Source organism: Zootoca vivipara, chromosome 1, assembly GCF_963506605.1.
Source record: "Zootoca vivipara chromosome 1, rZooViv1.1, whole genome shotgun sequence".
Lineage (NCBI taxonomy): Eukaryota > Metazoa > Chordata > Lepidosauria > Squamata > Lacertidae > Zootoca > Zootoca vivipara.
In genome coordinates, this window is record NC_083276.1 from 70,735,353 (window position 1) to 71,023,710 (window position 288,358).

The 288,358-nt window shown below is 40.9% G+C and overlaps 3 protein-coding genes across 19 annotated transcripts in view; 1 reads left to right on the forward strand and 2 right to left on the reverse strand.

Moving 5' to 3' along the window:
• SOX6 (SRY-box transcription factor 6) overlaps positions 1-46,527 on the reverse strand; it is a 420,354-nt gene extending 373,827 nt beyond the window's left edge. For 2 of the 10 annotated variants that reach the window (XM_060275951.1, XM_035120075.2), the window contains exon 1: positions 38,240-38,693. The gene's annotated coding sequence lies outside the window, so the exon portion shown is untranslated. The other 8 variants (XM_035120027.2, XM_035119966.2, XM_060275933.1 and 5 more) reach the window with 7 other exon arrangements.
• A 26,867-nt stretch (positions 46,528-73,394) lies between these two features.
• Positions 73,395-80,600, forward strand: C1H11orf58 (chromosome 1 C11orf58 homolog). 2 transcript variants are annotated; one of them, XM_035120118.2, is made up of 5 exons: positions 73,395-73,595; positions 75,828-75,930; positions 77,557-77,617; positions 78,566-78,675; positions 80,051-80,600. In XM_035120118.2, coding segments are annotated over exons 1-5 (492 nt in total). In that variant the 5' UTR covers positions 73,395-73,593; the 3' UTR covers positions 80,267-80,600. The 2 variants fall into 2 exon arrangements, with proteins under 2 accessions (XP_034976009.1, XP_034976000.1); XM_035120109.2 differs by having other exon boundaries at positions 75,847-75,930.
• Positions 80,601-83,547: 2,947 nt separating this feature from the next.
• On the reverse strand, positions 83,548-240,885 carry PLEKHA7 (pleckstrin homology domain containing A7). 7 transcript variants are annotated; one of them, XM_035120139.2, is made up of 28 exons: positions 240,741-240,885; positions 240,512-240,588; positions 240,101-240,158; positions 175,044-175,127; positions 160,781-160,892; positions 157,030-157,134; positions 155,218-155,290; positions 153,379-153,479; positions 139,712-139,890; positions 138,945-139,421; positions 134,435-134,957; positions 132,929-133,015; positions 131,225-131,278; positions 122,156-122,224; positions 121,966-122,046; positions 121,192-121,341; positions 120,246-120,347; positions 117,905-118,013; positions 116,495-116,733; positions 115,751-115,939; positions 115,448-115,565; positions 113,334-113,413; positions 112,483-112,683; positions 104,833-104,985; positions 101,819-101,946; positions 98,185-98,324; positions 95,320-95,422; positions 83,548-93,444 (listed from the first exon to the last, which is right to left on the reverse strand). In XM_035120139.2, exons 1-27 carry the CDS (start codon positions 240,833-240,835, stop codon positions 95,331-95,333), a joined length of 3,876 nt encoding a protein of 1,291 aa, XP_034976030.1. In that variant the 5' UTR covers positions 240,836-240,885; the 3' UTR covers positions 83,548-93,444; positions 95,320-95,330. The 7 variants fall into 7 exon arrangements, with proteins under 7 accessions (XP_034976030.1, XP_060131950.1, XP_034976039.1 ...); XM_035120130.2 differs by having other exon boundaries at positions 83,549-93,444; positions 101,813-101,946; XM_060275967.1 differs by lacking the exon at positions 175,044-175,127 and having other exon boundaries at positions 101,813-101,946.
• Between the last annotated feature and the right edge of the window lie 47,473 nt (positions 240,886-288,358).

The following is a 288,358-nucleotide window of genomic DNA, read 5'->3' on the forward strand; positions in this document are numbered from 1 at the left end:
TCAGACATGTGTCGTCCCCTTCTCCTTGTGCCCTCCATCTTTCCCAACATCAGGGTCTTTTCCAGGGAGTCTTCTCTTCTCATGAGGTGGCCAAAGTATTGGAGCCTCAGCTTCACGATCTGTCCTTCCAGTGAGCATGTTACTTACAAATGTTTAAAATAGTTGTTCCACAACAACCCATAGAGGCAGAAATGCTGAAGGTAGACTTTTACCCAGTCAGTGTTTTGAGTGAATTTATTATATGGTTTCAACACCAGCATAAGTAATTAAGCCACAGTGAACTAAAAAATGGGGGGTCCCCTTATGATTGAACGATGGGATCTCTAACTCAGCCAATATTACAAAATACAATTCACTAATAACTTGCACTACATTTGGGCAAATGTCTATTTTGGCACATGTTGATTCTGAAAACACACATTGTTTGACCAATGAGCCATAACTCCTCACTGAAAGGCATTGTAAAAAATCCCCCTTATTTCATGGATCATTGACCACTGTTTTCAAATCCTTCTTTTCTTGCAGGCCATAGCTCAGCTAATCATAAGGGTTCCAAATAGAAAGAAAATATTTATGGTCTGATGAGCAAATGAAGTAGCTTTCAATGCCCAACTCCCACAAACACTTATACATTTAAGTCCAACCTAATAAATAATGTGGCCCCAATCCAGCTAAGGTTTGGGAGGAAACCCTATTGAACTTACCTCCCGATTGGTGTACACTGATGTGAAAGGAAGATGACAAATAAAGGAGTGTCAGAAGTATTTTTAATACTGAATTCTAAATGGTTGTAACCCACCCTGGGACCTGCTGATGAAGGGGGGGGGGAATAAATATAATAATACTGTAGATTCCATCATCAACATCATCACCCATGTGGTCCTGAGGAGGAATCTAAAAGGGCACAGCAAGGTGGGGCTGCTGTCACAATCCCCAAAGAGCTCCTAATGAGCAGCTTGCTTCAATGAGGTCTAGAGGCAAACTGAGACCTTTTGCACCTTTGCCTCTAGTCCACGTCTCCTAAGCTCTGCTCCCTTTGTTGGAAAACTCTGCAGGCTCTTAAAGAGGCAGCCCTCTGGCCTCAAGATGGACTTCCCATCTTATGTACTGTTCTATTATGTGATCAGTTGCTGCAATTTACAGCTTGAAAACTAGTGTAAATTGATTTATTCCTAGACCTCTTTATTCCTTGGCTCAAGGATTAACAGAAGGCGGGGAGAGGGAATGGGGACTCTTGAAAATCATCTTAAAGCACCCTGGCCTCGATCCAGTTAAAGTCGGTCATTTCTAAATGCCATTAGGACCACCAGAACTGGAGTTAGATACAAAATATTTGTTCCATTGGGTCAACTAGTCTTTAATAATAACTAGCATATTTCCTTTAGGAACACTGACTCCAGAGATTAGCTTATCTTATTTCTATCCATATCAATGGGGTGGCAAAGACACACACCTAGAATAGGAGCAACCCCCTAAATTCAAAGATCTCTGTAGATCAAAGACACAAAATATTCTTTCATGGATAGTGGGTACACTTTATTAAAATGTGCATTTCTAGTCTACATCTATCACACCCATTTACAAGTACTTTCCATCTTTCTTAAGCAATTTCTGGCATTTATTGAAACTGTGAATTGGGCAGTTTAAAGTCTTTCAACAACAGTGAAGCTCTGTTAGTTCTAATACGAAAACAATGATGTGAGTGGTCACTGAATCTAAAGCTTTGGTAGTTGAAGTCAGCCACAATCCAAAAACCTAGCAATGAAAAACCGCACTGCTAGGGCTAACATTTGCTTTTGTTCACAATATTTTGTTAGATATGTTACTTTTCACCTTTCATTTCAAGTGGAAAGCAAAGCCAGTTCCAAGCTGCAGAAATGCAAATGTTATTTTCAACAGAGCTGGCTAACTGTTTCTCTCTAAGATCACCCTAACATGAGGTTACTATTATCAATTGTGAAAGCACAACAGGTGGGTCACGAGGAAGGTCACATTAGTTTTGTTCACAGGCCCAGACACAAGGTTTTCATTTTCCTTAATAAAAACAGAAGCAAGCAATAAAAATATATCACTGCAGGAACATATCTCTCCATTCATAGGCCATATATAACCTCAAACATTAGCTCCTAGTATTTCAAAATACTTCTGCTGGCTTCAGTATTATGATTATTTTTGCGGTTGCTACTTTAGAAAATAAATGTTATAAATCATGGCTCAACTTCTCAACAGTCCTTTTGAAGTGCATTTTAAAACGTTGGTCTAGACGGATCTAAAATATATTGGTCCACTTCAAAATTTTAAGCACTTTAGATGGTCAATAAGGTAAGAGAGCTATTTAGCAATTCCTGTCATTAGAGCAATATGAAATTATGATGACCTAGGAGCAATTAATGGCCATGTTCAAATCCCAATACTAAGCTAAAGTAGAAACATAATTCAGTAGTGGTGCAAAATAGCCCAGAAATTTAATCTCAGTATAAAGTTATGAGAAATCAGCTTATACACATTCTACTCAGCACATGCTATAAGGAGTCCCTTCACCTAAGGTAATACAACTCTATAGTTTTGATGTCATGTATTTGTGCACTATATATATATATATATATATATATATATATATATATATATATATATAAGCTTTTTACATGTATTATTGAGTGCTAACCCTATGCTGCCTCATTTAAATATATTATGTTAAGATTAATGTTAAGAAGCCCAAATTACAAACAGCACTAGCTTTCTTCATTCTACATTTTCCTTCCATGGCAAACATCTATAAGATTCAACAGAATTCACAATCTGATCAGGAACCAAGGCAGTTTGAAGCTCCAGTGTTTCCAGGATTCCCAAACCTGTAGTATGTCATGATATATCAGTACTGGTCCTACCATTAAACAGAGTGTGGCAGCTGCCCCAGGTGCCATATGCTGGGTGTAGGGAGCAGCAACAAGATAGTGGAGGGCACAGCTGTTTCTACCACATGACCTGGCTTTCGTCCCCTAAACCTGTCTGCTACTCTCAGGAAGACACTATCCCTTCACCAGTAAGGTTCAGTTGCCGGTCTTTTATACATAGATTGGGAGAGGGTGCCATTTTGACCTCTGCCTCAGGCAGCAAAATATTGTGGGCCAATCCTATACCATATGTCAACTTTTCTACCAGCTCTTTTCGAAAAGTTGAGGACCAGCCTGTCCCTTCCATCATCCATATATAGACTCCTCTGACAAAACAAAGTCCTCACATGAGATAGGGGATAGGGAATGAGTTGAGTCCCAAACCCAGAAAGCTGTAAACATGTCCTTAAGTCCAACTGAATAACTAATTTGTGTGTTGTTGTTTTAAAGATTGGGAGATAAGAGAATATACTGGTGTTCAATCAAACATAACATGCCTCTGTAGATTTGTTCCTTGTGGCAAGAAGCAAAAGACAGGGAGTGAGATGTCAGATAATTGAAGTCATGGACAATCCTATTTTGTTTCATCCAAAACTTATTCACACAGCAGGTGATGCACTCCTGTAAGCTCTCATGCTTACAAAGCATGCCAAAACCCTATCTACAAAGTGTTATACTAAAAGCAGTGACATGTAAATAATTTTGACATGATAAATCTCTCTTGAAGGCAGGTTCTGACCAAACAAACTGTATTTTATTCAATTATGTTTATACTAAAAATTCCAAAGACTCCTGCAGAATTAGTCAAAGCAGTTTAGTAGGCAAACTTGTGGTTAACATTTCAGCAAATTGGTTTTTTTCTTTCTCCATATCCTTACCTGTGTGTGCCACGCTGTGCACTGACATTAATTTCTGGAAAATCTACAGCAACACTTAGATTGTTTAGCATGCAGGGTACTTTAAAATAAAATTAGCACTTTTCAAGCAATTGCCAAGTGTACATAGTTTTTAAGCAGCTATGGGATTCTCCATTCCCATCCTGCCCAGTGGTCTCATATATAATAGACAACAGTAAGTTTGGATTTCTCCCCCCCCCAAAAAAAAGGTTTTATACTATAGAACGAAAGCAAATGCATTCAGGCAAACAGAGCACAAATACTGTATAAAGATAAAGGAAGCTTATAATTCCACTTCCTACATTTGTCCATTCCTCTCCTTGTTTGCCTGCAGGATGTGCAAGTTCCATTTCTTTCAGGGGTTTGCCTGCCACAGAAATCCAGTCCCTGTGTTAGGTTGTGCTTTCTTCTGCCTAATAAGAAATTAGTGTCATCAACTTATTTCACAGGGGCATGCATATGGCTGCTAATGATTTGGTTATAACAGCAGGAATTGAAATGGCATCTGGAATGTGGTATTTGTTGTCAAGGTTTTGGTTAAACAGAGGATGGTCTGTGGTTTTCTGTCATCATGCCCCTCAAGCATTATTAATTAATCTTCACAGCCAACCTGTGAAGTTGGTTAGGCGGAGAGACAGAGATTGTCCCAGTGAGCTTCATGACTTGAGTGGGGATTTAAACCTGGGTCTTCCAGCTTCTTTCCTGACACTCTATCCATTACATTACACTACACTGGCTCCTATATATTGACTGCTGTGATGGGTTTAAAACATGAAATTTCTCATTAAAATAAATATCCAAAAAAGTCACGCTTCCAAGTTACCGTATCTTAAAGGGGGTTGATACATACAGACCAAACTGAAGGTTCCAAGAGGAAATCTGAGGTGCAGGAAAAGAAAAAGGCTTTACTTGTTCTTTACACCAAAGATGATCAATATCTACTGGAGGCATCTAAAATGTCATGATGCAGATTGCACCTACGTACAAAGGCACACAAGACATAAAGGAAGGAGCTATCAGTGGCATAGATTATGCATCCCTCCTGCCTTCAAAAGTAGATCTCAGAGCTACTGAAATGTAGCATTTAGAAAAATAATGATTTGGCAGAGTCTCTACAACAAATCCTAGGTCTTAATTCTGTAAATTCAACCACGAATACTTTTAACTTTGGATGGATTATTCACATGCTTCGTTGTTAAGCATCCTGAGGGCTTTGATCCCAATTTGTAGGGTGAGAAGAGTGTAGTTTGAATGTTCATGTATCACATGAAATCCATTTCATAACACTACAGTGATTAAAGGATTACAATGTTTTCTTGTAACTGATATTTTGGATGTGGGATGTGTTGCCAAAACTTTTTTTACATATGCATCACTCTTCGTCCAACATGAAAACTACCTCTATACATACAACAGACTCTGTATATCCTGTTCTGCCACATACATGGCAGTTTCTCCAAGGAATGCTGGAATGTTAGACAAATACTTCATTTCAATCCCAAAGGCTCCTGGATTGTCCAAAGAACCATTTCTAAACCTCTCCTGTATTGCCTATCTTTCAGAAGTTCAAAAGCCACCAGCATATCACAACTGTAATATTACACGGTTCGTCAAAAATAGAACTGGGAGGCCTCAAGCCACTGATTTCCCAAAGACCTTTTATCACAAAGATATGCCTGCCTTCTTTGGATCCAGTAAATCAGAAGTTATTGAGCATGTGAAAACCGGAACAACAAAAATCTGACATCTTAAGTAATAAAAACCTTTACCATGGCATGATCTTTTGTGGGCAAGAGTTCTTGCTGCAATAAAGTTATTAGTCTTTAAGATTCAACAAAACTCTTTGCCACTTATTGATTACTAATGATTGTAAATAACAATTCCACAGGCAACCTAGTAGCAACAGGTGTGATGAGGAAGAGCTGCAAAGTCACTGACACAGACATCACTGCAGCTTACTTTAAGAGGGCTGATGTGGGGCAAGATAGTAGTGAGTTCATCAAGGCAGAGCAGAGACTTCAGCAGAGTGGCCCTACCGTTGCATCCATGTGGACCAGACCATGTCATTTCCCAGCCCTAACCCAGCCTCATTCAAGTGAAACTATTTCAATAAGGGAGAAGTCAGAAGGTCTTCCTGGAACGTTTAGATGAGAATGAGATGCATTGCTTTCAAAAGGGAGCTCCAGAACTTGGATGCAGCTGTTAAGAAGCTCTCTCCCTGTTCCCAACTAGGCATACTTCTAGGGACATAAGAACTCACAGAATTATCCAATGATACTTTTTGTAGCTGGTCAGGCTCTTTTGGGAGTGGGCAGCTCTTCAAACTGCTCCCAAATCACAAACAGCTTGAAAGGTCATCACCAGTGCTTTAAATTGGTTCTGGAAACAAATTAGAAGCCAGTGTAACCACTTCAATCAGGGGGTCACGTTATCCCTGGACCAGTCGTAATTTCCAAGAACTCATCAAAATACACCCCTACAAAAGAGCACATTGCAGCAATCCAGATGTGATGTAAGTAAGGCATGTGTTACCATTGCCAGGTCTGCTATCTCCAAGAGCTAAAGATATGCAAAGGGACTGCTGTCCATAGCTAGTATCTACCCATCCAAGGTCAAAGTTGGATCCAGAAGAACTACAAGCCTATATTTTCAAGGGAATGTAATCCCATACATTACTGTTTGAACCCCTATTTCTGGACCAGCTTTAATAACCAGGAACACCTCTCTATTCACTTTGTTTGCCCAAATCCAGGTCATTTCAACCTTGCAGCATTGGTTTAGGATCTCTACAGCTTCCCTTTAATGAGTTGGCAAGCAGAAATTGAACTAGGTGTCTTCCATATACTGATTATATTGAACTCCCAAATCCCTTGATGATTTCTCTCAAAAAACTCCAGTAAATAAACAACATAGGGAACAGACTGAACCCTCAGAACTCTCAGGCCAATGGCCAAAGCTTCAAAATAGAGTGCCTCTAGCTCCATCTTCTGGGACCATCCCAAGGAGGACTAGAGCAGGCATCCCCAAACTGTGGCCCTCCAGATGTTTTGGCCTACAACTCCCATGATCCCTAGCTAAGAGGACCAGTGGTCAGGGATGATGGGAATTGTAGTCCAAAACATCTGGAGGGCCGCAGGTTTGACATGCCTGTCCTAAGGCTTCATAAATTGGAACATATTCAACATGACTGGACAAAGATGCACCAAAAATATACCTGCTGATATATTGCTCTAGCTGCACCTAAGTCAGAACAGGTATGAGTGTTTATCTGCAAAACTGGTTACAGTGAGCTACCAAGCAATCCTCCTCCACATCTTGAGGGCCAAGATGTAAACAGGAGCCTCGGACTCTGAAGAAATGTAATGGTAACAAACACCCTAAATTGCCTGATGCTGTGCATATTTACTCAGCAGCACATTCAATCCACTTTTAGCTTCATTTCTTCCAGAAATATTTTATTCCCCCATTTCTATTTTTTCAACGCTTAATAGTTAAGCATTAAGAAGGATGGACGGAATGTAAATATAACCCGATATATGCATATTGTCATCTGATGGATTTCAATAAGCTGCATTGTTACACTGGCCATTTTTGTCTACTTTATGCATTCTTCTTTGCTCCAAACAACAAATCTTTTTTAAAAAAAAGAGAGAAAGGATAGACTAGGAATCAGGCCTTCAAGTGCAAATGCTTTGCACCACAGTTGGAAATTGATGCAATAAAACAACTTCACTCAACACAATTACTAGCTGGAATACAAAGAATCAATCAAAAAAATTAAATGTGCATAAGAGCTTGTGTAAACCCAACGGGGTGTCTCACTTTTTTCTGAGAGCATCACTTGTACTGTATTGGAGGATGCTTGTGATACAGCCCTGAATTTTAGCAAACTTATCAATCATCACAGGGAACACTGCTATTGGGAGGATAAATTCAGAAGCCAAGATAGATGCAATTTTGTGCACCTCTGGCAATAATACTTCTTAGTAGCAGAGCTTTTAAGGAAATCGCACCAATATGCAATGCATAATATGCATTCAGCTACAAACGGGCATATCTGTAGATGACTCTTGGTGGCAGATAAGAGAATTAGATACAAAATTAATTTATTATGTTTATATAATATTCTTCTCCCCAAAGAGTTGAGGCTGGCTTTGAACCAGGAACTCTGGAATACAATTTTGTACAAAACTTGTTGCATGGTTGTCTGGCAGGTTATATTACTTGGGATACTAAATACCAAGAGTTCAAAGTGAAGAATACAGTTTGGTATACAACCTAAAGGGCCTTTTAAATGATACCATTTAAAAACCTATGCAAAAGCATCCTCAACACAGCATACTAGGCCAGGCACCCCCAAACTTCGGCCCTCCAGATGTTTTGGACTACAATTCCCATCATCCCTGACCACTGGTCTTGTTAGCTAGGGATCATGGGAGTTGTAAGTCAAAACATCTGGAGGGTCGCAGTTTGGGGGTGCCTGTACTAGGCTTTACAAAACTTCCAGCTTATTCTCAGGAACTGGCATCGCCTTTGTTACTTCATCTGCGCATGAATAGTTTTTGTTTCCAGAGCAGGGGCTCAAAATCTTCACAGCAGACATATAACATTTAAAAAATCCAACATATGAAGATAATCCAATGGGCTTCTTAGCACTGAGCAGAACTTCCTGAAAATGTGTCAGCTGGTAACATTAATTCTGTTAATGAAGAAGGTGGTAGCAAGTCCATGTAAACCAGAGCAAGAAGCTCTGGAGAAAAAGATACTAACCCCCAGACACGGATTGATTCCCAAACATTCCATTGACTTGCCCAAAGTGGCTCCATATTGGTTGTAATTCTTGTACCTTTTCAACATATGGATTGCCTTGGTCACATAGACTCATTCTCTACACAAGCAACCATTATTTTGGAACATGGACCACATCCCTTGTGCTGAAGCTTCTCAGATCAAGTAGATCCACGTGCTCAGTGGGTTTTCAAATTTTCTGGCACCTTAATGGAGCAGCTTATACCCACACAGAGAGACTACTTTAAATGATTCTGTGCAATGGCTCAAGGCTCCAATTCCGATTCTCCAACCTATGCTATATCATGCTGTTTGTGTCACATTTTGGCCTCAAAGTAGGCAAGGAAGTATATTTGCTATTCAATAAACAAACCTTATTAATGATTATGATGATGATAGAATAATGTCTGGAACATTTTCTTCCCCAAGGGAATATGAGCTTCCCTTTCTGGTTTAACTTTACAAATGGCAGCTTTTCAAAGTAGAATGACTATGAACTACAAAGGCTCTTGTTACTCTGCCCTGGCAGTGGCTTACTTCATCCATTTACTTTCTTCTCTGGCCTTACATGATCTGCTAAAACAAAGGAAGGAAGGCGAGTGCTCCTTCCCTCCTGCATGGCTGGCCTTTCTCTTTGTCCAAGAGGAAAAGTGACAGACCTAACCTACTTTTACTCTACAGCTTTTCCACATGGGGCATCAATTATAATATAGAATCTGTCCATTAAAAACATCAGCCTCTCTCTTTCAAAGGGGAGGGGGAGATCCACTTTAGAAATGTGTAAATTTGCACTGTGCCCATTTATATATTTTTAAAAAATACTTCTCAGCATCAGAAAGCATGTTAATTGTAGTAAAATGAACAATACTGAAGTTGTTTGAAGACAGAATTAAATTTAATGAAATTCACAAACAACCCCTTTTAAGAAAGTAACAACATTTTTTGAACATTAAAGAGAAGCTCATTATATCAAGACAACTCCAATGTAAAAGGCAGCCCAACTTCAATCGCTGCATATCTGCATGTTAATGAACTTGCTGTGTGCAGCAGGGACTGAGCTGAGCGGGAATGGAGAAGACTGTCTTAAAGCACACAGTGCACTCTGGAAAGGGGGAAAAACACGCCACCTTTAATCAATAGAACACCTTTTCACTGGTACCTTAATAGCAACTGAAATGATTTCAAACGCAACACAAAAGGAAGATGATACTTAGTAAAGGTTTCTTTAAGACATAACATTTCTTGCACATTCCTTCAGCGTTCACATGCTGTCAGCATCACTGTGGCAAAGACTTTCAAGTTTCGGCAGACAGATACCGCCTAGTACAAAGTCTTTGTCATAATAATTTCATTGCAGTGCCCTGATCAAACATCTAGACAAATCTGAGACTGAAAAGTGAGAGCTAACCAGTGACCTTTGATTATAACCACCAGCACCAGTTTTAATAAAATGCCTCATTCATTGCTTTCTGCTGCCAACAAGGAAGGTGTGTTAGAGCCTCAGAAAAATGAAGTCAATATACCATTTACACCCATATAATGATTCCTATTATTCACAGCTGGACTTTGTGAATGTACCAAGTGAAACACAGAGATCTTAAAATAGCAAATAAAAAAACCATACAAACAGAATGTTCCACCTTGGAAATAAATACAGGTCTCAAATACAGTTGTCCTATTCTCTGGTTTGCCTGCTGCTGGCTTTCATGTCATGTAATAATCTTCCTTCCAAAACTTTACTTGCACACTGTTTGTATTTGTTACCACTTCTGCAGGTCTGCAGACAAGGGGGGGGGAGCTGAGTTTTCAGGGTCATGAGACTCCTTTGATTAATGAACAGTACACTATTCAAACATACCATCTACTCAAAAGTTAGAGAGCTGTTTTCAGCTGGACTTCCTAACATCGTCATCACTGTTTTATGCTTTATTCTAAAAAATAGAAATAATAAGACTTTTGGGCTTTGGAAGCAATTTCAGGATAGTTTTCTGCCTTCTACGTACAAACAGCTGTTGTCAAGCACAATGCTCCAAGGAGATACAATTAGAGCCAGTCTCACATATTTGTTGGTTAGCATATCAGGCAAAGGAAGAGGAAAGCCGGCCTTAGCACATTTATTTCCCACTTGAAAAGGAAAAAAGTATTACGCAGGGTAATAAATATTCAAATGACTTTGCACCATCGAGCGACCATATCGAGCTAATGATCTGTAGTCTGGAGCCCTGTATAAAATGAAGACGCCTTCTGTCACCTAGAGGTGTTGCTGTAAACACGGTGGGGGGAATCGAGTCCTCTCAGTATGTGTGCACACAACTCCACTTTATGTTGTTTTCAAGAAGGGATATATTGCTGAGTAGTACAGCCAAAAAAGTTCTTGCCTTGTTTTTGTTTTTATTTTTTTTATTTTTAAAAAAAGAAGATGAAAGAAATGGTGGAAAGACATTCAGAGGCAGGAATAAAAAGACACGTTTAAATTTTTTGTAGCATTTTTTATACTTAAAAAAAATCCAGCAGAAGTTAAGAGATTCAAGATCTCACTGACTGTTGAACTAATTGGAAGCAGGAAAGAGCTGCAGACATCCTTTTGATAGGAACTAGGCTGAGCTGGCTGAGCAGGAGTACCACTAGGAACTGGGCTACCAAAAGGCTACAGTTGATATCTGTGGGCTTTTCCACATAATCAGCGTTTGAATTTTAAAAAGCAAGCTAGCTATTCTTTTGTTGTAAGCAATCTGCATATCTTTCTTCAAAACTGAGCTACTTTTCTGAAAGGACTGCAACCTTACAGTATTTTGTAACTTTAGAAGACGTGTATAGGAGAAGCGCGGGGGGGGGGGGGGGAAGCACCTGCAGTTACCACTATAATCTTCCCTACACCCAAAGTTTCTGTGTCCCGCCAGCAATGTGTACATTGACACAGGGAATATGCAGCTGGTGACAAGACTCTTGGCACTACACACAAGTAGTGTATCTGTCGCTAGTGGAACTTAATGCACAAGAGTCATGCACCAGCTGGATATTCCCTGCAGGGCCAACTACAGTCATTTTAAAATGGGAAGCCCTAGACTGCTTCTGTCAAAAGCAGATATTGGGGAGCATGACCACGTTGGTTGCACTGGGTGCTGAGCCTCCAGGGTGCCATGATGGGTGTCAAAACCATGACATCCAATGGAATGTGAGAGGCAGGGAGGTGCCAGATTTTGGCATTGCATACAGCGCTGTTGAAATTTGAGGTGTCATGATTCACCACTGCTACTATCTTCCTTATCAGTAATGTCCCTGGGCCCTCAGTGGACTGTGTCCAAGTACTGAACTTGGAACTTTGTTCACATGGTGATTTTGCTTCATTCTGGGCTTCCAGGCTAAATTTCAAGACTAGATTTATGTCTTGGAAAAGTAGTGTGCTTCAATTATCATCCCCATCTGACAAAGAAGGAGGAGCACATTTATGGACCAATATCTGTTTGACCAGTACAGTGGTACCTCTGGATACGAGCAGGATCCGTTCCAGAGCCACATACACATCCAGAGCAGTACTTAACCTGAAGCACTGAATCTGCGCATGGTCCCCGCGCAATTCGGCACTTCTGCACATGCATGTGACATCATTCGGCGCATCTGCGCATGCGTGATTTGCCGAACCCTGAAGTAACTCGTTCCGTTACTTCCAGGTTCGGCACGTACGTAACCCATGTTGTACGCAAACCGCAGCATTCGTATCTAGAGGTATGACTGTATAACATTTAATTCCTTGCCCACATCTTGCAAATTGTCTCAAGGCCACTGTTTTCTGTATCAAGAACAAGGAGTTAGAAATCACAAGCAGTAATTTAAGAATAATTTTGGGTCATAAAGTCATCCAGTTTTTGTTCTTCCAGCCAAAATCCTGAAGGTACCACGAAGTATTTGGAATGAAAAATATAACCAAACTTAGAACTATTAGATATATTTGCCCCCCCCAAAGAATTATAAAGTAGAACAAGAAAGAATGTTCACAAGATGTCCCATCAGCCACAAAGGACTCATAATATTATAATATAATATAATATAATATAATATAATATAATATAATAACTGTCTCCTGTTAAAGATGTGCCAGTCCCCTTCACACACGCACAAACAAATCCCACTGCAGCTAACCAAAGATAATCAACCACACCCTAGGCCACCCCAACCTCTCTCACCACCAAGGGAACATAACAAGCAAACAGAAAGAGAACTTTCCCAAGTGATGCTGACATAAAAAAAACCCATGCATACACTAAGTAAAGAACATAAGCTTTACAACCCCAACCCCTCTTCTGCTGTCCCCCCTTTTATTCCCAACCCTATATTGGATATAACACCAATGTCTCACAACCAATGTAATTGATCTGTAGAAAACACAACCTGAAGAAAGAGACAATGCATGTGTTTTTGTAAACGAGGAAAATCTTTCATAAAAATTATATTTAAAAAAAAGATGTGCCAGCCAGTTACTCACCCTTCCAAAACAAGAGTCATAGCATCCATCCCACATGTGGTTTGGAAGATGCCACACACAGTGCATCTCAAATCCTCCTTGTTAATTTGGCATTTGCTGCTAAAAATTCTAAATGGACTTGGTCTACTAACTAAAACTATTACAAATTATCTAGTATTAGTGATATGGGATGGTGGTGCAAGGGCATCCCCTAAAGGTATTGAAAATTTCTGTGGTAATAAATAATCAGCAACTTTTGCAATGTTGTTTAGTTCAAGATGATTAGTGTGCAATTAGCACTCTCTTTTGCCCTTGCTTGATATCTGAATTCAATTCAGAAAATACATTTCTAACTACAGTACTACCAGACTGCCTGCCTAGATCACTGTAATATTGGCCTCCTTGACAAATCAAAACACTGCCTGGAGAGCTACCCAAGATTTACATTTCTACAGATTACACAGAAGCAAAGCTAAATCCCACAGGACGACTTAAAATCAAACTGTAGCAGCTTATTCTGATTGGACGAGTTCAGATGTTTCTGGAAGACACAACCTTTTCATTCTATTCCTTCTGCTCAGCTCTCTCAAACTTCTCTACAGTACTTGAAGGCTGTAGTGCAGTGTAACATTATGACAGCACCCGCAGCCACATCTCCAAAAGAGAAAAAAATGCAGGGAGTTGTGTTGACCCTAGATATAGACCACACACACACAGCTGCAGTACACATAATACCCGATTTATTGTTGTGAACCATACAGCCACAGCACACGCTGTAACTCTCCAAAGGTTTTACTTCACCCCTGAAGGCGCACTCTTCCATTGTCTCCCAAGACAATGTAAACAACAAGGATTTGAAACAGTATGCAGTTTCCTGGAATAAGTGTTACTATTTAATCTGGTACGTAGTATGAATAAACTCCATCAATGAAAAGTAAACTAGTATCTAGCATTTGCTCAATTTCCTCTCTTTCTCTCCCTCTTTGATTTCATTTGTGACAAACAAACCTGAAAGCTTCATTTACCAGAGCAAGAAGATCTGGTAACCTACAGATGAAGCCTGAAATAAACCGCTGGAGTTAGGCTCCCCAGCATTCCCCCTCCACTCTACACCACTGCTTGAATGCCTCTGAGGGCCCCTCTCTGTGCTCTCTCTTTTTGTCTCTTTCCCTTCAAGCCCATGGTGTGATTGGGAAAGGCTGAGAGAGTAGGGCATAATCAATCTGGTGGCCTCCAGATGTGTTGGACTACATCAGTCCCATCATGAATGATGAAATTTATAGTCAAAAACATCTGAAGGGCACCAGATTGGGTAAAGCTGCTTTACATTATGCTCCCAAACTTCACTTTTCTAATTTAAAAAGAAAATATTTTTATTGTTTTTTAAACAAATACGAATACAATAACTATCAAACACTTCTCCAGCATTCAACATTAATTGCCATCAGTCTTGTGATCTCTTTCAATTTGATTTCCAAGCACTCAGTTTGAGTCAAAACCCAATGTCATACGTGCCCTGCTATTTTCAGCATGCAACTTATTTTAACAACACATGTTAATAATTGAAATACATAACAGACCTTTAGGCCAGACTACATAAAACAGTGTATCTGTCATATAACAGTGAATGTTCTCTATTTTCAACTCCATTCACAATTTAATGAACTTAATGTATTTCTTTAGTTACGGTACTTTCATCACAACTGTAAAAGGTAGGACTCTATCCCAAAATAAACCCCTCATACATCAATATTGGAAAGGACATTTTTATTCAACCAAAGATGGTTTGACCTTTTCGTCTGAAGAAATATTTATGTCTTGATTCCAGCATGATACATGTCAATGCTGGTTTATTCTTCCAGTAAGCATCCTGATTTATAACATTTATTGCCACTCCTCAAAGCACACATTTATTAGCATTGCAAAGTTAACTTCTGTCTACTCCGAAGTAATTCCTATGGAATTCAGTGACACTTGTGAAGAAAGAAGGGGAAGGTTTTATGCCCATCCTTATAGCACTGCTTTGCAAAGTAGACCACCCTTTGTGCCTATAGCTCCCGGGGGGAGGGGGGGAATTCCAGGGCTCTTGGACCAACTCTTAAACATGGGCCCCATGACAGCATCTAGTTTTTTAAAATCATCCCTCTTGCTTTCCCCTGCCAAGATCCCTATCCGTTTTGAAGGGGAGAAGAGCCTGCACCCGATTCCCTGTCTCTCCCTGCTTACCTCTGTCAACCCTCATTCTATAGCTTTGTAGCATAAACCAAGGGTCTTAGGCTCATGGGAGGGTTTTCCTCAACCCTGTGAGTTGGCAGTAATGCCAATTTGTTAAATTTATAACATTTATTAGGGATGAAAAGTGCAAGGGAGAGAACAAAGGGACGAAACAGACTATTGAAACAAGAGTTTGAAAATAAAAGGAGCTCTTACATCTCAACACGGCCTTCAGATGGCTGGAGAGGGATGGAATGTGAAGGACCCTGGTGTGAGGGACTGCAAGACCACATCCCATCTTAAGGGCTTAAATGACAGCTGACATTTGTCCCGACAATCAGCTCATGCCTCTTTAATCAGAAAACCAATGTGGTCCTTTTGACACTGCACCTACTCCCAGGTAAGTGGGGTTAGGATTGCAGCCTAAATTCTGAATTAGTGATAATGGGCTCCTCAGTCCCTAGTGGCTTTTATTTCCCACAGCTCATAACAAAATTGGGTTCGGATTGAATAGTTTGCAGGGATCCCTGATCGAAATAAATGAAAGTAAGGAATTCCAATTCAAGCCAAAAGTAAAATCTTAGGGATGGAACAGCTATCAACAACGTGTTCCTTCCAGAGTACTGTGTAAAATTTGCCAACACAACTTATATTTCTGCATGGAATTCTTTGCTTTTGTCTTGTAACAGACTAATCAGATGGAGTGACACAAAGACAGCAATATTGTTGGCTTTTGTTTCATAACTAATTTGTGAACTGCCTTTTTTTTGGTGTACAAACCACATAGTTGAGCATTAGCCCCAAGTTAAGCGGTAATATGATCCATTTAGTGGCACACTTATCGAGTCAGTTCTGCTGCTGTTTATTTAAATGGAAACTGAAAGATTAGCTAGCCAGCAAACACCAGGAATTCCACACAGGAAATTGAAAGGACTCTAGGTCCGCTCTCTAATGAGAGAACTTTTGACAAGGTCTCCTAAACAGTTTCCTGTTCTGAGGAATAATCATCGTAAGCATCCAGAAGAAAGAGACACCCTACAAAATGTACACATATTAGAAAAGCCAAAATATATTTAAATGATTGGCACTCTGTTAATTCCCAAGTACTTCTACCGGTATTAATGTTACTGCCTCCAGGATGTACTTTTCCTGGTTATAGTCTTCATTAATAGTTGCCACTGCCCTTGTAAAAATATTAACTCCTTAAAACAAAAAGAGCTTTCAAGGTGGAGGGGGGACACAGTAGTAACTCTATCAACCGTCAACAGAAAATTACAACTATTAGTAGCCATTGAACTATCCCTTAAAAATCTCCCCCAAAATGACATTAAAGCAGCATGAGTTGCATTTCTTAAGCATTAGTGCACCAATGCCTCTTGGACCATTTCATACACCAAAGTGTATGGTACATGCTGGACTATTTATTAAGTTTGAAAATATTAACTAACAAACATTTACCACAGTCTCAGAGCTCTGTGTTCAATATTTCAAAGCAATATAACTTCCTATGGTAGGATCAGTGAAGTTGGTTGCCATTATATTAATGAACTAAATTTCACCAGCTGTAATATTCACATAAACTAACAATTCTGATAACCAAGTAGACTGTTCCTTTTTTTAAAAAAAAAGTTGACCATTCCTCTAACTAGTGTTTTATATGGATATAAGCAGTCACAGTAATTGGCAATCATTTTTGTAAAAGAAGAGATCAAAATAACTCTGAGACTGCATTCACAGGCTATATCTTTTAACTTCTACATCTCAATTTGGTTGTGTAAAAAAGAAACGTGATTTGAGGATGTAAAACTAAGTGGTTCAAGTTTTCTACTTTTGCCACCTGCCAGGGAACATCCCCAGGGAATGCTCACACAATCCCTCAGTCTTCACACCCTATTTTACATTTCTGTTCCATTCTGTTTAGCCAGACATGCTGACTTTGATTTGAGCTAGATGTGTTATGCATTGAGTGGTGGGGAAAATAAAGGCAGGCAGGCATATGGTGAAGCTTTCAGCATAGTGGCAGCTAAGCAATATTGCGCCACACGCTAGTCTTATTGCAATCAGGGGGCGGGGGGAGGGAGGAGTCAGGAATTATTTTCTTCTTTCAAGTCCAAACTATCTCTCTTTTTTTCTGTGCTCACACTTTCTGTACTATGCATCCTTAAAGTATTTAACAGTGGAACAGCATGTCAGAACCTGATGCTGAAAGTTCTTCTTGAAGTAGGTAGCCCAGAGCAGAAACAGATTTAGGCAACGATCTTAACCTGGCCTACCTTGAAGAAAGTTCCATTTAATTCAACAATACTTACTTATGAGTCAATATGGTTAGGGTTAAAGTCGTGTTACCTACCTAAAATACACTTATTCTTTTACATTAGTAAGCTGTACAAAACGAGTCATTCTATTTATACATGGAGAAGCTATCCAATATTTATGCTACTACCTCCTCTCATAGTTAATGGTTCTTGCTTCACACTTGATGCTATAACAATTATATCAATGCCTATCTAAAACTATTATTGCCTTTGATGTTTTCATTTTGACAAAATTTATATTCTACACAGCAATGGATAAACTTCTGTTTCATTGTTCATCCTATGTTTCTTGGTTATCTGAATCATGTTACCAGCTCGATCCTATGAAGGACATGTATTCAGTAGGGTTTCTTAGTAGCTGCATTTAGGAATCCAGCCTCAGAAGAATTCTTCTGATGGTGCCCTGCTTCTGATTAATCCTGAGTCCCTCATATTAGTTTCTCTGGGGGGGGGGACACATATTGTCTGCTGTACCTTTCATTTTAAAAATGATTCCCTCACTTGATACTACATGGAATGAATGCCTTGTAGCATAGTCTAAAGAGCCAAATGTAGTTTCTCAAATGAACGTTGATATTTCCAGCTGCAAAGCCCTACTTCCAACAGTACAATAGCAATTTTGTTGGTGCTGAAAGACTGATTTCATCATTTAAGAATCTAAGCTAACACTTACAGATGCTAGAGCTTGAGACTGATATTCTTTTTGTCCAAAAGAACTACATAACAATATCAGGAGTTCTTGTTGTCTTACATTTAGGGTAGCAAATAAGAATGTGATGTGACAATGGGCAAAACTGTTATATTTCACTGGACTCTGGTGATAAAAAATGGGCCCCAACTCTTTGCTCCATTAACAATCTCTTCCATGATTGTAACTCTCCTTTTGTAAATGGAAGTGCCTTCCCATTCACAGAATGACAAGTTAGGATCCAAGCTATAGATATGAATTTGCTTCCTTTCAACTTTAATAATTTATAATTTCCTCTGTTTAAGTGAGTTGGTTATTAGCAAAAGATTAAAATCCTGTCCCAAAACAATTTATATTATTGCTTATTCCAACTCTACAATTATGTGATTCTATGACTTAATTTACAGCCAATAACAAAGGCTAGAATTCCATGCGTACTTATGTAGGAATAAATCCCATTGATTCCCATTGATATAAATCCCATTGATTCCCATTGATATGCCAACATGTAGAGCACAGCAATGTTAGTAACTTAATTTGTTTAGACCATTGGTTGAAACAAACTTTGCAGACTTGTGCAAATTTACAGCATGGCCTATGGATAGGAATGGTGGGTGCTGGATCCCAGGAAGATCTGGAGGACCACAGGAAGCCACCCCAATTTACAGGTAACATTTTGTTCACCTTTAAAGCCAGTGTCACCCCTTATCCAGTCTATATGGTGCTTATTCTAATAAATGAATAGTCTAACGATCTGCATGAATTCATAACTAATGCTACCACAAGTATTGATCATGTCATAAAAGACCATTTCTATGAAGCAGCTTCTGTTACAATATCTTTCTAGGAATAGAGGACAGTTGTACACGGGTTTTGAAAAGCTAATGTATCCTAACAAATTACAACTATCCAGCACATTGACAAATAGGTGAGGGTCAAATTATCATTCTTCTCAACTTTTCTTAACCACCAGTTATATCTTATTTGTGGTTTCCCAGCTCATATTAAATCCAATCATATATATTTAATCCCATCCTTAAAAATTTCAGAAGACAGTTTGGGTGCTAACCCCGCAACTGGCCTGTCAGAAAATCTTTGATGCCACAGCATAATGCCTCCTGAAAGAACAGCAGTAATACTTAACGTAACATGAAACCAAGGCCCTGCAGTGGGCTTGTCTCCTGTCAGAAACAAACCGTTTCACTGTTGTGCCCCAGAAGTGACAAGGATTGAGACCTAGCAGGGCTCTATCTTTCTGACTTCTCCATGAGACCTGGCACTAGAGTCACTTGAGAGAAGATTCAATATTGTCACTGCAAATACACCAGCTGCAACTTTGGGGGGGGGAGAGGGGGGAGCCAGATTGAATCACTCCACATTACAAAGTCTGAGAATAATAAACAGATTTTCACACATTATTAATAATTTTAATAGCATACCTAACTCTAAGAGCAGTTCCCAAGAAGTCAGTCACATTTATTTAGAAAGTCTTTCTAAGAAAGGGCGTTTCAAACTGTGGCTTAACTTAAAGAAATTTCTTCAGTCTGATGCAAGCTATATAGAGATCTCAGAACAAAAGGAAATGATGCTTTTATTGATGTTACTCTTACCGATACTGATAATCATTTGGAACAGGGTTAGGTCACTGTGGGCCTCCAAATGTTGTTGGACTTCACCTCCTATCAGCCCCATTCCAGCAAGGCTGGCTCAGGTCAGAGATAATGCAAGTCTGGAGCCACAGCTTCCCTACCCCAATTTGGATTATAGCTGTGTTATGTACAATATACAACCTGCTTGTTTATAACCATCTCTCTCATTTGCCAAATACCAGAGTAATAAACCTAAACAAAAGAGAATGCAATATCGGAAACATTCATCAGGTGTGAACCACCCTGAGATGTATGGATGAAGGGCTATATCCATATTTAATAAATAATATAAAAATAAAAGGAGCACAGCTTTTTTGCATGGCTTTGACTCTGAACAGACTCTTGTAGCACACTTATTTCCAGAAAGAAATTTTTTATTTTTTAAATACATTTCCATGTCATTTTTCAAAAAGCAGGAACTCCCCAAAGTGTCTCTGTTATAAAACTATAAATAATCATTAAAACCACAATGAATTTAAAAGTTTCTAAAAGACAGAAACTAAAAAAGGAGCATCAAACATCAAGCCATCAATATCGCATCACAAAATGTCCATACACTAAAAGAATTTGAAACAAGAGCAAGACTAAATAAAGCACCCAACTTTCCTAGATGAAGGCAAATAAAAGATTTTGTTTTAGCACTCAAAAGTAAATAAAGTTTTATAGAAGGGGGTCATGATCAAAATGAGATGTGTATTATGTTTTCATTTGTATCTATTGCTGGGTCTGCAAGCAGGGCCCCCTTAGCCAATCTCAAGATCCAGAAGCTTGATCCACTATGTTGCAAGTGAGCCATAAAATAATTTGTCCCAAACAGTTTAGGGGTTTAAAGGTCAAAACCAGCACTTCAAATTGAGTTCAGAAGCAAATAGACTAGCAGTGCAGCCAATATTTATTATTGGAGTGATATGCTCCCACAAGCATTTGGGGAGCTGTATCCTGTACTAGCTGAAGCTTCCAAGCCTCCTTCAAAGACAGCCTCATGTAGAGCAATTTACAACCGTCAAGTCTGGATGTATCTTAACAGCATAAGTAACTGAGGCACGGATTGCAGCTGGCATAGAAGAGTTCATCTCTATTCAAAACATTTGAAGACTCACATGTAACTAGTTTGGGTCATGAAAATTTAGGTTGCTAAATTTATTTGCTTTCTTCAAAAGCCAGTATGTCATTCCAAATACAGCTTGAATTAAACCATGTTGATTTGGGGCAAAAAAAGAGTAGTTTTTAAAGTTTCCAAAATCTAGCCTCTGACCAATTTGCATTCATCAAGCATAGTGGGTGGTATCCAACACTGTCTGTCCATGGATAGAAGGAATCTGTCAACAAAACTGTGAGGGAAGGAATTTTTTCGTCATTTCTTCTCCACCATACAACCCCAGCTTCCCCTCCATCTGTTTCAGGGAGTCCCCTGGCTCTTCGGAACATCTTAGGGGCATAGCTGCCAAGTTATCCCTTTTTTTAAGGGAAATTCCCTTATGCTGAATAGGCTTCCTCGTGAGAAAAGGGGAAACTTGGCAGCTATGCTTAGGGGGTGCACTTAGCAAGGGGAATCACTTAAAACAGTGACACACACACACCAATCTGATGAAGGAATCCTTCTGTAGTGGATGGACACCGCTAGATAACCCAGTGTGTTTTGCATCTGATAAAAGTGGATTGTAGCACAAAAGCTTATGCTATAAATACATTCATTAGCCTTTAAGGTGCTACGATACTGCAACAGAGTAACACAGCTCATAGCTGTCTCTCTGCAAACTGTTAGTTTCATTTTTAATCTTTGGATATTAATGTGCAAGTTGTAGTAAACGTCCTAGCATACCTAAAATCTAAACTACTCACAATTGTGGCAAAAACAGTAAATTAAACCAAGGGTCAAGAGATAAGGATTTATGTATTGCCTAGTAAAACTTTCTTGATTCCAACAGCCACTTTCCTCACACAAAGAGGCATGAAGTTGAAATTACAATTAACCTAGGGAGGTGACTCCTCGCCCTCAGTCTGTAACACCAGGGGCTTAGGACAGACAACCTAACAAGAAAGTTATATGGAGGCAAGGAGGAGTGGAGCAGATAGTTCCCCTGTAAGGAAGGAGATTGGCGAGTAAAGAAAAGGTCTCCGTAAGATATATTATGGAGTAGGATATATATGAACAGAAGTCCAGAGAGGGGAGCAAATTTGATTCTGGAACGGTTGCAGGTACCAGACCTGCTGATACAAATCTCTCTGGAGAACTCCATAACCATATGAAGCATCCACCAAAGATCAAAAGACGGTTTTGTAATGTTTATTGAAGGAACAAATGTTTGCTCAGGTAGAATCTCAACAAATGTATTCCACAAGAGAACCTGCCCACAAGATGGCTAAAGGACCAGATCCAATGTTGTTATCAATGATATGTGTTCTATGGGGTGTTAATGTCCCCCCCCCTCTATTTTGTAACATATGTATGTATATGGTATTCAATGTAAGTTGCTTAGAAACCTGTTAGGAGACACCAAGTTGTATTAAATACATAACATTTCGCTACTGCCCACTAATGCTGCACTACAGAGCTGTCAGACTCTGCCTCTAGGCTTCCCATTCAAACACAATATTGTCCTTATTTTCATGTGTGGCAGGGATAGGAAACCTGCAGCCCACAGATGTTGTTAGACTCTACCTCCCACCAGTCATACTGTCTGGGGCTGATGGGAGTTGGGAGTCCACCATCACTTACAGGGCCACAGGTGTCCCATCCCTGATGTATGAAATGTTGTAATTGTAATATAAATAGCCTTAACCTGTGGTTTCCTCATTTAGTCCACAACTGATCATCTGGACCTTTGCAGAGTGGGACAGGAAGTGTGTGACTTTGCTTCTGCTTCTTGATCTCTCTTTGGCTTTTGATACCATTGACCATGATACCCTCCTGGACTGGCTCCAAGGAATGGGAACTGGGAGCACTGCATCACAGTGGCTGCAGTTCTACCTCTGAGACAGAATCCAGAGAAAAGCATTGGGAGAATGTTTTTCAGTGCCATGATGGTTCTGCCATCTTAGCTCAAATGCTATTTAATATCTGTATGAAGCCATGGGGCGTGATCATTAGGAGTCTTGGGTCAAGCTGCCATTGTATCCTGGTAACACTAGCAGCTCAACATCTGAACTGGCGGAGGCCACGGAGGCCCTGGACTGGTGCCTGGATGCAGTGGTGAGATGGATGAGGAAAAAACAAGCTGAGCTTCAACCCTGGCAAGGCAGAGGTAATGTGAGCGAGTGTTTCCTGTGTCATTGATCAATTGCCTACCCTGGATGAGGTTGCACTCCCCCTAAAGCAACTGATTGACAGTCTTGGTGTAACTCTGCATCCTGCTCAGCACTGGTTGACAGTTTCCTAGTATGCCAACTTCAAGGTGTTATAGAAAGCCTTTAACAGTTTGGGACCAGTTTACTTAGCCCAGGTATGCTCACTCGATCACTTCCATCTGCAGAACTGGCACTGTTACAGAGATGCATTCATACTGGAAATTTATCAACGAGCCTGTCTTTAGTGCAATAGGGTTGGCCAATGACCAGCAGCAGTCAGATGTTAGGAGATCCAGTAGAAATTTAATGGTGCTTCTGCTGGAAGGCTTGACAAAGACAGTGAATAAAGTGAATGAGGTCCAGTTATCGCTGGTATCTTAAGGCTGTGTGTGGACTGCAGCTCATGTGGCTGAATGTTCCACAATGTGTGCGTGCACGCACACGCACGCACACACACACATACACAACCTCCCTGCACATAGCAATCTAGCAGTAAAACAGCATAGTAAACTATTAAAACTTCTGCCTGACATGCCAGTTTTCTATGTGGACTTTCTTTCTTTCTTTCTTTCTTTCTTTCTTTCTTTCTTTCTTTCTTTCTTTCTTTCTTTCTTTCTTTCTTTCTCTCTCTCTCTCTCTCTCTCTCTCTCCTTCTTTTAAAATGTTATTATTTTTTGTATGGAAGTATATTCAGTCACAAATGATCTGAAGTGCTACAGCCTAGATATATACACGTGAACAACCTCAGTAAGGACTAGATCCACATCTGTCCACCTAGCAGCTGGGTAGTGTCATTTTCCAAAGCAGTAAGCTCTGTTTCCTTACTCAATACAAGTTAATAATTCTGTGTGTGTGTGGCAGAGGAAAGGGGAATGGCAGTGGTTTATTCTTCACTCAAGTGGCAAGGCAAATATTATAGAAGTAGCACTGGTGGTGATGAAGCAGGAACCAACTCTAGCATTTTGAAAAGGTCTCTGTACCTCAAATATTGAGTATTAATATAAAAACTTCAAGAGGTGGGAAGAAAGAAGCAGGTCCCAAAAACAAAGCAGTAGAATTATGGTTAAACCTTTATCTTCCTGTGTTTCTGGTCACTTGTCCATTCTCCTTCCTACTCAAACTAGTTATATCCAGCAATACCTGCATAGGCATACCTCATTTTCTATAAACAAAGGCACAATGAGCCACATTCCAAGCATATTTTAACAGCACACTTAAGCAATAACTATGCAACCAGAGACATATCTACTGCAGCATACCCCACCCGGCTCCAATCTACTGACGAATCAAGACCTGAAAGACTTATAGAACAATCCAGTACATGTTTACTTAGAAGTAAATTGCATTGTTTTTAGCATAACTTACTCCAAGGTAAAGTGTGCATCCTAAAATATCTAACAAGCCTGCCATTAAAACTGTAGGGGGGGGGGCAAGTAAAAGTAAAAAGTGAACTTTCCATCAATATACACTCAGACCTTTGCAGAACTTAGCAAAGGCTAGCAAGTGGATTAAATATGTGCTAAAAGCTTTATGGAACTGAGCAATGCAAACCACTCACACTCTTGCAGGCATCAGAGCAAAAGTGTGTTCAGAATCAAGCTCCAAATTTTACCAACCGTTTACTTGCTTAATTTAAATTTGCTACCCCTCCAATCAGTCTGAAGGGCCTTTAAAGTGGCTTGTTGTTGTTTAGTCGTTTAGTCGTGTCCGACTCTTCGTGACCCCATGGACCATAGCACGCCAGGCACTCCTGTCTTGCATTAAAGTGGCTTATGAAATAATATTGAGCACAATTTCTGTAAAACAATAAAATATAAAACAAGAACAAGAAAGACACAGAACAAGATAGATTAAAAACTGTTGTTCTGTATTGTTATTTCCCTGTTTTCAGCTGGTTTTCCCTACTTTTACTGTATGTGTATATCCTTTGCTAGCAAGATTTAACTTTTTGGTAAAGAGGGAAATAAATGATTTACATATATACATGGTAAATAAATTAAAATGCACTATAAGTCTACAAATAGCAGTGAAAATATCTGTCCAGTATAAAAACAGCTGCTAGCTTGACTATCCCAAAATGCTTGGTGGGAAATAAAGTTTTTCACCAATTTCATAAATACTGCAATAGACCACACTTGGCAACAATGTTTTGGGGTACGGGGACACATTTGGAAATCTAAGGAACAATCAGGGGCCAAGACACCTGTCAGGGGGCCTTCCTACAGGGAACCTCCCCCTCTCCTGTTCACCAGCACTTCGCTCAGTGAGAGCAGCAGCAGCAGCGGGTCAGGTGAGGGGATTCAGGAAGTCAGGACGGAGGTGTCAGGGCTCAGTGATGTTGGAGAGCCTTTGCAACGCCCTGACCAACAGGTGGAGGGGAACATGCAGCCCCTTCCGGCGCCCGAATTAAGGCGAAGACACCAAACGTAAGGTTAGGAGGAGGCGTTTCGGGGTGCCCAAGTTCTTATGCTGGTCACGCAGCCGGAAACGTCCACTCCCGGATTCTGCGAGTGACTGAGAGGTCATGTTTTCTGCTATCTCTGCACTGTACATACTATGCACAATAAAACTCTTAAAGACAGAGCGGACTTGGGCGTCTTTACTCAAGAGTAGCCGCAACAGCACCATTACAATACCCATTGCCACAGAAGAAAAACAGGTGATATTCAGAGGCTACCCACCCACAAACAAGCAAGCCACCTGCATGCTGCCCCAAAACAAATAAACAGCAACACCAAACCAGGCAACATCCATGCCAACATACAAAAAGAAGCATACAACACACCAAATAGAAAAGCAAGCAAAGGATTCACGCATAATACCCTCATTCTGGGGAAAGAGTAGGTTGTATGGATACCTGCAATTTCCTTTTTAGCCAGCTCCCTGTAACATTGCTTTTATAAGCCAGGATGGGCAAGGATCAAGGAGACAGGTGGTTGGTTTCACTCGTCCAAGCAGCCTGTCCACATCCTCAGAGGTAACAGATTGGAACTGATCCCATGCAACTTGACTAGATAGGACTCTAGCACTCTTCCGCCCCGGCCCTGCTCCCACGGTGGAGTCTACCTCTTCCCAAATCTGAGTGACTTTATCTGCAAAAAACTTTGCAAAATCATTGCAGGAGATCATGTGGCCCATACTGGGCCCCGATGGAGCAGGTGGTTCCGCTAAATTGCGCACCACCTGAAAGAGTCTCCTGTTGCTGTTTTCTGTAGATGCAATAGAGGCGGTGAAGAAAGTCTTCTTCGCCGTCGCTATCGCCACTTGGTAGGCTCAATCTTGGTAGGCTCAATAGTCCATCTAGCTCAGTACTGTCTGAACTGAAGGATTTTAAACTGGGAGTCTTTGCAGCACTACCTGGAAATGTCTGGGGTTGAACCTGGAACCTTCCTGCATACAAGGCAGATAATCTACCACTGAGCTATGGGCCCTTTCCTGCACTTTATTTTCTAATCAAGGAAGAACACTTAATCATCCAATCAGATCAGGAGCTAAGGCTGCAGGCAAGGTCTGGCAGCCTACATCCCATAGCATGGTGGGCTGGATGGGACTCACTGGCTGCAATTTAACAATCCTGAGCCAAAACAAATTGAGAAGATTAATATTTACTTCATCTTTTCAAAAACAACTCTTTTGACACATGTTTTCAATATAGGGACTGGATTGGATATATTGTTATAATTTTACTTACAGGAGAGGCACTAAACGTGTGCATCTCCTATTGCAGCTGTTTCTCTCATTGTTTGAGGGCAACAGAGTCATCCAGCCCCTTCATGGATCAATGCCTTGTCGTGGTGAAGGGGCTTGAATAACTCAGAGAAGCTACGAGCTATGCCAGTGATTGTGAACCTATGACACACGTGTCAGACGTGACACGCAGAGCCCTCACTGCTGGCACGCGCCCCATCGGCCCATTCGCGCTGCTGTTGTTGTCCCCCCCCCATTTGTTCTCCTGCTCCTCCTCACGCGACAGCTTGTCTCCGCTGTTAAAACCCATTGTCTCCGCTGTTAAAACCCGGATCCTTTTGATGTTGTTGTTGCTGCTGGTAGCCAGACAGGGCCGCTCTAGGTAGACCCCAGGTGGCCCGGTAGGCAGGGCGCCGCGTGGCGGGGACGCTGGAGCGATCTCCGCCCCTCAGCACCATGGCGCGCGACCTGCTCAAGACTGCCCTGTAGCCAAAGATTGGTTTTTCAACCCTTTATGTGCTGTTTTTTCTGGCACTTTGGCAGAGGATGATTGGGTGTAACAGCGTTCATTTTTAACCCGTTCTGTGCTGGTTTTATTTGGCCCTTTGGCAGACTATGTTGGTGCTGCGTGTTAGTTCCAGCGAAGGTATTATTCATCATTTATTTCTGTTCTCTTTCCCCCCCAAAAAAAGCACAGCAGCTTTGAGGCACACCCCCCCCAAAAGCAAAGCAACTTTTGCACCCCCCAAAAAAGCTCAACAACTCTGGGCACTTTGTGATAAATAAGGGGTTTTTTGTTTGGTTTGGTTAAATAATTAGTTTTTGGTTTATTAAATACAGATATATATTACAATTATACATTTTTGTTATTTAAACTATAAATATCGCAAAATTAATGTTTTTTCTCTCGAAGTGACACACCACCCAAGTTATGCTTGGTTTTTTGGCGAATTTTGACACACCAAGCTCAAAAGGTTGCCCATCACTGAGCTATGCTGTGCAGGGCCACCCAAGATGGACAGGTCATAGTGGAGAGTTTTGACTAAACGTGATCCACCTGGAGAAGGAACTGTTTTTGTTGGTTCATAAACTATTAACACCTTTTGCTTCAAATACATAACTTCCCTAACGTTCTCCATCTAACCCCCTTGCTATATTCCTACCTCTCTCTCTCTCTCAAAAAAAAAGACAAGTAGGGAAGGAAAAGGCAAATCATAGTCAACCCAAATTTATACCAGTCATTTGGAATAGGCATATTACACTGAGCAGAAATTGTGTAGCTCCATATAAAATGACTGATCCAATCCACAGAGCCCAATTCTACACAAGCGCCGCAGGTTTGTACCATAATTAAGAAGTACACTAGTGACTTCATGCTTACGGCTGCAACTATGGCAACTTTTCTCTTTGATGTTAAAAATGTGCAGGATAGTCCCTCCGCACCTTCTTCTTCCTAATTCTTTTACAAAGAGAGAAGGAAGAGAAGCATTTGTTTCTCTCCCTTCATTCTTTTTCTCATTGTCTTCCATACAATAATATTAAAACAGCTTGCTCTTTGTCATGTACTGCAAAATGTACAAAATCATTCTGGTTCATTCTGAAACTAGAACTAGAGAAAAGAAGGGAAAAACACTCAGTAGCTCAATGCAGCTATCAAAATTATAGATTTGAGTGGGATGAAAGTTTTGCCAATGTCTGAATACTGAAAAAAACTTAGTAAGAGAATTTAAACTATTTAACAACCTACATTTTAAAGTAGCAAGCCTAAGTTTAAAATCGAAATATTTATCCTTAGTACTACACACTAATGCAAATAAGAAGGAAAAAATGTATCCATGTAAATTAGTTTATTTGCATGCGTGAATACTTTTTTCGACTACAAGCTGTTGCAGCGTGTGGCCTGTTGTAAGAATCACTTTTATCATTGGCAATAAACACTGTATGCACTTTTGGCACAAAAGCAAATGACAAAAGGAAAACCCTATACCTCCGCCCAATTTCCTGGATCTGTTCATACAACTCTTTCCACAGAGCAGAGCACAAAAAGACACATCTCTGGAAACAAACAAACAGATCAGTTCATTTATTCTACGGCCCATTTGGTTTTTTTGGTTTTTTTTGTAGGATAGAACTTTATGGACTCAGTGTTATCCCAAATGCATGCATGAAATCTGAGTTGCTGTCTCACAACTATACTGAATAATAAAGCAAGAATCCAAAGAGGTCCTTAGCTGCATGCAAGTGGTGGTCAAGTAATTCCTGTTTTCAGCTGCTAACCTGCCACTTCTTGCACTGCTTTGAAGACTTCTCCAAAAGTCCCGTGAGTAGCTTTCAGTGCAATAGGCTGTGCTGCCTTTAGAAGGGGGGAGGGGGGACATCAGAAGTCCAAATGCAGCCTATTGAATCCCGACAGACCTCAAGAAGGTGGAAGGAAAATTAGAAGCCTTATGGTTCCAACAATTTCAGTGTTCCAAAGGGATAAAAAATACCCCCAAACTTTAATGTGAAGAATTAAGACTAAATACAAGTCTCAACTGAATTGTAATAGAATAATAGAATCACAACTGAATTGTAACAGAATAATAGCTCTCTTAAGAAAGCTAAGTAACAAAGAACTGTGATAAACAGAGACCGTTTATTTATTGTCTGATGCAGCATAAGTTTTCACAGAAAAAAACCTTAAGGAATATCTAAGTCAATCTGCATTTTAATAGCATCCAACATTCCAGAAATAAGCACCCAACATTCCAGGAATAAGTTTAAAGCTTCAAATATGGTTTATCTACTGTACCCCATAAGACCAGTCTTGCTTTCTGAAATAGCTCATAAAATGAGACTGAATCTATGTAACCTTTTACAACTATTTGGTACTATAAAAACAAAATCCCCTATGTACATTAACACCTTCCATTCAGAAGGCCCCCAGAGTATTTTGTGTACCACATAGCCTGAGGCATCACACTAACTGAGGCTAAAGGTGGATTCAAATGACTTTAACTATTTTACTCTCATCACAAGTTCATTTTTACAATCACCCTCCATGTGCTTCATGGTGAAAGGGGTCACATGAAAGATCTGACACACATCAAGATCAACTCAAGCTCAGCATGCCTCAAAAAGGCCACTTGTCAAATGTGTGTTATTTTGCAACATGAACATATAGTTCTGATCCTTTGCATGACCTAGTTCCAAACAGCTCTGCATAAGAAGTCACTGGGAAAACACTTCGGGGGAGGGGGGGTTGTGTGAACCCAACTTTGCCTTATTGGTAACACAGAATATAGTATAAGCTGGCAACAATGCTCTGTGCAAGACATTTGAATCATGAAAAGAGCAGAAAAATACCCTGCTGCACTTCAAGAGTGTTTTCATTTCTATTGTATTTCTTACACACATCTGACGAAGTGTGCATGCACACGAAAGCTCATACCTATGACAAACTTAGTTGGTCTCTAAGGCGCTACTGGAAGGATTTTTTTAAATTTTTGTTTACACACGGCAGTAGAATTTAAAAAGGGGGATGACAAGGTCCATCACATAATCCACTGATGCGCCACTAAAATATATTTAGGAGAGGAAATTAGGATTATGTGAGCCAGCTGAAACTGCCAGGGAATGTGGATGAGTAGATACACGCTACCCTGCCTATGCTAAGATTTGGCCATGACTCTAAAGCTAAAAACACCAACTCCTGCAAATAAGAATTATTATTATATTGTATTATACTATATTATATCATATTATTATAAATTTCTTAGATTGCTTACTTTTAACAGTTCACCCCAAATGCTGTTTTCTATTCAAGCACAAATTTCTTAATTCAATTATAATCCTAAAGTTTTAAAAACAATCTCTAAGACCAGGCATGGTAATAATAATAATAAATTCCAAAAGAAACAAGAATAATACTCAATATACTGTTTTTTCACTTTTGAAATCATTTCAGTATTAGCATAAGAAACCAAAATGATTTAACTCCCCCTACAAATATAACCCGAGGAAAGCAGTTGTGAAAAGGTGTGCCTAGAGCACAGTGCATTCTTCTGAGGAATTAGTTCATCTTTACATTGTGCAAGGATGAGTCATAACTAGGAAATGTGCATTGTATATTTAAAAGAAAAACTCTCCTTATCATACAGTTGATTTACCCTAAAATGCAACATGTAACCTTTTGTGCTCTCTTCAATTAGGCTATGAAAGGATCCCATTCTGACCTTAAAATTAAGATTTTTTTTTTCCAATCACAAAATACAAATGTGAGACAGGGTTGGGAGGGGGAAGTCTTAGAAAATATAAAGCGAATGTGAATATAAACAAGCCATCATTCTGGTAAGAGAAAATACAAACAACCGGAATAAAAATAGTTGATGCACAAAAGCCATAATGAGGGGGTTGCTTAAAAAAAAAAAAGCTTTGGCTTTGAATGGCTTGGATGAAATACAAATTATCCACAGAAAAGTGTGGACTGGCATAAATGTTTGTGCAAAATTGCAAGTGTATTTCTAGAAGTATGCAAGAGGCAACCGGCTGCATTCTGTACAAGATCCCAACAATGCTCTGCTTAAGTGATAGCGCAGAGTCCAAACCACTGCATTTTAATTACTATGCAGCCTCAGATATATTGCCTTTGATATGGAAATGTTCTTGTTCTCTCATCTTCACATACGGTCTCATGCACAGAAATCTTTATCTGATTCATAAAAAATAAACTAGAATCCAATCTCAACACCTGACCTCAGTGCTTAGAAGTTTTTTTACTAAGCATAGTGTCACTATAAAAAGAATGGCTAATATTGGTGTAAAGTTAGATATTTTGAGCAATGATATGAAGGCCCTGCAGTTAAGAATCAAATCAATACTGTATTTCAGAGATGTACAGGTTTGGGCAAGGTCTTCTTTCGGTGTACTGGAGAAGCAATGGGTTAGATACATCCGTTCTGCAGAAGTAGCAGGCATTCCAATATTATCCCATCTTCCAAAGTATGAAAAAATGCCTTAGTTGGAACAACCTACACTCACACTATATAAACAGTTCCGTATTTTTTCCAGGTAGCTTTGCTTGCAAATTATCTGTGTATTATTTTAAACCGGCGGGATTTTGAAAAGTAAATTACCAAAAATCAATCACCAAAGCTCTTATACTATTTCCTCATGGCACACACACGGTAGATGAAATTCTTGTGGCACAATCAAAATACAGCTGCATTTAATTTTATTTTGTTAAGGGGTATTCACATGGGGGTGGGGGGGGGAGCTGCATGTCAACAGGTACAATGTGTATACAACAGAAGAAAACTATTAGTTATTATGATTGTTAGAATGCCATACAGTAAAAAACTGTCATACAAACAAGGCAGTTTTGGGGGAAAAATATAAACACAGCATACAAAGACAATAATTCCGGTATTGCTGCTTGTTAATGCCTTTAACAAATTATACCAAATATTAATAATAAAAATATGCAAGTATGTCTACTCCTGTTTCTAACATTCTTTTCACATTGAACAATGATACAGGTTTACATCACTGTGGTAGATCTGACATACCTGTAAATCAACTGGTTGTAGGTAATCTGTGCTTTGCCTGATACTCCTAACCACAGGTAACCTGATAGCGTGTTTCACTTGTATTCAGAAACATAAAAGCATTCATTTATATTACAAATAACCAAACAACCACATTTTCTAATTGACTTTTTTCTTATTAAATAAGTACCTCTAAACAGAGGTTTAAACTGTGAAGAGGTTATTCTTTATTTAAAAATGCATGCATGACTAAAACTGATAGAAGAATTGTCAAGTATGCAAGGGGGAGGGAAGAAATCACTATGTACCGATTCTTGTTTCTTTAACAGAAATCCATTTTTCAAGTTCCTGTTATACTAATTGAAAGAGAATTATTTAAAACTTCACTGAATACTTGAATATCTGATGGGTATGTGTAGCAGTTTCATCAATGTCAAATAACTCATGACTTTCTAAGATAGCTACAAACCAGAAATTGGCACGACTATCTATTATGGCAATGTCCAAAACCTATTCTAGACCAAACAAAATTATAATGAAAGGGATAATTTATCATAATTGCAATATCATCACTGTTTTAAAATTAGTGGATTTCTGGTCTGGTAAATATTCATAATGAACTCACCTCCTCTATATAACTTGGCACCTCAGTCCTAAGTATGCATACGCATTCAAGTCCCATTGAATTCAGTTTATTTCCGAACAACACTCCAATTTAAGTGGCGCTTACTTCTTAGTAAGCATGCATAGGAGTGAACTGCACAGGTGCTGGAAATAACACCCCAATTATTAATGTAGTACTGATGGATACCACATAACTTCTACATGTTTTCAGAACAGGGCATGCTAAATACTAGACAAACTGTAACATCACCTAACAGATGTGTCCAAAAGCAGGCACAGGAAATTAGGGGCGGGGATTAATTATTCATTTGCCTCAGTTTATAGAGGTATAGAGAATATTTCTATATAAGAACAACAACATCATTTAAATACCCATTTAGGAGCTGGACAAGAGCTTCATACTTATTATACAGTTGCAACCTATTATAGCTGGGGGAAAGGCGAGAAAAAGAAAAATAGACGATATGTTGAAGAGGTTTGTTTCTGGGCATTCCACTCTTGGAATAAACTACAGTTGAATTAGTACTGTAATTCACATCTCATCAATCCAATGCTACTCTAAAAACACAGTCTCTGTTTTCATGGTAGGAAGCACTACTAATTGGAATCTACCTTACAATGACAATCTAATATTGTTATTAGCTAGCATTAAAACCAGCTCTGTACAGAATTGACTGTGAATTGGCTTATATACATACATGCATGCATGCATGCATGCATACATACATAAATTGAATTTTCTATCTGCCAAGAGCAGTACACACATGGGGACGGGATTAACATTCGAATTATTTTTTCAGATATTTCACATAAAAAGCTAGCTACCTTGATATGCTTTATAAAGAGGTATTTCCTAGGGTGATTAAAGTGTTTGCCAAATATAATAAGGTTTTCACAGAAGAAACTTTTTTATGTCCACCAGAAGCAAAACAGTTACTTCTACTCATGTACGAAGGCCTGATCTTCATCCCTTTTCCAGCTTTTCCTACACATTCATTTTTTTCTCCAACCCCCACAGAAAGAGGTTACCCTGAACTTAACACCATTCTTTTCCTCTTTAAAACATATTTTGTAAAAATGTCAGAAAGGACTAACTATAGGAGATAGACATGCCTAAGCCACAAAAACTGACCTTTGTTTTGGGTTAATACCTCAGTATGAAACACTGCAATATATTCACATCATACGATAATTGCAGATAATTTAATTGCAGATTTTTTAAAGCTTCCCCTTATTTGAAGACTATATAGTTTTGAACATTGGATTGTGTACATATGTATGCAACGCCCACAAACACTGAACTGATATAGATTGAAACATATACATACACTATTAAGACAAATCTTAACCTACTTGGTAATAAAAATGAATTCAGTATGGTATGCTTCTGATAAACATAGCTGTAGCAGAATCCTCATTCTTATTCCCTGAACCTAGTCAATCAAACTTCATAGCTGGCCACATGACACCCTATGGAAATATTCATTCCATTCACCTAAACTGTTACACTCTTATGTGACCAAAATATACACCCACATAATATTATCACATAACATTATATCAAATGTCCAACCTCCAGTATGTGCTTAGGAAAGAGGAGAATCTTAAGGCATTTCCACACTGCTCTTTTCAGAAAAGTGTGCAAACGTAAATAATTAAAATCGCAATTAATTATAGTACTACACAAAGACACAATATACTCCTGGGATATACTGCCTACTGCATAGCTAACACATTCCTGAGGGGTGCGTGTGTATGTGGAGTTTGGAGTGGAGGTGTGTGTGAGATAGAGAGATGGATAAGCACACATACAAGCATATTTGCGGTGCAATAATGCCAACGTCTGCACATGCCCCTGCACTGTTCAGCGCGGGGGGAAATGTTTACATGGGACACCAGTGGCGGGAGGCAGAAGTCACACAACTCATTTGTCCCAGAGCAGTCGTATTAAGATCAGTGGGGCTAATCCAGTGTAAACCGAGTTGCGGCACAAGCCAAGAGGGAAGGAGCGAGGCCCAGACAAACTCTGCAGCCAAGCCTGCCTGGAGAAGCGAGAATGAACACTGAAAGAAAGATAAAGCGTGGCCAGCGGCGGCGGCAGCGGCTCCCCCGCCCCCCAGCCCAGTCCCGCCGCTGCGGCGAGGGGTGTTGCAAGGCAGAGGCGCTGCGGCGCGTGTTCTTCGATGCTGGCCCGCGGCTGCCACTCGCCCCCACCGAGCCAGAGCCGCCGCTGCCGCGCCATCTGTGGGAAAACTTTGGAGACAAACCACCAAACCCCCTGCGGACGCCTCACCTCCCACTTTCCCTGCGGACCCTGCCGCCGACGGCGCACTTGGCCGCCTCTGTATCCCTCCTCAGCGGTCGCTTCCAACAGAGCAGAGCGGGGGGGGGGGGAGGTTAAGTTTGAAGAAGTTCGGCCGGCAAAGCACCCCTTCACCCCCCCCTCCCGCGGCCCCTGCCGCGTGCGCGAGAATCGCCAGCTAACCCTAAAGCAGCCAGCGCCTTCCTTCCCCAGGAATTAGAAGGTCGATGATTGAGAGGAAGGGCCTGAGAATGCAAATGACCTTCTTCCTTCTCCCTCCCCGACAGCCTATTCCCTCCGCTCTCCGCCGAAGAGCGTTAAACTGCCCCTCTGTCGAGCAGGAGGAGGAGGAGGCGGCTGCAGGAGCAGCAACCACGGCTTGCCTGAAGCTCTGCTCCTTGTGACTGACTGCACAGGGGGCGGGAGAGGAGCTGCTGCTGCTGCCTGCAAGCAGAGTTTATTCTTATAGACCTCAGGAGGGGCTAAAGACTTTTCCTGCCAGTTTTCCCAGGGACCTGTGTTCAGTTGCAAGCACAGGTGTAATTGTCCTATATCCTTTGGCCATTTTTTTAAAAGGAAAGAAATATATGCCAGGAACATTTCCCCCCCCCGATTTTAATTCCCTCCCCCAAATAACTTTTTTCTTTAAAAAGGGGGGGGGACTCGCCAAACTTGTTGTCTTTGATGTATGGATTCCCCAATACAATTGTTATGAATTGCTCTCCTTATATTCTTTGGCCTTTCATGGCCAGCTGAGGGGAGAGATTGCAGAGTTATTGTTTGCTTTCTCTCTCAGCCCCCCTCCCGTTCTCTCATTGCCTATTCTAAATTTGATGCCGAAGTTGAAGTAGTTGAATTGGCTAATTCTGAATACAGGCTATTGAGAGGGGCCAGACACAGCAAGTATCTCCCTGTATAGCAATGGATACAATGTGCTGAATTGGCAGTCTAATTATAAATGTGGCATTTGGACCTCCTTTCAGAGAGCCAGTGCCACCTTACCTTATGAGGGAACTTCAACTACAGCAACTGTTCAAAACAAAATGCCATTACAGGATCAGCTTCACCCAACACTGGGACTAGCCAGGGGATTGTTTTACAAACAGCCTTTCTCACTTAACACAAGAATGTATTATAAGAAACGCAGTTATGGAGAAGGAGGCAGAGTTTAAAGAAAACGCTTAAGCAGTTCTCTGCCAGGTGTCAAGCTACTTCAAGCTGCAAACGTAATCCAAGTAACCTAATTATTTTCATTCAAATATGTACCTCCCTAAAAATACTTTGGAGGAGAGGATCAGATTTATTTTTAATTTTTTAAAAAAGATTAACTTCGAGATACGGTTACTAATTATAAAGGGAGATATCATACATACAGAAATCGGATGCCAATATGCGAGGGAGAAGAGTCTTAAGATACTGGTACATCGTTTTGTACAGGGCTTCGAAACGTTTTAGGCAAGAGGTTCACGTTGAAGGACAAGTTTTGTGTCCATCTTAAAAACGATTTGCGGTTTGATGCAATGAGCCCACACAAGGGAGTCAGTATAACATGTGCAATCTAGTTGCAATCTCAAAGCAGTTTCTACAACACTACCACCTGCCCACCCAACCACAGTCAAACCCACCCAGCTACAGGGTTTTTCAAAAAGTTAAAAAGTCACTTTATACCGAGATGCCCATCAGTTTCAATCACACCGTCATTTTAAAAATGAAAATATGTTTTTAATGTACGTTCCCCTCCCCCGTTCAAATTAAAATTACTGTAGGTTCAAAGCTGCTCAGCCTACTACGATGGGCTATTTTAAAAAAAGAAACCCACATGCAACATGTCTCCTTTATCTGCATAACAACAGGCGCAGATACGCTTGTTTATCTCGGAAAGTTTCCCTGTCTGTGTTTTTGGGGAAACACCCAGGAGGACGTAGCTAATCTCCTGACCGCAGGCTCCCAAGCCCCGGCAAGATTGCACTGACACACAGACACAACAACGCTCAATTGCCTTTTCACATTTGCCACTTCTTCCCTTCTCGCCGTCCTTAAAAAAAAAACACACCCGGGAAACGAGTCCTCCGCAAAGCAGAGGTGGTGGCAATCAAATCAATATGATCTGCGCCTCTGATTGACCCCAAGGCCCTGCTCTGCTCCTCAGACGCGCGCGCACACAAGGAACCCCGGCTGCAAAGCGGCTCCAAGGCGCTCCAAAAGGTGGCGGGGGTGGCGGGGGAGAGCTGGAAGACTTCAGCTCTCGCAGCAACAAAAAGCCCGTTATATACACCCGTGCAAGTTGTATGCGTGTGTGGTACAGTGGCATGTTGTATACATTCATACACACACACCTTCGTGTACTCTGTCCCAGACATACGACATACACCCCTGATTTACCACTGGATCGAACAGAGAGAGAACTACCCGGTATTAGCTCCTGCCAAACGCCCTCTCTCATATATAACTTTAAGAAGTATTTGTAAGGCGACATTTCAACAATACAACGTAAAGCAAAATAAAAGCACCAGGTGATCTCTCTCTCTCTCTCTCTCTCTCTCTCTCTCTCTCTCTCTCACACACACACACACACACACACAATGCCTGGCTAAGTGGCATGCAGTTTTTCAGAGACAAACCAGATTTACAACAGAAGATAGAAAGATCTTCAAAATAAATTACATCAAACCCATCTTATTTTTTTTTTAAATAAGATCCTTCTTCAAAAATGACAAACAAGAAGCACCACTTATGAAAGGGGGGGGGGGACTAGCGCTCCCACCAAACCACCTTGCTGCCTCTCTACCATCTCTGCAAAGTACGCTTAAAACTGCGGTTGAAGGCAGTTTCCCTGAGATTAAAGTTGCGCGAAATAACAGAAAACAACGACATTAATGCAAAAGAAAATACGTTCTGGGAACTTACTTTGCGTTTACTTTAGGCACTATTCTTTTCTTCCAGCTCGCAAAGGAAGCCGTTTTGTCCAGGTTAGGTATTGTCTACTTATGAATCAGCCCGTGGCTACGGGGTTTATTTTAATTTATGGCTTATGCATTCCTTTAAGGTCGATTTGCATGACCTCCGGCGAGAGCTAAGACACAGCAAGAAATCCCCAGCTGAATGTTGGGCGAGCCCACAATGCAGCCAAGAGCTCCCCTTCTCATGGTGTAAGCGGAGCCCTGTGTGTTGTTGGGCTCTCACTCTCTTTTTTTCTCTCCCCCTCCCTGTGGAACACAAATTAGGGTGTGATATCAATTTTAAAGTTTTCAGTATAACTTTATCCCAGCCTCTGCCTGCAGAGAGATAAGGCGCCACAGGAACAGCAAGTCCTCGATACACTGCCCCTCTGTGGTCAAATCCAGCATTACCACCTAGCGGTATAATACTCCCCCGCCCCCCCCCCGCCCCGTCTCTCTCTTAAGGATCTGTTCTACAGATATATAAGCATACTAGCAGCGAACTTCTCGGCAAGTTTAACCACCACAAAGTTAACAGAGAAATAAGAGGCACCAAACAAAGCTCCCTTGTTCCTTCATCCTTACTATCTCCAAGGGTGAGGACTTCGGAGGAATGGCAGAAGCTTTACGCTCCCGAAGATTGATTTAAGGGCTTTATAATTTTTCTCGCTCGCCTGCCTCTGTTGGTATCACTCTTACGCGCAGTATCTCTAGAGCGCCATGTGTTCGCAGGCAGCGGGTGATCTTAAAATACAGCGCTGATCTGTCACTACGTTTTAAAATAGACACACCACTTGGAGGGCGGAAAGGAAAGGGGGTGGGAAGCAGCAGCAGCCGTGTTGTGATTTCAGAGAGAAGCGGGATCTTTTTTATGCAGCCTCAGGATCCTCCCCAGAGCAACTCACCCCAGGTCAGAAGCGTGAGGACTTTCTCCACCAGTTCGCCTCTTCCCATCCCATCCCAGTCGGCGCCGCCGCCACCAACACCGCCCTCCCCAAAAAGTCCAGCACTAAGCAGCCGCGCCGGGGATTCATTCAGAAATCTCCCGAACTTCACAATCTACCTCCGGACGCCGCTATTGCGGCTGCTGCTACTGCTGCTTTGGTCAATTACAACCAGCAAGCCCTTAAAAGACAGCGGGGAGAGAGGGAGAGGGGGGGGAAGAGAGAGAAACAATACCGTATTCTCTGGTATAAAGCGACACATACAAAACGTGGAAGCCCCTTTTCAAAACACGACTAAGGAACGCGTCCGCCGCCTCCCCCGCCCGCCCAACCAGGCTGCGCACCACACACGACCGCAAGTCCACAACAGGTATCAGCAACACAACGAGCGCTGCGCCGGTTTGCTTTTCCTAGTTACCTCCTTCGAGATCCAGTGTGGCGTTTTTTGTTTGTAAGAAATAAGCCTTGGGGGTCCTTCCTTTAAAAACAATAACAACAATAAACAAACTGCCTTAGCCGGACGGAAGGAAGGAAAGGTGAATGGGTGTCTGTAGGGCTGGGTAAACAAGCTGCAGAAATACTAACGAAAGGAATAAATTCACTGAGCTACTGGCTGGCTGCGTTTCTTCGGGCCACGGATGCGCAGGATCCAGATCGTCAGGATAAGTTTGCTGACGGGTTGCCTGGAGATTTAGTTACAATCGGGTTCATTATTGTTTGTTGTTGGGCTTGGCTTCCCCCTCCCTGCTCCCCCCGCCTCTCTCTTTCTCCCCTCCTGATACAAGCGAAGGCGCTGGTTTACTGCTGTCAATCTTGGCAATCAACGTGAGCGGCCATGTCGTAAGTATTCAAAGCATTTCCCGTCGTGCAACATCAGAAAGTGAGTGGCCAGGGGCATTGATCGGAGGAAGGCGAAAGGAGGCAGGGCTGCTATATCGCCGCCGCTGCTTCTCTCTTCTTACCCCCACCCCCTCCCACCCCCGACGGCAAGGCAAGACGAGGCAACAACACACACCAACAAGCACACAGCCGGGAGGCAGGGAGGGAGCGGTAAAGTGGGGGGGGGAGCGTGGAACCGAACGACCCAAGAGAAAGTGAGCACAAAAGAGAAAGTGAAATATCATTTTCTCTCCCTCCCTCTCCCCTCTCCACCCCACAACAGGCGGGCGCGCGCACTCCTAGCCACAATCCCCCCCCCGCTTCCCCCTTTCTTCGCAGTCGCCACTCATCAGAGAATGATTGGCAGACGGCTGCAGTCCTACGCGCTCTTTCCTGGGAGTAAACACTGTGGGGCACAGCGGGACTTCGGTGCAATCCGCAGCCTTCGGGCTGCGAGATTCTTAAGCGCGCATCTCTGAACATAGTTCGCGCTGAAGTTAATCAGATTTGCTTCCAAGTAAACGTGTTCAGCCTTTAGTGACGCTTCACATCCCTCTCTCCAGCCAAAAAAAAGAGCGTGTATAGGACTGTAGCCACCCTTCTGGGGGCTTTGGTTTTAAGGGAACTTAAGACTCCCGTGGTAAATGTGTCAGTCGGACTGTCAGCCGCGCAACAGCATTCTGCGCGTGTTTACTTCGAAGTAAGCCCCCCCCCCCGCCGCCGCCGCTATGACGCCCACCGCCAAACGCATGTGTGAAGAATTGAAGTTACAGTATACCCATTCATTTCAATAGAACTTCCTGTCAAGGAAGCAAGTGGGGGAATCCTGCCAAAAGTAAGGACATTTATTTAAATGAGAGCTTTAAGCAAGTGCTTAATTTTGGCTGCATCGTGCCCTACTGGTTGCATCCGTTGAATTCCACTGATTTATCTGAATCTTATGTGCAGATGGGTTAATTAAACCTCCATCCTAAGAATATTTATGCAGACGTAAATCCCACTATATAGGATTACAGCCGCGCTGCCAGATCCTATGCTTATTTACTCAGACGCTTCCGACTGATTTCAGTGGAATTTACTTAGGTCACGCTGCGCGCACTTTTAACCTTCGGTGCTATTTTAACCACGCTCACTTGAAAGTAAGTCCCGTTGAAATCAATAGGAATTACTTTCAAGGCAACTGATGTTTAGCCTTCAATCCTATGCCCACCTACTTACTTGAAGCAAATGAGTCTTTCTTCTGAGTAGACGTATACAGGAGGGCGCTATTAGGTTGGGATACGAAGGAACCCACATTGACTTTAAACACAACTGCACCCCGATCCTCCTACACACACTTATCTGGATGTTCCACTGAGTTCATTCGGACATTCAGTAAATGTGTTTAAGAGTTGCTGCGTTGTTCCCCTGACTGAAATCAATGGGGCTTACTCGCAGGGAGGTGCCTAAAGGATATGGTACGGCATGAATTTTTGAATCTATCGAGCCATGGTGCTTAAGAATGGGATCCTGTAGTAGACTGACTTACTTGGTTTGCACGACTAACACTGACCGGTAAAACAAGGCTTAATGGAGAACTGAAGAGGGGGAGGGGAGGGGGGTTAAAAGGGGAAGGGGGCGAGGAGGACCCTTCCTTCCAAGAGAAATGACTGTAGGGTTATTCCTCCCCGCGCATTATGTACTGGAACTTTTAGGGGAAGACAAGGGTAGAGGGTGCGAGAACAGAAGAAAGGGGGAGAGGAGCCGGGAATAAGAGGGAGGTCAGCAGAGAAATTAGGAGGAGGGAAGATACAAAGGCTCATATAGGAAATGCGGCCTGCAATCCTAAACCCCGTTGGGGAGCGCTCGCCCGCAGGCTTACAAAGAAATAAGTCTCGCCAAGCTCGGTGAGTCTCACACCTTAGTAACTCTGCACAGAATCGCAGAGTGAGCTTAACGGACTGACTTCCTGGGAATGCTGGTCAGGATGCTCAGGTGGCGGAGAGAGTTGTAAAAGACGACTTAGGCTGGCTGCAAAGTTTTTATCTCGCATTACTTTGGAAGAAGTTCCGCTGACAACAGTGGGGCTTACTCCTGAGTAAGTACGTACAGCAGCAGGCTGCTAGAAGTCGCTCGAAACTCGAGGAGGCAAGGTCAGGTGGCAGGCTGCGGTCTCCGGCACTCGCACTTGGTCACAGAAATCCAGAGTTTACTCGAACTAACCCTAAACTACGGTAACTTACCCGGGACTTGCTTCTGAGTAGACACAGTTAGCTAGGATTGCGGCATTACTTCCTATTCCCTTACTTAACATCAACCACGGGTAGGTTCGGGGTGCGCTACAGATGCAAGGCGGCAGTTCACTAGGAGGACGAAGAGGGGCTGTTGTTTTGTTTTAGAGTTTTGGGTCCAGCTGAAGAACTCCGCTGAATTCATCTCTCTCAAAGTGGCCCCTTCGACTTTCGCTGGGCGGAATCGCGACTTGCGATGTGTTCCGAAGGCACGTGAGGCCCCCACTGGTCTGAATCTAAGCAGGGCCGAGAAAGGGCGAACGTCTGGATGGGAGACCGCGGGGGAAGCAAGTGTACGCCGCCCTGGGTTCCGCGATGAAGAAAAGGGGGGATATTAAAACAGAGTAATAAACATGAATTGATATGCGGGTGCTGGGCGGTCGCAAAGGAACACTGGCGCATAGCTCGAAGCGGGCCAAAAGAACAGGACCCCAAGTTATGGGTTCAAGCTGAACTGCTGGTTTGCTGTTCCTGTGGGTGCCTCACCCGAAAACCAACCGGTGGGGGGCATTTGAGGAACTTTCACTTCCTTAGAAGTGTTAATTAGAAGCCGAGGCTGGGGAAGAGAAGTAGAACCGTGAAGAGATGGAGAGAATAAATCCAGAAGAGGGAGGGGTGTGGGTGTTTAATGTTGCATGAAAGAGAAAAGTCTCTCAATCATTTTCTTTTTAGGAATTTAAAAAAAAAAGGTGTGTGGGGCAGTCAAACCTTGAAAGAGGCTTTTCAAAGTGCCAGGAGGCGCCGGGATCATGTGAGCAACCACCAGTGGAAAAACTTAGCGCGCCTCTCTCGCCCTTTTGATATTCTTCGCACCTCGACTCAAGGGGATGCGAGGCGGGGGGCAGCCGCCTCCCCCCCCAGGCCTCCCCAAACAGAAGAGGCGCTTTGTGGGTTCGGCTTTGTGCTTGGGGGCCAGGCCGGTCCCGTCACCACCTCCCGCTTCGCAGATCAAGACGGGGGGACTTTTCTGTTTTCAAAATAGCTGCACGCGTTTCCAAAAGGCCAAGAAGGGAGCATCACTGCTGTGTCTGAAGGCCCCCAATGGGCGGGTTTGGTTGGGATCCCAGCACCTACCTGGGCAGAGCGCTAGGCGCAATACCGGTATAGGCAGCCACCCAAATCCTAGGGATGAACAGCGAACTTGCCCTAATCTGGTTTCATTTCAATTCACGTGGGGAGATTGATCCTTCAAAACTTCATGAAAGCGTTTCTTCTTTTCTCATCCGCTAACAAGACCACGTAAGATATTCTGACCCATTTAAATCCCCGATTCGGAGGAGTTTTAAGGGTGCAATCCTATGTACACTTACCTTAGAGTAAGCCCACTTACATTCAGTTGAACTAGCTTCTGGGTAGACATATAAAGGGTTGCTCTGAAAAAGTCGGGATCGGATCGCTATAAATTTTCTAGTTCTTGTTTACATTTTAATTCTGATATTCCTCCCCATTTAAAAAGGCAGACCTTTGCTAACCTGCATTCCTGTTTCTTTTCCCCCGTTTTAATTTATCCGTTTCTGCTGGGCAGCTTTTTTCCCTCAAAATTTCCTAAACTTCACATCTACAACACATCCTAATTTTGACTGTTCCTTTCCTTTCATTCAAATTGTTTTCTTACCAACAAAGTTTGCGCCTAGTGCCCTTCACGATTTTCACTAAACTTATTTTTCCTAGTTTAGTTTATACATTATCACGGATAATATAGATTATGCTTCAGGAAACCTCGGTGCATTTTTTAAAACCCACATTTTAGTTGCCATAAAGTCTGAGGTTCTTTTTCCAATCTTGTTTTTATAAATCGACATACAAATTATTAAGATGTATATGGAGCAACATTTCTTCCCCCATCGAGTGATAAGATCTAAAACAAATCCCTAGCTGTTGAAGAGACTTGTGTGATTCATAAACTTGCCTACTCCTGCACCAAGAAGACGCAAAGTCTAAGAAGAGACTTAACTTTACCTGTTTTGCAACTCTAACTATGGAATACGGTCCGTCCCCGTCCCCCCTCTGATTCCAACCCGGCTAGCCTTGCCTTGCAGCGAGAGCTATAAGAGAACGGGCCCGGCCCCAATGCGCACTTTGCATGCGTGCGAGGGAACGCCGGCTGCTCCCTGACGCTCTGCCCTCGGGTGCCTGCATTATTGAGCTCTGTCGGGCGTGTTGTGTCAATCGATGCACAGAAGAAGCATCAGGTGGGAGATGCACCAGGAACCAAACTCATGTCCATGCAGGCGACTGGGGAGCATCTTTTCCAGAGCCGGAGGAGAGCGCACGACAAATATTTCCAAACTTAGGGAGAACAAAACTCGCCCGCGGGAGACATTTGGAATTTTTGCAACCCCAGGGTGATGATTCTTTTAGTTATATCAAAGTGCGGAAATCAGGATTAAATAGATCAAGAGGTACACAGACGTACTCGGCAGTGCGCTGCCCTCAGGGTAGAATTCAACACGCCGGTCTGGCTGAGCCCGACTCTAAACACCGCGCAATGGGAATAATTGCCGGCATATTGCCGTTATTCGGCCTCATCTTGTGTCAGACTTAAGGAGGGGGGGGGGGAGTCATCCCAGCGAAACGACTGCGAGCTGCTAAGGAATCGGATGCCGGTCTCCGAAGAAGGCTTTTTGATTTGAACGGGACTTTCCCCTACTGGAAGCTGAAGGAATCCCGGCAGGGCTTTGTGGAATAAAAAATGAAAACCCCAGTCCTCTACCAGGCGATTTCGTGCAGATCATCCAGCCACGGTCTTAGTGCTGGTCTGCTGAATCGGATGAAGAGGAGACGAGCAAGATTCGGACTTGCTACCACGTGCGTCCAAATCCTATGCACACAGGCGCGCCTATGCCCCTTGAAACTTGTGCAGGACCCTCAACTTTTCTGAGATCAAAGTTAGGAAGGGAGAGATGCTCTGATCTCGCAAGGCTTTCTACAAATGGTGCAGAATCTCTCTCTTCCCCGACACTGCTGACTCACACAGGAGAACGGAGGAAGGCACACTTACCACCCTCAACACGCTGCCTCGCAGTCTCCCCGAAACCGAAGGCCTCCCAAGTCCAGGTGTGTGACATCTCCGGTGCCCCGTCAAGAAGCACATGGCTGATCTAAAACCACGTTCATTCTATGGAAGCACAACAAGGCGTGAGGCCACGATCCTAACCGCTCCCTCGTTACTTGAGAGTAAATCCCGCTGAAGCTGGCAGGTCTAACTGGGCAAGGATGCTTTGCTTGGAAGAAAGGTTGCAGTCCTAAACAGTTTTATTAGGGGGAGCAAGTTTCCACTGAGCTCAGGTTAACATGTCGGAGTAAACTTAAGTAGGTCCGGGCGCAACTCAACGGGCTTCAGCTGCCAGTAAAGTGTTGTGGAAAACTTACCCCACTAGTAAAGTCTACTCTCTTTTTTATTTCTCTTTTTTACAGTCTGAGGAAAATAACTCGAGGAAGGAGGAGTAATAAGAAAAGCAACTTTTTAATTAATTAAAAGAGAATGATTTTCAGTGGACAAACTTGGGAATAAAACTCGCACGGTTGGCAAAAAAGTAAAAAAAAAGTTATGTCAGGCAAAAAGCGAGTACATGGTTCTGTTACAGGCAGTTGTTCTGAATTCCCAAACAGTGCAAAACTCCCTCCCCGAGGCGATTTGCATCTGTGGGAGCAGAAGGACCCCAACCCCATATAACTCACCGGACACGCATCCCCTCTGCATCCACACAGCCTAAAGACAACAAAATCTAATCATCCCTCCAGTCGGCTATTGACAGGATGCGAGGTATTGTCCCTTGAGCGGAAGTGGCACTTTTGAGTTAATCTACAACGCTTGAGAGGGATCGACCACAACAAAAGCCTGAAACTTCACCAGCCAATAACACCCCGCTACACTTCCTCCCCCAGGGAAAACAAAACAAAACAGAAACCTGGCAAGCCAGCTGGAGTCCTCCCCCACCCCCCACCCCAACGCCCAAATACAGCTCGAAAGAAAAGTTGCACGTGGAATCTTTACTTCTTCTTCCCTTGCCTGGGACAGTTGGTTGGGAAGACCCCTCTCGCGCTCCACGTGCAGCGCAAAGTCAAAGCGGAGGGAGATGGAGAGAGGCTGGGATTTGCATGCTGCCGGTGCTGCCGCTACAGAGAGCAGGCTGGAGGTACTTACAGTGCGAGAGGGCAGGCTGCCTGAGGAAGGCTGTGATTCACCGAGGCTGCAGAGAGAGAGAGAGAGAGAGAGAGAGAGAGAGAGAAGGAAGGAAGGGGGAGTGCCAAACTGGATACACCTTCGCCGCAGCTCATCACATCTGCCAGTCTCTCTCCCCTCTCTCTTTCATTTCCACATTCCCTTTGTTCCTGGAGGGGGGGGAAGGGAAAAATATACACGTCACATCAGAGTCCCCAGATGCAGTCTTCTGCACCAAAAAAGAGGGGGGATATGAATAATTCAATCAAACAGTAGATGGTCTCTGAGGCAATAAAATGTATTGCACTTAAAGCAACCGAGAATAATTATTACCGCGAAGGTGTTCGAAGAAGGTAACTGATGATGGTGATTGTGATCATGGTGGGCTGCTCCCGGGCTCTGCAAACTTCCAGGGGTCAAGACAACACCACTCGCAATTAGTGTGTGTGTGTGTGTGTGTTTTAATCATAGGGTAACTCTCCCCCTCCCATCACCTCTCCAAAAGAGGGAGGATCAAAAGCTGGGAAAGGGCCACCAAAAGTGCAGGAAGTGTGCGTGGGACCTCACGAGCTCTTCCAAAACGCGAAGAAGAAGAAGAAGAAGAAGAAGAAGAAGAAGAAGAAGAAGAAGAAGAAGAAGAAGAAGAAGAAGAAGAAGAAGAAGAAGAAGAAGAAGAAGAAGAAGAAGAAGAAGAAGAAGAAGAAGAAGAAGAAGAAGAAGAAGAAGAAGAAGAAGAAGAAGAAGAAGAAGAAGAAGAAGAAGAAGAAGAAGAAGAAGAAGAAGAAAGAAGGAGCCCGCGGAGATTTTTGTGTTTAAGACGTGTTTTCTGCAGCTCTCCTCCGGGGCGCCCTGTCCCACCCACCTCCTTCCCGCCTGCTCGCCTGCCTCCCTCCGCCTCGCTCTCGCTCCGCTCTCGCGCCTTCTGCTCCAAGCCCTGCGCAGCCAGGATCGTCCTTGGCATCCTTACCTGCTTCCTGGGTCTCAAAAAGAGAGCCTTACAGGGGAAATGTCATCCTGGCAACCGGCTGTTTGCTCCGCGCTCTATGGGAGGACGTTGACTGGGGGGGGGCGGAGAGGGGGGCGGCGAGAAGGAAACGCGAGGGACTGCTGGTCCACAAGCCTCCAGTGAAAGGTGTGTGGGATGAGGAGGAAGGGTGGGAAGAGTCGTCGGTTGACTTCTGGGTGGGTTAAGGCTGACTTGGGGAAAGCAGGGCAGATGAAGAGAGAGAGGGTGGAGAGGGGAGGGAGGCGATCGAGGCGTCCTGCAAGTTTGTCACCGCCAGGCAGAGACGGGGAGGTCTGATCGAGTGACAGATGCAGCCGACCTCGGATGGCTCCCAGTCCCTCTTCCTCCTACTCCGCCCCTGAGGTTGCCCTTCGCTCTTGGGAGGTAAGCTGGGCTGTGTGTGGGGCTCCCTCTTTATTTACGGTCGCGCCTTCAGACATCGGGTGGGCAGTCCGCTCTGCCACGGAGCGCCTGATGGAGCTGAGCTGGGAGTCGTAACACGCTCCTTCTGCGGTGTCAATTCCCGCTCCTACAAACTGACACACAATAAATAATAAGCCTAGTTTTTTAAAAAAGAAAGTGGGCAGGGGCTGGTGGGTTTTACTGAGCACCCGGTCTTTGGTGAAATCGTGCTGCTCTTTGGCGTGCAAGGAGAGTCAGGAGCTTCTCTGGAGCCGCGCGCTTCCCCGTCTCCCCACTAACAAGGCAGACGTGACGGATCACAAAACCAAAACATTAGCGGCACCGTTAGCCTAATAAGAGGTAAACTGCAGAAAAGACGCGCGCTCCGCCGCCGCTTTGGAGAAGCCTTTGTTTATGTGCCTAAAACGCCACCTCGAGGCCATTCCGCGAATAGCAGCCGCAGCATGTAAGGAAAATCTAGAGGGCGGATTGGGGGGGACGGGGGACGGACAGATCCAAAGCCTGCCAATGGAGCGTTAAGGATTACTGCTTTGCAAAGCCAGTATATATTTTTTTAAAAGTCCTGGGAAGTCCTTTCTAATGAGAACGGCAGTAGGCAGTTAAGAACAGAAGGGCATCAGATCAGATCACCCAGGAGAATGAGCATCGTGAGGGCGCGGAAGCGGCCAATGGGATTCCCTTCTGTGGTGGGATCTCTCGGACTCCGAGGGGAGCTGTTTTTTTCCTTTCGGGGCTGTACGTGCCTGAAGAGCTACACAACGAGGCTTCTCCCAAGCCTTCCCAAATCAAGTCTTCTTTTATTTCTGCAGCTTTTTAATTCCTGACGGGTTTTTTTTTAAAAAAAAGTTCTAAACGCTGCTTTAGGGTCTGGTATTATTTCCCAACATTTAGTTTCTGTACGCTTTATCAACCCTGAAATAAATTAAACAAAAGGAAATTCTTCTGATAATCCTCTTCTCTCCCTGCCACCCCATCTCCACCCATTTAAATCCTGATGCTTCAGGCTTCTCCCGGATAATATCAATTAGCCTTGCCCAGCCATGTGATCCGGGAGACCAGAACTGATATTGACTGGATTTGAACGAGCCCGGGTGGGCGGGGAGAGATTTCTCTTTCGCCCCTTTGCAAAGGAAGCTGAAAGCTACAACTCATTCAAGATCCCAGTGCAAACAAGGAAGACGCGCTCAGATCACACAGCTGAGGAATCGGGGCTCTTTCCTTCGCGCAAAGTTCCTTTTGTTGAGGAGTGAACTTGCTCTTAGGCACATTTCAGCAAAATGTGGAACCGAGAAGGGAAAAGAAAAAAATAGTCTCGGGAAAGTAAAATGCTTAAAGGGTGTCGACGCTTTTTGCAGCCCGATCCTGTGAATGTTTATCCTGAAGTAAGACCCCCTATGTGGTTCAACAGTACTTTACCCCAAAGAAAACAAACATGGCCTCGGAACCGTTCATACCGCGGTATTATGTATGTTTTTACTCGGAAGTAAGTACCAAGGAGTTCAATGGGACTTACTCCTTGGAAACCATGCAAAGAATAGAAGCCTTACTCTCAGAACCCTTAACTTACCGGTAGAAAGTCTATGGGTGCTGTAGCAGGTTGGCACTGTGGCCTGACAGATTCATCATATAATGCTATCACGTAAGATCTGTTAGTATGGGAGGCAAATTTTAGCGTCAAATACCAGGGGGAGTTTATGTTGAGCAGAAATACTTAGAGAGGAATGCCCAGGGGTTGTGTCTGCAGTACTGGAGGTAGTTTGTGGATAAGTTGACCCCCCCTCCACCACCACCTGTAGACAAAGCCTCTTATCACCTGCCTGGCAGAACATTCTCATTTGGAGACAATTCACTTTTCTTCTGCAGGTTGCACTCAACAGACAACCTGTTTACTTGGATATTAGTCAAGTTATCTTCTTTTTAAAATAGTTGTTCCCATTTCTCTGCTATCTGAGCAACAAGTGGTACATCAGGTTGCTGGGTACCTCGATGCCAAGGAAACTAAGAATAGCTAACAGAAAAGTGAGAGTTGGGATACGGTAGCTAACAAAACAAAATTTGTGCTCTTTTATCCAGCCACCACTAGCTAAATCTTTCTGGATATGACTCTGGAAGAAAAACTGACCTCACTATTTTGAAAACTTTCTTTTGGACATTACTTTTTAAAAAATAAAATAGTAGTACAAGTCCTTGACAGCTCTCAAATATGAAACTTGAGAACTCCTATCTATTGCCTACTCAGAAGTTCAGCTGAGTTCCAGGGGGCTTACAGGTATGTTGCCTCAGATTGTCATACTCTCTAATCATCTCGTTGTGCAGCCACCAGTGCATGTACCCAGAGCTTCTAAAGAAGTTTTGTGTCTCTCTGCCAAAATAGGATAATGTTGTACCTGCAAAGAAAGTCCTTCTGAGTACACAAGCATAGGATTGGGCTGCAAAGTAGAAGTTAAGGAAGCTCTGCAGTAGGGCAGCAAAAGCCCTGAGCAACCATAATTTCTTACTGCAGCCAAGCCAGCTACGATAATTGATGAAGACTCTAGTGTACATAGTAATGTCCCTGATTTCTGAGTCTTTCCTTATATTAAAAAAGTGCCTGTGCAGAGGGGAAAAAAACATTTCTCCCAAAGCAGATATGAAAATCTTAAGTGCTTATTGCCTCCAGGAATACTGAATCACAAGCTGCTGTCTGCAATCGCCTGAGAAATCAATGACACAATTTCCATTGATTGGTGTAGATCTGGACTGCTGGCAAAGGGCATTCCTTATTTGTTTATGGGGTCAGCCAAGTTTAGCTTGTTGTGGCCTGTGGTCACACAAATAAAATTATTACTTTGCCCCAGTTCAGTATAGTCAAATTGTGAAGTCTCTAAGACTCCTAAATCAATTGATACTGTACCTGTGTAGAGACGGTGTTTGTTTCTTTCCTAAAGCTATAGCTGCATCTACATATAGATGACATATAGATGATTCATAGAAAGCACTAATGATGTCAAGAGCAGGATAAAGCTAACTGCCTTTCATTCCACACACATCTATGGGGCAAATCAGTGTGCGAGGGCTTAAAACACAACCTGCTGGAAAGTTTGTCTGCTCAAGCCCCATTTAAACAAATAAAAGGAGCACAAGAACATCTGTGCTCTAGCCAAATTCCCATGGTTTCAAGAGTAGTCTCAGTCACTTGCGTGTGGATGCCTGAATGGGAAAACATTATCAGAAGTGATTGATTTATATAAACTTTCTATATGCTGGTTATATGCGCGTATATTATACTTGCATATTAAGCCCACATTCAATAATTATAATTATACATTTATTTATTAATATTCATATTATTACCTTAAAAGAAAAATGTACTATATAACATCGTACTTAATAGCTAGCAGTTATATTCTTAGAACCAATGTTTTCCCCATTACAAGCCAGTAAATGCTGCAGAGGATGAAGCTTCCAAGTAGATGTCTCTAGAAGCAAGATATCAAATCAATAAGATTGTTTGAAAGCGGCATAGAAAAGGAAAAAAGGCAAGTAAGAGGGTTTATAGAGTCAGAATATAATAGTAACAGTGGCATGCTTTAGTGTAAAGGATTAAACATTGTAATTAGGAATATCAACCAGTCATGGTAGCAGCTAAAATTAGTAAAATGCTTAGCTAACATCTGTTCTAAAATGTAAATTAAGTAGATTTTGGTCAAAAGAAGGGCTCTCATTCTCCTCTCTATTTAATAATGCTTTATTGTATTAGAGGGGGTGTTAAATGAATTCGGTTTTCAGCTTAAATGTGATAATTCTTCTAACTTTTACTTAAGCTTAACTTTTTGAAAGTTGGGGAAGTACAACAGCAATTGGACTTGGTGTGAGAAAGGTTTGAAGGAATTGGCCAACAGTGTTGGTTTCTTTATCTGAATAATTAGCAAATGAACCTAAGAATTATCCATTAACATTTAAAAGTGCTCATTAGCACATTACAAATGAAGAATATATTTTATTGCAATAGCAAAACATTCTTAAATAGAATCTTCAAATGTTATCAGGGTTTAATTACAGATTAACTTGAAGAAGTCATTATTACAGGTAGCGTCTTCCAGTGTTTCTATCAACAGCTCTTGAAAGACCGGGGCATTTTTATTTGCACAGTAAACACATAGCCTTTACAACAAGGGACTTTACATTCTAATGCTATATGAAATGCTAAGGCTTCTTAGATTTATGATACCATGGAAATTAATACACAAATGCATTAAGCAGCATTATGTAATTTTACCCTATGGACTACATTGACAATAATCAGTCCCCTTGAAAGCATTACATCTAGCTCCAGTATTACAGCCTTTGCCAACCTGGTGCCCTCCAGATGTTTTAGACTACAACTCTTGAGCCTCAGGCAGCCCTGGCACAGAGTTGCGTCCAAAATCCCTGGAGGGCACCAGATTGGCAATGACTGCTGTAAGCAAATCATAGTAATACTGTATTATGTTTTACAATACTGTTGTTTGTGTACTTTCTTTCCTTCTCCATTAAAGTATTTTTTGTAATAAAAAGTCAACGTTTACATAAAAGCAATAATTCCAAGGCAGAGAAAAAACGAACAAAAATATAATCTGCCTGTTGTCATTGCCTTTTAAAGTTCTAATTCTGAGGCACCTCTTTCTGTTGAGATGCAGCTGGGTGGATTTATATTTTAAAGAGTCTGAAATTAAAATAAATACACAGAGTAAATGTTTAATTGACTGACTGCAAGTGAAGAAAATGATTTAAAGCTGAGCAAACCATATATTTGTTAAACTGTGAGATATTCCCCCCCCCATATGAGTAGAGGAGCAAAAGGATAAGATTTAAATGTGGCAAATCTAGAGTAAGTGTAATAGTTTTTTTACAGGTAGAACATATTTTGTGAACAGATTGCCTTTCCACCCACTTCTATACAGTAATGCAGCTACTGTGCTTGTGAACAGTACCTGAAGCAAATCTTTGCCAGGCAGACTGCACCAGCATTGATTATGAGGATAGGGTTGAAGGGGGAAAGCAAATGGGATTTAAAAAAAATTAAGTGGGAAAAAATATTTAAAAATCAAACACTATGATGCTGTAAGAAGATTGTTTTTATTGTGCTTCTTGCCAGATAAATAACTAAAGAAGCATTGTTGCAATTTTTAATCCCCACTTTTTCGTAAAATGTCTGTTTCATTTATGAGCTTCCTACAGCTAGCTATCATTCACCAGCTCCTGGGAAGAGTCATTTATAGAGAATTTTGAAAGTCTTCATATTTTTATTAGCACTTCATTGAAGTTTTTCTCAAAAAGATAGAAGCAACCCTCAAAAGCATTTGGGGGGGCCAAGCATCAAAATAAAAAAGAAACTGCATTTTATAGCTCCCAGGAAATATGTAAAATTCTGCATTCATTGTGTGACTCATTCATAGCACTGCAAAATGGGTTGTTATGTTTAGAAATCTAAAACGTTAAATTGTCCATTAATAAATGTGAGCCAACATTTATTTATTTTACAAGGGGGGGGGGGACAGTCTGAAGGACCTGCTCTAGAAAAGGGAGAGTGGTGAGAATCTAGTGCTTTTCTTACAGGATTAAGAAGCGGTGCAAAAGAAGCATTTAAGCCTCTAATTTTTCCTGACAATTAACAATGAAAAGCAGATGTTTACAAAGCTGTTTTATATGCTGGTTTATAAGATGCTAAAAGATGGTTTGTGGATGTTGAAAAGGAAGAGCCGGATAACTGCTTGTCTGGTGTATTTTTAAAAGCATTTTCATTGGCTCAGTTATTGTTAATAATGAAAGAAACACTTTGTGCTACATGGCTGAGACTAAACTGCCATCATAAAGTCCTCAAACACACACACACACACACACACAACCAAGCAACTCTTAAGATGTAATTTACAAAGATAATAATAACACAGAATGATTTCACTTCTCTGAATGCTCCACATTTGCATACCAGGATTGTGTACAATGCACTCATAAATGCACATTCATAATGACAAGGACTTCTTAGCGAGGCAAACTGTGGGCTGAGCTCTGCACGTTAAAAACAATATGAGAGTGTCATGTTTCTCTTTCTGACATGGACAGGGGGAGCGTTGAGGGGTCGGAACAGCTTGTGCCTGGATCCCAGGTGCTGGCTGCTTACACAAATGAAGCTCACATTCAAATGCACACCTTTGCTGTGCACGATCATCTAAAAGATAATATTGCCTTATAGAGGGCAGAGCAAAGCAATTATGCTGGCAGTTATTTTACTCAGTGTCATTTGCAGAGAGTGCGGGTGGAGGCAGGATGGAAAATCAATGTTCACCTTAATTGTTGTTTTCAAATAATAATTGTTGTCGGATCTGTAGTACTTTTCACAGTAAGAAGTGCCTTCAAATTTACTGAGCCTCAGTGTGGCCACTTGAAGCAATCAGATTCCTATATATGTGGGAATCGACACAAAAGGTACACACAGACCATGAGGTGGGTTTATAACCCTGAGTACAACATAGGGCAAATACCCATTATGATCTAAAATACTCCACATGAATTTCCACATGTTAAGAAGCAATTTCTCAATGTGCACAGGAGATTTGAAGCTCGTGACTGATCAGAGATTTTGAGCTGGGTCTCCTGTCTATCAGCCCATTAGTCTGCACTTCATCCTTTTTCAACAGGTCTTACCTAGGAAGCTGCCCTATACTGCTACAGATCACTGAACTACCTAGTTCAGTACTGTCTACACTGGCTTGCAGCAGCTCTCTGGAATTTCAATCAGGAGTCCTATCTAGACATGCCAAGGACTGAACCTGGGACTTTCAGTATACAAAGCATGTCCTTTACCACTGAGCTACGGTCCTGACCCTAAAGTGGCATGACTGGGTTTCAAGAAGTATGAAATGGTCTCTGTCGGGAGGTTGCGGACTCTTCTCCCTTGGAGGTTTTTAAGCAGAGGTCGAATAGCCATCTGTCATGGATGTTTTAGCTGAGATTCCTGCATTGCAGCAGGTTGGACTACATGACCCTTGGGATCCCTTCCAACTGTACCATTCTATGATTCTATGATTCTATAAGTATGATTTCTACTTTCTCAACCCCCACCCCACCCACATGCATTCTGCCATGTGAGCAGACGCAACCCACATCTGAATACATTTATGACAAACATATACGTGTGAATTTGGAATTGCTCAAAGAAGTGAAGGTCCAAAGGGGTAGAAATATTTTTTGAGGCTGGATGTTTCATATTATTAGCTCAATGCAGATATACCTTATTAATACACAGCACTATATACTGTTCATACACTATTTGTATATTGGATAAACATGTGAACCAGCCTCATATTATTTCCACACACAAAAGCTGAGGATGGAGAGAAAGAGCCTTCCTCCCTGGCTCCCCAGTGCCCATTACCTGGCCCTGGCCCTGCTTCTACTTCACCCACAGAGAGAAAGAGAGAATAAATTTGCCTTCAAAAGAAGGAGATGCTCCTTTCAGTCACTATCAGAACCACCCCAAATATGTAGGTCGCTATTCCCATATACAGATGAAGAAGGATAGCGGAGACAATGACTGGAACTACAGCCCACAATGAAACCACAACAGAGCTAGAGCTGGGGCCAGGGCAAGCACAAAGGAGTCTGTGGCAGAAAAATCCCTAAACACACAGGGACACAGGAGCTTGGGCAAAACAATCTCAGCCCCAGGAAGCCCGGGTGGAGGTACTTGCAGGGACTGGGTGGAAACAACTTTCCTTGATTTCTACCTCCCACTTCAATAATACAGCACCTAGAAATATACTTGTAGAGAACCACAGCACAGCTGGGTATACACATTTCTCTCAACCATATTTTGGGAACAGCAGAAAAAAATTAACCTTGCAATCTGAATGGATATTGCCCTTTGCAATCTCATTGTTCCTGTACACAATAAAATATGGGTAGCCCAGTAGTGTAAGGAGTAATTTTGGCTCCTTTGAAGTCTATGAATGAGCAATGGAGACAGAAGCAGAGTCAGGAAACATACATAGATGCTTTTGGGCAGCTGCAGAGGGGGCTGAAGCTGCTAGTTGGGAAAGACAAAAATGTAGGGAAATGGCAGCCTTTCTGGAATCATCCAGTAGTTGAATGGATTTAACTTTGGGGTTAAATCCTAAAAAAGGTAAACAATTTTGGTCAGCCCTCACGCATGTTCACTTCATCAGATCTGGCCATCGTTGGTCAGCACCCCTGCTCTACAACATGAACGGGGGAAATCCCATTTTATATTCACAACAAACTTACGAGGTAAGCAGGGCTGAGTTAGTGACTTGCTAAGGACTACTCACTGTGCAAAAGTTTTAACTCACTCTGAATCTTTAGCTACAATATCACAACTGATTCTCATTCAGTCTGATAAACTACACCGAATGCCTGGTTTTTGAAGTTGTGGAAGTAGCAATTTCATTGATAGGTCTGTGTACATCCACTGAATGGGTAAAGTTACTGGGCCTAAACTAAGAAGCAAAAGTGCAACAAGGTAATTGTATACCTGGAACTTAATAGTCTTATGGGCTCACCCATTTAGACAGCCATGTTTATTACTTCACTATCACACAACTAATATTTCTCTTCTCCCCCACCCTTCCATGCGTTATTAATAATAAAAAAGCCACATACTGCTTATATATTCATGTTATGTGAGTCAAAAACCAAACAAAAACATTACGACAACCCTGATTTTTTAAAAATCAACACCAAAACCAAAACCATGAAGGTGCCTGCTTAACATGATTGACAGGTATCTCGGCAACCAAGTTGATGAGAAGTTATGACAAACAAGGTCCAAATAAAATACAGTACATCCTTGGAAAGCAGTGGTTCCACCAAACATTGAATCAACTGTTTTCCATGGAATAATGTTTTCCCTTGCCCCAGTGCAGGGACCTCAGTCCAGCACAGCTGCAATAGCAGGACTACCCTCTATAGCTGTGCATAGCAGAATTTGCCAAACAAGAAGTACCAGAGAACCCCACCCCACCCCCGCTTCCCTGCAAGGCATCCTATTGCTTTTTTGATGTGTGAATATTAGAACCTTGTATGTTAGCCATAGAGTCAGAAGAAGTTCCTTGACTTCATTGCAGGTAAAACCTATCTACAGGATTATGGATTGTAAGATTAAAAATAAAGCCTACCAGATATAAACAGAAGCTTTCATGTTATGGATTATTTAATTTATACAATTATGGGCCTGTTCAGCATTCTTCAGTGAGAGAATGCAGGATCACTTTTCTGAAAAAAAATGTCTATACCAGGGTGTCAATATTATTAATATTACCGGTATATGACTTGAGCAGAGGTATTCAATATAGTTAGATGTGGCCACATGAGGTCCGTTAAAAAGAAAACAAGAAAACAGATGATTAAATGTACTAAATACCACATTTTTATGTGAGAAACTACATCACTGCTTAAAATCCACTGACTTGTAGTGCAACTTCATCAAAGTCTTCGACCCGAGTCTACATAACATGAAGAATCAAAATCAAGGTATTAGTTTGATATAAATAGAAGCAAACCTGCCATCTGCCTAAGAAAGACAACACAGGAGGAGCCAGTCTCATGTCCTTAGGGAGGGGTTTCCACAATCAGGACACTGTCACCGAAAAGGCCCTGTCCTAAATCCCCTCTAACTGCATCTGGCATGGTGGGCAGGGCCTCAGAAGATGATTGCAATCGATAGGTGGCTCCTCAAATACCAGGGTCCCAAACCAGAACAATTTTATCTGTGAGGTGGGCTAGTCTGGGATATAGAGAGTGGACCACCCAGTGAAATTCATGGCCGGACAGAGGTTTGAAGCTGCATCATCCCAATCTAAGTCTCCATTCAATCCACTACACCACAATGACTTAGTTAACACAGTATACTTCTTTAAATCTTGCTGGGAATTTATGAGGTGAATCGTTAAAAAAAGAAAGAAAGTAGCAATGCTATTTATTTCAAGATCTGTCCAGTTTATGGGCTGATCCTCTTGCATTGTAGTGCATGAGGGAAAGGAGCAGGCAGAGTCAGAAGAGGAATCCATGCCACCCCAAAGGCAAGGGAGGTTGTTTCTCTCTGGCAACAGGGTCCAGTTGGGCACACTTCCCATTGCTGTTGCTGCAGCATAAAAAAAAAACCCAGGCAGGCAGAGATTCTGTGGAATGTGCCTTGGAATATAAAGAAGTTTCAGATAATTAAGATGCAAATAATTGTTTTTCTACATTACTCAATTTAATGACTTGGGCATAGCAAGCAAAACAGATCCAGCCTTGCCAATTTTCACTTTATAGCCTCATCCTTAAAGAGGCTTTTCTGGTCTAGCCTTGAGGCTGTTTATTTGTTTCTTTCTTAGAAATATATCCCATCTATAGCCCACTTACACTTTTTTTTCCCAAGGAGAGGATCTAACACTTTTCAAAAGCCTTTTCATGGAGATTTTGACTTTTTCTTCTTTCCTTGGTCAAAATTAATAGATGTGCATCATTTTGATTTGAAGAGAGGTTTGATTTTTGCAAACACTATTTAAGAGATTCTGCTGTTGATATTTTCACATTAATATACATTATGTATCTCTGCAGGGTGGTGAAAATGAGGGCGTTGCATGGGCTTAGGTGGCAGGAAGTGGGATTCTCTGTAATCATCAGCAGCAGGGGACTCCTTTGAGGCTGCATTGTGAGTTTCAGTTAAGATTCCAGCAAAAACAAAATAATTGTGTGTTGAGTAGTGTGCGGCTGGGAACTAATACATGAGTAATCTCATTCAGTTTTTAATTTCCAGTTCAAAATGTTGCAAGAGCTCCGTAGGGGTAGGGATCGGTTTCTGCTGTGGCTCTGAGGCCTGAGCCCCTACAGGTGTTTTCAATGCTAGGATTTAACTCTGGAACACCTAATATAGGAAAGTTTTAAGAATTCCCCGAGCAGGAGCAGAGTGCGTTTTCAAGCAGCCACTTCTTACACTTCAGGGATTAGGGAGAAGGGCTTCCACATCCGAGGGTGTGTTTCCAAGCAGATGTGCACCCCAGTGGTATCTCTTCTTCTTGAAACAAGTATTGAGTGTAGAGCTTCTCTGTTATTCACATTTCACTTCATTTAAGCCTAGGTCACCTATTCTTAGCAAAGCAATATATGGCCCTGTTTGCTAAAATTCATTTTGAGGAATTAACTAGATTTTCTAGCACCAGTGCTAGACAAAGTAAACAGTTCTATATGTAGTCACTGGAATATTACCAAACTGCAGTTAAATATCTGGCACCATTTCATTTTAGGTTTTATATGGAAACCTCAAAAATAATGTTTTTTTCTGATGTTTTCATTGCTGCGTGAAAGTTCTTTTTGGGGGAGCCAGACTCTGCAAGCCTTAAATTCCCTATTAAAGTACTAGAAGAAAGAAAAATGTGTGATGGAGTAAAATGCAGTGAACAGGCAGGGGTACCATTTCAGATTTCAATGAGAGGAAGCAAGATCCAGCAAATTCAAAAACCTATTGATTCACTGAAGGTGAAACTATAGGAGGAAACTAATGTTTTATAAACTTATTTTGTTTGTTTGTTTGTTTGTTTGTTTGTTTGTTTGTTCTACTTATATCCCACCCTTCCATCCAAGGTTCCCAGGGCAGCAAAAAAAATATTTAAAAAAATCAATTAAAATGCAACACACATTCAAAATCATAAAATCATGATAACCAAATCAACCTTATTCACATAGGGCAAATAGTCAATCTTTTCCCCCTCAAAAGGACATTTCATTTATAACCAGGGCCCTTCTGTGTGGAAAGCTGCAATTTAGCAAGAGATATATGAGGTTCAGAGCAATAATCCTATGTGGTCTGAAACATGGAGTGGGAGTTCCACCTATGTGGTGCACTTGGGTTCAGGAACCATAACATGAACATCAATTTACAGGTTATAAACCTGTCCTCAGAAATGTAGCATAGTGACTAAGGCTGCAATCCTGTGAGGACCTATCTGGGAGGAAATCTCAGTGAAGAAATTAGGAGTTACTTCAGATAAAAGGTGCAAGAAACTGAGATACAAATCAAGATATGCCAATTTTTTTATCTTACCTTGTCACAGGGAAGGCATTCCCTCTTAGTCTCAGAGTCAATCTGTTCATCTATAATATGGGACTAATAATACCTTAAGGTAGATGTAAGGATGAGCAGGAGATCCTCAAAATTCAATGGGCCTAAAGCACGGGTGTCAAACACAAGGCCCGGGGGGCTAATCCGGCCCTCCAGACCTCGTCATGTGGCCCGCATAGCCGCCGCCGACACTAACCGCTGACAGTAGTTCTGGAGCCTGCGATTGGCCGAGGGTCAAAACCGGGGGCGGGGCCGCAGGCGGAGGCCGAGGCACTGGAGCCGCGCTGACGGCCTTGGCCAGGGAATTTCAATTTCGAATGAGGCTGAGGGAGGCGGTGGCACAGCGCCCAGACGGGGAAGTGAGATGCAGGAGGAGGAGAAGGAAGCCCGCCGAGGAGGTAGGAAAGCCCTACAGGCGCCGCCGGCAAAGTTGGTGCCGGGACGGAGCAGCGCTGGATTTTTTTTAGCGGGCTTTGCTGTTGTCTCCGAGAGCGAGTGAGGCGGCACTGGGGAGCCGCCACCCGCCGCTTCCCTTCCTCTCCTTGGCTGCATCCGGGAGGTGGGGCGAGCGAGCGGGCGAAAGGGACGCGGAGTGAGCCTGAGGGGGAAGTAGGCGAAGCGCAACAGCCGCTCTCTTGATTCCCTCTTCCCCTGTTTTCTCCTCATAGACACTCGGGAGGGTGCCTGGCTTTTGCTCTGCCCCCCACCCCCAAGCCGCCCTTTGGCTTCTCAGTTCCGGCGGAGCTGCTCCCCGGGGGGCGGCCGGGAGGGAGGCGACGACGATGGCACGGGTTCCTGCTCTTCCCGCTCTGCCGCCGCCTCCTCTCAGCCCCTTGTGATGTAGGGCTCCAGATGGAGTCGCCTCGCGGTTTGAGTAGGTGCGAGGGGAATTTTTTTGGGGGGGGAGGTTTTCAAGCCTTCTTTGCCTGCAGTCCCGGTAGGGAGAGGCGGCGGCGAAGACAACAACAGCGCGGGTGGGGGGAAGAGCAGCTCTGAGGCGAAGATGCACGTCCGCTGGGGCTGCCGCCGCCTTCCTCCTCAGGAAATCCGCTGCCCTCCCTCAGCGCGAGGGGAAGGGACTCTGGCGCTGAGGAGGGAGGATGCAAAAGCAAAGCAGGGAGTTGGCGCTGCACCACATGTTCCTGCCCCTCTCCAAAGCATGGGGTGGGTTGCAGCGTGTGGCATCCTGCCTAGCGGGGTTTGGGTGTGCGCAGGGCGGGAGAGGGAAGCCCTCTTTCCATCTGCAGGTTTTTAATCCCAGCAGTGGCTTTCTCCTTCCTGCCGAAGGTTTAGTTGAGCCCCCCCCCCCCGGAAGCCGTCGATCCCCACCTTTTGTTCAAATTTCCCTCGTTTACATCCCCTCCCACACACGCGCCACGACGCAGGAATGTGATCCGTGTGGGAGCGGGAATGAGCTTACGTTATTACAAAAAACAGTAATAATTGAATGCAGTGACAATAATTTATGATAATAAAGAGTGGACACATAGTCCTACAGACACAACCGGCCCTTTGAGGGTGACCAAACTGCTGATGCGGCCCCCGATGAATTTGAGTTTGACACCCCTGGCCTAAAGGGACCAGAGGATTGTGCCATTAAAAAAGGAAGTAACATTACAATGAAGCAATCTAAACAAAGAATAAGAATCTAAAACAATTTTAAAGATTTGAAAATACCTGGTGTAAAACTTTTAAAAATAGAAGATTAAAAATTATTTAATAAAAGTCTGTTAAAACAGAAAGGTTTTTTAAACATTCCTCAAATCAACAACAAAGGATCCTAGCGGACTGAAAAGGCCATGTATTTGCACATACAGTACTAATATGCTGGATCACTTCATGGTGAAGGTGACGCTCATTGGTGATCTTAATTTATCACCAGGCTGTATTTTATACTAACTGCAGTTTTCAAACTATTGTTCAAAGGCAACTCATTGAAGTTGACTACCCTGGAAGTAACCCTAGGAGATTCCAGGCTGGCTATTTATGGAACACTCATGCTGATCTTTGCACAAAACTTGCACAGAAGTTATACAACATCTCCTATTTATTGAACATTCATTCAGATATGTTCATGCAGAGGTTATATGACATTGCCAGCTAGTGGTTGCTATCCCACACTGCTATCCAGTGGAATTTTGTATCACTTTTCTCATCAGCCTTTTTGTGGTTAGAAAAGTGACAGAAGTGTGGGGAAACAACCTAATTTTGTATGAACAATGAGGCAGTCTGGAAGTGTCCTTAGGCGTGAACAGCTACTATATTACAGATTTGTTTTCTCTAAAAAAAATAGAACACTGCAAGGGAGAATTCAAGGGAAGAAAGAAAACTTATTAAGACTGAAAGCTCATCTTTTTCATGCTCCCTCCCCCCCCCCGTGATCTTGCTATTTGTCCCCCAGTGTCTATGTCCATTTTCTGTATCTTCTTCTTTATCTGAGATTTCCAGTTTAGAAACAGGAATCTTACTAACCTGTTCTCTAAACAGAGAAGCAGAATGAACAATTGTCCTTCTTTAACTACTGAGAATCGGAAAAAGAAGCAATGCCATTTTAGGTACTGTATTGGGATATTGTATGTTTTAAACACAAATGGAACACGTTTTATGAATTATTAAAAGATAGTATGAGCATTTTGAATTCAGCTTGGAAGTGGACAGAGAATTAATGGAGTTGTTTTTTTAAAAAAATGTCTGCTGTGATCCTGCCTCCTGGTCTCTGTTAACTGTCTTGCAGTTAACTATAGCTTCTGGACTGTCCATTGAACAAAACATTATCTGTTGCAGCATGTATTATATACAAACTGTAGTAGTAATAATTCATAAACTTGACGTCTACTTAAAACACATCTTGTTTTTCCTTAGCTAATTACATAGTAAGGGAAACATTCTTTCTGTGAAAGCGGCACCTAGGAAGGGGAAGTTTGTTTCTTCACTCTCCCACTTAGTTTGGAATGGAGGTTGCCCCTTGCCATGGCTAGGAACCTTAGTAGAAAAGGTCCCCCACTGGCACCAGTGGAGTCTCCCTCCGTGCCCTCAAGGTTCAAAGCCCCACAGGCAATCTCCAATCTGATCTTAGTGGAGAACTAAAGAGCTAATCCTCTCCATCACTATGTGCTGCTTTCCCAGTGAGAACTGGGCTCTCGCACTATTGGTGTATTTAGAAAAGCAAGATATGTAGCTGCCTGCTACCTGTTAAGTGCTCACCTAGTTTGGCCTTCTTTTCCAGATATCCCTTACATCAGAAGTAAGGCAAGTGGCCTCCAGGAAGAGAGTGGCAACGGTGCTTCCACCTGGCTGGGAGTCTTCTTTGGCACCCACTTAGTATGAGGTGCTAAGTGAAGACCTTCCAGTTTTCCCAAGCTATTATACCTTTTCACTTGCAAATCTGCTGAATCTTTCAAAATATTTTAAACTGTTGTTAGTTTATTGGATTAGAAATTGTTTTATGTTGTGCTGTAGTTTTATGTTGTGCTGCAGTCTGTTTTATGGAATTGTTTTATGTTGTGCTGTGGTCTGCTGTTTTAGATGTTTTGTATGTATAACATTTTTTATCTTTATGTTAGCTGCTCTAGGTATACTGGTTGGCATTGAAGGGTGGGGTAAAAATATTGTGAATTAATTAATAAGAATGTTGGACTGCCTCATTTTCCAAAATAACATCAAAGCAGCATGTAATTACAATGTAGTTTCTTTGATTAAAAACTGCCATGATTTGGAAACTTCAGAGTTTCCCCAACAAAGTCCTCAACAAAGATGGCATTTCAGCTGAAATTAAGTTGAGCAGCACCACATTTAACTTGAAATAAATTAAGCTCATTTTCTCCCATTTTTTCCCATTTAGTTTTTGGGTCTATACATTAAGGTACAGTTAATTTTAGATGCACAACTTTGTACGCTGTGCAAATCATGCCTAGATGTCAAAGTAAAGTAACAACCCTAATGAGCAACGTTAAAAAAAAAAACAAGGCAGGACCCATTAGTTAAAAGACACATGGAAACAGCCCAAGATGACAAACATGCATAAAATTCAAAACATGATGGAAAAGAGAACAGGCAACTGAACCACATAAATCAGTGTTTTGAATTTTATTTCTCTGTGGGTATAATTGTATCTTAGTTTCTTATAATGATTTATTGAGGTAAATATTCTGTATGGTTTAACAGCTACAGCTTCAAAGTGTCAGCCACACAGTCTCCCTTATTCATGAGGCAGCTGAGGACTGAGGTTGTGAATTAGCTTCTGTATTCTGGGACTTGGCAAAGTTTGTTTTTTAAGGTTCTTATAAAGGATTCATATTGATGCAGCTATTCAAATGTTAAAAACACTGTGCTGTAATGGATGAAATAGAAAACCTTTACTGTAATTCCTGAGGAAAAAAAGTAAATAAATGGAAATAAACCATGCAGAATTGCCTTCAGCAAAAATAGAGCAGTGCCCTGAAGTTGTTTTTGTATCGTTTGTGTGTGTGTGTGTGTGTGTGTGTGTGCGCGCGCGCACGCACACGCACACCCACACTCATATGGGAAGACAAAAAAAAGCACACTATCATTTCTTGAAGAGAAGAATAAAATAAAATAAAATAAAATCAGGAGAAAAAACTAGAACAAATATTTTAAACTGTGACATTTGCTGCTGCTGGATACCAAGCCACACTTTCTAGTGCTCTCTGATCAGAATAAACCAGCCATTAACTAAAAAAAGTCACAGTCCATGAAAGTTGTGATGGCATTTTAACAGCTCTTCATCTATTATTTAAGAAAGTCTAATTTGCAAAATACAGTTCCTTTTCTGTTTATCGTCTTAGGGCAATGATGGCAGAAATTATATGTGTTCCCATGGTGTGGAAAGCCACCTTGTGGTCCATGCCAAGATATTCAGCAGGAAACCTTATTATTGCCAAGAAACACGTGTGCCTCGGATACCAAAGATCGACATGTGCTGATGTTTCAACATTCCTGGAGAGAAATCCGACCCCCTCAGTGCCTATAGTAGGCTCCCTGGCATGCCAGCACCTCACCCCATCTGTCCAGAGTGGCATTGTGCCTTCTCATGTGGCACTACACCAGTTACAGAGCACAGGTGCCAAATATATGCTTAACTCAAAACCCTGAGAAAATGCAGCAAACGACTTCCTTGCAAGAAAAATGGCATCTCTTGCCAAACTGGATTCATGCTTCATTAGAAAAGGGTGGCAAGGACTTGCCATTGAAAACTTCACTGAGAAATGACCACTCTTAACATTGTCGTTTAGCTTGAGGCCCTTCTGCTTTTGGAGTGTAAATATCACATTGTGAGGTTCACAAGGAGTTCCGCTAGTTGTACTGGATTTTAGAACAGTTACAGCTGAGGGCACCAACACAATGCCTGTAAATACAGTGCTACTCTTGAGGAATTATCCTGGTGCCCAAAAAGCACCCAATCCCTCCCTCCAGCTCACTGTCCTCTTGGTCATGAGATGGTAAGCATGGTAATTCCACCCCACCATCTGCCACAAAGCACTTAAAGGTGAAAGAGGCAGTGGGTGGAGTGTTTCCAAGGGTCAAATGAACACCCGAGTAGATGAACAGAAAGTGGAGTGAATGAAGAGGGCAGGAGCAACAAGACTAAGAACTTATTGCGGAGCAGGGGATTCCCTTTAAGGGGAGCTTTTACTCTACATGAAATAAGGCAAAATCTGGTCCTAGAGAAATTAGAATGATGGTTCTTGGCTGAGTGTCAGGAATTTGTCTGAAGAGAGGCTCAACGCTTCATCATTTATTGTGATATATAGAGATGACCAGAAAATAAATCTTAAATTATTGTACTATTACTAAATCAGTGAACTGTTATTATTTTATTTAATATTTTAATTGTTTAATCATGAATGGTAGCATTATGGATATGATTTTTTATATTATGCAAAGAGTTTGAGCCCTTTTAAAGAAAGGTATGTAATTAGCATATTAAGAGCTCACAAGGCTACATGAGCACAGTATTTCTCTGCTAGGTAAGTAAGATCTAATAAAGGTGCCCTTTATATCCACATTTGTTTAATTTATATCTAGAACTGTTTCTTACCAAGGTATGGGACAATCCAAGCTGATGCTCTAAGTACGGAACCAGAAAGAGCCTTAACCAATTTTTAAAATTTGATTAAAAGATGTAGTGAAAATGTAGGGTGTAGATAGGATTAATTATCTCTCAGAATAACAACTTGTGAGCTAGAAGATAAGATTTCACATTAATTTTAAAAATCAGAAAAATACTTGGGGATTTTAAAATATAAAGCAAATGGTCAACTTCAGCTTTTAAGATCAAAAGTAAAGCTAGAAAATTAGTAAAATGAATCAATAATATTATTCTGTACTAGCTTAATGGAAATCTTGGGACAAATTTAGAATCCATTTGTGCACCCTAAATTTGACAGTTTCAGTTTGGCTTCAGTTTTAGTTGATATACAACTCAGGCTGCTATTGAGTACTTGGTTAAACCAGTTTCAATTTAACTGGGAAGAGCTCTGAGACGGACAATGTAAGTAGATCATTGCAACCTGAGAATTATCTGAGATTTTTTTACTGGGAATCCAAATCCACTTCTGATCTGCAATATTAACAATGGGCTACATTGCAGGGCTGCTGCAATAAAGGTGTAACCATGAGTTGCCCAGCTCATGTCATCAGCTCACCCTGCAATGTAGGGATAAAATAATGGATAACATGTCATGTACTCTTTCAACTTCAGCCCAACCTGCAATAGGGTTCTAATACTCCTGGAATGAACAGCTATGGGACAGCTGCATGTCCCTGCATTGCAGTGGGTTGGACTAGATGACCCCCAGTGTCCCTTCCAACTCTACAATTCTATGATTTTATGAATTGATTGTAATCTCCAGTTCTGCAGTGCTTTTAAAGACATTGTTTCACACTAAATAAGAAAGAGCACGAACTCTTCACTTTGCTGCTACCTATTAGGCTATTTTGGGCGTTGAGTAGGGTAGAGATACTGGTATTTAATCCAAGGCTGGCTCTACACACAGGGGGGAAATGCTATAAATAAGTCATAAATTAAATTGTTATAACAAAAAGGGGAAAAACTATGTAAAATAGCATAGACAAAATTTTATGCTCTACATCGCCATCTGGTGTCACGTGTTTATCATGCAGTCATAGCATTGTAACATGGCTAATACAGTGGTACCTCCAGTTACAAACGGGATCCATTCCGGAGGCCCAGCCATATCCCGAAGATTTTGTAACCGGAGGCGCCTGCTCTGCGCATGCATGTGCTGCTGTAGAGGGCTTCTGCGCATGCATGAGGTGTGCAGAGTGCAAACACACTTCTGAGTTTGCCGCATTCGCAACCCAAAGTTTACGTTAACGTAACCTGAAGGTCCAGTGTATAGCCAAGTCCTACGATTCATAAAAATACTGAATTTCTCCATTGATTTCTGTAGGCAGCAGTTACTTCTCTTTTTGAGGGCACTTAAAAAAAAAACCTCTTGGTGTGAACCAGGATTTGACCTATACAGGCAATGAGATGGTTCCATCACTGAATCCTGTAGTCATCAACTGTTGAATGTGCACCTGTAAACCAGGCCTTAATGACCAGCGGTTGGATTCTTGAAGTGATTCCTTTGAAAAGCATTGTAATACCAAATCATATGGAAGCTATCTCTGTGATATTTGATCTACAGTGGTACCTCGGTTTAAGAACAGCCCTGTTTATGAACTATTCAGTTTACAAACTCCGCAAAACTGGAAGTAGTGCCCAGTTTGCAAACTTTACCTCGATCTAAGAACAGAAGCCAAATGGTGGAAGGGCACCGGCAGCAGGAGGCCTCATTAGGGAAAGCATGCCTCGGTTTAAGAATGGTTTCGGTTTAAGAACGGACTTCCAGAATGGATTAAGTTCGTAAACCGAGGTACCACTGTATGTTTGTTTGCTCACATGTCATGTGCAAGTGATTGCTTGATGCTGTAGCCATCAAGTGTTGAACATGCATGTGTGAACCAGCCCAGTGTGGGCATGTAAAGGAAGAAGAAGCAGAAAAAGAAGCATGAGATGTTCAACCATTTTCATAAGGGCTGTAAACTCCACTTTGCAAAGATAAACTTTTCCTAACTTTTTTATTGCTGCCATTCCCCAGTACAGTATAAACTAAAGCAAAATAGCAATCCTTTCTTATTTCCTCTGTTATTAAAAAGTAGTTTGGCTAGCACAGAAATCAGGATTTGTGAAAGCAGCAGTCTTCACATGATGTGTTCAAAACTGTTTTGTAAAAATGGGGGAGCATTTTAAAGAAAGGTTTTTATAATGGTTTCAAAAGTATGAAAGCCATTTCAGAATGAGAATATGTCTATTCTTTATGTTCTTGAGCCTTAAAAGGACCTTTAAATGTTAACAGCCATGACAGTTTTATTCAGACTGGTGCTCTTTATGGTATACACTCTTTTTGTTACATCTAATAAAACAAAAGTAAGAACAGGTGGGAACTTTCACATGGTCAGTCTCACTGACTATTACGAGTGATAACAGCAATAACAATATTTTTTTTCTATTGTGCTCTTCCATTGATACATTCAGTGACTTACAGCAAATAAACAATAATTACAGCACTAAATAATATAAAACAGACAATACATCAACATAATAAAATCAGATTAACATCAGACAGGAAAAAAAGCCCACTAAAACAAAAGGCTTCTGTTTATGGATTAAAGTGCTCAAAGAGGGGTCCTCACAGACCTCAACCAAGAGAGTATTCCAAGGCTACAGCATTAGCACAGAAAAACCATTTTTGTTCATCCCAAGACTATTGTGCGATGGCACTTGGAACAGGGACCCCAAAGCTGATTTTAATGCCAAGGCAGGTATAAAAGGAAGTAGGCAATAGTCCTTAAAGTCCAATCTAGGATATTTAAATTAGGCTGAAACCAGAACTAGTGTTATCACCTCACGGTGGATGTTCAGCTAAGTTCCTATTTGCATCCTCCTCGTTTCAGTGGTATTTGCGGTGAAGTGAATCTTTCTTCATTACTGCCATGTCACTAATATGTGTAGCATGACCCAATTAAAAAAGTATAATGTATTATTTCAAGCCAGTTTTATTTATTTCAGATATTCAAATACCACTCAGTATTCAGAAAATCTAAGCATGTGCATTTTTTTAACAAAAATATGCAGAGAATTAGAACAATTAAAATCCATCCTAAAAGCATAAAACTATCTTAATATGCCTGCTGAAATAAGGTGGTCCTTGTTATATAATATCCATATATCACTTATATGATTAAACAGAGAGCGGTAGTCTCCAAATTTCACTGCTCATGGCTATTCTTCCCATGAAGCAACATAATCTCCAACAACCAGCAGTTGATAAAGGGGTGGGACTGAGGCACCATTTTCCTGCCTTCAATTTCTAACTGAAGGTACCTTCTGTTTTAATTGTTACATGCCTTCTGCATTTTTTTTAATGCTGGCAAACGTACACAGGCAATTAATAAAATATCAGTCTGCAGCACTGGTTTAAAATTATCTGTATGGTTTTTATTATATATGTAATATGTTTGTTGTAAACTTCTTTGATTTTTTTGTGAATAGCAGTATACAGAAAGTGTAATAAATAAATAAAAGCTTCTGTTTAAAACCATATGGGAAATACCATCCTCTTATAAATCTATTACTATTACTGTTAATTGCTTTGAGAACTGCTATGTTTGAAAAGGAGTACACAAATACCGGTACTGCAAAATATGCATGCACACGAAAGCTCATATCAATGACAAACTTGGTCTCTAAGGTGCTACTGGAAGGAATTTTTTGTTTGTTTGTTTGTTTGTTTGTTTGTACGACTATGCCAGACCAACACGGCTACCTACCTGTAACAAATACTGCAGTCAGTCAGTCAGTCAATCAATCAGTCAGTCAATGAACTCTAGACCAAGGCAAGAAGCCACCATTTTGATTTTTCTTTCAGTACAGTAGTGAAAATGTAGGGGCCCATCACTATTTTTATTTAAAATATCATAGGAGAAAATTTTGAAATGGCTTCCAATCTTTCATGTACTCTAGCCAAGGGATATGAGCCAGAGCTTATCAGGGCTCAGCCAACATCTGGAGCACTGAAGTAATAATCACGAGTGTGTTTGAGCATATGCATAGGCTCCTTTCCCTCAGCTCCAAATCCCAAGAACAAAAGCTTCTAATAAAATAAATTGCAGAAAATTCTCAAGTTTTTAACATTATTAGATACAGGAAAACTGAAGCAGGCTCTGCTTCAAGGCAGCTTACCTAGATTGAAGGGTGAGCTCTCTCCAGCCTGGATGCAAAAAGGACTTACCTCAGCTGCAATGTTGGTTACACACAGGGAAGGTTTGTTTATGACAAATGACAGGGGAGTAACTGTGCTGCATGTTGGCTCTCTCTGGAGGGGCTGTGCTGAACCCCTGGTATTGGCAATCTTCTAGGGAGAGCATAGGAGCACACCTGTAAACAAGGGAATGAAGGGAAGGGTTAACTCCTTTCTCCAGTCCTGATCTGAATCACTCTTTTCACAGATGTCATTAGTATTATATTATATTAGTAATATATTATATATTTAACCAGGTGGCGCTGTGGGTTAAACCACAGAGTCTAGGGCTTGCTGATCAGAAGGTCGGCGGTTCGAATCCCTGCAACAGGGTGAGCTCCCATTGCTCGGTCTCAGCTCCTGCCCACCTAGCAGTTCGAAAGCACATCAAAGTGCAAGTAGATAAATAGGGACTGCTACAGCGAGAAGGTAAACAGCGTTTCCGTGTGCTGCTCTGGTTCACCAGAAGCAGCTTTGTCATGCTGGCCACATGACCTGGAAGCTGTCTGCGGACAAACGCTGGCTCCCTCGGCATATAGAGCGAGATGAGCGCCACAACCCCAGTCTGACACGACTGGACCAGATGGTCAGTGGCCCCTTTATATATTTAACAGGATCCCACAGAAGATCTTGTTCAGGAATCTCCCACATCATGTCTAGTCTTGTCCTTAGGCAAGGCCAATTCACACTTTACACCAGCATTTACACACTAGTGTTCTTTCCTGCATGAATTGGCATCTTTGGCATCACCATTGAGAGTGATAGGAAGATGCAAAGCACAGTTGACAAAGAGTAAGGAACTGAGACCAATCACAGCTCCTTGGTGCAGGCCTACTGCATGGTCCCCAAGACATTTTGTTGCCTGAGGTGTAGGACAAGATGTGACCACTCCCTAATTCCAAGTACTCTATGGAAAGTAACCATACTGGCAGCTGAATTTTAAACGGTGGCAATGGAATGTTCTACCACACCTGAATTCCCACAAACGTCTATTCTCTTTTTGCTGCTTCCCATGGTCAGCACCTGTCACCTGAGGCAGCGGCCACACTTTCATGGTAGGGCAGGCCATGTACATACTGGTATTTTTAGAGAACACATGTCTCTTCCAAAATTTACATATTCATCACACATGCGCAGGAATGGACACTCAGGTATTATTTTATTCATCAGGTATGGGACAAGTGTTGTGGCACAAAGTTGTGGCACAAAAAAATTAATAAAATAATCTGCCCCACAATGGACTTGCAGAGCAACTCCATTTCCCCCAACTTATTATGGATTTGGACCCCAGTTTTGCTGTGAGGTCAACTCATATATGGGCAGAGTCTGACATACACAAACAAATGCTCAGAAATTATAAGCCAGAACCAAGTGTCACAGCATATGCACAATATTTGTTTAAGCTCAAGGCTATAGAGTGCCATCACTCTAGAGGTACTCAGGCTTGAAAATAAATCTAAAATGTAACAATCCACATTCTGTTACATTTTGAGTTAAAATGCTTTCCTACTGCGATTTACAGAATTGACATGATTGCTTGGTAATAACTACAATTCCGTAAGCTACGCTGATGGTATGCCATTACTGACTGAGCTACAGCGGGAAAAATGGAGACTTTTTATCTGCTCCAACAATGTATATGAACTTTCTTCTTCCTTCAGTGTTCACTAAGATGGGACAGTGTGATAAACCTGTGGCCCTCCATGTTGCTGGACTACACCTCCCATCATCTCTGACCTTTGGGCATGTTGGCTGGGGCTGATGGGAGTTGGGAGTTCAACCACATCTGGAGGGCTACGGGTTCCATACCAATCATAACTAAAAGTTATATTCATAGAATCATAGAGTTGGAAGAGACCACAAGGGCCATCCAGTCCAACCCCCTGCCAAGCAGGAAAATATTAAGTCTGACTACTTGATTTCTTTTTCAAAGACAGCTCTGAGAAAGATAAGAGTTTACAAAGTAAATTTCTGCCTCTTTTTAGTGGCTTAATTGTAGCCTGTTTGATTTTACTTGCTGCTTTTGTTTTATCCGCTAGTTCTTTTCCTTTTTTTAGAATGTTACTATATTTGTAATTTTTCTTGTTATTTTCACTGTATTTGTACCCTCCCCTAATTTTATTAGTCACCTTAAACTTGTTGGAAAAGGTGGAATACTGTACAGTATTAAAACTTTAAATAAGAAGCAAGTCCTTCCCACGTCCCAGGCCGCACCTCCTGGAAGATGCTGAATTCTGGTCCTGGGCTCACCCCAGAACCTTTTAAAACTATTATTTCAGCAACAGGCAGTCCTTATTACTTTTGCACAAAACTGGTAAGGCTGGGCCACACAAAAATCAAGCCGATAGCCAAGCCGTTTCAAAATATGCCACGGAAATTAACGGGATTTACTGCCACATCAAGGACTGATTTTGAGATAATGTTCCGTGGAAGCCTCTGCATGTTTACTCAAAAGTAACCCCCACTGTGTTCAATGGCGCTTACTAACAAAGGTAATGTGCACAGGATTGCAGCCTTACATTTTCTCAGCAGGGAATCATAGCCTAACCCATAAAATTTGTGCCAGCGGAGAATGTTATCTATTGAATCTGTGCTCAGTAAACTACCCTCTTTTTGGTGGGGAGGGGAGGGAGAGAGAAAGAGAGCAAAATGCAGAAGGAAACATCCTCAGCACCGGAGAAAGCGTGAAGGAGAGGGGAAACACAGAATCTACAGACGCGACCAACCACCGATCAAATTGTTTCCTTTCCCCGCCCATCTCGCCGACAGCCAATCACCAGCGAGGGGAGGAGCGAGCGAGAGACGGGGAAAGCGCGCAGCTATGTCGCAGAGGCTTGTGGGATTTGGAGTTCCCCGCTTACCGAGAGTTCCCATAGCATAGCAGCAAGTGGTTAGCAGGATAAAAACTACAACTCCCAAGAAGGGAAACGTTGAGAGGGAAGGGGGGGGGAGAGAGAGGGGGGGAGGGAAAGAAAGATCCGGCGCCTGACCTAAGCGGGAATTCTTTCTCTTTCTCGCGCGCTTGCGCCGTGGGAAGCCCCCCCGAGGAGGCGGAGGCGAGGAATAGGAAGCAGCGAACGGGACCGCCCAAGCTCAGGCTGCGAGCGAGCAGGGCCGGGAAGTGGCCCTCGGGGCGGGCTGCTGATCCGGGCGGCTGCAAGATGAGCGCCGCCAGGGAGTCCCAGCCTGAGCGCGGCCACGGAGTGAAGCGAGCGGCCTCCCCCGATGTGAATAAGGGCGGCTGGGGGAGGGAGCGGGGTTGGGAAGCGGGGGGGAGGGGAGGAGCCGGGGGGGAGGGGAAAGGGGCTCCTTCCTGTCCTGCCGCTCATCTGCGGGGCCCTTGCTCTTGAACTCCCCGCTCTCTTCTTACCCCGAGGAGAGTTGCAAAGTGGGCCGGGGAGGGAGGACAGGAGGTCAGGATCATTTCGTCCAGGTGTGGCCCCTTTCGCCGCGCATTTTGCCACGCGGCGACGTCTCCTGTGCCCCAAGTGCGGGGAAGTTCTCCTCGCGGCTTGGCAGGCTGGGAAAGAAGGGACATTGTGACTGACCTGCTCCGTGGCCCTTGTTCCCGCAAGCCCCGTCCCCCCTTTCTCCATGTTGGGCTTGTGCATATTGTGGTCCCCCGCCTTAGTTTTTTGGGAAAAGGCATGTCCTAAGCAACCCCTAGGAAAAAGACGCTTTCATAGACGTTTAGGCCCTGGTTTGGCATGCAGAAAAGCTGTAACACGTGTGGCAGCCTCGTCTGGAGGAGGTGGGGGGGAATGAGGCGTGTATTGGGCCTGTGTGTGTGTGTTATTCACGTGCGAATATTTAACTAGATATTTAATGTCAAGTGTTCTAGGGGAAACAGCTGGATAACTTTATAGCACACACAGGTGTGCCAACAGTACTTTTTAAAGGGCACCTGTAAAATCAAAGTGACCCTAAGGGCCCTTGGTTTATTCTCTGTGTGTACATCAGTTGTGGATCCTGTTCCAGCTACTGCTCAGAAGTGGGTAGAGCAACCAAAATAAAGTAAAATGTGTACCCGAGCACTAAGAGTGATGTTAGGTAGGAAATGTAGGAATGATTGGAATGCTAACCTTCCACCCACATAAGCATGGCCGAGGTGTGGTGGTGAAATGAAACCCAACTAAATCATCTGTGAAACAAATTTGAATGTCCCTGATTGAGTTAGCAAGGTTCTATGGGGAGAACAAAATACAACATTGTATGCTCACATATGCTATATAACATTACCTATATAACATAAACCTGTGTAAACGGAAAGTTCCCCTGTCTATGGTCGACATACTTCAAAATAATAATAATAATGCAGCAGCACTTGTACATTGTGGGCAACTTTTGATAAATTCTATGATGTCTGAAGCAGCTATTAATCCTATGGTTCACTTTTCTCAAAAGAGAATTTTGGTAGAGAGGGTGATGGCTTGCTTCCATTTGCTAGTGTGTTTGACTGTGCTATAAGTGCTGCAGCCTCATATGGTAGGTTTTGAAGGAGCTGATCACATCCATACAGTGACAAGGTGGGGAATAGGCATATTCTTTCAGTTAATTGAAATTGTGTTATTGATCCCTGATAATCCCAGTAACCAGTAAACTGCAATGATTAATTCACCCGACTTTTCAGATTGTCAACATGTATTTTCATATGGTGCCAGCTACTACTTAACTGGGCTTTCCCAGAAATCATGCTTACTTTACAGGTGGTTAAATAAGCTTTGCATTTTTAGCCTCCTCCTTTTTAAAGAAGTCTTCCTGATCTTGTTTAAACGCAGCTATAAATTTTCCACTTCCCTTGAAAGGAGCTGGCCATTTCCACAGCCTCCACAACCTGCTTCTAGGGCAGGGGTCCCCAGACTTACCGGGCTTTGGGCCGGTTCCCACCACGCCGATCGCGCGGAGGGCGGGGGAGTGGCACGGCGGCGCGCTTCCAGGTCGGCGCGCTTCCAGGTCGGAAAAAGCGCCGGAAATCATTTGTGCGCATGCGTATGGGCCTCCCCCGACCCGGAAGTGCACCAGAAATGACCTCTTTTGGGTCGGGAGAGGCCCATACGCATGCGCACAAAGGATTTTTGGCGCTTTTTTCGACCTGGAAGAGCGCCGCCGCGCTGCGCGCCGTAAGAGCGGGCGGCGACGAGCGGCGGGGGTCGTCGCGGGCCGGATTGGGAGGCCAATTGGGCCGCATCCGGCCCCCGGGCCGTAGTTTGGGGACCCCTGTTCTAGGGCTATAGTTTGCTACTAGCCATTAATAGGTGCCTTCAAGAAGCTGTTGCCGTGTGGGTAGTAGCTTTGCTGATTGGGGTTTAACGATCCCGATTAACAGTGTGACTCTGAATTTGAATGATCATGGCTGTACCCTTAAAACAAAAGCTGTACATTATGTTCAGAATATATGATAAAGTAATTGAAAATGTATGCATGCAATCGACTTATCTTTCTTTTTAACGTGACCACAGGCCACCTTCTGTCTTGCAGCTTGGATCTAGCAGCTGGGAGGCAGCAGACCTGGGTAATGAAGAAAGAAAGCAAAAGTTCTTGAGACTTATGGGTGCTGCAAAGGTGAGGCTTTTTCTTCCATCTAAACAGTTCATTGAACCACAGAGGAAACTTGTATAGAAGAACCTTCTAAACTTATTCTTTCACTGATCATGCTTGGTTTACTTCACTAATTTTGATAAGCATGCACGGGGTGGCAATCCATTCATCTTGATGTTATTGTAAGGCAGGGTACCCAAACTAAGGCCCAGGGGTCGGATGCGGCCCAATTGCCTTCTCAATGCGGCCCCCGGTCGGTCTGGGAATCAGCATGTTTTTACATGAGTAGAATGTGTCCTTTTATTTAAAATGCATCTCTGGGTTATTTGTGGGGCATAGGAATTTGTTCATTTTCCCCCCAAAATATAGTCCGGCCCCCCACAAGGTCTGAGGGACAGTGGACCGGCCCCCTGCTGAAAAAAAATTGCTGACCCCTGCTGTAAGGCATGCCTTATCTATGGCTGCTCTCTAAAAGGAAAAAAATAGTTGAGCTGTGGCACTCTCATGTATTGGGAATAATGCTGTTGCATTTTATTACTGTTTAAACAAGCAAGTTACTATGTTTCAGTGAACATAGGGGAACAAATATTTTGCTAGTATGATTGTTAACTGATACTCTGAAGGATGAACAGAATAAATCTTAATGCAGCAGCCAGTCAAGGTTACAGCTTAATAGTTTTTCAAGTAAGATGCTTGAGACAATATGGGGAGAGTGCTGTTTCACTCTGGTCCTGCTTGTGGTCCTGCTAGATGGGTCTAGTCTCATCCAGCAGAGCTCATTATGTTATTAGGTAAATGGGCTTTGTAGACGTATGCTGATGCAGCAGTTTCACAGCAAACGTCCAAGTGCTTCATAGAAGACAGAATGGAAGCTAGTGTCATCAAGAAGAAAAATGTGTCTTATGATACTTGTACTTCTTATATACTATGAAATTGGTTCTTTGTTGGAGTTCCATACAGTCAAACCTCGGTTTAAGTACACCTTGGTTTGAGTACTTTCAGTTTAAGTACTCCGCGGACCTGTCTGGAATGGATTAATCCACTTTCCATTACTTTCAATGGGAAAGTTTGCTTCAGGTTAAGTATGCTTCAGGTTAAGTACGGACTTCCGGAATCAATTACACTCATACCTCGGGTTAAGTATGCTTCAGGTTGAGTACTCCGCGGACCCGTCTGGAACAGATTAATCCACTTTCCATTACTTTCAATGGGAAAGTTCGCTTCGGGTTAAGTACGCTTCAGGTTAAGTACAGACTTCCAGAACCAATTGTTTTTGTAAACTGAGGTACCACTGTATTTGAATCTGTGATTATTTTTATTTTTGCTTTTATTCTTGATTTTCCCCATAATTACTTACAGCATCTGGTTGTTTCATTTTATTGGTTCGGACATATGAAATATGCATGCTAGAACACTGATATTAAACAAACAAAAAGCTGATTTTTAAAATATGACAAAGTTAATGCTGGGCATTAACAGAATGTAACTCTCTGAAAGCTGGCACAATATTTTTATGATACTTACAAATAATGTCTATGGCAACGTGACCCATTGAGCACGAAAACTTACAAAGTGCTTCAGAACTCATTGTTGTGATTTGCTTCAAGAGAGAGCAACTGTTCTCAAATAATAGCTTTTATTTTCTTTTAGAAAGAGCATACTGGCCGCCTTGTTATTGGAGACCACAGATCAACTTCTCATTTTAGAACAGGTCAGTCTAACTTAAGTGGAAGTAAGTTTATGTATCTTTTAATGAAGTGTGACTGTTTTTCAGGAGGTCCCTTTTTTGGCTGAATAGCAGCTTTCTCAAGGCTACCCAGTTACAGGTAGGTAGCCGTGTTGGTCTGAGTCGAAGCAAAATAAAAAAATTCCTTCAGTAGCACCTTAAAGACCAACTAAGTTTATATTTTGGTATGAGCTTTTGTGTGCATGCACACTTCTTCAGATACACTCTTCAGATAGACACTTCTTCAGATACACTTCTTCAGATAGACACTTCTGTTTCTAGTGTATCTGAAGTGTGCATGCACACGAAAGCTCATACCAAAATATAAACTTAGTTGGTCTTTAAGGTGCTACTGAAGGAATTTTTTTATCAAGGCTACCCAGTAAGCTTCATAAAGCAAGGATTTGAACTCAAAACCATCTCTCGGGCCACTAAAACAACACTGGCTCAGTGGCAAGCTGAATGAGAGCAGGAGCACCCCACAATGTGTAACCCATTGACCTAAGGCATACATTGTCTCTTACTTACTGGACACAGGCATGCCATGGACAAATCATGCTTTACCAACAGATGTCTGAAGCTTCTGCTTCTGGATAATGTTTTTGTCTTGCCATCAAATAAGCTTCATGGATTAAATTAATTAGCTGTGCTGTTTTGGCTCACTTGAGATTTCATTAGTAATTTTCAATCTGGATTATGCATCTTCTGCCATTGGTGGGAGCAAAGTTTTCCCTGGGACAATTGCTTTCAAGGCTTTTGAAGCTGTTCTGTCCCTTTGTTTTAGCACATGTCTATAATGAGGCGCTAGCAAGGCATGGTGATTGACACGAAGTATTCTGAGTCTAAAAGGCCTTATGCTCCTGCTTTTGTATTGTAATTAGATGTTTGTTTGTTAGTTTGACTGGATGGTAACCAACGTGTATGAACATATAGGGGAAGAAGACAAGAAAATGAATGATGAGCTAGAAACTCAGTTCCAGCAAAGCATGGATAGCACCATGTCAGGAAGGAACCGGCGGCATTGTGGACTCGGCTTCAGTGAGGTAATCATGTTTAACTTGAAATAGTAACTCAAGAAGTTGTGTTTCTCTAGAAGCCAAACAGTTCCTACAGACGACACAACAGAAGCACAATTTTGTACAGTGGATGCTGCTTAAGTATGCCAAACTGCTGCATGGCACATACACAAGCCTATCAATTCCTTAGACCACTGTCTGCTGAACTCAGGCCACACTTTACAACTGCTGTATTTTTGCCAATGGACCAGTGTAGTCAGCTGCTGCAGTCTGTAAACTTTGCCAACTGGAATTTTAGGAGCTCCTGGAGGTCCAGAGGGCTGGAGGTTTTCCCACATTTACCACAAGGCATTATAATTTAGCATCACCACAGCATTCCCTTGCTTCTGCCTTGAATTCATAAGAAGATACAGCTTAGAGCAGGGATGGCTAACTCAAATCAAGCCCACAAAAGTATGTTATTTGACTTTTGGAGCTGTGCCAAATTCTTACCTTCCTGTGGTAAAAGGTTTTGCCCAAAGTTTTACTCGCGAGACTGGAGGGAAATGGTTTTCAACATTTTGCCACACTTCCTTTGGGTTTTGTTTGTAATGCCTTTGCCATGCCGAAATGCATATTTTCCCATTTGCTCTGGCGCTCTTGCCTATTCCATAACTTTATCGTGAAGCTTGATTGATCACTATTTAGTTAGGTTGTGGAGCAAAACATTCTGTGTTAAGTCTGATGGCTTCCAAAATGCAGAAGTTGGCCATCCCTAGCTTAGAGCAAATGCCTGCTGATTTTGCATGGCTAGGGGCTTATCTCTGGTGAAATGAGGCTGTAACTCTGTACCTGCTTACATGGAATTCTGAGTGCGTGTATACTGCTCTGTAGCATACTTCAAATTTTTGCTATATGAAGGGGCCTCAACATGGCTGCTTTGTTTCTTTAATGATAGATTCATCATTTTATTTGTATGCTGCCTTTCCATAGTTTGAACCCTGCTCAAGGTGGCTTACAATATGAAAAGAAATGCTGTTCAGCAGCTTCAGCTTCTGTAGCTGGAGTCAAATTGGGGCCCGCACCTCCCAAGCCAGGTGGGAAAGGCCTGTAAGGTCTTCCAGGACTCAACCAAGATGCAAAACTCATTAACATCCATCCCCAAACTGGGGCCCTCCAGATGTTTTGGCCTACAACTCCCATGATCCCTAGCTAACAGGACCAGTGGTCAGGGAAGATGGGAAATGTAGTCCAAAACATTTGGAGGGCCAAAGTTTGGGGTTGCCTGCTCATTAAGATGATTTTACATGGGTTTTGTACGTGGGCTTTGTTCGTTATGTTGAAACATCCATTTTTCAGTATGACTTTTTTTTAAAGGGACGGGAAGTTTTTGCATTTTCTGTAATCTGAATTTTTCTTTTAGTTTGAAGAAGACAAGGGAGATCCAGAGGATACAAGAGACTCTCTGGAGCCAGAAAGCTCAGAGGACTCAGAAAGTGATTCTGAGTCTGAGCAAGAAGAGGCTGCAGAAGAGGCTGCAGAATCTACTGAAAAGCACAGCGATGCTGAAGATCCTCAAGCTAAGAAAAATTCAAAAAGCAACTATAAAATGATGTTTGTTAAATCCAGTGGTACATAACTACAGATCAAATCAGCCTTTAAGCAAAGTAAGCCTTATGGTTACAGTGCAAAAGTATTGGACTGCTTACAGCACAGACCTTTCTATTATGGTTTGAATAAGGCCCTTTTAAAGAGAGAATAGTGTTTGCTTTTCCATCGCCATGAAACTATTTTTATCAGCATGACTGTATCCATTTTGTTTTGTAAAGTATGAAAATAAAATTGGGCTGGTTGGGGGGAAGGTGCAAGTTAGTTCTCGATCCCCTTTTACATCATTATTCTGTCCCCCTTCCTATTCCATGATGGCTATCAAACCTTTCTTAAGCTTGTTAAAATGATTTATCGAAATGATACTTCATGTCTTTAAGTGTGGTTTATTTTTTAAAGCAGCACACTGGGTTTTGAATGGTGTACTGTAATTATTAAAAAGTGAGAATTGGAGCTCCTTTGTCTTGCTGGTATCCCAAAAGGGAACAGCATTTTAGGATGTGCCCAGCCCTGGCTTTTACTGTGGTGGACTTCTAATATCAGAGCTGTGCATGCATGTGAAAGAGAGAGAAAGAGATGCATGTATGAGAGAGAAACTGATGAGCCAAAGGAGGTTTGGATAAGGAATTATTAACAGACAAAATATTCAGTGAGGGGAGTAACCTTAACATACACATAACTGTGTAGTATCTTTAAAGCTTCACTGGCAGAAACCTTGAAAAGGTTAAGGAGACTTTAACAGAGTGGGTTAAAAGGAGAGTAGGTACCTGAATATGAAAAGTTTCAGTACTGTATTCCAGTACAAACAACCTTTCTCAGTTTTCTCTTAAGTACATTAACAACTATGTTTATCTAAATTATGGTATGCATTTTAATTGGTAGTACATTGGAACCATTTTTGCTTGGTTTCAGTGTGAAACCATTTTTCCTCAGAACTTGATACTGTTTTGGTCTTTTACCTTCATTATATTGATTTTGCATAACCATTCCAGCTAGAGCCTGCAAAGAGAGTTTGATGCTCTTGCTGGGGTTCTTCCAAATGAGTGAGTTATACCCATCCAGTGTTTTACAGAAAGTACTGTGGGTAAAGTGATAGAACTAAAAGGGCTCTTTGTTGAAGGAGCTGGTCACATCAAGGATTAAAGTGGCTGTAGTCTGAAAAACTACAGTTGAAGCACGTATATATATATATATGTGGCATAAAATGAGAACTGACTTATTTACCTTTAGATTAGTGCTGCTTATCTAATTCACCCTCTGTTCTGGATGTCTTTCTCCATTTTCAAGATGAATAAAGAATGGCTTTCAAGCCTTCAAACCACAATAGTAGGGAAAGAAATGTCTCTCCCTGCCCCTCAACAATCAGAAAAAATGAACTATCCCTAACTTCAAATAGCACTAATGATGCTGTTTTAGTGTTTTTTACTCCTTATCACTCTCTGAATTTTATTCATATTTAAATAGTAAGAAAACAGAAATAAATCAAGCAACCAAAGATGACAAATTATGATTGAGAGTTCTCATTTTATGAATGAGAAGTTGTTTAAAAATTTAAAGTTGCTCTTGAAGATATTGTCTACAAGCAGCATTGTAAGTCCTGAATTTTTACTGGCTGAATAATTTTTATCTCTTTCATTCCAAAACATTTTAGTTTTTAATTTAATTGACCTTTCATAGCTTTTCTTTTTTGCTTTGCCTGTCCCCATGCTGGAAATTACTGACAACTCATTTTCAAACTTCCTGCTTATTTTTCTTGGTCGATTCAAGCCAGGCGTCTAGCTAGTCTCAAGATGGGAGTGATTGAGTCCTGTTTAGGGTAGACTGTGGTCAGGGCTAGCCTGAGACAATTTGTTGCCTTGGGCAGTGCAGCAAATGCCTTTCCCCTGCCATAGTACATAGTAATCAAGACAGATCAAGTTAATTTGGTACAGAGGCTGAGAATCCTACAAGGACCTCTTCCTCCTCCTGGCAGTAAAAATATAACAATTATATTTGGCTGCTTTTTCACAACACTCCACTCTGTCATTTTAGTGAGCCTAGTATGGAGGACTACAGTCCAGATACAGATTTACCTAATTTTCTCAGCATTCTTACTCCCAAGAGAAGTATCTCAGTTAAAAGGAAGGAAGGAAGAAAGGCTTCCAATTGCCAAGGGAAAACATGTTCTCACTGTGAGGGAGACCCTGTGGTCAAAAAGGAAGCTTTTAGAAGGTGCTCTGACTTCATACAACATTTCTAGAATTTTCTATCTACTGTTCCTAAGGATTCTCAAAAAAGTTTTATTTCAGAAAGCACAATTTTAGGGCAGCATCAAAGCCACAGGTCGTTCTAAGGCTAGGGTTGGGGAATTCACATCAAAAGATTGTATGCACACTTTAGTTCTCATGGCAGGAGGACTGCTCCATGGAAATCTCCTGTGGATATGCTACAGTCCCCAGAAGAGATTAAATTATGCACTGAAGCTGCCTCTATAAAATGTAGCAGACAAAGAGACTCGGCACCACTGGTAGGCTTCATAATCAAAGCTTCACATCATGGTTTGCTTTGAGTCCTTATGAACTGTCAGGAGAAACTTGAAGTAGGAACCAAGTGTTCAGGAAACATGGAAAGGCCAGGTGGTATATTTGATACGAAAAAGCAATATACTTTCCCCTGAATCTTAAAAGTCCTTTGCATATGGCATCTGATAAATATGTGGCCCACTTTATACAGTTATTGACCCACCTTGATAGTCATGTTGAAGATATACTTGAGGTCAGAAGGATGGCATAGAGTTGAAAAAAAAGGTTTATTTATAGCTAAGGCCACAGGGAAGAGTGTTAGGAATAATATGTAATCTGTGGTCTTAAGAATCTTCCCCGTCCATTATTTCACTGTACATTCTATGAAAATATACTATATATTAGATAAATAGATAATATAGTAATTTAGTCTGGTTTTTATATTTTATATTTTTTTAAAAAAATAATTACTGAAACTAGTTGCAAAGTAATGATGATTGTGTCACTCATTTTTTTTCAAACAGTTTAGGCTGTTTGAAAGTTTAGCTCTTATAATTATTTACATTCTGCACTTTGGAATACAAATTCTTTCCAGGGCTACTTCCAAGTAAAATAAAAATATCAGTAATAACATCGCAATAGAACAATGCAAGTAGGCCTGTACAAAATGGTGCAGCAGAGTGTGTTATGAAGGGTTCCAGTCAACCAGCAGGTTCCAGTTTACTTCATTCAGTTCCCTCCCCTCCCCTAACTGGATTTCAACCCACCCCCACCCCCCAACAGACAGTATTCCATGCCAGTGAGCATACTGGGTACTTAAGGGGCTATTTCAGAGTGTGTGTGTTTTTGTTTTCAATCTGTTTTCCCTCCCCCTTAAAGCATTGATCCCTTGGGTTGTCTCTTGGTTTTTTTTGCATTACTGCATTCTTTGGGGTCTGAGGTTGTTGACACCACCTTGTTTGTAGGGGTTGTGGTGGTGTTTTGGCTACATAAGGCTAAGCCCTTGGGAAATGAATTTGCTTTCAGCCTGTTCCAAGTGAGACCTGAAACATCTTCCATTCAGGATTCCATTCAGTGTATGCTATTCCCCCACCCCAACAATCTGTCACCATCCCATCACCACTCAGAATGCAGCCCTCCTTGACTTGCTTTTGTGGGTTCTTTAGGACCTACCTCTCAGCGTGCACACAATACTTTTTTAGGGTACTTCCTGCACCACAGCTGGCTCTGTGGAACAGTCCCGTTGACACACAAGTTTTATTTATATTCTTGCCTTTTCATCCTATTATTTTGCAGTTGATGGAAGATAGCTCTGTTGGGGAAGTGGACAGTCCATCTTAATCAGGCTATGGCATCTTTGCCTGCCGCCTTGGCTCTTCTCTGTTCCTGGCCATAGGGGCCGGATGGGCGGAGCAATCTCTGAGCTATTATTGCTGTACCTCCCTTGCTCTGCTGTTCATATTAAATATGTTCATCTGCTTTGTTATAAAACCAAAGGAAGACAAAATGAATTTCCTCTAACTCCAATCAGTCCCAAACAACATGGCTCATAGTCAGGAACTTGTACTGTACATAATATCTGGAGGACATGACAGTGGCTTCCCTGCTCCAAATCCTACCTTCACACAAACGGGCATCCTACTTACATTAGCTAAGGATCACCAACTTCACTGATTGATATCTTTGACTATATGGATGAAAGTAACATCATCATCATTACCATCATCACCACTAGTACTACTACTATTTCCATTTGTGTGCTTTCCCCCTTAAATATGACCAAAGCAACCATAAGATTTCCCCAGAACAAAACAACACAAACCTCAGGGACAAACACAGTTCATTGTTAAGTTTGCCCTTTTACCTGATTTATGTTACCCATGAACTATGGCTGTACCGCAGAGCCACTGCCCCATGTAGTTTGCCATATCAAAAACGGATATTTTTATTACAGGTATTTACCATGCTAGCAAGAATCACCTGACATACTGAATATCTTTGTTACCAGCAACCTAAGAAACACACTTTGCAAAGACTCCACATTTCCCCTCCATATCTCCATTCTTACTCTTTTTGTCTCAGGTACACTGAAAAATGGGGGTCCTATTAATTCACATTCCAATTTTAACATATTTAGTGTTTCATTTTTTCCCCTGCTTTATATTTAAATAAATCAGACACCTTAATACTTTTCTCCTTTGTCCTGTGCCTTAATGCCTTTATGAGACTCAGTGTAGCCCACAGGCTAACTAAATGGGCCTTGAAGAACATTTATTCCAACTGTTGTGAAATCTGTTGTTATTTGAGGAAAGTTCAGTACAAGCATGTCATGAATTGTTAGCTGTCAAAATAGTCAATTGGAGTGGCTGATATCTTTCAGATACCTTTCTGTGATTCCAAAGCAGCATGCTAATGTGACACGCAGGAGTATAAAGTTCTCTCTCAAAGCATCATTTGACATTTTTATTTATTCCACAGGTCAAAAGGTTTCTATTTCTCCATACCATGATACTCCTGCAACACCTCCGTTTTCTTCCTTCCTCTCAGACTTACCTGTAGTTTAAAACATTCAAACTGTGGCTGCAGCACAGAACACCTCTACAGACTGTATTAAAAATGCCCTTTAAAAATCCTAAAGCTTTGAACTAAAAGAAATATCTCAAGAAGTTTTCATGGAAAGTTCATCTCAGTTGGTTCAATTCAGCTACACTTAGATGCACCTTTTCAAATAATAGAAAAAAGTGTAAAGAGGTCAGACCCAATCAATACACTTGTTCAAACAGAATTCCAGGCACTGTGATGTATGTACATTTTGTGCTCTTCCTTTGTACTGTTCCACTATGAAGAAAGGTTGCTTTCACTAGTAGGCAATAAAAGTCTTAGCCTTTTGAATGCAGCTAACCAACCAATAGCAATGCATAATGGGCAAAAACATACAGCAATTTTTCCATGCCTCCTCTGTACTTCTTATAACTATGTAATTCAGACACAAACTGCATTAGCAAATGTTTTAAAATACAGAAAGACAAACAGAAATCAGAGGACTGGAGCCTCAAAAGCATGCCTTTCCAACATCTGAAGTTTGTGTCTTAGTACTGATACTATCTCTCAAGTGTACAAAATAAATTGCTATGAAAGTCACACACACATTTTTTGAGAAAGCCATTCAAGTGGGGAAAAAATCCTGGGTGAAGCTAACCCATTAGCTGTCAATACATTTGCTGTTTATTTTGGAACCCGTAATATTAATATTAATATTGTTTTCCTGGGATTGGCACGCATGCTAGAGAGAACCGGGAACTCATTTACCATAGTTAACTATGATCAAAGCCACAAGTGTTACTGTCCATAGTTCCAGTAGCGTATTGTTTGCTAATAGGTGGAAACAAGAACCATTAAGTAACAGTACACATTAGTATGAGCCTGGTCTACGTGTAAATACAAGACACTAATGGTAGTAATTGGCGGTCCCATAACTCCCAAACTATATTTAAGAAAAGCAACGGCAGATAGAAAATTCTGTGGGGAGTGAGCAAGTGCCAGAAAGTTTATGCAAACTCTAAACAACTTTTCTCCAGTCTCGCAAGCGGGTGAAATTGTGAGTGGAAGGGAAACAGGAAAATACTTCCAGAATTTGTTGTGTGCTTCTGAACTCTGTAGGTCCTTTGAGTTGGCCTTGGGCCAAATCAAGCTTTTCCTAACAGTAAAAGATGGCCACTGGAAGAGGGGACAGGTAGCTATGACTCGATTGATGGAGGATTTCAGTCGGCTCTTGAAAAGAATATTTGGGCCCCAAGTACTGTAATAACCACAGAATCTTTTGGGTAAGGCACTAAATAATATATTGGATGAAACTGACCACCTGGATGACCATTGTACTTGGTTTCAATGCAGAAACTGCCTGGGCCATGACCTATGCCAGGTGAAAGACAAGAGAGTAGGGCCAATCGGAGTCTGCACCATCCTAGGAGGCAGAATAGCAAAGAGGCACTTTTTCATACCCTGGCTACTGCGAGTGGTTGGGCTGTGGATGAAGTGATCATTACACTGCTACATTAAGCCCTAGTCCAGCTGGGCAGGTCTTTGGATTGCTGCCTAACATTCAATGAAAGCAATGGGGCTTAAAAAATAAAACTATTACCAGGTATTCAACAAAACTTCCTCTTACAAACACCCTAAATTTGTTCTGTGTTTCCCCCCAACCCTCAACAGCAGATCTGGAGTGGCATCGTTAGAATAGTAGAGGGTAAGGAAGTTCCACTGAAGTAATACCCATCGCTAACTTAGACCACAAACCTTTGAGTTTTGGGGAAGCATTATGATATAATCAGCTCATTAGCCCAGGCCCCAGGGAATGTATCTTGCTGTTGCCCTTTGGGTTGTGAGGTGGCTACAATAGCTTGCAGTGTCATGGCACGGTATTCCCACGGCTGGATTGTCCAGTTTAAGTTTCACCTGATGGCACTATAAAAGAGTATTTTCTAAGAAGCTTAACTTTGAGCTTCCCTTCACCACCTCTGGATATTTCATTTACACAACATTTACACACATACCTAGTTCTCAAATAAAGCGGTCTTCTCATTCATATTGTGCCATTCAACAGTTCTGAGTTTGATCAAACTCAGAATTATCCACAGTGTGAAGCAAGACATTGTGCAAATTGGCTGTGGGTCCCTTGCTACTGACATATTTAAAATTCCAACCGGTTGCCTTGCCAGACATTTCTTTGGTTAATGCCTTATGCCTATTACAGGACCAGGGTGTTTGTGTAACACATTGCCACAATTACAAATGAAGACTGACAAGTTTCTGTATACACAATATGCATGTTATTCTAACTATTTAAAATTCACATTAAATCAAGTGTCAAAAAGATGGTTACTCACAGTAACTTAGAAAAGAAGCAATGTTTAGGCTGAAGTAAGGCTATTTAAAGCAAATTTGATGAGTTTTAGACACAACAAAGTACTTTCCTGTGATGCAGTCTTGGACTGCAACCTTATTCACATGGGAACAAGGCCCACTGAGTACATCTGAGTATAAGATTACTCTGTTAAGCATCAGATAACACATTTGCAGATTTGTATTCTAAAACTATGCCTGGTATGACTCTAGCAATTATTCACATGCACAAGTGTGTGTTACTGATAAGTACAGTGGAACCTCGGTTTATGAACACCTCGGTTTACAAATTTTCGGTTTACGAACGCTGCGGGCCCATCTGGAATGGATTCATTCACTTTCCATTACTTTCAATGGAAAAGTTAGCTTCAGTTTATGAACGTTTCAGTTTATGAACAGACTTCCGGAACCAATTACACCCATGCTTCGGGTTAAGTACGCTTCAGGTTGAGTACTCCGCGGACCCGTCTGGAACAGATTAATCCACTTTCCATTACTTTCAATGGGAAAGTTTGCTTCAGTTTATGAATGCTTCAGTTTAAGTACTCCACGGACCATCTGGAACAGATTAATCCACTTTCCATTACTTTCAATGGGAAAGTTCACTTCAGTTTATGAACGCTTCGGTTTATGAACAGACTTCCGGAACCAATAGTGTTCATAAACCGAGGTACCACTGTACAAGAAAAGTGGGGGAAGACTGATATGCACCCTGGAACAGAATGCCGCAGTGCAAAGTTTCACATCTTCCAGAAACTTAACACAATAATTCAAAAACAATAATTGTGGCTGCATACTAAGTATTTATGCCACAAACTGGCAGGACACTGAGGAAGGGGAGGAGGATACTGATGAAGCGTGTAGCCACAATTGGCACAAACTGGGACAAGCTGAAGATAGGGAAGGAGAGGTTGGGGACTTTGGAGGTACTCACAGGACATTGGAGGACATCGAAGGTGCAGCTGACAGTTCATGGGAGCCAGAGGAAGGTGCCCTCTAGGATACTGAGGCAGGCAAGGGAACACAGCCCAGCACACTAGTGGACCAGGTGAGGACCATGAGGTTCGTTAGGTCTGGGAGGAGGTTTGTGGTCCCTCAGCTACATTAGGCTCAGCACAGGTGAGGATCACATGCCTCGTCAAGTGGAGAGGCCTAGCTGCTCAGCTGGAGCAAACTCGGGCAGCAATCAAGACTGAGAAGGAGAAAGGGGAAGCAAGGCAAAAGCCTCTGTCTGCTCAGCTCTCTCTGCTGAAGGGCCACAGCTTGGCAGCGTTGGGAATGCCACTGGACTGTGATTTTGGGACTGACCCCCAGGTGTTCCAACCCTGGATCTTCTGCAAAGGCGGGAACCTGGCCTGATGGTTTGACTTTGGAACTTGCTCTTTGCATTGGACTTGGACCTGTATTTGACCATTTGGACTGTCTGCCTATCTAGCGTTGCCCTTGCGACTGTGTGCACTATCAGGACTTACCTCGGGGTATGCCAGGGTTCAGGGCAATTTATTTAGCACCACAGTGACCAAGAACAGAGAAACAAGAGCTTGACAGTATAGGATAATACTTGAACAAATATAATCAGTGATACATTCAGTTGTATCTGCAACCAACCCAAAAGCCACTCTGGAACTCATGAAAGCTCTGTGTAAATTATACCATATCCTATTGAATGCACTTAGCCATCCTGTGAGTTGCCCAAGACCACCCAGCAAGGCTCTAACTGGGGCTCCTACATCCAAATCCAATTTACTGCTCCCAAATGCTATTTTGCATTATGGAATCACCTCTTCCAGCAGTGCAATCTCTATGATGTGGTGATAAAGAATGAGCCAGGAGTTGGAAACACTCACCAAGCACTACAGCGTTTATATGAACAATGAACATATTAGGGATGGATTCAAATCCTGCTGTTCAGGAAAACCTCTCACTGAGTTTATTGTGGACTTGAATCAGTGCTAGTAACACCAGTAACTAAAAGTCAAGCCAAACCGAGCTCAAATTAGATGAACCATATCTGAACATCCAAAGGCAGTTCCAATGTTATGTTAATAGTTTAATATGTACACTTACATTTTACCCAAACTGTTACATTTTATTTAAATTAATGTTTTCTGGCAAAATATTTATTTCTACATTTTAATAAAGGCAAAAATAAAATAATTTCATTTTGGCAAAATGTTACAGACTTGACATAGGCAGTATACAGTTAGTAAAAAATAGACTGCATTTTCTAAATACATTTCTCAACAATAGCTTCCAAGCATAGTCAAAATAGAATAAGATTTTTTTATTTGATAATTTTAAACACCATCACAGTTACTTTTTTGATAAGAGCAATAAGTTAGGTGGAGACTGAGGATTGAATCTAGACTTTTACCTTCCACAGATGGAAAGGCTGCTTCTGTTTATGGAAGGCTTTGATCCATCCGATGGATCCCAGTAGCAGAAAGAGGCAGGTGACGTTTTCCAATTTTTCCTACCTCCTGCAGGTCTCCCAGCCCTCCAGAACAGTGTGGGAGGTGGCACTGGGGGCCACAGAGGGAATTGCCAAAATTTGTCCCCAGCATCTCTGTCTTCAACAGGAGAAGCAAAGTCTGGATCAAACACTTTAAAATAACTTACCAATATCTTACTAAGGGGGGGGTTCTTTTTGTGAAACTTTTCTTCAAGCTAAATGGCAACTGCCCTTAACAAAAGGAAGTGGAAAACTGTAATTGTATTAGAATGGATTTGTTACCACTTCAAGAGATACAGATAACAAGAATGAGTTTGAGAAAAAAGGTTAAAGCCACTACACACATGGGTTTGTCTTACAGAGAGAGAATTTATGAGTAGGAAAAATTATCTACCCTGTCACTTGTGAAATGTACATTTTCCCACAAGTATACAGGTCACAGGTCGAAAAACACAAAGTTGCAAAAGAAAGTTGTTCTTTAACACAGACATGCTTTTAGCGTAATCATATCTAACTTCTTCCTCAGACTAGCTTCTGCATCTCTTTCTCTCAAAGTATTAACAAATTAAACCAGCCTAACCCTACCCACCACTTCCTGGACACTTGAATTTGTCACATTTATTTTGACCATTCCATTCCAATAAAATGTGTGGGAATCCAGAGAGCTTATCTGACCACACCAAAAGACCTGCGTGCTCCCCAGGAGGACTTCACTGAATGGCAGCATCACCTCATTAGTTTGCCATGCAATGCAGGGAACTGCTGTACAAAAGCAAAAACAAAGCAAGTCCTGTTCGCACAATGTCTTCTGCTAGTGCAACAAAACTTCCCCTCTGTTTCCTTCTGCATGTCTCCCCATCTGTTCTGGACAACTCCCCCCCCTCTGAAACCAGTGGAGGTCCTTCCACAAACAAAGACAACTTCACTGGCTACAACCTGTTTATCTCCAGTTAGTCTACATCTCTTATCTGGGAGGCTAACAGGGCAGTGACATCCTAAACACATTTTTGCACACATTTAATGCCTATAGCGCACCCCAAATATACTGTAAAACTCATTAATAATTGCTAATGCTAACAAAGCCTGTAACTGACTATGGAACCTCATGTTTTCCCCCTTTTTCATCTACGAGAAGGCCATGTTCTCCATTGTTCACATAGAATTTTCTCAGAAAAGAGACTGGAAAGATTTTGCAGTTGCAGACTTCTGCATCATGGCAAAGTACTGCAACAACTAGCTACCAATATATATACTGCACTCCCCACAGTATGGCCACTCAGACAGCCTCTACACTGCAAGTGTTCTACACCAGTAGATCTGGAACAGCTTACAATGTGCCTATCTAACACTGCTTAGAGATCTTCATGAGTCTTCATTGCCGCTGGATATTCCTAGTGGCAGCTGGGGGGTGGGGGGTGGAATGCAGGCTGTCCTCAAAATGAATAGGTTGTTTGCAGCAAAGTCCATGAAGCAAGTGTAATATGTAGACCAGCAGTAAGGCATGTCTGCTCATCCTTTGGGTGTGGCGGTGTTGTGGCTGGGTCCTGATGCGCCACGCCACACTCTGGAGGAAGCCCTGTTTGTTGGGGGCTTCCCAGCCGGCAAGGCAGCCAGGCCTCATCTCACTGGCTGGACCTTGGTTTCAGGCCTGCCCAAATTCAGCCAATCAATGGCAGGCCTGTGAGGTGGACACCTCCCTGTGGGTGGGCTTGTGGAAACTTCGGATTCCCCCAGGTCCGCTCCTGGGAAATAAAAGGCAGCCTGTCTCGGCCTTCTACTTGCAGTTCTAATGGCTTAAACCATCATTACAAAATACTTCAAATGAGTTGATATCATTCTTGCATATCTTCTGTATAAAAGGAGTGCACTATAGCAGAATGCCGCAGTAAATATGACAATGCACTGAATTATGTGCGAATTCATTTTGAACTCACTCAGTATGAACAGCGCATTGGCTGTTGCAAAGCACACACTATTGAGTACACACACACACATTTTCAAGTAAAAAACCACCAGCATCTCATGAATTCTTTCTCCAGTTGTGCCAGCCTTTTGTCCAAGACTCAAGAAAATATACTTGAAAGTTTTAGCAAAACTGAGGGCACCACGTGAATTACTATACAAAGCTAAAAACAACTGATAGCAAGTCAGTTTTTTTGCTTTTTTGTTGTTGAAAATGTTAATTAAAAAGAATATAGATGTAAAATTATATATTCTATTAATATTTGCATTGTTCACTTTACATATTTCAGTTTCCATGAATGATTCAGTCCCACCTCAGGTGCAGCACCCATGTGCAGAATAGGGCTCAAAAGACCAGTTTCTCTTCACTCCCTCTTCTTGTCTTTGCACAAGCTATTACTTATAGGGAATTGGAGGTCTCCCTCTCTGCATGACACAAGTTATTCAAGCTCAGAGCATGAGTAACTCATGTTTAGGCAAAAAGAGTGAAAGGTGCTCCAGATCTCACATTCCACTTAATGGCCAGTCATGCTTTTGCTCTTAAGGAGGGAAGTAGGGAGAAGGAATAGAGGTTCTATTGACCTATATGACAATCCTCTGTAGTTCACAAGTGCTTCATCTGCAGTGGGATAGAAACCAGATCACATTCATAATATTTCAGTGCCCACACCCTAAGTTAAAGAGAAAAATATACATTTGAAATAGTAACTGGATAATGTTCGCTTGGACTAAGCTACGTAATAAAAGGACAGTGACATACAATTATTAGCAATGTTTTGTACCTGCCTTTTGCTGTTTGCATGGGATTCCAGAACCATTGAAATTTTGAATATTTTAGTAAAAGTTTATCTGACTGATAATCAGTAGTAACAAATGTATTATAAACCCTGAAAAAATAGGAAAAGATTTCATTATTCCTACCTAAATGTTATGTGCTTCCAAAAATCTTTTTCAAAAAAAGAAGCTAAAAACATCCACCTGCCTTTATTGCATGCATCCAAACTTTTAAATGAATGCAGCCCTTTAAAAAACTCAACCAACCACAAGTCATATATAGTTTCTAAAAATACACTGGCTCACAATCCGGCACTTTAAAGCATTAGGACCTATTAACATCAACAGGAATTGAATGCAGTTGATTGTGCAGGGTTGTAACCAATGCCAATATACAATGTCAATATATAATATAGTATATTAAAAGTGCTGTTTATATAAACAATTGTTCTTTTTTTGTACAAAACTCTTCTGTGCAGTTATTATTTGTAATGTGTGTTCAAATAAAAAACAAACAGGAGAGAAAGCTAATGTAGGGAAGTCTTCCTCCTCGCTGCTCTCTTCTTCAGGTTGTTGTTACGGTTTATATCAGGGATCAGCGTTCATTTACTGCTTTGGCTAGTTTGAAGAGAAACAATGAAGTTAGATATTATTCTAACAGGTTTAGCACACACATCCACAAAAGGATGAATTCATCAATATCCTTTAACAGCATGCTAATGGATGTTTCATGAACACTAGATGCTTCAGAAAGTTTGTAAATGTAAATGTTTGTAAATGTAGCCCAATAAGCATACTGCTTACAATATACCTTGATACTATTTAACCAATACAATCAATACATCAATACTTTTCCTGTTCAAACTAATTGTTTTGCTTCACCTCTAAACTGAAGTTTCTTAGTCTTTGAAGAAGGAAAGAGGATATTATCAGTGAAGCTGAAGGCTTGTTTTGGTTACTTTCACTTATTGAGATATGCCTATATGTGAAGAACACTGCCCATAAAACCTTTAAAACCATTTTGATTAAATATGGTGGTTTTGGTGGATTAAGAGTATGCTAAAGTGGGGGGCGGGGGGGGGGCAGGGAATGTCCATCTCATTCCCATGGCAGCTTCAGGAATTCCTGAATAATGTCACAGTGATTTATTTGTTCTTTTTAATATCCCCCCTCCCTCCCAAATAGGAGCACAGAGCAACCAATGTCATAAAACAATATACAGTATAAATCACAAAAACATTTAAACATCTTCAACAATGAAAAATACCTTCCTCAGGCCTGGACAAATATGTGAGTTATGATTGCCCTCCTAAAGTAAGGTCTATCTCATTTTGACAAACCATTTTAAAAGAAGAAATTGAAAAGTTTAAGTCTGGGACAGTGTAAACAGTGGCTTCTGGGCCCTTGTCAATATTTTCTTCAGGTGATTTCCTAAGATTTAACAGTTAAGGTAAAGGGTGTTGCGACGCTCATCTCGCTCTATAGGCCGAGGGAGCCAGCATTTGTCCGCAGACAGCTTCCGGGTCATGTGGCCAGCTTGACAAAGCTGCTTCTGGCGAACCAGAGCAGTGCACGGAAACGCCGTTTACCTTCCCTTCCCGTCGGAGCGGTCCCTATTTATCTACTTGCACTTTGATGTGCTTTTGAACTGCAGGTGGGCAGGAGCTGGGACCGAGCAACGGGAGCTCGCCCCATTGCAGGGATTCGAACCGCCAACCTTCTGATCAGCAAGCCCTAGAATCTGTGGTTTAACCCACAGCGCCACCTGAAGATTTAACAGTAAAGCGCTCCAAAATTATAAATACGGTAGTGCTCATAACACAAAGTTCTTTTGAAATCTTACACTTTTTGTACTGATACTTATCAGTCTGCAGAGTGAGATATTCACAGTTAGATCCTGCCAATGAAGGAACCCTTAAAATTATAAATTGTGATCCCTCAATTCATGGCAAAGATTTCTCATATGGAAAATTATGGTATGAAATCAATGGGTTAGGAAAATGACAGAAAGCATTTAACACACAACCATCCCCCCCCCAGCTATTCTCAGTTAGTTTGTAATTTGCTGAAGGCTTTTTCCTAGACCCAACCCACCAGTAGTATGTTTCATACAGTTCTAATTTTCCCATTTAACACAGGAAGGGATTATTTGTGCCATTTAGCACATGTGCTGCATTAGATACCTTTTTAAAGGTGTAATCTTTAGTAGGTTGCTGATGAAATGCCACATCTAAACATTTCTCTTTAAATTTTACATCATGGTGATGGGGCAATCAAAACCCCAAACTCACAGCAATTACTGAACATTTCCATGAGCTCATCTATATTTCATAAGGGAATTTTTAATAGCAGGAGGCAGGATTCTTTTAGATCACTAAAGTCTGCATGCATTAATTGGGATTACGTTTACACTTAAAGATCAAGTTAGCTACCAACAATGTTAAAACATACAATTAATGACAAAATAAGCAGCCAAGAGCAGTTAGTTCTTACTTTCAAGATGCTTAGACAAATGTGTAGTGAAATCCATTGCTTAAGGGGGGTGGCTGAGGTACAGAAGGTGAGGGTGCTTTAGATGGATAGGTCAATTGCGGAGCTAGAAGGGATCATACAAAGGAATTAGGCACCGTGATTTTACACTCACACACAGCAGACACGTGGGCTAGAATACAAGAAAGCAGGGTCAGCAGCCAGTGCAGCTAGGTCTTTTTAGTACTGTACATTTATAATAATAATAATAATAATAATAATAATAATAATAATAATAATAATAATAATTTTATTGTTTATACACTGCCCATTTGGCTGGGTTTCCCCGCCACTCTGGATGACTTTCAGCATATATAAAAACATAAAACATCAAGCGTAAAAAACTTCCCGATACAGGACTGCCTTCAGATGTCTTCTAAAAGTTGTGTAATTCTTTATCTCTTTGACATCTGAAGGGAGGGAATTCCACAGGGAAGGCGCCACTACCGAGAAGGCCCTCTGCCTGGTTCCCTGTAGCTTTGCTTCTCGCAGTGATGGAACCAGCAGAAGACCCTCAGAGTCTGCTCAGAAGACCCTCAGTGTTTGGGCTGAATGATGGAGGTGGAGACGCTCCTTCCGTTATACTGGGCCGAGGCCATTTATGGCTTTAAAGGTCAGCACCAACACTTTGAATTATGCTCGGAAATGTACTGGGAGCCAGTGAAGATCCTTTAGAACTGGTTATATGGTCCCAGTAGCCGCTCCCAGTCACCAGTCCAGCTGCTGCATTCTGATTTGGTGTCTAACCCATGTCACCGTCTCAGTGACTGTTTCATTGCCCTCAGCTCCAGGGGAAACCACAGGGCTGTCGGGGCTGCATGCAACCAGAGAGGGTGCTTCGGAGCCAGACAGTTGATAGCCCTGGTTAACTCCACATTCCAGTGGGCCACCAGGGAATCAGCTGAAAGACCATGAGCATGGGATAAAACATCCCCTATTACTCTCTGGAAGCCATTTGGATTCATTAAGTGGCGTGGGCGGACCATCTGAATCGGTCCCACCTCCCTGCAGAGGGGAAGGGTCACAGAGAAGTAAACAAACTCTGTGCTAGGTATGCCAAATTCTGCAACAACAAAAAAAGGTGGTTCCTGCAATGTTAAAAATGACTGAAAATTCTCCCAACTTGCTTGTTTAAGCTTTCTGCCTGCACAAAAAGAGGACGGGGAACTCCACTCCCTGACCTGTAGAAATATTGTTCAGTACTGCTCCCCCCCCAAAAAATGTTTTTTCTCTCCACCCAGCGCTGTGCTAGAGAGGGAGGAACCTTTCCTCTCTTGGCACCGGAGTAGGGAGCAGCTGTTTTCTGAGCATTAAGACCTTGCAGAGACACTGTGCCAAATGAGGAAGCAGTGCTTCTGCATGGTAAGTGAAGGAAGATGTGCTCAATTTGGCATGGGGAGAGGGGGTGACACCAGAAGCAGATTGGTGGCTTGGGTGCAGCCTGCAGTTTTGCAATCCCTGGCCTAGTGATGCATCAAAGTCTCAACCTGAATATCTACAGAATTACTTTTTTGTGCCTTGATTTTTCATGGCTGATGTAAAGCAGGCAGTAGGACTCTGCAATCATGCAAGGTCAGTCAATATTTACAGGAATTACCAAACAAAACTGGATATTATATTTTGGTGATTTTACTGTGTTGTGATTCAAAATTGTTGTTACTTTCCCTGAGTATGGGATAGAAACTGAAATAAGTAAATAAAACATAAAGCCACCTGGGAAGGCTGCAGGCCCTGCTAGACAAACTGAGAAGAACGTGCTATATTAGTAATGTACCGAAGCACTGAGCTACAAGGAAAACGTAATTAGCAATAACATCTTTATCTGCTGTTTCTGGCTCATGCTGTTTGTCTAATGTGCATTGTGCAAATATAAAAGTTTTTGGTTTTACTATACTAGGTTCTACGGAAATAAAAGTCACTAAAATATCAATAACAATTTGAAAAATCAAATGCATTCACCAATTTTAAATCTTGGAACAGTACTACAAGTTAGTCCAGATTCACTACTTTATTTTTATGCCTTTTATACTTGAGCATTCTCTATATGTGGGCAGAGAAACAGATGAGAAGATGGAGTGCAAGATATAACAGTTAAACATAGGTTTGCAGGGAATGGGAAACAAAGATGGAATTTTACCCCTTGAGTAACGAATCATTCAGCAGAGTCTGATCCATTTTGAAGCCGTATTGTGCAGGCAAGTACAGAGAGAACCTGCCAGCACAGCTGTACACCCAGGGGCTGCTTTGACATAATGCTGAATAATGCAATTTAATTTCCAGTCATCAAACTTCTATCCAGCTTTTTTGCAATAAGTTTCCAGGCTGTTTAAAAAACGGTGTCCCTAAAAACTTGATATTTGCCATTTCAGTTCTAAATCAGAATTGGAAAAATTTCGTGTATTAAGACAACAATGCCATGCTACTGCTTTAGAAGATATGGAACCATGGTAGCGCACTTCCCAGTATATATATATATATATATATATATATATATATATATATATATATATATATATATATATGGCATGTAATTGCATCCCCCATTGCTTCTGATTGCTTCAAGTTGCGGTAACACTGTGCTCAACACTGATAGAAACCCATTTATGTTGTGCAGGTGAGTCCATGGTGTAAATCCAGTGTCTCACAACTACACTGGAGTGCATTCAAAGAGCACTTGCCTGTGTATACCCCAAAGGGCAGATATGGCCTTGCTGTTGTTCCTGGTATGTACTGCAGTCCGGAAGGAACACAAAACCTTAGAAGTTTGCAGCCATAGGATTAAAAGAACATATTGTCAAAGCCATTGCTTTATAAATAACTGAGCAATACCTGCCACCTCCTTGCTCCGCTGAGAGGCTTCAGAAGCCAGTGCGTATGATATGGTAATGATGCGTTCTTGCTCTTGCAACTGTGAATCTAAATTAGCAGAGTTGTGCTTGTCCTGAGCTGAAGGCTGGAGGTTGTGCATACTAGGGCAAAATACAAAAAGGGCATTAACTTTAAGGCATATGCTACACATGTACGCACACATTTTACTTCTTTATTTAATAATATTGGTATACTACTTGATTGTAGAAAAATAGAAAAGGGTCACATGCACAAATACACTTGTTTCCAGAATGGCAAAGTCCTCAGGATGCAATTATGAAACTCCTAAAGCTGGGAATTCAACAGTAGATTGTAGTCTTTGGATCATGTTTGAATGTTTCATTTGATTTCAGTTGATAAAAGGACTTGTTAGCACATACAGTGGTACCTCTACTTACGAATTTAATGCGTTCCGAACGCACATTTGTAAGTAGAAAAAAATTGTAAGTCGAATCCCATAGGAATGCATTGGGAGAAAAAAACTGTAAGTCGAAGCAACCCTATCTAAAAATTCGTAAGTAGAAAAAATCCTATCTAAACCGCATCCAAGATGGCGGACAGAGCTCCGTTTGTAAGTAGAAACATTTGTAAGTAGAGTTATTTGTAAGTAGAGGTACCACTGTACAGAGAAACATGTTCTATCGTTATTTCGACTGGAAAACCAACACCTGGTCATTAGCAACTGTGGAGCAAACATGAGCTGAAATGTTATACTTAGTTGCAAAATAGTCTCCAAATTCCAGTGGGAAAGCACAATACAGTCATACCTCAGAAGTCAAACGGAATATGTCCCGGAAGTCCGTTCAACTTCCTAAATGTTCGGAAACCAAGGGGCGGAAGCTCCTGCAGCCAATTGTAAGCCACGGAACCCGCATTGGACCTTCGAGTTCGAAAGAACGTTAGGAAATCAGAACACTCACTTCCAGGTTTGCAGCTTTCAAGAGCCAAAACGTTCAACTCGCAAGGCGTTTGACTTCCATGGTATGACGATATATCAACTAGCCCTGTGCTGCCAGGGCAGCTAAGGCATAGGGCTCTGAGGCGCCACAAATAAATGAATGAATGAATGAATGTATGAATGAATGAATTTACAGATATATTTTCAAGGACCTGGTGAGCAAAAAGTAGAGCTGGAGAGTTGTGTCCTCTAGAGGAGAATAACGCTTGTTCTTTTTTATTTTGTTTTACATGAATAATTGAGTCTCAGTATAGTAATTAATATTTGCTGTCCCCATTTCCAACCCTGCACCTCATGTACTGCAATGAAGTTTCAGCTGTGTTCTCTAGCTTCCACCAAGTGAGAGACCTTAGCTTCCTGGGGGAAAACCTAGTCTGTGGAAACCACTACCTCTGGCGATACTTAATTTTTAAACACAGGAGATGCTCCAGGGAACCCTTTCTGTTTACTTTTCATAGTTCTTGCATTGTTCTCTTAGCACCTTTGGGCTCCGGATGCTACTGGAGGCCATCTTATGGCTGTTGTGAGATGCTTCAGAACATCATGGGGCAACAGGGCATTGCCAAACAATGCCCAGGGTGGATCATAGTGATTGAGCCTTGCCTTGCTTCCAGGCTGGACATGCGGAAATGTGAGGGAGATGAGCAGTTCAATAGCAGAGTTCATTAGCCTATTTTGTTACAGTGCAAGATGTGGGGAGAAGCCCAGAACAGGAAACTGTGCCAGGAAAAGAAGATCATCTCTCCTCAGCAACTCTTCAGACTTAGGGGTTAAAGAATAGTTTTAAAAAACCTCTGGGATGAAGAGAAGGATAATTAATTAATTAATTAATTAACTATTACATTTTAACCCATCATTACTTACTTTAACCTCTCTTATCTGTCCTGTTTAATTAATATAAAACAGTATATATTATAATCAAAAAGGCTAAAATAAGGAGAATGCCCTTGTTCTTATTGTCAAAGGAAGGCAAGGCTCTGTTATAGAATCACCCTACTTGAGGTTAGTGGCATTCTTCATAGCAAATTCAAGACCATTAACACTAGTCTCCTATATTCTAGGGAAAGGTTATCACTCAGGTAGGAGATCTCAACCTCGGACGTATCCTGTCTAGGATGTTCATTCTGTTGAGACTTTAATCTTCCTCTTTAGCAACAGCAGTCTAATCTTTTATTCTGCTGAATTATACCATCAAACTGCGGGCTCAATTCACCTAAATACCTGTCTAAGTCAGCTTCTACCAACTGCCTTCTTGTCTAAGCTCTATGTGGGCTGACATAAATTCTTTCTTTAATATTATCTCTTATCAACTTGGAGAAGAGGCTGCAGTGGTAACCTGGGCAAGATAGTGAACTGAATGTATTATATATATATTTGTAGATACTTTTCATAGTTCTTGCATTGTTCTCTTAGCACCTTTGGGCTCCGGATGCTACTGGAGGCCATCTTATGGCTGTTGTGAGATGCTTCAGAACATCATGGGGCAACCCGACTACTTAAATGTGTTGTTTTGAGTTTTCATGGCCTGATCCTAGGAGCTGCTGTTCTGAACCAGTGGTCCCATCATATCTGAAGCAATGGAAATCCTCCCCTGTAGTGGTGTTGGACACAGCTTTAGCCTCCACTCCCAGGGTTCCAATAGCCCTTGATGCTGCTGTACCTCCATGTGGCAGAAGAGGCTATGTTATGCTACGTTCAGTGGTGGGAAAACAAGGGAGCTGAGCTACATGTCTTTGCTCACTACCAAGGGCAGAACATGCTGATTTAAGTTGCAGCAGCACTTGCCATTTCTTGTGTCAGTGAAAGTAGGGCTGGGCTGTGTGTTCAGGCTGTAAATAAGAGTATACAGAGAGAATAGGAAAATATAATAAAGGATAATAAAGCCCTGCCTGCTTCTCTCCACCTGGCTTGGGGCAGGGCCTGACAGGCTCCATAAAGGACTGCTGCCACTGCTGCTGGACAGAGAGGGCTCCGTTTTGGTTTTTGAAATTGCTTTTATTTTTTATCTATGCCATTCTAAATTGTGATTGATATTAATACTGTATTCTTAATTTTAGATTTTATGATATATGCAGAAATTTCCCCATTTGGTTGTGTACTTTTTGATGTGTTTTATTTATTGCTTATGACTTTTGTTACATTGGTAATTATGTAAATCTTGTCATGTTGTAAGCCGCCTTGAGCATTGTTTTAACTATGGAAAGGTGGCATACAAATAAAATGATGATGATGATGATGATTCACCATATTCATTATGGTGGGTGGTGTTGCTGCTGCATTGCTGTTCCAACTATGGCGGTGTTGCTGCCTGCCAGAACTGGAGTGGTGGGAAGGGCAGGAGAGCACCATCTTGGTAGTGGCGGTGGGGAAAGGGCATCTGAGCTTGCTGCCAACCTGGTATCCCACATTCTAGCTCTGCCTGGCAAGGAGCACTACTCCCCACCTCACACACCGCAATTGATTCAATGCAAAAAGTACAATTAGTATTAATTATAGTATTAATATATTTCTGTAAGTTTCTGTACTATGATCAAATGCATATAAATCTACCAAGACTGCAGCAGTAGGTTCCCCCCCCCCCATGTCTAATGTTAAAAACGAATGGGAGAAATATGTTTATAAGAACCTGACCTTGACCTTGTAAGAATATTCTTTATTTTTTCTGCGTTACGGTGCCTCGCTGCTAATTCTTCTGGAGTAAGAGGTTCTTCAGGTTCCAGCTCAACATATCGCTCTGGAATTGCAACCTTTTCAGGTTTTGACAACTGGTGGTGGCCGGGAGAGAGAATCATAAGTGATTAATGTAGCTTATATAGAATATAACAATCAACCAAAGGGAAAAAACCAACCAAAGGGGGAAAAAACAGGTCAAAACAAGAATTTTAACACTTCCTTATGACAATTGTAACATAATATACTTGTGGGCCAATTCCCACCCCTGAAAACAATGTTTTGATAAAAACAGTACTGTAATTCCAATGTTGAATTGCTGATACAAACTACAACAAAGTCTAGCAGTATGTTAGAAAAACAGAATTCAATACAAACATTATCTGATTTAACGATTCAACAGTTATCACAATTGAATAGTTAATGTACACTGTCACTCTGTACATGAATTAAAATGAAATAAGGAATTAAAATGAAAAATAATTTAGATTGTAAACACTGATCAAACAATGCATTTCTCTCTGAAGTTAATACAGTTATTCTTTTACTCTCCCATCTTACCCACAGACAGACTAGTTTCCTAAAGCCTGCAAAAACAACACTAGTGCAATAAAAGATTGCAAAATGAAGTGAAAAGTGTTCCCCAAGCCCTCCTCCTTCCTTAGTTATCAAGAGATTGTTCCTTTACAACAAACCTACAGTGATTATTGCATTTAAATATTTCTGTTGGAAGCCGCCCAGAGTGGCTGGGGAAACCCAGCCAGATGGGCGGGGTATAAATAAATTATTATTATTATTATTATTATTATTATTATTATTATTATTATTATTATTAAACCCAATGGTGCAGTAATAAATTCTGAAGGGCAGTTCATTATAACAACACTCACAGCCATGTCCCCAAATTGTCCAAAATGCACAGTAGTGTGCTGATTCCACACACATATATACATACACAGAGGAGAAACAATGGACTAAGACCAGTGCTCAGGGCTGTTTTTCAGCTGGAACTCAGTGGAACTCAGTTCCGGCACATCTCAGAGGGGCACCATGCCCATTCTAAGAGAACATGGGAGGAGTTCACGGTGAGTTCTGGCACCTCTTTTTCTAGAAAAATAGCACTGCTATCAACCCATTGATATTTTCAGAGTGAGGAGGTTCCATCAAATCAAATAATTTATCATATGGTCACTGATCTGCTAAAGGATTGATCAGTCACTCCTGTACTACTTCCAATAATGACATTGCTTCTGCTCTGAATAAAGCCCCAGAGTTGCGCAATCAGTTTTTTCTCACCTCCTGCATTACACCACTAAGTAAACCTCAAACTTGAATGTGATCTCAGTGTGAATAACAACAACAATAACAACAACAACAACAACAATAATAAATTCAGATTTCTCAGTTAAATGTGATGGGATTTCCCCCATATGCACATAATCCTGTTTTTGAGTACATCATTGGAAATCCTTCTACATCTAATGAAATAAGGTAGGCGCGATGAGGGAGAAAGCCCTTATTATGGTCTTTTTTTGAAAAACTTTTTACTTCCCCAAGCATTTTAATTTAAAACAATATTTTTAGTGATTTTAATTTCTTGTACCACATTATTTTCTCCCTAGTGTTTTTATGTTGGTTTTTATTTTTATGTTGCTACATTTATGCTGGCTTTACATGCCCTGTGTGATTTGCAATGTGTGTGTATATGTTTGTGTGCTTGTGTGTGACACTGACAAACACACACACACACACACACACACACACAGAGAGAGAGAGAGAGAGAGAGAGAGAGAGAGAGAGAGAGAGAGAGAGCATCATGTATTTTTAAAGCTGTAAACCACACAGAAAAGTAAGCTAATGGGTGATATATGTAAGAAAATAAAAATAACAGAATTCTTAAAGTCATTTAAGGATTTTATTGCTTTTAATCTGATCTTGCATTCAGTAGATTTTCCTCCCTGTTCCTTCATATTTCAGTGACAGCATAATATATTTCATTTGGGCCACCAGATGGCTCTACAGCTTTTCAAATATATGCATAAAAAACGTTAATACCCTCTTGCTTTTCCAATAGCCATGGGGATTATTTGTTACCTTTTGGGGAGAACACAATGGAATCTTAATCTCTGATACCATTTTCTCATAGATCACCATTTCATAGACATCATAGTTGATAGGTAATGAGAAAGCATAGGAATTCTATTCGACTTAATTTTAAGACGAGGGATTCAACAATTTTGTACAGTAATGCTAATTCAATCAGTTTATGGAGTGCATGACCTTCGTTGGCCTGACTAGCACACCACATTAGTTGATTAAACATGGTCTAATGTGCATAAGCAGCAGGGTGGTGTGTGCTGCTGAAATTGCAGGTGCTTCACTCTTTCCCCACTCCTGCTGTGCTGACAGAAAACAAGCCATAGTATGTCTCTTGTGTTATCTGAACCTGGCCTCGTAGTGGTTTGCTTCCCCCCAAACAAGTGAGGTGTGTAGAATTTCCTGGACATTGCCAAGATTCGGCCATATGGGTGGAAATTGCTTTAATGTCCATAGGGCAAAACTATAAAAAAAAGCTTTTTAGTCTGGACACAACTTTTGTGTCCGGATTCTCACTTTTTGAAATATGGGAACCCTGGATGAGTGGCAAGCAAAGAAACTTGGGTTCTGCTCGTGGTTTGTTTGGAGAAACAAGTTCAGATGACACAAACCAGATGACAGCTTGTTCAACGGCAGCATGGAGGAAAGTGAAGCATCCATGATTTCAGCAGTGTGTGCCAGCATGCTGCTCGTTTACAGTAAACCAGAGCATATTAATTATGGTTGAAAGTGAAGTGCGCAGCAGACCATTATCTCCCTTTTTCTAAAAACTTAACATATTTCTACATTGTAGACTTCATTACTTAAAGCTGCCTTTCTGGTCGTTAATATTTATCCCACTTTATACTGTATATAGCAATACAAAAACAGACAACCAGCCTTACCTCTCTGCTAATATCCAAATTATAATCTTGAGGTTCTAGGTCTGCTTCTGTCACCAACACAGGTTCAACTCTTAGCCAGTTATTTTCCTCTTTGTGTTCTGGTCGTACAGCTCTTTCCAGTAGCTGCAAGTCAAATTCTTGTTCCCGCTTCCACTATTAACAGATAGGAAACAATTACAAGTTTGACCATTCCAACTAAAACAGCATGTAGAAATGTTCACTCTCATTACCTCAGATTCTGGATTGATGCAAGGGGAAGCTAGGACTTACCATAACATTTGCTTCTGGATGCTCGCTTGATGGCTGTCCTTGATGAGGTACTCATGCTGTTCAGCCAGCAGATGGCAATAAAATCTCAGCAAAAAAAGCTGCCAATAGACCAGGGTTAGATCTGACTTTCCCAGTCAGGAGCCACATTCAAGTGGCACAGATAGGGGTTGCATGGGGAAAGCAGGACAAAGAACTAAATGCTCTAAAAATACAATGGAAAAAGAAGTATTCTTTGGAATTAATAAGAGGCTATGATCAGAAGGAAAAATCTGAGCCGAGCTAGTTCATACAATAGAGCCTATTTCTATGTACAAGTGTTTAGGATCAAAAAGTATCGTTTTGTTTCTGATGGTATTGCCTTTTTTAAAAAAATATGGTCCTGTCTTGAGAGATAATATAGCTAATTGCTGGCTTAAGAGAGTGAGTACCCCATGTAGGTTCACCATCTAGGGGAAAATACATGTTGTTATTCTGTTAAACAATCTGCACAAATGATAAGCCAAAACAATGTTTTCAAGACACAACTTTCTAGTAATGTGTTTGCTTTGCAGATGTGCTCCATAAATTCCATTGTTTTAAAAACTCCACCACAGTAAGCCATGTTTATATATTAGATCCCTTAATTCTTACAAACACTCCATATGCATTCAAAATCCCTTTGGAGTACCTTTTACAATGAACATTGAACACTATGTACTGTACCAGTACTCTGATCCATTTACAGTCCTCAAAAGCACTGAATGCATGCTCTTCCAAGTTGCAATGAAAACAATCCTACTATTTATCTCAGGGCAACACAACTATTCATACCAAGTGGCCCACTAGACTACCTCAACACAGAAACTGCAGGTCACACATTACCGTCCTTGTTGTGTGCAGAGGAGAGCAAGGTCAAAATTTGATGTCCCCCCACCAGCCCTCGCACTGCCATCCCAAAGCCAGCTAACTGAGGCCCTGGGCCTTGGGAAGGAGGCGTGAGGCTCTAGCTGGGTCCTAGGATCCACCCACCTACTTCTCAAAGCTGGGAATGTGCTAACTAGGTTTTGGAAAGGAGGACTCTAGGACCCTGCAGAATCCTCACACTTCCTTCCCAAAGCCCAGTGCCTCACTTACCTGGCTTTGGGAAGGCAGTGGAGGTCAGGAGGAGGGAGTCAAATGTTGCTGAGAGCTGCCAGAAAATACCTTCAGTTGGACCATCCCGGTTGGACACCTGAAAATGTTTTAGGTGCCTCTAAAATACGTAATGTGTTTCATATAAGAATAGCTTAGTGCACCTCATTAAACTGCCCTAGAGCTAGCATACTCTACTCATACAACTCCCCACAAAACAACCAAGTTTTCACTATTACAAAATGAAAGGCGTGAATGGAATACCTACTTTTGGGGAATGCAAATGTGAAAATATGATATCTGTATTTTTCTCTCCAATTAATATATAATTTTGAACCATTGGCTACAATCCAGAGACCCACACATCTACTGGGGCTGTGGACCTTTGGACCTGCATTACTCAAACCGTCTTCCCAGCATGCTACATGGCAGATAGGTTTTGATAATGCAGCTAATGATAATGCAATTGGCCCTGCTGTTCCGAGGAAAAATAAAATTAACCCTCCCTTAGTCTTTGCAGAAACCAAGCAGCCCTCTGGTTCACAAGCCTAATTGGATCGTTTATGTTCTCACCCATTACCTCAACTCACAAAGGAACACTTCTGTTTTCTCCCAGTGTGCTTATGGGATTAATCTCCCCTCAAAGACTTAACTTCAACAAAGAAAGGATATTACAGCAGCATATTTGCATTTACACTTTGCAAGACATAGGGTCCAACCTCATGCTGAGTCAAGAGTAGTTTTTGCTGATTCCTACTTCTCCCTGCCATTGCTTCTGGAACAGTGTGGGAAGTTGCCCAGGGAAAGGAGAATAAACAAAAATGGCTCCCATTCCTTTCTTCAGTGAAAGCACCTGCTAGATCTTTATCCCTTTCATGAACAGAAGCCCTTCAGTTCACCAAGGGGACACTCTGGATCTATAGTCCATAGTGGGCTTTGGGGGAGTTCAGTGGGGTGGGACGATCATTCATGCACAAGCTCTTGATTTTCACTCAGAACATATCAAATATTTGTATTAGGAATAGGATAAATATTGCTTAAAGGCAGGTGCTTCTCAAGCAAAAAATGGAGCCTTTAAAACTGTTGAAGAGGAGAAAGGACAATCTTCTTCACCGTTAAAATGCACCATAACCAGACATCTCAATATTCAAACCAGGCCTGATTGCCAGAATATGTATAATAGAAACACAATATTATTTCTGAATTAATTTTGTACTTGAAGAAAAACGTGAATTCAGTATTAGGAAGTATGTTTATTGGTGTTGATACGGAGTCTTTTACATCAAAATTAAATGACAAATCCATATATTCTGCTCAACATTTTTAATGTCATACTACATTTAAAAAGAGATCTTTTAAAAAAATATCAGTGCATTGTATTAAAAGTAGATTTACACATACAATGTATGCAATGTTATAAACTGTGCACAATAATTACATATTCCATTGTTCACCATTTGGCTGCTAAATTAGTGTCCTGCTGTAAATTGTGCTATCAAATGTTACTTTTTGTGCACTGGAGCAGTTTGGGCATACAAGGAAGAGATCTCTATGAAACATTTTCTTCTTGGCCCTACTGTGCCATTTGTATATTTTACAGCAAGAACACAGACCAATATGGCATGCAAATATGTAAAGTTATTTGTTTAACTTGTTAAAAAGTTATGAAATGTTTGCATTTGAAATAAGTATGTGTACAATAGCTATACATTTTTTTTTTTAAAAAAAAAGATTTAAAACCTGCTACTTAAAACATGAATATGGCAGGGCTTTACCTTTCCTAAAAGATATATACTGTTACTCAATTAATTTGTGACTGCAAATATATAAATCTGAATGCACCAGGTCCCTTTAAGAGTCCAAATGTGTATTTAGAAAAGGAATGAATCATAAATGGATTGCAAATTAGTGCTACTAAGCAACTATTTAAAATGGGAACAAAAAAGGTTAAAGGGCAAAGCCCACAACAAAAATGAAAAACTTAGTAGGAATTTAACAAAAAGCTACTAAAATGCAATTAAGCCTGGCAGAAACTGAGTGGTCTAGTTAGAAATTGTTTTAAATAATTAGAAAATTTAAAAACAAACATAAAAGCCATTATGTATGATGTGAGTGGCAACTCCAGAAGCAAGAGACCTTGTGCAATGAATTAGGCAGGTGATGAGCATTACATAGTTCTAGTGTACCAAGAGGAGAAGGCAATGCAAAGAATTCATGTTACTGTGATTGTGTAAATCTCTCAGTGTTATAACCAAACCATTATCCTAAGCAACAATTCCCATGACACCTTAAAAAATAACAAATTCATTGTGATGTAAGCTTTCATAGGCCAATGCCCACCTTAAATACAGAGAGAGAAAATTAAGATATTGTTTGTTTTTACAAAGTGAGGCCAAAGACTACACCTGTAGCAGTGTTACAGTATTATGCAGAGCACAAGTGAATACAGTGGAACCTCAGTTTACTAACACCTCGGTTTATGAATTTTCGGTTTACGAATGCCGCGGACCCATCTGGAATGGATTAATTCACTTTCCATTACTTTCAATGGGAAAGTTCGCTTCAGTTTATGAACGCTTCAGTTTATGAACAGAATTCCGGAACCAATTACACCCATGCTTCGGGTTAAGTACGCTTCAGGTTGAGTACTCCATGGACCCATCTGGAACGGATTAATCCACTTTCCATTACTTTCAATGGGAAAATTCGCTTCAGTTTATGAACGCTTCAGTTTATGAACAGACTTCCGGAACCAATTGTGTTCATAAACCGAGGTACTGTACCACTGTACAGAATACATATGAAGGCAGCCCTGTTTAGGGAAGTTTTTAATTTTAATGTTGTATTTATGTTTTTTAATGTTCTATTAATGTTTTTAATATTCGGTTGGGAGCTGGCCAGAGTGGCTGGCGAAACCCAGCCAGATGGGCAGGGTATAAATAATAAATTATCAAATGATTATAAATTATTACAGAAGCCAGTCAAAATGAATGCAACATCTAATCAAATATGGAAGCAGGGTGGTATCCAAAAAAGTGCTTCTGCTAGCAGAAGGGCTTTGGGCTGTGCAATGGAACTTTCCTTCCCTCTTCTCTGTCTGGCCACACCCCAGATCTGTTCTGGAGATTTCCCCCAACCCTTTGGAGTAGATTTGGGAAGGGTGTGAGCAGGGAGAGGAGAAGTCCCATTGCACAAGCAGAAACCTTTGCACTGCTGGAAGCCCTTTGTAGGACACCATCCAGAGTTGACACTGGAGTTTGTTACATACTTTTAGGCGACTAATTGTTGCTTAAGATTTGGGATGGGTCTGTAAACAAGAACAGGATGCAGGAAAGGATACTACTGTATATCTTTAAGGGAAATTCTTAACAACGAATTATAGAAGTATTAGCCGAGAGCAACATTATAAGACCAACCGATGTCAGTCCGACCTCAAAAGCTTGTTCACTCATATCTAAATGCCTTAAAAAAATTAAACAGGCTGGTCTTTATGCTCAAGAATATATGGAGAGAAATCAGACATTTAAAATAGCCACAAAAACCAGTGGAAGATCTTCTAGGACTTGAAATCCAAGAAAAAGATTTCAAAGTGACACTCCAATTCAAAGCCACTATACACTGTATGTGAATTCATTAGCAAATGTGACACTCCAGAAATCATGGAAATGGCTAGCTCGCTATGGAAAGTAATGGTTCCAGTGGCTGCTAATCAGGGGAGGGTCACGCCTACACTGATTGGATCTTATTTTCATTGGATTTTTCCCCCATTTGTGCTATGCATAACACTGTAATTCACCTATCTCTTGCATTGTTTGACCTTTTGGACTCACTTTGATCCTCATTCCTCGGCTGCAATCAGGATCTATATACTTAGTGCCTTAAAATAAAATAAAATAAAATAAAATAAAATAAAATAAAATAAAATAAAATAAAATAAAATAAAATAGAATGGTGCCGGTACTCACCATGAAGTTGTTACAGTAAGTGCCACACTTTTGACATGGGGCGGGGGTATCAGTACTGCGTACCCTTGATTACCCCTCGGGGGGGGGGGAGCAATGTTAGAGTTATACCTAACTTCTAGGGGCCAAACTAGATAATGGTCTGGTTTGCACATCATGGTAGGTCAAAGTATTGGACTGCTTGAGCACATGGATTCCCAGACAGGAACTTGCAGCTGCTTTGCTACTCCCTGACCACTTTTCTCCCAGGCACTGAGCTAAGCCAAGGTTAGGCTTAGCATGCCAACTGAATCTGGACTTTCTGAAACTGGGCTTATTTATCCTTGCTAACTATAAGATGCAGCCAGGAACAAGCCAGAATCTGGCTTGATGTGCCAATATTCTAAATTTATGAATGCACTTAACTTCTCTGACTTTTGTTATTAAATAGCAGTCACAGTACGTGTGTGTCATCAGAATGAGGACTTTGGCATGCTGGGACTGTGGCACCTGCATATCCAAAACTGCTGTGTCCCAGGAGGGAAGTTGCCATTACTGTCTATGCAGCTGCCCTACTGGGACAAATAATCGTTTGGGGTTAGACCTCTCTACTTGCTGTGCCATGGTCTTGATCTCTCCCACCCAAGCAGCTGCAGTTTAAAAAACTCTAATCTGACATATTAAGTGCATTTACTTATTTAACAGATAAAATAACCTGGTTCTTAGACTACCACTTCATGCATCTGGGCTACAGATCGAGCTGCAATAAATTTGTTTTGCTGCAACAGACTAGTACAGATACCCATCTGAAATTTATCATAATCCTAAACACATTGGCCACAACCTATAACATTATTTTCAGAAGTGACACTTCAGCAAGGTTTTGTATGTCCCACAACTATAAATTTATATTTAAAATCTACATTGGGTGGTGTGTTACTTTCATTTAAAAATGGCTCTTTTCTGCTTTTTTTTACATCAACATTCACAACGGACACATTCCAGAGAAAAAAGTATTCTGAGCAATGCTTAGAAAATGCACAATGAATGCTAAAAAACACAAAATTTCAACAGGCGCTCTGTACTTTTAACTGTGCATTAGACTGAGGCCAAATACTGAAAGTAAATCCCATTTAGTTTAGTGGAGATTATTTCCATGTAAACATGTTTAAGGCAGTAGCCTGGCACCCGGATCCTAAACAGGATGGTTGCAATCCCAAAATGCAGTGCACACATAAGCAAAACCAGCACATGCTGTAAAAAAACTGTTTCTGTCCCAGATAGATACCATAATGAAAGAGATAAGCTATTCATTTTTTTTAAGAGCCTCATTCTTTCGCAATGTTAACTGCTGTTGTAGAAATGGCAAATGAAACTTTGCTCTGCATGAAATTCTGTCCTGTGCACATCACTCTTAGATCATGCCCATTCCTTGGAAGTAAATCTTACTAATTATAATGGGATATACTTCTTTGTAAAAGTACTTAAGATTTGTTATGTAAAATAGAAATGACTGAACCAGTAAGAAATGCTGTGGTTAACCACCCAAAATGAATCACCCTACGTTTATATTTAATCCAACATTTAACCATTGAAATAATTTAATTTTTGCTAACTGAATGCAGATATTTGCTAGACTATTCTATGAATCTGAATAATAATTTATAAATGGACATTAGCAGCTGTATAAACATCTGTTAAATTAGCTTCTACACTTTATAGTTAATATATAAAATTTGTCAAATCCTATACTTTCTTTAAAAAAAATCTTTATTTGACAGAACCATAGCTACTATGGTCTACTAAACTTGCAATATAGTTTCTTTAATGTACTACCTACATCTATAGGGCTCATTCTTTTATGGTTCAATCAGAAAAAAATGCAAACTTAATGTTTTCATAACATAGCTTAAGCCAATAGGATGAGGTGGGAAAGCTGTAGCACTCCAAATGTTGCTGGAATACCATAATTCCTAACCACTGACCATGCTGGCTGGGAGTTCAACAATATCTAGAGAACCACAGATTCCCTACCCCTGCAATAGGGGGGGGGGATAAGCCAAGACCAACCCAATATCCATATATGAATCCATTTCCACAAAATTCTTTAATTACTAGACTTTTCTTATGCCAAGTTACTTCTGCACCTGCTACATTAAGCTGTGACTATTTAGAGTTAAAACCTATATTCTGTTATTTGCACTTCAGAAACTGATATAGCACTATAATTAAATAATTCAAGTGTAATGCACTTTCAAATAAAAGTGCTTACTAGAGAAGCTACAGATCATATTTTTAGTCTAGTCCTCTTAAGGCATGTCTAACATACTGAGCCTATGTCTGCAGAAACAGGCCGGACGAATGATCGTGACGAGACAGACTGTCTTTCTCCTTGACCAAGAGTTCTCTTGCGTTCACGAACTAATGCCTTTTGATGTCGTTTCATTCTTTCTAGTTGTTCCTCGGCACTCATCTTGCCTCTTTGGTGATCTCCGGAGTATAAACGTTCCAAGGCACTCTTCGGTCTATCCTGTTAACAGTGACACACAACAGCGTGTGATATTTAATACTTTTAAAGCTGTATCCTAGGGATGAAATCCAAAGCTCCTGTTCTACATACAGAATGGCTTCTGATCCATCAGAGGTGTCTGCTATTTTTAAAAAGGGGGGGGAGGATGGAGGCATCAGCAAAAATTGCCTCCCCTTTATTATAATAGTAGATGCACCTGCTAGACCATACACTGTACTGGATTTCCCTTTTTATTTCCAAACTGTAATGCACATACTCTGGAACAATTCTTTTTAGAGTGCTGTATGTAACTATAAAAGGCTAAAGACAGTGACCAATCCTTTACTTCTTTCAATGGAAACAAAAAAGCTGTCAGTTGCCCATACATTTTTCAGATGTATAATTTGCAAAACTGCTACAAGAAAAACATTAGGGAGGAAGAATACTCTCGAAAGTAAATATGCCCCTATGCTGCAAGCACCTAATTTTACACAAGAGGCATAGGTAATTAACAATTCTGACAACTGGAGCTGCAATAACTATAAAACCTAAGCTGAACAGAATTATATAACCCCACCTATCTTATATTGTGGCTGAACTTGTTATATATTAAAGCAAAAGGCACCTCTGTTGATGAGATTTGGTATCCATAAAGACATGTGCAAAATTACCTTGGAACCATCTCTTCGAAATGTTGCATATGATGTAGTTGTTGATGACTGATGCAGTCTGGAAGTTGAGCCAGATAATCCTTTACAAAGGAAAAAAAGTGCTTTAAAAGCAAAATTGTATTTAGGAAGAAATGTACTCAGTGCTTTCGAAATCTATTTTTTAAAATATTTTTCTTTCTATCCAGGTACTGTATGTCCTACATGTAAAAAGATCTGGCTGTCCTGATTTGGGAACAGGATATATGCTCAAAGCTAACAGCAAATGTCAAGAAAGAGGTGTTTGAAATGGAACAAGAAATGCAGCTATGAGGTCCCGGAAGCTAAATTTAGGTTGCTGGGTAGGAGGTTGAAAGACAAGGCAACTTTCTCTGAAATGCAATGCTATCTGCGCTATACAATGGGCCAGCTAGACAGGCAAAGCTAAGGGATTTATAGGTGTATGGATGACACAGCAGTGTATTGACAAATTAAAAACTAACAAATCACTGGGTCTAGATCAGTGTTTCTCAACCTTTTTTGGGCCACGGCACACTTGTTCCATAAAAAAAATCACGAGGCACACCACCATTAAAAAAGTTAAAAAATATAACTCTGTGCCTATATTGACTATATATAAAGTAATTCTCTTTATATATAGGCCATTTGTTAATGCCCTTTGTTGACTTTAAGCCTGGGTGGCTCTTTTTAATTTTTTTCCCCTTGCCACACAGTACAAACATTCTCAGGCGTTAGGGGGGAAATGGGGGGAAGGAGACTCCGGCATTAGGCCCAAAGGCCTCAGGGCCACTTACAGCGCTGCTAAAAGGCAGAATGAAAAGCCCTTGGGTCGAGGGGCTTCCACAGGGCTTCACATTCTCTTCACAGGAGATCCCTCCCCTCGAGAGGAAAGAGGCGCGTCCCGGGTGTTTCTCTCCCCCCGCCAGACCACCCTCCCCTCAGAGGCACCACTTTTCGGGCGCAGCGAAGGCCCGTTCCTCCCTGCGCACCCCAACCGCCGCCGGAGGGCCATAGCCAACGCCGCCTCCGCTCCGCGCCCGCTCGGCCTGATCCCGGGCCGCCTCTCCTGCCCGCCTCGCTTACTGCATGGTCCCTTCCAACTCTGGCGGCGGTTGGGGTGCGCAGGGAGGAATGGGCCTGCTCTCCGCCTTCTCGCACTCTAGCCTGGCCGGCCAAGGAGCGCTGTGCTGCGCTCGCCACTCGCGGGACTAGACTGGAAGCGAGTGCGAACATCGGAGCGCGCCCTCCCTTTCCGGCTTCCTTTCCGGTGGGTCAGTGTTCTGTAATGGCGGCCGCCAGGCACGTGACAAGGCAGCGAATCGCCCTTCTCGTCGCCGCATGCCGCGGCACACCAGCCCCCGTCTCGCGGCACACTACTGTGCCGCGGAACAGCGGTTGAGAAACGCTGGTCTAGATAGTATCCATACAACAGTTTTTATTGACCTCAAATATGAAACACCCGATTTTCTTTTTTAAAAGATCTATTTAGAGCAGGCATGTCCAAAGTCTGTTTCGGGGGCCTAATCTGGCCCGCTGGTCGGTTTAATCCAGCTCCTGTTGCAGTTTGCTTCCTGGGGTAAAATCCTACAAAAACCTCAACAACTTCAATCCTAAAAAAAAAAGCTTAACAACTCTGGGGTAAATTAATAAAAAAACCTCAACAACTTCAATTGTAAAAAAAAAAGGTCAGCAACTTTGGTCGGCCCTTAACTTCATCAAATCTTGGCCCTCTTTGAAAAAAGTTTGGACACCACTGATTTAGAGCATTTAGCTCCCAGAGAACCTACAAGTAAATATTAGTGATAACATTATTGCTGATGGATAGGTGTGGCATCAGACTCAAGCTATGTAGATTCTTTTAACTGAATTGTTCATTGAATCTCTGGTGTGAGTCACTAAAAGCTCTGCTTCTGGGATAACACAGTCTCAATTAGGTGGGTGAGTCTGCCAGGAAAAGGGATACAATGAAAGCTTAAGCACTTAGTATAGGACTGGATAGGATCCTTCTATCCCTGTCCCTTTGAGAATCATGTAGAGTTCTAACACACCCATGTATCAAATGGAACTAAACAGCTTTGAATCTATATTTATATGTATTGGTGAATCTCTTAACTTACCTCTGCTAGGTAATGTTTGGTATCTACTGTCAGTACCTAGAAAACCAGCAGAAGGTTGGCTCAGATCACTGCCTATTGTTTCCAGTTCAGGTTCACTCACATACGAGCGGAGTTCTACCTGTACAGATGAACACTTGATTAAATGAGATTGCAAAAATATAGGACACATTTTCATAATTTTGTTGGAGTCGTATACTGTCTCCCTGAAGTCATCATATTATGTTTCACAATGGTCATATTTGAGGAAACATACTTTTTAAAGCAATACAACTACATTTGGAAAACCAGGGCCTGAGTGCTTACCCTATAATCTCCGTTCACATACTGCCCTAGTTCACGGTCTCGTTTCCTTTCATCTGACTGGCGTTTCAGGCCCCGCACTGAGGTGTGCCTGATGACAGTGGCTTCCCTGGGAAGAGGTGGGACGGCTGGTGGGTGGTCATCAGGGCTGTACAACTGTGGAAGAGGAGGTCTTGGTGGCGCCTCGTCTTCCTGACACAATATTAAGAAGCAAACATGTCCTTTAGCCTGCAGTGTTCAACCATTTCAACAGGTACAAAATGGTAAAACTGACATTTCTTTTGTTTAAATCCAAGAAAATAATGTGCATGAATTCAAACTTAATGGACTGAACTCAGCTTCAAGAATGTGTTTTGGGTATTTCTTCAGTTTCCTGTCTTTCTTAAGCAGTGCCAACAAGTCACCTCAATTAATGCCACCTCAATTAAGAGCACTGCAAAACTGAAGTAAAAAGAGTCAGAATAATATGCTGTCTGGTATCAGGCTTCATTACGGTATGTTGTTACACAAAGAAAACCCATTCCCAGATACTTTTAGCCAGTGCTTTCCCCCCCCCCTAAAAAAATGTTTAGGGGTACTCTCATTTTTACTCAAGGAAATCACAATTTTATAGTTCAAATCGGGGAAAATAAATACAGTAAATGGACAAAAGTACAAAGATTCACAAAATGTTTAGGGGTATGCGTACTCCTGTGTTCTCCCAGAAAAAAAGCACTAATTACATGATACCATAGTTATGACACTTACAACATTTGGCATTAGTCTTACAGGTGACTGAACTGGAGCCTCAACTTTTTTCATTTGCTGGGATGGCGAGAACATTCTAGGTTGCGTATAAGGCTGCGGAAGAAGTCTGACTTCTAAAGAGGGCTTGACAGGACTAGATGGTGAACTTTGCAGAGTAGAAAGTTTGCTGTCCCCTGACATGAGAGTAGATGATAATGAAGGCACTAGAGGTTTTGAAAATGAAGGCACTGTTTTTCTCTCTGCAAAGAGGAAGACATAATGCACACAGATGTAGGTCAGAAACACTGAGGAATCCACATGCACAATATTAACCTAAATATAATATTTAGACACAGCACCTTAATGTTTATTGAACTACTTTTGGAAATATAAAAAGACATACTCTTCTATGTATCAACCTGACTGATTCCAGCAGGCCCTGGATGATAATGCTAATGAGGTGCAAGAAAAGTTGCCAGCAGTGCAAGGTGGGATATGCTTTTGTTAGAAAAGAATGATAAGCAGCCAATTTGAATGCATAATGTTGGACAATCTCCCATCATTATATGCAGGATTAGAAGTGAACCAAGGAGATTCCTCTGTGATGCAGATATCATTGTCCTAAAATAATAGATGCAACTCCAATGTGGCTGACAAATTTAATTCAAGCTTAGATCTGGATCAGGGGCGTACCCAGGATCAAAACTAGGGGGGGCAAGGGGCGGGGCCAAGGCACGGAAGGGGAGGGGCCACAAAGTGGGGATGTGGGCGGGGCTACAGAGCCCAGGTGAAATCAAAATAAACCTGAAGCGACGGCGGCGAAGGGGAGAAAACCAGCGGCCGCCTAGAGGAGAAGAGGGAAGTCTGGGGTGGGCGGGGGGGGGGGGGGAGAGAAGGGAACCAGGCTTGGATCGGGGCCTCCGCGGAGGTCTGGAGCAAAGCCCCGGCCTCCGCGAAGCTATCCGAGGCTCCGTTGCTGCAGCGGTCTGGCAGGCGCTGAACGACTCCCGACGTTCGGGAGACCTTTGAGCACAGCCGCGCTGTGCGCATACGCCCTGCACGGCGGCCGCCGGAGTCCACAGCCGCGCTGTGCGCATGCGCCCCGCTTTGCGCATGCGCAAAGGTCTCCCGAACGTCGGGAGCGTCAGCCCTTGCCCCCTCCCACACAGCGCGGCTGTGTGGACTCCGCACGGCTCGGGCGCAAGAGACTGCTGCGGGCGCCGAACTCGCGCTCCGCTGGGCTGTCCTCCGCCTCTGCCCACCAGCCCCGCCGGCAGCGCCACTCTTGCCCGCAGCTGCCCGACCGGCCCTGCCTCTAGAGTAGGGCAGCGGCCCCTCCCTGCCCCGCGGTGGGTACGCCCTTGATCTGGATATTTGGATAAGGAGATATAGCTTTTAATGTATGCATTAAAATGTATACATTTTACTTACCTGGATTCTTTATAGATTCTATGATGACTTTATAGTTGGATTTGTTTGCACTTAGGCCAGCCGTAACATCTTCTATTCTCCATAAATCTTTTTGCATTTGGGCTTTCTCCTAATAAGCAATGAAGACCAGGAAGATGGTGAAGGAATGGCAAAAATATGAACAATAGTTATATAAGCACAAAACATATTTTTCCATTTATTTTGCTTTAAATCAAATGTTGTATATGGTTGCTTTGGCTACAAAACAGCGTACAGTTGAAAATGAGAAGACCTCTTACATCATTTTTGCAAGAAAAGACAATGGTCCTGACAGTAAAGTCTAACTCAAGGGCAGCAGCAATGCTGATCCTGACTGTCAAGTCTGTTCTTCCCATATGTATGTGAAAAAACAGCATTGTGGTTAAGCATCTTTAACACTGTGCTTATCCTATCACACACAAATTAAGAATAAAAAAGATAACCCAACCTACAAGGTGATTGACACATGGAATTTATCTATGAGAAACAATTTTAAAAATCAGGTAAGAAGCTCTGCCTTAACTTAATATCTTTTGCTCATTTATGCTCTCTGCTAGTTGTACAATATCCTGGATAATGTCATTATCCAGTATGGAAGTGGGCTACAATTAAGGTATTAAAGACAGACGGCAAGTAAAACACTTTTTCTCAGTGCTGGGCAGTTAGGTAGATTGTAAGTTCTACCGTATGATGTATGTATGGCTGAAAGAGACAATGTGTGAGTTTCTTGAAAACAGGCATCCACTGGGAATGCAGTGATTCATGTGTAAATGGATGTAACTTCTGCCTATGTATGTGGGGAGCATTAATTTCCACCAACCCTGCCCCTCAAGCAATAGCCACCTGTACCTCACTGTACACTGTTCCAGAGGGTTTGTGTATTGCAACAACAGTCTTTCATGGGGCAATGGGAGGACAGTAGGTAAGGATGTGATAAAACCTTGATGTGTACATTCTGTTTGAGGTTCAAACCACTAAAATGAATGAAACTCAGAAATCAAGATGAGAGAGGCTTTATTACCTTTTTTCTTTCCCTTAAAAAATCTCTCCAGACAGCCATTTGGATTTCTATTCCAGTTTGATATGGATTTGTAACAGTTTGATTTAAATATGAGTATCTGGAATGGTTTATTGTTTAATATGTTTATTTACTTGTATGTCACTTTTCAGAAGCAGCAAAATTTAAAAATCAATACATTAAATAAGGAGAAATAATCTGCTTAATAACGTGTAAAGCCATGCCATTTTATCCTTGAGATGAACACTAATATACTGTTTAACTTGGGTGCAACTTCTGACATCCTTTTTTCCATCCAAATACCCCCCCCCCCCAGTTTTTCCAATAGCTTATTAATATAACAATGCAAAATGTCAAGGAGCATTACCAAGTTCTCATCTAAATCTTAATTTTATCTCAAAATTAATTATAACTTCCTTTTAAGTAATACAGACTTTTTCTTTATAATACATTTTAAGAGTTTGCTTGAGAGATGAAATTACAAAGGTCAATTTTGATCAATTCATTTCAGCAATATAGCTTCCTGCATGGCAGTTCGGTTCTCTTTCTGATAGCTTAAAGGAGATACTGTGCCTGCAGACGTCATGGTGATGCATTATCACAGCACACAAGTGTGAGGAATTCAATATTGGTCTAAGGTGATTGTTCTGTCACACAAACATCTTGGCTTGCCAAACAGAATGATCTCCCTTCTTCTCCCCCTGCATGCTGTTCTGGGAATTTCCTCAACCTCCAAACAATTTCAGGGGGTATGTGGGGCATAGGGGACCCAGGTGGCACTGTGGGTTAAAGCACAGAGTCTAGGGCTTGCTGATCAGAAGGTCGGCAGTTCGAATCCCTGCAATGGGGTGAGCTCCCGTTGCTCAGTCCCAGCTCCTGTCCACCTAGCAGTTCGAAAGCACATCAAAGTGCAAGTAGATAAATAGGGACCGCTCCGGCGGGAAGGTAAACGGCGTTTCCGTGCGCTGCTCTGGTTCACCAGAAGCAGCTTTGTCATGCTGGCCACATGACCCGGAAGCTGTCTGCGGACAAACGCCGGCTCCCTCGGCCTATAGAGCGAGATGAGCGCCGCAACCCCAGAGTCGGACACGACTGGACCTGATGGTCAGGGGCCCCTTTACCCCTTACCTTTATGTGGAGCACAGGGAGGAGAGAGGGGAAAGCCCTGTTGTGCAAGTGGAATCCTGGCCCCTGCTTTTACTTCAAGATTCGATCACATAGTGGGACAAGATCCGGCTACGCTGCCAAAGGGCTTGGGCACATTGTGCAAAAGCTACTTGAATCATGAAGCTGAATAAGCCTCACCTGAGAAATAAACGATCTGTTCATTTGTTCCTGTAAGGCTTGCTTTAGCTGGTGTACATCTTTTTCCAGTTTTAGATATTCATTCCAGGCATTTTCCATTTCCTGTTGGCAAAGACAAAATATTCAGCTTTATCCTTTCATCCCCACCAGTCTGTGTGTGTGGTGGGTCCATATGGATCCCCCACCCTTAGAGAAAGATGGAACCTGAGGTGTTCCTGAATGCTCTGGGAGACTGAATATACCCCCTCCCCCCCCACACACACACCTATGTTTTTAGGTGTTTCAGTTTTGTCTGTAAGTCACCTTGAGTCCCTGTCAGGGAAAAAGGCAGGATGAGGAGGAGGAGGGGCTTCCTCAACCTCGGCCCTCCAGATGTTTTTGGCCTACAACTCCCATGATCCCTAGCTAGCAGGACCTGTGGTCAGGGATGATGGGAATTGTAGTCTCAAAACATCTGGAGGGCCAAGGTTGAGGAAGCCCGAGGATGATGAGGATATTTCCCAGTGGATAAAGCTGATGATCCTGTCAAAGCCCTGGTCTCGCTATGCTCCCACATGTCCTCTCCAGCATAATGGAGCCAGAGTAACCTCCTGGTATTCTGGGGAGCTCCAGGATATGAAACAAGCCAGACGAAGACTAAAGCACAACTGGTGCAAGCCTCACTTTAAAGCCGATGGGAGGATCCCTGAAGGGCTCAACTCTGGAGGTAGTGTAGCAATTTTGTAAAACAAACCCTGTCCTCCCACTTTCAGTCCTAGATAGGATTCACTGTTCAGCTCTGCCCTACTGCTTCCCAGTCCCAGTTCAGATTGCTCTGAAAGTATTGGTAACAGATAACCATATTCCATTTCAGTGCGTCTCACATGAAAATTGAATTAAAATAACTGAACACTAAAATATTTGTTTACAAGTTAACTTTTGTATCTCTAGGAATTACGGTACTTACTGTAGATACTTTGGATATTTCTGCCCGAATATGTATGAGATCCTCCTGCAAAAGTTTCTGCTGGTATGAAATCTTTTCTGTGTGCTGTGGTTGGTCTTTGTATTGTTCCATCTGCCTATGCAACACTTCCAGGACAGATTCCAACTGATCCTGTAAAAGAGGATTTAAAAGATATTGAAAAGCAACACATCATCAAATCTAAAACAAATTTATACACATATCTAATTGACCTTTAGCCCTGGAAATATATATGCATATTATCTGAGGGAGATATGCATAGGATTGTGCTGTTATTTTCTTTTTACCATATTATTAACCTCAAATCAGCCTTAGTTCTTGTTCACTTTTATTCTATGTTATTAATGATGCTACCAGCATCTACTATCGTCCTCATTTGGTTAGATAAGTATCAGAAAACAGAATTTAGCTACTCAATACAATATTACAATATGGGAAATTTCAGACCTTCTCTCCAAAAAGTTGATTACGGACAGCAGTTATCAACCATTGTTGACCTCTGCCTTGATCATTTTAATTCCAATTCCATACCCAACAGCTGTGCTTGGAAGCAAAACATGGTCTGACATCTATTTGCCAAATCACTGTATTTTAATAATGCATCCTATTTTCATCTCAACCATGTTCCCATTAATGAACACAACAGATGAGCATACTATCCAAAATAAGCAATTGCAGTGACTACAATGATTGCCATATTTTACTGCAAAACCTGTTAGAGAAACAAGGCAATGGAGGGATTGCAATACTATTTACTTTATTTTCCTTCAGGGCTCTTATTTTGTCTTCTAGGTCTTGTAGAATCCTGTCCTGCTCACAGAAAACACTGAGTTTCACCTACAAAGCAGAACATATATAAAGAAGATTAGAATAATAAAACAGAACTGGATTCTGATGGGTTCATCAGGTCAACTGTATCCTTAGTAAAATTATGCTTTATTCTTACATCAATGTCACTTTCTCCAATTCTGATGGGTTTCACATTTCGTTCTTTTATTGTATCACGCCCTGTTACCTAAAAAATAAAAATAAAGATTTGAAAGTAAAATTAAAAGTTGGTGATAAACAAAAAAGGTCTGGAGAAAACTTTACTAATTCCCTCTAAATTTTAAAGATTATTTAAGGAGCAATCTAAGCTCCTTGGGAGGCATCAGAAGGGCCTCTGGATGCTGTGGACCTAGAGAGTAGTCTGCAGATGGAGGAGGTCTGCAACCAGAGGTCTCCTTAGTGCAGCAGCAAAAAGGTCTGTCGCCATTACTTTGACAGTAGTTGGAGAAGAAAAGAGCTTATTGAGACAGATCCAAAAGGCCTTGGACACATAGGATCTACAGAATTCCCATTCCCCCAATAAGAGAGAAAAACTACACCAGCCCTGAAGCTACCACAGTTATTTTCCTGTTCATTGAAACGAATAGAAATTTTTGTTTTGTTTGTTTTTTTAATAGCAAAATGAAGGGAGGGAAAAAGAAGCCACCCACTATCATCTTCCGTGGGCAACCAGCACAAGCCTGGTAGGGCTTAGGAAGGAGCAGATTCTTCACCACAGATATATCCCCATATGACAGTGTTGCCTACAGTAGTATATTACAAACATCTTATATAAAAATTGAGTTCTTTTAAAATATGGTTGTTTAATTTACCTTTAAAGTTTTATAGCACCAATGTGAATTCTTAACAAAAGAGGCAAGTCAGCATTATTTATATCTTCACACATTCTATGATTCTTATACAAAATTTCTAAACAAATCCCTTTTATATTAACACAGCACAGCAGATTTTGCTGGATTACATCCTCCCAGCACTAATTCTTTGGTTTTTTTCAATGCTGAAAATTAAACATCAGTGGTTCTATTTCAAAGGCTAGGTTTCTTTGGCTTCTTTTTTCCAGAAGCACATTGTTTTAAAATGCTTTAATACCCATAAATGTCACCAGTTCTTTGCTGGTATAGCAGCCTGATATATTGGCCCTGATCCAAAGTGTTTCAGGGAGGACCCACATGCACAATAATTCTTTCAAATTTGGCTGGGTTCCAAACGATAAACTTCCATATGCAAACCATGTTCACCTGCAATATGCTGCTGGTAGCTGGAAGAGAAATATACTGACCCTATAAGGTCTTAAATTCCTGCAGTATACAGGATAAAAAGAGCGATGGATGGATGTGATGGATGGATGGACCCAGCATTGGGAGCAGACCCACAGAAAGGGGGGGGGGAGTTGTAGAGACAGGAGTGGAATGTGCAACCATCCTAATAGATCAGACAAAAATCTAAAGTGAATAGAATAAAGTGGTACCTCGGTTTACGAACTTAATCCATTCCGGAAGTCCGTTCTTAAACTGAGGCGCGCTTTCCCTAATGAGGCCTCTCGCCGCTTCGGCTTCCGTTCTCAGACCGAGGTAAAGTTCACAAATGCTGTGACACTACTTCCAGTTTTGCGGAGTTCGTAAACCAAATATTTCATAAACAGGGCTGTTCTTAAACCGAGGTACCACTGTATTTGTTTGGCCTATAACATGGCTGGAGCAGCCTAGTCTAAGGGCTGCATTCCCTTCTGACCAACATTTCAAGGGAGACATGCAGTGGTGAGCAGGGCTAGAGGCAAAAGTGAATGGAACAATGAATGTAAATTTTGAATCTGTACACTAGGCTAGTTCCATGCCCCGTCCCCTCCTCCAGGCAATCTCTTTGTAACCCATCCAGGCACGCAAGAGGCATTATCGGAGTTCAAGGACACATTCCAGCCACACAAAATACTTGGGGCATGAAGCAGAGCCAGTGAGGGGTGTGGCTGGAGGAGACTTCTAAGAGTCAGATATGAGGGCTTGGAGGGAAGCGTTCAATCCCAAGTCTAAGGTTCCTCACGCCTCGTCTGTAACAAATCTGGTGCTACTAGAAGTGTTTCCCAGTTACTCAGCACATGCACTCATGTGCATATATGTATATTTACATATTTCACTAATGCTACATACAAAACCCAAACAAGAAATGTAATAATGAACAAATTTAACAAAATACATCATCAATCAATATAACCAATTACATTAAAAAAGAAAGAAATGTAATAATGAATGTTACTGGGTTTTTTACAATTGAAATATATATTTATTTTCACCTCCTGAAATTACTTCAGGGGCCAAGCCATCATGATTTACCCAAAGGATATGAAAATGATATTTATTTAACTCTTGAGGTGGAAGACAGTAGTTGGTATAATGGCTAAGAGAACAAGTAGTGAGTCAGAAAATGTCTTGTTCAAAACTCACCTTGTGCATAATTACACTAGGTAGCCTTAGAAAAAGTACTGTTTCAACTGCAGCTATGTGACTGCAAGGTGGTGTAATAATTCTGACCTTCTGTATAAGATTGTTACAAAGATTACTGAGAAAATGTATGTGAAGCCTTTGAACATTCAGAAGGCGCTATAAAAAAGCTGGAATTAATATTAGTACTATTATTAGTTCTATTTACCATTCATGACTATTTGTCACAGCTCCATCTTCAAGTTCCCATCAATGTAAACTGATAAAATGGAAACCAAATCATCAAATACAGGAGGGCTTATTGCCGTTTGGCAAGATTTAGATTTAGGTGTTTTTTTATTGCAGAAAAGCACCATTTCCTGCCACCTAGAATATTGTGTGGATTTAAAACTTTCTAAGAGAAGCAACACATACTATATATGGGGTATAACAGAATGTAAGTAATCAGTATAACAACAAATATGCAAGCAAGGGAACTAATTTGAAATCTAAAAGGTGCACAGTGAGCCAAGAAAAATATATGCAATTATATCATATAACAGTACACGTAAAATCAACTCATTGTCAAAGCAGCAAAATCAAAACAAAATTAGCATGCTTCTGTATTTTCATAATTATAGAAATGGAATCACCACCACTAGTTTCCAACACATGAGAAAATGAAATCAAGCAGTACTGTGCCAGCCATAATATTGCACAAAGCCTCCAAAAACACACATCTTGCAGAAAGCTGTGGTGTCATATGTATCATGAGACACCTGTGGATGCTTAGCCATTTAAACATTGACTGCCATTGAAGAAAGCAATGGAATGGTTACATTTCCGTTACAGGCACTCTTACATTTATACTGGATAGTAACCCTTGTGCTGAGCTCTTTAGAACTTTGTAAACCATGTTGATCAGAGGTCCATTATTTTTTATCTGTTTCAAACAAAATTTTAATACATATCTTGTTATAGAGGAAAAGTTGGCACTAGAAGTCAATAAACAACAAAACAAGAAAATAAAATATGTGTATATTATTATTTTTAGCAGCATGACGTCTCCTTGCTGCAGTTCAACACTGCATACAGTTAGTTGACTAACACACATTTCTTAGAAACTGGAGTGGCAGAAGGGACAGGTGGGGGTCGGGGAGAGACATAAAAGCATTTTTTGCTACTCATGTGCTCTTTTCTTTTATGTCCCAAGTTTGCTGATGATACTAAGTAATTCAAGGTCATTGAAACAAAAACAGATTGTGAAGAGCTCCAAAAGGACACCTCCAAACTGAATGAATGGGTGTCAAAATGGAAAATGCAAATCAATGTAAATGCTCCAAAGATTCTTTGCAGCAAAAAATATTTATTTCACATCTACACTTATGTGGTCTGAACTGGTAGTGAATGACCAGGAACGAGACCTTGGAGTCATAGTGGATAGCTTAATGAAGATGTCAATCCAGTGTGTGGCAGCTGTGAAAAAGGCAAATTCCAAGCTAGGGATCATTAGGAAATGAATTGAAAATAAAACTGATATCAAAATACAAATCTATGGTGTGACTGCCTTTGGAATACTGTGTACCAGTTCTTGTCTCCTCACCTCAAAAATGATATTGTAGAGTTGGAAAAGGTTCAGAAAGGGCAACCAAAATGATCAAGGAGATGGAGCAGCTCCCCCAAGAGAAAAGGTTGCACTACATGGGACTTTAGAAATAGGTGAATTAGTAGTGGCATGGTTGAAGTTTATAAAATTATGAAAGGCATGGAGAAAGGGGAGAGAGAAAAGCTTCTCTCTCGCACATAACCCTGGAACTCATGGACATCCAAGGAAGCCGATTGTTGGAAGATTCAGGACACATAAAAGAAAGGACTTCTTCACATAGCACGTAGCTAACTCTGGAGTTTGCAGTGATAGTCATCAACTTGGTTGGCTTTAGAAGAGGGTTAGACAAAATTCTTAGATAAGTCTATCAATGTCTATTAGCCATGATAGAAGCTATTCTCAGCTCTGGTCAAAGGAAGTATGGTTCTGAATACCAGTCTCTAGAAACCAGAGAGTGTGCTCTTGTGCTCAACTCCTGCTTGCAGGTTCCCCCACAGGCATCTGGTTGGCCACTGTGAGAACAAGAAGCTAGACTACTGTAGTCACTTGATCCATCAAGCTCTTCTTATGTTCTGATGATCGCAATGGAAGTAATAAGTGGTGGTTTTCTGTAACTTTCAAATACAATACAAACTAGGGACTTGAAATAAAAAAAATGTACTGTGTAGTCTGCTACATTGCTTGTTTATAGAAAAAAAATTAAGCTATATATACCTAATATGAAACAGCCTTCAGCATGTTCTGATTGCTAGCATAACAGTTAAGAAATTCAGGGCATTAGGTTTATCTACGAATCTCCTCCAATGTATGAATAAAGAAAACATTATTTGTGTCCTTGGGTCTAAACATGGAAGCACAGAGTCTTTAGAAACAAAACATACCTCCTACTATCACTGCATACAAATATTGAGGACTCCCTCTTCCTTCCACCAAATATCCAAAACTTGCAGAGGGGGAAGATGAAAGGAGGACAGGCTGAAAGGGAGCAGATGGCCACAATCCCTACAGACTGAATGCAAAGGTGAGAAAGGGAACTGGACTCTCAGGGCTTCTAAGGCTATTCTTCCTCTTCAAATGACACTTTCAGTGGCCCTTCATCACTGAAAGGATCCTGGAAGGAAGAATTATTAGCCTTGCAGGATATGGTACCAGAGCCAAGTCCAGATCACTCCAGGATCCCTTCAGCAGCAAGAGGACTGCCATGGGGTGCAGGCCATCCAAACCTGAAGGAGATCGTTGCTGATAAAATGTGATTGCAGCCTCTCTAGATTATTTATAGGTGATTACTGTATTTGTATATTCTACTTCCTTTTCCTTTCCTCTTCTATATTCTGAGTGCTTGGATACTGCTGTGATGACAATATACAGCAGGCAAGCCTCAGATTAACAGCTCAAGAGAGTATCTCAGGCAAACTTGAATTTGCCTTAATTTAGGAACTGAACTTATTCTTATTTATTTAATTTTTAAAAAAGTTTTCAAGTTTTACAATTACACCTTTTCCCATTCTTATACAGTAATTCTATTTAACTTCCCATCCAGCATTCTATGACAGTTCTCTTTTACATCTTGATTGGCTGCATATACATTAATTCCATCACCTTATTTTCCACACCTTCGTATCTTTAATATTGTCAACTGTTGGTCACAAAGTAGGAACTGAATTTATTCTATGCAGCATATAATCCAAAGCATTATTTCAAACTCCACCAACAAAAATCAGTGGCCACCAAGGAACTATGAACTTAACATTTACAGGATCACTCATGCTGCAGCTGCTTTTAAAGCAACATACTGTACCCAGTGCTTTTTTCTTTAAAAAAAATTTAGGGGTACTCTCAATTTCCTACTCATATTGAAATACTGCCCCTCAATGAGGCCAAACTTAGATTCACAAAATGTTTAGGGGTATGCGTACCCCTGCGTACCCCCAGAAAAAAACACTGACTGTACCTAATTCATAAGCACAGAAAACAAGAACCATTACAAGACTTAACAGTTACCATGATATTCCATTATCAGAATAACTGCATGTTGCATGAAATGCTGCCTATGCTAGCCAAAATGTATACATACAAAATACCAGTATATAGAATATGTCAAAGAGGTGAATGTTAGATATTTAACATTAACTATCTTTCGAATTTCAGACTGCAATCCTATGCTTACTTCGATGGCAGCAGGTTCCATGGAACTCAATACAACTTATTTCTGAGTGGTAATGTATGAGGTTGCACTATAAAAGTAATGGTCGTCTAAATCAGATCATTACAATCTGTTATCATTAAGACATGGTTTTCCTGAGCCTATCTGCTTTCTACTTGAGAGACTCAATGGTATGGATATCTTAGGATTTTTAGGTACTATATTCAGGATTTTGTTTGAACACTGGATATTGGGCAATTCACACTATGCATTTGAAAGAACCTCCTGACAGTGGGAGCTGTTTGGCAGTGAATGGACTCTCACAAGAGGTGGTGGACTCTCCTTCCTTGGAGGCTTTAAAGCAGAGGTTGGATGGTCATCTGTCATGGATGCTTTAGTTGAGATCCCTGCATTGCAGGGGGTTGGACTAGATGACCATTTGGTCCCTTCCAACTCTAAGATTCTATGAAATGGAAGCTGTGAATAAGAGGGGCTTGACCCCCATCCCCAAATATCTCTAAGGAAAGCTAAAGTTATATTAGAATCTGGGATGGGAATCAGAAGCACTGTGTTCCAGTCCAACCTGGCTAGGTGGTTCCACAAAGCAATGTGGTGCAGCGGCAGGGCGCTTCTGCTCTCTCCTATGCAATGTACATTTTGAGGTAAAGATGAGTCTGCTCTGTCCTCCATGCCATTTAACATCTGCATAACCTTTTCAGAGATTTGAGGTGGGGGGGCCATCAATATGCTGATGACACAGAGTTTTCATCTAATCTAGGTATGGCACTAGAAATGAGCAGATTTCTACTCTGCTACTGTGTTCTGATATCCCATGGATTTTGGATTCAGTTGAATTGCAGAACAAAAGAATGGACTTGACATCAGCTAATAAACTCAATTCAGACAATACGGAGGAAGTGATAGGGTAATATTGGCCTGTTCTCAATGGGGCTGCACTCTCCCTGAAGATTTGCAGCTCAGGCCCTGCATATCAATGCTCAAATGGTATTCCTGGCCAGATATACTTTTCATCAATTCCTGTTGGTGCGACTGCATCACCTCCCACATTCATCTATGCCTTGTAAACCTCCAGGTTGGATCACTGCAGTGTGCTGTGTTAAGGATGTCTCCAAAAATGTTCAGAAACTTCAAATTGTCCGAAAAATGAATCAGTTTATTAACTGAGACTTATACCAAACATATTATTTCAGTTCTTAAATATCTTCCCTGGGTTTCAGTTTGTTTCTGGGCACAATTCAAAATACTGTTGATCCACAGAGCACTATGTGGTCAAAGACCAAGATCTGAAGGGCTGCCTTCTCAGGTATGAATTTAACTGTTTTGTGAAGTTTCTCTGGGTGTTAATGGCTCATGTCTACAAATTAAATAGGAAGCTACCAAGGATTACCTCTATAGAATACTCTTCCCCAGAAACATCTGTATAGCATCTACTCTGTTTTCTTTTGAGCACCAGGTTAAATCTGTTTTGTTCACACAACCTTTTGGTGAGAATAAATTTGGAAATGTTTTCCTACTACCTTTAAACACTATTTAGTTTACTATTGCTGTATCTGTTTTGTTCTGCATAATTCATATATGTTATGTTTTCGTTGATTTCGTATTGTATTGTTGAACTGTATTTTTTAAAAAATAAAAAATAAAAATCTACATCTCATCCACTTACCTTCAAGCAGAGAACAACTTCAAAATGGAACCTTCTAGCTTGGAATACTTTTTAAAAATAAACATTTCAAATATGTCTTTGTTTTTTATGTGCGGTCCAGAAACTCTAAGAAAATGTATTGCTTTGGGGCCTCCATCTGCTCTGACCAGGGGCAAATATCATTATGACTACGGTATGTTCCCAGATACAACACTACATTTGAACTATGGTTAGGGAACTATTAACAGGCTATAGGCGTGCACCTTTTCTATTTTCTTCCCCTTTGCAAACAATTTTACCCTGCCATCCTTAACTGTGGGTTTTAATTATGTCTGTACGGAGCATATTGCAAACAAATAGCTTCTAATGACCGCTGTGCTGTTTCACAAACCACAGCCTTTATTTTTAGTATCAGGAAATCACATCTCCCCAAAGATTTGCTTTGGAAACATTTCCTAACAGAAAACATAGCCTAGGTTAAGGTATGTTCAGAAAGTTATTTCTATTTTTCTGTCCTAATAGAATTAAGGTGAGTGCATAAATTGCACACATATCTGGGAGTAAGCATCATTAAATACAAGCGCTCTGATTTCTGAGTAAACATGTAAAACATTACAGTATTATTAACATGTATCTGCATTCACATTTAACTCTATATAACATTGTTATATTTAATTTTTATTCCTACTCCTAAACCAAACTGTTGAAGGTACCAGAATGTCATGATAAACATTTGTCAAATTGGTGCTTTTTATTTGCTTTGCTTTATTTGTTGCTAGTTTTACTGTTGCTGCCGTTTTTAATGAAGGATTTTAATGCTGGCATTTATATTTTATTATTAATGTGAACTACATTGTTAGTGTTTTGCATTATTAGGAGCTGACTTTGGAACTGATAGCAAATAAGGTAATACAAATATTGTAAACAAATAAGTGAATAAATAATTATTAGTAAAACAGGCAGTTTTTAGCAGAAATAGAATTAAAGAGTAAGAAGCAAGCACTACCATCTGTTTATTAGCAGCTGATAATATTGAGCCCCTGGCACAAATATGTTGTGACATGGGGGTTCAGTAGAAGGGGGAACTAGCAAAAAAAACCCTTTCCTTGCATGAGTGGAAGTGCCTTCAAGTAGTGCATGAGGCTCTCTCATTTTCTCCAAAATAAAGAGGTTGTTTTGATGTCATGTTATACTATATATCCAGTGTATTTTACATTTAAAATTTACTCCAGTTACAGAAAAAAATCAGAATATCGAAGGATTGATAACTGATACTATAACATAAATACACTAACGAGGGCTGTATATAGAGGATACATCAACTGTAAAATACTAGAATATTTTATACAAACATGTTTTACCTTCAAATCCAGATATTCAAGATCTTTCTTCAGCTGGATGTAGGTATCGTCAGCCTGCAAATGGAAGTACATAAAAAGAATATAGAACAATCTATTGCAATACTAGACTCTGTAACTAACTAGCAAGTACTTCTGGGAACTTCTGCAAAAGCATATACATGATAAACTAGCTATCTAGGAAGACTTATCATTAACACACTGATGTCTATGGTTGAATGACAAATGAATACAGTGCATCAAGGGCAGCACATCATCTTCATCAACCTTACAAACATCAAGATCACAGATTATTTTCCTTTCTACGCAGTTAGCTAACATGCAGGGCTATCAAAACCACTTGTACACTTTAAATTATTTTAAATTATCAAGACCTTTTTAGGAGGAAGATACGAAAACATCTTTGTTAAATTAATCAGTAAAATTTTTTCCTTGATAGAAGTATTAAATGTTCATTTTAAATTTTTTTAGCAATGTATCTCTTTCATCTAATTAGTGTAACTGATGGACAAAATATTTTTAGTTTTATTTTTCAAATAATATACAGAGACGACTACTATTTCATGCTCCATGAGGCACATCTTTGTAACACAAATAATTCTATCCTAAACTACAAACTTAAATGCCTAGCTTAAAACTATCAAATCTGATAATTATTCATTCAAAGTAGAGTTATTGTTATACTGCTGCCTTTGATTGTTACTGGTATATGGTGCAAAAAGACAACTAGATTATGATAAGCTAATGGACACAAATAGCTGACACAATGCTGAGGCAATACGGATATCCTCTCTAGTTCCTTAATATATGTCAGTTGAAGGGGGGGGGGCAAGCAGCATGTGGTGAATTAAGCCACTTCCATCAAGAATGAGTGGAAAGCTTACTTTTTCAGCCAAAATTAAAAAATCTGCAAGTTAGTAAGCTTGCCTCTTGAACGGATTTTTAAGGCAACAATCACAAAAACGAACATCAAAGCAAAATAATAGCAGTTATTCATATGCAACAGCACCCTATAGTTTTAAAAAATGCTTACAATCTCCAGCACATGCCAGAGCAAAGGAAAACTATGAATGAACTGGGGACTTGAACATACTGAAGAATGGGCAAGAAAGCACAAACTTGAGCATGGTACCAGTGAAGCACTTGCAGAGTCACAGAATATCATATGCAGCACAAATGAGCCAATCAGCAGCTGACCTGGTAAGAGGAATTAGTTGGCAAGTGCTGTAGTAATTGGGCGATTGTGTAATTTCGTATACTAGCCAACTTAGCCTGATGTCTCCTTAATCGAATGAGAAGCAATGTTAGCTCTTCAGGCTGTAGGTATTTGGACACATTGTAAAGAGGAAATTAGCAGTTTTCAGGGAGAGTCACTGTAGCTATAATTCTTCACCTAAGGTGCCCAGAAAATGTATACAGTATTTGACACAGTTAAGCAACCAGTTTGTATTTCTGTCTTTGATTGGAATATTGTACTTTAATGTCAGAAAACACAAAAGCAAATTCCATGAACAGTTCCGCTTATAATGACTTCAATGGCAGTTGAACGTAGGCCACATTTAGAGCCAGGAAGTTCAAGTTACTTGATTCCGTTAACAAGACATGAAAAATCAATGAAGAGTGTTTTGGACTCAGACATCCTTACAAGTTCTAGTAAATTCAGCTGGTACATAGAAGGGGAAGGAAACTAGAAATGCTTATACGTACCGATTTCCCATGCAAACTTGGAGCACTTACAGTATGGGTCATATATCCCATTGTAGGCATGGAACGCCTATCTACGTGTGCTGAGTTCTGTATAAATTGAAAGGCAGTATTAAAGAGTAATTTAAAATGGAATTTTCTTTTCTTAAACCCTTCAAATACACACCCTCCTCTGCTGTCATGTGAATAATGCATGAAGCAGGGTTTAGGTAAAGGGCATAAAAAGAGCAACAAACAGGGTCACCTAAGTGGGCATAATGGACAAAGTTCCAATAGATTTATAGGATGGTATCCCCTGGAGCCAGGGAATGAATCTTTGTGCCTATGGTGACTTACCAGTCTCTGGGTCTTTTAGTATAAAGCCTATAATAATTTATGATTGAGATCAGGCATCCCCAAACTTCGGCCCTCCAGATGTTTTGCCCTACAACTCCCATGATCCCTAGCTAACAGGACCAGTGGTCGGGGAAGATGGGAATTGTAGTCCAAAACATCTGGAGAGTCATATTTATACTGCTTTACCTCCAAAAGACATTTTTCTCATGATTTTTATATAGAAAAATAGCTTTTTAACTCAAAGGGTTAGAACCAGACTAATTTAGTTGCACTTAGGTTGCACTGAAACCAATATGAAAAGTTACCCATGATTAATTTAGTTCCTACTGATTTCAGTGGGAACTAAGTGCAACTAACTTGGCCTGAATCCAACTAAATAAATTTACATAGAGCCACCAACTCAGTAAATGTAGGGTTAACATGTTTATAGTCATGTGATGCTTCCATACACCTTTTTTTAAAAAAATAAACGACAAAGTTTGCATCTCATTCACTATCAGGGATGAGCCAGAGGTTTCAAGATTCCCAGAGGGAGGAGGAGATGCGGGTTGGAGGAAGGAGGAGGTGTGCCCAAAAGGGATAAGGAGGAGAGAATTATTGAAGTCAGTCCAAAGGAACAGACAGGGAGGGATATAGAGCCAGGGAGTTCACAGGAGGAACAAGTTCCGGTTCAGAATCAGGTGAAAGGTTTAAGCCAGCTCTCCAAAGCGTGTAGAGAAGAGGAGGGGTGAAAGATGGAGCAAGAGCGCCATTTTCTGGCTTGCTGGAAGGGCAAACACAGACCTCAGCAGAGATCTGAACTGAGTGACTCTGATGAATGATCATTATGTTCTAATGACAGGTTGTAAATACTGTAAATAAAGGCTATAAAAACGTCAGGAGATTCTCGTGGTGATTGTGTGAAGAGAGGAAGCCTGTCAGCCCTGACATTCACTTCACCTGGCTAGGGCATCACGTGTCTATTTGAAACAAATTTTGCTCAACCTGCAACTGGCCAAGCACTGAGGACACAAACCCTGGATTTGAAAATACAAGTTTCGGTGGATAATGTAAGAATATTGACAGTGAACATTGATCAAATAATCTAAAGGTTAGCACTTAGAAACATTGCAGGTTAATTCTATTATACCTCATTAGTAAAGTCTGAAAAATATATCAGCAAAATTTACTCACTTTTATAGTTTGACTTCGAATCTTTATGGGTGATCCAGCAAAAGGAACATCTGTCATTGGTCTCTCATCAGATGGTTTGACAGTAACCCTTTCTGCAGGAGTGTGTGGTCTTCGAGGTGGAAAAAATTTAGGGGGCCCAGGTGGTGGTATATCAGAAGGAGATGGGGGAACAGAAACTGAACGTGGAACATCTAATGAACTTCTTCCCTTAGCACGGTCTGTAAAGTCTGGAGAACCAATATAAATAGGTGCTGTGGGACTGCCATGTTTAAACTGCTGTCTCTGTTGCCACTCATACAGCTGCCATACAGTACCATCTTTGTTAGCTCTTCTCTCATCATGAGACATCTTCAAGTGGCTAACCCGGTCTTGAGCATACTTGTAGTCACTTGGCAGATTGCGATTTGAAGGTGGTGAACTTCCTGAAGGCTGCCTGGTATTCTTTGGCAAGGTATGATAATTCTCAGGAAAAGATATGGAATGACTGGGCACTTGGCGAATAAGGGACTGATCAGATGCAAGACTGTTTGAGAAAAATTGTTTCATTAAATATTAAATGAGAATGCAGCTATTATTAAAGTCAAGGTTTCACAAAATCCAACTTTAGAATTCCTTTATTTAATTGAAGCAAACAAATATGTGTAGAATCTCATAGGCCACAATGGCCTCTAACAATTAACAGTTTTTTCAGAGTTGACAGCCATTTGAAAGAGTACATAGTGTATTCACTCAGGCTACTTTTGCCTCTGTTTTATCATGTTCAAAACCCTGCAAAATCTGCAGGCAAAATTTGGATTTAAAAAAGTGTGTCTGCACCATGTGAAGCAAGTTACTCAGCTCTTCTTAAAAATTGTCAGTCTCAAACCTGAGACAGTTTCCTTAGCTATTTCCCTAACCTGTCTAGTTTCCTTAGACAGCTGGCCACTAGGTGGAACATGCTATTCAACAAAATGTTTTTGTTTTTCCTAAGGGTTCCCACCACCACCACCACTTGCTGACTGTCTTGGCAGAGCACTTAATGATTTTTCTGTCTCTTGCAGCAAATGTGATGTGCTAGATGCTGTATGATTTGTAATTGTATTTTCATTAATTATTTTATTTATTGTATTGTATTCTATTGCATATTGTATTCCAAATAATTCAAATTGTAACAAAATAAATACAAGAATGAAAGATGCAATAAAAACACAATTAAAATAAGTATGATTATTTAATGTGGACATGCCACAGCCACTTGAATGCAGCTTGTGGTCCATGCCACAGCCACTTGTGGTCCATGGACCATAGGCTGGAAACCCTTGCTTTATCCCAAAGAAATCAATCACCTGCAGTTGAAAAAAGGAAGCTTTCAACAAGATATGTTCAGTAAACATACATGCATTTTGTGGAAGCAGAAAGTATGTTTCTGATAAATTATCATTTGCTAAAAATGTCTCTATCCTCAGGGAGTTATTTGTAAAATAATATTCTCAGCAAAAAACAAGCAGATTCTCTCAAGGTTCTACATCACTTGACTACCTGGCTTCATGACAAGATTAATTATGCTTCATGACAAAAGTAGCTTAAAGCCTGAGCAGCCAATTTAACAGGAAACCATCATGTCACATAAGTAGTCTCATCTGTTGCACAATTAAGGAGCTATTGATTTAATGCATCAAATGACTTTACTGGGCCTTTTGCCAAGCTAACATTAAAAATCATTCTCACTTTTTTCTTGGAAGAAAACAAGCAAGGATCTGAAACACTTGGACTGCATCAACAAAGTAACTGTTGGGTAGCATAAGCTCATCATGCTGTGAAGGGTGCCCATCAGTTAAGTGTTAGAACTAAATGGATGGAAGACAAAGGACCATATACCGTGTTCCTCCGAAAATAAGACACCGTCTTATATTTATTTTTCCTAAAAACAAAAACAAAAAAAAACCCACTATGGCTTATTTTCAGGGGATGTCTTATTTTTTTCCTCCTCCTCCTGCCGTGGCTGGCATTGCTGCTGCGCCTATCACTATGTCTTATATTCGGGGTATGGCTTATATTCCTTGAATGCTTAAAAATCCTGCTACGGCTTATTTTATGGCTACGTCTTATTTTCGGAGAAACAGGGTAATTGTAGAGGTGGAAGAAACTCTGAGAGGGAAAGGGGAAGGGGGTTATTGACTTGTTTTGTTTTTGTTATGTATTTTGTATTTTTATCTTGTATTCTCTTGCTGTGAACTACCTTGAGATCTAAGGATGAAGGGTGGTATGCAAATTTAATGAATGAATGATCTAGTCCAACCCCCTGCAATGCAGCAATATCAACTAAAGCATCCATGGCAGACGTCCATCCAACTTCTGCTTAAAAGCCTCCCATGAAAATGAGTCCACCACCTTCCAATGGAGTCTGCACTGTTGAACTGCTCACACCAAACAATGGGGATGTGGCTGCTTTCCAGAATGGAGACAGTTGATGTAGCAGGGGCGCTAAGGTTGCAAGGGTGGAGTCAACACAAAACCTGCTGGTGTGCTCACACAGACCTAGCCTCTCCCTTCCCGTACACTAATGATGCTACTGCCGGGGATCTAGCATTGCAGCTCTGTCCCACTGGGTGAGCTGCTTCTGATCTGAAAATGAAAGAAAAATTCCATGGCTCCTTATTGTACACAATAGGCACTGCTCCCTTCTGCCTTTAAAATATTAAGTTTCAACCAAACCAATAAATACCATGTATCACGAATGAAAGTTTATTTTGTCCAGGGCCAAAGACACATTTAAGCAAAGGCCCTAGTGCGGTGGGGCTTTTGACTTTACCCCACCTAGCCTTTACAGAGTACCCTCCCCTTTGAGAATCAGTGGAATAAGAAAATCAGTTTTAGCTTACACAATGATATGCTACAAATCTCCAATATATAAATTGCTTTGCACAGGCTCTCACAACCTTTGGTCTAAAATCTCACCTATCTCAAAAGCAGCTTTTCAAATGACACATGGAGATTATGTAAGGAAATAAAAACCAGACGCTTCACTATACAGAGTCTGCAAAATCTTATGAAGTGCATTGTTCTCAATATTTTTGAACGATAGTAATATAGTTATTTAGACCACAATGCTGGGATGCAGTTGCAATGTTCAAGCTAATCAGCAAATCTTGCTGGTATCTGAAAAAGTTATCATGCTTTTTATCTTAGCCCAAAGTGCTAATCAATTATCACTTTTGTGCATCCATTATTCTAATACACAAAGATCTGTCATGAAGCATGGCCACACAGAAACAGCATTTTGTAACCAAGAAAAAAGAAAATGAACAATGTATGCTACATGAAATGCTAAGTTAAATTCAAATAAGTAAGTAAATTCAAATAAGTAAGTTGGATTTTGGCAAAAAACAAACAAACAAACACCACTCTAATGCATATGGTGTCATACTGGAAGTCTGGTCTATTTGTGAAGGGTATTTTATCTTGAACATAAAGAACAGCTGATAGACTAAGAAGCAACACTAGTTTTCGTAGCACTATGTAAAGGGGAATGACCTAATACAGTGGTACCCTGGTTTATGAACTTAATCCATTCTAGAAGTCCGTTCTTAAACCAAAACATTCTTAAACTTAAGGCGTGCTTTCCCATAGCAGCGGGGGACTCAATTTACACTCAACAGGAAGCGGAACATGTTCTGCTTCCAAGGCAAAGTTCACAAACCAAAACACCTACTTCCAGGTTTGCAGCATTCTTAATCCAAGTTGTTCATAAACTAAGCTGTTCTTAAACCAAGGTACCACTGTACAGTATATGAGAAGTATATAACAGCCTATAAGCAGTCTTCACTGGTCTGGTTTTGCACATCACACCAAGCAAAACCTCGGCTTAGCACAAATGTGCAAATATGTGTGGGCTTCTGGACAGGAGTCTGAAGCCATTCCAAGCGCAGTCACACCACATATTTGTGTAATGGCATTATTTTAGTATTTTTGTTTTCAATCCATTTCCTAATATCTCTAGCATGCCAGAGGTAGGTGAGTATCACATGTTACTTTAAAGCAGAGATGGCTAACAGTTTCTGGTCCAAGTACCACTTTCACTCTTGGCCAAGCCTCCAGGAAGTCATATGCAAAGGTTGGATGTGGCCACCCAAGCCTCTCACATACATTGCACACAGGACATACCCAGCCAAAGAATCATGCAAGCAAGCAAGCAAGCAAGCAAGCAAGCAAGCAAGCACGCACACACACACACACACCTCCTTCCTTAGTTAATCCATGCAGATCAGGTAAGAAGGAGGGCCTGTCACCCTCCCCTTCTCATCAAATGATCAATCTGATGACTAGGGATGGAAAATTTGCATCCCTATCAGGGCACAGGGCCAGGTGTAGAAGTTTAAACCCTTGTGTCCACCCCAGCCTACTTTAATTGTTGTTGTTTTTTTAACTGCTGTTGTCACTAAAATTGGCAGGGTTTTGCAGCCCTCCCTTGCTAAGGTCCTAGCAACCCATTTTAAAGCAATAAAACAGACAATCTAAGCTTATTACTAACCTTTTGGGGTCTCCTTTTTGGACTTTTACCCAGTGCTCTATGTGAGCCATATTGTTTTTCCTCTGTGTCTGCTTTTTTTGAGCTGGTCTGGAAACAAATCCTTGTTTATATAAACCGATACCATTCTGCTCCACTAGGCCAGGACTTGTATTTAACGAATTGGAAAGTGTTCCATTCTTCTCAACAGGCTGAGCTCTCTGGGACCGAGACAGACTTGACTCTGTATTCAATGTGCCAACCTCTGATATCAATGGATGTTTAGATTTCTCCCTTTTTGATTCCACTGTGTTCTTCCTGACAGCATAATGCTCATCTTCTATTGCTTTTCTCATCTCTTCATGCTTATCATATGCAGAGGTTTCAGGAGATTTTCTATAACATCCTTTTGCATCAGCAGAATCTAACTTTGCACATTGTTTGCAGGCATCCACATGATTAGCTTGAGGAACAGCTTGCTGATCTGGATTTCCTGTTTCTCTAAGGGAAAAAAAAATATGTGCACTAAAAGTCAACACTTTATTTGTTGAAACTGTAAGTTATCTTTGTACAGACTTAAGCAAACTTATCAAACTTCTTTAATGCTAAGTGATGCCTCAGAGCTCTTATTCTTGTCCCATCACTTAAAAGATCCTGTATATGGCTGATATGTCATTTTTGCAGACGTCATTTGGAGTACTTTTTAAAATGCAAAATGTACTTTTTAACATTGCATTGATATCTGAGAGACACACAATGGAAGTCTAAACACAAAAGATCCCTGAACTTGCCTCTTTGGTGATGAACGTGTTTGCATAAGAGCAGCTTGATTCATAGCACGGATCCAACCATTCATATCTTCTTGAGTATCCGCACTAAAGTAGTATGTGCGCATTCCTGAATGCTCTGCCTGAGAGCCAATAACAGAACTCTTGTTATATATATAAGCCCTCATGCCTGTATGGACAGCCTGCAACAGTAGAAAGAAAGATGAATTGGGTAATTTTAAGGAAGGAGGGTAGGCAAAATTCCCTACATATGAAAGTAATTTGGGAGGTTTTTTTGTCACATCTGATGAAATGTGCCGCTTTTCCTCCCATTTGCTTTCAACTTTTTATTGTTTGAGCACCCTGGCCCCCCCACTAAACACACACACACACACACACCAATGATGAGACAGTGCTAATATGTCTGAACTATATGGCAATATAAAGTGTGTATCTGAGCTTAAAATAAAATAAAATAGGTTGGTAGTTTTTAAAAACCAACAGGATTGCCTTACATTTCCAAATAACCAGGGTAGCCCTTGTAACTAAACAGAAAGTTTTACTACCAAAATGCTGTAGTCCCCCCCCCAAACTAAGCACATTTGTGGTTGGGTATTTTTGTAGCGGCGTGTGTGATGTGTGTGTGTCTTTCATAATGTGATATTGTTACATAATTTTATTTAGCCTTTGTACCAGTAAATTTAATTCTTCATGATGTTCCTCTTGATGCATTTCATTTACTGCAAGCTACTAGATATTTTATTTGTGATTTCCCTTGCTGAATTTACAAACTTGAATATATTTTATAGATCACTGTATGAGGGTTAATCAGTTGAGAAGAAAAGTAGGTTACATATCTTGTGGTGCATAAATTTTATTTTAAAGTATCACTTTGTAATGAAGAAATTATTTCCTTTTTAATTATAGTTTGGTCTTCGAAAAAGCTTTGTTGAAAGGTCACTAGAGATGAATGAAAATTAATAGTACTTTTTAGCTTATATTGAGGAAAATATGCTTTAATAAATATAATGAAAGATCCTATTAAAAAGTAAAAACAATGTCTTTACTTTAAAAAGTAAAGAAAATGAGTGGCATAATCATATGGGATCCAACATACTGGGGCTATGTTAGTACAAGGAATGGAGTTCTACTGCAGCGGTTTTTCAAGGCATGCCCCTAATAGTCATAACATGCAAGGAAGCACAGGACAAAGGCTTGGTAGAAGGGGAAACTAGAAGATCACAAATTGCACAAAATAAATACAGTGCAGCCACATCAGCATGGACGAGGAAGGAATACACCCAAGATGCAAGAGGGAAATAAATAAATAAATAAATAAATAAATAAATAAATATTGCTGCAGAATCGCAACACCAACACTAAACACAAACACATTATTCACAAACCCTAACAATATGTGGTGCTCCAAATATTAAAGGGTATAGTTAAATACAGGCAGCACGTTAATTGTAGGCTAGGAACAGCAAAGGTTTCAATATCAGTCATGTAAAGCAAGACATAAAACTATAATTCTCAATAGTTAACAGAGTTAAAATCAATGGCAGCAAGAGCAATCCCCCCCACCCCTGCCACCATTGTTGGCAAATTTTGAACATTAGAGCTTCAGAGTTGCTATATGCATAAGAAAAGGAAGCTGAAAGCAACTCAAGTGTCCTGCAATGTTTGCTTAGTTTCTCAGGCCTAGTGTCCTACCTCTTCTTCTGTGCACCAAACTACATGTGACATTAACCATCTAGTTTGGTGTTGCACTTGTCTTTTTTCCTTTTTATTGTGAATAGCAGCTGATAGGGACTCTCCAATCAGTATAAGGACTATGGTACTAAGGTGGGGGGGGGCAGTTAGCCCTTACCTTCCACACCGCAGTCACAATGAAAAGTATTCTGCTTCTCTTTTAAATTCCTATTTGGCATGGAGAGAAAATTTCATTGATACCAAGTGTATCTTTTTAATATGTGTTTTTGCTACCTCTTTAACCATTGCTTCAGTCACCTGCAGTCATTCAAGACAATATGTAACAAAGAACAGCTCATCCACAGTAAAGAAGTTGATTTTGCTCCCAAGTTAGCAGGGGGTTTCATCACTGAAACTTGCAGATACATATCTGCAAAGGGCTCCAGCCGTAGACTGTACCACAGCTCACCACAACATCTACTCAAGATAAAAAACAAAAAGCAGAAGTTCTGTTTTGTACATTGCAGGGACTACCATGGGTATGCAGACCTGTACATACTAGGTATTCCTGCAATGTCTAAAGTAGCCTAATACGAGACTGTCCTCATGAAAGGGTGTTACAGTTTAATTTGATACACTGCAGATCCTTAACTAATAAAAGGATATCAGAACCACACTGCTTTTGTGACTGCAACATACAGCCAGACAGACTAGACAACACACCACTTCAGGCACACCTACATCTCCTCCAAGCTTCAACATGTGTGGCCATGGCCTATCTCACATTTATAGCTAACCTGCCTCCTGATTGTTGCACTGGTGAACTAATTTATCGGATTTCTGTTGTGGCCTCTCTAATAAGGGAACCTATTTACGATCATGTGACCAATCTGCCATGGTTCTGTGCAATGTTTGCAATAGGGAAAATCCATCTTGGTGTGCTATATAGCGCTATAATCAGGCTGCGGGCATTTTCTGTGGTGGCTCCCCATTTGTGGAATGCTCTCCCAGGGAAGCTCACTTTAGGTGCCAGGCAAAATATTTTCTCTGTAACCGTTAACTATCTATGGCCTTTTAGAAGTGGGTGGGATGTTTTTAATGTATTTCTGTCCTTTTGGTTTTAATGTATCTATCTGGGGTTTATTGTCTGTTTGCTGGGTTATAGGTCAGTTTGGGTTGCCCTGGGCAAAACATTGCAAAATATGTGGGGGGGGGGTTTGCTTTGAAAAGAAAAAAGGGTAAAATATCTAGACTGCACTGTGCAATTGGAAAATTCTAATGAGAAATGGTGGGTGAATGCTATGTAAAGGCATAAAGAGAAGTACTGTATGTAACTGAAGGGGTGTGTGTGTGCGAGAGAGAGAGAGAGAGAGAGAGAGAGAGAGAGAGAGAGAGAGGGAGAGGGAGAGGGAGAGGGAGAGGGAGAAAGAAAGAAAGAAAGAAAGAAAGAAAGAAAGAAAGAAAGAAAGAAAGAAAGAAAGAAAGAAAGAAAGAAAGAAAGACTGTATGTGTGTGTGGTATTATTTTATGTTTATTAAAGCAACTTTTTTTAAATCGGACTTGGGAGATAATATTATGTCAGAAGGGCCTGCCTGCATTTCTGAACATGCACAAAATATAAGAAAAAAATAGGGCCAGTTTGGAAATAACATTAAACCATAATTTAGTGTTATGTGTATGAGTCATGGGAAGCCACTGGCATGCATCCTCCCCACTTATTTTGTGTACCAGAACAGAGGGGGATCAAAAGCTATGCCTTCTATTTTAAACTAACCAGAACTCTCTGTTACATCAGAGCAACAAACAGAAGAAAAAATTGGCAAACTGTAGAGCAAAGATTAGAAAGAAGTTGATTGGTTTGATAGATATTTTAATTTGAAAATGTCAGCTGCTCATTCCACAACAGACTTTGTAAGATAAAGATAATTTACAGACTGAAAGAGAAACCAATATCTAACCCTGAGGGTGAAATATATTGCATGGTTGTATAAGACAGGCAACACTACAAAGGGATGTATGAAAAATCATATAGAGAAAGATGGGGACCAAAATTTAAAGGAATAAAAAAGGCAACATTATATACCTAAGCAAAGGAATAAAGTAATGCACTGGCAGTTAAAAATTGACAGGCAAGCCAGAAAACAAATTATGGATACTTAAATAAGGAAAAATAAAGTATATTAATTTGATGTGGCAGGGTGGGGGGTAACGACGACTCTGGGAGGAAAAAAATGCCAACAGCAGGGTCTACACCTGAAGCACGGCTACCTATTCAGAAAGCTGAAATGCAATATTAAAAATTTTTTAAATCATGTAGTGAAAAGGGTGATGGTGGAATGTAATAAAAAAGAGAGGGGCAAAATAGACAAACATTTTCATGGGGCTTCTCTTCTGCAGAACTAATTATGAATCTTTTTTCCATGTATGTCCATAACTTCCTTCATTGTATGGGTTCAACCAACAGATCTTCAAAGCATATTGGCTTGTAATAGTAAGCTATTAACCATTATAGCAATTCATACAATCCCTATGCTGCCTATATAGCAGGGGTCAGGAAACTGTGGCCCTCCAGATGTTTTAATAAGCAACAGCCATCTGGAAAGCCACAGGTTCCCTGCCTCTTCTATACAAACTATAGATTGGATAAAGCCCCTCTTCTCCCTGCTGAAGGATTAGACTGAAGAATAATTTACAATGCTTACTTGGTTTCAAAATATAATCATAGTTTTTGACAGCACAAAATCCATCTAATCCTCCCTATAGGATCTCAACTACATGCATTACTGGATATTACTGAGTATTTATTAGAAGACCGAAGCTTCATAAATCCACCACCAAGTCCCCATATGCACATGCAGACTTCTTAGAACCACTCTCTCCCCACCCCCATTACTGCATTTAGTATATTCTGAATCACTGAACTCCTCTCATTCATTTACACAGCAGCACTGAAACTTTCTGAATAGGGAATAGCCTTCATTTAAATCAGGGGTGGGGAACTGTTGGCTATCTACATGTTGTTGACTCCCATAAACCACAAAAAGCACGCCTAAAACGAAGGGGGGATAAGAGTTGTAGTCCAGCATAATATGGAGCCCCAAAGTTTCCCACACCTGATACAAATGAACTCAAAGGTCCTTTACACTTCCTTCAAAGCGCAATATATGGTGGACTGTTATTACTTCATTTCTTTTGGCTAGTGACAGCCTCTCCATTGTAACTCTGTCTATAGAGCAGCTACAATCTCATTTTAAAAGCAAAAGCAGATACTGTACATTATCAATTATCTAGTTAAAATGGAAGCAAGCAGAACATTGCACGTTTCCACATCCAGCAGCTGAAGAAAGCATATTTACAATATTTGAGTAAGCAACATGTGCAGTGTTATCAGCAAATTCTTTCCACTGGAAGGGCCGACTCCAGTGTGATTAAATTAAACTGTCCAAACATATCCAGTTATCTCTTAGCAACGTAGCAAATGAGCAACATGTACATGTGTGAATGTAAGCGTGAGGACAATCAGTGACAGGAAAACACAGAAGAGCTTTGTGATGTCTTAAATTATGAGTAAGAATTTCTAAAGCACAGCAGTCTGAAGGACAACACGTACACATTCACAATAGGGGTGAAAAAGTAATATTTGTACCTATTCATGCATTCAGATGCCCTTATTCTGGAAAGAGGGAGAAGAAAAGGCAGCCTCTCTCCCATATTGCACAGAAGAAGAAATGGAGAGCAAACCCCAAGAGCATACCAATAAGAACAAAACAAGGACAAAAATTCAATAAGTTAAAAGAGCAGAATTCCTAAACAATTCATAGAAAGTTGGCATGATGAAACAAGAAATTGAAGTCCATCCCTTCAGACACAGGCATTATTACTTATTTTCACACAACACCTGTTTACACACTGAGCTCTTTAGAAGTTCACCTACTCCAAATGCTCACACCCTTAATTCCTCCCACACAAGCCCTCAGGGTCAAACTACAGCAGCACTTTTAAATGCAACCTACTTGACTGGAAGTAATTAAGAAGAATTGCAAAGGGGCTGTATAATTGCTAGCAATGTGCCTTCCAGATTTCCATCTACGGTACCTCTAACCAGTCTAGGCAACCTAATTCAGTGCAGAGGCTCACTAGATAGGAAGAAATGTGTAATAAATCCACTGAAGGTCTCTGTAAGCTAACTATTTGCCTCTGAAATTTATGTTTTAGCATTGCTAAGCAGAGACAACTAATAAATATTGAGTAATGTACAAGCAATACACTAAGGATCATTGTAATTCTTGCAAAGGGAAAAGTTGATTTTTACAAGATAGCAAAAAACAAACAAACCACCTAAATAAATAAGTACATCCTTCTAAATGTCCTATTTTAAGACTGTTCTGGAAGCCATTTAAAAGGAGTGTTACTTTTCAAGTAAGAAATGAGTTGGATAGGCCACATTAAAATTGAGAAACTTCTATTTTTAGTCCTATATTAACTAACCTGGGACCATGTCACATTGAACATAATGGTGCTAACTTCTGAGTACAAGAATTGCACTGTTAAAATGATTTAATAACGAGCTAGAATATAATATTTCAGCTTTGGTTAATAGAAAAAAAACATATTATCAATTCAGCTAGTAGTGTTTATGACACAATAAACATTTTGGAAAGGGATCCACATAAATTTACATCAATAATGCAAAGTATGAAGCAGAGGAAAGTTGGACCCTGAAGAATTTTTAGAATTTTTAGAATGAAAGTCTACAATGTTATTACTTTCATTAGAATAATAAATACTGTACAACTATTTCCTAATGACAAACAATCCTTCTTGAAAGTTGGAATGATTTAAGTTGAATTTACACACTAGCATGTATGTTTATGACTGCAGTCAAATAAGGATACATTTTAATCAAAGTGGCAACTGTTTATCATATATACATGCATTAAGATGGACCCAACATTGGTAAATAAAGTGGGGAATTGAATTACTTTGAGCTTACGCCTTAGGATACAGAAAAGAGAAAGGCACTGCAGAAGAGACAAATAACCACTGTTTGCCTCAAAGGACCAATTCAGATATTACATTTTTCACCAGGGAAAAGAAGGAAAGACAGAGATAAAAAGATTAGGCCATTTTTTTTCTTTTATAATGCCTTTCCATAAAGATAAAAAAAGCAAAAGTCTGAATAGATCCTTAGAAGCAAACTGTCTAGAAGGATAATTCAGCTAGCACATTTTCTCTTCAGGGGATCACCTTCAAGAATATTTTAAACATGGAGATCTATGGAAACGTCAACCATTTATTTCCCTTTTCCAATTAACTACATGTTCTAATATTCCAGATTTTAATGTAGCACATACAATGGATATGGAAGCAAGTTTCAGCATTTATGCATTAATGTATAATGCTTCATTGGGTATCCGTATATGGGAATTCCTTCCCCAGCAAATGTAATACTGCCCTATTACAGTAATTAATAAAGAGAAATTAATATGATGGTAATTGGAGCAAAGTATAACAAATAATTTAGAATTACAGTTTTGAAAACTAGAATCAAGTATATTATGCATATACCCCAATGTTTAACTCATTGCAGGGGCATAGGAAGGGGGCGGTCCACCCTGGGTGTCATCCATGAGGGGGGTGTTACAAAAAGATAAGCCCACTGCCCCCCTTCCTAAGCCCCTGCCTTTAGTCAGAGGAAGGGACCCATTGTAATAGGACTTCTTTTTATTTTTTTATTTTGAATAAAATTGTATTAAGACCTTTCATAGTACATTACAATTTTAAAAAAACCAATCAAAACAGAAATTTTTAAAAAAGAAAATAATAATACATAGTCTTCTTTCACAGGTAAATCTTAACTTGTGCCATACAGAGAGATGTAAACCCTCCTAGTTCTCAACTGGGAACTTCCCTATCTTCTTCCATCCTCCCACCCTGGAGATCTTCCTTTCCCTGCCTCTTACACAGGGGTTGTTTAGTCGTTTAGTCGTGTCCGACTCTTCGTGACCCCATGGACCATAGCATGCCAGGCACTCCTGTCTTGCACTGCCTCCTGCAGTTTGGTCAAACTCATGTTCGTAGCTTTGAGAACACTGTCCAACCATCTTTTCCTCTGTCGTCCCCTTCTCCTAGTGCCCTCAATCTTTCCCAACATCAGGGTCTTTTCCAAAGATTCCTCTCTTCTCATGAGGTGGCCAAAGTATTGGAGCCTCAGCTTCACGATCTGTCCTTCCAGGGAGCACTCAGGGCTGATTTCCTGAAGAATGGATAGGTTTGATCTTCTTGCAGTCCATGGGACTCTCAAGAGTCTCCTCCAGCACCATAATTCAAAAGCATCAATTCTTTGGCGATCAGCCTTCTTTATGGTCCAGCTCTCACTTCCATACATCACTACTGGGAAAACCATAGCTTTAACTATACGGACCTTTGTCGGCAAGGTGATGTCTCTGCTTTTTAAGATGCTGTCTAGGTTTGTCATCGCTTTTCTCCCAAGAAACAGGCGTCTTTTAATTTCGTGACTGCTGTCACCATCTGCAGTGATCAAGGAGCCCAAGAAAGTAAAATCTCTCACTGCCTCCATTTCTTCCCCTTCTATTTGCCAGGAGGTGATGGGACCAGTGGCCATGATCTTGGTTTTTTTGATGTTGAGCTTCAGACCATATTTTGCGCTCTCCTCTTTCACCCTCATTAAAAGGTTCTTTAATTCCTCCTCGCTTTCTGCCATCAAGGTTGTGTCATCTGCATATCTGAGGTTGTTGATATTTCTTCCGGCAATCTTAATTCCGGCTTGGGTTTCATCTAGTCCAGCCTTTCGCATGATGAATTCTGCATATAAGTTAAATAAGCAGGGAGACAATATACAACCTTGTCGTACTCCTTTCCCAATTTTGAACCAATCAGTTGTTCCATATCCAGTTCTAACTGTAGCTTCTTGTCCCACATAGAGATTTCTCAGGAGACAGATGAGGTGATCAGGCACTCCCATTTCTTTAAGAACTTGCCATAGTTTGCTGTGGTCGACACAGTCAAAGGCTTTTGCATAGTCGATGAAGCAGAAGTAGACGTTTTTCTGGAACTCTCTAGCTTTCTCCATAATCCAGCGCATGTTTGCTATTTGGTCTCTGGTTCCTCTGCCCTTTCGAAATCCAGCTTGCACTTCTGGGAGTTCTCGGTCCACATACTGCCTAAGCCTGCCTTGTAGAATTTTAAGCATAACCTTGCTAGCGTGTGAAATGAGCGCAATTGTGCGGTAGTTGGAGCATTCTTTGGCACTGCCCTTCTTTGGAATTGGGATGTAGACTGATCTTCTCCAATCCTCTGGCCATTGCTGAGTTTTCCAAACTTGCTGGCATATTGGGTGTAGCACCTTAACAGCATCATCTTTTAAAATTTTAAATAGTTCAGCTGGAATATCATCACTTCCACTGGCCTTGTTATTAGCAATGCTTTCTAAGGCCCATTTGACTTCACTCTCCAAGATGTCTGGCTCAAGGTCAGCAACCACACTACCTGGGGTGTACGAGACCTCCATATCTTTCTGGTATAATTCCTCTGTGTATTCTTGCCACCTCTTCTTGATGTCTTCTGCTTCTGTTAGGTCCTTACCACTTTTGTCCTTGATTATGGTAATCTTTGTACGAAATGTTCCTTTCATATCTCCAATTTTCTTGAACAGATCTCTGGTTTTCCCCATTCTGTTGTTTTCCTCTATTTCTTTGCATTGCTCATTTAAGAAGACCCTCTTGTCTCTCCTTGCTGTTTTTTTGAAATCTGCATTCAGTTTCCCTATCTCCCTTGCATTTTGCTTGCCTCCTCTCCTCCGCTATTTGTAAGGCCTCGTTGGACAGCCATTTTGCTTTCTTGCATTTCCTTTTCCTTGGGATGGTTTTCGTTGCTGCCTCCTGTATAATGTTACGAGCCTCCATCCATAGTTCTTCAGGCACTCTGTCCACCAAATCTAAATCCTTAAACCTGTTCCTCACTTCCACTGTGTATTCATAAGGGATTTGATTTAGATTGTATTTTACTGGCCCAGTGGTTTTTCCTACTTTCTTCAGTTTAAGCTGGAATTTTGCTATAAGAAGCTGATGATCTGAGTTACAGTCAGCTCCAGGTCTTGTTTTTGCTGACTGTACAGAGCTTCTCCATCTTTGGCTGCAGAGAATATAATCAATCTGATTTCGATGCTGCCCATTTGGTGATATCCATGTGTAGAGTCGTCTCTTGTGTTGTTGGAAGAGAGTGTTTGTGATGACCAGCTTGTTCTCTTGACAGAACTCTATTAGCCTTTGCCCTGCTTCATTTTGAACTCCAAGGCCAAACTTGCCAGTTGTTCCTTTTATCTCTTGATTCCCTACTTTAGCATTCCAATCCCCTGTAATGAGAAGAACATCCTTCTTTGGTGTCATTTCTAGAAGGTGTTGTAGGTCTTCATAGAATTGGTCAATTTCACTTTCTTCAGCACCGGTAGTTGGTGCATAAACTTGGATTACTGTGATGTTAAAAGGTCTGCCTTGGATTCGTATCGAGATCATTCTGTCATTTTTGAGATTGCATCCCATTACAGCTTTTGCCACTCTTTTGTTGACTATGAGGGCCACTCCATTTCTGCTAAAGGATTCTTGCCCACAGTAGTAGATATGATAGTCATCCGAACTGAATTCGCCCATTCCCTTCCATTTTAGTTCACTGATGCCCAGGATGTCGATATTTATTCTTGTCATCTCATTTTTGACCACATCCAGCTTACCTCCATTCATGGTTCTTACATTCCAGGTTCCTATGCAATATTTTTCTTTACAGCATCGGACTTTCCTTTCGCTTCCAGGCATATCCGCAACTGAGCGTCCTTTCGGCTTTGGCCCAGCCGCTTCATCAGCTCTGAATCTACTTGTACTTGTCCTCCGCTCTTCCTCAGTAGCATGTTGGACGCCTTCCGACCTGAGGGGCTCATCTTCCAGCGTCATAACTTTTATATGCCTGTTGTCTTTGTCCATGGAGTTTTCTTGGCAGGGATACTGGAGTGGCTTGCCAGTTCCTTCTCCAGGTGGATCACATTTAGTCAAAATTCTCCACTATGACCTGTCCATCTTGGGTGGCCCTGCATGGCATAGCTCATAGCTTCTCTGAGTTATTCAAGCCCCTTCGCCACGACAAGGCATTGATCCATGAAGGGGACACAGGGGTAATAGAACCTATTTTTCAACTTACTTTTTCATATGTAGATTTCCCCACTTCAAATTCAAATAACACACATTCTTGCTATGCTTTTTATTTCAAACTACATTTAACAGCACTAAACTGATTAGAAAAGTTAACTATAAAACTAATGAGTGATAGAATTCTTGTCAGATGGTACTTTAAAGCTGACAAACAATGGCACTTTAACAAGCAGCATTTTTAAAATACTGCTTTGGAACTTCTAGAAAAAATAATATGTTCTTCCCTTCTAGATGATGATATACAATTTGAAGTGGTCTTGATCTTAAACCTAGGATCAGAAAGCAGATGAATTATTTAACAAGAAGAAATATAAATACTTCAGGCCATGGTAGGTTTTCTTGGAACAGCATCAAGTAGATATTTCCTTAAATCCATCTATGATGTCAAATATGCAGAGATGCATACTGATATCAACTGGAAAGAATATAATATTTTACCCGAAGGATTTTGGATATAATACAAATATGCTGATATTTCCTTTAAGAAGCTTCCCTCATTGATCCCATAATAATAAGCTTAGGAAGCAGGTTCAGAGTTTAAGCACTAATAGATGATTAAAGGGTAACACACATTCAAATATCATCAGCAGAAATAGGTTTTATTTCAGCTTCTCAGAGTATAGATGATAAATGTGCATGCTTTGAAGTTCAGTCATTGCCCATACATATTCCATTATATCAATAACCTAGTCTTCATTGAAGTGATGCTTAATCATAAAAAACAAAAGTACTTCGAAGTTAAAAAGAAACTAAAAACCAAGACATTCCTTGGCATTTTAAATTTACAGTTAAGTAAACACCTTGCACATCACTGTTATCTCCAACAAGAATTAAGGAGTCACAGTGCACTGTTATAGTTATGTAGACAGACGTAGGTCACATTAAGTTCAGTGAGACTTGCTCCCAGGGTTGCAGCCTTAGTCATGCATAGCATTAACAAAATTTAGCATGTTATTGAGTAGGCATGCAACTTCATATATTTTAATACTGGGCTGAGGCAATCAATGCATTGCTGCAGCCAATCCATATTTTGACTATATGTTGAAATGACTGACCAAATGCCATCCAACTTACACTTTATATTTTAAAAAGCCAGGGGTGATATTCAATCACACTACCACCTCTCTGAGTGCAAGTGGGAAGCATTTGTGCATGAGAATGGGGAACTGGCACGTTTCTTCTGAAATCAACTCCTTATACCTTGAACTTACACTTTTAAAACTGTTGTAACAAAACACTGTGTTGGCTGATTAAATTCTATTAATATTTGTAAGCCTCTTAAGAATTTTGTTATGCCTCTATGGACAGGGGTACACCAAAACGTGAGACTACGCTCCCAGCTCTTCTCCTCCTTCACACAAATAGCTGTAACCACTGGGTTGCCCAATTCACAGCTGTTTATTAGGGACGCGTTACATCACATTCTGATTTCTCACTGAATATAATCTAGCAGTTTCTTCTTAGGAGGATGACTCTCTGGATATATGAGACAGTCTACCTTTCAGTACTGCACACCATGTTTCACCCCCAATATCCTGATGCAATACCAAATAATTTTTACAGACAAGTTGACCTCCTTGGAGCCTTCTCCAAATGATTCCAAAAATGAAGAACTAACCTGGAAGTAGAACACATTGCTTGGTGTCCCCTAAATGTTCCTAAGTAACGCCCCATACACCAAATAACAAAAACAACAACCTCGACACACAAAAACACAAAAGGGGGCAAGGAGATGAAACAGAAAAAGCTAGCAGGGATAGCCTGGCCACAATGACCCTTGAATTGGTAATCTCAAGAGTGGGTTATTGCAATGTATTGTATGTTGTGCTGCCTTTGAAGTTGGCCTGGAAGCTGCAGCAATTGTAAAATGCCGCAGCTAGGCCTTTAAGCTTACCAAGGAGCTGCATTGGCTGCTGATATGCTACAAAACCAAGTTCAAGATACCTGCACCAACATGTAAAACCTTATATGGCTTAGGATCTGGATGGATAAAACTGAATAGAGGACTTTTCCCCATATCAATCTGTCTGGAATCAAGCTCCACTGTAATGATAAGTGTTCAAAGAACAGCCCAAGTAATAGGACTGCATACAGTCACAAAAGTGGATTTAAACACTACCATACTCTCGCATTGCAAAAATATAGAGGGCATATTATCACAAATTGTTGACAACTCCATTTAGTGAATGCAAAGTAAACAAGCACTTTGAAGCAAAATAATAATTTAAACGGAAGAAAAACAGCATTGCTGTATCATGTACTGCAAACCTATGTACTGTATATTTATTTGGATGTAAACTCCACTCTACTCATTTAAACCTACTTCTGAGTAGATAGACAACAGAGAATCATAATTTAGAGTAACATAGGAAAACACACATTAAAGCAATGAATAACATTGTGTTATGGTGGAACAATGATCTGGTCTGATAATTTTCTTTTAAGAAAGGAGATACATTGTTATAAAAATATAAGTGGGTTTGAAGTCCTACAACTGCATGCAAAACCTTCTACCAGTGCACAGGCACTCTCCAGATTTCCCTTACAACAACATGTCACATTGCATTGGAAGCTATTCAAGGAAGACCACCCAACTTTGCAGGGAGGACAAGCACTGTGGTGGAAAGGAGAAGTTCCAATATGTGTGCAAAAACTATCAGTGGCTCTTTATATTTTGCTCCATATATACAGGGGAAATGTTAGGAAATGCCATTTCCCAAAAATGGATCAGTTTTACTGTTTAAAATAAACCACAAACTTTGAAATTACTAAATTTACCTTAAATGAGTACTTGCGGTTTATATGATCTTCAGGTCCAACTGTAGATATTACATAGCTAGGCAATGGTATACTTCCAAGAACAGATTCTTCTCTGCTGTCTTTTGAAAGAAGAAAGAAACAAATTAACTTCCATATTTCAACTGAAACACAAAATGTATTCATGCTATCAAGCATGTATTGTGCAACAGCCCACATCTTGTGCAACGTACGTTAGCTGCACTATGTGTATAACTTGTGTGGTTCTTTGGGGGGCAGTAAGGCACAATATTGCCGGAAGAAATATCAACAACCTCAGATATGCAGATGACACAACCTTGATGGCAGAAAGTGAGGAGGAATTAAAGAACCTTTTAATGAGGGTGAAAGAGGAGAGCGCAAAATATGGTCTGAAGCTCAACATCAAAAAAACCAAGATCATGGCCACTGGTCCCATCACCTCCTGGCAAATAGAAGGGGAAGAAATGGAGGCAGTGAAAGATTTTACTTTCCTGGGCTCCTTGATCACTGCAGATGGTGACAGCAGTCACGGCATTAAAAGATGCCTGCTTCTTGGGAGAAAAGCAATGACAAACCTAGACAACATCTTAAAAAGCAGAGACATCACCTTGCCGACAAAGGTCCGTATAGTTAAAGCTATGGTTTTCCCAGAAGTGATGTACGGAAGTGAGAGCTGGACCATAAAGAAGGCTGATCGCCGAAGAATTGAAGCTTTTGAATTATGGTGCTGGAGGAGACTCTTGAGAGTCCCATGGACTGCAAGAAGATCAAACCTCTCCATTCTGAAGGAAATCAGCCCCGAGTGCTCACTGGAAGGACAGATCCTGAAGCTGAGGCTACAATACTTTGGCCACCTCATGAGAAGAGAAGACTCCCTGGAAAAGACCCTGATGTTGGGAAAGATGGAGGGCACAAGGAGAAGGGGACGACAGAGGACGAGATGGTTGGACAGTGCTCTCGAAGCTACCAACATGAGTTTGACCAAACTGCGGGAGGCAGTGCAAGACAGGAGTGCCTGGCGTGCTCTGGTCCATGGGGTCACGAAGAGTCAGACACGACTAAACGACTAAACAACAACAACAAGGCACAATACAGTTCCACAAGCCATTTAGGTTCCCAGGAGCTAGTAATTGTACCATTGTTCAACAGCAGTAGATGGCATTTGAGATATAGGCTGGCAGAAAGGTTATAGAGGGACTAAACCTTGGAGGGACAAGGTGCACTCAGGGTTCCAGGTTTAATCACTGGCATTTTCAGTGAAAAGGATCAGCGTGTAATTTGAAATATCTCTGCCTGAAGTCCTGATTAGCTGGTGCAAGTTAGAATATACAATACTAGGTGAGATAGACAAAAACATGTATCAGTTTTTCTGATAATTTCATGTGTTTTATTAATGTTACATGTAACCTTCCTTTTTTAGCAACACAAACATTTTGTGCCTCTCACAGTGGAGATATCAAGGCCTCTGTATTTTCCAGTACACTGTCATTATTTGTGAGGAGCAGAGAGAAAGAAATACTCCTAGCAATCAAGAATTTTTGAAGGAGACAAATTAGATGGCGGGGGGAGAGAGAGAATTGTTGTCACCAAGAACTGGGAATGGCAATTGGTTTGCATAGATGTTCTTCAATCAAAAAGGTAAGAAATGCCTAGATTAGCTTCCATAAATGACTCCCTGACATTAATGCAAGGAGGAGGTAGGGAGTTGTTCTCTAGCATTCTCCCAGACATTTTGAATACCAAAAAGCTCAGTTTCTAAGACTTTAGAAACAAATGTAACATTTGTGCTCAGCTCTCAGTTCCACAAAAAATATTGAAATCAGATCTTTATTCACTAACCTTTGTAGTAAAATAAACAATAATCAGCAAGCACAAACCATCGCCTTTTCCACAATCTCATGCCAGAACTATCCTAAAAATACAAATAATAAAATACAAAATTTGTAACACAGACAGTAGAAGAAACGACACAGCTATGCACTAAGCAGAATCTGAAATGTCTATATATTTTATTTAACATATGAAAATATGCTCATCAACAATCATGCAAAGCTATGGCATAACCTTCCCAGTGTCATGATTTTCTCATACTACTTCCCAAAAGCTTAATTTTTTTGTTACTGGGTGTAATCTAACTGGTGCTCTTAAGAACATGGAAGGCTTTTGATTCTGCAAACACTTCCACTAATATAAGCAGAACTTTCGCTTGCAGCCCCCATGCTGCTTTCTACCCTGTTCTGGAGAGTTTCCCAGCTCTCTTGAACTGATTTTCAGGGTGTGCTGGGCGAGGCAGAAAGGAGCCAAAAAAGGCAAAAAATCTCTTTCTTTACTGCTAGTGGAGCCATCTACTTTATCAAAAGCTCTTCCAACACTAATTAGATACCATTATTATGAAGGGAAAGCATATTACAATTAGTGAATGCTAGTTAGCAGAGATCAGTAATGCACAAATGACAAAAATTATTAGTATGCTGGATGGATCAAGATCAGTGGAGCAGTAGTGGCCACTGTATGATATATCTGGACATGTTTATGTTTTTAATTCTATATGGCTTGGGAAAGGTTTTCATGACTGCAGTGCTAATAATGATACAGGCAGAGTTCATCTTTCATGTCAGTAGAACATTGACAGACACTAACCGCTGACCTTTTTGTTTCCATATAGTTGACCTGCCTGGCTATTTATTACATGCTGCCTAGGGATGTGCTGTAGTTTTATGCAATAAAACTAGTTATGTTAATATATGTGCAGGACACAGTAATTTGCATTGTAATAATTTTTTTAAAATTGTTAATTATATTTATAAAGTCTGGCATTTCATACTTATTGCCTCCTGGAAAGGTGTTTAGGTTACAAACTTTCTGCTTGAACTGTTCACATTTTGATATAACTAAGCTTTTATCCCCCTCTGCCTTAAATACACAGCATCCTAAGCTGTAAATCTAATACTCCTACACTATATAATTTGACAACTGTGGTACTTATTCACACACACAACTATTACAGTTGTGTTAAAGCTCTTATCAGTGGTCTATTTTCACCTAATAATCACTATCTGTTCATAAGTTGTCCAAGGAAAAACAGTAGACTTTTTAGTACTGTGCGCTATCTAGATAACTCATTTGCAGAACTACCTGCCTATTAGATTATTCATAATATAAACATGTATTTTCCTATGCTAGATTTTCTACAAAGACTGTACACTTATACTAGGGACAGAAAACAAGGCAAGAAGATTTGAAGGTCAATTCTGAGATTCCCTGATCACATGAAATTTTAATTCCAGGAACTCCACTGCAGTGGTGGAGGAAGCCACTCAGGCTCTTGGGGTGGCGCGCCCCTACAGCTGGGGGGGGAGAGGCAGTGGGCGGACCGTTTGGGCAGCACAGAGCCTGCGCGCACCCCAGCCACCGCGTCTCTCCCGGGAGAGACGCATGGCTCAGGCACGCTGCAGCCCCCGCGGTGAGTGCCGCCTGGCATTTTGTCACCCCCCTCAGTGGTGACACCCAGGGTGGCCTGCACCCACTGCAACCCCCTTCCCCCGCCCCTGCTCCACTCCAGCATTTTCAAATGCTATGCAAAAAAAAGTTCCTTTTCACCAGGCAGTTCTGATTTCATTCATTGCAACACATAAATATACACAAACTCACCTGCTTATGAAGCCATCCTCTTACCACAACAGGAACATTAGGGTTTCTCCTTATAGCCTGGTCTCTTTTCCCAAAACTGTGTATTTTATTGCCAGATTTTACCACCTTCAGACAAGTATAATACAGCAATAGTAAGTGCATGACATGAGCAAACATAACAAGTACACATACAGTACAATGTATTTTTTATAATGTTCCCTATTTTGTTACACAATAATTTAGTATTTAAACCATTTTGCCACAAAATGGATATTATCAGTTACTACACAATTACACATGTTTCCGTTTCCTCTACATCTTTTAATTCTTTCTAAGAATCCAGTTATTCAGCAACTCCTTTCTGCAGAGAGAACATCCTCAACTGGGGGTATATCTAGCAATTTATCATTGTATCTTGGGGCTAATCTGAATATTAATATTAATTTATGCTGGTCAAGAGGGAGGAAACTAGCAGAAGTCCTTGGGCTTCTGAACCCAAATTCAGACTAGACTTCAGCTTTTGTGCAAAACCCCTCCTGCTTAAATACTGACATGTTGAAATCAAATCTTCTCTTTCAACTCTTCCTTAACTTCACACACTGACCGCACTGAATATGTCAACATGTTGGCTTCTCAGGATGAGATCCCAGGCACTTTCCTCCTCTCTGGGCTTTTAAGACTCAGAGTATTGTCTGAACCCGGGATCACGGTCAAGGTCATTCTTCCTTAACCATGATCTGTAGCCAAGGTTTGTCATATGGTTAGATGTCATGGCCGAGAAAGAGAGACCTTAACCATGATCCCAAGTTCAGAAAACCTTGGTTTATCTGCCATCCCACACTGACCTAAAAAGCTAGGAGGAGCAAAGTAGATGTGAGCTCCTCAGCAGGAGCCCAAACATTTGTGTAGTCATGGTAGGCCATACCCATGCTCAGAGTGATGTGTGAACTAGGCCAGTGAAATTCTGCCACATCACATTCACTTCCCATTGTAAGTCTTAAGTTACATTATTCATTCTTTCTGTGATTATATAATGGGGCAGGGATCCTAGCCCTATCTTCTCCCATCCTTCTGTGTAGGCATGTCTGGAAATTTACCAAAGTCCTCTTTAAAGTCAAGTATGCAGCTTTCTCCTTTTCTATTTTCTAGTATTAAGCACATAAAAGGTAAAGGTACCCATGACCATTAGGTCCAGTCACGGACGACTCTGGGGTTGCGGCGCTCATCTCGCTTTATAGGCCGAGGGAGCTGGCATTTGTCCACAGACAGCTTCCGGGTCATGTGGCCAGCAATACTAAGCTGCTTCTGGCGAACCAGAGCAGCGCACGGAAACACCGTTTACCTTCCTGCCAGAGCGGTACCTATTTATCTACTTGCACTTGGACGTGCTTCCGAACTACTAGGTGGGCAGGAGCTGCGACCGAACAATGGGAGCTCACCCCGTCACGGGGATTCGAACCATCAACTTTCCGATCAGCAAGCCCTAGGCTCTGTGGTTTAGACCACAGTGCCACCTTCGTCTCTATTAAGCACATAGTAATATATCAATATTGATTATACATGGGTAATATGTTCAATTTCTGCCATGAGCTTAGGGTGGCATAACATGATTGCACTAGTGGGAGAGATATCATTTTATTCCTCGATATAGTAAAATCCTTAAACTCATGCCATAGACACAAATCTTAATTTCAGGAGCAGAATCAGAATCACTATGGCTGAATTTACCATAGAATAAAGCCTTTCGCTCTTGGTTAAGCTCTTTCTACCTTCATGTCTATGTTAGGAGGTATAGTGAGAAAATAAATCTACTTAAACGTAGGCTTCCATAGGGTCCATAATTTCCCTAAAGTGGCTTGCTAAAACCTGTCTCTTTTTTTACTGCACATCACATTTTTATAACTATTCAATAGCAGGAATTCTCCAACAGTGTCATAAAGGGCTCCCCAGTCATGAAAGAAGCTGCTGAAGCATCCTCAAGCATGACAGCCAGACAAAGACAATACCTCTTTTAGCTGGTTGTCCTCTCAACCTGAGCATGGGGAACCAGAGCCATATCAGCATGCAACAATCTTTACAGCTCTTCACCTCAGGGGCATACCAAATTAAGAAACAATAGGCCATACTTGACCCCACTAGCTGTTTCAACTACGCAAACATACAATCATTTGAATGGTACTGCTTGGAAATGAGTAAAATGATACTTTATGCCTCAACAAGAGCTACACAAGAGTGGGATTTGGAGGAGTATCCTAGTAACGATCTTTACATGTTGTTGTTGTTTTAAGGAAATGCAACTAAAAACTTTTCCAGTTTCTAAAATAGGGCTTTATACACCAAATTCAGCACCTTGAACTTAGTCCAGTAGTTAATGGCAGCTGGTGCAACTATTTCAATAGCTGGGTAAAGTGCTGGCCTGATCCACCTCGCTGTTCCACAGCATGACAGGAATCTATTGGATTCCATTGGTCTCCAGGAGTAGATCATCATAATCTGTCTACTACCCCTGCAGGGAATGACAGAAGCTACAAGTATAACCTCATAATGAAAACAGGGTGACATCTACACCCGTTTCCAGACCATGCCTTCCTCCCTCTGGAGCAAAAACTGAAATCAATACTGTGCTTTGCCCTATGTGTCAGATCAGTGACAACCTGAAACAGCCTCATGGTTGTTATGGAAGCTATGAAGTCATGAGCCAGAACAACAAAGGTAGCTTCAATATGGATATTCATCAAACACCACATACAAGACCACCTCTGCCAGCTCAGTCAGAGAAGCTGCTGGACAGCAGGCTGGACAGCACACCAGCAACTACTATAGATTACTGTCTCCTTGGTGTGATACCAGGTGCAGGACCTCACAGTAAGCTCCAAGACAGAGGGTGTTCCTGGTGATGGAAGTTCTGTGAACCATAGCCACTCCTCCCTTCCATTCTGTCCCCAGTTCCTGCAAGCCAATGCTTATGCTGCATTGAGTATCCAGGTGGGTGCAGCCGGGTCAGCACACCCACCCAGGGCTCAGTAATACACGCCAGATCAGCACTCTCATCCAGGAACAAATAATAGATAACAGGTCAGTGAGCACAGCAGATAAGCAACCAGGAACCAGCCCATGGCAGCGGTGGAAACAAGGAACAAGCCGTACATAGCTTTGTTCCCATCTTCCGTGGCAACCTATCGCCTCCCAATGGCTACAACTCCCACTACCCATGACCACTGAAACTGGGATGGCATCACCCATGCCCTTCTTTCCCAAACTCCTCCCAAACATATTATGCAAACAACAACAGCCCATAAGAAAATCTACCACAACCAAGTATACATATACAGAGCTCCAGCTCCCTAGTCCATAAGGGGTTCCCTTTAATTTCTGTTATCAGAACAGATTTATAAAATGACACTGTCCAATATAATGAATGGTGCAGCCAAACACCATTATATATATATATATATATATATATATATATATATATATATATATATATATATATATATTCTAAAGAAATGCTTAAAGCTGATATTGTCCAGGTAAACAGTATGAAAGAAAAAATTGAAAGCAATGAAATAGAGAACATGTACCACAGTGGTTAAGAGAAACAGGAAGCTTCTAGCTCAAATCTTAACTCAGCCATGAATCACTGTATGACCTCAAAATGACGGATGTGTCATATCTGTGCAGATCTAATGAAGTGCAATGATCACCTTGCCCAAGGGCTAAGCTCAGTTCTTGATACTGTTCACATTTCAGAATAAGGTGGGGGGTGTCTTACCTTGGAGCCAGGTTTTGTATCTACAGTGGATGTAGTCACTGCAGTAGATGTTTCACTGACCATGCTTGAGGGTCTTTGGTTTATCAGATGCTTGGACATAAGTGAATTTTGCCTAGGAAAAAAAGAATAGGGCATTTATGACATTTTTAAGCTTCCCCCACCTCTGGGAGCCTTTTTGCTCTTGTATAAGCATGCCACAAAAGGATAGATTGAACTTGTGAGCTTTTCTACACTTGTGCCAATGCAGTAAACTGTTCACTTACAACAGCTTTTGTTACAGATATCACTGCTAACAGAAGCATGCTCATTCAGTCTGCCCTGCAATCTAAACACTATCTTCTAAAGTTCAGCTAACAGATGTGCATTAATTTACTTACATCATATCTAACACATTTATACACTGAAATGATTTTAAGAGCCGAATAAGCTGATACAGTCAGTAACTGTAATTTTCTGCAGAGTTATTTCTGTACATGGAACTGAACAGGACACAAGAGGGGTACATCAGGCCAAAACCAGCTTCAGGCATTACAAAAGTCTGGCCTCCTACCCAGTTTGGGCTAGCAACTACTTCCGGGTCAAGCTCACTCTCAGCTCTGACAACGACCTGGAGGAGGTAGTTTCCTTCCTGATGAAGCACCTGCTCTGGGGGATAGTGGTACCACTAGTGGCCAATCCTGTGTCACAGGTGGCCAAGGATGTGTGGAGACAGAGGGCCACAAGGTTAAGAGTGCTGGAGTGTGCAGAGGCTGAAATTAGAGCCAACACAGTTAGTAGGCAGAGCAGGAGTGGCGAACAACAGATGTTGTTGGACTCCAACTTCCATCAGTCCCCAGCCAGCATGGCCAATCAATGGTCAGGGATGATGCTTTCAATCAGTTTCAGCTGGTGACCCAGCTACACACCTTTCTGGATAAGGATAGCCTAACTTTTGTTGTCTATGTCCTGGTAACCTCTAGGTTAGATTACTGCAACACGTTATAAGTGGGCTGCCTCTGAAGATGGTGCAGAATTCAGTGTCCAGGTTTGTCACCGAGGCAAGAGGGTTTGAGCATATAACGTCAATCCTGGCCCAACTGCACAGGCTGCCAATTAGTTTTTGGGCCCAGATCTAAGACTGGTTTTGACCTCTAAAACCTTAAATGGCTGAGGACTGCAATACATTAAGGACTGCTTCTCCCCATATGAACCAAGCCAGAGCCTGCAATCATCATTTGAGGCACTTCTTCATACGCCTCTTCTGCAAGATGTCCAGAGGGCAGCAACCAGAGAATGTGTGTTTTCTGTGGTGGTGCCCCGCCTGTGGAATGCTTTCCCTGGGAGGGTTGCCTGGTGCCTTACATATTAGGTGCCGGGCAAAAACATCCCTCTTCTCCCAAGCCACTGGCTAATTAAACAAACTGTGGTTTTTAAACCAGGGGGGGGTATTGTTTTTGTTTGTTATTTTGGTATGTATTTTTTTGTATTGTAAACCACTGTGTGATCTTTGGATGAAGGGCAGTATAGAAATAATAATAATAATAATAATAATAATAATAATAATAATAATAATAATAATAATAAATTAGTTACAGGTAGGTAGCCGTGTTGGTCTGAGTCGAAGCAAAATAAAAAAATTCCTTCAGTAGCACCTTAAAGACCAACTAAGTTTATATTTTGGTATAAGCTTTCATGTGCATGCACACTTCTTCAGATACCAAAATTGTTATTGTTAAAATTAAGAAGATACAGCTAAAACCACACATCAATGTTATAAATATTTTTAAAATTAAATAAGTTAAGAAAACTAATTAAGGGAACAGGAGCAGGTAAGCAGTACCTACTTTAGAGATGAGGTCAGTGAGTGCCACATGAGTTTTTGTTGCTACTAGTTGATGCAAAGCCAGCATTAAATAAAACATCAACCATTCAGGATTCATTTCAGCATGAGACCTAGTTCACTCAGGTGTTTCAGTTAGTGGTTGCTCAGATGATTTCACATTGCAAGCATTAGCCAAGGCTATCATGGGCAAGAAATTTTGAGCTAGGTCCAATTCATGAGCCATGGAAATTGAATGTTCTTGCCATTAGCAATTATTTATAACTCCAGCAAGTACAAAACAGAGAAGCTGACTTACTGACTCACAACATCATACTGACTACATGATCCTCTACATGTCAGACTTAAAAAGTAAAGCACACTTTTCTGCTGGTGGCTGTCTTATAAATTTCCACTACAAAAACTCAAGGATGTTTATTTGCATTAGAAAGCTGAGAACACACACACACACACACCATATATACACATAAGCTTTTGTACTGAGGCAGCCTAGGAACTGGAAAAGCAGCAAGTGAAATAAATGCCTTTAGCTACCAAGTCTCTGAATGCCAGGAGATAACAAACAAGTGTGTGATCTCCCACATTCATATTTGTAAGAGTGATCATGTTGCCTCTTCATTTTTCCATTAACTACGGTATATAAAGACTCTTGATTTTTCCTCCAGATATGAAACCATACTTATAGCTTCCCTCTTCCCAGAGCATCCCCACTGTTATGACAAATCATGTGAAATATTTCATTTTATAGAATAAATCTAAAACCAAGAATTTCAATTGAAAGGATAGACAGAGGAGAAGAAAATTCTAGCCAACTTAATGATGGCACGGGTAGACTTTTGACTAATTTAAAAGAAAACTTTATTCCAGTTTCTAATAGTGGAGTGTTGTTGTTTTTTGGAAGCTGAACAGGAAAACTCACTGACATATACATAAATATGCAAATAACCAAAACACAAACCTGCCCTATTTTACTGAAGGAATGTTAAATATAAGATCATGTTTACCTTTATGTTCAGGGAATGAAAGCAGCTAATTCTTTAAATGGAATACTATTAACTTTTATGAAGGATGAAAACTCAGCACACAGTAGGGGAGGAGCTTTTTAACTGTTGTTATAGTTCATTACACTTAATAAATGGCACGTTTTAATATCACATCTATATGCTAAACACGATGAGCATACTCAGCTTCTTCCTTTGACACCTGCCCATTGCGCTTTCCTTGCTGTGCACAGAAAGAAAAATAGGATTTCTTATTTCACTTCCTACTATGAAAGTAGGTATCTGCCTCTTTACAAGGTCAGAGGTGGGTGGGTGGGTGTTACTTTTTCAGAGAAAAAGAGCTTGCGCCTCATGTTTCAGAACTAACTTTGTCATGCACCACCACTAATCTACTAGGGAAGTAATGTTATGCTGACATTTCTCATTAAAACCTAACCTTGTACAGTATCTGTAATAGTGGTGGTGGTGGTGGTATGCCAAACCAGCATAAATGAGCAAGCTTATTCAAAGTTCATATAAATTATCTAGTATTGTCAGGATCATGTGGTGGTTACTCGTGAGTAACGACGCCAGCCTCCAAAACTGTATTTTAAACAGTTTTATTGTGCATACTCTTTACAGTGCAGAGCTACAAAAACACGTCCATCTCAGTCACTCGCAGAATCCGAGAGTGGCCCCTTCCTGTAACGAGCCCAACAGAAGAACTTGGACACCCCCAATCTCCGCCTACCCTCTTTGCGCTTGACCCCTCTGCACAAATAGGGCGCCGGAAGTAACGTCTCCCTTTCTGAACCCTCCTGGTGAAGGTGGTGCAGGGGCTCCTCGCCCTTTTCCCACCTGTCTGACCGTTCTGTTTCCTCTTCCTCCCCATTGGACAACTCGCTGCTACCCCAGCTAGAAGAGGTACTGCAGGAGAGGAGGAGCCGGGGATCCCTGCAACCCGATCTGGCATCCCCCTCCTCCCGCAGACCCTTTGGGAGCCCCCTGACAGATATGGAACTGTTTAAAATATTTTACTGAATAAATAAATTACTTTTGTCATGATCATTTTAAATACTGGAGACAGTAGCAGCAACAATGGCCTGCTTCAGGTTCCAGGATTAAGGGGCTTTCTCAGGGTGGTGGAGGGTGTGTATGTGACGGGTATAGGACTCCTTTGAGTTGTTTATGACTCAATTAGGAGCCACTGATTATCGCCCGGCGCGCTTCCTCTAGCGCTTCTCTGCTTCCGTAGATCCGGGCTGGCAGTAAAACACACACAGCAGAGTTCTTCTTCTTCTCACACAGCGAAAGCTTGTATAGCCGTTGGATAAAAAACCTCTTAAGAACACACAGAGTCCAAAGTGTTCTAATAACTACTTACGTTTATTTTAGAGAGAAAATAACAAACAACCTGGTGAGAGCGCAGACATCTTGCGACCGTCTCCCAGGCAGAAACGAAACCAACTGATACATACAGAAACACTTCTGGTACATTCTGTAACATGATATTCCTCAGTGGTCAGGTGCTACACAGAACACAGTTAACTCTTTGGTTACTTGTTACTCCTCACACCCCCTCTCACCTGAACACTGGGGATAGCGGGTATCCAAACTTACCCCAAAACCAACCCTTCACAGAATTCCCCATGCCGTTGGAAACTCAAGGGTTTTGTGAACCCATCTGCTAGGTTCTCTTGGCTTGGACAATACCTCAACTTCACCAAGCCTACCTGTATGCTCTGACATACGTTTCGGAAGCGGATGTCTAAGTGTTTGGTTCTGGCCTTGAACTGTCCAGACTCCGCCAGTCTCAAAGATGGTTGATTGTCGCCCCAAACAGTGATGGGCTGGCTACAATCACCCCAGATTTCCTGGACCAAACATCTGTAGTACTCCAATTCAGTGCATGTCGCAGACAACGCACAGAATTCGGCTTCCGTGGAAGACATTGCTATTAGGCTTTGCCTGCGCGACCGCCAACCAATCAGGGCATTTCCAAACTTGACTACCAAACCAGTCACTGACTTCCTGTCCTCCTGATTGGCCCAATCAGCATCTGCAAAACAAGTGAGTTGTGGCTCACCTTGTGCTGACATCTCCAAACAATACTCTTTGGTCTTCTGCAAATACCTAAGCACTCTCTTAATGCCATTCCAAGCATGCACGCTAGGTTTCGATGCTTCTCTACTGAGCAAATTGACTGCAAAAGCAATATCTGGTCTGTTCCATTGTGACAAATACAACAGACTCCCTAGCGCTGACTGAAACACTTCAGGACTCTCAAACGCTACTTTGTCCTTCACTTTTGACTCTTTCACAAAGTTTGTCTCCATGGGTGTTCTGACCCCTTTACAATCAGACATTCTGAACTTCTCCAGCAAATGTTCAATCTTGCCTTTCTGACTGAGCAAAAAACTTCCATCCTCAGTTCTGTCTATCTGCACACCTAGATAAACATTCACTGCACCTAGATTCTTGAGTTTGAACCTCTTGCCTAGCTCTTTTGCAAACTTCTGCACTTGCATCTGGCTCTTTGCTAAGCAGATCAAGTCATCAACATAGACAAGCAACAGTTCTTGCTGTTCTCCTTCACCTCTGAGATACAGACAACTGTCAGCTAGACTCTTCCTGAAACCTAGGCTCTTCAAAACAGAATCAAGACATGAATTCCAATTTTTAGCGGATTGCTTCAGACCGTAGATCGACTTGTGCAGCTTCCACACCTGACCTGGCACGTCACTCTCAAACCCTGGAGGAGGCAACATGTACAACTCCTCCTGGAGGTCAGAGTTCAAATAAGCGGTGTCCACATCAAAGTGGTTGACCACTAGGCCTCTCTGCGCTGCAGTCGCTAAAAGCATCCTGAAAGATTCCGCTCTCGAAGTCGGACTAAAGACATCTGTGTAGTGGATTCCTTTCTTCTGAGTAAAACCTCTAGCCACTAATCTAGCCTTGTACTGAGGCTCTCCAGTCACTGTGGGTTTCAGCCTGTAGACCCACCTACAACTGACTGCTTTCTTGCCTTCTGGCAACTGTGTTAGACTATACACACCAAGAGATTGCATGGAGTTCAACTCTTTCTCCATTGCAACTTTCCACTTACTAGCTTCCTCCACTGACAACTGTTGCACCTCTTCAAAGCTTTCAGGCTCACACACTGCTAGGTTCGCCCATACACTGACAGCTGTAAACCTTTCAGGTGGTTTACCTTTCGTGGTGCGTTTTGAACGCCTTGGTCCCACATCTTCCCCCTCTAAATCCGAACTGCTTGTCTCTGACTGTGGTTCTCTCGGACTAGCAGCACTGTCAAGAGACTTACTACGCTTTGCAGCCCCCTCTGGGCTTGCTTTGGGTGAAGTGGGTGACCTACCACGTTTGCTGTACTTCCCAGGCTTGACCTGGGGTGAAGTCGGTGCGCTTCTGACTACTTGCTTCACTTCCCTAGGAGCTACACCACTTGGACCTGCTGCCTGACCTGGATCTGGTCCTGCAGCACCTGGAACTCCAGCATCAGCTACCTGAGTTTCCTCTTCCTGGTCAAAACCTGAAGACCAGTCAAGAAGAACTTCGGGGTTAGCATGAATGCGTCTCCAGCCCTCTTGTTCACAGAACGTAGCACTCCTGCTAATGTGAACGCGGGTTTGGTCCCCCTCTGCTGGTACAAACCTCCAAGCCTTTGAGTTTGGTTCGTAACCACAGAAGATCATTTTCCTGGATCTTGCTCCTCCCTTTCTGCGCTTCTGCTTTGGAATTAGAACCCAAGCCTCACACCCAAAAGTTCTGAAATAGTGCACCTTCGGAACTTTGCCATACAACATGTAGTAGGGTGTGTTGTCCACAACTGAATTAAAAGCGCGGTTTGAACAATAATTCACAAATTTATAGCATTCCCCCCAAAACTTCTGGGGTAGTCCTGCATCAAACAACGTTGCCTCTACCAGTTCAGACAGCGTTCTAAATTTCCTTTCAGCTAAACCATTCTCCTGTGGACTAAAAGGAGCGGTTTTTCTGTGCCTAATTCCCTTGCTGCGGAAAAACCCTTGTAGTTCTGCACTCAAAAACTCTCCCGCCCTGTCACTCTGGAAACACTGGACAGTGACGGAGAACTGTAGTTCTACTTCGGCTACCCACTCTTTTATCACTCTGGCAGCCTCCCCCTTCTCTTTCAGTGTTATGACCCAGGAAAAATGACTGAAATCATCCAGAAGACACACAACATATTTTGAACCACCTAAACTTAACGTTGACATAGGCCCAGAAATATCCATGTGCACTAACTGAAATGGTTTTGTGCTCTTCCTCTCAGACCTAGGATAAGAGCATCTCTTCGTCTTCGCTTTCGCACATGCGCGGCATTGCAGGTGTTTTTGACATGGCTTGAACCTGCAACCTTTGACAAAATCAGGGGCTTTTTTCACATAAGGAAAAGACATGTGACAATATTTTCTGTGCCAAGCATGAATACAATCCTTATGGATAGCGCCCTCTGTGCCCTTTGGGGTATTGGCACTTTTAGCCTGAGCATTACCAGTGTTACTTCCACCTGCTTGCCCCCTCCCATCTAGGACAAACAGACCATCAGACCCAACAGTAACACTTACCAGCTCAGCCCCATCTCTGGCAATTTTGCAAACACCATTGGCAAAACTTATTTCAAAGCCCTCACGCAATAAGCAAGACACACTTAAAAGACCATTTTCCATGCCTGGTACAACATAAACATCAAGGTTAGTGTCTAAGCATTGCATATAAAAAAACACCCTTGCTTTTAATTGTTCCAGAAGAACCATCAGCAAGATGCAGGCTCTTTTCATCTTCAAGTGGCCTGCAGTTCAGGATCTGTCCTGAAGGCGGTACAAGATGATGGCTGCTGCCTGAGTCGATAATAAAAGTGAAACTGTCCTGTCCTCTGTTTCGAACCGTTGCTAAGGCAGCAGAAAGACGGCTGACAGGCTTATCTGAAGTTTTCCCACGTCCTCTGCCTCGGCGCTGCTGGCTGGTCCCACGACCACGTCCGCTGGGTTGCCTGGCACCTGGCTGAGTGACCTTGGCTGTTTCCGGAGCTGGGCAAAATCTCGCTACGTGCCCAGGCTGCTGGCACCGATAACAAAGCCTTGTTGCGCACGCACTCACAGTGGATTCCTCAGTGCTTTTTACTGCACCCCCACTGGCTTCTCTGCGCCCACGGCCCCCCTTCTCAGCCGATTCTTTCTGGCGTCTCAGTTCCTCATCCGCCAAACTGTCCCAGGCTTGCTTAGCATTTTCAGCATTTTGCACATAGGGCAGTTGCGTAGCATCACAGCTCATGGCAATGGCACATAGAGCCTTATTGTCTTTCCTGTTTTCTGCTGCAAACCTCTGTGCTTCAGCTGCTGAATTATCAGCGACAGGGGTTGGAGGATTTAACACACAAGTCCACAAATCCTTTCCCAGCAACCACATTCTGGCCCGTTCTCTCCACTCTGCATAGTTGTCGCCATTCAACCTCTGGAACGGCACGACAAATGACTCCTGTAGCTGCTCCGCCATCTTGTCCACCCCCGGGCTCCGTGTCTGTGTACTCACTCAGAATAGCTGACGTTGCTCCTCCGGGTAGACTGCAGATCCCAGCCTTCTGGTCCAGGGTCTTTCTGCTAGCGAGTGCATCTGTTGATTGCCGACTGCAAGACAACAGGTTTCTCCCAGCTAGCTCTTTACACCGGCTTTCTCCACGGCTTTTACAGCTGCAATCACCTTTTATTGCTTTGGTGATTGATTAGGTTCTAGGATCCATAACCTGTGACGGGTATAGGACTCCTTTGAGTTGTTTATGACTCAATTAGGAGCCACTGATTATCGCCCGGCGCGCTTCCTCTAGCGCTTCTCTGCTTCCGTAGATCCGGGCTGGCAGTAAAACACACACAGCAGAGTTCTTCTTCTTCTCACACAGCGAAAGCTTGTATAGCCGTTGGATAAAAAACCTCTTAAGAACACACAGAGTCCAAAGTGTTCTAATAACTACTTACGTTTATTTTAGAGAGAAAATAACAAACAACCTGGTGAGAGCGCAGACATCTTGCGACCGTCTCCCAGGCAGAAACGAAACCAACTGATACATACAGAAACACTTCTGGTACATTCTGTAACATGATATTCCTCAGTGGTCAGGTGCTACACAGAACACAGTTAACTCTTTGGTTACTTGTTACTCCTCACAGTGTATGCAGTGCCCTGTTGGTGTAGTGGTGGTGGCACACTCACCCTTCTTCTGATAGGAAATGCTCCGTGGGGGGGGACAAAATGGGGGGGTTGAGGAGGAGTGAGAAATGTCCCTATTTTAATCTGAAGAATGTTGGAGGGTATGGTCTTAGTGTGTCCAATTTGGACATCACAACTAACAATGGTCAGAGTAAATTTATTTCTTGGTGTTTTTCTTTTAAAAATTATTATTATTTGGTAGATTTGCAAAAAGAAAAACACAAACCAATAAATAAATTTTAGAAAGTGGCAAGATTAAATGCAGACACAAAAAGCATTTTTCAAAAAAATCAAAGCAAGCAGCCACTACAAGCTGTCTAAGGGAGGAGGCTGACAGCAGCAGAGAGGCAACGGGATGCTCCCTTGCCGCCACTCGGGACAAGTGCCAGCTCCTCCTCCTTGAGCTCGGCAGCGGCAGCACTGGCAGGGGAAATAGCGACATTTTGGGATCAAATCAGAAGCCAAGATGGCTTTCATAATTCCAGGACTGTCCGTGGAAAACTTGGGAGACTTGAAGGGTATGAAAGGCAAATTAACCAGAATTGCCTCAAAATAATGGTTCGCAAACCCATTTCTTGTTGAGTTTGATTGTTTCAAATCATGGTTTGGAGGCAAATCCAGTTACCATTGTTTGTCTGATCTGAATGCTGTGGAAAACTACAGTTGGATTACAAGATAGGCCGAAGTGCATGAGCCCACATGGTGTTCCTGATTGCCAAGAAGTGTTTCATGCCTCACATTTAGGTAGCCCTTGAGCAGGTTCAGACAAACTTTGGCTTCCCAATCATTGTTTCTTTGGGGGGAAAACAGCATGTTTGGATGGCACACGAAGCCAAAGGTTGTCATCTGTTGTTCCCTGAACGAAATGGGAGTGCTTGAGCTGTGAACCTGAACACAGCTTTTGCACATTATGGTTTAAACAAGCCTCCCCTCCCCCACCCTTCAGATATTTTGGGCTACAATTCCCATTATCCATGACCATTGACCATACTGGCTGGGACTGATGGGAGCTGTAGTTCAACAACTTCTGGAGAGCACAGGGGCGTACCCAGGATCAAAATTAGGGGGAGCAAGGGGCAGGGCCAAGGCACGGGAGGGGAGAGGCCACAGTGGGAATGTGGGTGGGGCTACGTGGCCTGCGCCTTTCAGCTGTTCGGAGGAAGCGGCCCCAGGCTCCCGCTCCCCGCGTGAAGCTCCGGAGGCGCGCGGGGAGCGCGAGCCTGTGGCTGCCTCCTCCGCGCCTCCCAGCTGTTCCGAGGAGGTGGCCCCAGGCTCTTGCTCCCCGCGCGAAGCTCCGGAGGCGCACGGGGAGCGTAACCCTGGGGCCGCCACACTGCGCCCCTCAGCCTTTTGCTTCTAGGGGGGGCAACTGCCCCCCTGCCCCCCTGCCTACGCCCATAGGAGAGCACCAAGCTGGGGAAGTTTTAAACAAACCATACAACTTGACTTAGTGTCATATGTGCCAGTTACATACAAACCAGAAAACAATGGTTTGAGCAAACCATAACTTGCCTACAAAATAGAATTGGAAACTACCAGTTTGAATGTTGTTTTCAGTCCAGAATTGTGCAAGCAAACCATGGTGTGCCACAAAACCAGAAGCGCAAGAGGAAAACTCATCATGTAAATGGGGGATGAATGGGACTGAATCAGCATAAGGGTCATTGCATCCTAGCTGAAGAATGGTTGTACTTGATTAATATTCCAGTAACGTAGTACAAACTTTCAAGATCTATTTTATATCATGCAGCTTTATTTTCATAATAAATAAATGGGTCATACTCAGAGTAAACACACTGAAATCAATGGACTTACACTAGTCATGTCTTTTTATTTAAGTGGGTCTACTCTGAATTTGACTTAGTTGGTTGCAAACTGACTAAGGTGAAAAGGAAATAATGATATGTCAGTATCAGTAAACACATTTTGCCAGCTCTGCATATTAATTAAAAATCAAACCCACACAGCAGTTTTTGAACAAAGCCATATGTCATTATGCCATGGGAGATTCGGTTTTTTATGTCATAGAAGGGGGCCAGGAAAAACAAATAGAAAACAAAAAGTATTTAGACTCAGAGGAATAAAAGCCGTTTAAAAGGACAAGGTCTCTGGAGGACAAGAAAGATGCTCAATTTTGCCAACAGAAAAAGGTTGCCACATTAAGTTACCGGTAATTATCTCTTGCAGAATCAAGTCATAACATGCTAGTTAACAAAGTCAACTTTAACTGAACACATCTATTTAATAAACCTTAATTAGGGTTTTATACATTAAGAGAATAAATTTTCACTACCTTCACAAATTATAGAGACATGTGAGAATAGATGAGTGCATTCTTTTACATTTAATGACAGTTGTCAAAACCAATTTTAAAATAAGTTACTTTAATATTTCGATGTATATAGGCTCACATGCAAGTAAAAACATGATACATTAGTTGTGCCAGAAGTAACATGCTCCTTACAAGTGTTAATTTAAAACAGTTTCCTTGCTTGCTAGGATCTATCCCCATTTTTAAAAGGGAAAAATACTATAGCTTAGAGAAAGTGTCAGAATATGGAAGAAAATGTAGTTATGCATGAATGAATGTGGTGGGGTTTTCTGTTTTATTTTTTACCAACAATGACTCCTATTCATCTAAACCAAAGTGCTCATGCCATACTAATTTTAAAGCATCAGACAACAGAGTTTGTTAAACAACCTGCACAATTTGTAAATGGAAAAAAGAGGACTCAAATTAGCAACATAAAGAACAGAAGGTTGAGTCTAAGAGCACGGCTGAATGAGGCTATACTGTGCAACATATTGCTGCACAGAAACCTTACAACTTCTTATCTACCTTTAACACAGCCAAATGGGAGCTCTGACAAATTGGCTGTCCTGAATGTTTCTGTGGCTGTCACTGATATTCAATGAAAGAATAAACGAAATAGGTAGGTAAGAGCAATTCTTGGGTCATTGTTCATTATTTCTCCTACAAAAGAGCAACCTATCAGACAAAAACAGCTAGTGAACATGACAATCAGCTTCATGGTTTCATTCAAGACAGGAACAGGTCAGCCTCCAACATCTACTTGGGATTAATTATATTTTTAGCACTCAACTGTTAAGCTGATTCCACCCTTCAAAAAAGGCAGTTTCATTAAAAGTTTTTGCAATATTAGATGCTTCCCTGTGCACTATTTAAGAATTCATTTAATTTTTATTTGTTCTACCTTGTCCTTCCTCTCACAATATCCCAGGGTGGCTTACAACAATGATCAAAACCCAACACTAAAAGCAAATTAACTCACACCGTACAATTGGTATGGATGCCTTCCATTTGGACTTTGTAGGAAGGCTGAGTTTCAGAAAGTGGAATATTCAGAGCACTTTAATAATAGTCTCAAACAAAGTTTATGACCTTTTTGAATAATTTATCTTATATATTAGCATATGCTATAACAGTTGCTGTCTTCTTTTCTCTATATCAGAGGGAAAAGATATTTTTAGTATTTTGCTATCTTATTCATTCACTGCCAAGAGAGAACATACGTATGGTGCTTTACATAAATAATTTTATTTGGCAAATAAACACATTGAAAATTATTATGCTGTCAGATGCATCTATACCCAGATAATACATTTGTCTTTCTCAGCTAATATCTGCACCTTTTACACACTTTCCATTAATTAATTTCACTGGAGTTTGTGCAGCAAATTTCCTAATAGATTGCACTCAAAATTACAACAAATAAAGGCTTGACATATCTCACTTTGCATGTCATGAGTCTATCTCCTATATTGGTTACACCTTTTACGGTAAGTTGAATTACTGAAATAAATGAACTTTTCGACGATATTCTAATTTTTTTAGTTTCACCTGTATTAGCAAGCCAGGTGTCCCCCATGTTATATTTGTACAGTTGGTTATTCCTGTCTGATATTTGTTTCAATAGAAATTCATTTTGTTAGCCTTGGCTCAGTTCTTCAATCTGCTAATGTCACCCTGATTCTGTCTTCTGCGGCATTAGCTACTCCTCCCAGTTTCATCATCTGCAAATTTGATGAGCATTGCCTCAGTTCCTTAGTCTAAGTCATTTATAAAGATGTTGAACCAAGGGCCTAGGATTGAACCCTGCAGCAAAACCCTAATTGCCACTTTTTTCCAGGTTGATGAGAAACCAGAAAGTGAGTACTCTTTGGGTTTGGTCAATCAACCAGCTACAAATTCACCTAACAGCTACCTTGTCCATCCAAAATTTTATCAGCTTCATTGCAAGAATATCAAGGGGGACTCTGTCAAAAGTTTCACTGAAAGAAAGATACAGAAAAAGATGATATCCTTCCTCCAAAAAGCAGCAGACTAGTTTTGACACACCCTCTAACACTCCTTGCTATCCTCCATCTAGGCAAGCAAGATACATTGTCAGTGTTCAAAGGCATATTCCATCCATACAAAAACACTTAGGGGGATGTGGAAGATGACGGTTGAGTGTTGTGGCTTGTAGAAAGAGGATGTGGCCTGGGGAGAGTCCCAAAGGTCAGACAGAGAAGCCTGGATTTGGCCCTTGGGCTTGATGTTCCCCAGCCATTGTTTAGATCTACCGTACGTGGATGAACCTCGATGAGCCTTGACAAACTTTAGGATTACTAGCTCCTCCCTTCCCCTCTCCTCCTCCTGTGCAGCCAGGAGAATGACTTTCACAGAGTTTAGTTTCCTTTTTAAAGAATCTTGGGGTAATATTATTTTAAACCAGGCATTGTGGATTTAAATTAACTCCATCCAGTTTCACAGTAAGGCTGCTTCATGGTTTATGAAGCTGTAAACTACCTAGACTATTTTCAACCAGGAACTCAGGTTTGAATGCAACGCTAAGCAGGGATTCTTTAAAAATGAAAATAAACTTGGCAGAATTTCTTTTCCTGGCTGTGTGAGAGAAGGAGGGAAGGAGGAGGAGCATGCAGGTTTGTGGGTTTGCTTTGGCGCCTTGAGAGTTGTCCACAAAAACATGAGACCCTGACCATAAACTTTGACTTCAGAAAAAATTCTGATTCTCTAAAGTTACTGTTTCTAAAAAGCTTTTTAGTATCAATACAGAAGGTAAGTTTGCAGTTGTGAATAATGTTGATAAATGACGTATTTTAGTTGTACGTGTTTGCGTTTACCTTGCAACACAAAAATTCAAATGTTTACGACACATCCTATTTTGTAAAAAGTAGTAAGACTGATCAAGCTACTTACTCCTCTTGTAAAATAAACTCAATGTTTTCTGGGGAAAACTGGCCAGTCACAGGATGCCTAAATGTTGTGGTCTGCTGGTTGTGGCTGAAAGGAAAATCAGAATGTAATTTAATACCAAAGCAAGGACAACTCTGAGAAAATTACAACTTTTCAAAAATATTTGCTCTGCCCAGTTGCTGATCTTACAAAGAGATCATATTTCCTGCAGTGCAGCAGGAACATTAGATCCTTTTATCTGTTTTGTCACAGGCTTGTTGAATCCATGAGAGATCTACTATCCTATTTAAGTCCAAAATAAGGACATCATTTGTTACATACACTTCTGATATTTTACAGAAACAAAAAAGTGTGTTTCTATCACCACCACCAAATGTTTGCTCCCATATTGAACACCGGTTACATTTTTTGTACAGGCAGGATAATCAGTCTTGTTTCAAAAAAAATAAACATTCCAAGAGATAAATTCTATACCACACACTAAATGTTATGCTGTACAATCAGTTCATAGAAAGTAAACAGCTCTAGCAATAATAAATATTGCTGTCAACATTTATTTCCCCAATATAGTTTTGACTTTTACTGAACAAATTTTAAAATTAGCTAAAGCTATTGTACAAATGATCTCCACTGATGAGACTGGTGTGTTATTAACCTATAATGTAATCTCAGGGAAAGTTTGTCAGTGTTCAGTAGTACTGTATAAGGCTCTTCTAGGCTTTCATAGCCATACACAATTGTATTCTTCCTACAAAGGTATAACCCTAAAATGATACTCGTGAAGAAGGAATCTTCTAGTCCCTGAGCTGGTATTTTGGCATTTCTTGAACTCTCTGTGGTGGAAAAACTGAAGGGACTTTCGAAAGCAATAGGCCTGGCCACTTACTCTTCAAAGAAAAAAAAAGGTGAACATCACACCAGCTACCTTTAAGCTCTGGGCATTCCTAAAGTAGGTCTTTGGATTCTGACCATACTGTCTATTTGCATGAAGCATGTTTTTTAGACAGCATATGCATGAGCTCTGTGACCTGTATGTAGCCCCTGTGCACAAATGCGAAAACAAACCAAAAGGCCACAGTTAATCATAGCTGTGCAGTATATAATAACCGAGAACTAAAGTCAGTAGTTACTAAACAAGTCAGGTTTAGTAAGCCACCTATAAACCACAGCTTTATATCCTTGATGATTTTGAACAAATTAGCTAGTTCCCTGAGTTAGAACATAACAAGAAGTTCTTCTTGTTCTTCCTGGCTTGTTTCTCCATTCGTGCAAAGGGAGGAGTGAAGGGGGAACAAAGAGACAGCGTAAGGAGATCATCTGAATGTATCCAGAGGGTGACAAAATGCATCCAGAAAAGCTATAAGCAAATAGAAGAAGAAATTAAATATTCAAAGTATGCTAATGTAGCTAGCAAAACCTGTTCCGTTTCTACTGAAAACAACAGTAAAATCCCTCCAAATACAGTACCAACAATGGAGATAGTTCCATCTCCTTAAGAGCTATATTTAAACAGTCTCTAACAATAGCTCTTAAATAAATCACCAAAAATGGCAATCAGTTCTGCCTAAAATCCTTCACAGGTCTTCAAAATATTTCAATTAGCATCCTATACTTTGAACAGCTATTTAATCTGGTTGAAGTACATTCCAGTAAGATACACCTGGCTTTGGAGGTCAGCTGTTGCTCTTTTCACCAGCAAGCTCTATTCAAATTCTGTCCTTTCCCGTTGGTTAATTATTCCTGCGTGGCTCAAGGTTAACTGCTAAATACCTTTTTAACAGGACTCAATAGATTGCTGAGTACGGGGAAGAGAAGACTTGCAACTGGCTGCATATTTCCATGTCTGGGCAGGTTAAATCCTACATAACACAAAACACCTTTTCTCTCACACATTCCTACACTTCTCTTTTGTCTGTTAATTAGCTTTCCAGATATATATCAAAAAAAGTTCCCATTTGATTTTTTAAAATCCACATAAAATATGTAATTAGATTCATAATTTTGAGATCTTCCATCCCAGGAGTAGGTACTGTATTGAAGTTATTAAATCACCAGGAGCACACACAAAATATGTGTTGCAAATCTATGCAAACAGTAATTTATTACGTGTTTATCTATCAGAACCAAGCTTCAATTATTCTAAACTATAAACTCAAAATTTACACGGGCTGGCATCCAATATGCTACTTTAGAACATTCCATTAGACTGCCTAAATACGGTAAGATACTTGAGATACTTAATCCCTTCTTCTATTTGCTTATAGCTCTCCTGAATGCCACATGCCTGGGGAAAGTGGAAGGTGAAAGGAGTTCTCTTATTCATGAAAGAACTACTCTGGATCAAAGTCATTGTCTTCAGTAATATACACAGCCTGATAATATAATAAATATATGGATAAATTATAGGTATCTTTGACAAAGTACTGGCTACTGTAATACAGTAATAATGTATTGATGAACAATACTGGATTGATCAGCTGTTTAATTGATCCAGTTGAATGTCTAATCTGATGAACTTGCATATTTGGCTTAATTTTTAGACCTTAAATTATAAAATGCAGGTTCAATCCCCAGCATTTCCAGGTAGGGCTGGAGAGTACCTTATTTGAAATCCTGGAGAGCTTCTGCTGGTCAGTATACACAATAGGGGGTTAGATGAACCAATGGATTCTCACCTCAAATTCCCATTAAAGCCACGAGAAAACCAGGAAGATATATGAAACCAACCCACCTCTTGCACAGGGAGGCCTCACCAAAAACTCCTCCATTCCCTGGCTCTCACCCAGGGTAATAGAACGAAGAGAGTGCCCTGCATGGCATGACCCAAAGAGATGATACCCTTAGAGGTCTCACCCTGCAAAGTATGCCCTGCTGCTAGGCACTCTGACGCCCACTGTGGCACTTCCTATTGTCCTTGAACAAAATGCCAGCCAGAGCCCTCCTAAGGAAGAAACCAGAACTGGCTCAGTTCATTCAATCAAGAGTTAGTGTCACTTCCCTTCATACCCACTCTTGAGCTGCCAGAAAAGTTCCCACTGCACTTAAAGTGCCATTAGTTCTCAGCAAGGCAGATATTTCAAGACCAAGGGGGGAAATACAAGGGAAGAGTGCCACCCCAGCTCAGATGCTACAGCCTCTGCTGCTCAGCATCAAAGTTGCTGCTGCCACCATAGGCACCAAAAGAGTTGCAAGCAGTGCCTCCCCCCCACCCCAAACAGCAGCCAGAGCTTTCCCAAGGACTATCTCAAGTGTCGCTGGCCAGGAAATTAAGGGTTAGTGTTATTTCTCCTCTGACTAGCATCTTTTCTTGGCTATATGAGAGATGATGCCACTGCAGTAGAAAAAGGTGAGGAGAATGACATGCTGCAATGAATAGTCTTCATGTTAGCTATAGCACCATATTTGATGGAATTGAGCGGAATAAAAAAATGGGAGAAATTTAAAACTCTTCCCTATACAGTATTGTATTATTTACAGAGAACTCTGCAAATGAGGTAATATTTCAGCATTCTCTTGATTTAAGATACAATCATCATCTCACATTACGTGAAGGTTAATTTATCAGACACTGAAACATGTACTTTGTTTCATATCTCCCATAAAATGGGGGGGGGGATGCTATGAACAAAGAACATTGATTGCTTTAGTATATGACTCTAGCACTGCTTTGTTTGTAAGAAAAATTTTCCACAACATGATAATTCAGCACTTTGATTACCCACCAACAATAAAGTCTAGAAATCCAGACTTAAATCAGCAAAACTTTTGGAAAGAAACACCTTCACGCTAGATCACACCAATAAGTTTTTCTTTCCCAACTGAGAAAAATGATTTCAATGGCTTAAAATTTAAGATAATGGAGTTCACAGAAGTGAAGTTCCCCTTCTCTCTTCCCTACAGCAGCCCCCCATGCCCCACCCCACATTCTTACATTGTCCCAAGGAGGATTTTTGAGGAATGCAAGTTACTGTTGGGGAGGGGAAAGGGGAAACATTATTTCCAAGACTTTCCCTAGGTTAACTTACACTAGGATCCAAGTCAGTAAATTTCTGAGTGCACTATACAGCACATTGACAACAACAACAACAACAACAACAACAACTTATTTATATCCTGGCATTTATATCCTGGCCATCTGGCTGCGTTTTCCCAGCCACTCTGGGCAGCTCCCAGCAGAATAATAATAATAATAATAATAATAATAATAATAATAATAATAATAAAGCAACAAAACATCAAACATTAAAAACTTCCCTAAACATGTTATCTCAAAGAGTTGTCAGTTTATTTTACTTATTTTTTTCATACACCGATTGTTTAAAAATCCCTCAAAGTGGTTTACAAAAGATAAAATAGTAAAATCAAGAGCAATTCTCAGCCTTACTTTAAAACATACAAAAGTTAAAGTACTAAAACAGACTGAAAACAACCTCAACTTTCTAAGCATCTGGGAAAGCTTTTCTAAACAGGAATGTTTTTCTCATGCACCGAAAAGAGCACAGTGAAGCCGCCTGCTTGATGTCAATAGGCAGAGAGTCCCAAAGTGTAAGTAAAGGTACAGGGACCCCTGACCATTAGGTCCAGGTATGACCGACTCTGGGTTTGCGGCGCTCATCTCACTCTATTGGCTGAGGGAGCCGGCGTACAGCTTCCAGGTCATGTGGCCAGCATGACAAAGCCGCTTCTGGCAAACCAGAGCAGCACACGGAAACGACGTTTACCTTCCCACTGTAGCAGTATCTACAGCAATGGAAGGTGCACACAGGGCCTTATGATTTACATTCCCTCTGCAGAAAAGTAAGTCCAAAAGTTGGCTTTGCAAGAAAAAGTAATCAGCTTTTCTGTTAGTTTTTCCCAGTTAAAGAATGGGATTAAGGAGATTCATGAGCTTGTTTCCAGCTTCCTTGTTCTGAACAACATCTACACAGGCAAAAATGAAAACCAATCTATACCATTCTACCTGGATCTGGCTTTGCAAAATAGACCTTTAACTTACAGAATCCTGTAACTGCACAAGTGCATGATATTTCCTTCAGACCACCCTATGGTAAAAACAGTCTGGTTTATTAGCCACATTTCAATATTAGTTTTCCCCACAAATTTTTAAAATTGAATCTTTAATAACTAACAAGTTCAGAAAAGGAAATGAAAAAAAAAGTTTTAAAAAGGTAAGTTGTCGTAATTGCCAATAAAGAAGTATAGGTTATAGCAAGGTTATTTACACACCAAGAGGGAAAGGGGGTATGGCCTATAATTACAAAGGGTTTCATGGACTAAATTAAAACAATTGAAATGAGAAGATAGAAAATAACCTTGAACAGTACTAAATCCATACTCTCATAGACTCAGGATACTTCTTTCACTGTACTTTTGCATGCCATATGATTATCCCCTAAGCACAAACCTAATTTTCCATGTTATCACATTATGGGGTTGTCGGTTTAAACACTCTATGCCTACTCATGCTCAAAAGCTTTGTTGTGCTCATGCTGGTGGCAAACAGGTACCAGTATTTGTTGGGGTTTTATATAAGGAATTGAGGAAGCCCCCACCCTGAAATATATGTATTAAGTAATGATTGTTAAGACCCATGCGAGATGGTGGAAGCTGAAAACTGTTTTTGTGAGGTTCTGAATATTTTACAGGAACCAGCTGTGGGTGCAAGTGTAGGAAGTTAATTAAAACTCAGCTTGATGGGTTAAGTTTTCCAAAGGTAGTATTCTTGTTAGAGCTACAGAGTAGTGCCTTTGTCTATCATAAGGAGCTAATCAAAAGGAATGAAGCAAACGGAACTCCCTGAGGTTTCTTCACTCTCCTTACTTCAGAGACCTGAAGGAAGTCTTCCTTCTTTCTCTTGAAAGAATAATAATTTTGGGAAGTTAAATTTTCAAAGGAAAAAGTTGCTGTTTCTGGGGAGATAGAAGCAGTTGTTGAAAGCCACAAAAATGCTTTCCAGAACGGAAAATTCACAGTACTGTATGAAAGTTGCAGCATGGCTGTTGTTGTTTAGTTATTTAGTTGTGTCTGACTCTTCGTGACCTCATGGACCAGAGCTCGCCAGGCACTCCTGTCTTCTACTGCCTCCCGCAGCTTGGTCAAACTCATGTTCATAGCTTTGAGAACACTGTCCAACCATCTCGTCCTCTGTCGTCCCCTTCTCCTTCTTCAATGTTTTAGTGACTGCTTAAATCTCTCTCTCTCTCTCTCTCTCTCTCTCTCTCTCTCTCTCTCTCTCTCTCTCTCTCTCTCTCTCTGTGTGTGTGTGTGTGTGGATGGATGAATGAATGAATGAATGAATAAATAAAACAGTTAAAAAATGGAGGCTAATAACTTGAAGATGGTTGAGCTCAGTAGTATGGCCAGTTTTTGATTACCTTCTCTCTGTGAATGTGAGTATTGCTGCCTAGTTTCAGGCTCTCAGTGAATCATTTCTGGCTCTATAGTCTCCTCTTGTGATGTTTTTGTCTTTTGCTTTTTGCCTTTCAGATGGTGCCCATTGCTTCTGTTGCAACCAACAACCTAAAATAGGGCAGGCTCTACCGCCGCAGAAGTGTTATCAGTACTGGAATTTCCAGTAGCATATTAATGTTATTAATAGTCTTAGGATAGTATTTTGAGGGGTGTGGGGATATTAAGATGAACAACTTGCTTTCAAATACTTGCCCAAGTTGGGTTACCGTTTGACATATTTCGTGATGGATATCACTCCAGTTGATGTCATAAAAGAAGATATACAAAACAGTAATTGTAAGATTATATATTTATTAGTATAAAGCAGATGAACCTGGCATTGACAGACCCTTATCAAACTGGCAGGTGGTTTCTATCAGCACCAATTGGGAATAAATTGTGGTATTTCAAAAGTTATTTATTGAGCATACTTTGCACTGTCAGCTATATTATGCCAGTTTTCGTCATCTTCAGTATCAAACAGTGATAGGGAAGCTTGATAATACACCAGACAAACAAATTTAAGCTCAACTATAAATATAGCCCATGAGCTGGAAGGCTTCTGTACTAGTCAGGGGGCAAAAGCTCATCATGTTTTTTTTTTGTGTGAATTCCATATGTTTGGTAGTGGAAAATAGCTGATAGCCTTGCATAACTCTCTGCCTTCTCTGTGTTCTCAACTATAGCCCTAAATTTACTAGAATTATACAATTGTGTCAGGAAGTCTTTATATTAAATGCCTATTAATCTTGATTGGTTTAGTAAGACTATTCAAATTAAGTATACTTAATTAATTATACTCAATTAAGATAGTCAAATGCCTTTCAGATATATTCTTCTGACTGTAATCACTTCTAATAACAGCTTAAGATAAATGTTATAAACATTCTGAACGAAACTAAAGGTAGCCTATCATTTTGACATACTAAAAGTTTTGGTGCATACATATGCATATTCTTAACTCAAGCAGTCTTACATGTTTTCATGAACCTATTAATGTCTGTGTTAAAAATGCAGGAAACTTTGTGAATGCAGAAGAAGATATAAATCACAGCAAGATTAAGGCATGTACAGCCTGGATGGTCTCATATCCTGACAAACTAACTCTTATTTGCAGAAACCACAGTCTCTCATATTCAGATTAAACAGAAAAAGAATTTGTTTTAAACAGTGAACAGATATTTCACATGCAGACAAGCCCTTCTCTTAACAAACCATGCAATTAGTGAGCTGGTTCATAGGAACAGGGAAGAACCTCAGTGAAGCTCCCCCTCTCCTGCACAGCTGGGAAAATAACTTCTTAGTTTGCGTTCAGATTCACTAGCCTATAAATATTTATAATCCAGAAATTATGGATCCAGAATAAAAAATGAAATAAATAGAAGCTGAGATGTTGTGTGAAACTTTACCTAAGAGGCAGAATGGCAATGCTTGTTTGTTTTTCCAATTTGTGAAATAGAAACAGTACAAATGTATATGAAATACAAAGGGTCTTTGTTTCTTTACCTAGATCGTTTTTTAAAAACCATGCATTGATTACAATTTCGTACAGTTTTCAAGTCCCAGATGTGACCAATGGGCAACCAAATGGCACCTGATGCAGATCATGCAACGCTAACAACCATTTCTTATATTGTGTTTGCACCTATCCAACATTGTTGGATTAATGGCCCTTCCAAAAAATTACTTGAGAGCACAAGTGTTGAAAACATAGAGCACTGAACTCTAAACAAAATAAAGTTTCGCTACATAGTCTTTCAAATATATTCTAGAAATATCAAGTAAATTCTACACTTGAAAAAGTTCCTGAACGTTAACACTTCCTAAAAATAACAGATGTTTAAATTCATGTGCACTCTGATCACACTTTAGTAGAAATATTCATCATGTTCACTGAATACAATTAACATAACACAGTTTAATCCTATATATATTTGTAAAATACTCAAACTCAACAATGAGATTAAAGAAAAAAGAAAAGAAAATCCACTATGCACGAGTCATTAGCTATTAATTACATCTTCAATAAGCACCAGAAGGTGGAAAAGTAGATAGAAATCAGTTCTGTTAGAAAGGTGAATGATCTAAATCAGCTTTCCTCTTATATTGGAATACCAGCTAATCCCTGTTTGGACAGTCATATCTCAGTTTATTAAAATGAAGCATCCATTGGACAGCTCAGTTAGTAGAGAATGAGACTTTTAATCTCAGGATTCTGGGTTTGAGCACCACAAAGATTCCAGCATTGCAGGGGGTTGGACTAGATGACCCTCTTGGTCCCTTCCAACTCCACAATTCTATTATTCTAAGCTTTTATTTGTTTATATTTATTTATAAAACCTATTTATATACCACTAATTACAAGACATCTCAAGTTGCTTGTGTACTGAACCCCTTCACTACTGCCTTCAAGCAAGCTGTGATTAAACCAGAAATGCTAACTCAACCATAGCTTCCCACTTCATTCAAGCCAAAAGCCTATGGTTACTAGTTTTGAAACAAGCCAGGAATTTAAACCAGCTTCAGAACTGTGGGGTTTGAGATCCTGGCTTATTCTAAGGCTCATAACCCTGGTTCCCCTGTTGAGATGGATGAGGAAGCATGGCTACATAGAAACTTCCTGTTTAATTGCATCTAATGAGAGGATGAAAAGGACTACATAGGTGGGTAAAAGGCTCATGCATATCTTCACTAAATAAGGGGCTTAAGAATCCAATACATGGTTTCCAAACACAGCTTTTCTCTGCATAGCTTTAAGGTAACTCTGTGAAAAAATAAATTTCTCAATGCTGAGCCCATAAACATTCAGAACAAGAAGATAATGTCCCTCTCCACAGCTGACCTACTAAATATATTTTTTAAAAAAGTTCATATCTTCATGTAGCCATGAATGAATAAATTAGAAAAGACGTGGTTGATTAAAACAAGGAATTGCACTTTACTTGAATAGAATTTTTACAAATTACAAATGATTGTATTAAATTTCATTTTATTTAAGCAGAAAATTATTTCAATGAAATTGATTTTAAGCAATATCTTACATGCCATCTCCGTATCAGAAGGAAGGCTGACAAAAGAAATCCTAATCCTTGAAGAGGCTGCATGGCGTATCAGACTAAGACTGCAGGTTCAAATCCCCACTTGGCAATGAAACTCAGTGGGAGACCCTGGGCCAGTCACTCTTTCTCACAGTTGCTGTTTGATTAAAACCAGTAGGAAAAAGCACTATGCTTCAAGCTCCTCGGAGGAAAGGTAGGATATCAATTTAATAGATCAAATCAAATCCAAGTTAAGATACACATCTAGCATTTTCTTAGCATGGAAAATCCCATAGTTTAAGAGAAAGTTGAGGCTGAATTCCCTTGCGGTTTATGAGTACATAGGATACTGCCTTATACTGAGTCCATCCACTGGTCCATCTAGCTTAGTGTTGATTGACTGGCAGCAGCTCTCCAAGGTTCCACACAGGGATCTTTCCCAGCTATACCTGGAGATACTAGAGACTGAATTTGGGACCTTTTGTCACATGCAAAGCATGTTGTCTATCACAGAGTTATGGACCTAATATCTCAGTAATAGCTCACTAGTTGGGCAAACAATGGCAGGGCGAAAATGACTTAGTGAGTAAACATGGCACATGTAGACAATGGGAATTAAAAGAGCATGCAAGCAGATTGATGACAAAAACAGTGAGGCATAAGCCACATATTGCAAATCATTTCAATATGCATATATCACATTTATAATATTTAGAGAACTGTCCTGTCCACTATCTTCCACTCATACAAATTTGTAGTGTTGCTCAATCTGGCTTTTCTCTAGTCTAAGCAGGCTGGGAGAAACAAAGAGAACTAGCCAATAGCAGGGGCAGCCCATCCCATTTCATCTCCTGCGGGGTTGCGCAGCAGTAGTGCCTTCTGGAGAGATCTAGTGACATCGCACAAAACTCTCATGAGATCTCACCAGATGATGACGATGTGCAACCATGGAGGCAGGGTGGACGGGAGCACCGTCCCATGGGATTCCACAGCCCATGGCAGCTGCCTCAATCCATCTCATAGACCAGCTGCCCTGCCTAATAGTAAAAGCAGCTAAGTGTGTGCAACATTTGAGGAAGAAATGTATTGTATTCTGGAGAGGGTTGCCGAATCATAAATATATAAAAGAATAAACAAACCATGGACTTCCCTCTCCCCAGCCGACTCTCACACCGAAGAAAATCTTATCTCAGTTCAAACTTTTGATCCATGTATCTGATATGTTCTGCAGTATGTTGTGGCAACCCTTTTCCACCATGCACCGGTACTTTAAAGTCAATTAAAAATCCAATTAAACAAAGAACCTCTGCTTCTTAATGGCAGCATAGGAAAGTTTTTGCCAGGCGAAGTGCTTTTGTACTCAGCACCTCCCTGTCTCCCACATTCCATGCCGGAGTGAGAGACAAACTACGAGTGAAGCCCATTCCTCCCATCCCTGGGGGGAATTTGCAAGGATGATTTACCCTCTGTCATCCTTGTTTTTCATTCGCTGACGTGGGGGGCTACCTTCATTAAGGTGGGTGGGACCGGAAGCTGTGATCAACAACTCTAAGTCATGCAAATAATGTTGCTAGGTACGTAGCTCTTTGCTTGGCTTCACAGTTGGCTATCAAAGTTATATATAGTACAAATACACACACGGCCTTTTCTTTTAACTCACGGTGATTGGAAGGTGGAGTTTTCCTGAAACAAGTCTCTGAAAATTGTGGCTGAATCATAACATTCTGATTCTGAGAATTAAAATGTTCTAGAGAAAATTCTTATGACATGGTAAGGAATAGAAAGAGGAAAAGAATACATGGATTGGCAAGATCATTTTGACAAAAGATTACCTAAACAATACTGAAAAGTATGCTAGACCAGATTTGGAATATTAACTGGTGTCAACCTCTCTCTCTAAATTTAAAAAACCAAACATTTATGGTACCACACAAAAGTTATAGAGCTCATTCACCTCATTTACTATCCTCACAGTACTGTTAACAACTAGCCAGGAAAAGAAACTGGATTGGCCTGCTCTTGGGTCTTTAACAGCAGTTTCCTATGCAAAAATCAAGAGAGAAAACATTATCAGCTGCAAATTGCTACAAGTGTTTAAAGACACTGCTAAACTGAACATCAAAAATTGTTTCTCTTAGTTTTATCTTCCTAAGCATGTTAGGAAGCAATTGCATAAAAGTTTAAAATGTTATCATGCTGATCACAGCAAATTAACAACAAAATCTCACATATTTCAGTATGCCAATAAGCAAATTTTAAATGACATTTTAAAGTGCCCATTATACAGAAGTCTGCAATTTTATTCTGCAAACTATTCTCAATGAAGTTTTAATTATTCTCATTAGCACTCACTTTTATACTACCACTCAAATATCACCATGGCAACACAAAAATCTTCTCATGGTCAAAAAGGCAATGGACATTTTGCTTACTGCCATCTATTCTGCAATTTGAATGAAAATGTTTGAACAAAAGTTTGCCAAAAATGAAGAGGCAGTAAATACTAATTAAGATTTGAAAAGTAAAGTTGTACTCTTCCTAATAGTTGTATTCTTTGCAACTTTTAAGAAATTTGTATCTAATACTACTGTGGATGTGATCTGCTGGCTGTTGACATCTGAGGGACAAATTAGACATTGTCCTTATTTACATGCAATGCCAAGCTAAATCATAGCTTAATGCAAGTGAACAAATGTGTGGACTCCCCAAAAGGATACTGTGGCCTCTTTGCTTCTTCCCATTTTGCAGCTGTGCTGCAATGAGCTAAGCCTTCGTTTGGCTTAGCCTGTTGTCCAAACCTTTGGTCTCTGTTTAGCTCTCCCACACAAACCACAAACTGTAAAACATAGGAAAAACCTTGCCTGAAGAGTTAAATCACGATTCTGAGTTTGAACAGCTCACTAAGCCAAACCATGACTTAGCTCATGCAGCACTTTCTAGTGATCTCATCTCATCAACTGGTAGATGGGCTCCTACCTCTCCAATTGAAAAGGGAGGTTTGGCATCTCAGCATTATGTCCAAGGCCACATTGCAGCCATGTCAGCCAGATGACAACTACTGTAACATGACACAACCCAAATTCTGTGAACTCCAAGGACTGCTGGGATGCTGTTGAGGGTCTATGCAGTAAATCCTATTGCTGTACTAACAATATCTATTGCCACATAAATACAAAATTATATAAATGTGTAAACTTGTGTGTTGTGTTTGTCATAAACCATATTACATCTTCTAAGGAGGCATCTGTTTGAAGTTTGAAACTAAACAACCATGAAACTAGTTCCATGAGTCCAAGGTGGTTTTAGACCTCACTGTCAGCATCCAGCCCCATCCTGCATGCGGTTTGGTTGTTCAGTAAAAAAAAGAAAGCCATATCTCACAGATAAATATGCAGTGTCAGTCAGTAACAGGCTCTTTGTCTTGCCATGTTCAGCAAGTCAAGTGGAATAAAAGACTTGTTACATGCAGTCATCATTTGAACCAGACAAAATAATCAATTCCTGGATGTCCTCCACACATTTTTGTAAACTTTTATTTGGAGCTCTATCAGATCTCCAATGTGATGGAGTTTGAATTGTGCAAATACAATTTATGGGGAGCCTACCAGTTATTGTGTATTGCCCATAATGACAGCATACATTACTTTATGGTAAATCATATTCACCCCAGCACTGTCCTCATGCCAATCACTAACTGAGACGAATATTGCTGCATTTTGGAAGTTGCATACTGATGCAAAAATTTCATATTTTCTCTGGATGTAGTTGCATACTGTGAGGAATGCTCCACTCTTCTTAAAAGTAGCTTGTTTGCTCATTCCTCTGCAATAAATATTTATTTTTCACTGGATGTTACAGCTGACTAATGAATGTTTTTAAAATGCAGGACACTCTGTATATGGTGTTGTTATCTGTCAGTCAGCTTTTTGAAAGAGCAGAAAAATCTCAGCTCTGAACTGAAAATTGGTGAAAGTTAGGATCTATTAATACCCGCTAAGAGTAATTTTCTCTTTTTACATGGCAGGTAAAAACCACTTCCTCCTGTGGCTGCACTTTGTCAGGTTGCTGCCTTCCATTAAGAAACTGTAAAAAAGACAGGTTTGATAACTTGAAAGCAGGACTTCTAAGGCTAAACATGTACGTATTCTGCCCATAGACAACTGATCCACGCACAAAACTGTTCTTCATATTTGATCTGATCCTTCTTCCCTTTTGTTTAGAATTTCACTTAACAGTTCTCACTTTTTGAATCCATGAAGGGGTGGGGAGTATGTTCTGACATGTCCAGAAACAGAGGAAACTGATATATCCTTCATTAATGTAGAATATGACCAGGTCTCATGGCTTGTTTCTCAGGTACTGTCACCAAAGGGGACACAGGTGTATCAGAAATGCAGGTGTCTTATTAACAAAGCAAGGGGGTGGGAAGCCTTCACCAATTCATGCTGTTGGATATTTCAACACAAAACCAAAGCAAAAAACTATGATGATAAACAATGAAAAATATATTAATACTTAAACAACACTGAAGATAAATGCTACAAAATACAAATGCAATAGCCTGACTTATATGCTCAATAGTGCAAAACACTACTAACAAATACCAGTCTGCAGTGCAATAAATCACATAAGATTCATTAAATGTTCCAGATAGATGTAAAATTGGTGTACTGTAATATTCTGCTTCAAGTTGAATTCCAAGTAGAAAGATGCACTGAGTAGTCATTGAAGCAAAAATGTTGCTAGTGTCAATACCACTTCAAAGTGAAGACTACTGAAAACATACCACAATGCAGAAGGCTAGAGCTGCTCTGCACAAGGATTGCATTAGATATCTGTATAATAAAAAACTTTTATTTCTTAAGCTCTTGTTCTGCATTCCTTAACAACACCAGCTTTGAATGGATATGGCCCAGTATTTACATGCTACTCAAAATTTAAGCCATTAAAAATGTTCAAAAATGATAAAATGAATCTTCAAGAATAAACTGTTTTCACCCTTTGTAACTCTGTTTCACCAGTTGTTTCACCAGTATCTGAAGCATTATTGTGAGAATAATTAGCAAATACAGAATTTACATTTTATCAATGTCCTTTAATATTTGGAAAGATAACATGAAAGAACAAGAAGTAAGTTATATTCTAGGTCTATATCATATGTGTCAGGGGACCTTCCTACAGGGAACCTCCCCCCCCCATCCTGCTGACCAGCACTTCGCCCAGTGAGAGCAGCAGCAGTAGGTCAGGTGGGAGGAATGAGGAAGTTAGCGGGATGGAGGAGGCAAGGCTCCCTAGGATTTCACTACAAGTATCAATTTCGACAGTGATAGAAAATATTCTATTTTATACAAAATGTTGCTCAGTTACCTTAACCAACATATTATGACTTTTTAACAATATGGTATATTAATCATTTAGACACTGACCATTGTAAACTAAACAATATTAGAAAAAAGAGTTGATTTTATTATAGGTAGGTAGCCATGTTGGTCTGAATCGAAGCAAAATAAAAAAATTCCTTCAGTAGCACCTTAAATACCAACTAAGTTATTTTCTTTTTTGGGTCTGTCTTCCAGCAGGTTCTCTCTAGGTATCAGTCTGGCTCTGTTGATCTGTTGTTTAACTTCATCAGGTGGATATTTTAGAAGCAAACCTTTTTAGAACTAAAATATCCACCTGATGAAGTTAAACAAAAGATCAACAGAGCCAGACTGATACCTAGAGAGAACCTGCTGCAAGACAGACCCAAAAAAGAAAATAACAGAACACCACTAGTCATCACATACAGCTCCCAAGTTAAAACAGTACAACGCATCATCAGAGATCTACAGCCTCTCCTGAACAATGACAGCTCCCTTTCTCAAGCTCTGGGAGGAAGACCTTTCATTGCCTACAGACAGCCACCCAATCTTAAACAACTCCTCACCCACAATAATACAACCACCAGACTTAACATGGACACTGGTACCAGAGCCTGCAATAAACCCAGATGCCAACTTTGCTGAAACATACACCCGGACAACATCATTACTGGCCCCAACAACATCCAACATACCATCTCAGGACTATTCAACTGCTCATCTTCTAACATTGTGTATGCCATCAAACGCCAACAGTGCCCTTCAGCTCTCTATATTGGACAAACAGGCCAAACCCTATGCCAAAGGATAAATGGACATAAATCTGACATCAGGAACCACAAGACAGAGAAACCAGTAGGAGAACACTTCAATCTCCCAGGACATTCTATACAAGATCTCAAAGCAGCTGTTCTATTACAGAAAATTTTCAGGAACAGACTGGAAAGAGAAGTTGCTGAATTGGAACTCATTACCAAGTTTAAAACCATGGAGCCACCTGGGATGAACAAAGACATTATATTCTTATCTCATTATGCATGATCAAGCTTTCTTTAGCGCCTCAGCCCTTGCTTTTTCCCCGCAGGACCAATTGCAGTCATCAGCAGTCGTTAACAGCCATCTACAGGTTTACCACTCCCATCAGCCCATCACCCATTCCCACCCACCACCCACCCTCTGTATATACATAAGGGACTGACTTCTGTTTCAAGTGTATCTGAAGAAGTGTGCACGCACACGAAAGCTCATACCAAAAGAAAAACTTAGTTGGTCTTTAAGGTGCTACTGAAGGAATGTTTTTATTTTGATTTTATTATGTCATCCTCAAAATATTAGCAAACCCCAGAATTCACCAAATTTGCCAAAAGTCTCTAGGTTAATTAATATTAATTCGTTAATATCACATTGCTTTTAAAAAAAAGCATCACTATTTCTCACACTACAATACGACTGGAATTTACTTGATCATTTGATGGCTGTAACTGTGATTAATGTAGTTAGCCAGAACTGATACTTTTAAAATCCTCTATTAAGTGTTTAGCCAACTTTGCTTAAACCATACCTGTGAAAGTTATTTACAAAGCCAAATGCAGTTTGGTCTGATAGGTGCTTGCTAATTCCTCATCCCACCGTAATTTTGTAAAACCAGGTGTATTGAGTCTCTGGTGACTTAGTGCACTATGTGTGGCTTGATGGGTCACAAGTAAGGTCAGGTTGGCTGCAATGTTTCAAGTTCAAATACACACACACACACACACACACACACACACACACACACACACACACATGGAGTTCTGTAGGCACAACAATAGTCCCAAGCAGCCCCAAAGGAGGCTTTATATTTCCACCGACCCCCATTCTCTCCTGTTCTCATTGTCACTCCACTTTGTGTTCAGCTGTTTGCCTGCTGATCTGAGTGCTGAAAAGCATATATCGTAGAGTGGGAAGAGGAAGAGGGAAAGAGATGGTCGTTTAACTTCCAATTTCTGACAAAGCAATGGGGGCTTCATGGATAAACCTGGGCAAGCCCTCGAGGTTGCTATTGCGCTTGCAGGTGTGCCATATATGGGACAGCGGGGTAGGGAGAAAGCTTCATTAAAATTTCTCTAGAGCCAGTTTCATACTTTGTAACTGCAGAACCTAGCCTTTCAATACTTTCAGGACTTAGGGACTTTATGTAGATTTTGTTAGGCTTAAACAGGTCTCCTCCAAGAAACTGTGGTGCCTAAGGTAGAATAACTAATGGAGACCCCATTCCAGGCAGCAAAAATGAATCCAGCAAGTTATAACTTGTCCTTTAATGGAACTTTACTTAAATGCAGGGCTGAGCCAGGGATTAAGTGGGAGTATCAGAAACTATATATGGTATGGAAATCAGTGATTGTTCTATCTACTCAAGAAAATGATAGAGCTTGAACAGTTATGGGCCTCTGAGACCCAAAGACCATAAAACAGAGTAGGAATTAAGGTTAAGAAATTTGAGATATTTCTGTTCAATGAACTATCAGTGTTGAAAACTTATTTATTTCTTAGTTCCTTAAGTCCACAACAACAAATTCAATATATCACTAATAAACAGATATCACTAATAAACAGAGTAATACATCTGATTTTTTAAAGTCAGCATTTGGTATTTCTATGCATGAAGCAAAGGAAGCGAATATTCAGATTTCTTTTCTTTTTTTCTTGCACAAGATTTCAGTGGGTACGTACAGCAAACAGGGGGTACCATATATTTTAAAGAAATGTTTTGACTAACTGTTCTGGAATTATTGTAGTAACTGTAACTAAGATTTTTAGTAAGCAAATATGCAATAAAATATAGTTTTATAGCTCCTTCTATTAAAAGAGTGTTTGATGTGTGCTGCCCCACATTAAGTTCATGGAGGAAAAAATATATCCATAATGTTAGTTAATTAATCATGGGAGTGTAGAGCACCACCCTCTATAGCAGTACTGCTTTGCTTTATATTAATCTTCTTTATTTTTATTGAAGAGGAGTGTGAATAGAAGGCATTAAGTTCAGTGTTCCTTCTTTCCAAACCCCATTTTGCCTTCTACTATGATTTATAATAAAACACTGCATTTCTCAGCTGCATTAATCATAACTGTATTCTCACAGTAAGTTTCAGCTTGCACAGTATTTAGAACTGTAGCCAGGAGAAAGCCAAAAGGACAATATATAAGCAGAAACAAATCAAAATTCAACTCTACCAATATACCAAACAACTTGCAACTTCGTGATTATTCTTTTAATGAAAGAGGAATGATGATATTGTGTGAATTCCTGAAGTTGGCATTACATTGCTCCATTAATGTTCCCCAAGTGGAGGACAGGGAGGTGGTTTGGAGTGAAGATTGAGGATTTCTACAAGTGGTTAAATCGCTCTCCCCCTTTTACAGGTTTTGTACTCTTGCACTCTTGAGGACAATATTTTCCTGAAAAGTAGACTATTTCAAATATTATTCCTAACATTACCCCCAACTGAGGAAGATGGGAAGATCGTGAGCTCTTCTGTGATGGAACAGAAATGGTATTCTGTATTGAAATGAGTTATATTTTTGTTTTGCTGTGTTATTATGAAATTGATACCATGTCATTGTTTTGCTTTTTTATTATGAGATCGTTTTTGTAGTGTTTGTTTGAAATGCACTACTGTCTCTTTGTCATAAGCCGCTTTTTGTGAGAAAGTGGCATACAAATAAAATGAATGAATGTCCAAGTGCAGATTTGGACTCCCAGGTCCTAGTCTGACACTCTAAAGCACCACACCACACTGGTTCACATAATTATCATGTGATTTCTGTAATACAATGTGAAAATTCATGCTCCAGTTGGAGAGCCACTGTTGTAATCATCCCATAGTTTAAGAACTACTGTTGAAATTTCAAACTCTGATTCAACTGACTGAACTGCACAGTAATCCAGATCTCTCATGCTCTTTGATTTACAAATGACTAACAAAATAAACTGGAGGTCTATCCAACATGCTGAAGCCTCAAAATGCTCCTCTACTATTACTTTGCCTTTGAAGAGAATGTTCAAGTATTATTCCCTTCAAGCAAAATGAGTCTACTGTTTATTTTAAAGTACATTCCTGCTTAGCAAGTTATTTTTATAATATGCAACTGTTAACTGTGTTGTTTATTCTGTGAAGCCCAAATAAGTGCTGACATTTTAACTGTCTGCCAAAAACGTTTCTCAAAATCAATTTTCTGATTAGCCAGTAAAGTAATTATATCATATTTTATACCCTTTCATTAAATTACTTCTGTATGCAAAGCTTCAGCAGTGGATAAACTAGACTGTGCCATCTTCTTGCATTTTGATTTTATCGTATTTAATCCACTGTATGCACACTCATATACAGGAAGGAATTATTCTGTCTGCATTAAAAGCACAGAGAACAAATCCATGTTCTAACCAGTAAAAAACTGCATGTTTCTAGGTTTATTGAATTAAAAAACAGCTTTATCTGGTGGCCGAATGTTCCTCTATTTATGTTTAATATTACACTTTACATTCCCTACATATTCCCTATACAATCCATATATTCCTATGAATTCTTTATTTAAAATACTAGTGAAATGCCTGTCATGAGGACATGTGGGAAATGATATATATTGCACAGATGGATAGCACTGTCAGTGGGGTCAATAAAGGCTGATGAGCCTCCCTCTGTCAGAAGCAGAAAGGCACAACTCCCAGATTTACTTCTGTTCTAGCTTCTGCTGAGAATAGCAGAAAAAGGAACTATGACAGAACCAAAAGTCAGAAAGTGAACAGGTCACAGTCTACTGAACACAGAAAGAATATAACTTATTTTCCATCTAAATATGTCAGTGTCAAACAAGGGAATTTCTCTTTGCATGAAACAGGTCTACTATCCTCAACTATGGAATGACTTCACTCTTGAAAAACCATGTTTAAAATGTCTCATTCATCTTAACATATTCCAACACAATGCATGAAAAATCATGCCAATTATACAATCTTTCAAAATTCTAGGGTGTTTTTCCTAAGTTCTGCATTGTGATGATGTTTTTACTATCTTCTCACATGCCAGCCTGGTTATTTTACTGAAGGGTGACCCAAAAATATTTTTCTCTCTTCTCCCACAACTGATACTGAACATTATGTGACAACTAAGTATGCACAGACCTCACTGAGGTATTTTTGAGATATTTTTGCCTTCAAGCATTCTTTTCTTCAAGCTTTCCTCCCTGACTATCACATTTTCATACAGATTCAAATGTGCATTTGCAAAGTTCTATGTATTACTCTAGTTGCACATTACTGGTCTTGAAATTAGTTTCTTGTCTTTATCTATCATATATACCTGTTATCAAAAGGGACACAGGTGGCGCTGTGGTTAAACCACTGAGCCTAGGGCTTGCTGATCAGAAGGTCGGCAGTTCAAATCCCCGTGACGGAGTGAGCCCCCATTGCTCTGTCCCAGCTCCTGCCAACCTAGCAGTTTGAAAGCATGCCAGTCCAAGTAGATAAATAGGTACCACTGCAGCGGGAAGGTAAACTGTGTTTTCCATGTGCTCTGGCTTCCATCACAGTGTTCCGTTGTGCCAGAAGCGGTTTAGTCATGCTGGCCACATGACCCGGAAAGCTGTCTGTGGACAAACGCCAGCTCCTTCGGCCTGAAAGCGAGATGAGCGCTGCAACCCCATAGTCGCCTTTGACTGGATGTAACTGTCCAGGATCCTTTAGCTTTTTACCTTTACTTGTTATCAATGAAAAGGTGAGTTGTTATTTATAAGCCTGTATTAGAACAAGGGAAAAAATAATGTGACAAGTTTGCCAGGTCCAGAAGGTGGCAGCATCACAATGGGCGTATTCATTTGAAATGCTCTCCCTAGGGAGGCTCCCTTGACTCCATCGTTACATATCTTTAGACACCAGGCAAAAATGCCCTTTTAGTCAGACCCTTTTAACTTTCTATGGCCTTTTTTGTGTGGGTGAAATGTTTTAATGTAGTTTAATATATATATAAAGAGAGAATTATCTTTTTAATGCTTTTTAATGTGTGTAAATGTTCATTGTTTGCTTAAAATACTGCAAGTTGCTTTGAGTTGATGTGGCAAAAAAGCTACCAATAAATTTAAGAAATAAATAATATTCCTCTGTCTGGAATAAAGACTATCGATTACATATTTCAATGAAAAATCCCAAACTATGTAAGGAAAGCTATTTATATATACAATTACTGTGATTCTATTTTCTTTATATTTCCTATTTGCATTTATTTTACTTTTTTGTAACCAAGTTGGTATGAGCAGCAAATGCTACATGGAACAACAGACAACCCTAAAATGTATGTCCCAAAATGAACAGTGCCATAAAAGTCTTAAACCCAACCCCCCAAATTAGGCAACTCCTCAATCACATAATTCATCTCAATAAAGCACCAAAAGTAATCCCCAATAATGACAAAACTAAGAAACCTGAATGCAATCAGTAATTAGGAGGCAGAAAACTTGACAAGGATTCAGTGTGGATTCCGCTAAAATTAAAAGGGAGCACAGGGAGACTTAGCAAATGTGTTAAGGCAGCCTGCCTCCACTCCCATTTGAGACACCAAAAGCACAAACAGAAGCAGGAAGTGCTGTCTTAAAGCCCTCTGAAGAAAGTCTTCACAGCAGCCTCACTCAACACTGATCATTAAAAATTAAAACACTATTTGAAGTACCGGTAGCTACCCACTATGCAGCTTTAAGACAGTGAAGAGACTGTCTTCAAGTGGAATGGGGGGATAACTTCTTTTCAGAACCCTAGGGATAACTCTGTGGCCCCCAGTTGGGAACCACTGGTATAATCCATTACATAGTTTTGTGTGCTTCAGTCCCAAATACCTAAGCTCAGTGTTATTTTTCTAGGAAGAGGTGTCAGAACTCAGAATGAACACCTCCCTTGTTCTCTTACAATGCTCAACGGCGCCCACTTGAGAGGTTCCGGCAAGTTCTGGCTGAAAAAAAGCCTGCCTACGATACTTCCAGACAACCAGACTAGGGAAGATAATCACAGTGTTCTTCTCATTCTGGAGAAATCATTCATTCTAAAAATTTTGCATAAAATGGGAATTGTGCACAGACAAGACATGAAGACCCATAATGTTGTTTATTGTATGTTGTATCCAACCAAGTTATACCATAAAATTAATGTATCTAATCTAGTCATGTCTATTAATTTCAATTAGACTTTTCTGAGAATTACTAACATTGGATACAAACCTGTGCTTTTAAAATACACAACTGAATGCTACTAGTTAGCTTCTTTCATAGAAACTATGTTCTGAAATTTCGGATGTAAATAATTGTGGTGGATAAATAACTAAAATTTAAGTCAGTCAAACTTCACTGATTAACATACAGAACTGCAGAAAGCTTAGTAGCTATGAGCCGATGAGTGAGACATGACTTCCAGTCTCCAAATGGATGACCCCATCCTGCATCAAAACCCTTTAGTTGTTGTTTATACTGCTCCTGAGTCCACACATCCAAAATGTGCTCAGAGCTGCTGAGCTGCACACCCAGGGCAAGCAGTCTCCAAAAGAATGAAGGCAGGGACATCTCAAAAGCAGGCAGCCAGATCACGCACAGGCTGTGGCACCCAGGAGCTCAGAATGGCCCCTCACTGGCCTGATCTGTCTGTGCCCCTACTAACTACCCTCCCTGCATCTGGATGGCTGTTTTATCAGTGGGCAGGTGGCAGCACCCCTTTTAGATGGGAGCAAAATGTAATTTCTAGCTGCAGTGGCTGTCCACCTTCAGGTATAGGAACCTGATCCCCAACTCCCATAAGCATCTGCCATTAGTGTGGCCAATGTCCAGGAATGATGGCAGTAGAGGTCCAACATCATGTGGAGAGCTCAAAGTCCCCCACCCTTTTCTAAGTGGTGCCTCAATTCAGGGGCGTAGCCAGGATCAAAATTAGGGGGGTCAAGGGGCAGGGGCAAGGGGCGGGAGGGGAAGGGCCACAGCGGAAATGTGGGCGGGGCCACGTGGCCTGCGCCTCCCGGGTCTTCCGAGGAGGCGGCCCCAGGCTCCCGCTCCCGGCGCGAAGCTCCAGAGTCGCGCAGGGAATGTGGGCCTGTGGCTGCGCCCTCCGCGCCTCCCAGGTCTTCGGAGGAGGCGGCCCCAGGCTCCCGCTCCCGGCGCGAAGCTCCAGAGTGGCACCGGGAACGCGAGCCTGTGGCTGCGTCCTCCGCGCCTCCCAGGTCTTCAGAGGAGGCGGCCCCAGGCTCCCGCTCCCGGCGCGAAGCTCCAGAGTCGTGCCGGGAACGCGAGCCTGTGGCTGCCTCCTCCGCGCCTCCCAGGTCTTCGGAGGAGGCGGCCCCAGGCTCGCGTTCGGAGCGGGAGCCTGGGGCCGCCTCCTCCGAAGACCTGGGAGGCAAGGAGGACGCAGCCACAGGCTCGCGTTCCCTGTGCAACTCTGGAGCTTCACGCCGGGAGCGGGAGCCTGGGGCTGCCACACTGCTGCGCCCCTCAGCCTTTGCTTCTAGGGGGGCAATTGCCCCCTCCTGCCCCCCTGCCTACGCCCATGCCTCAATTACCAATGTCTCTAGTTCAATCTTATTCCTAACCCACACTGCTAAGCCAGCTGCAGCCTGAATTACCCTACATCCAGAAATTACCTTAGCCCTCCGGAAGCCCACACATGCAGTGTCTAATAGTGGAACACACACACACCACAAACTGATTGCTAAGGCTAATTTGTTCATGAGTGGGCAAAATTCTTATTCAGACATCAATACGTGATCTCACAGCAGTCTCACACTGCTGAGGAAAAGTAAGCAATCTGGTTGGCCACTCAGAACAGGATGTTAGACTAAATAGGCCTTGGTATAATCCAGTAGGACTCTTCTTATGTTCATATGTTAACAATGGAGAAATCCAGGATTTTAGTATACTGAAGCTGCAAATGGGTAGAAGCAAGTACCCTCGCAGACAAATGGCAGCAACAAAGGGCATGTGTTCCTCTCTTTACTATCAATGTACTTCAATAGGTTTCATCACCAGATAATGAGGTGAGTTTTCATGGGTTTCTTATCTCTGTAGACTCAAATGCCAATTACAATCCTTCAATATAGGAAGTGCCTAAGTCCTTCTCAGGCCATTTAGGGCTTTTTATATTTCCAGATAAATACTAGGAAGCCCTGCATTTAATTTTGGGTAGGCCTGCTTTGCGTGCTATGGTCCATGGGGTCACGAAGAGTCGGACACGACTAAACGACTAAACAACAACACAGGCCTGCTTTGCTTCCAAACTAATGGGTAGTTCATCACCTGAGTTTGCTGTTAGAGGCAACACGTTTAACCCACACTCTCTACACAATGCTCCTCATATGCCAAGTAGTGTAAGCTAACCATATTCACCATGATTCCTTCAGGTGATTTAATATTAGTGATCACAACTGCAAACATCCCAAGTCCTATCACCAGGTACATTCTTATGTTTAGAAACATTAATTATTAACTTCCTCTTTTACTCTCTTCCTCAAATGCATTTCAAACGCATGAGTAATTTTACAGAAACTCTGAACTCTAGTTTTCACTTCTTTTTACAACCTTGCACCAGAAAGAGGCAAAGGTTTCAGATACAGACACAGTAAACAAAGACTGCATTCCTTTAAAAAGGTGTGCCAGAAACCAAAGACAGTTAGTGAAAGCTGAGAATGAAACTTGTTTAACTCCTATTTGTTCTTTATTACACTTCAGTCACCAACACAAGGAATGTAATTTAACAGAAATCTTTGAACCTTCGAGCCATGTCACAACATGCCTAGAAAAGTTACATGAGAAACTATTTCTAAAGGCAATATTGATCTCTTGCTTAGCAGAGGAAACCACATACAAAAATGCAGGAATCATTCTTCTTATCAGCATTCACTAATTTCCCCACATGTAAATAATTTGAACATGCCTTACCCTATAGCTTTGAAAGTATAATCAAGTCACCAGAAAACTGATTTACCAGGATCATGTTCTCTGGGACTAAACAGGTTTCTTTTAATAGGAACCTAACAGCACTATAACAAACACATATTTGACACATCATGACAAAACCACCATCCTAATGCACTACAGACACAGTTTTTAAAAATTGAATGATAAACGCTTCACTTTTGCTCCATTCAAAACATTAGGAAGCTTCAAATACCTGATCATGGAAACATCAGCTGCCCGTTTAAAATGCAACATCTTTTTAAAACACTGAATAGAGATTAGCACAGAAAAGCACACCATAATTTTACCATTAAATATTGCCTTTGTTCTCCAGTTCTAAGTCTTTTCAGGCAAATGTTCATACTGCTATTAGTAAGAGAAGCACAACACTGCAGTTTTACAAAACTAAATACATATACTAAATCTAAACATGTACATACCTGCATGACACCTGGAAGAATGGATGTTCTGGCTGAGAAACAGAGTTTGAAAATCCAGCTTTACTCCCCATTGTGTTCGTGTACTAGAATCACATTTCTTTCATATTCCATACGTTAAAACCAGAGTATTAAAACACCCACATCCATCTGTACAGCATCATTCAGCATCGTTCAGCAGCCTACTAAAAAAAGGCAAGAGCACTCTGAGCTGGTCTTAAAATTCTGACCGCATATCTGATTGCTTCCTCAACGGCAAAATTTCCCACTATCAACAGTCTTCTAAATACTATATACCACAAAATTCACAAACATGTGGTAGTATAAGCAAGGAACAAGCATCTTATTCCCAACTGGATATAAAATCTTGTACTGTATTCTTCTTTCAAAGAGAAGGCTTGGAATGCTGTAACGAGAACAACGGAGAGAAAAAGAGCGAGAGACCTGGTATCTTAAACAGCAGCCTGGTTTGGCTGTCAGCCAGCAACCAGCAGAACTTATTGCCAATGCTGCAAATCCCTCCTATCAGCTAATGAAGATCAAGACTGCAGGTGAAACATGATTTTTATCTCTATGACAAGGATTCCCTTGGAAATGCAAAGATATATGACCTTGAATTCTGTAAAGGAAATTAAAAACAGCAACGATTTAAACCAAATGGCACCATTTGTATTATATTATCTACCATAGCTAATGTCTCTGCATATCATAGCAATGCAAGAATTCACTGGGTTGAAGTCTTTAAAAGAACATAGAAGGGTTTAATTAGCTGCTTTTATTTTTAAAAAAATAGTCATAAATTCCTACTGATTTCTATAAGATCACATATAAGCCATTTCAGAGGAAAGTAATCATATCTGGAACTATCAACAGAAAGTATGAACAATAATAAATTCGTCAATTTCAACCTCTTCTGCATTATCCAATGCCAATAAAACTTTAACATCATATACACAACAGTCAAAGACACTACTATGAGCACTTACATTCTGAACTGGCAGCAGGCTAGCAAACTGAAAGCACAGCCATGCTTGAAAATAGTGCTGGATTTAATATGCTAAGGAGGAATGCCATTCTAAAGAATTCCTTACAAGACTGTGAGGTCTATACCACAGTTGTGGGAGGTTTTAAATTAATGCAGATAATTGGTATAGGTGACAGAGGGTGCTGTGCATAGTCAATTGAACAACACTGTATGCGGAAACCCAGGATGTATTGAGTTCTCACACAAAAAAGGGCTTGGCTGAAGACTGCAGGCAAGATGAGTAAAAATTATCATTCCCCACCTTGCTTGGAGCAGTGGGGGGAGGCGTTCTCCCACAATTTGTGACTGCCTGGGATCTTGGGAGTCAACCAGCACCTAGCTAGGCTCCTGAGGGGGCAGAATTCAGAGTGGACCTGGGTGATAACTTCTCCTATCCAGGTCCAGTCAAGGGATGGCTTTAGGCTTTGCTATGGACAGCTGTTGTTTGCTGGTTACAGGCAGGATGTGAATTCTCCTAAAGACAAATTGACTGGTTTTGCCTACTTCATAGCAATGTTGCAACTTTTTGGTAAAGAGGCATTGGATTGGATCCTTAGTTGTGACAGGCTGGAATAGGTCTCTGCTCACTTGGTCAAGGTCATTCTCGGCTGGCACTGGGCACCAGTCAGGCTGGCAAAAATTAATGTGCCCAATCACATCACCCAAAGTCAGGGGTTTAGGAACTTACCCAGGGTTGGGTTTCCTTGGAATGAAGGACAACAGAAACTCTGGTGTCTTTAGGCACAATTTAGTTTATTTACATATATGTACAACCAGTGATGTGCTCTATGGGGAGCTGGCTTCAGGCACAAGGCCCACTGGCAGACCAACTCTGTGTTACAAAGATGTCTGCAAACGTGAAATGAAGTCTAGCAAACTTAACCCTGCCCTGTGGGAATCCCTTGCAGACGACTGCAGTGCCTGGAGACAGAGTGTCAGATTATGCATCCGTAACAACGACCAGAGGAGGGATGACTGCTGAGAGGAGCACAAAGAGAAGAAATGTCATGGTGCATCTGTAGCAGCACAACCAAGCACATTTATCTCCCCCAACTGCAACAAAACATGTCTCTCCTGTATTGGTCTCCACAGCCACAGCAAGCACTGCTACTGTCCACCGCTTTGACTTCATCCCCAAAGGTGCATTGTCTCCAGAGACAGACGGGTGACAACAACATACAACAGGAACCTAAGGACTTCAAAACATTAATACAGTAACAGATCTTGCTTCTCCACTACGTTTCCAGGTGATCCCCAGAGCCCAGCAGAGCAAATGTGTCTCTGTCTCTTCAGCTTCTGCCTGCTTTCTTGCTCAACTGACAAACACTAGCTATTCTCCTTCTAAGTGACAACCAGGTAAGGAGGTTGCCCACCCATTTGCCCAGAGGATACCATCACTTATTAGGACTCATCCACACTTCTGCTTGCCCCATGCCTTGAGCAATTTTGCCTTTGCCCTGCCACTTTCCCCTAGAAAACCCGCTCTTTAGCACTAAATTGGAACAAATGGCAATCTGTGGCAAATCTGGTTGCTGTTTGTTCCAATTCAGTGCTAAACTGTGGATTTTGGGGGGTGGGGGGGACAAAAGGAGGTGCAGGTGAACCCTACGTGGTAGCTCTTGCAGTCCAGGGCATTCTTCATGGTGCTTAACTGCTCGGCCCAACAGCCATTGCCTACACAAAGGGAGTGATTTAGCAAGCTAACCAAGAAACCTTATACCTACTCTGATCCATGATATCATATCAAAATTTTAAAGGTGGTCTGCAGCTCAATTTGCCTGAGGCTGTTATTCAAAACAACCTGGTTAAAGTTACAGGTAGGTAGCCGTGTTGGTCTGAGTCGAAGCAAAATAAAAAAATTCCTTCAGTAGCACCTTAAAGACCAACTAAGTTTATATTTTGGTATGAGCTTTCGTGTGCATGCACACTTCTTCAGATCTTCTGAAGAAGTGTGCATGCACACGAAAGCTCATACCAAAATATAAACTTAGTTGGTCTTTAAGGTGCTACTGAAGGAATTTTTTTTATTTAACCTGGTTAAAATTAATATTCCCAAAGTCTGGATTTGATATCCCACTTTATCACTACCCTAAGGAGTCTCAAAGTGGCTAACATTCTCCTTTCCCTTCCTCCCCCACAACAAACACTGTGAGGTGAGTGGGGCTGAGAGACTTCAGAGAAGTGTGACTAGCCCAAGGTCACCCAGCAGCTGCATGTGGAGGAGCGGAGACGCAAACCCGGTTCACCAGATTATGAGTCTACCGCTCTTATGTATGAACAGAAGTATGAACAGAAAGCCGATTTTAGAAAATTAAAGTGAGACCAAACGTAGTAACCTTTTTAAATCTTCAAGTTTTACTTTACAAATAAAACTAAGACTGTATGCATTGCAAATGAACTCCCAGAATATTCTTCTCTACCAATCTAAACAATATGAGTGAAATAATTTAAAATCACTTCACATTCCTGCACATGCCAGCATTAAGAACACAAACTTAAACTGGCCAGATGAAACAAGGTTTCCAGACTGTCAACTGATGAGTCATGCCATCTGTGAGAATTGTAGATTAGACCTTTGACACTTTCCTTAAGGCTTGCCTTAAAGTTATTTCATTGTAGTACTATCTGTTCAGACACAATTAGAAAAGTTGAATATTATATGTCATTAAGTAATGTCCTTTTAAGTGTTCAAAGTTTTTGTATCACTTTCAAGTGCTCCAAGTCTTTCATATGCACTATATACTGTAACTGTAATCCTTGCAAAAAACCCTGCAATATAAACTAGTATTTAGTTCTCCATATGCTGACGGGGGCTGAAGGAAATTGGCTTGTCCAAGGCCATCTTGTGAGCACACAGGAAATAAAATATTCCATCCAAGGACTTCCTGATTAGTAGTTCAGTCTTTTAACCTCTTACTTCACCAGCACTGTCAATGTACTCTGAAAATTGTGTACTGTTCTACAAAGTATGTTAAACCAACTTCTATAACAAAAAGCTGCGGTATTCATGCAGTCTCTGTCTGAAAATTAAGTCCACCATTTACCTATTTAGCATTTGCTTTACAAGCAAAGTTGCTCAGATTCTGCTGTACTTAAGGCTCTAGTTTAAATGCTGAGATTGTCATAGAAGCATAGAATTGAAGAGTTGGAAGAGACTCTGAGAGGAATGCAGGAATCTCAACTACAAATTAAAAACCTCCAGTGAAGGAGAGAGTCTGTTCCACTATGGAACAGCTCTTACCATCAGAAAGGTGAGTCCAGCACCTTCTGAGAGAGTCCGGAGGACTTGAATTCATTTCTGTCCTGCTTATTTTGACTGGTTTCAGTTGGTCCACCATAAAGATATAGGGTGCAATTTGAAGTCACACTAAGGCTTTCCCAAAGGAAAAATATCCCTTCTCTCTCACCCCCATGTGTTCTGTTCTGAGAGTTCTTCCAACCAGATTAGGGGAGAACATGAAGCGAGGAGAAGGGAAGTCCCTCCACAGGAGGACCAGGGGAGTATCAGTTCCAAACCTGGGTAAAAGTAATCAATATAACTGAAGAATATGTGGAGTTCAGATGTCACAACATGTTCAATGATTCATCCAAGTGGACTAAAGTTTGCTGGTGCTTCATGTTTTAAAATGGGAAGAATGGCCTCTTTCTAGTCCATAGGGGTCACCTGCTCTGCCATTTATTATTTTTACCATCTAGTAGCAGATCTGATTAGCCAAGGTGGGCACTGATGGGGGGGAAACTAGTTGTGGATATCACATATCCAAAAATCTTGTCGACAGCTCCAGGTTGCACAAACAGGAAGATATCAAGAATCCAAACACAAAAGGACTAGTGAAAACTTCAATCACCCGCGAATCCATATCTGGAGCGAAAATGGCACCGAAATCAGAACAGTTGCAAATGATCTAATCTGTAATGTGTGAAGCATATGGGACATAGCAGAGCAGAGGGTGTGTAAAGGGCTCCTAACCACACAGGACAGTTTCTGTGAATGGCACTACATTCACCCAATGGCAAAAGATGACATTATACCATATTTGACATCATAATTGCCACAGAACAGTCTATAGCTATGCTCCGTTAGTTTTCATCATGAGCCTTCTATCGCTGCCACAGAGACTTCACTGCCCCCAAGCTCCTCAGAAAACAAAGGGGATCCTTGGGCTCTAGCCAGTAGAAAATTCTATGTGTGATTGTGCCAACTTTGCTTTTTCAAGAAACTAGGCTTTCTACAGTATTACCAGCTATGCCTGCAGAGTAATGAATCCATCAGAGCCATCTAAGAACCATAACAATATTTCAGCATCCAAGGCAAACATTATTGATGGGTGCCCTCCCAACCACTGCAGAATTACTTTCATTTCATTTTCATCATATTCTGTATTAATCTCTTATGCTGCATTCAAAACATTTCTTTTTCCTTTTCTTCCACTGCTTTGGTTAAAACCCAATGTTAACTGAAGAATCAGGTTTTGTGAGATCCTGGGATAAGAAATATTTGCCCCACTTCCAATACTGCACCAAAAAGAAGAGCTCCTGGACAGGATTTCTCGTACTTTCCCCAGAGCTGCTTTCTCACCTCCTCTCATTTCTCGGATCATTTTTCAGTTGCCTTTGTAACTTCAGAGCAGTCCATTCTCAGCACTGCCAACCCAACCGATTATATAACACAAAAGTAATTTCTGCCACCTTAGCAGTTTGTTTAAACGCAGGTCTGGCTATGAGAACATAATTTGTTTCTGATGATTTTCAACTCTCTGACTATTCAGTTGTCTGATTATCCAGTTTTCCGATTATCTGATTATCCAATTCTCTGATTGTCTGATTGACTCGCTGACTTTCTGCCACAGATGGTTGGAACTGAAGGTGGAGACAGTGGCGAAGCTGCATACTCTGGCACCGGGGGTGGAGAGCAGGCAGGGGCATGGCTGGTGCACGTCCTGGGGGCATGGTGCATTGCCCACAGGGGGTGCATCCCGGGGGCATGGCATGCCGCCCGCAGGGGCGTGGCGTGCGTCCCGGGGGCATGATGCACCGCCCGCGGGGTGTGTGGCATGCATCCTGGGGCGTGGCACCCAGCGCGGTGAGGGGGTGAACCTTGCATGTCTGGGGGGGCAACTGTGATGGTACCCCCCCGCCCCTCCGCCAGTGGGTGGAGAAAACATCAAAAGAATGAACAGGGTTTCAGGGGTCTTTCCCTGAGTAAAATCTGAGGCAATAATCACATGTGGGAACACCCAACCCCAGACCAAATTGAAACAGCAAAGATGTATGGACTTAAAGAGAAAGTGTGGCTGAGCCCTCAACCTCAGAGACCATTTGTGGTTGAAAAAAGAGAAAATGTCAGAGAAAAGATAACATGCTGCAACTGCCTATACCTGGGGTCAGCAAACTTTTTCAACAGGGGGGCAGTCCACTGTCCCTCAGACCTTGTGGGGGGCCGGACTATATTTTGAAAAAAAAATAAGAACGAATTCCTATGCCCCACAAATAACCCAGAGATGCATTTTAAATAAAAGGACACATTCTACTCATGGAAAAGCATGCTGATTCCCGGACTGTCCGCGGGCCGGATTGAGAGGGCGATTGGGCCGCATCCGGCCCCCGGGCCTTAGTTTGGGGACCCTGGCCTATACTATGCAGTTTTGTCCAAAAGTTTTCTACTTTGACTGGCTTTCTGTGATTACTGTCAAGTCAGAAGATAGGTGATGGTCTTGTAGAACTGTAGCTTAACTTATTCTGCTTTATGCCCTTTTAATTGTAATCTACCCCAAGTCTTCAGAGTAGAAGAGGTTATATACGTAATTAATAAACTATGAGTTAAAATGTATTATAACAGTGATCTCACAAAATTTCCAAATGAGACCTCTTGTTCATTAAAATAAGAAATACCTGTGTAACATAAGAAAGCAAATAAGACTGAGGTTTACTTGCACCATTAAGTCACTAGAGATTTCTCTTGTAGGAGGAGCAGGACAACAAGAATGACAGGCATAAGATGATAAACATAAAACTCCAATGAATGAATATGTGGTCTGATTCAATTCTATACTTCTGATGTGCTTGTTAATCCTGATTTTTTTTATTCAAGAATAGTTATGTTGTCTGAAAAGTATTTAATGCTTTTACAAATCAATGTCTCCTGAGTTTTGAAGTCCTGGTTTATCTCAAACCTCCCTCACCAGTTCTGGTAATAAAAAAGCTATGCAGCTCCAGTAAGTGGCTCGTGTCTGTTAAAGTGATTGCCTTCTTTGCTACTAAGAGCAATTTCAAAAAGGAAGTTCACTTTCACTGTTAGAAAGTATGGTACTATTAATTCTAGTAATATAATATGCTGCAAAAATCCAGGCACCCAAATTTATTGACCCATGTCTATGTAGGCATTTTTATAGTTTCAGCAACACATTTTATAGTTTCAGCAATATCCCAAAAAGATACATAATAGCCCACTGTGGTTATTTCGTCTCAAATTTATGAAATGATGTGCTTCTTTTCTGTTAGGATAAGGTATGAGAAAACAGTGCCTGTTGACAGAGAAAGTGTAATTTAAATAGAAGAGAATTTTTTCCTCTTCAGCCCTTGTATGACTCTTGGAGTTGGAAATACACATAATACACATTTGCCTTTAACTCAACCTCTAAACCAAGGGCAGGAGCATGTGATAACTTATGAAACCAGTCAGCAAATATTGCATAGTCCCCACATGAAAAACTGCTACATGACAAATATAAATTCTGAACAGGAGTTATTAACATTAACAAAGCACCTGCACCAGTGTACCTTCCATTTCATTTGAGCATCTTATTGGTAGATTATACAGAACCTCTGCTAAAACAGCCTTTCATGTTTTCTTGTTGCTACTTCTTTTCTTCTCTAATAAATTTGTACAAAGGCCCTAGCACTAGTAATGTACAATGACTAGTGCCATTGAATGGAGATCATAGAATTGTAGAGTTGGAAGGGACCTCAAGGGTCATCTAGTCCCACCCCTTGCAATGCATGAATCTCAACTAAAGCATCCATGACAGATGGCCATCCAACCTTTGCTTAAAAACCTCCAAAGGAGAGTTCGGCACCTTCCAAGGAAGTCTGTTCCACTGACAAACAGCTCTTACCATCGGGAATGTTTAGTCAGAACCTCCTTTCTTGTAATTTGAACTAGCCCTAGCCTTTGGAGGAAAAAACAAGCTTGTTCCATCCTCCATATGACAGCCCTTTAGCTATTTCAAGATGTGAGTTTTCTCATATTGTGTCAAACTTTGCAGCAGATCGAAGCAGTCAAGTCCTCTTCAGGAGTGTAGGAAGGGGGGTGCAGCCCGTTTCGGGTGTCATCCTTGAGAGGGGTGACAAAACGGCACACCATAGGAGCGGCACTTACCGTGGGGGCTGGCCTGCATTGCGCCCGAGCCATGCATCTCTCCTGGGAATGACGTGGTGGCTCGGAGCCCTGCACTGCCCGAAATGGCAGCGTGGGGCTTGCGTCTGCCAGGCGGATTCCATGGGCAGCTCGCCACGGGGGCCCCGTGCACAGATTGCTGCAAGGCCCCCGTGCGGCGCCCCCGTGCACGGCTCACCCTGCCCCCATGCGTAGCTCATCCCGCCATGCCGCTCCTGGTGCCGGAGCAGCTAGCTACGCACCTGGTCCTCCTGGACCAAGTTTTTAAACTATTGTATTGTTTCATTACCATTTTGTAAATTGTCTGCAAAGGCAGTGCTTCTGCAATATCAGCAACATGGCAACCATGTTGATAACATAGAGAAGGCCAGCACTTAAGCCCCTTGAGCTATAGGCTTGCAGGCGCTAAGTGTGAAGAGTGTCTTTTAGACTAGGAGACCAAACATTGCCAAAAATCCCTAGACTGCCGAAGTTTATTGAATATTCTGGCCATTTGCCAGTTCAGAAAGCCTTCTCTTTCTTCTCTTTTTCTTCTTCTTCTGATCATTTTCACTATTATTTATTTACTTACAAACTGAGCCCAGAAAAGGCTCTACCTAGGTAGACAGCATTATAAGCTGACTGACAGTAACTAGCTTGGGGAAATTCTGAATTCAAAGGATTTGGTTCTAAGGTCTAGTACAAGCTAAATTCAGAGCAACGCTAGTCTTCCACAAAATAACATGCATACTACCAATATTTAGACTAGTTTGCAATGGAAATGTTTCAACGTTTTATAAAAGTTAATAAACAGATGTTGACAAGCCTTTGCATTTTCAATCCAAGTTAAAGGCCTTCAATGAAATGTTGTAAAGGAACTGAAATAGCTTATAATAGCTCCTGAACTTAATGGACTGATAACGAGAGAGCTTCCAGAATTAGCTTTCCTTATTAAGGCTTACAAGCTGACATTCACTTACTATCACTTCCACAAACAATCTAAACTATTCCTGATAAAATATTTGAAGTACTGCTGTTGCTTGTTTCCAACCTACAAGAGCAGGTTGAAGGTCATTTTTAGCCTCAGGAATAGGAAGTCTCAAATTGAGTAAGGGCTGAAACATTAATCATAAAAATACAGAAAACATTCTAAGAACAATTTCACAACATGCATTGTATTTTGGATCATGGGAATGAGACTCTACTAAAGTCTGAATGTAGAACTGGTTTGGTAATTTTTATATGCCTTAGTGTAAATCTGCTTGCTCTACAATGCTTTTGTTTTATCTATGAAAGAACACATGACATCGTACTTGCTAAGATAGGACAATTCTGTATTAATGTTACATTATGAAAATAAACACATTATAAGGTACTTGCCAATCTGGTTAGTGAATGAGTGCCAGGCCTAACTTTCCTTCCCAACTGGCTATAAAGGTAAAGGTAAAGGGACCCCTGACCATTAGGTCCAGTCGTGACCGACTCTGGGGTTGCGCGCTCATCTCGCATTATTGGCCGAGGGAGCCGGCGTATAGCTTCCAGGTCATGTGGCCAGCATGACAAAGCCGCTTCTGGTAAACCAGAGCAGCACATGGAAACGCCGTTTACCTTCCCGCTGTAGTGGTTCCTATTTATCTACTTGCATTTTGAGGTGCTTTCGAACTGCTAGGTTGGCAGGAGCTGGGACCAAGCAACGGGAGCTCACCCCGTCACAGGGATTCGAACCGCCGACCTTCTGATCAGCAAGCCCTAGGCTCAGTGGTTTAACCACAGCGCCACCTGGGGCAAATCGGCTGGGAGGTTGAAGCAATGCAGGGACAGGTGAGGGGGGCCCAGACTGGCTCCACTGGGCACCTGCATCACAACTCTCCCTCCCTGCCAACTTCCCTCTGCCCCTCCCCCCTGGCATTAGGAGGCCAGCTAAGTCAATTCCGCCCAACCAGCTGCTACTGCCAATTTTGCACTTATGCATTACAATAAGATATTCATTCTGCCAACAGCAGTATAAAACACCACACTGATAACATGTAACCTTAACTTTAACAAACAAAACTTTCAACAAACCAGCAGTGGTACCAAAGTGTGCCAAAAATAATCCATAAGAGGAATCCTAATCACTCATGATACGCATACATTACTTTCAAATAACGAACATAATCACAAAATCAGTTTCTAAAATTACAACCAGAAACATAACATAGTTGCCTATTTTCTCTATTGCAAAGATTTTATATTTGCATTTGAGGTTCTGTGATATGTGATTTATGCAGATTTTCAGCAAGAACATTACAAAACACAAGAGTAACTTTTCAAAATAACACAAATGAATCAATCAAACAAAAAAGTTTGGTAGGTTTCAGTAATTCTAGACACAACAAAGTGCTGAAATTAAATATGTCAATGATCAGAAGAGATCCGATTATAACCAGATAAAAGTAGCTAGGAATTCCAGAAAACATGGGGAGTTCCCCTCTGGTCAATACAGTGGTACCTCGGTTTATGAACACAATTGGTTCTGAAGCGAACTTTCCCATTGAAAGTAATGGAAAGTGGATTAATCTGTTCCAGACGGTCCGCGGAGTACTTAAACTGAAGCGTTCATAAACTGAAGCAAACTTTCCCATTGAAAGTAATGGAAAGTGGATTAATCCGTTCCAGATGGGTCCGCGGCGTTCGTAAACCGAAAATTCATAAACCGAGGTGTTCATAAACCGAGGTGCGACGAAAGTCCTTTACTTTCCGTCTTTTAACTTTGACCTCTCAATTATTAGAAGCCCTAACAGGGATTTCTGAGGTAACTCAAACCTCCCACTTACCCCTCTAGCCTTTCTTTAAACCCTCTAGCACTGGTGGGTTTTCAAAAATAAAAGAGAGTCCTCTTCCAGCCTAAACGTGACCAGGTACCTATATAGACTTGGGGCTATAAGTAAGACTGTTCCTATGTGTACTCAGATAACGGTTTTCACTTCACTAGAAACACCCTCACTGTAAAGCTAGCCTCCTTCCTGAGGTAACTTTATTATAAGTCAGAATCTGTCTCCTCCTTTAGCCCCCCTCCTTTTCTTGGTGCACTCTCAGCCACAAACTAACCTTCCTCCTCTAAAAGGCAGTTTTGACAGTTTAAAAGAGTTCCCCACCAACTGGGTTCCTGCATACCTTAGCTGGAAAATGAAATAGACGATTACTGGTATGACACTTTAAAGATGGATATTTATTGGCTTGAATCTTAATGGTTGCTTTCTGGTAACATTGGTACAAACTTAATTTCACAGGTAACGTTCTTGGTAATCAAACAACAGAATATCTTTCAACTACTTCATCTACTCTAACTCTACCTTCTCCACAACCACCCAAGCTCCCACACAAAACCCCCAACCGCCAACTGACATAACTGTTCCCCTTTTCATTTAAACCCCATGCAGGCCCCGCCTCCCATGGAATGTTGCTGCCAGTTAACCAGGAGTCTGGGTTAACCCTTCGATAGATCGGTTGCGAAACAAAAACACAACATAACAGTTTCAAATTCGCCACTATATGCACATTATCGCTACTAGTGACACTGCTGCCAGGAGGCTAATTGTTGTGGCTCTGCACTACCAGGCAAGCTGCTCTTGATATGTCATGAAGCAGTTTTTGTTACCTAACTCTGCCTAGTTTGAATGACAAATTTCAGAAGCTTGCCACAAACAGTTCCAAGCATTAGAACACAGGCTGCACCCTAGAAGGAATGTCTCCAAAGAAACTTAAGAGTCACCATTTATTTGAAGGCTCTGTATAATTATTTCTACAATCTGTACATTACTCCATCGTAGTTCATGAGGCACTGGGGGAAAGGGGTATAAGGATGACCCACTTGACCCAGTCTTATAAGTCATTCACAGAAATTACTAACTGCCTGCCCACATGTATTTACTTTACTTATTGTGGCACAGTGATGGTCTGAAGGGAAAAAAGAGCCAAATTTATTCCAGTTCCCCCCCCAAAAAAATATTCCTGGATGGTTACCTACAAAGGATTTTTTATTCACCATAGGCAACTAATTGTTGCCTGATTCACAGCAAACCACCAATTTTGTTTTAGGTAAACATGTTGAGCTTGTAAAGAACTATTTGCCTACACAATTATTAAAACAAAATTATTTTGCTTTAAAATAAGCTTCTAAATTAGGCTACTGATACGAAGAAGGCAGGAGGGCTTGTGTGTGACACGACTGTGGATCATGGAATTATTAAGAACTTAAGAACCACCTACAGGATCAGGATGGTGGCCCACCTAATCCAGTATCCTGTTCTCACAGTGGCCAATGCAATACGTATGGAAAGCCTGCAATAAAAATAAAGCAGATCTTGCAAGCCTAAGGTGCGCCTGACCCTGCTGTATAGATCATTGCTGCTCTATACAGAGGTGCACCTTACTACACTCATAACAAATGTAGAAATTCCAGCTCTGCAGGTGGGAGCTAATGGGAGCAGGTCAGAAAATGTTCATAAACCCTGATTTAAACAAATCAAGTGACATCAGAGGATTTTGGTTATTTTTTTAAAGAAAAAGATAAATTTAACTTTCTAAAGTAGGCTTTCACCAAAATATAAAAGATGCCTCTCTAAGAACTATAATTGCTGACATCAGGTAGCAAATGTAACCACACCAGATGCACACACAATCAGGTTGTAACAGGCTCTAAATTCCAATGGCTATATTTTTGCAATGTTATGTGCACAAAGCAGTAGTCAACTCATCATAGGTGTCTTTTAGTTTTACATTTAACTCTCAATTTGAAAACTCTCAGTAACCTATTGAGTTTGTAACCAATGCACTGATATGCTTCCATCTACATTGTCAACAAAAATTATTCATGTGATTCATAGGATTTTAGGTGGTTTTTATATTGCTGATAAGAAACTATGTTCAAAGCCAAACAAACTTCTGTTTTCTAAAGCCGTCTTGTTTCCCCGGCCCCCCAATGCATTCGTCTGATCTATAGTGATTTATGAGGCTGTAAAGACAGCTACAAAATAATGAAAAATCACTTTATCTCCCATTCTCATCCTCAGGCTTTTATGAACCAAATGAAATTGACACGTCATTCATGAATAATGTGCAAGACAATTGGTTTAAGACAATTACTTTCCTAATCTGACAGGTAAGCAAGATAGATTGGAACTAACTCTGAACCCTGAAAGGAGTCAGATTTCCTACACTGATTAATGGTATGTAATATAATTGTGTTTCCAGGTAACCAATATTGTTTAGACTTATCCAATATAAAACATAGGTTTTATATACTGATCCTTAGAAAATCAAACAGCAGTATGGAAGCATAAAGACTACTGGACTTGGACACAGTGCTTGCGTTCAGACACAACACTAAATCATGGGCACCAACACGAAGGGGCCCATACACATTTGCCCCTCCCAAAGTAATATTTAGGGAGTGTCCCCCCAAAAAACTGACCATACCAAGCCACCCCAGCCTCCTTTTCCACCGCTGCCACATGAGAGTGCAGATAAGGCACCCGATCAAGCACCCACCTCACTCTCCCAGGGCACCCTCCATCCTTGCCTCCCGATGCCTGCTGGCTTGTGGATGGGGAGAAGAGGGGGGGGTGCCCAGGCTGGGTCTGCCATTGTCCCCTGGTGAGCCCCCCAGCTCAGCCTCTTAGTGCCGATCCCAACTTGAGCAGTACTGCCTCCCATGCTTGGAGCCTGGCTGTCCATGCCTCAGAAGTGCCAGGTAGAAGAGAAAGGTGGGGCAGCCTCCCCCAAGCCAAGGGAGGCCTCACCCTGGGCTGCATTCATGTGGCTTTAGCCTTCCTCCCTCTGTCCTTCTGAAAACCTTCTGGCGGGGGTGGAGCAGCCCTCCGAATAGTTTTTTTTTGCAAGTTGGCGCCTACATAAATGAACCTTAAAGTTGTGAATCCTGGGTTCATATAGTTCTAAGAGATCAGGAAGGATTCTAACAGGAATCGAGTGAGTTTTAGTTCTTAGTATACACGTACAGTACTCTATTGCTATATCCCAAAATGTGTATGGAGACACTTTCAGTGGGATTATTTGCAATCACGTGATTAGAGGAGAACAATGAACAAAGCTGATATGACATTACAGTAGTTCAAAACTATAATACAGGAAGTGTCACCTTCATTTTTGTTTCTGCCACCCATTCTAAACATGAAATTGGTAATTTAGCCCAATAGCCAAATCTGTTTGAATCGTTTTCATCACCCAATGTAATTCTCCTCCAGTATCTTTGAGAATAATCTGTTTTTTAAAAACCCTCCAAGGTGCATATACCCCTTGCATTGTGAATTGTTGAATATTTAATATGTGATTGCTACTGTTCATCCACACTTATAACTAGCGTTTCTGATTATAATTAATATTATAACCAGGTGTCCAACTAAACACTATTATTGTATTCAAAATGCTATAACTGATAGTCTAGAAGCCACTTAAAAATGAATATAAAGATATAGAATTTTGTTTTAACATTTTGGACTTGGAGCTAATGAGCCACCATTGTTTCAAGGAAATAGACTTTCAAATAATAGGCCGGAGGTAATTTTTTTATTTAAAATCAGTGTCAATATTCAATTGTAGAGGAAAAAGTAATAACTGATGCTGTACAACAAATGAATTAAGAATATTTGCTGCAGAAACTAATTCATTTCCAAAACAAAAAGGCTTTTATCATGCTTAAAATAGGATTTAAAATACAATATATTGAAAGGGAACTCATATTAAATTACATAAGCAGATATTCTCATTGCTAGGTTTCCAGTTTAGTTGCATAATCTAAGAGACAAACCAGACAAGATCCCAAGATAGCAACCCAAAATCAAGACATGTTTTATAAGGTTAAAAGAATCCTGAACTTTCCATATGGATAGATTAAGAAGTCCAAATAAGATTTAAGAGGTTTAACTTTAAAGAGGAACAAATTTAAAATGTGAATACAGAAAGATGAGGCAGATGGTAGAATTACATTCTATCTCAATATGCAGTGATAGAGCATTATTGAAATAATTAGCTCAGCACTGTTTTGGAAAATATGAAGCATTCATATGAGTAACAGCCTCAAAGTACCTTGAGAAATAAATTATTTTATTTAAATCTGTTAAGACTGCATGGCATGGCAAAACTGAAAATAATATTTGAACCTCAACTGTACTTGGCTTTGGCAAAACTAAAGCAATTAATGAAGAGGCTATTTCTCCCCACAGAAATTTTTTCAAGCAAATAATTGCTCAGGCACTTTCTGAAGAGATACCATTGCATAAGAGGGCTGTAAAATATAAACTCCTGAATGTCTGAATCAACTGACTAATTTAAAACCAAGAATCTGTATATAATTATGAATAAGGCAGTGTATGTCTGATCTACATGAGTCATGAAAAGCATTTTCTTTCAGGTCAAATGCATATTGGTATTGAGAATTAAGGTTTATTGACAAAATTACCATTGTAATCATGCTATCAACCCTACTATTAACAAAGATGGCAGACCTCTTCCCAGAAATCACTCATAGCTTTATGTAGCAGAGATGACTGCTTTGTGTACACCAGGGTTTCCCCTGCAACAAACAGCCAGTATGGGTGGCAAGTATTATCATCCCTAGCTAACAGAACCAGTGGTCAGGGATGGTGGGAACTGTAGTCCCAAAACATCTGGAGGGCCAAGTTTGGACTTGCCTGTATTATACATACTTCCATATCGCTTCCCTCCTCTCCTGCATTAAGAACCCTCTACTCCCAACTGCAAGACAGGAAAACTAAAAGGAAACTGGCCTCTGGCACTAGTCAGGGCACTGAGCACCACTGGGAAGCTACACTTCCTGCTTCTCAGGAAGAACCTCCTCTCAGGAAGAACCAAGTGTCCCTATTTTTCAGGGACATCCATGATTTAGAAAAGCTGTTCCAGCTTCTGATTTGACCCCAGAATGTCCCACTTTTCCTTAGGATGTCCCTATTTTCATTGGAGAAATGTTGGAGGGTATGGTAGGATGTCCCTGTTTTCATTCTACTCTGATGGAAGCTTCAGCTTCAGGCAGGTGGTGGAAAGCTACCATCTGAGTTAGCTGGCAGAAAGCCCAAAACTGTGTGTTTGGGGCAGGACACTGACAGCTTTGGTTCTGTTGGATCCAGATCTCCATAGATCCCCATAGTGGCCTAATCCCTGAGCTCCTCAACCATACCAACCTGGAGCTTGGAAAGGGAAAAAGAAAGAAAAAATGTCTCCCACCCTGGTGAATGTGAGGTGGCAGAGCTTGGAAAACTGTAGCAAATCCACCTCTCTAGATTTCTTTGTCCATATTTCTGAAGTTCTTTGCAGCTTTAAAATGAAGAGTCTAGGTGGCTATATAAAAGTAAGGTTGAATCTATAAATGCTGGAGAATGCAGTTGCAGAATGGACTCTATTATTTCACAAAGGAAGGGATGCACATACCCGAATGCTCCCCTGTATTTTTTTAAAAAAATCTGCAAAAAGAGCAGCACAGCAGAGAGAACCATTGTGATCTGAAGTCTTTTGCTACAGAAATATAACACAAACTCGACAATTTTTTTTATTCCTGGAAGACCTTCAATCTTTTAAAAAATGGATTGCTGGTACACTAGGGGTTGGCAAATTGTCATCCTTGAAATGATATCTCATAAACTCAAGTAACTAAAGAACAGAGCTCAAAAGGCTTCCCCGCCCCCCTATGTCCTATGTCACCAGTATACGCAAATACCTGCTCATCTAAGACTTTATAGAATCTTTTATTGCAATAATGATGGAACTCACAGGTGAAGAATACCTTTGTCCTTCCAGGTTGTGGTGCTTTATAGTTCACATTTTGTATTCTTTGTTTGCTTTCTTTTTTATGTTTGTACTTTTAAACAAATCAATAAAAATACTAAAAATGAAATGACAGAAAGCTCTGTTATAAAGGCAAAGTTCTGAAAATAATTACCGTAGGTTAATGATATTTTATATATCTCCTCACGATGGCAGCATAAACCATTCTGAATTTAAATTGGCAGCATAATCCTTTCTATCCTGATGTTTTAAGTATTAGTTATCTGTAACATTGTTTGTGACGGACAGTTCTAAGTTTTAGGCAATAGTATTAACCATTTTCCAACAGCAGCTTAATACACTGGGTATTAAACAGAATTCAGTAGGACCCAAGCGTGGCAGATGTCAAGTATGTCACAGTCCTGACTTCAAAAAAGTCAAAGTTTCAATAGACTGAACAGCACATAGTCCTTTATTTTTATTTTACTAAGTTAATTTTTTTCATAATAGACTTAGCAAGCTCCAAAATGATTAATGGAAGGAGTAATGTAGAATACTGAAGCCAAGGTAAGTTATTGCTGCCCTCTTTTAAAAGTGAATATGAAGCTGCAACTATTGCAGCTTATGATAGGGAGGGAGGATATGACATTTATAAAGCTGGTGGAATAAAAAGAAGAGCAAACATTTTTCTCTGTTAAAGAATCTAGTGAATGATGTAATCAAGAAAGCTATATAGGAGGAGTTCAGTGGTTAATTATGATAAGTAGAGAACTTAACTTTTTTTAAAAACAAACCATTAACACCTTGAAAACAGTCTAACCAAACATGGGAAGGGCTATTAGTATAATATGTCAGTACTAGAGATAGGGAAAGCTCTGACATTTCTCTAAAAAGCAATTCTATCAGCATGATACATTTCATAACTGACAAAGAATGAGAATACAGAAAGCTGACTACTAGGAATAAATACCTGGCAACATCTTCAAAATACTTTCATGCAAACCAGATATACTGTGGTTGATCTTAACTATGGTTTGGTTGAAACAAGCCAACTTTAAACCATGGCTTATAGAGTTGCTTGTTTCAAACAATCCATAGCTAAGATTAGCCACAGTTTAGGGTTCAGACATAAAATGAAATTGTGCTTAATCAAAAAGCTTTCAGTTTACCTTTCGTGGCCACCCAAGAGAGAGAATGGAGATGGAAAAGTGCATGAGCCCAGAACTCATCATCTAGGCTTACTCCCATCACAACAAAACATGAGTGCCATCATCAAGGAAGAAGACAGAGATCAAATGGCAATCATGACTGACAACATGTATTGATAGTCATCATGTATCTTACCCAGGAAAATATAAAAAGTGATAACTGCTATTAAACTGTAATAAGACCTGATAAGGAAGATTAATATTCAAGAGATAATAGATAACAGTTTGAGGATGGTTGTAGTTTGTAGTTTTTCAGACACATTGTGTCAATATCTAGCATTGTGTCTAAATTGATAAATTCACTTAATTTTTATTTTAAATTTTCAAGATGGTATCTGAAAATAATTTCAAAATATTCAACCCCTATAATTACATTCTGAGATCTTCAAAATGGCATTCCATTTGCAGATGTGTTGCAACTGCACAGAGATCTGTAAGCATTTGTGGAAGGTTTTCTTGTCATTTAAATGTTTCCTTAGTTACTTTGTTTAATGTTAGCAATTCTAGCTATGCTACTTCAGAGTAAGGGCCAAGGTCCACTGTTAAAACAGTTATCTGACAATGATTCATGAATACAGGGATATTTTGCAATATTTGTGTTTTGTGTTTATTCATTCTAGTCACTGATACTGTAGTCCAGCAGGAACTCAAATTCTAGATTTGATTCTCCCTGCAATGCTACTCCACATGTAAAAATGCAAAGTCCATTTAATCTTATCAAATCATTAACTGTGATTTAGAAGAGCCACCACCAGCAGATAAGTAAACCATACCTTCTTGGTAATATTTCAACTATAGGTGTAATGAATGCTTCAACACTCTCATTACACATGCCAGCTCAAATGTCTGGAAACTGCTGGCATTAATAGCACAGCATTATAGCAGGTTTATCAAAACAATTTTTAGAGCTTCCCTATAGGGACTGTAACATTTTAATCAGCCATAAGATACATCAAATTCAAAATTCAGCCCCACAGCTTCTGACTAACCAAGATTGTGCAGGAAATCATTTCTGAAACAATCACCAAAAACATGTTTTTGGGCAGAAAGCACACAATATAAATGTTAATATTTTTTTATTCAGCAAAATTTATATACCATTTGATTGTAATAAAACCATGAAATTATTTGCAATAATAATTCAATTATTACTTCGCTGAAAGAAGCCCAACTTATCTCTTAACACCAGTGGTTTTTTCTGGGGGGACGCAGAGGGACGCATACCCCTAAGCATTTTGTGAATCTAAGTTTGGCCTCATTGAGGGGCAGTATTTCAATAGGAGTAGGAAAATGAAAGTACCCCTAAACATTTTTTGAAAAAAAGCACTGCTAATGGAACTGCTGTGGCCACAGAAGCTGGTCGAAATATTTGGAAAATATTTTTTAGCAAACCTGAGCCAATTTATATTCTATCTACGCCTCAACAACTGTGTGGTCAGCTGTATCTTATGGTATTTATCTCCCCTCCTCTCTATTTGATTTTCCCCCTTTTTTGCAATAAAAAGTTATTTTCCAAAATAATAAACAATAGCAACTGGGTAAGAGTCTAGTTATACAATACAATATACACACAGAAATTACATTGAGTTTGTAATGTCATTTCAAGTACATTCTTAAGACATTAATGGTAATATAGCCTATCCACAGACAAACTGAAATGTTGGTGGGAGATAATTGTTATCGTCTTTTATTACAGTACCTTTTGCTCCCCTTCTAAACCCAGTTAGTTGCTCTGAGATAGCCACATCCCAAATGTTGTTGAACCATACCTTGAGGGGGTAGCTCAGCTTGAGATTTCCTAAAGTATGCTATCACCAAACATGCAGCCGTAGTAGAAAGAAAACTAAATCTTTATGTTGAATAGTAAGGTCAGAGTTTAATGAAAACACCTGAAGACTGTAGTGATTGCTCTCAAATTATAGCAATTATTATAACATATAAAGGAATAGAAACATTTTATTTGGCATAAGCTTTTGTGGACCTCAGAACAATCCACCAAAGAGCTCAAACTCAAGCGTATATGTAGTTTTCAGTCAATAATAATTTAAAAATCCAAATAACATCCATGACAACAGAACAGTGTGCCTGTAAACATGATTTTCGACTCTCATTTTATTACCATTTATGAAAAACTGCATAGGAATTGTGAATTGCATTCTAAGCACTAGATAGATTTGTTTAAAAAAAAATTACAAACACATTATACTTCAAAACCAGTAACAAATCAATTTAATGGAACTGAATTAGCTCAGTGAGAACATTGTTTGCATTCCATTGTCTTGATTAGAAGGGTGATTAGGCAGTGAAAGTCCACACTTGGCTGAAATCTAATCTAATCTGTGGTTGCAGAACAGAAAGCACAATTTCACTGTCAGTAAACTCCTTTGCCTGATTCTACACTCTCAAATACACTTCCCACAAGCCATTTGACTACATGGATATTATCTTCATACAGAGAAAACAGGTTGTGTGAAGCAGCCCTTAGCTAGCTTAAGTTTTTTCTATGCTTCTACATATACATGACAGGATAGGACAGGAGCAGTCTAATGTGAAGCACACCACTACTAACAATTACCAAGAACCAGTGCTAAATTGACAGAACTTTTGATCACAGGAACCTTAGTAGGTATCAGTATACTTAAATAATCAACAGAAAAAGAACCAGTGCGGCATAATCAGGAATGTAGCGGGGGGGGGGGAGATGCCAGGAGGGATATAGCTCTGGGAGCATGATTTTGAGGGAGTGCCAACCAGCCCCCCCCCCCCGGATCCCCGTCCCACTCTGCCTGCCGCCTGGGGTCTCTGGACCCCATAGCCCAGCCTGGCCTTGCTGCCATGTCCCTGGCCCCTCACTTAATGGCTGCCTGGCCAGTGTTGTGGGGATGCGCCTACCAAGGGTCTCATTGGCCAGCTGGGCTTCCCCATGTGGGCAAGTGGCGTAGCACAGCCCCATGAATTCTCCATGCCCTGTGCCCACCCAGCAGCATCACTGGCAAGTGCTGGCACGGTGGGTTTTGTTCACCTGCTGCGTCCCACCCCCAGTCCCGACCACACGTATGCATGTATGCCCTGGGTGCCAGCAAAGGACACAACATCACTGGGCATGATGATTGGACCATAAGATGGACTAGGATAGGCATCCCCAAACTGCGGCTCTCCAGATGTTTTGGCCTACAACTCCCATGATCCCTAGCTAACAGGACCAGTGGTCGGGGAAGATGGGAATTATAGTCCAAAACATCTGGAGGGCCAAGGTCTGGGGATGCCTGGACTAGGACCTGGGAGAGCAGAGTTTAAATCCCCACTCAGCTGTACAGTTCATTGAGTGACCTTGGGCCACTCACCATCTCCTTATTAAGTCTCTCTCTATATATGCCCTATAATATATAGAGTGGTATAGAAATTTAATTAAAAAATAATATCATTTTGTTTTTGCGTGTGTGTGTGTTCTTTTAATGAACTTTGTCATATCTTTCTAAAGAACATTTAGAATGGAGTGTTGTTTTGTAACTTCTGTTGCTTCCAAACTTTACAACAATATACTGTTTGCCCACTCACAAGAAAAACTTTCAAAATATTCATCTCACTGTTATACTGAAATATGATGGGAAGACTCAAAGCATTCAAAACTTTGATTTAAATGTCACCAGTGATAATCACATGAAACAGAATGTGACGTTCCATGTTGAATTCACATCTTCCCACTAGCAGTAAGTTTGAATACTTGCTCTATTTATTATTTACAAAAAGAAAAGTAATCTGCAAAGAAAAGGCTCATGAGAAAAGCAATCCCCCACATACTGCATCAATCTATTTTCAAATTAAAGATTGTTTTTCTAAAAATTCCCTGACAGAAGAGTTCAAAAAAGTACTCTCAATTCTGGGACTGTAGAGCTCTGGACCCCTCCATCAGCTAAGGGACTAAGGGCTCCTGTGCTACATGGCACAATGGTTGTGTGTGATATGTGGACAGGCATTATTTCAAATATATTTAGTAGTATATCTGCAAAATATTGTGGGAGCAATTCAATATAGCACTAAGAAGACTGCCCTCTCAGCACAAGCATTTCTGCGTGCCTAATGGAATGACCTCTTCACTCTCCTCCCTCTGCACCACTCTGGGGGTTCTCCCAAACCCCCTGAGATGATTTGGAGAGGAGGGGGAATAAGAAGGGGAAAGCCCCATGGCACCATCCAAAGTCCTTGCACAGACTTCCACTTGTGGGACACCAGGAGACTATTATTACCTTTCAAATATTTTTTCCAAAGTTATTAGAAAAGGGCCTCCTCGGTAGTGGCACCCGCCCTGTGGAATGCCCTCCCATCAGATGTCAAGGAAATAAACAACTCTCTTTTAGAAGAAATTGGAAAGCAGCTCTATATTGGGGAAACAAATTTAATGTCTGATGTTTTACAGTTTTTTATATGTGCTGTAAGCCGCCCAGAGTGACTGGGGAAACCCAGTCAGATGGGTGGGGTATAAATAATAAAATTAGTAGTAGTTGTAGTAGTAGTAGTAGTAGTAGTAGTAGTAGTATATAATGAAGTTTACAATCAGAGTTGTACCTAGGGGTTGATGAAACCGGACTGCACTAGGGGCACAGGGGGACACACAAAAATCACCTACCAGGGATTGTATGATATATACGTGTGGCAACGTGATGCCAGTAATGTGGCGAGATCAAATGTGAGAGAACCTTTCCATCCTTCTTGCACAACAGCACAAAGGTGTGTGGTAAAGCAATTTTATTCAGAGGGTGGGGGTTGCCAATACAGCTCCTTGCCAAGGGTGCAAGGGATCCTAGATGTGTCTCTATTTACAATATACATTAGTGGTCTAATACACAATAAAAGAAGCTCATATTTTTTAGAACTCTACTCTCTACATAGATTAGCAAATACATTATCTACTCTGCTGTGATAATTAAGTCTATGTTTAAACTTAGAAAAAGACAAGAAGATTAAGCCTGGTAGATTAAATCAATTTAATCAGTAGACTAATCACTAGGATATATGTTAATCAATAGGGATGTAGTTTAATTCACAGACTGATGATAGAATGGCATAAACTATTGTGACTATAATACATTATGATTTTGCAAAGTGCAAAATTCAGCATTACACAAGTGGCTTCCATTCATGCAACAAGACTCCCCCCCCCTCCATGCCCCCACTGGTTATGCTGTAGAGTACATACCACTTAGGCAGAGACTACATTTGCATTTACTTCCTTTAAAAGCATAAGTCAGAATAATAAAATCAGAATAAAACACAACAATAAACTCTGCCAAAACAAATGCATGCCAATAAAGCATGGTAATAAAGATTAGATGAAACTTTGGCCTGATCCAGCAGGGCTCTTCAAATGGTTTGAGGAGAAATTCATCATTCCAAATATGATGATTAGATAGACCCTAACCATGAAGTATAACTGATTTACCAAAAAGAAAAATACATTTTAGGCTTCCGGCAAAGAGTATCTCTCCACCATGTATAAAAGGTTTGCTATAAGGGGGAGGGGGAGAGTAGGGAATATATTACACCATTTTGAATTCATTGAGGGCACACCATTCCTCATTAAAGCATTCTAGAGCACTAAAGCTTCAACAGAGCTTCCATTGTATTAATCTAAATACATTGCATACCAACTTGTAAATGAGAAACAAGTCATCATAAGGCTGGCATGTAAAGCTTTGTCTTCAATTAATGATACCAACCCACTACTGTGGGTCTGTGTTGAAAACAATAAGTTTAACAGTGCACACCTTTATATGCCCACTCAAAAGTAAGTTCCACTGTGTTCAATAGCGTTTCCTCCTAGTGGGTATAAAACTGCAGCCTAAGTTTTGTAGAGAATCTCAAAAGAAATATTTTCTGGTCACTAATTTGATGTGTTTAACATAATTAGGTACATGATAAACAAGGCAACTGCACAATGCACAGGCTTGCACCAGTTATTTAGCTAGAGAATTACATGAAAAACAGATGGCCTTAATGGCCTTCATCTTTTTTATGTGGTTTAGAGCCACTGAACAAAATCAACTATTTTTAGGAGAGGTAACAAATTTAGAATTGGATGTAAAGAACTGTGAAACAAAGGAAAACAAATGTACTGTACTCATTCACAAGTACTTGTATAAGATTGTGGCCTGGTACACATTTCATTGTAAGCCATATTTAAAAATAAACTATGGGTTAAATGAACAGCATGCTGTATGCTGCTCAAACATGCTTGCTTTGCTCCTCCAGTGCTCATTCCTGTCCCCAACCAGGAGGAAACAAACCAGAGTGTTGGATTACTGTTACATGCAAACCAGTCCCTGTTTCTCTCTAAATAAACCACAAGTGGAAGCCAAGGTTTGTTCTTCACTTACCACACAAGATTCATTTGAGGGAAACAAACCACAAGTGCTGGATTGCATGAAATACCAAGCCAGCACCCTGACTCATTTCCTCTCCGGTACAGCACAGGGAGGAAAGGGCAGGTGTCAATGAACAGTGTACACGGGTACATTTTTCATTGGTGAAAATCCATGGTCTACTTACATACGAATTGAGCCACTGTGAGAGCTCACAAAGTGTTATAACAGAAGTTCTATTGAAGTTCTCATACACCCGCTTACACAAACAAATGAACCTCTTTGCATTCAGTCTGAATGTTTCATTCAGTACTCCAGTGTTTAGTGTAACCTGAAACATAGCTGCCAAGTTTTCCCTTTTCTCGCGAGGAAGCCTATTCAGCATAAGGGAATTTCCCTTTAAAAAAGGGAGAACTTGGCAGCTATGACCTGAAAACAGCTTTTCCAAAAGTGGAATATGTGTTCCACATCTCGACCCAACCAAGGATCAATAAGCCAAACAACAAAATAAATGGAAGGGATATGAATAGACCCTTCATCTTAGTACAGGAACTTTAAATTCTTACAGTAACACTGTCCTTTTACATTGTTCTACTTTAATAGAGTTTTGTTGCCTTCAAGGAAGAAGTTTATTACCAACCAACATAATTTGTTCAACAGAACAAATTAGTAGGCTCCCTTCTACAATTGCAGTTTATTATTCTCTTAGTAGTTTGTTGCTGTCCTAAAAAAGGACACAGTACAGTACCAAAAAGTTGTGAATCTTTTTTCCTTCTACTGTACAAAACTTTTATATCAAACCAAATTATAATACTAGGACAGAAATCAAGAGTGCAAATACCAATGAAAAAGTTGGTAGCCAACTTCAGATGTGTTGGTATGTGTGTATGCATGGAGCATTAAAGAAAGTCTACACAACATACCGGTACTATATAGCAAGTTACCATGCTAAGCAATCTACAAATGATCTAAAATGCACAAAAGATCAAATGGAAGCCATTGCAAAATGTTTGGTGAAATAACCAAAACAGCATAAATTCAAATGCAATAATCAGAACACCCTTACCTTAGCAACATCAGCCTATGGCCCAGTTCACATGTCATGGTAAGCCATGATTAATTGCTTAAGAAACCTTGGCTTCATTATCTCAAGTTCGTATGTAAAATGTAGCTAGGTTTCATGGCTTGTTGATTTTGCTCAAACCAGGAGTGAAATGGGAACATCCACCAGCATGCTGCTTATTCACAATAAACCCTTGACCAACGCTTACAGTGATATGCAAACTGGCCTATCTCACTATGAGAAATTCTGAATTGCTGTATCATTTGTGTAAGAAGTTCCATCCTAGAATGAAAGGGGGAGGACAGCAGGAGAAGCTTATCATTTCAGAAGAGATCAGCCTGCAGAAAAGTGGTAATTTACAAAGCATTGTTTGAAAACAAAGAGCTAGCTGGATGGCTCTTCCTAGCAGCTATTTTAACATTTTGAATACATCCACAATGTTAGAAAACACAGTATTCCAAACATCAGTTTCCTCAGTGAAATCTTTCAGATTTAGAGAGGCATAAGAATGACACATCAGAAGTACATGATCCCTTAACTGTAGAATTCCAAAACATTCCACATCTTTAGTGAACAGAAAGCACTGTATTGTGTGTTATTCTGTCTAATAATAATTTTTAACAATACAAAAGACTGCACTGAACTATGACCTGAGACCAGGGTTCAAATCCCCACTCAGCCATGAAGCTTAATGGGTAACCTTGGGCCAGTTACCATCTCTTAGCTTAACCCACTTCACAGGGTTGTTGTGGGGATGAAATGGGGAAGAGAACCATGTGTACCACCTTGAGCTCCTTGGAAGAAAAAGGTGGTACATAAATGTAATAAAATATAAACATAAGTTAAAATTGAGTGTGTTCAATAAATCCTTCAGGAAAATTTGAGGGGGGTGGATAGGTTTAGAAAACCCACATTTCCCCTGATATGTCCCCTGCTCACTTTATAAGCATGGTTTTTAGTGCATCTTTCAGTTAAGAGGAGAGAGAAAGTAATACTGACTTTTCTAGAGAGATATTAATTTAAAATATTATACAACAAAAGCATTACTATGCTATTCATGTTTATTTAAAGTGTAAATACAAGCCTGTACCATCCATGAGAGCTATTACTAGACTTGAAGTTACCCTGAAGTTTGCAGATGCTCAAAACACCTTTAAAGAAAAAAATCCAAAGAAGGGCCCCCTAAAACATCCCCATAAAAACTCAATGGCGCAGAATGTTGTGAGACTGAGGGGGAAACAGACAACCAGATGGGATAGGAAATATAATAGAGTGGCTGGACACAAATATATACAGTAAACTGATCACTTTCTAGTTCACACTGAGAAGCTGTTTTAAAATGTATCGAGGAGTTATAATGAGAGCTGCCTACTGAAATGGAGAAATCCAAGATTTTACTATATCTGGGACTGCACACTAATATGTCTATTATTAGTGGACCACCAGCTGTAACAACAACAAACATTAACAACAACTACATGGTTGGGGAAACAAAATGAGGGGGCACAAAATAGGTGAACATAAAAAGCAACTGATTGTTGGTAGAGGCAGAAAAATCAGGGGGAGGGGGAACATAGAGGCTGAAACCCTGAACAGAAACACTCGCTCAGCAATCATTTTGTTTCAGTGCCACACTTCTTGCATTTCAGTTATGTAAAAATATATGTGACAGTGTGGAGTATACTGTCATGGTGAATGCTTGTAGGTTTCCCATAGGGCCACTGCAAGAATATGGACCCTCAACCTAATCCAGTAAGGCTCTTCTCATGCTCTTCTTATTGCTTCTTTTATGGTAGGACTGTACACATTATGCATCTAGTAATAATTGCCTTTCCCCCCATACCATTGTTTTGAAGAATGAGGAGTGAAGTTCATACAAAATTGCTTAAGAACAGGAATTGGAAACCTGTAGCTCTCCAGATGTTATTGAATGCCAATCCCCATCAACCTCAGCCAGATGACAAGTGGTCAGGAATAAGTTGAGTTCTAGTTCAGTAAAATCTAGAGGGCCACTTGTTCCTCATCCCTGTTTAGAAGATCCACACACCTAGACTCTATATTCAGGTCATATGTAAATTCAGTTACAGCTAAAAGCATTTGTGTGCCCACACAACTGCTTATATTAATATACAAGCGGTAGTCAGCTGCTTTTGTGCCATTTCTATGGGTCACAAGCTGACCCAAGGCAACACTGCTGTGCAATGTTTCTTAATGTATGTACACCCTGCATTGCTGGAAAGAACAAGGTGCAACTTTAGAGGTTAAAGCAACACTGCCCATCACATTAGTGGAGAAAATGAGAGTACATTTATAGCAGGCAATTCCCAGGCTGAAACATAGCGCTGAATGCTATTAACTGCAAAAGAGATAGCAGTTATAAGGTGCAGGGGGAGCCTAATAAAAGATCACTAAAAAGAGCTATTACAATCATGACTTGAACACATTACCCAATGGCCAACATAATCATCAGGATATAACAATCAGTAAATGAAATTGATGCTACAACAAATCCTGGATCTAGTATTCCAATTATTATTTTTAGTCAGAGTCTTTGTGCAGACAAACGCCGGTTCCCTCAGCCTGTAAAGCAAGATGAGCACCGCAACCCAGAGTCGTCTGCGACTGGACTTAACTGTCAGGGGCCCTTTACCTTTAACCTTTTTTGCCTATACCTAGAATCCTTGAGCAGCAATGTATAAGGGCCAAATCCTACAGCAATATCTTGCCCCACCCCCCACCACGTTGGACATCTGTGCCTCTGAGCTACATAATTCACAGAATGGCACAGTAGCAACTAAGTCATATTGCAACATACACTGCTGCTGTTGCAAATGCAGGAGAATTCTTTCAACGACAACTTTTTCCATAGTGCTCAGGAGAGGGTGGTGCTGTGGTCTAACCACTGAGCTTCTTGGGCTTGCTGATCGCAAGGTAAGCGGTTCGAATCCGCACAATGGGGTGAGCTCCTGTTGCTTAGTCCTAGTTCCTCCCAACCTAGCAGTTCAAACATATACCAGTGCAAGTAGATAAATAGGCACCGCTGCAGCGGGAAGGTTAATAGCATTTTCATGCACTCTGGCACTCGTCACAGTGTCTCATCGCACTAGAAGTGGTTTAGTCATGCTGGCCATGTCTGCGAACAAATGCTGGCTCCCTCAGCCTGAAGCGAGATGACGAGCACGCGCCCCATCGTCACCTTTGACTGGACTTAACCATCCAGGGTTCCTTTACCTTTACCTTTTAGTGCTCAGGAACCCAATAAAACTTATAGATTAACAATTGTTACACAGAATTGAAGCTTATTATTATTATTATTATTATTATTATTATTATTATTATTATTATTCAATTTATATACTGCCCTTTATTTGAATATCCCAGGGTGGTGTACAACATTACAAACATAATTTACATAGCAGAATAATAATAAAAAATAATAAAAATCACAACAGTCCCCCCACTTTAAAAGGCCATAGATTGTTTAGTGGCCAAAGGTCTAGGTAAAGAGGAATGTTTTTGCCTGGTGCCTAAAAACATGTAATGATGGTGCCAGGCAAGCCTCTCTGGAGAGCATTCCACAAACAGGGAGCCACCACAGAAAAGGCCTGTTCTTGTGTTGGCACACTCCGAACCTCTCAGGAAGGAGGGATACAGAGAAGGCCTTGGATGACAAATGCAGGGTACAAGTTGGTTTGTATGGGGAGAGGCAGTCCTTAAAGTATTGAGGTTCTGAGACGTATAAGGTTTTATAGGTCTTTATAGCACTAGCACTTTGAATTGGGCTTTTGAATTAAGTGCTTTGTGAAACAGTGTGCTTTCACTTACAGAATCATTGCTCATTAAGCCCAAAGTTCAGAACAGAAACACAAACATTACTATTTCTATGCAACTGCTTTGTATTTTTTGTTATTAAAAATACGCTGTCATCATAGCTTATAAAGCATACTATGGCCTCAATACAAAGGAAAGACATGCTTGCTGTTAAACAAGAAAATAAAACTACTGTCAACAACACTAACATCAGCAAATGAACAAATGATTTACAAGGATTTACAAGGATTTAAAGTTAACCGTACTCTATGATACTGCATGTGAGTTTCATTAAAAATTACAGCTAAAGGGTTAGACTTTTGCATTTGTCATTGAACTCTTGAATAGTTACTGTAAAGCCATTACTTGGCATTCCATATTTCCCTCAGCATGTTTTCAGTTTAAAAAGAAAAGTTAAAGGTCAACATTGTTCTTTCAAATATGTCTTCTTACACTGAAGCGTACAGGGCTACTGAAACAGCTGGCTCAAAGAACACCCAAGGACAGAAACAGGCATCGTGACTGAGTCAGACAGAAGTGGCTCAAAGGACTGGCTAAAGGTTAACAACACCTTTAATGTTTTATCAGAAATGCCTCACACTGACCAGTAATCTAATTTGCATATGCATTCCTCTCTTAAGTGCCAAAATAAATGCCTCAATAATGTTTTCTCTCGTACAATCCCTCCGCTCTCATGGAGGGAACTTACCATAGGGAGTGGCTGCAGAATTCATGTAGGAGCAGAACAGCAATACTGATGTAAGCTTGTATATTTAATAAATCTCAGGTAAGCAAAAATGCATAGTAGTCTAATTCTTTTTTAAAAACTCACAAGAAGTAGATTATACTGTACCTTGTGCCTGTATGCCAGAGGTTTGGCATTTCCAATTAGCAGTCATACTATCTTTTGAAAAATGAATGTTTCTTCATACAAGCGCTTCAATCTCTTCAGACTCTTGGAGCAAAAATTTTCAGTCCTTCTCTACTTCAATCATGGCACAACTACTCATGGACTTCTGAATGTACTTTTTCTATTTATAGAAATGCCATGCAAATAACTATTTATTTTCATCAAGTGGATCTTTTTTGTATAGTGTCTCATAGGCCATGAATGCAAAATGCTTTTTATCTGGCCCAAACATCTCTTGTGGACAGTTCCAGCCCAGAGTGTCTTTCCTATGTTTTCCCCAATGATTATAACCCAGTTGCATGAATGGAATTCATGAGGCAAGCATAATTAATCTTAATTGGTCTCTGACAAGATCTCTACTCCAATTTATGTATAAACTGAGTCAATTACAATAAATTACAGAAAGTTATGGCATCTGTGAGGTGTAAAGTAGGAATGCATCACAGTGAGGTCATAGGAGGTAAAACAGGAAGGCAAACACAGAAGCAAGACCAAGAAAGCAGCTTGCATTCAAGGTTTTTATTGCTTAACTCCTATAACTGTCATCTATTCCAACCCACATCATTCTCCATAAAGACAACATTGTTAGGTCCTGGGAAGCAATTATTCCATGCTCCAAATGAGAGATGTAAACATTTTCTTCTGTCAAAAGAAATGTAATTTTCCATCAATGTTTCATAAACATTTGTAAATGTTTGCCTATTTTGAAACTGTATTTTGCAACCTGTTGTTTAGTGTGGATGAAGGAGTGGATGTCTCTGTGAAATAAGAGACTTTTGAAATTAGAAGGTTATGCCTGAAGGTTTGGATGGCATGGATATTTGTGAAGATAAGGTCAAATTCAATGTGGACTTTAAAAACCATTTTATCAGCCGTACTATATTGATAATCTGGAATAGATGTAAAACTAGCTTATATGTGAAGATACCTTTATGGATCTCAACAATAGAAGTGTTTCATGGAAAAGAGGTGATAGGCAAAGAGAAATGATTAAAGTACAGTACCAAGAATTATTAGTGTGGAACTAAGGAGACTGTAAAGTTAAAACAAGAGAACAAGTAGCAAGGGAAGGTCACAGTCTCCAATGGTTTTACTACCTACAGTTTACAGAGAGATTAAGTTACAGTAGATAAAAAGACTTTCGGTATAGAGCAATAGAGAGACTTTGAAATACAGTTGTGTATGAATGCTGATCATGTCATCACAAAAATGTACAAATTACTGTTGAAATTTGAAATGCAATAAGAACAAGTTAAAGAATGTATATTAAACTAGGGGGGGACTTTTGGCATAATAAACAAATGGAACGGAACATATATGGATTAAAAAATAAACTGGGACATCTAGTAAAGTCTTACCTAGTCTTGCTAGACCAGGGGGTTTATATTTCATGGGCTAACAAAGTTCTTGTCTACTACAAGAAACATTCTGTTGTCCAACCATGGCTTCCAATTTCTCTTTTTGTTTTCTGCTTTCTATTATGTATGTGAAGGGTGCAAACTGTTACAAGAAGACATACTACAGTGGCCCTTCAACCCATCCAGGTGGGAGCCTTACTACCAAGATCAGTTCCTACATGAAGTCCTCCACCTCCCTAGGCTATTGGTTCCATTGTCCAATTGCATTTACTATCAAGTTTCTCAGAATGTTCAACTAAAAACATACCGTTCTGCAATTTAAGCACAATAAGCCTAGTACTGTACAGCAGAAAACAAGCCTTTGTTCTCTTCAATATGAAATGTATTTGGATATTTGATGAGAGCACCATTTACTATGAACCCCAATATCTGCTTTATTTTTTAAAAAAACTACTATACCAATGTTTTGTGCCACATAACCCCATTTTGCCATCATCCACACATGTGAATTGACATGCCAAATTGAGGTTTGTAGGTAATGCCCCCTCCCCATCAACACTGTCAGATCAATGTGTGTCCCAATGCATAGACAACTCTTGATTTATCTAGCACAGAAACCAAAAATCAAAAATAAAATTTCAAGCCTATAGCCCTAACTTGACATAAATGATAAGTAACCATTTGGATTCTTTCAAAAATGAGTAAAGGCTCTCTTATTCCAGCAGGCTTTTACAAGTAGGAGCAATGTTTAAGGCATTCTGGTTGATTTGATATCATAATTTTATGGTGAAGCTACATCAGTATCCACTTTTGCAAAATTTGAATACAAAAATAAAATGATTTCTTAAAGGCAAATGTTTAAGACTGAATAATGTACACTTAAAAATTTAATGGCTCCATTATATTCATGATTTAATAAGCCTTGAAATTCTTGTGCCCATCACATTATAATATTATATACATGCACATTTTAATGCCCCACACTTCTTATAAACTGGAGTCTGGGGCAGCTAACAGTATCAATACATAAAACCACCAGTACAGGACAATAAAAACAGGACTTAAAAACACAACCACAGTCAGTTAACATATCTGAGCAGTGATGAACATTTATAGCATCACAATTCTCAGCACCACTCCTTCTACAGTTCAAAGCATAGCTGTCAAGTTTTCCCTTTTCTCGCGAGGAAGCCTATTCAGCATAAGGGAATTTCCCTTTTAAAAAGGGAGAACTTGACAGCTATGGTTCAAAGGCCTGAACAAATAAGAATATATTCAGCTTAGGCCAAAAGGCCTCTACTGTGGGGGTCAGCTGAATGTCTCCTGAGTGGGAGTTCCATAAACATACCGGTAATGTCTTGGGGTTTTTATTATAAGCAGTTTCATTGAAATATCAGCTGTGTACTTCAGTGCTACTTGCATATAATGAGACAATCAATCTTAATCTTGAATGGATGATTATTATAAACCATGTCCCTTTACTATTTAACTAAAAGGTTTATCTGCAAATTAAAAACACAGCTTAAAGTGAGAAAAAGGTCTGTTTGTAAACTGTGTTAATACAAACTTATGCACACCTGTTCAAAAGTAAGTTAAAATGAGTTTCCTCCCAGGTAACTGGATGTAGGGTTGCAGCTCTAGTTATCCTTTCATAGCAGAGTAAACCATTGCTACCAATTTGCTAAAATAATGTGCTGGAGGAATGCACACTGATAACATGCAAATTCAAGATAAAGGCCTCTAATTTGTTCTGAATGATATTTTTAGTACTACTGAACTATAAGCCCAACACATCCAGCAATAAATGTTGATATTTTTTTTGAGGATTGTTTCAAATATTCACTAAGAAACATTTACTTTTGTTATAGAAAATATTATACCAGCAACATTTGCTGAGAGTTAAACTTCATTTTAATGTTATCCCTGTCATATGTCAGGTCATCACTGCTCGTTTTTCAAAAATCAATAAAATAGATTTTTTTAAGGAAGTGTCTAAGCAACAGAGCTGCCTCAACAGTAGACAGCAAACCATGAAAACCGGTTGATTGTGGTACAAAAAGGTATTATTATCAGACAGTAAGACAGCACAAGTGGACAGAGAGGTATTCACAGAAAGCTTATTTTGATACTGAACCATGTTAAATTCAACAGAAACACGGTTAAAAGCAAGCATCCACATTAGTCAGGCTCCTATAACAACCTGTTAGTAGCACATGCAATGCCAAAATATACCGCACGCCCCCCCCCTTGCAAAAATGTATATTGATTTGGAGTCCAGAAAACGGTTCAGTCACTAAATTTTCAACTTCAAAAAACTTTGGATTGGGTCAGGCATAGGCAAACTCGGCCCTCCAGATGTTTGGGGACTACAACTCCCATCATCCCTTGCTAACAGGACCAGTGGTCAGGGATGATGGGAGTTGTAGTCCCAAAACATCTAGAGGGCCGAGTTTGCCTATGCCTGGATTGGGTCCATATTTCACTCCCAACAGCTAGAATGCTCTCCCAGGCAAGTAGAGGGAAGTGACAACTTTTCCCAATCCTCTCTTTTCACTGCCCTCTGTTATAGTAATTTACAATAATATCCATCTCCAAGAAATTCTAAATAGCTAATAATCCTTCTTTGACTCACTTACTATAAGTTACTTATTTATAAGATTAGTTACTTGTCTAAAGCTATTGAACAAATCTGTTTGTAGCAGTCCATCAAAGGAGATGGCCTTGGAAATCTCCAACATAAGGCTTTACATACAGGCCACACTCTCAAATTTATTCATTTTTATTAATTAAATCTGTCAATTGCTTTATCTTGTCCAGAGCAACCCAAAGTGACTTACAACCAACCAAACAATAAAACCCCACAGAGATACATTAAAACCAAGATGAAAAATAAATACATTTTTAAAATCCCACCCATGGGATACAACACTAAACAGTGACTTCTGTGCATAAGCCAGGTTCAGAAACCACAATTTCAAGTTTGCTTATGAGCCAGAAAACACAAAAAACCAACTTTCATTAAACCTAAAAGTAAATGTTAGTAAAGTCCTTCTCCTGGTCATGTGGGAGAAGCGGACAGGAGGGCACAAGCCTTGCACACACTCCTTCCTGCTCATGCATGAAACACATATGGTTACTTGTAAACACAGCTATCTTCTGAAGTCAGCAGGAATACGGTTAATTCAAATTATCCTCCAAAGTCAGATCTTTCAGATAATCCAAACCTACCACTTAACACCACAGTTTCTTAGCAGTGCTTAGAGTTCCTAAAGTAGATCCAAAAAGTTAGAAGGCATCAGAACAAATCACATATTTTCACATCTGAACAGAGATAAAGAGCCAGATATGTTGGAAGGAAGTTTTAACAAGTTGCTTTATTAATTCATAGAATCACAGAATCCTTGGAAGGGACCCTGAGGGTCATTTAGTCCAACCCCCCGCAATGCAGGAATCTCAACTAGATCTTATATGGCAGGTGGCCATCCAATCTGTTAAAACCTCCAAGGTTCCACCACCAAGTCCACCACCTCTTGTGGGAGCCTGTTCAACACTTTAAATCATGGTTGAGTAATAATAAGAAATAAATCTTAATTTTTAAATGACAAGCTTTTTAGAGTTCAAATGTAAAATGTGAAATATAGCAATAAGATTAGAAAACTGAATAGATTATAAGGTAAGAAAGAAAAACAAAAGAGGAGCCATTCAAAAATAGCTTGCATTCAGCAGAGCAGAGATGGGTAACCTGCAGCCCTCCAGGTGTAGCTGGACTCCAACTTTAATCAGCTGTCTCATCATGGACAATTGTCACGGGAAATGCAAGTTGTGGTTCAGCAACATCTGGAGGTCCACAGGTTACCCACCCCTGCTGCAGTGTGTAATAAAAGAGAGGTGTGCCATCACAGAGCACTCAAACAATTCTTTCCCCTTGAGGTTTTTTTTTCCCCCAGCTGAAAGTTTTCAATTACACAGGGAATTCTGCATGGAATTTTGCAAATTTAATAAATGACACAGAATCCTAGAAAACATGGTTATTAAAAATAGAGCTCAAACTGTTACAGTTGTTGAAAGATATTTGAAAATGTTGCAAGAGCATCTATACAAGTTCCAGTATTCAGAGAGCAGTGCTTCAATGTCTTGCATTACTACGTGTTCCAGGCTCATGGCCTCCAGTCATTATTCATCACTTTCCAATAATCCCCACCTTGCCACTGTACTTATCTTTGCCAGGACAAAAATAAAAAAATTGTGAACACTGGAATGCTGAATTTATCACATATATTTAAATACTGAATCTATAATTTTCAAAAACCTTTTGATAAATTCTGTCACAAAGGACTCCTGAGTAAACTTAGCATTCATGTCATCAGAGGAGATGTCCTCTTATGGACTGGTAACTGGTTAAGGAATGGGAAGCAGATAATAGGAATAACTAGACAGTTCTGCCAATGAAGGGATGAACGAAGTAGAGCCCCCAAAGGATCAGTATTGGCACCTGTGCTTTTTAACATGTTCATAAATCAGGCATAGGCAAACTTGGCCCTCCAGATGTTTTGGGACTACAACTCCCATCATCCCTGACCACTGGTCCTGTTAGCTATGGATGATGAGAGTTGTAGTCCCAAAACATCTGGAGGGCCGAGTTTGCCTATGCCTGTTCATAAACGATCCAGAGTTAGCACTGAGCAATATGATAGCCAAGTTTGCCAACATCAAATTGGTCAAAGTGGTTAAAACAAAAAGAGACTTTAAAAGAATATCTCAAAACTGAGAGAGAATGGGTATTGAAATGGCAAGTGCAATTCAATGCAAGCAAGGGTAAAGGGGTGTACATTGGGGCAAAAAAAGTGATGTACATTGGGACTTTAGTTGGGATTCCTGTATTGCAGGAGGTTGGACTAGATCAGGCATCCCCAAACTGCGGCCCTCCAGATGTTTTGGCCTACAACTCCCATGATCCCTAGCTAACAGGACCAGTGGTCGGGGAAGATGGGAATTGTAGTCCAAAACATCTGGAGGGCCGAAGTTTGGGGATGCCTGGACTAGATGATCCTCAGGGTCCCTTCCAACTCTACAGTGCTATGATTCTAAGTATACAGTGTCTACCATATCATCCCTATCCACATATTTCTTGACATTTCTCAGCAAACTCTAAAACATAGGTGGTGAACCTCAGACCCAGGAAATGAATACAGTCCTCCAGGACACTACCTGACCCTCAAAACTCTCCCACAGAAACATACCCTTTCTCCCCAGGCCAAACGCCTCATTATCCCTGTTTCACACTCTGGATGCTTTGCCTTTTGGAACGTGTTTCTGAACTATGATAATGCCTTTTGCTTCTCTGGATACAGAGGGGTGGTGTCAAGTGTGTGATAGAAACTAAACTACTGTACAAAGGTTACATTTACATTTGCTGCTCTGCACACTTTTGCCTCTGGCTCTGGCTCTGCCCACTACCAGTATGTAGACTTTGGTATTTTGCCCAGAAGGAAATGCAGTCATTGAGCTGAAAAAGGTTCCTCACCCCGTTCTAAAAAGTTGGTGTGACAGGATGTACCTTTGTACAAACCATGCTGATTCTTGCTCCCATTATCCCTATGACTTAATGTGACATGCAAACCAGATCTTTGCATTGCAGCTTGAAAATGATAAATCTACTTCACCAAACCTTTATTAGGCATATTAGGCACTACAAATATAGGCCATCATAAAACATCCATATATAAAATTGTGAAAATAAAAGCCATGTAAAATATGTAATGACAAGGATTTTCATTGGGCAACTGATAGTCACTGTCGCTTACTTCAGATGCAATGTGATATTTAAATTTTGTATTATTGATTCATGTCTGGGCAACCAGATTACTCAGTTGGGCAGTCACATTTCAAAGACAGCCCTATAGATCACACTGCAGTAGTCTAAAGAGGAAATTAGTGTGTATTCTTTCAAACTCTTAATTCCCCTGGAAAGGGTATAACTAGCAAACCAGCTGAAGTTTGTAAAAGTAACTCTTTACCACAGCTGGCCTTTCAGAAATAAAGCTAGATTTAAAATTATTTAATGTATTTTAGTTATTTCTGTAATTGGCTCTGCATGTGACACATAGTCCATTAAAATTGTTCTGCCATGTTTACTTAATCTGGCAGTTTTTTTAAATAAAAAAACCTAGAAATTGTTCAACATAAGTGCAATCAGAAAAAATGAGAATAAGTATATATCATGTAAAGCTTTTACAATTGGTGGTAACTCGAATTTTTTACCAATACCACCCACCCTCCCTCTAGTCGATCCAGATCAAACTCCTCAATCTACCATGTGCCTTCCTGCACAACAACAGATCATATGTATGTAATATCTGAATGGAATATACTAAGGAGGTGGGGAAATGGCAGCCAGGTTTTAAAAATTGTCCATATTCTTGGTATTCCTTCAACACCCTAGATTCCTTGAACACCCCCAAAATTCCACTTACACTGCATTCTAAAACAGCTTCCATTGTTTTGGGCATCAATGTATTCTTAAAATGTCCCCAGACTATCTTCTTTTACAGCTCCTGGGAATATGATCTCGTCTTTTAAGTAGTACATACTGAACAGGTGCACAAAGCCATTGTAATTCTGCACCACCTATACTGTTCAAAGTGAATGCAGTTTTCTTGTGGTGACATTCCAACCATGAAAAACTAAGTGCTCAGGCAAGAATTATTTCCTACAAGGAATATTGTAAAACAACTTTTCTAGTATTTTAGTCATGCAAAAATCTATCTTTCTGCTCTCTTCCAATATATATAAATTTATTACTTTTATTTATTACTCATCCTTTATCCCAAAATGGGTCACAATAATTTAAGATGCAACAGTAAAACCCGTTTAAAACACATTACAATCACAAGAACAGGGTGGATCCTAAAATATCAGATGTCAGTGTTCATCAAAGGTTATGAACCAAAAGAATTCCACAGATCCAATCCTCTGTAGTATCAGATTAGGCATTACTTATTACTGATCTATAGCAACATTCCTCTTTTATTCAAATACAGCAGTAGCAATAGAATACAGTAATCAAAAGGCGTGAATAAGAAAAATCTATTTTGCAAAATGTTGCCCCATGTTAATACAAGAGTCTCCCCTTTTGCAACAGAAAAATTAAGAACAGTAAAATAGACTATAATCCAAAACAGACTACTGTTCAAATTGAATCATTTTTATTCACCCCCAATGTTTTATAAATGATGCTCTCTGTTTTTTGCAGTGCTGTTTGTATTTTTAATATGTAACATGAGATATATAAGATGACCCATTCTATGCTTCAACAGATTTGTGACCATTAATTTGATCTAAACTTTTTTTTGCAGAAAAACGTGACAGTCTTTCACATACTGAACACTGTTAACCTGCCTTATAAACAACCTCATTGCTACACTTCAATTCAGCAGCAGGCAACAGGTTCCAGCCAGTGTGTTAGTCACACATTGAGCCAAGTTTGGCTGACATTCAGTCAACCGTTCACTACGGCAGGGAATCCAGAAGCAATATAAACAGCTACAAAGGTAAAAGCCTGTTGCTCTTGCCAGACAACGGAAGTGTCAAGAGAACACCAAAGAACGGCAATATAAAGCACTATTATAACCATTGATTTTTTTAAAAAAAAATCAGCAAATAGTATCAGAATTCATGCTCTCTCTCTCTCACACACACACACACGCGCGCGCGCGAGATAAACCTCTCCTTTACTTCAGTTATACTGGACCCAAAATAAGGTGATGTTGATTCTTGGGGGGGGGGAGAGAGAAGAATATATCCCATTTTCTGATACAGAGGATTAATCCTTTCTCTCTCTCTCTCTCTCTCACACACACACACACACACACACACGCACACGCGCACACACAGGGTTAAGTAAGCGAGTGTATCTCGAGTGGGAAATACTCACTCAATGAAGTAACTGGCTCCTTCTTCCGAGAATCCCTCCTCCCATCCACGGGGAAGATCTAAAAAAAAGAACAAAAGCAGGAGGGGGGAGAAAGAGAGAGAGAAAGTGGCAGTGAGAGAAAGACGAGGGAAGCGAGATCTCAATGCCCTGGAGATATGCGAGCGTAAATCCCAGTCACACAAAGGTCGTTATCCTCCCCCCCTCCGCCACCCCCCACGCTCTCCCTTCCCCGTGAGAGAGATAGAGAGAGAAAGGCAAACACGAGCGTGGGGCGAAGGGGGGGGAGCAGAAGAGTCCCATTGAGCCTCCCTTTCCCGCCCCGCTTCTTTCCCACCCACCACCCACCCCACAACAAGTGCCCTAGCGGGAAAGTGTAGTAGGGGAGGGCGAGGGGGAGTTTAGGGCACCCACCTGAGCGGATCATGTGGCCTGAGTTGACGGGTTCCCCGGTGCGAGGATGCAGCCAAGTAGTTGAGCGGGTCAGGTCGCTAAGGAGGGAGAAGCGGCAAACATGCACCTGTTAGTACTAGAGCCCGTTGTGAAGGGGGGGGGAGAAAGGAGCGGAATAAGCGGCAACACTACCGGCCCCCCCACCCACCCAACCACCGCCACCTCCTTTTCCCGCCGCCCGGCTCCTTACTCGATGAAGAAGACGCGGCCGTCTCCACAGACGCCATAGGACCAGTGCTCAGGTAGAGTGTCCCGCCCCACCGCCTCGGCCGCCGCCGCCGCCATGTTCGCCGCGCGCTCAGCCAGCCAGTCCGCCCGCCTGCCGGAGGGGGGCGGAGGGGGTGCAAGGGAGCGAGAGGGCAAGGCGAGGCCGGGCAGGCAGGCAGGCGCCCGCCGCAAGTGCCCGGCTCTGCTCAGCAGCGCCACCGGCCGGCAGCGGAGAGCGGGAGGCGCAGGGAAAGAGAGGCGCGCAACGCACAACGCGGCGCAACGCAACACAAGGTGGCTCGCCTCCCCCGTCTGGGTGGGGAAGAGCGCTCTGTGTGTGTCCCCCACCCTTTCAGTTAAGCCCAGCAGGCAGATTGGGCAGACGGCTCGTTGCCCTGTGTTTAGAAACGGGAGAAGAGGAAGAGAGGGAACTCTTTACAGTACAGTATTTCGAACAAGACTGTGGTTTTGTATCCCATAATAGCAGTCTGGGCAACAGGTTGTGTTTGCCCAGCTAAAGTCCGCTGTTCCTTGTTTAGGACTTAATAGGTGCCACCCTTAAACAGCAACGCTTAGGGCTGTAGGTGAATAAATAGAAATGAATAATATGCTACCTGAGCTTCCCAATCGCTGCTCCAGAGATACAGTTGTTAACTCCTTGTTGTGAAGGAGTCTAGAATGCTCCAACTGTTGAAATAACATCGCATTTTTCACAACACGTGAGCAAGGCTACTTCTTTTCACACCAATTTGTGAACTTTTTTTCCTGACTCTCAAGATCTGGCTCTTTTCCCCTTCCTATAGCACTAAACACAAACTTTCCCTGAATTTTTTTAAAAGTGTAAATATAACAAAAGTCATGCACATACATCTCTAAATGAAACCCTCCTTCTGTGTCCAACTGTGGTGGCTCAGCTAAGTGTTTTAACTGCATAGGCAAGAACAAATATGATACTTTTCAGTGTCTGCGCTGTCAGGCTTTGTGGGATACTTGGCCACCCTTGACAAATATCAGAAATTAAGCTGCCCTCAATAGATCATCCACACCATACATTTAAAAGCAATATTATATCACTTTTCCCCAAAGAATCCTGGGAACTGTACTTTGTTAATGGTGCTGCCACCAAAATCAGCTTCTTCTCACAGCTCTTTGTCCACCACACCAGAACTACCACCTATGCAACTATCATGAGGATAAATTTGGGGCTCAGTTTATCTAGTAAGTAATACAACAGGCTATTGTAATAGGAATTTAACACATGAACAAGTTTAAAAGACACAAACATCAGTCTTGCTTTTTCTACATTCCATGTTTTAAACCAATCAATGATAAATAAAGTTTGACATGTGAGAATGCTGCCTAAAAATGAATAGAATTTCTGTGGTGATATTCAGTGGTAGTTATATTGAGTAGACCCATTAAAATCAATGAACTTCAGTACAGTACTGAACTCCATTAATTTCATTGGGTATGTCTTCGTTGGATATCATCCATAGGCCAAATTTCAAGGTGCTGTTCCTTCCAAAAATACGAATATGCAACTCATGTTACCCTACAAATTTGATTTGTTTGGAAACAATTGGTCCTCATTTTAATACAATTTGTACTTTTTTGTAACATCAGTTGAAATAAAAGGACAGTTCATTAATTGAAACAGAATTTGGGCTCCTCCAGACAACCCATTTTATTAAGCATCTATCCTAATTCGCTTGCACAGAGCATACTCGGAGGATATGCAATGTCTGGTCTATAAGGAGTGTTTATTCTGATTTATTGCAGAGAGGTTATACAACAATGAGCACTCATCCTGATATCTTGTGCAGATGTTTTATGTATTCCCATTAATCAATCATTTATCGCATGCTTTTTTGGTGCATTTCCCCATCATTTTCCTGAACAAAAAATGTCAATGTTTAAAACCTTGATTTGTTGCAGTAAAGCACTTCAATTCACTTTTATTGTACAAACTAAATTTCTAGTATGCAGCTGAATCCTGCTTGCAGAATACTGGCAGTATGATAGCAAACTTTGTTTCGCTTGTTCTGTTTTCCTTTGAATGCTGTCAGACATAAACTCCTAACAAACATACAAGAGTATACATGTCTCTTCGCTCTATGTAATTTGACCCAGCTCGGCACATGGTTTACCCAGGATACAGTGTCTTTCTGTAAAATTGTTTCTCTTCTTCTTTTGCTGCTGAAAATGCAATCTTCAGAGAAACCAGCAGGGCATGGAAGAAGACGAAATCAGAGTTGTTGGAGTGGATCAGCAAGCAAAGTGAATATAACTTTGTTCCTTTCTTTGCTGCACAGGCTAAATCACAGGTCAGTAAAAGCTCAGCTGTTGGGATTGTCATCTTTTCTGGAGCCCTGAACTACATTAAAGAAGCAATCAGAGATATGATCATAATTGTTTGATGTTTTGAGATTGGTAATTACTGTAGTATGGGAAATTCTAAATATAAGACTTGTTGCATTTTTAGCCAATACTATTTTGGTAGACATGTAACAATGCAGTGTGTACCTACCTAAAACAAATAGCGCATCTCAATCCACAGAACATTTCTAGTTACTGAAATTGTATTTTATGTCAATAGAACAGGGATATTGTAGAAAGTAGCAGGGCAAATCTCTACTTTTTCCAGCAATTGTGTTCTTATTTGTTATTGTCCAAAGTCAACTCCCCAATACTTCTCCCTTTTTAACAGAAATTAAAAGAAATACAAAACTGTTCCTGAAGGTTAATCTGTACAGCCTGCGTAGAAGCAGAGAAACACTGTACACATTCCCCAAGTGTACTATCTGCAAAATACAGGTCCTCCATCTGTGTGTATAAAATCATGACTGTCATTTCAATACTTCAAAGATAAAGGACAGTCCTTTAAATATGGAAGCTCTCTGTAGACATATCCTAAGGCACTTGTCCAACCTGTGCAAAGCTTTTATTGCTTCAGTCTGTACCAGCTCTCATTTTACTTCAATATTACCTATGCAGTATATGTTGGTGCTAAAAAATGAACCGTTCCAATTATTTCAACTTCTACAGTTAATTATTGATTTAGAGTACCAGCAGTATACAACCAAGTTCAGATGATGGCTGTTTTTCTCCTTACTATAAATTTAAAATATGCAGTAATTACCGGTATGTTGCTGTCTTTGGAGTAACTTCAAGTCTAAAACCTTGACCTTATATTGTTTCATGAGTATACCCTGAATTCATAATGTCCCAACTGGCTCAGGCCTTAGCCTTTGAATCTTCTAATTAAAACAATTACACCCCTGTAGTATTTTCTTCACCTTCTGCTTCCAGTGCTCTTCCCTCCATGGGCGTAGCCAAGGGGGGACATGGAGGGGCAGCTGCCCCCCATCAATTAAAAAAATGCATAGCAAACTGAGGTTCTGCTCCCCCCAAAACAAAAGGCCTGCTCCCCTAACAAAAATCCTGGCCACGCCATGCTCCCCTCCCTACCTTTCCCCACTACATATCAATGTCTCGCATGTTGAGGCCCTTTTCACTCCTGTAGTTCTCCTAGTTCTAGGGGGCTTGTACCAGTATGTTCTCTGGATTTCCTTATGCATGCGGATACAAACATCTCGCCACCTTGTGGATCTCCCTTAAGGGTTTTTGTCATTGTTGTTGGAATAGATCTTCAGAAGTGCAAAAGAAATGGATTTCTTTAAGTTATAATATAGTTCAGGATCTGGTGTGTAAGCAATTCCAAACTTTCAAAAACAAAAACAACACACTGCATGCTACTCATCCTGCCACAGATAATTACTTGCCAATATTGATTCTGGCACCTTAACATGTCCATTAAAATGCTGTTTGCACCCGCACAGAGGTAATGGCTTCTTATATTGGTATTGACATTTTGAATCAGTAGTGTTTTTTAACCTCAGGTAGTACCTTTAAGAAAGAGAAGACTGTAATGATATATTATTCAGTTACATAACCTTCAAGATTTAATCTCTGGTCCTTTCCTATTAATTTATTTATAGTTTTCTCTCTGTAAACAGCATATTTAGAACAGAAAATGAAATTGTAGTCCATTGATCATAAGGAATCATTTTGAAAGCTAGCAGTAATGAAAATCTACAATGTAGTACAAGAATGAGGAATTATGAAGTGGTAGTAGTGAAATTGTAGAATGTAGTGCTGTATAAGGTAAATTTTGTGGCCTCTGTAGTGTCTCTCTATTGTTCCACAGGGATAATACAAGACAGTATTTTTGTCCCATAGAACACTTCCTAGTTATAAATATTAACAGCACCAAACATGAACATAAAAACGCCTAATGAAGTATTCTCAGTGGCTGCCCCACAAATGTAAAAATTTGTCTCCCAAAGTATATGTTGAGCAGTTCCCCTTCTCTTTGTCTCCCAATAACATTCCCAGTCTTCTCCACCCAGCAGACCTATCACTTGCTTGTTCTTCCTCTTGCTTCAAACATAGCTGAAGAAACCATTTTAAATTAATTTTATCCTCTCTTGCAGAGCTCATTCTGTTATATATTTTAAATATAGGCAACCATAAGGATGGCTTTTCAGCAGTAATGTATTTTCATCACATTTTGGATTGTGTTTTATAATCATGTATTGTGCTCCATCCTGGGATCCATTGTGTTAAAGGGTGGGTTGGAAATATCCTTAATAAATAAAAATAAATATTCTTTTTAATACCAATTTTAAAAAAATCCTTGCTTGTGCTTGTATAGCCAACGCTGCACACAAGAGAGAACAGTCAGCAGACTCAGAGTAACCCAAGGATTGCAGAAGTTATTTAAAAAAAAACTTTAAGGGGACATAAGTGGAAAAGAGCCGAATGAAAACCAAGAATTTTGAGAAACTAACTGAAAAACAAAAAAGTGGGCAGGAGGGGGGAAAGGAGTGGAGCAGCTGGAAAGGGAGGAAAACAAACAGAGAGACATAAAAAGGGATAGAAAGAAACATATCATCTGGATAGATCATTTTCTACTTCACACTGTTTTAAAATGTCCCCAAGGTCAGAAAAGAGAGCAGCCCATAGACATCAATGTGGCTGGGAGAAAAACCAAAAGGTGGGAAGAGGCAATGGCAAACACTCAAACAAGCTAATGCGAACTCAGGCTGCTCACAGGGTCCTGAATGCTGATTTACTACTGTGGTGAAGGAAACCCTGGGGAGGGAATGGAATTGTGTGGCTAGTACAGTGGTACCTCGGTTTATGAACACAATTGGTACCGGAAGTCTATAAATTACCATAATTTGTTGTTGACAAAGGACAGCTGGACATATAAAGGGCCCCATTAACCCTCAGTAGCTTAGGGCCTCATCAAACCCAAATCTGGCCCTGATAGGACCCCACTTGTCATTACTACATATCAGCATCCAGAGAACTCCAAATGAGTTGCAACAGGGCTTTCTTTCATCTGGAACTCACTGGAACTCAGTTCTGGCACCTCTCAGGTCGGTGCCATTGCCATTATAAGAGAACAAAGGGAGGCGTTCATGGTGAGTTCTGGCATTGAGTTACAAAGGCAAATAAAAATTAGTCCAGTTTTTCAGAGTACTATGTGAGACATGATGTGAACAGAATGCCTGGAGTCACTTTGGTCATAAGCAATACAGGTAGAACAGGAAGCACAAGCCACTCATACCTGAACATGATGGGGAATATGAAATAGTTCCACTTTGGATGTTACAGAGATATATATTAAACGTTTGTACTTGCAGTGTATGTGTTGGTTTCTGTTCAGGGGCCCAGCTACAAAATTCCATTTCCCCTCTCCCTTGTTGGTGACCATAGTTAACAGAGATGCACAGAATTAGTCTAAAAGTATTTTTAAAAGGAGAATTATAATGGAGTAGGAAGAGCAGATCAATGAATAGAGGAAGGACATTGTGAGACATACGGGAAAGTTAGTACTTCTTCCCTTGAGGTTCAAAGATTAACATGAAGAAGCCTGATAGCAGGGTGCCATTCCTGCACCTAGTCTTTGTGTAGTATCAGATAGCAAACAATTGCATGCAAAGTAACTGGTAAAGAATACCTTTCATGTTCATTACATAAATTTCTCCTTTTTCTCCATTGTAGACTGCTTCCTTCGACTTCCATTCAGTGAATTGAATGGAAATTTTAATAAACGTGGGGTGTATAGTTTGGTCACAGCTTCTATTCATATATCTGTAATAACTTTGAAAAAGGGAATGAAGGTTAATAAACTAAACAATCACCTTCAAGAGAGACACTATAAGAACTGCCTTTGTGCCTACATATTCAAAAGAAGAAAGAGTCAAAATCTTTTATCAAATTTATACAAAGCAAAGGCTAATTTAAGAACATACAGAGGCTACCCCAATAACAATTTTTTGCCATTTATTTGTGTATATATTGGATCCTTTGAAATACTGGGCAGAATTAAACACTCTGAGGAATATGCTGTGGTACACAATTATCTAAAGATCCATATCCGCAGCTAATAAACTAAGATTAACAAAATCTTATGCACGTCTGTTCAGAAGTCAAACTGAGTTCAACAGGACTTATTCCTAGTTAAGCATGTGTAGGATTATCACCTTAAATTTCCATCCTACACCCAATTACTTGGGTGTAAGTCCCATTGAACTCCACGGTACTTAAGTCAGAGCAGACATGTCTAGGATTGCACTGTTAGGCTACAATCTTAAGCACACTTGCTAGGGTGGATCCCTCATTGAAAACATGAGCATGCATAGGATTCTACAGTAGATGGAAGTAGGTTACTACAGAGAGAGGGATTCTAAGGTTTTAAAAATTATTTTTCCCCTCAAATATTTGGAAAAAATACACATACTTAAAATGTTTTTGTAGTTTATCTGAAGGAGGCATCAGAAGCTTAAGATATTGTTGCAGGGCGCCCCCCCCCATCTGAGCAGTGAAAAATTCCAGGGCTTCCAGGCACTTACCCAGGGCTGGGTTTTATTTGGAATAAGGGACAGTGGAGACTGTGATGTCTTTAGGATATATTGATGATAATGGATGAGAGAGAGAGAGAGAGAGAGATATGATAGATAGATAGATAGATAGATAGATAGATAGATAGATAGATAGATAGATAGATAGATAGATAGATATAAAAACTGAGCTACGATGGCAGGCCTCAGAGCATCAGCACCACAATAGGGTATTGCTTCTTTCATAGCCACAGCCTTGGATTCCAGCATAAATCAGGCATAACACTGCCTCTGCCTTCCCAGCCTGCTGCCTTATACACACTCAACTCTCAACTCTGGCCTTTGACTTTCTAACTACCAGCAAGTTTTTGGGGGGGGCACCAATAAACTATCTGGCACAGTGCCACTTCCTTTGTTACCTTAATGGTCCATACTCAGAGGGCCATTACTTCTCCATGAAATGAATCCATGCTGGATCCAGGAATTAAAAGAGGGGCCCAGGCATACAGCCTCCCCCCCCTCTAAAGTCATAACAATATTATCAGGGAATATTCACCTTAAGTACAGCACCAACATGCTATGCAATCTGACTGATGAGGCCACACATTGGTCAGCCTAGAGGGGTTGCAGTGTATTCTAGTGAAAATATGTGGAAATGCCACAAAAACAGTGTTCATAATGTAAGCAAAATTAGATCCTTTGTGATCCCTCAACCTTGAATGTATATGAATCTCCATGAAACATACATGCAAATGCTTAGGAATCCAGAACTCTTAGTTTTAAAAAATAACTACTTCAAAAATAATTTACTTTCTGAAACAATAAATTTGTAAAAGTGCAGGTGTGCCAGCAGCCTCAGAGTACAGAGGAGGAGTCCACTCCAAGGGGAATTCCTGAAATTACTTTGGCAACCAAACCTTTGAGGTCCCGCAGTGTGTGGATAGTAAAAGAAACTTTTGCCAAGTCCCCAGCAAGAGCACAACCTTTGCTCTTTAATAAGTAAGTTGAGAGGCAACACAACAGGAAGAGAGAAAACCCAAAAGAAAAGAAAAAACATTCAATTCTATGTCTGCCTCACATTTTAGCTTACTTTTTGCCCTGAAGTTGAAAGATTGCAGCCTGTCTCCTTGTACAGTATTGCTGGTAACACCAGTATCAGTATCAAACTTTACTTTGGTCACAGACCAGTATAAGATAAAACATATGTATAAACTGAACACATAAGACTTCAAACAGGTAAGGGATTAAAAACTAGTAATTAAAAGGTGATTATATCATACATGACTTTAAAATATAGAAACAAGGGCAAACAGTTCAAAGCGACTGTAAGTGACTGATTACACCAGACAGCAAGGAGAACTGGAGAAGTTGCCTTCTTGCCCCTCCAAGGCTGGCTGGAGTTTCTCTTCTCCTGGCTTGTGTTCACAGGGTGTCCAGGAAGAGTAGCTCCCTTTCGGGATCCGTCTTGAGGAGAGAATGACAAAGTCGGTAAATATGCTTTTTAATTATATATGTGAGATTCAGGTCTTCCAGAAGCTATAAGTATGCATATATTTGAAAAGATTAACCTGCACTATTTAAGTAGGGTAAAATATCATTTTAATTCAAATAAAACAATACAAAATTTCTCTAGGACCCAGTGTTTGTATTAAAAACCCTATTTATTATGTTGTCTGCATTGTCAATCAGCTTGACAAGCCTGTGTTTTTTGAAAGTAGGAATGAAAGGTGAAATATATGTATAAGTGCTTTAAATTACAGAACAGAGTTCTGCACCCCACTGAGTTATTCTATTGTACAAAATGCTCACACATGGAATCTATTTTAAACCTTATGGAAAAAAATAAGCTGCAGTTTGAAGAAGAAAGTTTAATATGATGTTTTGGAAGTTTCTCTTTACCTCCGCCTTTAACTCTCATCAATTGATTCACCAGCTTCTGTACCCATTCACACACATACCAGACTGGTCATTTATACACTGTTCCACACAATTGTCTGAAGACCACTCAGATGCCCCATTCCTACACCCAGCTTAAGAGGTGACCTTCCTTGCAGTATTTCTGCATCCTAACGTCTCTGCATCCTTTACCAAGAAGAACAGGTGAAAGCTCTATCTACCTCTTTGACCTTTGCTTTGTGTATCTATTATATTATTATTAATGAGCATTCCATACTACTACATAACCTCATGTTATCAATACTGTGGAGACTTACTGTATTTCTCTGACCTCAGTGGTATCACAGTCACTTCAATGGTATTGAAATATCTTAAGAAGTGGTTGACCAGGAAAATGTCAAAGACTTCAGACTGCATTTACCTCAGGTTTTATAATTCTTTTCATGGTGTCTATGACCTTTTAGAACAACAAAAAATACTAGTATGCATTCAAAGCAGGGCTTGCCAACCTTTTTGGACCACTGGACACATTTCAAATTTTGAGAAAATTCAGTCACAAAATAGTTGTCATGTAGGGTGGGGTGGGGGGAGCCAGAATGGCCATAACACAACATGGCTGCTCTCTAGGAGTCCAGCTGGTCCTGGTTGTGGAGCTCACACAATATCACCTCCACCCACTGTCTAATAACAAAAGGGATCATTTCCCAATACTCAGAAAATAACACAAGGCAACTACACTCACCCCCTCTCTCCTTCTCTCACACACAGACACACACACACCACTACAGAAGGCAGATACAGCATGCATTTCTTGTATACATGCACTTCACATATGCACAGCTGCAGATACATCTCTCCCTCTTTCTCTGTCCAAATGCATCTCTATTTGTCACAGACCATACACAACACATAGCTGCCCTTCTCTCCCCCCACACCTAACATATATCTCTCCCGCTCTCTCACATGCAAACCACACATTCATTCATAGATGCCTCTCCCCCCTCCCTCCTGCTCTCTCTCTCTCTCTCTCTCTCTCTCTCTCTCTCTCTCTCTCTCTCACACACACACACACTACACATGCACCTCTTTGCCCAAGTGCATCTTTCCCCATCAAACACACACACAGCCACCTCATCAGGTGAACAAGCTGCTTGTTGCCAAGTTCACATGGCTAAAGGTAAAGGGGACCCCTGACCATTAGGTCCAGTCATGACCGACTCTGGGGTTGTGGCGCTCATCTCGCGTTATTGGCCAAGGGAGCCGGAGTACAGCTTCCGGGTCATGTGGCCAGCATGACAAAGCCGCTTCTGGCGAACCAGAACAGCGCACGGAAACGCCGTTTACCTTCCCGCTGTAGCTATTTATCTACTTGCACTTTGACGTGCTTTCGAACTGCTAGGTTGGCAGGAGCAGGGACCGAGCAATGGGAGCTCACCCCGTCACAGGGATTCGAACCGCCGACCTTCTGATCAGCAAGCCCTAGGCTCTGTGGTTTAACCCACAGCGCCACCCGTGTCTAATATAGTACTTACCAATATAGTACTTACGAATACACAGATGCATGCACACATACACAAACACAACTTCCAAATGAATAGCTATTCTTGACTACATTGTTTCCTTCCTGGTGTATCTTGAAGTATTTTGACAAATGGGGTGTATGGAGCATTAGGGGAGGGGTAGGACCTCTGGTGGGGGGGCACGTTGTGCTCCTTCTGGGGTAGTTTGCCCGCCTAAGGTCCCAACCCTGTACCAACCCTGTGGATCTGAGAAGCTGTCAGCATGTGACAGCAGGCACACCCCAGGAAATGGCTTTGACTGGCCAACTAAGCCAGGTGAGGGTAGCCGATTTATCTCAAACCCTTAGTGAGTTAGGGACTTCCCCTTGCATGAGAAGACAGGCTCTGGCAGATTGAGCAGACAAGACCAATAGTGTGTCCAACAGTCAATGAGGAAGTTTCTGTATGTGCTGTAGAGGGAAGTGGGGGCAGATGGGGATTGCCAACCTGGGAAGGTAGCCCACCAAGGAGAAGGAAGACTACGATCCCAACTCTGCTACCTTGTGGGATATGTTCAGGAGAAGAAAAGGCTAAGGAGTAAAGCGTATACAAATCTGGAGTGCAATCCCTAAGATGTTTTAATGGTACCTTGCACACCTCCTTCTGGCAACTCCTGTAGCTAAGCTAGTGCCAAACGTTTTGCTCTGTTTTCCTTTGGACCACATCAGTAAGGCTGAGAGGGGGGCGGTCTTGTCATCTGGGTAGCCATACACACTGCCTAGGCTTGTACCCCAGGGAGGTCACTTTGGTGCTGCTACTGCTAACATAGCGGTTTGACTTCACCCTCAGAGGCATTAGAAAACTGTGGTTGTTGATTGGAATAGCTGTAGTTTGTGCTGAATTCCACTAGCTATTTGTTCCAGATTGCTTCCCTGGAATAAATCTCTTGCTCCAGTCCAGAATGCCAGATGTTAACTGATGCAGGCACAGAGTGGTCTGCGTGCATAAAGTGTCCCATTTAGTTATATGGGCAAAGCAGATTTGTGTGAACAATAGAATGTATATGCCCATCTTCTTCCACCATGGAAATTAGTGGAGACACATAGGCGCTCAGTATGTTGCCTCACCTCCGTAACAAATTACTAGAATGAAGCAAGAACCTTCTAATTTTCTACATTTATTTGTATTCTTTCAAAACAACTTATTGGAAATTATTTTGGTCATTGATTTATATTTAAAAAGTCTTAATCTACCCTGACAACATATTCAAAATTCTTTAACAGCTTATTGAAATTGCTTAACAGAACATTCAAAACAGAGACAATATCTCACAAATTGTCTATATTTGCCACTTTGTGTGACTTCTTCAGAATCACTATCAAATATTTCTTCTGTGTTTCCTTGGGTTTATTTTAATTTGGTTTTGCATATTGATTCATTCAGTTACAATGATAATAATCAAGTGAAAATTTAATAAAGCTAATTCCATTTGTGCTTTAGAAGGCTTAGCAATAATTACTCTTCCCTTGTACTATCAACTGAACAGATGTCTTTTACATTATTTGTTTCTCAAATAAAATGGCTGCACATTTAGTTTAGCCATTAAATACCATCAAATCATTATTATGTGGGGGTATTGCCCAATTTACAATGTATCACTTATGGGCTTATGCTTCACAAAATTAGAGTTGTGCTTACTCAACAATAATTACATGATATTTGTTTTCCCTTTCTAATCCTGTTTTTCCGATACTCTTTATGTGCTTAGCAAGTATTTTAGAAAGCTGAAACACATACATCTGGAAAAATAAGTCAGCTCTATCAGGTTTACAATGGACATGTAGTGTATGAGACACAGCCAAAGTGCAAAAACATATAGAGCCAGCAATGCAAAACCAATTATTTGGAAGTATGGTCCAATGTCCAAATAAACATACACTTTTGTAGGCTCAAGGGCATTTTATGATTATGCTAACTGAAACACCACACTGGAACTTTTGAATTACTCCCACTTTCGGGGCCTGTCTCTGGAATACAACAAGAAGGGACCTGATTGTTCAGGCTCCTGCGTAACACAAGAAGGCCGAGGCTCAGTTGCAGCTCAACAACTGGCTACATCTAGTGTTCAAAAGAAAGAGGGGCAGGGTTTCCTGACTGGCAGGGCTTAAAATCATGCTTCAGCTATACTGGCACAAGTCACTACTACAGCTTGGCGACTGGGGTGCCAGTTATAAGAAAGAGATATTAATTTTGGCAAGTAACAGTACAGGCAGCAGACACAGTGCTCAGGAGTCACGGTTCAGAAGCAGGGCAAGAAGTTAAGGACGGGATGGAAGTAACAAATATGTTTCTACAAGTTTCCCTTCCCCTCCCACCAAGCTTTTAAAGTTGAGGCATGGCACACTCACTCATGAAACTCTTCCACCACTTGGGAATATTCAAATGGAAGTGCATGCTCTGTCAAGGCGGATGAGTCTGTTCCCATCTGCAAAGGTGGCAACTTTCATGCGACATGACTGCAGCCTCCTGTTCAGCCTCCTGTTCAGTTACTGCCATCTTCTGTTCAGCCGTTCCCCTCGGCTGTCCACTCTGCAGGAAGGTCAGAAGAGAGAGCAGCCAGGCCCGTCCTAGCCATACAGGCTAGTGGCGCGGAGAACCACGGCGCCAGGCGCTGGAAGGGCGCCAAGTGAGCGCAGGGTTCCGGCGATCTGGCCAGGACTGCACTCCACAAGATGAGAGGCTGAGCCGCGTCTCTCTCCTTCTCTGAGGACAGAGAAGCAGCTCTTGCTGGTCCCACGCTGCGCGCGCTGGTGACTAGGCTTGACTGAGAACCCAGCGCTGGGGAAACGAGAAGGAGGCGCAGCGCGGAGTCCTCGGAGGTGGCCTCCCGCTGCTGCCGCAGTCCGCTTGGCACTCCCGGGTCCTTGGAGGGGCTCTGGAGGGGGGCGCTGGAGGGACCTTAGCACCAGGGCACTGGATGGGCTTAAGATGGCCCTGAGAGCAGCCATCCTTGCTCCCCATTCCAAGATGGCTAACGTCAAAGTGGAAATGGAGGGCACCCCCCCCCCAGTGCCCACAATTCATTCCTCTCCCTTTTCTTCTTCCCCCATCAGAGCCTGCCAACCGAAGCCCAATCCTGACAGCACTACAGGACTCATGACATTGATCCCTCTTGCTAAGGTAGTAACAGGATAAGATGGAGTTTAAAAGAGTCCATAAAACACTCCATGTTCCACTCACCTCCCTTCAAGCCAATGACTTCCAATAAGTTTTACCCCATGGCATTTCCTCTTTACCTTTCTATTATGCAGGTGCATGTGGTGTAAAATAGCCTACAGAGTGTTTTCCCCTCATCCTGTAGCTAATCTTCTGACTCACACACTTCCAGCTATTCTGGTAGAACAAAATTCCTAGCTCAAAAACTACCAGATTCTGACCGAATTCAAACTGCTAAAAATGGCTCTGAAATGTGCTGTGCCCCATCCTTCTAACTGGGCAGTGTCACTTTTGAAAGGCTGGTGAGATTCCAGGCCACTAGGAAAACATCCAGGTAATCAAATAACACTATGCATTATTCTGTTCAGACTATTGAAGAAATAACAGCTTAACAAAGAATAGTCATTCAGCCTTTGTAACAATACAATTAAATGATCTGAATGCATACACATAACACAAATAACTATAACCAAGTGCTAATATAAAAATATTCTGCTATACATTTTAGAGTATGACAAATTCCCATAATCAAGACTTGTTTCTCTATAATATTGACTTTTTAAAAAGCAAGATTTTTGTTATGAAATCAAGTATTAGCAAAGTAGACTTAAGGCTTGGATTCATACTATAACTGGTGAAGTAGATATGTAGGTATAGTTGAAAGACGTTCATATGCAGGCCTACTGCAGATATAACAAACATAGTCTTCGCATCTGCCTGCATTGCTCTGCTAAAAGTATAAAGGTGCACTATACCAAACTAAACACATTCTGAAGATGAGCAGAAGGTAGTGACTGAGAGGCATCCGCACCCGTCTTGATCACAGTCTGTAGGGAAGGTCATGTCACAGTCTGAGCATATCCTGTTTGGGACAAAGGTATATCTAGCTTACATCTTTTTCAGGCAGTCCCCACACTCACACTCCATCCCATGCTTTAGGCTGCAGTAAATGCACAGACTAAAGCTTATCCCCAACACACACACACACACACACACACACACACACACACAGACAGAGAGAGAGAGAGAGAGAGTGATAGGAAGCTACCATCCAAATACATCCTCAGATGCTATGAGTTAGAAGAAGCCATTACAGCTACTACATCAAGTGTATTGTGGATAGGTACATAGTAAAGGTGGGCAGGAAATGCATTATATTAATACCCACTCTGGCTATAGTGGGTCTATTTGTCACTAAGCAACCTGGGAAAGGAAATAGGTGTAATTTGCTGTGCATCGGATATGCCCTTTCATTTGCTTCTAAAATTATTTCCAGACTGAGGGTTTTTATGCCCCACTATAAGCTTCATAAATGTCCACATCTCACCAGGTACATCCCCCTATCTTCCCTTATGTCAAGTTTCATTTACTTTTTATAGGGCAAAGAGTGGGAATTTCATATTAAAGCACATAGGTTGGGCTTTAAGAATTGGCAAAGAAGTTTATTAAGTTTATGGCATGTTTTTTACTGCTATGTGTTTGTTTTTTCTTGATTTCTTGTTGACATATATATTTTTATTTGTAACTGTGAATTCGATTTTATAATAGGCAGGATACAAATGCACAAAATAAATAAGTTAATAAATGGGGATTAGATTCCAAGTTATGTTGACTGGACTATTAAAAACTTTCCTCTATTTTTCTGACCCCAGAGGAAGGGCAATCCAAACCTGTGGCAGGACAGGATATGCTTGTATACCACCTTAGGCATGTTATGAGAGTCATGCTGCACAGAAATAAATGTAAGCCACACAAGGGAAGAACAATGGATTACACATCATTGCAAAATTATGGTGCCTGCATGGGGCTCAGGGATGGGGCCCCAAGTGAATCCAGGGGTGCAGGACAACTATTGGTGGGCCTGGGGGTGAAACCAATCTTCGTGGCTAGGCCCAGGAATGGAGCCAAGGAGTTTTACGTAAATATATTCCCCCCACTCCACTAGACACAGTGAATGATGTGAAACAAGAGCAGGAAAATACATGTTGTGATTATCTGATCCTAGACATTGCAGGAGGGCAGTGGATGACTTGCAAGCGTATGGTGTGGCACATCCCTTTGTGACTATTACATTACAGTGGTACCTCAGTTTACAAACACAGTTGGTTCCGGAAGTCTGTACTTAATCTGAAGTGTACTTAACCTGAAGTGAACTTTCCAATTGAAAGTAATGGAAAGTGGATTAATCAGTTCCAGGTGGTCCATGGAGTACTTAACCTGAAGCGTACTTAACCTGAAGCGAACTTTCCCATTGAAAGTAATGGAAAGTGGATTAATCTGTTCCAGACGGGTCCACGGAGTACTCAACCTGAAGCGTACTTAAGCCGAGGTATGAGTGTCATTGATTCCTGAAGTCTGTACTTAACCTGAAGCGTACTTAACCTGAAGTGAATTTTCCCATTGAAAGTAATGGAAAGTGGATTAATCCGTTCCAGATGAGTCCACGGAGTACTTAAACTGAAAATACTCAAACCGAGGCGTACTTAAACTGAGGTATGACTGTACATGAGAGCATGTTAGCTGAAATATTCTTTGGAATTTTAATCATTTTACATTATCATTTCTAAAAATGAACATTGTAATACTTTATTTTGTTTACCCTGAAATTCCCAGCTCTTCTCAGGATTATCTCCATTTCAGCATTTACAGTTTTATCTGCTTAGAGACACCACTGAACATTAGTCTTACGCAGGAGATGATGTACTTCCATCAAAGAGCTATTAAGGCTTTACAGATATGAATGTATTATATACAGTAATGAGCAGTTGCTGGATTCAATCATATTAACTAATTGTGCATAGTACTTTTGTACTGCATATATGTATTTCAGAGCATAACAAATGATAAATGGGACAAAGGGATTTTGAAGAAAGACGTGGCTGTTATTATACACATATAAATGTAACAGTACTCTTTTAAAAGTGTTGAAATACTCCACTGTGAATGTGATTTACATATATTTATATGTTGATTGAATGATACATTTGGGTGCAAAGAAGGATTGGTAGCTATTATAGATGAAGAGGGTGGAATTTGTTTACCTCACAATTTTATTTACTGTTGACAATAAATTTATTTTTCCTTATTAGGAAGCTTTGATATGCAGAAAGCTTGTGATATTGTATACAAAGCAGAAACAGATTGAAAGGAATAAGCTGTATAAGAAAGATAGTGGATAGTGGGAACTCAAATGTCATAAAAACCAATGACTATGAGTTGGATCCAGTGCCTAGAATGGACTAATTTTATTTAATGATGTTCACTGAATTAGTTCAAAAATTAGAACTATAGATTTATTAATAGTATTCTATTACTCAAATAAAATCATGTGTAGTTTTATACTACAGGCATACACAAAGCCTGCTTTTTACAATATTCTTTCAAGTTGCTGTTTTTGCTGGGAGAACATTAAGTAGGTCTGTAGCTGTGAGCATGGCCTGCCTGAAATATTCTGCCCAATTGCTCAGTAGGAAGTAAACCCCTGCCAGTATTATGGTCAATGTATAAGGACTCTGGTATGATTGACAAGTAACACAAGCAGTAATGTTCTGCTTCACTTCTTTCTATTCCATATACTAATCAATGAAAAAGGGTAGTCAGGCTTTTTCCATTTCAGCAGTGCCGTTTGATGTATTTCAGGGTGGCTAATTTTTCTATCACTTTTTCCAAAGCCATGATGCAGATGCACACATTTGCAGAAGCAACACATAAATATGCTTGGCACAGATGCAGGCAGCAGGGAGAAAGGCAAAGGACAGCTCAAGGGCATACCCACTCTTGCTAACACTCATTAACCATCAGTCTGGTTGGGACCATTTGCCATTTGCCATTTGGGACTGCCTCTCAGGCAGTAGCCAAGGGATCTCAGCAATGCAGAAAGAAGTCCAGAAGGAATTTCATGAGAAAATGTGCTACTCGCATCTGCCTTGCCCTCCCTCTCAGTTCCAGGAGCCTTCCAAAGAATGCTGCTTATAAAAGGAGGGAGGGGAGACATTCTGGCTGCCATAAAACAGTTGCTATCCTATTTAGTCCTGGGAAGGGAGGTTTAACACTTGACAATGTTCGTGGTGTATTTAGTGGGGTCATGGTGTGCAATAGCATCCCAAGTGATAAGCGAATACAAAATCCTTGTAACTAGGACATGGGTAGGCAAACTAAGGCCCAGAGGACAGATCCGGCCCAATCGCCTTCTAAATCTGGCCCGCGGCGGTCGGTCGGGGAATCAGCATGTTTTTACATGAGCAGAATATGTCCTTTTATTTAAAATGTATCTCTGGTTTATTTGTGGGGCATAGGAATTTGTTCACACACACCCCAAATATACTCCGGCCCCCCACAAGGTCTGAGGGACAGTGGACCAGCCCACTGCTGAAAAAGTTTGCTGACCCCAGATCTAGTGTGTGTGACCAGCAGCAGAGAATGTCTCTCAGGCACCTGGGGCAGTGCGTCCAGGGGTGGGGCAAACTGCCCATAGGGGTGGGGTGGCTTTAGGGAGGGATGGGACGGAGTGCACAGCGCCCGTAGGGGGTCTTAGCCGCCCTACAGCTGGTGGGGGAGGCAGTGGGAGGACAGTGTGGAGCCTGCGGGCGCCTGAGATGCGTGGCTCGGGCATGCTGCAGGCCCTGCAGTGAGTGCCACCTGCCATTTTGTCACCCCCCCCCCTTGGTGGGGATACCCGGGGTGGCCCACACCTACTGCACCCCCTTGCTACGCCCCTGTGTGTGACTATTTGCATTAATTAGGCACTCTATAACTAATCAATCTACTACAGCCTATATTAGTCTGCTACACTTACCTCTTTTTTTTTTAATTGATTTTTATTGATTTTGCATATTAACAAAGCAAAGAAATAAACACATAAACAAAAAAAAATAACATATTTTCCTCCTTCTTCCACCCCCCCATGAGATCCCTCCTGCCACCAGGTATTCCCATGGACAGTACGCAGTCGAAGGTGGTGCATCTTATAATTGGGCTTGTCCCCACCCCCCTCCCCTCCCCAGAACCCCCCCCTGCCACCAAGAGATCCTAGGGATATAGGAAGAGAGCGGGTGGGTGTTCACCCAACTATTTATCTAAACTTGATCAAAAATCACCCAAAAAGAGAGAAAAAAAGAAAAATAAGAACCACAGGAATAATTAATAATAAAAAAAAAGAAGAAGAAGAAGAAGAAGAAGAAGAAAGAACAGCTGTAAAGGAAAAAAGAAAAAAAAAGAAATGAAAAAACAAAAAGGAACAATTATTAATTATTCCTTTCTTTTCTTTTTTTAAAAATCATTGTATTATTATGGGCTTCCCCTACCTCCCCCTTTTTCTGATTTTCATTTTTAACTCCATTTTAGCAGTTTTCTTCTCATATTCCCCATTCTAATTTCCAAACTCTCTAAACTTACTTCAATAGTATCCTTATTTCTATTAAGTTTATTTTCTAACATCTTTTCCCATTCCCTCCCTCCCCTCCTCCCCCCCAGCACTCCCTCTGCCACCGAGAGCCCCAGAGGAGAGAAAGGGAGAGGCAATGGTTCTTTTTCCAATTGGGACTTCCCTCCCTCCCCGCCCTCCCCACCCCAGGAGCCCCCCCTGCCACCAGGAGCTCCCCGCGCGCAGAGGGCCGACAAGAGGTCCAGAACCCCCAACCGTCCCTTCAATTATTCATCTTACCAAATTCTCTTTTTTGATACTTCTAAATAACTCCTAAATCTTATTTCTAACTTATCAATTTTCCTTTTTTTTTCCCCATGCCCCAATTTCCCCCCCAGAACTCCCATAATTTTAAAAACCTATTTACATTCCCAATTCTAGATTTTATCTTTATCCTCAATTCTTTCCTCTCTATCCCCTGATCCTGGCCTTCCCCTTCCAGTCCAGCAAGTCCAAAGTCCGTGATCCAGTTTTCAGTCCTTTTTTTTTATCCATCCTATTACAACAAATATTCCTCCTTCATCCCTCCCCCTTCCTGACCAATTTTTGAATCCAATCTTCTCCATTCTCTCCCCCCCATAAGTCCTTTCTTCTTTGCATGATGCTTTTCTTGTGAGTTTTTTGTCTCTTCAAAAATTCTTGCTTGTTCCCCTCCTGAGGAGGGTTAATTCCACTCTCAGCTAAGTCTTTATTCATTGGCAAGTCCTGTATTTCATCATCATTAACTTCAATTGTGTTGTAAATCGGTTCATCTGCCTGTTTATCCTCATGCACCATTTCTTGAAGTATTTCATCCTCCTGTAGATCTTGATCTTGGTTTATTCCTTCCAATTGTTGTTGAGTCTTATACATATTAATTCTCATTTCCCACAAGAGTTTCAAAACTTTCTCCTGGAAGCCAGGTGTGTAATCTTCTGTTGGCATTTTTCTAGCTTTTCAAGGGCAGAGCAAGACTTGGAAAACAGGAAGTGGTTACAAGTTGCAGTTCTTCCACATAACCCAAACTGGATACAGTATATTCTCAAATGTCGAACCAGAAGTTTTAAAATGTCAATTCCTTCCTTTCACTCACCCCATTATATTCCACTCGCTGTTCTGTTCGGGGTGCCAAATTTCAGGGTACAGAGGGGGGTCTCTTCTTCAGCTAAATATGTTTGCAGGGATTCTTATTGTCTATAACAGTTCTCCCCCCTAACCCTGCCTCAGGAGGAGAGTCTTTAGTCAGTCCTTGGAGATATTCAAACAATAAAGTTTTTTAGCCCCCGGCACTGGGATTCCTCCTTAAGCTGCTTCTCCTTTTTAGATCAGTAAGGGGGAGATCGGCTTCCGTTTTTTAAATCTCACCCCCATTCCAAATCTCGAATCCAATTTTTAATCTTTGAGTCCTTTGTACTCACGGTCTCTCAATTTCCTGATTTCTTCTTTGGAAAAATCCAGCGCTCTCCGCCTCCGGCACGGAGCTTCTCCCTGCGAGGATAGCGATGGCGCTCCAAAATGGCCCCCGCGACTGCGACCCTTCTCGCTCCGGAGCTCTTATTAGAGCCTACCGGAGAGTTGGGGAGTCGGGATTGGGACGCTGCTCGGCTATTTCTGCCCCCAGAACGCGCGATCTGGGGTTCTTTGGGGTGCAGCGGCGCTCCCGCTGCTTCCCCCTCCCTTGCAGAGACGGGTCGTCTCGGAGCTCGAGACGGACCCCGCCGGACGGCGCTGGCGCTGAACCGGAAGCCTTCTCTACACTTACCTCTTTTTGCTCTCTTATCCTGCCTGATCCTCCCCACCATCCCCTTAGAGCAGGCATCCCCAAACTTCGGCCCTCCAGATGTTTTGAACTACAATTCCCACCATCCCTGACCACTGGTCCTGTTAGCTAGGGATCATGGGGGTTGTAGGCCAAAACATCTGGAAGGCCGCAGTTTGGGGGTGCCTGCCTTAGAGCTTTCCTTTCACTTTCCTTCCAAGCATACCCTTCAACATTTCTACAATGAAAATAGGGACATCCTAAGGGCCTAGGGCTTGCCGATTGGAAGGTTGGCGGTTTAAATCCCTGTGACGGGGTGAGCTCCCATTGCTCGGTCCCAGCTTCTGCCAACCTAGCAGTTCGAAAGCACGTCAAAGTGCAAGTAGATAAATAGGTACTGCTCCGGCGGGAAGGTAAATGGCGTTTCTGTGCACTGCTCTGATTTCGCCAGAAGTGGCTTAGTCATGCTGGCCACATGACCCAAAAAACTGTCTGCGGGCAAACGTTGGTTCCCTTGGCCAGTAAAGTGAGATGAGTGCGAGTCGTTCGCAACTGGACTTAACTGTCAGGGGTCCTTTACCTTTTAAGGAAAAGCAGAACATTCTGGGATCAAATCAGGGATGTCCCTGGAAAATAGGGACACTTGGGGGCTCTGTCCAAGCAGCACACTATTTTCTGTTATATGCCTGTACATGGCACCTGCTTTTGTGACCTGGTTTTATACAGCCCCTAGAAAACATTAGGTGCTTTATATATAAATAATACTTTGCCAAAATTTATATAGTCCCATCTGGGGCATTTCTAGGATGAGTAGCTGGGGTGGGGGGTTCACGCGAGTTTTCAGGAGGCACATAGTACCCATGAGGTAGCAGGCCTGTAGTATCTCAGTTGTTATCACCCTGTTCTCATTTTGGTCTGTGAAAATAAAATAGGAAACAAAACAAATAATATTCCATGCACAGGATAATTTTTTACAAAACCTCAAATGCAACTTTCAGTAGCTGTGGGCAGACCACCTATGGCTAGCTGGCAAATCTGAGCAGGATAATGGCATTCTTGTGTTGGGAGCAAGGGAAATTCAGCAATAAAAGAATAGACAATCTGTGGGATATTTACCAAGTTAGCTAGTGCATTATTAAAATAGCTTTGCAAAACATTTTGACTTGCATCTGGTGACATTTTTAATCTAATAAAAACCGTCTAATTGACGTAAATATCTAGTGCACTGCTGCCAAATGATTGCTGCATGAAATTAACATGCAAGACATACTGCAAAGGACCAATTCAAATAAATCTCTTTGGAATTCCAGGAGGAATTCAAAGCCACTTAGAGCAAACATTTGCCAGCTTGATAATTTGAAATGCCTTAGACAGATCTCTGCATAATTACACCCAAAACACAGGACAAAGAAAAGATACAAGCACATCATGAAAATATAAAGCTATTGAGAAGATTATACATAATCCTATTTTGTGACTGAAAAGGCATATAAGAAACAGAACTCTAATAGAATGCATTGCCATATTCACAACAATCCTTTTGGCATGTTGATCAAGGGAAACAGAAGGCACAGATTATAATTAAACTGGTAGTGTTAGTAATGATGATGGACCAAGCAAAATAATATAATTGTCAATTAATATACAAAGAATTTGGATTTAGCTCAGATACTTTACCAAAAAAAACTGCAACAGTATTTACTATTTGCTAGTATTTTCATTACACTGAAGCAGATGTGCAGGTGAGGTTTACTTGGATACCATTCAAAATTCACTTTGAATAGCAAAAACCATTAATATATTGTAGTGCATTTGCATTTAGAGCCCTATAACTAGTTGAATTCAGGTCCCAAACCAACATGCTTGATCAGAGATGAAGAGAGATAGAATCATAGAAGCATCCTGTGAATTAAATCATTGCATTCTTTTGGCAGAGACTTTCTCTTCATTGCACTCTAGTCATGCATCAGCTAAGAATGACCTTGCCAAGAGAGTAGACTGTGGTAAGAACTGATATTTTAGAAAATCAGGTGGTATAAATAAGTTTATGTTTGTGGTGGTGAAGCCTGTGACACTGATTCTATGATTTACTAAGCTGATATGGTGGAAAGGAATAGCATGGTGTCTGGTGTTTGCAGTCCAGCATCTGTGAGGAAATGGCAAATTGTCACTGTGTCTGGAATTAACACCTCCAGAGATAAGGAGGCTGCAGGAATATACAGAATAGGAAATTGATTTGATAGTGGATACCTGAAGGATAGGGGATTGTTGAGAGATTGAGGAAAAGTCCAACAAAAATGTGAATCCCCAAAAAAGCATATGAAAGCAAAAGCCATGGGAGTGAGGCCAGGGAGAGAGACAGAAACCTCCCTTTTCAAACCTAGGTCAAAAAACCAGGGTGGTTGATAGAAGCAACTGCTAGGTCTAGAGCAGGCAAAATCAAAGAATCTCCTGTGAATGGAAGAATACCTTCCTTTTATAAAAGGTAAAGGTAAAGGGACCCCTGACCATTAGGTCCAGTCGTGACCGACTCTGGGGTTGCACGCTCATCTCGCATTATTGGCCGAGGGAGCCGGCGTATAGCTTCCAGGTCATGTGGCCAGCATGACAAAGCCACTTCTGGCGAACCAGAGCAGCACATGGAAACGCCATTTACCTTCCCGCTGTAGCGGTTCCTATTTATCTACTTGCATTTTGATGTGCTTTCAAACTGCTAGGTTGGCAGGAGCTGGGACCAAGCAACGGGAGCTCACCCCGTCACAGGGATTCGAACTGCCGACCTTCTGATCAGCAAGCCCTAGGCTCAGTGGTTTAGCCCACAGCGCCACCTGGGTCCCCACCTTCCTTTTATAGGAGGGCACTATTGTATACATCCCATTAACTTTACCTGGTGCCCACTGCATAGCTACAGTACCAGTTTTCTCACTGTGTGTACCAGGTGCTTTCTGAAACATATGAGGCATTCACATCAATATAAAGGAGGTGCAGTCAGGGGAGCAGGCAGAGTTCCATTATTACAGTAATTAGTTGATCTCCTGGTATGCCCCAGCTTGGGCTGTCAGCACTGTTCAGTTTGACACTAAATGGAACAAGAGGTCTCAATACAAAATAATGTAATGCCAAAAAGCTTAAGTCTTTTAAATTGTTGGCTAACAAATATTTTCCTATGCCTGCATTTTGAAATTTGCTTTTGATGTTGCAAGAAATTGCATTGTTTGAAGTGTTGCCAAACTGCTGGCATACTATGAGAAGCCTCCACCAACCCTCTTCTTGTATCAAATGTGTACTTTTAGCTCAGAGTTTCCCGACACACACACACACAGTCTCTCTCTCTCTCTCTCTCTCTCTCTCTCTCTCTCTCTCTCTCTCTCTCTCTCTCTCTCTCTCTCTCTCTCAGCTAGCTCCCAGACCATGGGTTACTCTCCTTGTATTTGCAGAATAGCTCAGCTCATTATGTCTCCTGACATAATTCCTTTCCTTTTGTTGAGAGAGTAAGGGTTTAGAGTTGGGAGGTTTCCTGAGTAATGCTGATACTTCTGAGAGGCCCCTGCCCACTGCCTGCTTGTCAGCTGTAGCATAGTTTGAATCAAGAAATCCTATTGTGTCCTTAATTCCTCTTTTATGATGATGTCACTACCCATATATAGACACAGAGAAGTTTATCACAGTTACATGGCTCCTCCCCATTCTGCTCACCGTAGAGTGGTGCATGTACCAAATATAGTGTCTTCATTCTTCAAGCTGTATTTCATCTCTTTCTGTGGCCCAGCAGTTTTGGAATAACTTTTACCCTCATCTGACAAGTGTGCCATCTCATGTGAATTTATGTGTACATGGAAATAGGTAAAAATATTTATGTCAATTTTGGGAGCTGCATTGTTCATATTGCAAGGAGTGCAATACCCTAGGAACCAGCTTCCCAATTGTCTTGCTTGGGTTTTGCTTTACTGAAAGCTCCACATATCTCAAAAGAAATCCTAGTCGTAACTTCTGATTACAGCTTCAGTGGTGCAGAGCCAAATGACAGATCATTTCATTCCACTCAGCTGCATCTGCCCAATAGCATTTTAACCTTTGGTCTGTGCTGTTTAGTTCCTGTTACTCCTCACCCCATGGCTGTTGAAATGAATGCTACCTCACTCACTTACTTATCTTATTTACTTTGGCTGCTCATATCATGCATTAAAAGTCACAGATTAAAAAAAAACACTGCATAAAAATGCAATGTGTTACTGAAACTAGGACAGATCACTGTCTTCAGATATAAGTGGCTAATGCTTGAAAAAACTAGGAAACTTGTGGGTCACTGCAAGGGACACAACATGTGTGTGTGTGTGTGTGTGAGAGAGAGAGAGAGAGAGAGAGAGAGAGAGAGAGAGAGAGAGAGAGAGAGTCGTAGCATGCTGGGAATTTTACATTTGCCCAGGGCACACAAAGAAGTGTCAAATAAGTAATTTTTAAGTATACAATGTAATTACTTCAATGTAATTTTTTTAAGGTGATGTGCCAACATTTTGGAATTTTTATTGCTATGTTCATAGTATTTTTGGTTTAAGAACTGCAAAGATCCTGCAATTCTCTAGGTTTAAAAATAGTCTAATTCAACTCTTTCCCTTGTTAGAATAGTTTTTACTCTGTTGCTATTAGTTCTTTTATGCCTTGCTTCAAATTCTGCAATTTCTTTTAAAAGTTGTGCTTGTAAATGTATTTTATTTTTATTTTTCCTGCTTTGTTCTGATATGAAAGTACTTCCAATAACTGCTTTTGACGTATCCCATAATAAGGCAGGAGTGTACTGTTATTGGTTATGACTTTCAAAGAGTTATTTTATATCTTTTTCTATCTTTCTGTTGTTATTGAGCTCTAGAGAAGTTCTGAGTTTAAGTGCAGATTGGTATTTTGAGGTTATTACAGTTTAGTTGTGGTGTTGCTGATGTGTACTACTGTTAGAAATCAGCTTTTGTTAGATTCCCTTTTAAAGTATCAGAAATCATAATTTAATCTATTCTAGTATAATTATTATTCCAATAATGTGTATAATCTCTTATACCAGGGGTCCCCAAACTAAGGCCCAGGGGCGAGATGAGGCCCAATCGCCTTCTCAATCCGGCCCGCAGATGGTCCGGGAATCAGCATGTTTTTACCTGAGTAGAATGTGTCCTTTTATTTAAAATGCATCTCTGGGTTATTTGTGGGGCCTGCCTGGTGTTTTTACATGAGTAGAATGTGTCTTATTTAAAATGTATCTCTGGGTTATTTGGGGGGGCATAGGAATTCGTTCATTTATTTATTTTTAAATATAGTCCGGCCGCCCACATGGTCTGAGGGACAGTGGACTGGCCCCCTGCTGGAAAAGTTTGCTGACCCCTGTCTTATACTGTACTAGAATTAGCATAACAGCATGTATCTATTAATGCCTTTAATGGAAGATACTGTATAAGTGCTAACAGGAACCAGTGGAAAAAGTCCCCAGTGAAAGTGTTGCCTGTAAGGATCACATGTCTATGCATTGGTAGAATTTAAGCAAAGGTTTGATTTGGCCCACAGTATCTCAAAACCACAGTTGTTTTTTTACAGGCACAGACATAGACTGCATCATCTTTAGCTGGGTGACAGCAGGGTGTGGGGATCTGGAGTGTTTATTTGCTAAAAGGGTTCTCATCTCTGGAAGCTCCTTGCATTTCCTCACTGTGGAACATTTACGGTACCTGGAATTTCCCTATCACAATATATACCTGGCATCCTTAAGCTAAGAAACTTTAAGCAGTCCCATTAATCTTCTGTCCAAAACACCAAACTTACAATATTACAATTCCTGCAGATGTTCCAGATTATACACAAATGTAGAATACAAATACACACTTAAGTTTTACGGCATAGTAGGCCATTAATGCAACTTGCTGGTAGAAGAGCCAGTGCCTGGATATCTGAGTAACTGTGTACACAGTGTAATTTATCAGCAGCCATCTAGAAATACTTTAAATCACTGTCACAGAATGCTGATGTGTGTGGACATGCCCCCAGGGAGCAATCTAAGGAAATGCCTGAGAAGGATAGTGGGCAGAGTGTTGCCCTTAGACCAGAGAGTCCTGGGTTATGTCTCCATTTGACTGTGAAACGGCCTCGGTCCAGTATACCTGAAGGAGAGTCTCCACCCCCATTGTTCTGCCCGGACATTGAGGTCCAGCGCCGAGGGCCTTCTGGCGGTTCCCTCACTATGAGAAGCCAAGTTACAGGGAACCAGGCAGAGGGCCTTCTCGGTAGTGACACCCACCCTGTGGAATGCCCTCCCACCAGAGGTCAAAGAGAACAACAATTACCAGACTTTTAGAAGGCATCTCAAGGCAGCCCTGTTTAGGGAAGCTTTTAATGTTTGATGAATTTCTGTATTTTAATATTTTGTTGGAAGCTGCCCAGAGTGGCTGGGGGAACCCGGCCAGATGGGCAGGGTATAAATAATAAATTATTATTATTATTATTATTATTATTATTATTATTATTATTATGCAGAATGGGTAACCTTGGGCTATTCACTTTAGCCCTCTTCGGGAATTCTGACACCATGTTCAATAAGCATATGAGGAAGGGCTGTGTTTTAGAATGCTGGAAAATCAGGGTTGTAAAATGTACAGAGGGTGTCCACAAGCACAGCAGGCCCTCACATACAAGTTTGCCCTCCAACTTGTATAGGGCAATAGGAACAATGATGTGGAGACAAAGCTAGCATGTGCAGTTGGTCACCACTTCCCGCACATGTTTACTGAACATCAGAGCATCAGAACGTCTGAAGAGGGCTGTCACCCTAATCTACTGCACCATGTGGGTGTGGGTGGGTGTGAAACACTGCCTGAGAAAGGATGGCACACAAATACGATAAAAATTGATGCATTTGTGTCACTTTTACAGTGTGAATCTGAATTGGAGGGACAACATAACACCAATTCTAGCTGTAAATATGATACAGTACAACATACTGTAAGTTAGTATAACGTTAGAACTAAACATTTCAGCAAGATAGTCTTGAGATTCCTGTTGAAACTATATTTATGCAAATTGATTTTGGGTATAAGCCTACTTTGGAGATAGCTACACAGCTTCCATGCTAATCAGCCTCAAGGTTAGCAAATGATGCCACCTGCTATTTTTACTTAGTCAAGCCAATTTATTGAAATTAAAGTCAGTTTACCTGCAAGAATACACAACATGAATTCATGGTGATTTGCTAAAATCTATGCTAATAGCCTCTAGGAACACTTTCACCTGGAGCTGCATGACAAAATAACGTGCCTCTTTACAGTTCTCTTCTATGTACATTTAGTGCTGCTCTTGACAGTGTCCATATACATTACAGACTTTCTATTGAATACCTTGATAACAGGATAGTACATATTTGAGGTTAGATTCTGTAAGTACTGTATAGCCCAATTTAGGTACCCCCCCCCAAAAAAAATCTACATTGGATGAAACAGAAGTGAGTCCATGCAAAAGAGAAATCAGACCCTAGTGGCATGTCAACTCGTTTTGCAACTGCAGTGTTGTGAATGCAGACCAAGCATGTTTCTGCAGATAAATCTTGTCCCCTGGGTGGAATGGGTGGAACCAGGACTATGACATGGACTGAGACACTAAATGACTTCTCCTTTTATCAGGGCAGTGTCCATAATAAGCTTGATGTATTTTGCCATGCCAGTATATCATATAGTGTTTAATGTCAAGGCTTGGCTCACATAATTTTTAGTATGATTTAGAAGTGGAATTTACTGCAACAAAGCACTGCACCCTCACCTCCTAGCAGAAGTGCTTGTGTTCAGGGTTTCAGCCCGGCAACCATGCCCTGCTGAAGAGTTCTATGAGCAATCAAGAGCTCAAACATTACTTGACTACTAAGAGCATACTTAATCCTCGCTGGGGATTTTTTGTTCCCACTTAGTGAAAAAATAAAGTTGTATCTCTGCAAACTGTAATTTGGATTTGCCTGAGCATGTTGATGCCTCTGTTGGAGGCAGTGTTTCTCTGCATACCAACTGCTGGAAATCACAAGCTGTTGCACTCAGGTCCTGCCTGCAGAATTTCCATAAGCATCTAGTTGGTCACTGTGAGAACAGAATCCTGGACTAGATTCACTGGCCTTAAGCCTGATCAGTAGGGCTCTTCTTTTGCTCTTATTTCAATTGCAGCCTCCAGTGTCCTCCCCCAGGATGTTTGTGATCAGATGGAACACAGAGTAGCCAAAAATAGTGGAAACTCACCCAGCATTAGCAGAAGCTCATTAGATATCACTGGATTAGTCAGAGAACTTTAAGCAGTCCCATACATATTGCCTCTGGTTTTAAGCCTAGAAGCAAGACTCCTAAATAGTTGATTTTGACAGGTTAGCCTGATTTACAGGTGATGACTGTAACACTACATCCACTTAGATGGGTAGGTCTTTTGAACATTTGCTATTACCTAACTAACTCAATCAACTGCAACGTTTATATTCTTACGTAATCTAAGGCTGGCTGTGCTCTGGCATCACACATAAATAACTAAGCTGGGTCATTTATCAAATGGAGCTAGCATTTCCTGCATAGTACTACTTCCATATACCACCTCAGTTATTATTTCATGGATTGAATGAACCTTGTAAACCTTCCCTGTTGCTTCCAGATACATGAGAGCACTGGGAGATGCATCCCTACATGCCATAGACTGCATATTCTGAGCCTCAGACACAGCCCAATGGTAGCAATAAATTATGATCTCCCAGTAAAATCATGCTATTTATTAGTCAGTTTAATTTCTGCTCCCAATTATAAAATATGTATGCAGAGTCTATTATGCATGCAGAGTCGATTGTGCTAAAAGAAGTCAGAAGTAACTTCTATTAAATTCAATGTGATTCATTCCCTAGAAAGTATGTTTGAGATTGTAACCTAAGGCTATATAACCTTGCTAATAAGTGTATCTCAATGAACTTATTTCAATGGACTTATTTCTGAGGAGACATGCATAAGATTTCACTGCACATGAGCAAGCAACCTGGCCAAGTAGTCTGTAGGCTGGGGCACAGCCTCGTGTGCTCTCTTTGCTTGGAGAGGCTGTGCCTACAGGCGTACATGATTGGCTCTGCACATCTGATCTATCCAATGGAAAAGAGACATGGAAGAATGAAATAATAGCAATAAATCTGCCAGGTCGCACAGAACATACTGCATGTGGGACAAAAAAAGTATACAGATCTGAGACTTGCTACACATACATGCATAGAATGTAATACCTCAGAAATATATACTTTTTTGGGAATAAATGCAGTTCCCCCACTAATCTGAACATGAGTGGCTTCCAAATATAGCCCTTTCCCTCTGTCTCATTTCCTCTCTAAAAGGGATAAAATAACAGGAGAAGCAATTAATCTTTGATCCCAATTCTTTTTCTCATCCCCTCATGGCCTAATTCATAATCTTAAGATGTCTGATACAGAAACACCAGCAGCCTGATTAAAGAGTTGATAGTGGGGTCATGTAGTGCCAAAGAAGGGTGGAGGTTTTTATAGAATGCCAAGTATATGCCATGACTGACTGGCTTGGCGTGACACAATCCACTGGGAAATTCTCCTGAACATGTGCCATTAATCTGTGAGGCAGTGGCATATGAACCTGGCTTTCATGGTGTGTTGTTCACTAAATAAGTAGCCCTTCTTGGGGTTTTTTTTTGGGGGGGGGGATGCAAGTCTCCCAAGACAGACTACAACTGTGATGACAGGACAGAAAAATGTTACCTTGCAAATTATATTGCTTTAGCCTGTTGTTTTAATCAGACAAACTTTACTAAACTGCTCAGGGAACAGGAGAGGGATTGTTAAGCACAGCTACCAACCAATGAGACCTTGGCACAGCAAGTTGCTGCTACAGACCAGCAGAACCACTTTTCTCTTATCTTGACCCTGGAAAGCATAGTTAGCAATTTTCCATCACTTTTCTTATCAGACCCTTTTTTTTCAGTTGGCAAAGCGACAGGATAATTGCCCTGGAAAGTGTGGGATAATGACCAGTTTTTGTGTGAATAAACAGCCCGTCTGGAAGTGCCCTAACTTGTATTGGGACACACATACACACATACTTGGGAAATGAATTTGAGGGGAATAGTGGCAGTGTGAGTAGCACAGTGGGTAATAATGGCTGCCGCCGCCACCAAGTGATGGCCAAGAGGATGGGGACTGAGGAGACCTTGGACCACCCATGTCATCAGGTCCCCAGAGGGAAATTCCCTGCTCCCTCAGCATGTCTTCAGCCAAGTCCCTCTCTGCCTCTGCATCTCTCTTCCAAAACGCTTCTGCTTTAAGGTGGAGGGGTGGGACTGTTGCATTCACATATGTACATGGATAAATACCCCATCTGTCAGGAAATTGACATAGCAAGTGTTCTAGTTGCTGAGACAGCAGCTGACCAGCCTTGGATACCCAGTATGGAAAGGCAGGATATAAAGTTTTATAATAAATAAATATAATAAAGTATACTAGCAATGTGCCTATATCTCCTCTTAGGAGAAGGTTACAACTGTGTTCTGTTTGGGAATTCTGTCAAAAATCAGAGCTCTCTGTGAATGTATTTGGCTCCAAGTTTGTGTGCAAAACAGGGACCGTACCCTGCAGTCTTGTGTGTTGCTCAGACATTATTAGGCAAAGACCCAACTAGAAGAAGCACCAGTAGAATGTTAAATTAAACCTAGCTTTGTTCATAGGCTGGCATATGATATTGCCATAATGTTCTTTTATTCTCTGACAGCACCTTAGAAGAAATGAAGCACTTGAATTATTTGTGAATAGGCAGCCAAACAAATAATCTAATTGTAATCACTCTTTGCAGTTTGTGTCACCAGCCTTAATTGCCTCATACAAAAAAAGAGAACCTTACAAGCTACTAGAATATTAAATCTGATGAGCTAGGGAACATTTTAAGTTTTTGTGAATACATGTATCTTAATCTATTCAGAAAAATATCATTCGGGTACTGTATTTTAAAAAAATACTGATTGAGATCAAGCTAAAATTTTGGACAGAAGTGTTCTGTGGAAACTGAAACAGTAAAAAAAGCTGTTAATTATTGAGAATTTTAGCTTTGATTTAAAACAAAGAATGCTGTGAGCTCATTGCTGCGACCCAAATGGTTTGAAAATGTGTAAATTTCTTGCCAAATACCCAGAAATCAATGAGAAACCTTGGGAAAGATTTCAGTTAGAAATCTGGGGAGGAGACGGAAAAACTGGAGACTTCCACTGCTATGCAGCCTTCTTGTTGGCTTGACATATATTCATATTAAGCGAGGAACTTACAATGAGTGAAACTCAATGAAGGCACAGAAGCTGTAAAGGTAAAGGGACCCCTGACCATTAGGTCCAGTTGCGGACAACTCTGGGATTGCGGCGCTCATCCCGCTTTACTGGCTGAGGGAGCCGGCGTACAGCTTCCAGGTCATGTGGCCAGCATGACTAAGCCACTTCTGGCAAACCAGAACAGCGCACGGAAACGCCGTTTAACTTCCCGCTGTACTGGTACCTATTTATCTACTTGTACTTCAATGTGCTTTCGAACTGCTAGGTTGGCAGGAGCAGGGAGCTCACCCCGTCGCGGGGATTTGAACTGCCAACCTTCTGATCGGCAAGCCCTGGGTTCTGTGGTTTAGACCACAGCGCCACCTGTGTTCCTGCTGCAGTTACCTCTAAACATAAACATAAGCTGTAGTTACCTCTAAATAAACATGCTTAGGATTGCAATGTTAATGCGGCAGCTAGACTGGTGACTGGGAGTGGCCACTGAGACCATATAACACCGGTCCTGAAAGCACTGCATTGGCTCCCAGTACGTTTCTGAGCACAATTCAAAGTGTTGGTGCTGACCTTTAAAGCCCTAAACGGCCTCGGCCCAGTATACCTGAAGGAGCATCTCCACCCCCGGTGGTCCAGCACCAAGGGCCTTCTAGCGGTTCCCTCACTGCGAGAAGTGAAATTACAGGGAACCAGGCAAAGGGCCTTCTCGGTAGCGGCGCCCACCCAGCAGATGTCAAGGAAATAAGCAACTATCTTACTTTTAAAAGACATCTGAAAGCAGCCCTGTTTAGGGAAGTTTTAAATGTTTAATTCTGTATTGTGTTTTTAACATTTGGTTGGGAGCCGCCCAGAGTGGCTGGGGAAACCCAACCAGATGGGTGGGGTATAAATAATAAATTATTATTGTAAATTATTATTAATGTGGAGAGCTGCCTTTCTATACCCTTTAAGGACTATCTCATAGTCATGGTTAGGTTTATTAAACAATGACAGCTTGATGGATTTTCCTCCCTACTGTTTTAGTGTATGCACAAGGGTGAAAGTAAGATTCTAAGCCATGGCAGTCATAGTGAGTATATATAGAGTCGCTCAATTGAGGTTATTCTAGATACGGAGCGGGTTGCCAGGGGGCAGTGCTCCAGTGCCTGGATCCGAGGATCCCGATGCTAGAGTGCGGCGCCAGTAACCCGCTCTGTATATCGCTTTGTGCTTCTTCCTGCTCAGGCGGAGCGGCGAGGGGCGTCAGCAAGCTACGCAGTGGGTTGCTGGCACCGCCTCTCTAGCATCGGGATCCTCGGATCTGGGCGCTGGAGCACCGCTGCCCAGCAACCCGCTCCGTAGTGTGACGCATGCGTCGTGACGCACGACGCATGTGTGCGACCGACGCCCCGCCCCTGGCGGGGTGCCTTCGGATTTGCTGCCCTGGGCAGCCAGAAGGCTAGCGATGCCACTGGGGGGAGGGGAACAGATGCGAAGAAGAGATTATCAGAAATATGTGGATTCATGCACAGGTCCTACATATACACTCTTCGGAATAATGTCAGTTTTCAGCACAGTGGTCCAAACTATGTTCAAGATTTCAACACAGCTCCATGAGAATGAACAAATTATAGCAATACCTAACCCATTAAATCTCCTTATCTATAGAGTGTATCATGCCATGGCATATGAAATTGATAATACTGTATTGAGGGAAGAGACAAATATATTTTGCTGCTGTTTTAGAATGAAGGGAAATGGCAGAACACTGCTATCATATTAACTTAAAGCAAAGGGAAGTATTAAAAAGATTCCAAACAGAAAACACTATTTTTCTGAATCAGTCTAGGAAATCCATGTGAAAATGAAAAAGCATGGCATGGATCACAACTCTCACTTCCATGGGTAGAAGGTTTTCTTCTGTTTTTGGAAGGGCTTTTGATCCAGCTGGTAGAAGAATGTTGAGGTGAATTTTGCCAGCGATTATGAGATTGAGAGGGTGCTGACTGGCTGTCAAGCCAGGCATTACAGCTACAGCAATTGCTACTTAATTGAGCCATGCAACGAATGTGTGTTTAACACAGAAACTAGACATTAAAATAAAGATTTAGAACTTAAAAAAAACTGGGGTATTTTCAGCCGTTACGTTATGAAAAGTTCTATATTTAGGATGTGTGGCATTACATTGTACAACACTAAGAAGGAAACTGAATGCTTTATACAACCTTTTTCCATGTTATAGATAAGAAAAAATATTTTTGCTTGGACATCCAAGTCTATTTTAGTGACAATATCAAGCATACTAATGTAGTTAAGGGCTTCAGACAGTTTTATTGCCAAGCCTTTATTCACTTAACAAGGCTCTGCAAAAAAAAAATGTCCCTAGTGATAGTTACCAGTAATTATAAATGTGTTTGTGCAATATTTCATTGGTGATATAGTAGCTTAGGGCATCAGGAGCAGGCTTTTTGGTTTGCATGCACAAGTGAAGCATACGCTTGTTCTAATTCGGGGGGTGGGGGTGGGGCAGACTTCAGGCCAATGTGATCTAATTTGTTTTTCGCTAAAACTTAAAGATCTATCAACTAGAGCCACGGGGGGGAAGATATACACTTACAGTTAAAGAAAGGGATGGGCAGGAGCTCAGTGGTAGAGCATCTGCTTTGAGTGCAGAAGTGGCTACCTTTGGTCCCTTATCTCCAGGTAAGGCTGGGAATGTCCCTGGTTTGAAACCCTGGAGAGTCAACTTTCAACCACTGTGCACAATACCAAGCTAAATTGGCCAATGGTCTGAGATGGTAGAAAGCAGCTTCTTATCTTCCTAATTAGAAACCCATGAATTTGTTTCTAATACCAGAACTTAACAGAGGTCACAGTCCCTCTACATAAAACCCCGTTCCTAGATATCACATGCAGCTCGTCCCTTCATTTCGGTGTTATAACATGAGGTAGCAATTTTGTTGTCGTCACTGTTAAACTACTGGGGGTGTTGGTGTCAGAAATGCTTGCCAATCTACCTCACTTTACTCAGATATCTACTAGTGCAGCTATCTTCAATATTGGGTTCCCATATGTCATTGCCCATAATTCTTTGAGAATCGGCTAAATTGTATGAGGCTACTAGGAGTTGGAGTCCAACAAGATCTGAGAACCTAAGAACTGCGGATCCCAATCTACACTTGTTCTAGTCCTCTGAGCAAGACTGTATACTACAGCACCGCACTGCAGAGGCAGACAAAGGTCTTAGCCTGAATCTGCCATACCCAGGCCCACTGGCCCGTCAATTCCTGCCCAGCCTACTGTTGCTTATGATAGTTTTGCTTTAGGGCCTATGCAAAGCCATTATTTATTTGCTTGTTACTTTATTTTTATTTTGTTTATTAAATTTGTCTACCACCCTTCATCTCTGCATCTCAGGGCAGTAGACAGCATATTACAGGGGTCGGCAAGGTTTGCCTTGCCTGGGCCGGTTCACTCCAGCAGAGATCCCTCTGTGGACTGGATTTCCGGTGTCTGTGTCTGTGGAGACGCAATTTTCAGCACATGTGCAGACAGGATTTCTGGTGCCGCAGAAGCGAGTCCCCGCGCTGTGCTGCACAGGTTTAGCGCAGCACGTGGTGGCTTGCTGAGCGGGCGGCTCGGTTGGAGGCGGCTCATGGGCCAGTTAAATGACTCCCATGGGCCTTAGGTTGCCTACCCCTGGCATATTATATTGTTTGTTTAAAATATTTCTATCGCACTCCCCCCGACAACCAACATCCAAGGTGACTGATACCAAGTGAAAAATAACACATAATAAACATGATACATTTTTAAAAGTAGCAGGAAGGGAGGTGAACTAAGCTCTTAAGTGAAAGTTTTTACTAGGAGGCTAGGACTGGCCTGATTCCAAGCTGCAGCAGACTGTCTGTGATTAACTGCGCATGCTCCAGTTAGTCCTATTTAGAACCTGCCAGAAGAAAGTAGGACAAGAATTCAACTCCCTCCTTTTCTTCTTTTTATTTGCCAAGCACTTCCCTTCAAATATTCAGGTTCCTTTTGAGCTTTTCTCCTTTCCATCTCTCCAAACAAATTAAAGTAATATTGTAAGACTAGAAAAAAGTTAGAACTACCCAGAGAGGCTTAACCATTGGCCATACTGACAGGGACTGATGAGAGTTAGAACCCAAAGGTATCTGGAGGACAACAGAGCCCCCATCCCTGATCTAGGCAGTGGATCTTCCTAAGTTGTTTTTCATCTGATATGCAGACAGATTGATAAATTAAAACAATATTTTAGCAACTTTGTTGTTTTTTAAATCTGTCCCTTTTGCAATTATGAAATCTCTTTACCAGACCCTCTAAGATGGAATCTACACAAATATAAAAACCATTCTGAAAATGCTTTTTAAAAAAACAACAGTACATTTAATTTTCCGTAAGGCTCACCATCACCATCTAGTGTCACATTGATCCCAAAATATCCCACTTTTCCTTAGGACGTCCCTATATTCATTGGCAAAATGTTGGAGGGTATGGAATTATCCAACCCCTGGGCCATCTGAAGGCAATTCTGTATAGGGAAGTTTTTAATGTTTCATATTTTAACTCCAGCTTATACATGGAAAGGCTTGCATTTGCTGCAGAAAACAATGTTACACTGGATCAATTGACCTGTTTAAAGATTGTCCTAGTTTTCTTTACCAGGGACATTAATGTTTTAAGAGGGTAAATTTGCCAGCATCAACACAACACACACTGAATAAATTGCTTTTAATCACTTTGATAATGCTATTGCTCTGGCAGTATAGCAGTGCAGATGCAATTTGCTGAGTCAGTCACATGAATAATGATGGGTCTTCCTGATGGATATGGAACTCTAAAAATATGCACAGGGCCAATAAATAAATCTCAGTTGTTCCAAAAATACCTAACTTATCATTAGGACAGTATTTCTATAAAAGGTCACTTGTTCTAAAAGGAGGAAATGCTGATCCAGGTTGTTCTATTACATTTTGCATAGATTAAGAAAAGCAAACCTTAAGAACAGAAACAAGTGCCAATAACTGTGGATTAAAAGACCAAACCTTTTTTTTTTATGCAGTTACATTCTTGGCAGAGCAAGGAGAATTCAGAAGGATACCTACTCAGTGCAGAAAGATATAGCATCCCCAACAGATAGGGCTGCCATACGTCCAGATTTTCCCGGACATTACCGGGATTTCAAAGACGGAATTGACGTCCAGGTGGAATTTCCGAAAGGCAGTGCCTTATTCTTTTTTTAAAAGTTCAGCATGGCAACCCTACAACAGATGTCTGTGCAGTCTCTGCATGGAGATTTGCAGTGAGGGAGAGGCGAGCATTTTTATGGCCCCACCCCCAGGAAACACAGCAGGTGTCTCCTTCTGCAAGTGTGGTTGGGAGCTGCTATTTAGATCTTGTAATTTGAGAAGTCCTTGTAGCTTCTCTCCCACCCCCATGGCATTGTTTGTTTGTTTGTTTGTTTGTTTGTTTAAATCAAGTGTGCATAGGATGAGTGGGGCTTTCCTGACATTTATGAGTTGTGCTCTCAAAACAGTGATTCAGATCCCTGCCTTCAGAGATGCCTGGGAACTGCTGGGGGCACTGGCACTGATGGAGTTGGAGCTATGTGGCATTATCATGTACATCTGGCAGTGCAGGCAGGCTGTGTGTCCTGATCATCATGAATTCATTTAATGCCTCCATATGTGGGCAATATGTGGGTGTTGTCACCAGCACAATCCCTGATTAGTGGGCTTACTGTTCTGTGGACACAGCTGATACACAGTTTTCCCCCCTGCCATTTTTGTATTTTCTATGTTGTATATTTGGTGGCTGTTTCACCAGTGTAGTGACAGCATACCTGAATTCCCACATAAGGTAAGTATTGGATTGTTCAGGCCATATCTGCAAAAATAGTGTTGGTTCAGTGCTTTCTAATCTTGATCCACTATTAAGTTTGTTTGTGCTGGGCAGATGTTGGTGAAGGTGACAAATATTAATAATATATGAGCCATTTTAGGCATGATCATTTTCAACTAAAGTTAGCTAAGCATATAATTAACTTTCCTACGGAGTTCAATGGGGTGCAGGATTGCTTGGCTTTGGATGGATTTTGACTATAACTTGTGTTTTATATGGTTTGCTACTATTGGCTTAATATCCTCTGTGTTTGTATCCGTATGTTGTTTTTGGTTGTTGCTTTAAAATAATAATAATAATAATAATAATAATAATAATAATAATAATAATAATAATAAGGCTTTTTAATTGTGTTGCTCAGTGCCCAGAGAACATTAGTCAGTGGGTAGTATATGAATATTGTTGATAAATAAATAAATAAATAAATATACAGTGGTACCTTGGAAGTCCAACGGAATCTGTTCCGGAAGTCTGTTTGACTTCCAAAACATTCAGGAACCAAGGCGCGGCTTCCTATTGGCTGCAGGAAGCTCCTGCAGCCAACTGGAAGCCCTGGAAGCCGTGATGGACGTTCGGGTTCCAAAGAATGTTCACAAACTGGAACACTCACTTCAGTTTTGTGACATTCGGGAGCCAAAATGTTCAACTGGCAAGGTACGACTACTAGTTTTCAGAATGGTAACTACAACCAGCTAAGAAAGGATTGCCAGTAGTTGAACAGTTGTGTTTACCAGTCTAAAATAGTTGTTCTCATTCTGATTCCCTACAGCTTTTTCTGTGGGGTAAGAATATCTGGAAAGCTCTTGAAGGATTCTGAATAGCACCTGGATACAAAGAACAACACCAGGGACCCAGGTGGCGCTGTGGTTAAACCACTGAGCCTAGGGCTTGCTGATCAGAAGGTCAGCGGTTCGAATCCCTGTGACGGGGTGAGCTCCCGTTGCTTGGTCCCAGCTCCTGCCAACCTAGCAGTTCGAAAGCACGTCAAAATGCAAGTAGATAAATAGGAACCGCTACAGCGGGAAGGTAAACGGCGTTTCCATGTGCTGCTCTGGTTTGCCAGAAGCGGCTTTGTCATGTTGGCCACATGACCTGGAAGCTGTACGCCGGCTCCCTCGGCCAATAATGCGAGATGAGCGCGCAACCCCAGAGTCGGTCACGACTGGACCTAATGGTCAGGGGTCCCTTTACCTTTACCTTACAAAGAACAACAGCTTGGACTGCATATGGTTTGACAGGCTTAAGGAGAAACAGCATAGACACTTGGAAAAACTTAACAAGGGATTCAAATGATACATGGCAGGACAAGAGAGGTTAAGACAATGGTACTGTTCAGCAAGTTGGTTCTCGTCTCAGAAATGTGCGCTGCACTGATGTGAATGGCCATCACTGCCACACTCAAAATGGAGCCACGCCCACTGGATAGCCTGAATTTTCTTTGTGTTTATGTGAATTGCCAACCTCCTGTTGTCTAGAAGAGCACTGCATTATTATTTTTATTGAAACTTATGACTTCTTATCCTGTGCTTCATGTGGACAAGGTGACCTTTTCTGACAAATGGCAATAGTTTTTTCTACTTCTGGGAACTGTTATGAGGTTATCACATTTTACCAGCCAAGATGCATAACCAGTTTATTACTTTAATTAACTCTAGGGAGGGTGGAAATCTGCTGCTTTAAACAATGCATATTGACAAGTATCAAGTGCTTTTGAGCAACAACTGTGCTGTAAAACGCATTGGAAGGTCTCCTTTATTCTCTACAGTAGTCAACTGAAGGAGGGCTACAAACAGCTGAGTTGACATGAAAAGCTCACAAATTCCTTATTAAGTGTGCTGTACCCAATGGCCTGTGAAACCTAAATGAGTCTAAGTAGATTATCCCATTACTCAAGATTCAAGAACAATGGCAGCAGTAATGCAGCAGAAGTGGAGTGGACCAGCACAAGGACAAAATGCACTGCTTCAGGTTTTCTGCCCATGTGTGAGCACAACTGATATTTCAAGAATTTGGGTGCTGCAATGGAATTCCTGCCAAACCACCGGGGGTTGCTAATAAATGCAGTCATGTCTAGATCATTCCACATAGTTAGATACATGCTGTACCGCCGTTACTACAGCAGCATTTGAACTCAAAATAACCTTCATCTCAGTATCTGGGTTAAAAACTGGCCTGGACCTATGTAAGTGATCTACACTATTCTATTCCTTAGCATCTTCTTTAATGACAGCAATAATGCTTGAATGAGTCTTATTTTTGACCTTTGTATACATCCTTATAAAGGATTCCTGGATAGCTTGGTGGCTGCTGACAGCTCATGAGTAAACCACTTCAAAAAGTTCAGTCTGTAATTTAGAGTCCATATATATATATATATATATTTAAACCAGTTCAGTGGCATGGCTTTTGGTTATACACATTGCAGCTTACTCTGGCTCTTGCACACTCCCACCACTGGAGTTTGAAGCCAAGTACATATGACTTTAAGCCACAATCCACAGGTATTCTGCAGCTTCTTGAGAAATGTTCCTGTTTAACACCCTTTCACCCAAACCAGCTTTCATCTGATTAAAAAGCAGAAGCTGGGGTTAAGGTGAGGCATGTACATTTGAGGCAGCTGTTGTGCAAGTGCAGATGACTGCTTCTGTGAATTGAAGTTTGGCATGGGGAAACAAATCGGGTATAATGGGCCTTGGCTGAAGACATCCCCACTCCATCTCTGGGGTGAACAGCAACATAAAAAAGTGACTTGAAACGCGGTGGGCGGAAACAACCTTGCTGTGTTTCAAGCTGCTAATGTCTGCATAGTTTACAGGTAAGTTTCTAATACTCTACACTCACATGTCCTATTGCCCTAGGGTGTGCTCAAACTGAAAATGTCCGCCTGGGATATCCATCACCAAAAGGAGGTGAGGATCCAAGCCAGATGCAATCAGTAAGACTGGGACTCTGAAAGAAACTGCAAAGCACAGCCAGATCATCAGAGAGGATGCTAGTTGTGGACCATACACAACTTCTGAGGCAGAAGGAACACAGCATCTTGGAGCAACTGGTGTAGTTTTATAGTCTGGTTGTGAAGATGGAAGCACCACCCGCTCAGTGCTGCATCTAGGTTCTTAATAGACCTGTCTGTTTAAATGCTTTCACTCCACTCCTGGATCATACACAAGTTTCTGTATCTTCACCTTTAAAACCCTCCATGGCTTTGCCCTTCCTTAAGAGCTCTGTACTTGTTTTCCAACACATTCCTTCCTGTGACTTTTGCTCATCCTGCTTTACCACCCTCAGCCATTCAAACCTCTCCTACTTGCTGAAATGATTCCATCCATTTCCCAATGCTGCCTAGAACTGTCTCGCAGAATCACCTCCCTTATTTCCTTTTCAAGAAACTTTTGGATCACCCGTAGTCTCTGTGCCTTATTGTAACTAATCCAAAGTATGTATAACTGAAATAATCATATATTCTTGCCCTGCCTAACCGTGTCCTTTCTTATGTTGTTTCCTAGTGTCTTATTTTATATAGTAAGCCTTTGGAATAAGGACCTGTCATACCTGTTCTTCATAAAGTGCTATGTACATAGATGGTGCTAAATAAATAATCAGGCAGCTCTATGGTAATAGAATATTTGGACCTAGGGTTGAATTGAATAGCTTTATTGTTCTATGGCTCAGTATTTGAGCCACATAGCATATGACATCAAATTGGGGGCAGCAGCGGGAGTGGGGAGAGAACACCAGTCTTTAAGATCCCAGAGGCTACTTCTGAATAGTTTCCCTATTTATTTATTTATTTTATTTTATTACATTTATATCCCACCCTTTTCTCCAAGGAGCTCACACTCCTTTTCTATGCATTTATTGTGAACTGGGTGTATCTGACTTGATTCTATTTATTTAAACCATTTATAGAGTTCCCTTCATTTAAAGAAGAAATCAGGGCAGTTCACAGTTGCTAACAAAAACATTTCCCTCCCTTCCCTCCAGCAGCAAACTGCGCTGGATTGAAGTCATTTCTCTGAAGAAAAGGAGTCATTCTATTTGCAGAACTGAGGCCACATGCACATGACATTTTATTCTAGAATCAATGGAGACTTTTTTCTACCTACTGTACCATAGTCCACACACAACCTAGATCTACTGCATATTGTTTGCCCTTTAAAAGCGTTTCTTGAGAAATTTGTTTTGTTCCAAAAATAAAAGCTCATTTCAGACTGAGTCTGCATTACCCCCCAGTTTGTCCATGTGAAAGCAGATGAAGGCAGTGGGGAGGATGTAGCCACACCTGTCCAATGACATTGGGTGGGCAATCACCACTTCCTTCCTCATTCACCTGGATTGGGCAAGGAGGTAAAGGTATGGATAACCTAATCAAGGGGAAGGTTTTAAATTTAGGTAGCAAGTTACCACACCCACCCTGGTAGATTGCAGGATCTAGAATCAATCTTGATTGAAAGCAGCACACTGTGTCACTGTAACCATTGTAGTAAATCACCATGTGCGGTGGAATTGGGAGACAATTTCAACAAGTGAAGAAGATTGACCAGAGCCCATGCAGAGGTTATTAACCTGCAGGGAACAGCACGTTAGGTTCAAAACTGAAAGCTCTTCAGTTCCTGAAGGAACAAAACTCACCCATCAAATAAGCAGGCTGACAGGAACAGTGTGCAAAAGGTTTTCACTAGATGAAATGCAATTTACGTCTTTTGTAATGGATTAAAAATCATTTAGTTACCCTGAGATAACACCTCTTAGTATTGTTAAGTGTAAATAAACAAATCATATCCTGAGATAAAAGAATCGTGTTTTTTAGAAGCCTTCCTCCCATTTATACATATGTTTAAATGTAAATATATTTCCAATGTAAAACAATCTTTCCTTCATAGATGGCTGTACTAGGAGCTAGTAAGGGCTGGAGAATCAGACCAGAATAAAATTACTAGTTGGTAATAAATGCTCTGCTTCTATAAGCACTTTGCAGCTTTTCTAAGCTCACTTATTTCAATTGCTAATAATAATTCCACCCCCAAGAAGTAGTAAGATTAAAGGGGGGGAATCATAGTGAAAGCATTTTGTACCCCAGTAATAAAATGGAAGCTGTAAGCGTAACTCTATGTGATCAACAAGCCTGTGATTTGCCACGAGGCTGGAGAAAAATGGCCCCCGAGAACTCTAGAGCATTCAGTGCTGTAAGAACATGCTGCTTCAGGAAATCTGTGGGAGGATATTACTGTGTTTGTAAATGCCTGGCCTTTGTGCTGCTTCCATGGTTTCTTTTAGTTCAACTTTAATTTGCACTCTTTGAAAAGCTCTTTTCAGGACTCATTAATCTAGCCGCCTAGAAAGCTTTTCAGCCACCATATACTACTGCATACCCGGTTTGCCTGACTTTTAGAGCAACCACAAATCTCACTGAAACCAATGGGAGCTTGCAGGCACCTCCTGTTTTCCTGACAAAGTGGCAACAGCCTTAAGTTTGTGTGTAGGAGCTTGGCCCACCGGGGAGTGTGTCATCCTTGATTACCCATGTGCAGCTTTGGCTACCTCCAACACATTTATTACCCGCTCACTGCCTGTCAAGAGTTGCACTTACAGGCCAGCGCACCAGAGGTCTCTTGCCATGCATTTCTTTTATTGGACTGCCTTTTTTCTAACACCTACCCTTTGCCAAGTATTTATATGTCTAGACCTACTTCCACTTGCATTTTGGGCCTCTGCAGTGGGGCAAACAGTATAAAAGCCACCTCCAATGACTAAGCAGCTCATTAAGGAGGCTCTTACAAAAGATGAAGCTCTCTGTTGAGGGAAAGGATGGCAGAGATGCATTGCTCCTGCTCATAAACTGCTATAGACACTTTCAGCTGAGAGGCAGGCCTTCCATATGCTGGAATTTTTACCTGGGTGCCAATTTGAGCGATAACTGAGGTAATTTGCAGCATGGGTATGGCTCAGTGGAAATATATGTGCTTTGCATGAAAAAGACCCCAGGTCCAATTCCCAGGATTTCTGGGTAGGCCTGGAAAAGATCCCCGTCTAAAACCCTAAAGAGATGATGCTGAACTCAGTGTGCGACTCAGCATAAGGCAGCTTCCTATGTTATTTCCTATGACTGAGCTCATAGGGCTAAATTCCCACAACCAAACTGACAAGAGAAAGGGAGGAGGGTTAACCATTCAGTTGCTTCACTAGAAGCATGGCATGCAACTCGCAATGCACACGTGAATTAAAATATAATCCAAGCTCCGCCATTGTTTCTTTTTAGGAACCAGACTAGCTGTATCTGCTGTCTCAGGTCAAATAGTATATTATACAATTATATACAATGGGAAATTAACATGCATAAAAGGAAATAGGATAATATATACCTACAGGCTTAGGACGATGGACTCTCCACAGCCAAACTTCAAGGGCAATGCAGAGATGAAATTATGGCCTGAAAGGATCAAGACTCCAAGCAGATTGGCCTCACCTCCCCGTTCTCAGTTTAAGATGTTATCCTTGCTTTAGAGCAGAGTGAGGAATCGGTGGTTATCTGCCTGAACACATGCCTTTATGCTGGTACCATTAAGTATATTTTCTTAAGAATGGTGAAGAAGCGATTCTGTAGTTTCAGAGGATTCCGGAAGTAAAGCAGGGCCCCTCAAATTTCAAGCCCCAGAAAGGGCTGTCTTGAGGCAGCATGCTCAGCAGCTGAAAATCCATGTCATCTCTTTCCTAGTACTGTGCTCTGTCAGTGGAAACAGATGCTACCTTGTGGTGATATCTCTTTAAGAGGCTTGTTGTGTTTTGGAGGGAAACCCTCTGGGAGGTTTATGTAAGAGGGTGAAGCCTCATTTGGACAATCAGGTGGGAATTGTGTATGAGCCAGCTAGTGCAGGATAGGATCATTAAGGAGCAAATACTAAACCTAGCTTGTGGTCATAAAATAAACACAACAACATTAAACTGAATAAATTTGATCTGACATCTGTCTTTACCTGTGTGTCTGAGAGAACTCCTAAATAGTCACATGTTCAAGAACAAATGTGCATGGTGGCTGAGGTAAAGATTAGCTCTCAGCTTATTACTAAAGGTATTACTGATTACAGCCACTAGCCATCATGAAATACCTCAGCTCTTATTGGGAGTGGGGGGAACAAAAGTCGAACTGCCCTTTCTTTATGCCGAAAGCACACAGTGGCTGCAGCCAGATGCAGCTGGGTTGCTTGAAAAGTGTAGTTTTTCATTAAGGTCTTTGGAGCTTATTGCAGGGGACAGAAGCATCTATCATGTGTGATCGATCTGTTAGGCTTCCTGCCTGATCCGAGTGGAAGTAAAGTGCAACCTCACCTCTTTTTAGCTATTAAGCTTGGGAGTCTTGAGATGACTAACACATAGTTACAGCCAGTGCAGGATTGATGATTTCTAGAGGTGGGAGAGTTAAAATATAGAGGGCGAGTGTGATTCAGTGGTTAGAGCTGTGATGACAACATGAATTGGGAGAAACAGGTTCAAATTACAACTCAGCTGTGTGAACTTCACAAAATGATCTTGGCCTAGTAGTCCCTATCTGTCTCAGCCTAGTTTACCTCACAGGGTTGTTGTGGTGGGCAGGAGAGAAGAATCATGTATGCTGTTGTGATCTCTTTGGAGTAAGGATGGGATAAAAGTCTCTTGCAGACGGGGCTTTATATTTTTGTGCTGTTTAGCAGGGCATGAATGGGAGACACGCAGTCATATACACAACACTTGTTAATAGGCAAAGCAGCTTGAAGTGCAGCTGCCAAGGATCCTATGCAACATTTATAGTATGGTAGTTAGCCTGGTTTTCTATGTTCATATTTAAAAACCTGCTCCTTATGAGAAATATTATGTTCTCCAGACTGGTGGCCTCCAAATGTTTTGGACTACAAGCACAGTGGCGCTGGCTGTGGCTGATGGGAGTTGTAGTCCAAAACATCTGGAGGGCACAGGATTGGGGAAGGTGGTGTTTGTTGAAAGTGCAACATCTGGGATCATTCTGTTTGTAACTTATGCAGTTAATTCTGTTTTCTGTGTTAGTCAACTACCCATGGGGAGGTGTTGCTTAGCAACTGGTCAGAGTGGCATATCTCTGGTGAGGTGGTGCCCGCTCTTATTGGCTGCATAGGTCTGAGAGGTGGATCTTAAGTTGCACTGTACATTAACTCTGTTCTCAGCAAGACCTGACCTAAGGAGAACAAAACCTCTTTTGCTTCTTTCTCCTCAAGCTGTATACCATTCCTCTCATTAACCTGTTTCTCTTTGGACTCCTTGTGTTATTTAAGTGACTTTGCTATTCCTGTTCATTTTTCTAAGTGGAGCCCTGGGCTATAAGTAGTGCCACTGGGGCTACTTATAGCTCTCCCCTCCGCCTTGCATCTGAAGATCTAAAGATGTAGCGATGTGGGGGAAAACACACTAAATAACATAAGCCTGCTATTGATTACAAGTTGTTTTCCAGCCTTGTGAGTTGCAAAACACCACCTTACATTTCACACATTACACTGAACACAAGTAAATCTGTCACTACACATTTTGTGTGAAGCTGCACACTTGCTCATTTATAATGATCTCAACTATGGTTGTACACAGACTGTACATGCATTGAACATTACAGGTGAATAACTGCAGCTCAGCTGTTTGTAGACACAGGTACAGACATTGCACATTTGATGAATGTAATGTGTGTTTTACTATAAAGAATGAAAATGCCTTAGCCAGATTGTTTTTTAAAAAACCTGAAATAAAAATCCTGAAACCAGCATTCCTTGTGAAACAACTGTCCCCAGTTCACCAGAAGATACACTTGCTGTAGCAAGCTTTTAGTAGTGTATTATATTAATGTAGTCAGAGCAATTCTAAAGCTTTGTTCAGCAACACAGCACAAATAAAACCAGCACTTCAGATTAGTTTTAAAAGAAAAACCAGCTGCAGGTTTGCCATTGAAGTCTGGTGTTTTGCCATTTTGAGTAAGCACAAGGACTTTGATCTGGCAAAAAAAAAACCCCACAAAAAACCATGCAGTGCTTTCTGAATACTTTTCTTGGCAGCTTAAGGAGGTAGCATTGGCTGCAGAAGAAAAGCTGATCACATGATCTGCATTCTAAAATGTTGCCAGGCCAGTGTCAACATACTGTACAACACTGCTGGGAGCATAGGGACCTCTGCTGATACTTCACAGCAACAGCTGCTTATGGGCTCTGCTTAACAATGCAGTAATCTTGCTTTGCCCCTCTGCCTGCAGTATTTTTGATTATTGTGTGCACAAACATGGAATCAAAAGCTTGACTGTGTTATTGCCTTTCATATTAACTCCAAAAGCTCTTCTCCAAAGTGCAGTATTTTGAGGACTCCAGTCTAGATCCAATTCCCCACCCCACCCTCTTTAGAGAGCTGAGTTAATATGAAACATTGGGCTTGAATTAAATGTATCTCTGGAATCTTGTCCTAGTTTGTAAAATATGAATATTAGAATCTACTCAAAACTAAGCACCAACAAATTTATTGTGAAAAATTTAAGCACATACTCAACTTTTCTACAGAAATCTCTGGTGGTATGTCTGTTATATGTCATTTTCAAGGCACAAGAAGTTGAAGAGTTTCCTAAGGGATTGTTATTACTGAAATTACATCTCCTTGAAATTAGTAAAAAAAAGGCTACCTCTTTTACAGGGTAACATTTACAAGTAGTTCTTTCTTCTGGGGGATGAAGCC

What these genes read in the sequence shown, in the direction of transcription:
- C1H11orf58 (XM_035120109.2), top strand. Translation starts at nt 73,530, where the DNA reads ATGAGCGCCGCCAGGGAGTCCCAGCCTGAGCGCGGCCACGGAGTGAAG. An exon ending in AGCGAGCGGCCTCCCCCGAT is followed by an intron (nt 73,596 to 75,846) that starts GTGAATAAGGGC and finishes TCTGTCTTGCAG; the next exon opens with CTTGGATCTAGCAGCTGGGA. An exon ending in GTGGACTCGGCTTCAGTGAG is followed by an intron (nt 78,676 to 80,050) that starts GTAATCATGTTT and finishes TTTTTCTTTTAG; the next exon opens with TTTGAAGAAGACAAGGGAGA.
- PLEKHA7 (XM_035120130.2), bottom strand. Translation starts at nt 240,835, where the DNA reads ATGGCGGCGGCGGCGGCCGAGGCGGTGGGGCGGGACACTCTACCTGAG. An exon ending in ACCGCAAGTACTCATTTAAG is followed by an intron (nt 139,891 to 153,378) that starts GTAAATTTAGTA and finishes CTACTGTTGCAG; the next exon opens with GCTGTCCATACAGGCATGAG. An exon ending in ACACGTTCATCACCAAAGAG is followed by an intron (nt 139,422 to 139,711) that starts GCAAGTTCAGGG and finishes TTTTTCCCTTAG; the next exon opens with AGAAACAGGAAATCCAGATC.